We start from the raw sequence: 288,358 nt of genomic DNA, 5'->3' as shown, positions 1-288,358 counted from the left end.
AATTGTCAGGAAAGAAGAGGAAGGAATTTAAAACGGTAAAAAGGTATATGTGTTTAAAAATCTTAAAATAATTTTTAAGGTTGTATTTTTTCTCTAAAATTGTCTTTCTGAAAGTTATAAGAAGCAAAGTAAAAAAATAAATGAATTTATTTAAACAAGTGAAGACCAAGTCTTTAGAATATTTTCTTGGATTTTCAAATTCTATTTGAGTTTTGTCGCTCGTAGAATAAAAAATGTTGAGCAAAGCAAGACCAGCTTGCTAGTAAATAAATAAAATTTAAAAAATAGAGGCAGCTCACTGGTAATTTCTGCTATTTGAGCTATTTTTAGAACAGGCCAGCGGGCTACACATCTGGTCCTTAAGGGCTACCTGGTGCCCGCGGGCACCGCGTTGGTGACCCCTGGTATAGACTATTTCAAAGTGGTGTATAACGAGAGTATGGCCAACTAAACAACAGGCGCCATGTTTGCAACCAAGGACGTGTGTGGTTGTGCATGAAATTGCTGTCGTTTTGACGTTAGTTTTTCTGACAAAATAAATCAAAATAATATGTCTGTATAAAGTTTTAAACATACTCCAGCACATTAATTTACAATAAAACATGCTTTTATTTTGTCAAAATATAATATTGCGGCCCTATTTGATGCACTGCATTGTGTACATACATGCAATGTTTGGTGACCAGCGGGATCTTTAACACAATCCCGACGGCCCAATAAACGTATCAAAATACACAGAATGACCAAAGAAAAAACTTATTACCCATATTTTGCCAAAAATCTTCATTAGCTTTGGATCAACAATCTTTTGACCTATCATTTAGGAAATCGTCTGAAACCGAATTGGCCATACTCTATTTATCCACAACTCTGGGCCATGGGTGTCCAAACCTCTTCCACTGAGGACCGCACACTGAAAAATCAAAATAGGTGGGAACCATTTTGATATTTTTACTTTTCAAAACCATTGCAATATATAGATTTTTTTTTTTACATTTAGGGTTCCCCTAAAGTTTTGTTCCCAGGACCCGGAATGGTCCCAGTCATAAAAATGTTAGGAATAAGTCATATATTATTTTTCTTTTTATTATTCTATGTTAAATCAGGTGTTTTTATTAGTATTTTTAGAATGTGCAGCAAGCTGTAAAAAAAATTGGCTGCAAGCCGCAATTTAAACCCCTCTGGTATAGGCTCAGTATGGTATGTTGTCTAACTACAAAGTTATTTTTTCCAGTGTGAGCTGAGTGTTATGTTGTGACCTACAAATTGTTTATACTGTAATTATTGTACTTATTACACACCAACTGTGTGATTGTAAAAATAATCTTAATTGTAAATTTCATTACCAAATTTGTAGGTGTTTGTCATGTTCTGTGGTCTGGATTTTGTTTAGTTATGTTCTGTTTGTTTAAAACTCCATTAGTACCTGTTTTACGCTCCCTTGTTTGGTCACCATGACAACTCATTGGTTTCACCTGACTCATTTGGACTCACGCACCTGTCACTCATAATGAGACCTTTTAAGCCTGTAGCTGCCAGGTAGCCGGCCTGGCGACATTGCTCATTTCATGCCATGGTTACTGACTTTTAATGCTTGTTCATAGTTCATGCTGCTCTGCTCACGTCACCGTAAGTGTTTTTGTTTATGACCATAGTTCAGTTTATGTGTTGACGTTTTTTGTTCCCTGCGCCAAGTTTTGTGCCTCCGCTGTCAGTGCCTTTTGTTTATACCCTTTTGTAGCTTTTGAGTTCAAATTAAATCATTTATTTACTTTCAAGCCATGTACGGTCCAGTTTGTTTGCATTCCGGGAAAACAATCCAAGCAGCAAGCTGCAAAATAATCCACGTTCTGACAGTGTTGAAATCGCCATGTAAAGTTGCTTATGGTAATACTAGCCTGTCTATGGCAAATCCATTAGCATCAAGCCAGCACATTTTGGAAGAGTGGGGCCTTACTTTAGGTTTGAGCTATTTTTACCATGTTGAAAATTGCAACATTACTTTGAGGGAGTTTGGCTGAGTCCGTTCTCAGTGCTGCTAGAGTGATTGTTTACGTGAGCCGGTGGTTAATCTGCAACCGGACAGGACAAGTCTTAAACCAAACGTGACGTCACGTGCAACAAATGTATTGAAATATGGCGCCGTTGGATTTTATGTTAATCAATACTTGGTAGTACCGATGGAATTCGGTCAGTGCCTATAAAAATGTCGAATTTGGTACCCATACCTACAACTTTTTCACTTCCGATATGACACCAATATTGGAGGTTTGAGTATTGATCCGATACAATATGAGCCGGAATCATACATACTTTTATCATTTTGCAGCATGGAAAATTACAAAAGTTTAGATCGAGTGAAATTACTAATACATACTTACACTAATACGCTTCTGCCTTGGAGATTTTGAATGTGTTTTATGTAAGTATAAATATTTGATACTTATTTATATTGACAAATGTGCTGTTTTACACTAAATATTGTTAATTAATAAGTATTTCTAGCTTGTGTGCTATTATGAGTTTAGCTGTTGTGCAGTTGTGAACTCCTAGTGGCCAACAGCCTAGTTAATATATTTACCTACCTATTTACATTGAATTGATTAAAGTGGACCCCGACTTAAACAAGTTGAAAAACGTATTCGTTTTTTACCATTTAGTGGTCAATTTTACGAAATATGTACTGTACTGTGCAATCTACTAATAAAAGTTTCAATCAACAAAACCTTTTGTGAATGACTTGACTAAACTAGGAGAAATTACCAACTTTGTGTTAACTGGCTGTCCAGAATAGAATAGAAAAGAATAGAAGATATCTTTACTGTCATTGTACAACAAAATTGTAAGCAAAACTAATTTAGTGCAAATTCATAATAACAATCAAAAACATAAGAACAAAGATAAATAGATAAAAATACATAAAATACATAAAAATACCAAGCACACAGTTCACGTGCACAGTTATTCTGGTCTTGTGTTCAGTGACACTATTGCTCTCGGGTAAAAAGTGTTCTTAAATCTGTTTGTCCGGCATTTTATTGTCCTGTATCTCCTGCCCGAGTGCAGCAGTTCAAAAAGTTTATATCCAGGGTGAGATGAGTCTCTTATGATGTTTTGGGCTTTTTTGAGGCACCTCTTAACTGGCTGTCCAGCTTATCACAAGTAAACACTCTGCAGGACTGCTTGCATTGGACATTTTACATGCACGCTAATACGTGTTTTTTTGCTCATCAAACCGATATATGATGTCAACATCTGATAGAAAAAAATATATATATTCTCATTGTCATAAAATTAACAAAATAAACAAATAGTGTACAGTAGATTAGCAGAAATCTACTGTACAGGACCTCTGGTTTATCAAAAATTTGAGATCGACACTGAATCCAGTACTTTTTTGGGACTGACCAAATCTCGCCGATCCTACCGGGTGCCGATTCACGTAAAATCCAACGGTGCCATGTTACGGAGACGTCACGCCCGATTGCGGACTCAGTCGGCTCTTTACACTTCGGCACTTGGCGATCACTCCAGCAGCACTGAGAGCAGACTTAGTAAAAGTACCTTTAGTGTTGAGATCTGCTTTTCGGATCGCTACATATTATTGTTCCATTTTTGTTTCACTCTCCATCTGATCCTCTTATTTTCTTTTAGTCAGTCACTATGGTTGTTCATTGATTTCACCTGCTACTCACGGCCCCGCACACCTGTTACGGATAATCATCTTCCCTATATAAGCCTGACTTTTTTGCTGTTAAGTCTGGGACCCAAATTTGCTTTCATGCAACAAGTTACGCCTGCTCAATTTTCGTACGTATATTCTCGCTAGCTTTTCACGCTTATTATTCCAGCTCTCATGCTGAAGAATTGTTTTGCGTTTTTTGTGTGCCTTCGTGCCTGTTTTAGTTTGTCCTTTTGTATACCTAGCTTTCATGCTAGCGTCCTTTGTTTGTTGTTTCTACTAGCTCCGGTATTTTTGTTATATAGCTCTTTTTGTTATTTAATTAAATCAGTAAGTCTTACCTTTGCTGTGTTCATCGTTCGACGCATCCACGAGAGGACAATTTTGACATTACTATGCCACACAGACGTAACATTAACGTTGCAATGTTCAATACCAAGAAAATATTGACTCAAACAAAGCTCCATTGTAAGTAAAGTAAGGCTCCATTTTTCCCCAAATTTACTAGCTTGATGCTAAGATAAATCTGCTTTGCTACTGATTAGCATTAGCGATTTTATATTGCGATGACAATAATTTATTAACACTTTCTGAGGCGCAACAAAACATCAAACCAAAAACTATACACTACTGCCATCTAACGTCTTGGATTTGCAACTGTAATTACAACTTATTTTCATACCTCCATACTCAGAATTATGATAATTTCACAAGATATAACAACTGCACAGCAGCTATCATAATCATTAAAATGTTGCAATGAAAAAATATTTTATTATCAAAAACATTATTCATTGACACAAAAGTATCAAAAATTGTTATTATTGAGTACCAGTATCGATTCCCAGGTGCCGGGAATTGAACCGTTTTTTCAAACCTTAATGTTGTTCCTGGGAAGTCCAGAAGCAGAGGTTTTGGACAGGTATGCAGCCAGATCTTGGTCAATATACTCGAACACCACAGTGAGGTCCAGGTGTCTGCCTTCCATGATGGCTGACGCGTCCAACAGTCTGTGTAGTCAATGACAGGAAGAAAAAGACAAAAAGAGACATAAATTATAAATACAATTGATATTTTGAACGTATGCGTTAGAACAGGCGTCCCCGCACCACACACAATTGCTAAAAACAACAAAAAAGTTAGGACAGGGGTTTGAGGTGTGTGTGGGGGGGTAGCGGGGGTGTATATTGTAGCGTCCCGGAAGAGTTAATGCTGCAAGGGGTACTGGGTATTTGTTCTGTTGTGTTTATCTTGTGTTACGGCGCGGATGTTCTCCAAAAATGTGTTTGGCATTCTTGTTTGGTGTGGGTTCACACCAAACATATTTGAAACAGTGTTAAAGTTGTTGAAACGGCCACCCTCTGTGTGACCTGTATGGCTGTTGACCAACTATGCATTGCATTCACTTATGTGTGTTAACAGGCTGCATATATTATGTGACTGGGCTGGCATGCTGTTTGTATGGAGGAAAAGCGGACGTGATGACAGGTTGTAGAGGACGCCAAAGGCAGAGCCTTTAAGGCACAGCGCCAATATTGTTGTCCGGGTGGAAATCGGGAGAATTGTTGCCCCGGGAGATTTTCGGGAGGGGCACTGAAATTCGGGAGTCTCCCAGTATGCTTACATTGGAAGTGGGAAGTTGGAGCTGGGAATGACGTCACAAACTAGTTGTGAGCGTTCAAGGTACGATGTGGGAAATCAATATGGCCACATTTACAAAAGCTATTTTTACGTTTGCGTTCTAAATATAATATATTTTGTGAAAATATGCACTCTTTCTGCGACCTTTAAACATGGTGGGTGAAGAGGACAGAGATACTATTGGTAGCAATGTAGAACGTATATACCACATGGAATTAATGTAGTTCACACGTTACCATATATAAGTATACAACAATACATTAGTGTTGTACGGTATACAGTATATAGAACTGCGATAGTAATGACCCATATTCGGTACTACACCACCTCTGAAAAGTACAGAACATCCAAACAAACGCCATTGGTGGATCTACACGTAACATCCACTGTAATGATACCAAGTATCATTACAAGTATTTAAGTCTCACCTTAAAACTCATCTGTATACTCTAGCCTTTAAATAGACCCCCTTTTTAGACCAGTTGATCTGCCGCTTCTTTTCTTTCTCCTATGTCCCCCCCTCCCTTGTGGACGGGGTCCGGTCCGATGACCATGGATGAAGTACTGGCTGTCCAGAGTCGAGACCCAGGATGGACCGCTCGTCGGGACCCAGGATGGACCGCTCGCCTGTATCGGTTGGGGACATCTCTACGCTGCTGATCCGCCTCCGCTTGAGATAGTTTCCTGTGGACGGGACTCTCGCTGCTGTCTTGGATCCGCTTGAACTGAACTCTCGCGGCTGTGTTGGAGCCACTATGGATTGAACTTTCACAGTATCATGTTAGACCCGCTCGACATCCATTGCTTTCGGTCCCCTAGAGGGGGGGGGGTTGCCCACATCTGAGGTCCTCTCCAAGGTTTCTCATAGTCAGCATTGTCACTGGCGTCCTACTGGATGTGAATTCTCCCTGCCCACTGGGTGTGAGTTTTCCTTGCCCTTTTGTGGGTTCTTCCGAGGATGTTGTAGTCGTAATGATTTGTGCAGTCCTTTGAGACATTTGTGATTTGGGGCTATATAAATAAACATTGATTGATTGATTGATTGAAGTACAGTAGCGTATCTAGTCGTTATTACTATGATTACGTCAATATTTTTTGGGATCACACCATCGTCTTTCGTTTATTTTTATATAATATTTATAAACTCAGGAAACATGTCCTTGGACACATGAGGACTTTGAATATGACCGATGTAAGATCCTGTAACGACTTAGTATTGGATTGATACCAAAATTTGTGGTATCATCCAAAACTAATGTAAAGTATCAAATAAAAAGTTTAACAGAAGTGTAGATAGAACATGTTAAAAGAGAAAGTAAGCAGATATTAACAGGAAATGAACAAGTAGATCAATACTTCATTTTTTTACCACTTGTCCTTAATAATTTTTGACAAAATAATAGAATGGAAAATGACACAATATGTTACTGCATATATCAGCAGTTAAATTAGGAGCCTTTGTTTGCTTACTTACTAGTAAAAGACAAGTTGTCTTGTATGTTTACTATTTTATTTGAGGACAAAATTTGTAATAATAAACATGTTTAATGTACCGTAAGATTGTTTTGTTAAAATGAAGCCAATAATGCAATTTTTTGCGGAAAAGTACCGAAAAGTATTGGAATAATTTTGGTATTGGTACGAAAATATTGATATCATGCATACTTGCGAACCCTGAGATCTCCGAATTCGGGAGATGGGAGGCGGAGTTAGGTGTTAGCGGCCCGGAAGAGTTAGTGTTGCAAGGGGTTCTGGGTATTTGTTCTGTTGTGTTTATGTTTTGTTACGGTGCGGATGTTCTCTATTCTTGTTTGGTGTGGGTTCACAGTGTGGCGCATGTTTGTAACAGTGTTAAAGTTGTTTATACGGCCACCCTCAGTGTGACCGGTATGGCTGTTGATCAAGTATGCCTTGCATTCACTTACGTGTGTTTAGAAGCCGCATATAACATGTGACTGTGCCAGCACACTGTTTGTACGGAAGAAAAGCGGACGTGACGACAGGTTGTGGAGGACGCTGAAGGCAGTGCCTTTAAGGCACGCCCCAAATATTGTTGTCCGGGTGGATATTCGGAGAAATTCGCGAGAATGTTTGCCCCGGGAGATTTTTGGGAGGGTCACTGAAATTCAGGAGTCTCTCAGGAAAATTGTGAGGGTTGGCACGTATGGTATCAGGACAACACTACAATACATTGTCTACGGCAGATTTTTTTTAAGTAACCTTTATTTAACCAGGAAAAATCCCATTGAGATGAAAACTGCGACAAAAACTAATCAGAAGTACAGATAAAGGATATCATTGTTTACATCCAGAGCAGCAATCTTTCAAACCAACTCAGGGGTGGCGAGAATGCTCCGACTTTCTGAGTCAGAAACTTGACCCCTGGGGGTGTTCCAGTAGGGCTGGGTGATATATCGATATACACGATATATCGTGTGTTTGTCTCTGTGCGATATAGAAAATTCCTATATCGTGATATTCGAGTATACGTTCTCACGCAGTTGCTTTTAGCTGCGGGCATTACACTACAGGCTTTTCTCACTCTTTCTTGTGTCTCCTTCTCACAGACAAGCGCACTTTCTTACACACGTCACATGCTGTCACATCATACGTCACATACGTGATGATATATGATGATACGAGAGAAAGTAGGTGCAAATGAAGGAAGAAGTAATTCCCAAGAAAAACAGCAGGGGGTCCATCGTCCGGCGGTGGTTTGGCTTCAAGTGGGAATATGTCAAACAGACAACCGTAACTTGTCAGGCATGCGGCAAAAGCGTTGCTACCAAAAATAGCATTACTGCTAATATGTAGCATCATTTGAAAAGTCAACCGCTAGAGAATGAAGAGTGCTTACTCTGCGAGTCAACATCTCCATTCGGTGCCACACCCACACACCATCAAAATGCTGAGGCAAACATTTCCAGATCAACACCGTATGAAAAAAATTGTCAACAACAGAATTTAATAACGTCCGTAGTAACCTATCACATAGCGCAGGACAAATAGTATTTGATCTCCTATTATGCAGCTCATTTTTATTTGACACTTAAAATGTCTCTGACAATCTTGCACTTTCTGTTTTGGAAATGACATGAACGTCGGTGCCACTGCTTAATAACTGTTTAATAAATACAGTTTTGGTCAATTGACTTGGTTGTGGTTTCCTTCTCTGCATGAAAGTTTAAAATGAGCATATATTAATGCAGTATGAACAATAATGTTTTAGTGTAGACACAAAATCATCATACTGCTGTGATTATATGCATCAAGTTTTAATTCAAGGCCAAGGCAAAATATCGAGATATATATCGTGTATCGCGATATGGCCTAAAAATATCAAGATATTTTAAAAAGGCCATATTGCCCAGCCTTACGTTCCAGTCAAAATTCCAACTAGGAACTCAGAAATTCCGACTTCCCAGTACAAATGGAACTCACCATACAGCTCAGTCGAGGCCCTCATTAGGTCATGCCATGTACAAACCCCGTTTTCATGAGTTGGGAAATTGTGTTAGATGTAAATATAAACGGAATACAATGATTTGCAAATCCTTTTCAACCCATATTTAAATGAATGCACTACAAATACAAAATGTTTGATGTTCAAACTCATAAACTAATTGGTTTTTTTGCAAATAATAATTAACTTAGAATTTCCTGGCTGCAACACGTGCCAAAGTAGTTGGGAAAGGGCATGTTCACCACTGTGTTACATCACCTTTTCTTTTAACAACACTCAATAAACGTTTGGTAACTGAGGAAACTAATTGTTGAAACTTTGAAAGTGGAATTCTTTCCCATTCTTGTTTTATGTAGAGCTTCAGAATTTCTACAGTCCTGGGTGTTTCAGATTCCCTGAACCTTTTGATGATTTTACGGACTGTAGATAGTAAAATCCCGAAATTCCTTGCAATAGCTTGTTGAGAAATGTTCTAAAACTGTTCGACAATTGGGGTGACCCTCGTCCCATCCTTGTTTGTGAATTACTTAACATTTCATGGAAGCTGCTTTTATACCCAATCATGGCATCCACCTGTTCCCAATTAGCCTGCACACCTGTGGGATGTTCCAAATAAGTGTTTGATGAGCATTCCTCAACTTTATCAGTATTTATTGCCACCTTTCCCCACTTCTTTGTCACGTGTTGCTAGCATCAAATTCTAAAGTTAATGAATATTTAAAAAAAAAAAATGTTTATCAGTTTGAACATCAAATGTTTTCTTTTTAGAATATTCAACTGAATATGGGTTGAAAATGATTAGCAAATCATTGTATTCCGTTTATATTTACATTTAACACAATTTCCCAACTCATGTGGAAACGGGGTTTGTAGAAAATAGACAGAAGCCAGGAATTATAATTAGTGTAATAAATGATTTGTAATTTAAAAATTCTCAAAGCTTCAGCCAATAATGAAAGAAGTCAAACAAAAACTCTTATTGAATGTTAGGCTCTTACTCGACCACGTTGGGGTGGTTGAAGTACTTCATCTTGCGCAGCAGCGCCACCTCTCGGAGCATGAAGGGAGGGATGCCGCTGTCGCAGGTGTCTGCGCGGATGTTCAACTTCTTCACCGCCAGGAGGCGCCCTTCCTCGCCCACCTCCCTGGCCTTGTACACCTTGCCGTAGGCGCCTTCGCCCAGCTCCGCCAGCAGCTCATACCGCAAACCACACGCTCCTACATCCATGGTCGCCCCCTAAAAAACTGTAATATATGGACAATTTAACCAGAAACTTCCTTTTATTACGGTGGTAACTTTTAATCGACTGTCAGGAGAGGAAAACACGATGGCGCGCTTGCTAATTGCAAAGTAGTTACCATTTAGCTATGAGGCCATCATTAAAGTTATTACGCCAAATACACCTCATGACAACATGTTATTACTTTACCTGATCACAATCTTGCCTCCATGTCGCTGACTTCCAGAAAAAGCGGCAGACAAACGTTTAAAATGCTAATGACGGACAAATCGGAGAACATTACCGAGCAGCTGTCGTTGAACGCATCACGCTGCGTTTAAATGAAACACGGAAAGTTGACACTTCAGTTTGAAAGAGCAAAATAATTTACTTTGTGCTTTTTGAAGAGTGATGTCGGTGTAAGGAACAGTTTTACAAACCAATGACAACACCTAATCATATTGTCAGCATGTTTTATACTTTATTAGGTATAATGTGCAATAATGGATGGGTACAGTAGTGCTGTGGTTCTCAACCTTTTTTCAGTGATGTACCCCCTGTGAACATTTTTTAAATTCAAGTACCCCCTAAACAGGGCAAAGCATTTTTGGTTGAAAAAAAGAGATGAAGTAAAATACAGCACAATGTCATCAGTTTCTGATTTATTAAATTGTATAACAGTGCGAAATATTGCTAATTTGTAGTGGTCTTTCTTGAACTAGATATAAAAATAGCTGAAAACTTGTTGAAAAATAAACAAGTGATTCAATTTTAAATAAAAAAATCATCAACTTAAAGTGCCCCCTTTGGGGATTGTAATAGAGATCCATCTGGATTCATGAACTTAATTCCAAACATTTATTCACAAAAAATCTTTAACATCAATATATATGGAACATGTCCACCAAAAATCTAGATGTCAACACTGAATATAGCATTGTTGTATTTTTTTCACAGGTTATTAACTTATACATATTTTGTTGAAGTATTATTCAATAGATATATTTATAAAGGATTTTTAAATTGTTGCTATTTTTAGAATATTTGAAAAAAATCTCACATACCCTTGGCATACCTTCAAGTACCCCCAGGGGAACGCGTACCCCCATTTGAGAACAACTGCAGTAGTCAACCAGGAAGCTCAGCTGACGTCATGAATTCATTAATGCAATATGTTTTTGAACAAACAATTTTAACTATGAGAATAATACTGTTGGAGTTCCAGAGGGATCTTCAGGGTAAGATTATAATCATTAAAAATGATCATTTGGATTATAATAAATCCAGAAAGGACCAATGTCAAGGAAAGATACATTTTTAACAATTTCATTATTTCCAGTAATATAACACACACACAATGGTAAACCATGCATTTAACATTTTTTACATCAAAACAATCCGTAGATTTCACAGTAGAACTGACAACTCAGGTACCAGAATTTTACTGTAAATGTTGTTGTTTTTTACAAAACATGTAAATGTAAATGGAAAAACACTTTTATGGAAACTGGCAGCTTAGTCACCAGAATTTGGTAGGCCTTTCCGCCTACATTGGTAGGCGGAAAGGTTGTGTACGTTTGCAAATACTGTGCAAAAAGCAACGTCAGAAATGCCACAAAGATGCAGCAGAATATAGACAAGTGACGAATAATATATCATTATTGTAATTCCTCATTAATTCCCATATATTCCCATTAATTCCCATGGACGGCGTCCAACTTAGAATAATCAGAAAAATGTTCAGTTTAACTTCCCGTGGTAAATTTCTGGAAATTTACCGGAAACTTTCCACCCCTTTTGCAGCCCTAGTCATGATATTACTGATGCATTTATTTTTTTAAGTATACTGAAATATTTTTTCACAATCCTATGACAGTAAATAAAAAAACAGTATCAGGTTCTGTCGTTAAAATTTACAGTTGTGTTTTTTACGATGTATCAATGCAAAAAAAAAATGGGACCATTTTTTTCTTAAAGGGTAAAATTTACCGTATTGCTGTTGTTTTTTCCCCCAACAATATAATGTACAGTTTTTTGGGGGGGGGGGGATAAAATCAATGGTTGTTTCAAGGTGTTGTATTTCTGTAAATTAAAAAAAAATATACCATTTCAAAAAAAAAAAAAAGTTTATAATAAAATCTACTATACTAGTGTTTACAGTGTATTGTAAATGGGAAAATGGTACAACAGATTTTGTGGGGTAAAATGTATGGTTATTTTTTTTAGTGTATTACTGAAAATGGAAATACTGTATTTCCTTGAATTAATTTAAAACCTCGTCTCACTCCTGCGCTTACCAAAGGCATGCGGTAAAAGTAAGCATGCGCTAATTATTTTAAAACCTCTTCTCACTCCGGCACTTACCAAAGGTATGCAGTAAAAATTTGAGTGTGATGTAAGCTTGGACTTTAAATCCTACTGAATAGCTCTTTATCTTCTTCCCTTTATGCAATTTCAAATTACCGGTATTGAAATCAGCCTCCTCCCTTTTGAAAATGATGACAGGGGAAGTGTCACTCGTGACGACCAGGTGGTAATACTAAGCATGCGCTAATTATTTTGGGAAGCGAGTTTGACCCGGCGGTAATTCAAGGCAGGTGCATACTATATGCCCCGCGGCAATTCAAGGACATGCGGTATGTTAGTTTTTTTCGGTAAAATGTATGGTTGTTTTTACGGTGTATTACTGTACATAAAAAAATGGTACCACTGCTTTTTACGGTAATATCTACGGTTCTTGTGTCCACGGTGTGTTACTGTGGAAAAAACTGTACTACTGTTTTTATTGCAAAATCTGTAGTTGTTATTTTTACAAGAGTGCATTACTGTAAATAGAAAAACAGTACATCATTTTTTTACACTACAGCTATGGTGGTTCTTACAGTAGTAGTAGTAGTAGTAGTAGTACTTACTGTAAATGCAACACCTGTACCACAGTTTTAAATTGCGTAAAATCTAGGGGTTATTTTTGTGGTTTATTACTTTAAATGGAAAAACCATACCTTTTTTTTTTAATTTTTAGTATTAACCGTAAAATCTGTTGTTTTTTTTTACAATGTACAATTTCATTACTAATCTAACAAAAAATGTTTGGAATGTACGACAATATATGGTGCGTTATTAAATGAAGCTGAAAATATAAGCAAATGCATGCAGTACATGTAATTGATTTTGTCAAAATGGAAACAATGAACACATTTAGTAAGAAAAGATCAATTATTTCTTGACGCATATTTCCAGGTTTTAGTTGGCAAAATAAATAAATGTGGCAAGCCAGATCTGGCCCCCAGGCCTTGAGTTTGACACCTGTGCCCTGGGGGGGACTTTTGACAGATTTTTTAACAGATAAATGGAGACAAGTCAGCAATGCACACATTCAGCGACAGACGGGGGCATCGGTTTATTCACCTGTCACTCTAACGAGGACAATACGCTCTTATCAGCCAATCAGGAAGCTCTGTCAGGTTAACCGGGATTGGCCGGGAGCCTATTCAAATAAAGCAGGTAGTTTATGTTTAAATGTTTGTATCTTGGTAAGGTGACCAAAATAGACAAGCCAAGCCTCCGCCTCAGAAAGCACAGGTTAACCAGGTACCTTTTGGACCAGTTTAATTTAGAACACATTTTATACAAGATACAAAAGTCATGTTGGGGTCTCAGATCCATTTCTCTCTCAGTTTGGAAAACTATGACGTCTCGAGTGTGAGTGCACACAACATTAGCTATGTTACCGTAGCTGTAGAATTCAAAGATTGCACCGCCTTACACACGATTCCTCACTTTGTAGTCGTCACAATCCTGGTTACTCCTCCTTCAGTTTGGAGTTCACATAATTGGTCCTCTTGGCCAGCGCCACAGCGTCCAGGTGCAGGTTGCGCTTGAGGATGGTCGAGGCGCAGGTTAGTGCGCCAGTCAAGGCGCCGGCGAAGCCGCACACAAACACGTCCTGGCCTGAGGCGCGCAACAAGAGCATACAGTAGGTGAGGGGGGGTGTGGTCGGGTAAAGTGAACGCAGGGACGGCGAGCCCACCTGTCAGGTAGAGGTTTTTCAGCGGCGTCTGAGGCCTCAAGATGGCGCCAAGCTCCGGTCTGAAGCGCTCTAGGCCGTGGTCCGCGCCGTAGATCTCTCCCTTGGGTGCAGCGATGTAGTGCGTGTTGGTGATGGGGGTCCCGGCGTCGATGTATTCAATCTGTACAAATATACGTAAGAGTGAAAACAACCGCTTTCCTGCCCTAATACCCTACTGTGCAATACTACCCTTCGAGTGCAATACGTCCGACACTGATTGTTCTTTATTACTTCGGTACTCTTGTCTTGTTCTGTATATTGTACAGTATTTTGTATTTCTATAGTGTTTTGTATATTGTACAGGATTGCTTATTATTTTTATTGGATAGTAGTCTGTTTATTTCAATTGTTAGTTTTTTCCTTTATTACCTCGTGTTATTTATTTTACCCCATATTTGCTCCCACTACCGCACCTTAAGTTGAGTCTTTAATGTCGTTATATGCAAATATAAGGACTATAAAGTCCACTCTATTCTATTCTATTCTAACCATGGAGGAATTACTTGAACGCATCTGAATAGACACATGTTGTCGTAGACCAGTGGTTCTCAAATGGGGGTACGCGTACCCCTTGGGGTACTTAGGTATGCCAAGGGAGGGGTACGTGAGATTTTTTTTAAATATTCTAAAAATAGCAACAATTCAAAAATCCTTTATAAATATATCTATTGAATAATCAACAAAATATGTATGTATAAGTTCATAAACTGTGAAAAAAATACAACAATGCAATATTCAGTGTTGACAGATTTTTGGTGGACAAGTTCCATAAATATTGATGTTAATTATTTCTTTTTTTGTGAAGAAATTTTTGGGATTAGGTTTATTAATCCAGATGGATGTCTATTACAATCCCCAAAGAGGGCACTTTAAGTTGATGAAATCTTTATTTATAATTAAATCTTTTTTTTTTTTTTTCAACAAGTTTTCAGTTATTTTTATATCTTTTTTTCCAAATAGTTCAAGAAAGACCCCTACAAATGAGCAATATTTCGCACTGTTATACAAAACTGATGACATAGTGCTGTATTTTACTTTTGCTCTGTTTGGGGGGTACTTGAATTAAAAAAAATTTCACAGGGGGTACATCACTGAAAAAAGGTTGAGAACCACTGTCGTAGACCACTATAATGTATCACACGAGACGTCTTCCAAACTGTTTTCATGTATTCCACCTTATGCCAAGCATTTCTCAAGTTAAGGCTGTCAAACCATTACAATATTAATTGTGATTAGTCGCATTGTTTGTGGTTAACTCGTAATTAATCTTCAAAAAGTGTACCTTAGATAATTTTAAAGTTTATGATACTATCAAAATGCCCATCCATCCCTTTTCTACCGCTTTTCCCGTTCGGGGTCACAGGAGTGGAGCCTATCTTGGCTGCATTCAGGCGGAAGGCGGGGTAACTATCAAAATGGAACTGGACAATTTGTCCGCTTTAATGGGGAACGGCACTTTATTTGGATTTTTTCCTATCGCTCACAATCATTATGAAAGAAATGACGGAGGATGGATTTTTTTTAATGCTTTCTAAATATTGAATAAATGCATTTAAAAGTGCGCTTGCAATTAGCCTAGAGGGGTCGCTCTATCCTGTCTACGAAGCCCTTAAAAAAAATAGGGCACCTTCTATAAAGCAGCACTAAGTAACTTTTCAACCTTCATAAAATATTTTCATAACTTTTGGGATGACACGTGGACTTACAACTACTTGAATGACACCTCTGTCATGGCCTGAAAGGCTCTGAGTCGCTCTCACTGGCACTTAGCAACTTTGAGGAGCATGGCAGGAACCCTACCACAAAAAAAAACTACACATTTGCTGACTTGCTTTACGGCATACGTCACTTCCCCTTTCCCCATTTGTTAAAATGAAGGAAGTCGGTGCGAACACCTGCATGCCGCCAGAAAACTAAAAGAAGAATTACACCTACATACGATTACTACTGTCATGGCCGAAGCTCCAAAACAACCAAAGAAACGAAAAGTTTTGGCTGAGGAGACAAAAAAATGAAAACAGGACAGTCAGGATCAACATTGACCCGGCTTTAAGGAATTTTTGGACCGATGCTCCCTTCTCTGTGTTCCTGCTGGACTAGTAAATGACTTACGATGCTCAAATCAAAATGATAATGCTAATGTTAGCAATCGGGAGAGTTGTGTGGACGCATAAATAGCCACCAGCCACACTACTCTCTTTGAAAAAAAACTCTGACGCCATTCTTTATTTGCTTCAGACCTGCATCCGTCCCGATATATTCTTGGTAGTAGCATCATGTTTGTAGCGCAATCCAAGATTATTTTTTGATATTGTCTACTATTTATCAGCATAGCCATTAAAGATGTAATATTTGTTACAATATTACAGCAGACATCATGTCAGTATGAGCTATATGCGTTAGTCCTCATGGGAGATGTGGTCATCTACTGGAAAAAACACTACCTCTTTGGTCCACTGGCGCCGCCAAAATCCACCAAAACTGAACATTCTTAAGTGGAGCTTTACGGTTTAAATACATGATGTAAGTACATATGTAATGTACTGACAGGCAATAGTGGAGCTCCCACTGTAATCAGACTTTATGAGTTAGAATTCATTAAAGAAAATAAATTCCATTCGTCATCATTTCTTATAGAATGATTGTATGGAGGATAGGCAAAAATTCCCCAAAAAGTGCAGTTCCCCTATAAGCATATGTTAGTTTATGAAACATGTTTTTTTTTTTTTATCAAACAGCTAAACACAAAATGGATACAAACTTTTTGACACACCACAGCAAGAAGTGGACTAACTTTCAGCCGTCCCCCTTTAGATCATTATCTGACCTATTCTATTAAAAAAAATTAATATCAACCTATAATTCTCTATTTTTCTTGTAAAATATTTGTTCGAATTCACAGCAAATTAGGGTTGCTTTACATTGTAGATTTCAATTAATCAAACTTTATTTATAGAGCACTTTTTCACAAAGTGCTCTACACAAGTAAAAAAATGTTTTACTAAAATGCACGCATGTGCATAGATAGATAGATAGATAGTACTTGATTGATTTCTTCAGGAGAGTTCCATCAGTAAAATTAAAAACATAGCAATAATAAAAATACAATAACAATAACAATAACAATAGTAGACCATATTGAATAGATTGCACACGCTGTTTACCCCATGGTATTTGGATCTTAGTAAATCAGGCCCTTACTCGACCGAAAATTACGCAAACTCTGACTTAAAGGGGACTTTTACGCACACCCAACTTTTCAGGCCTATCGATACCTGCTGTTTGTGTATATGGAAGTGCTAAAAACGACAACATAGCTCAAAGGAAGAAGAAACAGTTGAAGTGGGCGTGGCCTGGAAGAAGTTTTTGGCATGCAAGTAAGACATCCCACAAAAGGGTGCATACCGAAGAGATGGCCAGAAAGCAACTTAAAGATGATCTGACCAAATAGCCACTATAACACCGATGTATGCACCAAACTGTGAAAATGCTGTACTGTTACACCCCTAAATAGAACCCAGTAACCACAACTTATGTGATGGTACACAAGCTTGTAATACTATTTTGGCGGCCAGACATTTTGGTGGACCAGCCTGTGCAGAAAACCCTCACCTTGTCTCTGGTGACTTTGGGAAAGACGCCCAGGACCACCTCCAGGGCGCTCTCGATGAAAGCCTCCTTCAGCTCCTTGTACTCGGACGCCCTGTTGGTGACTTTGTCGTCCTTCCACTCCTCAAACCACTTGTAGCTGGCGAAGCTGACCAGACTCAGAGTGGACTTGCCTGGGAAAGAGAGAAGTGAGCTGCCACGGTAAAGAAATACACGTCACCTGTGCCGTGAGAGTAAATAATCCCGCTGGTGTGCACCTGGGGACCGCTCCTCCCAGGTCGGATCTTTGGCAGACGGAGAGGCGACAAACAGGATGGGCAATTTTCTGGAAGATTCCTCTCTGCCTGCATTCGTGTAGTTTTCCACCCTGAGGGCCAAAAAGAGGCAATCGTTGTCATTTAACGCTGCTGTCAAAGCTGCTGATTGATAAAGACGTACAGTTCATCTAAATTGTTCTCGCGAAATATCCAGTAGTTGTTGGCTTTCAGGCCCAACTCCTCCTTGGTGCCGTTGAGGCCCACGAAAATGCTGAGGCCACCGTCGCCGTGCTTCATCATACTCAGCTGCGTCTGGATAGCTGCAACACACATTTGAACCGATAACTGCAACAATGAGTTGTAATCAGACCTCGGAATACATACATTTTAATAAAAATAGTGATCTTAAACCCTGGCTAGTAATGAGCGGAATAGCATCTAAGTCAGACCTGGGCAAATTATGGCCCGTTAGGATTTTCAATGCAGCATTTCGGAAATGTTCAAATATTTTTTTTTAGATCTTTAACATTGAAACTATAGCCGCCATTATAATGTGCGGTTTTTACCATAAGTCTTAAATTATAAAAAGTATTTAGATGGTTGGAATCTGCGCTTTTGAGTGATGTAGTAGTTATTACGGTAATCTACGTCACAGTGGCTCAGGCGAGGAGCGGGGCTTCTTTTTTCCTTTTCTTGTTTCCAGAGCAGCCAGGGACAGACATTGAAGCAGATTAGTACAACAAAGTTCTGCAAAGCAAAAAAGTGATTTTATATAAGATTGTTGGTGTTTTTTTACCCTTTGTAGAATTGATACACCGAAATCCGGTTCTGAACAAGAACTGTAAATTAATTTTACAACAAAGTTCTGCAAAGCAAAAAAGTGATTTTATATAAGATTGTTGGTGTTTTTTTACCCTTTGTAGAATTGATACACCGAGATCCGGTTCTGAACAAGAACTGTAAATTAATTTTACTTTTCTAAATGGTAAATGGTCTGTATTCATAGAGCACTTCTACTACACCTGGAATTAAACCCCAAACGCCTCAAATGTTTATTATTATAGTAATATGGTTGGTAAAGTTAGGGGTCTTTGTGATTTCTGATAGTTTGTGAGGGCACCAAAAGGGACAGGACGCAAGACAGATAGTGAAGTGAATTATTTTTATATAGCGCTTTTCTCTAGTGATTCAAAGCGCTTTACATTGTGAAACCCAATACCTAAGTTACGTATTCAAACCAGTGTGGGTAGCACTGGGAGCAAGTGGGTAAAGTGTCTTGCCCAAGAACACAACGGCAGTGACTAGGATGAAAGAAGCGGGGATCGAACCTGCAACCCTTAAGTTGCTGGCACGGCCACTCTACCAACCGAGCTATACCGACCGGTAGTTGATCCATCACCTCTCTATTATGTTTGTTTGATATACAGAACTGTATAGCACTTTATATTGTGTTCAAAGTGTACAAAGCTTCACTAAAATATGGACTTTTGTCAAGGCTGAAACACATTTTTAATTTTAGATTTTATCTTACGGAGACATTTGCTTCACGATACAAACTTTTACGGAGACATTTGCTTCACGATACAAACTTCTCTAATTACTAATGCTGTTCAAGAGCCAGTTAAAAAGGGAACTGAACTTTTTTATGGAAGTTTGCCTATCGTTCACAATCATTATAAAAGACATGATGGATGGATTTTTTATTTATTTGAAGTATTAAATAAACATAAATAAAAGTTGGCTTACAGCAGAGGTAATGGGAGCTCCACTATTTCGCCCATAAAATTAATAACCATCCAAAAACTGGCAACAACACTCCATTTACATTTTGGGACTTGAATATTAACAAAGTATTAGCGATAGTGTTATTATAAGCCCTAACTCAGACAAACTATTTATAGCAGCAACGTGATCACTTCCGTGTGTCTCAATTTTTACATTATGTGCTGCTTCCTCGCTTCTTGTAAGTTTATCCTCGATCATAAATCATCCATCTCACTTGGACAAAACGTCCGCAAGTTGGTACACTTTACCAGCCATTTAAGACCTGGAACCCACCCCCACCCCGTTTCTTTGTGAGGATTATGTGCTATTCTTCATCTAAATGACAATAGAAGAACATCCTAGCAGACCCTGTACAGTAAGTGATGTATTTGTTGGCTCTTTGATCACATTTATTTAATATTAAGAATGCAAAAAATATATATAACATCCATCATAATGTATTTTTATGATTGTGATCAATAAGCAAAATTCCAAAAAAAGTGCAGTCTCCCTTTAAGTTCGTAAATCGAGGTTCGACCGTATTACTGTTGTTTTAGTGCAGGAACTGTTCTGTTGAATGTTTTTGCATCAGGCACCTTACTGGGCAGCTAATGGATCCTCTGGAAGTCATTGAGATGCATGTACTTAACATTTTGCTTTGTTATGCTACAGCTACTAAAAATGCAGTTAAAAATACATGAAAACACAAAGAAGACATTTCATTGGTTCATCCAGTATCAAATTGAAAACCACCATATCCAAAATACCAGACATTAAAAAATTATTTAAGGCCTTTTGCGAATTAAAAAGGGTGAAAGTTGTGTTTAAGATTTTTTTATTCAATATTGCCTGAACTCTTCTTACCCGGTGTGGCCTGCAGCTCTTTGGGCAGCAGCTTCTGGTACGTGTTAAAGATGCCAGCATTGGAGATGACCATGGGGGCGTGGATATGTATTTCCTCCTGGTTCTTCATGACACTCACACCTGCAGACGCAGCAAAAAATAATCTTTACAATGACAACACTGATTAAAGACGTACTAAAAATGTGATTGAGTCACAACAAAGTGCATTCACCACAAGCTTCCTTGGAGTCATTGAACAGGATGCGGTTGACAGGCGCACGGACCAGAACGGCGCCCCCTGCCTTCTCGATGACGGGGATGATGTGGTAGGCAATCTCACTGGCTCCCCCTTTCGGGTACCATGCTCCGTTCAGGTAGTGGTTGACCAGCAAACTGTGCATGCTGAAACTGGATTCTTTGGGGATGTTTCCTGCAAGGTTGTCAGCGTGAGTTTTAGTCAAACGCAAAAGTGACATTTTTGTGCTGTGCTAACTGCAATGTCGCGTAGAGACGGCTTCCTAAAAATTATCTCCCTCCCTTATTTGCTTCACCTTTGAGAGAAGAGGCGCTTAAACATTTAAAGCAGTGGTTCTTAAATGGGGGTACGCGTACCCCTGGGGGTACTTGAAGGTATGCCAAGGGGTACGTAAGATTTTTTTTTTTATATTCTAAAAATAGCAACAATTCAAAAATCCTTAATAAATATATTTATTGAATAATACTTCAACAAAATATGAATGTAAGTTCATAAACTGTGAAAAGAAATGCAACAATGCAATATTCATTTTTGTGGACATGTTCCATAAATATTGATGTTAAAGATTTATTTTTTTGTGAAGAAATGTTTAGAATTAAGTTCAGGAATCCAGATGGATCTCTATTACAATCCCCAAGGAGGGCACTTTAAGTTGATGATTACTTCTATGTGTAGAAATCTTTATTTATAATTGAATCACTTGTTTATTTTTCAGCAAGTTTTTAGTTATTTTTATATATTTTTTTCCCAAATAGTTCAAGAAAGACCACTAAAAATGAGCAATATTTTGCACTGTTATACAATTTAATAAATCAGAAACTGATGACATAGTGCTGTATTTTATTTCTTTATCTCTTTTTTTTCAACCTAAAATGCTTTGCTCTGATTAGGGGGTACTTGAATTAAAAAAATGTTCACAGGGGGTACATCACTGAAAAAGGTTGAGAACCACTGATTTAAAGTGTCAGGCTTCACTACCCATCTTAAAATGCAATACAGGCTAACCTAGAAAGAGCAGCTGGTAAAACGTGAGTGTAATTTTAGCACTTTAACACATGTAGTTATGCTATATAACGCTTTTGTCCTCCCGTCCCACCCCTCAATAATGTTGTATGTGATAAATGGCGTCTATTATGTTGGACAATTTCAGAGTGACAGTGTAAGGTTGAACATACGGATGGGCGATTAAACTTTATCACCATATATCACGATAGACTAGGGCTGGGCGATGCCGCAATATAGCGAATATACTCAATATATTGCGGTTTGTCTCCATGCAATATAGAAAATGACTATATCGTGATATTCGAGAATACGTTCTTACGCAGTTGCTTTTAGCTGTGGGCAATACACTACAGGTTATTCTCACTCTTTTTTCTCTTTCTCACAAAAGACATGAAACAAGCGCACCTTCTCACACACGTCACATAATGTCACGCGTGCAACGTCATACGCCCTCGCGGCGCAGATAGGTAGCGGCATGGTAACGTTAGCTGTGATGCTAGCAGACAGGTGCAAGTGGTAATACGAGAGAAAGAAGGTGCGAATCTGGTAACAAATGAAGGAAGAATTATTCCCAAGAAAAACAGTATGGGGGTCCATCGTCCGGCGGTGGTTTGACTTCAAGCGGGAAGAAGTTTTTCAAGTATGCCACAAAAGTGTTGCTACAAAAATTAGCACCACTGCAAATTTATAGCATCATTTGAAAAGTCACCCGTTAGAGAATGAAGAGTGCTTGAAACTCCGCATGTCAACATCTTCGTTCGGTACCACACCCACAAAATGCCCAAACAACCATTTCCCGATCAACACTGTATGAAAAAAATAGTCAACAACAAAAGGCATAACCTACCACATAGCGAAGGACATTCAATATTTGATTTCCTATCATGCAGCTAATTTTTATTTGACAGTTATTGAAATATCTTGTGTGACATTATGCACAAAAGTGCACTTTATTTGTTTTAAACTATTGTAGTGGCATTCTGTACAAAAAGTGCACTTTAATTTAGTGTTGTTTTGATAAGTCATCTTAGTGACATCATGCACAAAATCGCACTCATAGCTTGTTATAAAATGTCTGTGACAATCTTGCACTTTCTGTTTTGGAAATGACATGAATGTTTGTGCCACTGCTTAATAACTGGGGAATAAATACAGTTTTGGTAAATTGACTTGTGATTTCCCTCTCTGCAAGAAAGTTTAAATGAGCATACATTAATGCAGTATGAACAAGAATGTTTTAATGTAGACACATAGAATCATCATACTGCTGTGATTATATGCATCAAGTGTTTTTTCAAGGCTAAGGCAAAACATCGAGATATACATTGTGTATCCTGACGTGGCCTAAAAATATTGAGATATTAATAAAAGGCCCTATCGCCCAGCCCTACAATGGACACATCACTGATTCAATAAAAAATGCTCAATATTCTTTTTTCTTCTTTGTTGGAAAAAAACGGAAGTTACGAAGCAAGGCTGGTTGCATGAACAAAGGCACTCGCTCTCTGGTAACAGTATCAACTATCAAGTTTGGTTGCGCCATTGTATTGTCTCAGTTGATTTTTTGCATGGAGTGAGAAGAAAAAGTAAAAATTAAGAAATTGTGGTACGTATTCAAGCGCAAAATTTTATTGTATTTTATTGTTATTTGTTTCTTTAATTTAACTTAGAGATTTAAAATTTACATTTCAATTGTGAAGTGAAGTGAATTATATTTATATAGCGCTTTTTCTCTAGTGACTCAAAGCGCTTTACACAGTGAAAACCAATATCTAATTTTCACATTTAAATCAGTGTGGGTGGCACTGGGAGAAGGTGGGTAAAGTGTCTTGCCCAAGGACATAACGGCAGTGACTAGGATGGCGGAAGCGGGGATCGAACCTGCAACCCTCAAGTTGCTGGCACGGCCGCTCTACCAACCGAGCTATACCGTCCCAATGTCAAAACATACGAGAAATACAAGTTTATAGTCTTTGAAAGGGTTTACATGCATTATTTTTATGTAATGTCATTACAAAAAATTATATTTTTTGATCAGCAGTAATTTGTAGGTCAATGTATTGTCAATCAAAAAATGTAATCGGCCCAGGCCTACACCAAAAGATTAATGCTCTTGGTCTGCCAGAGAATAATAAGACTGAGCAAGAGGAATTAGTGTTGCCAATTTAGCTACTTTGATGCTATATTTAGAGAGTATTTCGACTCCTCTAGATTCTCTTTCAAAAAAGGAACTAGCGATAAATTGAGCAACTTTTTCTGGTGTTCTGTATAGAGTCTCGTACTGTATGTAAGCAAGTATTGCTCTTCTCAATGAGCAGCGGGTGATCCGTACAAATATTTTGACATAGCGATTACACATGCAGCTACATCCCTACAGTCCACATGCCAGTAAACGCCAACATGGCGGCCTACCGTAGGTGCCGAAGCAGTAGGAGAAGACGGCCCTGAGGTCCTTGTTCTCCGTCAGTTCGCTAACAATTTCGGTCAGGCTGTGTGGCGCCATTTTGTAGAAGGGTGAGAGACTTTTGAGCAAGCCGCTGTAGACCACGAGCTTAGCTAAGGGGGCGGGGAAAATCTTCAGCAGAACCATGTGCCAAACGCTGCGTGCTGTGGTCTACGAACAAAGACAGACATTTAGTGTGGCGACTTTACGGTTCGCGAGACACGCCGTGCGTCCTTCCTACCTTGACCAGCTTCATGTACTGGTCAATGGCCTTCTCCTCCCCGGGGAAACATTTCTTCAGCTCCTCGGGGAAGCGGGTTCTGCCACTGTAGATGGGATAGCAGCGGCGGTTTTCAGGCGGTCCTATCACCACGTGGTCAAAAGGGTTCTCCAGCGGTTCCCATTGCAGCTGCCCCTCTGTGATCTGGTCCAGGATGCAGCGGTACGGCTTGTGGCTCTGCATTTCACCGATGTAGTGAATTCCTACAAAATGGGGGCAATTACTGATTGACACTTTAAAGAAAATAAGACTCAATAGGTTCAATATTTTTTGCATTTAATAGGAAAAGCTTTCACGTTTTTGGACTTTGCTGCTTTGAAGGAAGACACAGTTATTGACCATATTTGGAAAGAAACGCTTCTTATGGAGGTTAATTTGTGTCTTTATCACAAACACTGTTTTTGGACACTGAATTTGTAAAAAGACAGTTAAAGACAATTTCATTGAATAAAGATTTGTAAGCAAAATTTCTATTAAAAAATTCAGTCTATTGGAATAGTGTTTTAAAATTCAGTGTAAAATAAATGTTAAAAAAAAGGGTTAAAATTATATGCAGAAAATTCTGTGCGAAAATAATTTAGTGTAAAAAAAATTCAATTAATAAAAATTCAGTGTGAAAAAATTCAGTGCAGACAAATTTTGTGCAAAAATATTCAGTTCATACAGAAATCAGTGAATAAAATTTTAGTGCAGAAAAATTCAGTGTATAAAAATTCAATGCATAAAAATCAGTGTATACAAAAATCAGTGTATAAAAATTCAGTGCATATAAATTCAGTGTAAAAATGTGTAAAAAAATTCCAATTAATAAAATTTAGTGTAAAAAGGTTACATTGTTTTATCTCAACTGTAAAGAGACAAAAAAGTGATAGCGGTGTAACAAGATCAATTAATATTTTCATTATTTCCTTATTCCCTTTTTGTTACGTACAACATGTATAATCAATCAATCAATCATGACTGACTGACTGACTGATTGATTGATTGACAATGTATAATAAAGGAAATAGTGCAAAATAACTGAATAAAAGCAAAAACTATTGGCTCTAAAGTCCTGTGTTTGTAAACAGAAACAAAACACATTTTGTGATGATCGAAAAATACCGAGCTAATCATTGTAGGATCGACCATATACTAATGCTATACTTGGTATCGTTACTGTCGATACTTGTATCAATCCGCCCACCTTTGTTTACATTCAAGAGCTCCAGTTAGCGTTTAGCTTTTTTCTATCTTCCTATGGTCTGCAGTGTGGCATGTTCAGCTAGTCCTTGCGCTCGAGTCCACCAGATTCAATTGATTAAACTATACACACTGTTAGCTCAATTCTGCCTCTGGTGGGCAAAGATGTTCAATTTAAGCCTGATATGTAGAAACAAATGTTTTCCATACCGACATCAAACTCAAAGCCCTGCTCTGTGAATGTGTGGCAGCATCCACCGGCCCGATCGTGCTGCTCCAGGACCAGAACTTTCTTGCCCACTTTGGCCAGCAGTGCAGCGAGCGCCAGCCCGCCGATGCCGCTGCCAACCACGATGGCGTCCAAGTCCTCCGGTACTCTACTGGCCAGGAACCCTAAAGACCAAGAACCTTGGGTCAATACCCCAGCACGAGGACGGAGAGTAATACTTTAAAGAAACATGCATTTTCAAAAGACAACGTTCAAAACGGGATGACCGTTTTGTCACAAAGACGCCAAATATTGTCCGCTCTTAAACTTTCTCTGGATAATCTGTTTAAAGGCCTACTGAAACCCACTACTACCCACCACACAGTCTGATAGTTTATATATCAATGATGAAATATTAACATTGCAACACATGCCAATACAGCCGTTTTAGTTTACTAGATTGCAATTTTAAATTTCCCTGGAGTTTCGTCTTGAAAACGTCGTGTAATGATGACGTGTACGGAAGACGTCACGGGTTTTTAGTTAGTATGAGCGCTACGCACACACACAGCTAAATGTCGTCTGCTTTAACAGCATAATTACACAGTATTTGGGAGAACTGTGTTGCTGAATCTTTTGCAATTTTTTCAATAAATATTGGAGAAGTCAAAGAGGCAAGATGGAGTTGGGAAGCTTTATCCTTTAGCCACACAAACACACGGTCATTCCTTGTTTAAAATTCACGGAGTTGAAACTTTCCTATGGATCACAGCAGACATCGATCCCGACCACTTGTCAACCAGCAGGTTTCGGTGAGAAAATTGTGGTTAAAAAGTCGCCACTTACCGGATATCAGCTGAGCTTGCGCCTCCCGTACAGCTGCCGTCGACTTCCCCGAGACACTGCGCGTCAACACCCGGCCGCGGACGTACACTTCCGACTATCAGGTACTATTAAACTCACTAAAACACTAGCAACACAATAGAAAGATAAGGGATTTCCCAGAATTATCCTAGTAAATGTCTCTAAAAACCAATGAATCCGTCTCAATGCAACGCGATTGCAATCGTGTTTTTTTTTTTTTTTCCTAGTCCGTCGCTATCAATATCCTCAAACACAAATCTTTCATCCTCACTCAAATTAATGGGGAAATTGTCGTTTTCTCGGTCCGAATAGCACTTTTTGTTGGAGGCTCCCATTAAAAACAATATGAATATGTGAGGAGCCCCCACACGTGTGACGTCATCGTCTGCGACTTCCGGTAGAGCAGGGCTTTTCTCTAGTTGCGAACTTTATCGTGGATGTTCTCTACTTAATCCTTTCAGCAAAAATATGGCAATATCGCGAAATGATCAAGTATGACACATAGAATGGACCTGCTATCCCCGTTTAAATAATAAAATCTCATTTCAGTAGGCCTTTAATATCCTTGTTTGTGCTTTCCAACTATTGTTCCTGTGTGGTGCCTTCTCTGCATTTGGGCACATGTACAACAAGAAATAATAAACATGGACGACCAACAGGAAGAAGCCCTGTTTTAAATGTTTTAACTCTCCAACTGTGCATCCTTTTTGGAGTGAATCAGTTAGGCCTAGGACCCCAGGGTTTCCCGCAGCGCTTTGTTGTTAAGGCGGCTAGCTGACTTTTGTAGCTGTATGTAGAAATGGTACCACTGAAGTAGCAGCATGTTACATCACCTCTTTGCTCTTTAACGTCTCTTGTGCCTTATTGGTTCCCTCTTGCTTTCATACGTTTTTGCCTTGTTCTTTGCTTTAGACATTAGTTACAGCTGTATAGCCAGTTGAAATTCACACTTAGACCGAACTCCGTGTAATACGCATGCGCAAGACCGAAGGCATACTCATCTTGTCTAAACACCTGGTTTAAAAAAAAAAGTTCGTCCAAGTTCTATCAAATAATAAGTAAGCTGTTTTAGAGAGTGTGAAAAGTGTTAAGTAGAGAGTAATTCTGAATCATTATCAGTGTTGGAAAAACATACGTCGTTTATGTAGAGCAAAGGTTGAACATAAAATATCACGACCAAACATTTCACCTTGTTTCAGCACTTTGTTCTTCTCTTTGCGGTTGAGCACCATGGGTTTGAGTGCTTGGCGGCTGTCCACCTCAAAAGGGTTGAGTCCAGGACTAGTGAAGACATATTTAAGAACCAAAGCTAGCAAAGCCACACAAATAAACGCCACAGTGATCCACATTGTTCCAGACTGTCGCTGTGACCGCGCCTGACAGCGGTGCTCAGTTCCTTTAGGAGTGGCCTGAGACCCCGCCCACTTACCCCCTTTTGGCCAATCAGAGTACGTTATTAGTGGACGTCAGGGAAAAAAATTCCACCAATCCACGCACATCTTGCTGCGGTACCGGAGACGCTTCATGTAACGCCCGCCAAAGAACGGCTCCCTGTCGGTGGTGGCGACAATGGAAGTGAAGGTGGAGATAAAATACGTAATAAAAAAACCCCAAAAGGATCCTTAAACCTATAAACATCTTATATATGCTTACATCAACCACGTCTACTCTAGTGCAAGAGTTCCGGGTTCGAGACTAGCAGAAGTGGTGGATAACCAATCAAGCGTTAGGACACGCCCACTGACTTTGACAGCAGAGTTGAACGGATAAGGTAAACTCATGAAGTTGCCAAAACACAGATTCATTAAATATTTCAATAAATGATTAAACCGTGAAATATTTAAACTATAAATACTTAATCAAATCAATTACATTACATAACATTAATTTAATCGTAGAATGCGATGTTGAAATAATTATAGTTTTATAATAAATTAATTACATAATTATCTAAATCCAATGTTAATGAAACACATGTAGCATTTTATATTGTGATCCATTATCCATACTGTTGATCTCAGTAATTCACTATTTTAAAATTCATTTAGTAATATAAAGCTATAGATAAGGATACCGTATTTACTTGAATTGCCACCGGGGCGCTAATTTAAAACCTCTTCTCACTCCGGCACTTACCAAAGGTATGCAGTAAAAATTTGAGTGTGATGTAAGCTTGGACCTTAAATCCTACTAAATAGCTCTTAATCTTCTTCCCTTTATGCGATTTCAAATTACCGGTATTGAAATCAGCCTGATCCATTTTGAAAATGACGACAGGGGAAGTGTCACTCGTGACGTCACGAGTTTGACCAGGCGGTGATACTAAGCATGCGCTAATTATTTTGCGAAGCAAGTTTGACCCGGCAGTAATTCAAGGCAGGCGCATACTATATGCCCTGCGGAAATTCAAGGAAATACGGTAAATGTACCCAGACTTTCCTCTCCCCAGTCACTTCGTTTAGCTCTTCCCGGGGGATCCCGAGGCGTTCCCAGGCCAGCCGGGAGACATAGTCTTCCGAACGTGTCCTGGGTCTTCCCCGTGGCCTCCTACCTGTTGGACGTGCCCTAAACACCTCCCTAGGGAAGCGTTCGGGTGGCATCCTGACCAGATGCCCGAACCACCTCATCTGGCTCCTCTCGATGTGGAGAAGCAGCGGCTTTACTTTGAGTTCCTCCCGGATGGCAGAGCTTCTCGCCCTATCTCTAAGGAAGAGCCCTGCCACCCGGCGGAGGAAACTCATTTCGGCCGCTTGTCTTGTCCTTTCGTTCATAACCCAAAGCTCATGACCATAGGTGAGGATGGGAACGTAGATCGACCGGTAAATTGAGATCTTTGCCTTCCGGCTCAGCTCCTTCTTCACCAAAACGGATCGATACAGCGTCCGCATTACTGAAGACGCCGCACCGATCCGCCTGTCAATCTCACGATCCACTCTTCCCCCACTCGTGAACAAGACTCCTAGGTACTTGAACTCCTCCACTTGGGGCAGAGTCTCCTCCCCAACCCGGAGATGGCACTCCACCCTTTTCCGGGCGAGGACCATGGACTCGGACTTGGAGGTGCTGATTCTCATCCCAGTCGCTTCACACTCGGCTGCGAACCGATCCAGTGAGAGCTGAAGATCCTGGCCAGATGAAGCCATCAGGACCACATCATCTGCAAAAAGCAGAGACCTAATCCTGCAGCTACCAAACCGTATCCCCTCAACGACTTGACTGCGCCTAGAAATTATGTCCATAAAAGTAATGAACAGAATCGGTGACAAAGGACAGTCCAACCATCACTGGAAACGTGTCCGACTTACTTTCGGCAATGCGGACCAAGCTCTGACACTGATCATACAGGGAGCGGACCGCCACAATAAGACAGTCCGATACCCCATACTCTCTGAGCACTCCCCACAGGACTTACCGAGGGACACGGTCAAATGCCTTCTCCAAGTCCACAAAGCACATGTAGACTGGTTGGGCAAACTCCCATGCACCCTCAAGGACCCTGCCAGGAGTATAGAGCTGGTCCACAGTTCCACGACAAGGACAAAAAACAAATTTTTTCTCCTGAATCCGAGGTTCGGCTATCTGCCGTAGCCTCCTCTCCAGTACACCTGAATAAACCTTACCGGGAAGGCTGAGGAGTGTGATCCCACGACAGTTGGAACACACCCTCTGGTTCCCCTTCTTAAAGAGAGGAACCACCACCCCGGTCTGCCAATCCAGAGGTACCGCCCCCGATGTCCACACGATTGTATCATTTTACTATTTTAACTGATAGGCTCCAGCAACCCCGCAAACCCAAGAGGGACAAGCAGTAGGAAATGGATGGATGGATACAATTTATTACTAATAACGTATTCTTCTAATTATATTACTTTTTTTTCTAACAAATGTTTGTGTAAAGGAAAAAGAAAGACATCCTTTATTTAACACAGCACAGGCTTCCATCCATCCATTTTCTACTGCTTGTTCCCTTTTGGGGTAGCGGGGGGCGCTGGCGCCTATCTCAGCTACAATCGGGCGGAAGGCGGGGTACACCCTGGACAAGTCGCCACCTCATCGCAGGGCCAACACAGATAGACAGACAACATTCACACTCACATTCACACACTAGGGCCAATTTAGTGAGCTTTTTCTTTGCTATTTTACAATTTATTTTTTCCAACACTTTTTTTTAACACCGGAAGTGAACAAAATGTAGATAACATGCACGCAAACCCAATCAGCGTTGGTGTTAACAAGTACATTACATGATGAGAATGAATCACGTACAATACACAGAGAGCTTCATGGAATTGGTTTCCATGGCCGACCAACTGCATCTAAGCCATACTTCACCGAGTTCAATGCAGGGCGTCGGATGCAGTGGTGTAAAACACGTCGCCACTGGACTACAGAGCAGTAGAGACACGTTCCCTGGAGTGATGAATCATGCTTTTCCATCTGGCAATTTGATGCACGAGTCTGGGTTTGGAGGTTGTCCGGAGAACGGTGCATTTCGGACTGCATTGTGCCGAGTGGGAAATTTGGTGGAGGCGGAATCATGGTGTGGGGTTGTTCTTCAGGAGTTGTGCTTAGCCCCTTAGTGTCAGTGAAAGGAATGTTGAATACTCTAGAATACCATCCATCCATCCATTTTCTACCGCTTATTCCCTTTTGGGGTCGCGGGGGGCGCTGGCGCCTATCTCAGCTACAATCGGGCGGAAGGCAGGGTACACCCTGGACAAGTCGCCACCTCAAGAATACCAAAACATTTAGGAAAATTCCATGTTCCCAACCTTGTGGGAACAGGTTGGAGCGGGCCCCTTCCTCTTCCAACATGATTTTGCACCAGTGCATAAAGTAAGGTCCACAAAGGCATTGATGACATAGAGTCTGGTGTGGATGAACTTGACTGGCCAGCACAGAGTCCTGACCTGAACCTGATAGAACACCTTTGGGATAAATTAGAACAGAGACTGAAAGCCAGGTCATCTCAACCAACATCAGTGTGTCACCTCACCAATGCACTTTTGGAAGAATAATCGAAAATTCCTATAAGCACACTCTGCAACCTTGTGGACAGCCTTCCCAGAAGAGTTGAAGCTGTAAGAGATGCAAAAGGTGGGCCAACATCATATTGGACCCTATGGGTTAGGAATGGGAAGGCACTTCAAGTTCATAGGTGAGTCAAGGCAGGTGGCTAAATACTTTTGGCAATATAGTGTATGTTGAATATACTATTAATTGGAGATGCGAGGCAACCATTTGCTTTGACTTTTAGATAGCTTGGTTCGATCTCTCAGAGCAGTAGTATTTTTATGGTTTATAGTTACGGTTTTGTAGACTAACTTCAAATCTAGTTACCTCTCGTCATTTTAGACAGCCTTAAAACTAAGCAATCGGGATGGACTTGCCTAATATCCACATATAAAACTGTTCGAACCATACGTCTAATTGTGCATTCTTGAATAGCCAATAAATAACACTCTGAATTATATTAGTAAAAAACATTTAAAAGGTCTGTTGAGTTTTTTCTAGCATTCTAGAAAAAGGAGGAAGGGGATAATCAATATTTTCCAGGTTTATTCTTGCTCCAAAAACATCACCCGCAGCTTCACATGCTGTCTCCATACTGCCCTTTTATAAACATTGCAAAACCCCCACATCTGACACGAGAGACTTGAGCTACCCCACTCTGCTTCCTCTTTGCACAATGTCGCTACAAACTTTTATTTATGCCGCAAAGACTCTGGTTAAGTATTCATTCCACACGCGACATCGCTGAAAAAACCGTAACATCGCAGCAAATAAAGAACAGCGGTGTAATATTGCTTGCTGTGTATTATGACTGGTTATTGCCTCGATGCAAAAAGTCTTACAGCAAAATACATTTTGTCCAGCAGATTTATTGGTACCAAAGGTCTAAGCCAGCGAGGACGTTGCAATCATATCACGATACAGTATATCAGATCCCTGCATCAGAGAACCTCTGAGCTGGACCCGCCGTGGTTCTGTTGACTATCCATTCTCTCCAAGCAGTGTTAGAACAAACTCTTTGATGGCAAAATAAAAAATAAAAAAAAAGACCAAATGAGAGAATGAGAAAAGCCCTTATCTGCAAGTTCCCTGCTCAGTGGTCACACTAATAAAGGTTTATCTTATCGTCTTCTGCTATTTTTCATCTCTAAAACTTCCTGACAAAAATGAACCTCAACTGCAAATAGCACTCCAAAGTAAAAACAGCAGGTCTCTCGTGTGTTAGGGTAGAAGTTTGCAGTCATGTTGAGTTATTTACATGCTTTTTTTTCCATGTTTTGCCGGTTGCTGACAGTGAGAGTTTGGCATGCAGTCACACTTGCAAACTGCTCTTGTGTGTTTTGGTACAATCAGGATAGCTCACAGGGGGAAAGTACGCGTGTTTGTGTTGATGTAACCACGATGGCTTTAAGGTCCGTGTGAAGAAGGGAGGACAGCTGACACCCCCCAAACTCCTTCCCCCAGAGCTCCCTGCCTGGCAGCGATAGTGCAGGTTAAAGTCCAAAAGATAAAAAGAAAACCAAAAAGAAGTAAAAATGGGCGGTAAGCTTCTCCCGGAGCTCTTCACTCTATCAGTCAGGTGGCGGGTGCGATGGTGCGGCCGCGTGGTCTGTCGCTAATGCTCCGTCCTCATTGGGTTGTCACTGCAAGACCAGTCCGACCTGGGGAGCAAAAACATCGGAATAAACACGGATTACAGAATCTTGCCATTCGCTCCATCCTAAACCTGTCCTTCTGGCCATGCTCTTCCATTCCAGTCCTCCGGGTGGTGCCAGTCAACAACGCAAAGTCTTTAATACACAAACTGGACCAAGTGGCCCCAGCGTAAGCGCACTACGACGCACTTTGGCTTGCTAGAGTGGAAGGAGTGAATCCTGCCAAGTTATGCACCACAACGTAGCGACATCATCAGCCCAAACATCACCCCAGTGTTTAAAAAAAGGAACTGCATTCCCAGTGAATGTGCAAGTAAAAACACATTTTTTTCCCTATCTTTCTACTATTAAGCCAATCAGCAGATCATGTTGTGTGTCTTGTGAGATTTGTTCCTTCCTGTCTGCCTGTCCCCTCTTAAACAAGACAGTAGCAGACAATGTTTTGATGTAGTCTTGTTTGCTATTTGTTTGCCATCCTTTCCCTTGTAAGCCAATCACTAGCAGATCATGTAGTCTCCATGGCCTTGTTTTAATTTTATATTTCCATGTCCTCTCTTAAACAAGAAACTAACGGACCGTAGTGTTGTCTTGTTTGCCATTTGTTCGGTTTCCTGTCTTTCCCCATGTCTATTCCCAATCACTAGCGGACCACGTCGTCGTCGAGATATTTATTTTTTCTTTTCTGCCTGCCTGTGCTCCCTTACACCAGAAGCTTGCAAACAATGTCTTATTGTTGTCTTGTTTGCTTTTTGGTCTTGGTTTCTAGTCTTTTCCCATTTAAACAGGACAATAGACGATGTAATATTGTCTTGTTTACTACTACTTCTCCATTTCCCCTCTTAAGCCAATCACTTGCAGATCAATAGTCTTTGGATGTTTTGCTCTCTTTTCTATCTGCCTGTCCTTTGTTAAACCAAGTACTAGCAAACATTGTTTTTATTCTTGTCGTTTTTTGTCCTCCATTTCCCATCGGTACCCTCTAAAACCAGAAAGTAGCAGACAGCATTTTATTGTCTTGTTTGCTTTTTGTTACCCATTTTCTGGTCTTTGCCTTCCTAATCCAATCACAAAGCAGATCATGTCTTCTTCAGAAATTGTGTCCTCTTTTGTGTCTGCCTGTCCCCTCTTAAACCTAGTACTACTTTAAGCTTGTTGCTGTTGTGATTTGTTTGGTTTTCTATTTCGGTCTTTTCCCTCAAACTAATCGTGTTGAAGTCTGATATTTTGTTATTTTCTTTCTGTGTATACGTATTAAAAGGGGGGCCATTATGCTTTTCCTCTTTTATGACCTAGAAATGTTGTTACAATGTCAGAGACTGATGTTAAACAACGTCTAAGTGTCAAATAAGAAGGTTCATGCAGTTGGAAGTGAGTGCCGCAAGTGGTTTTGGATCGCTCTGCACATTGGGTATTTTTTTTTTAAGTGGGGTCGCACTGACGTCAATGCGTGCCAGACTTACTTATACTGGCATAAGGGGTGAATACTGGCAGGAACTTCAAGTTATCACAATAAAATACAGTATTTTAATACCCTACATAGTTCACTGATTATTTTAAAGCGTAGCTTAAAATATTCTATATAATAAAGCGGTAGTCAATTCATCTTTGAGGTACAATCAGTGAAAAAACATGACAAAAAATACATAAATAAAATTACATTACACACGATTTGCACCTTACTCAAAAGGTACATTTTTAAACCAAAACTATAACACCACCTACCTTATGTTACCTGCAGTAGTTTTTACCCCATCCATTTTTTTTCCATTTTCTACCGCTTATTCCCTTTTGGGGTCGCGGGGGGCGCTGGCGCCTATCTCAGCTACAACCGGGCGGAAGGTGGGGTACGCCCTGGACAAGTCGCCACCTCATCGCAGGGCCAACACAGATAGACAGACAACATTCACACTCACATTCACACACTAGGGCCAATTTAATGTTGCCAATCAACCTATCCCCAGGTGCATGTCTTTGGAAGTGGGAGGAAGCCGGAGTACCCGGAGGGAACCCACGCATTCACGGGGAGAACATGCAAACTCCACACAGAAAGTGTTTTTACCCCACAAAGTGCAATATTTTTTTTACAATTACAAATTGTACCGAATAAAAATTGCTCATCGGTCTGAGGAATTTGTCTGCCTCCTCTTTAAAACAAGCTAAAGAAGGTGTTATGGTCGATGTCTTCTGTTTTCTCTCTGTCCCCGTCAAAAAAACTGTTCGGTGGCATTGCAAATTTATGACACACCTTCCCTAACCAGTGTCACGGTCCTATGTTACACCTGTCAGTTCTGGGGTCAGTATAAAGCCATGTGCAATGTGACAACTAAGGGGGATATACAGTCTATACAGAAAATATTGAAAAGTAATCTGTTACCCAGAACTGTATGATGTAGAACAGTGGTCACCAAGCTTTGAGCTCAAGATCCCTTGTTTCAGCCAAAAACCAAAACTATCTATCACTATATCTATACTTCAAAAAGAAAAAGAAAAAGAAAAAGTTTAATTTATTAAAAAATAAGTTAAAGTACCAATGATTGTCACACACACACTCGGTGTGGCGAAATTATTCTCTGCATTTTACCCATCACCCTTGATCACCCCCTGGGAGGTGAGGGGAGCAGCAGGCAGCAGCGGTGGCTGCACCCGGGAATCATTTATGGTGATTTAACCCCCAATTTCAACCCTTGATGATGAGTGCCAAGCAGGGAGGTAATGGGTCCCATTTTTATAGTCTTTGGTATCACTCTGCCCGGGTTTGAACTCACAACCTACCGATCTTAGGGCGGACACTCTAACCACTTTTGCGAGTGTTGTTTTAAAGAAAAATCTTTACGTTGTTATTATTGACTGATGGAAACTTTTTTTTTTTGTCACTATGTTTTTTTTGCCATTTTCACAATTTTTGCTGTTTTTTTTGTTTCATTTTTTTGTAATGTGCCTACTGCCAGTGACAAAGGAGTCACGGGCCACAGATGGACCCTCTGCTGCACTTTGGGTACCCCAACTGTAGAAGCTAACTGTTTATGACCACTTTAGTCTTAGTGCCGTACTATATTTGTTCATCCAATGGTCACATATGGGATGCGAGTCAGCTTATGTCAACACCGAGAAGAGTAAAATCAGCTGTTCACCTGGCGTGTTTCTCCTGTGTGATAAAGAAGGGATGAACGGGGATGTCCTTTAGCTGTCGCCTTGTTCTATCATATATTACTGCCTTTGCACATGTCAATGTTTACTTTTGTATGCACAATAAATCCACACCAAATCCGTACTTTGGAGCAATGTTCTCAGACTATAGTATTTGGCTTAATTAGTTCCCGTTGCAGGCAAGCGATGATGGTTGTGGTTGAGGGAAGTTTTTGATGTTGGATGCTAGAAAATGTCCGATGCAATACAACAGTCAGCCTTATTACAATTATTGCGGCTCTATGAATTTTGTGCACCCCACGCCACGTGCGTTTGCAAGACGAGCGGGTGTAGTGTGCGCCATGCAGCCGTGCTCGGGGTGTGGTGGCCACGGTGTCAAGAGCCTGAAGAGAGAGAGAGGCCTGTTGGCGGGTCTGTTGGTCACTCTCCAGGTTGGGGTGTCACCGATGTCAGAGTAATATTTCATTTTATTTTTCTAATATTTTCAGAATCGATCGGTAGGGTCCCAAATATCACCAGATGTAGCGCACGGGTGTCCAAAGCATGGCCTGTAACTTATTTTTTAGTGGCCCGCAGCACATTTGTTAGTGTTTTAATATTAGCATCCCAGCTGTTTTGATCATTTAACAGGTACACAATTAGGGTCAAATATTATCGTAATTGACAAATGATTACGTTAGTATGCTAGCTTTTTAAAAATGTATTAAATCCAATTTTGTAGGTAAACTCCTCAGTCATATTTTGGTACTTGGTGCATGCTAGCATTATCAGGCTAAAGTTTTAAACACATTTTAGCCTGAATAACACATTTTGGTACTTTATACACATTGCAGTTAGAATTTTAGCATGCTAACGTCAGCATGCTAAATCTTTTAGCAGTTGTACACCTCAGTATCATGTAATTTGGTATTTCACTAATGTTAATGTAAGCATACTATAGTTAGTATTGTAATGTTAGCATACATGTTTTTTAAGCTCATTTTGCTCCTATTTTTTGTTACTTGGCGCAATCGAGCCAGCGTGCTAACTATAGCATCTCAGTTTGGATTTGGCTCTTCGGCATTTACACAACATTTCTATCAAAGATATATATTCTTGTTCTTTGAAAAAAATCTATAAATTGTATCGGTTTTGAAGGTAAAAACTACTCAAATGGCCCCCATATCCTTTGATTTGTGGCACTCTGTGGAAAAGGTTTTGGCACCCCTGATGTCGGGCTTGAGGAGGAAATATTCATGTTTTTACAGTGTACCTTTTCTGAACCCATGCTGGGACATTTCCAATTGTAAAGGTAATACTGTAGATTGCCATCGCCGATGCCGAACTTCAGCTTCTCCAGGAAAGTCTTGTTTTCCATCAGGTCCAGTGCATTGAAGACATCAAAGCCTTTCTGGAAGGCAGAAAGAGGTCTATTTAGCTACCTGACAGAGAGGACTAGGATTATACATACTGGGGTCACGCACTGATTTGGCCAGGATGAGAGCGTCTGACATCAAGTCCAGCAGCGTGGTGGTGGTGTGCACGTTGTAGAAGGAGTAGGCGGCTTTTAGACTGCGGTGCACAGGGTGGTTCATGATGGTGGAGGGCAGCGTGTAGAAACTAAGCATGTCCGTCACTTTTCCATCATTCTGCCAAGAAAACAACATATTTTGAAGGCCTACTGAAATTAGATTTTCTCATTTAAACGGGAATATCAGGTCCATTCTATGTGTCATACTTGATCATTTTGCGATATTGCCATATTTTAGTAGAGAACATCGACGATAAAGTTCGCAACTTTCGGTCGCTAATAGAAAAGCCCTGCCTTTACCGGAAGTATGTGCGCGTGACGTCACAAGTTGCAGGGCTCCACACATATTCACATTGTTTATAAAGGGAGCCACCAGCAGTAAGAGCAATTCAGACCGAGAAAGAGACAATTTCCCCATTCATTTGAGCGAGGATGAAATATTTGTGAATTACGATATTGATAGTGAAAGACTAGAAAAAAAAACAACTTTAAAAAAGCGACAGCTCCGGGCGGCGGCAGTGTGAGCGTTTCAGATGTAATTAGACACATTCACTAGGATAATTCTGGAAGATCCCTTATCTGCTTATTGTTTTAATAGTGTTTTAGTGAGATTTTAAAGATTGTAAAGGCATACCGAGGTCGAATGGCTGCGGTGAACACGCAGTGTCTCAGAGAGGAGCAGAGGAGCCAAGCTCACAGCTGCCTTTTTTGACAGGTGCTGCAGGACAACGAATAATCCACTGACGTCTCCGGTAAGATATATATCACAATTTCCCCATCCAAAAACATGCTGGTTGACGTAGAGAAAACATGTTCGCTTGACGGCTCTACTTCACAACAAACAAAGAAACACCTGTGTCTCGGTGCTAAAGACAGCTGCAATCCACCGCTTTCCACCAACAGCATTGTTCTTTATAGTCTCCATTATTAAATGAACAAATTGCAAAAGATTCAGCAACACAGATGTCCAAAATACTGTGTAATTATGCGATTAAAGCAGACGACTTTTAGCCGCTAGTGGTGCAGCGCTAATATTTCCGAACAGTCCGTGACGTCACGCGTACGCGTCATCATTCTGCGACGTTTTCAACAAGAAACTCGCGGGAAATTTAAAATTGCAATTTAGTAAACTAAAAAGGCCGTATTGGCATGTGTTGCAATGTTAATATTTCATCTTTGATATATAAACTATCAGACTGCGTGGTCGGTAGTAGTGGGTTTCAGTAGGCCTTTAAGATTCCATCCATCCATTTCAACCGCTTATTCCCTTCGGGGTCGCTGGAGCCTATCTCAGACTAAAATTGTTAAAATGAGACAAAAAAACATATTTTAAAAGTTAACAATATTAACATGAGATTAAAACTGCAGTGTTTAAACTGTGACAACAGACAGACAGACAGACAATATACTAATGACTATAAAGCCAGAAAAGGCCTCACTAGTTATTACCATAATATTTTGATTGACATTTCCCTGAAAACTTGTAACATTATTTTGGAAACGACAGTATGTCGCCTGTCCCGTTACAGGCTGGGGTGACGTGTGTTTACCTCCACCAGGTAGGTGTCTATGATGTTCTCCTGGGGCAACAACCAGTGGGCCACCTCCTCCTGAGTCATGGCGGGCACCAAGTTGAAGTGGTTCAGATACTCGCGGAGGAGGCGGTGCACGGCGGGCACATCCTTCTTGGTCATTGGTCGCAGACCCGAAGTCTTTGGGGCCTGAAGAAAGAAGATGGTGGTGAAGCACAAAAAAGGAGTATCGAATGAAGCGGCTGGTGAGTGTTAAATGTGCAATGACCATCATACATCAGGTAGACGGTACAACTTCATGGTGCGCTGCATCGTCATGTTCCTGCTCAGGTGGGAAAACTTCACCTCGATCAGTTTGCGTGGGTTCAGAGAGCGATGCCAGTACCTGCGCGCTCACAGAACATTGCATGTTTCCAACAAGGCACCTTTCTCACAGAGCGTGTCCATTTCCTGGCGAGCCCTACCTGCACGTGCCCACAGGTTTAGGCAGAACCACTCCGGCCGTATAGACCGCCTGGAATATCCCCTGCAGATTGACCCGTCTCGTGATCTCTCGAATCAGTACTGGAGCGACTCGCTTAGCTCGAAGCTTCTTGTGAACGCACAGGAAGTTGATCTCTACCATTTTTTTCTCTCTAAAAAACAAACACCAAATTAACTCTTTATAACTCACATAAGTTTTTTTTTTTTTAGATTAGTAAGTTTTAATTCGTTATTGGCCAGGCCGATTATCGGCACCGATATTTGGCATTTTTGCCGTGTTTAAAAAATGTTTTGGACGCTTAAAAAAAATAAAAATAAATACAACTGCAACAGAACTACATCAGAAGATACAATATATACAAATACGATAGCAGTATTTAGTAATTAAGAAATTTAAATTCTGTGAAGTAAATAGTAATAACCACTGCTTAGTCACCAGCCCTTTTGCGCTGCATGAAATTAGTTTTATTGATTGAGGCCAATTTTGTATTTATTTAACCAATTTAAGGATAAAATATTCTCTCATTGTCAATAATTATTTCCATATATGTTTTGATTTCTGTCAAGGAATACATACGAGTTCTTGTGAGAAATCTTCCCCGGTCTGCTCAACCCCTCCTTGCAGTGCTGGTTGCCCGCAGTAAGTCTTCTTTGCCTACCTGTCAAAACTTCCAAGTTTTTCCAGGAAATTCAATTTTTATTCTTTCCTGGCGTATTCCATGTCTCGTTTTGTGTGTGTTTTTGATACTGCAGCGATGGAGACTTTCGACAAGCCTGCTGCCGCCACACTCGCAGCCTGGGCTCAATAAAAGAGCGCGACAAGTTAAATTTTTTGTAATTTAATTTAATAACGCGACAGAGATGGATGAGGGATAAGGATGACAGAAAATATCTATCTGCCAAAAATCCTAACTATGTTTAAATATCTTGACGAATAGGAGACTTATTTTAAAAGTAAAGAAGAGCAGGCAGCAGATCACACATTCTCATACTTTCTGTAACATCCAGGAAAAAATCATGTTCGCCAGCTTTAAAAATGTTTCACTCTAAGCTACGTGGAGGAGTCCTGAATTATTTTTATTTTAATGTTCCCAATATTTCAGGGTTCCTTATTAGGAAACCTTACAATGCACTAGTATGAAATTGAGGAGATGGCAAGTTATTGTGATATAGAAAAATCCCATATTTGTCCCAATTTTCTACATTATGAAATGCACACATGATAAATCCCCAGATGTTTTTATGCTGTTAAATTAACCACAACATTAGCACTGCATAAAAGATTATGTCACTACTGGTACGACGTTTCCTAAAAAATTGTGTTAAAAAAACAACTTAAAGGCTTGTCCAGTGGTTTACTGAGGTATACTATTCATGTTTAAATACAGTTTACTACAAATGAATATCGGCCTCCTTGACTACTAATAATCAGTATCGGTTTATAAGAAAACCTAACGTTTAATATCCAGCTTCAGTAGAAAAATGTTATTCCAGAGCTACGTACATGTCATAGATGCGGATATTGGCGGGGATGGCACTGATGAAGCCCACAAGTTTCTGGTTGGAGTTCACCCTCACCCCACAATGCCATTGAGGGAGCCAGCCAGGGGGTCGCAGTGCCCTGAGAAAGAAGAAAATAGTGTCTGAATTAAATAATTCACATCAGACATTATCCATCCATCCATCCATTTTCTACCGCTTATTCCCTTCCAGGGTCGCGGGGGGCGCTGGCGCCTATCTCAGCTACAATCGGGCGGAAGGCAGGGTACACCCTGGACAAGTCGCCACCTCATCGCAGGGCCAACACAGATAGACAGACAACATTCACATTCACATTCACACACTAGGGCCAATTTAGTGTTGCCAATCAACCTATCCCCAAGTGCATGTCTTTGGAAGTGGGAGGAAGCCGGAGTACCCGGAGGGAACCCACGCATTCACGGGGAGAACATGCAAACTCCACACAGAAAGATCCCGAGCCTGGATTTGAACCCAGGATTGCAGGAACTTCGTATTGTGAGGCAGACGCACTAACCCCTCTGCCACCGTGAAGCCCACATCAGACATTAATTGTGTTCAAATATTATATGTCAGAGCAGATGTATTTGTGAAATACAGTTTAAAAATAATACCAACATCAGTGTTCAACATTGAGCATGAAAACATTTACCAGAGAAGGAAGTCAGGTGAGTAGTCAAAGCGGAACATGTTGTCATCATCTTCAACGTAGTTCTCATTGAGGAGGGTGTAGAGCTCCTTGAGCTGGTTGAAAAGACAAATCATGTATTTCATTATGTGTTTCAGTCATGTGACACTGCTATTCACTGACACTGCCATAATAGCTTTTGAAAAAAGTAATCGGTATAGGCTTGGGGAAAAAATATTCCACATTCCTATTGAAAAGCAAATAAACTTAGGAATTTTTCTTAATACATCACACCATTGCAATCTGACACAATGCAGCTACGCCCCCTGGTGGCTACCAATGTCATTATTACACCAATGCTTTTCAATCAATGAAGATTTTAAAATTATTGGATTAAGAATTCGCCCCTCATCCATCTCAAACAACCTTTGGACGATGTTATCAAAAAAATGTAAATATAACTTAATGATTTTTGATACCATTTAGGCATTTAGGGTGTAATGCCCATGTCCTGCCACATCCATCCATCCATCCATTTCCTACCGCTTATTCTCTTTCGGGGTTGCGGGGGGCGCTGGCGCCTATCTCAGCTACAATCGGGCAGAAGGCAGGGTACACCCTGGACAAGTCGCTACCTCATCGCAGGGCCAACACAGATAGACAGACAACATTCACACTCACACACTAGGGCCAATTTAGTGTTGCCAATCATATGGTTACTAAATATATTCAAGAGATTACAATTGTCTGTATACACACACACACACACACACAATTGGAAACCTTTGACAATAGTACTCTTGAATGATTGACTATTACTGTCTAGTGAATTAGAATTGACCCGCAAAGACTGATTAATCTGAGGATTTATTTTTATCTTTTTACTTTCTGAAGTAGTAGTAGCAGCAGCTGACAGTTGTGGTGGCATCAGCAGAAGTGGCTTTGTTGGTCATGCCAAATAAATTTGGCAATGTTAACTGCTGCCTGCCTTTAATCGCCGACTTGTGATGAGCTAATAGCGTGTGCGATTTCACCATATTGATGTCAATTGAGTAAATTTAGGAGGTCTTTTGGCACATTCTGTAGAACACCTCTCTGTGTTTATACCCGGTAATCGGCAAGCTTTAACCATAAAATTCCAAAAGTTAACCAATCAGCCACTTTTGCTGAAATTTGCGATTTCCCATTCCCCCCACATGGATTCATTGTCTCGCTTTCGCTACAACCTAAGCACGCTCACAGGATGTAGCCTTTCAAGTATCCGGTGTTCTGACTTTGTGCACCGGCTATAGACAATAGCCAATTCAAAGGTTCCACCTGTCAATCATCACAATATACCTTCAATCAAAATTATTAAAGAGGCACTGCACTTGAGCCCTCTAAATAAACATCCAAATGTATCTCTTTAAAACATGCTGTAAAAATGCATATCCTTTGAAAATATGCCTTATGATTAGCTACCAACTGGAAGATACATTTTAAATCAGGATAAAAGTTGAAAAAAACTGTTAAATGTTTCACGGAATAATAAATTACCATCATACAAGGAGTGCAAATGATGCATGTGTTTGAAAACACATGACTGATTTAAAGGGGAACATTATCACAATTTCAAAAGGGTTAAAAACAATAAAAATCAGTTCCCAGTGGCTTGTTTAATTTTTCAAAGTTTTTTTCAAAATTTTACCGGTCCCGGAATATCCCTAAATAAAGCTTTAAAGTGCCTTATTTTCGCTATCTTCGAAACCACTGTCCATATCCCTGTGACGTCATACAGGGCTGCCAATACAAACAACATGGCGGTTATCACAGCAAGATATAGCGACATTAGCTCGGATTCAAACTCGGATTTCAGCAGCTTAAGCGATTCAACAGATTACGCATGTATTGAAACAGATAGTCGGAGTATGGAGGCAGATAGCGAAAATGAAATTGAAGAAGAAATTGAAGCTATCGAGCGAATAGCTATTGACGCTATTCGGCCACAGCATGGGTGTACCTAATGAAGTGGCCCATAGCATGGATGCCTTATTAGCATCGCCGGTAAAATGTGCGGACCAAACGATCAGGACTTTCGCATCTTGTGACACTGGAGCAACTTAAATCCGTGGATTGGTAAGTGTTTGTTTTGCATTAAATGTGGGTATCTAGTTTCAAATCTACATACAGCTAGCGTAAATAGCATGTTAGCATTGATTAGCGTAGCATGTTAGCATCGATTAGCTGGCAGTCATGCCGTGACCAAATATGTCTGATTAGCATATAAGTCAACAACATCAACAAAACTCACCTTTGTGATTTCGTTGACTTAATCGTTGCAAATGCATCTGTAGGTTATCCATACATCTCTGTGCCATGTCTGTCTTAGCATCGCCGGTAAAATGTGCAGACACTCTGGCAAATTCAATGGGGGTCTGGCGGCAGATTTCGTGCCAGTGGTGCAACTTGAATCCCTCCCTGTTAGTGTTGTTACACCCTCCGACAACACACGACGAGGCATGATGTCTCCACGGTTCCAAAAAATAGTCGAAAAAACGGAAAATAACAGAGCTGAGACCCGGTGTTTGTAATGTGAAAATGAAAATGGCGGCTGTATTACCTCAGTGACGTCACGTTCTGACCTCATCGCTAAAAGACCGATAAACAGAAAGGCGTTTAATTTGCCAAAATTCACCCATTTAGAGTTCGGAAATCGGTAAAAAAAAAACAAGGTCTTTTTTCTGCAACATCAAGGTATATATTGACGCTTGCATATGTTTGGTGATAATGTTTCCCTTTAAACATTTTAGAAAAGGACATGTCATGGACTTATATTGGAAAATAGCAATAAGCCCTTTATATGCACTAAAAAGAGGCTGGGTTAATGAAACATATTGAATAGATTGTATTTTACACCTCTGTTTTTTATAATGGGTACAGTAAGTTATGTATAAAGTGTTAGGCAGCTGAAGGAACTATATTATTAATTTACTGTGGGAATGTCAGAGGATAAAGTGTTGTGGTCTGCTGTGAGAATTGCCTTAGTTGTCCATCTTAGGCCATCATAGGTCATGTGAAGTGTCTGCGACACAAGACTCGCTAATGTTAGCCAAATTAGCGCATGTGTGTTGAACTAGAGACGAATCTGAGCTTCCTTATTACCATGACATGTGACCGAAGAATGGCAAAACTTGGGCCTACGGAGCCTCTTAATTTTGCCATCCAGTGGAGTGTCCGCTATGCGGGCAGCGCTTTCGGATCGTGTCCAGTTTGAAAGCCATAGACGAAAGACAGAAATACATAGCAATTTATCAATGATCGCAACATTATTATGTACATTTTCTTTTCTCGTTTGTTTGTTTGATTGATGTATTGACTGACGGCCAAATCCGACAATTACATTTTTAATGCCTCTGGACATCGTATTTAATGATTTTTGATAAAATCCAAGGCCTTAATTTTTGCTAAATCCACTTACTGACTTGAAATATTTTTTTATGCACCGCATAATATGTTGGGTTTTTGATGAACAGTTTGCACTTTAGTGTCTCTTAACACAGCAAAGAGATTTTTTTTTTTTGTGCAAAACAGTGATCCTCTCTAGTGACAAAAAAGTAATGTCACATCCTCTTACCACAGCGGCATTGCCCAAGTCGAGGGTGTCCCAGCTGAAACCCTGCGGGAGGCTGTAGGGCTCAACGCGAATGTTGTCCTTGTCGGGTTCGATGGAGCCGTGCGATGTCACCGTCTCGCCTGGAGGGGAAAAAAATCCCAACAAAATACTTTAATGGCGGCTCATCAGGGAGACCTATCGAATGCAGCGGTCTTACCCAGCTTTGGCACCGGCTGCGTGTCCCAGAACTGGTAACTCCTTCGGGTGGCCTCCTCCATGGTCTTGGCGGGACCTTGGCACACGGACAAGAGCTCGATGGCTGTTTGGATCTCCTGCAGCTTGTCAGCGGGCAACGAATTCACCTGGGAGAAATAGCAGAAAAGCCATGCAATCGAATAGTTCAATACTCTAAAACTATATTGTAGTTTGTTTTTAACTAATAAACAGCATAAAAACGGCTTTAAGGTAAATATTTGCTCCTGGAAATATACTTAGTTTTTTATTTAAGTCTGGAAAAAAAGCACTGTTATGTTTCAGTCATACCTTTGCAATAGGATCTTCAGAAACTTCTGTGGCACTGCTTTTCTTCTTCTTCTTCTGCTTTCTTTTCTTCTTTTTGGCACCACTGTCACTGATACACAAAACATTAAGAATTTAAAAAAAACATCTGTTATGTCCTTTTTCCAGTGCTAGTGGGATTTCATATTTTACTGCATATTTTACAAGTCCAGGCTGAGTAAATATGAAGGTTTATTTCATGTATGCATATCTGCAGGTGTGTTTGTTCGGTGTGTAACTGATTTTTCAGCACAGGGCCATTCCAATTCACAAATTTAGTGAGAATCAAAATGTCCATTCGGCATTCTGATGCACCTCCACAAGCTCAGGAATTGTGCGTAACAGTGAACAAAATGGTGAGGCAGCAGTTTGCAGTTGCTTCCTTCAAAAAATATTTAAACTGTTAACACAAAAGCCAATCCGTACATTTTGTTCCTTTCTGTAAATTAACTGAACAGTCACGTTAAAACCGGGATATGCTCTTCCGTTACACCCTTAATATTTGTGTAATGAGGAAGAGCTTGTCCGAAAGATATCAGAGGTGTTATTAAGATTTATGGCTTATTTCGGAAAAAAAGAATCTACAGAAAAAACAACAGACACTAAGTTTTGATTTCTAGTCTATTTATGGAATTTTTTCACAAATTTAAAATCTATCAATATGGCCTTTGCATTCTTTGACAATTTAATTATTCGACACCTTTAGATATTGATAGAGACAGCTTTTTTCTCATTATGTATTTTAGCTCTTTTTTGTAAAATTTTTACTGTTGCTTTTTTAGACAATATGTTGCGGGTCATCAAATCAAATGGTCCCAGGTCCTCACTTTGGACATCCCTGCCTCACAGTACATTAAGATGTTGACAATTACAAGGCAGCTTCTTTACTTTAGGCTAAATTAGACAAAAACACATTCAACTGACACTCAAAAGTCTCAGAAGACGGAGCACCAAATTTAATTGATATCGTCCAGTGATCAGGGAAAACAATCAAGCGTTTTCTGCCAAATAGCCACTGCAGGGGTTGCAAGAAAAATTAATTTTTTAGGTATTTATGCTTTGCTGGCATCTCAAATCACTTTAACCTCATGTCCTCGCACAGCTAGTGTCATAACCTCCTTATTCACCCACGATCCCATCCATCCTTCTATCCTTACAGAGCATAATCTCATTATTGTCCAAGGGCGAGTCCTGGCCGGCCCACATTTGTGACACCAGCCCAGATGGCATGTCACATGACCTTTTTGCCGAGGTTCTACAATGCATGTGGACTCATGTATGGATGCATGTACAAGTGGGGGGTGTTTGACAATGGACAACAAAACATTGTAGTTTGTTCTACAAGCTTCCACTTAGCAGCAAAGGGCCACAAGTGTTCTTTGTGCTCGTCGGTCGCTTGGGTAAAGCGTCACATGATCAGGTTTTAAAAAAAAAAAAAAAAAAAAAGGAAAAACCTGACATGGTTTCCAGTTTGATCTTATCAAGAGAAGATTTCTCAACACAGATTCCAAAAAACATTGAATGGTAAGAAGTGGAGCATAATACAAAAAATGCTGCTTAATTCAAAAGGGAACTGTATTTTTTTTTTCCAAATGTTTGCCTATTATTCACAATCCATATGTAAGCCATAACTTTATATTTTTTAATGCATTTTAAGTTGTAAAATACAGCAAGTACAAGGGGTGGCTATCAATGTGGCTAATGGGGGAACACTATACAGCCCATAAAGCCCTTTAAAAAACATAAAAACCAAAATTTACCAAGTATTATTGTTAGTTATTATAAGCTCTAACATTCAAAAACTACTTTTAGCCACACTGTGATCACAGAGAGGTAACTAGCTTATGCTGCTATATGGATATTAATATATCTTAGTTGGTAAAAGTTGATTTTAGATTATAAATCCTGCCTCTCACATGGGTAGTAGAAGGTTCTGGCCATTAAACCGTGACATTTAATTTAGACTTGGAGATGGCGAGAAAGATACAAAAAATGGTTGTTTGTGGACATATTTTTAATCCAAACAGGAAGATATAAACATCCAGTCAGAGCAGACAATGTACAGTAAGTGATTGTTATGCACTTAGCAATACTGCTACGTGATGCTTAGGGTTTCACTAAAGCTGCATTTGTTTAGCACACAGCTTTAAAACCTGTACCTCACCCTACTTATATTCAGACAAAAAAATATAAGGTTCCTGATCATCATTATTTGTCCCAAAGTAGTCGTTGGTGGCTCTCATGAAGTCTACCATGAATCAATCAATCAATCAATGTTTATTTATATAGCCCTAAATCACCAGTGTCTCAAAGAGCTGCACAAACCACAACACAAACCACAACGACATCCTCGGTAGAGCCCACATAAGGGTAGTGTTAATGTTACCATGAATTGATTTACGTGGACCCCGACTTTAACAAGTTGAATAACTTATTCGGGTGTTACCATTTAGTGGTCAATTGTACGGAATATGTACTGTACTGTGCAATCTACAAATAAAAGTTTCAATCAATCAATCAATCAATGTTGTAGGAAAAAGTAAACGTTGTGATGCGTCTGTGAAATAATACGCCGCTGTTTGCTAAAGTGTGTAAAATACTTAAATGTTACATGTTATTATGAAAGCGCCTGTTACTGCATTACATGTATACTTATAGCGTGTATAAAAAAACAAGGAAGGCTTTTTTGATGTTTATTTTTTGAAGCGCTTTATTGACTTCATTGTTAGCTGACTTTTGCTAGTGTTGTTTTTTTATTTAGAATGCATTAAGAAGGAAAAAAGGTGTTCTTGTCTTACAATGGGACTGTGAATGATGGGCAGAATTTTTAAAAAGTGCAGTTCCCCTTTTAATTTAATCTCCAATTTGCATATTCCAGTAGCAGGACACACCTTTATATTTACTTGGTAATGTTACCATTTCATGAATATTAATGTGAAAAATTAAACGGTTGCTGTTTACTGAGAGTTGTGTTCAGACATTAGACCTTTTAAAGGCCTACTGAAACCCACTACTAACGACCATGCAGTCTGATAGTTTATATATCAATGATGAAATATTAACATTGCAACACATGCCAATACGGCCAGTTTAGTTTACTAAATTACAATTTTAAATTTCCCGCGGAGTTTCTTGTTGAAAACGTCGCGGAATGATGACGCTTATGTTGACGCCTGTTTGTGACGTCTCGGGTTGTAGCGGACATATTACGGCTAAAAGTCATCTCATTTCATCGCATAATTACACAGTAATTTGGACATCTGTGTTGCTGAATCTTTTGCAATTTGTTCAAATAATAATGGAGATGTCAAATAAGAATGCTTTTGGTGGAAAGCGGTGGATTGCAGCTGCTTTTAGCACCGAAACACAGCCGGTGTTTCTTTGTTTGTTGTGAAGCTTTAACACAGAGCGGTCAAGCGAACATGTTTCTCTACGTCAACAAGCAAGTTTTTGGATTGGAAAATTGTGATATTAAATTGGCTCTTACCGGAGACTTCAGTGGATTATGGGACCTCCTCCTGTAGCTGTCAAAAAGGCAGCTGTGATCTTGGCTCCTCTCAGAGACACTGGCAAACACCGCAGCCATCCAACTTTCGGGTATGACAGTATAATCTCACTAAAATACTCTTAACACAATAAGCAGATAAGGGATTTCCCAGAATTATCCTAGTAAATGTGTCTAATTACATCTGAAACGCACCCACTGCCGGAGCAGTCGTTTTTTTGTTGTTTTTTTTAGTGCCTCATTTGAACTTTCGTCATCCACGAATCTTTCATCGTCGCTCAAATTAATAGGGAAATCGTCGCTTTCTCGGTCCGAATAGCTCTTGCTGCTGGAGGCTATGATTATAAACAATGTGAGGATGTGAGGAACTGTCACACCAAATTTCTCCCCCCCTACAAAAACCTTCCCCACGTGATGTCATGTGCACATCGTCTGCTACTTCCGGTAGAGGCAAGGCTTTTTTATCAGCACCTAAAGTTGCAAACTTTATCGTCAGCAAAAATATGGCAATATCGCGAAATGATCAAGTATGACACATAGAATGGACCTGCCATCCCCATTTAAATAAGAAAATCTAATTTCAGTAGGCCTTTAAGAAGGAAAAAAGGTGTTCTTGTCTTACACTGGGACTGAGAATGATGGGCAGAGTTTTTTAAAAAGTGCAGTTCCCCTTCTAATTTAATCTCCAATTTGCATATTCCAGTAGTTAAAGTTTAAGTACCAATGATTGTCACACACACTCTTGGTGTGGCGAAATTTTTCTCTGCATTTGACCCATCACCCATGATCACCCCCTGGGAGGTGTGGGGAGCAGTGGGCAGCAGCGGTGCCGCGCCCGGGAATCATTTTCGGTGATTTAAACCCCAATTCCAACACTTGATGCTGAGTGCCAAGCAGGAAAGAACTGAGTCCCATTTTTATAGTCTTTGGTATGACTCGGCCGGGGTTTGAACTCACAACCTACCGATCTCAGGGAGGACACTCTAACCACTAGGCCACTGAGTATGTGTAGCAGGACCCAACTTACTATTTACTTTGTAATGTTACCATTTCATGAATATTAAAGTGAAAAGTCAAACGGTTTACTGTTTACTGCGAGTTGGGGATAGGTTGATTGTCAACACTAAATTGGCCCTAGTGTGAATGTTGTCTGTCTATCTGTGTTGGCCCTGCGATGAGATGGCGACTTGTCCAGGGTGTACCCTGATTGTAGCTGAGAGAGACACCAGCCCCCCCACCCCCCGCGACCCCAAAGGGAATAAGCAGTAGAAAATGGATGGATGGAAGTGTACCGACATTTGCCCTTTTAAGGAACATCTACAGTCGGTGTTCAAAGGGTGATCGAAAAAAACGCCAAGGCCCCCGTTTGACAAGACCACCTGTTTAATGAAAATACAAAAAAAGAAACTAGTTTCGTTGTAATTTTGGCTACTTTGTTCAAGAGGGTTTATCATAGACAATGGGAGGTTTTGACAGCTATGTTAGCTTGCACGCTAATTAGCAAAATGTCAATCAGTACCAGTTGTTTAGGCACACTGAAATATACACATGAAGAGTATGTTTTTTTAAAAGTGTCAACTAAAGTCAAAGCTATGTGATTGTTCTGTGGGATTTGAAAGTGTAGTTTTGATAGCTTTGTTTTCGGCTTTTCCAACAGCCCTACAACGCCTTGGCTAGGCGTCGCGGAGCTTCAACCCCGCCCAAATGCCCGCTCTGGACCAATAGCATCACAGAACACTAAAGCAAACACCTCCCCCAGCCAATGGGGTTACAGCAAGTGGGCGGGACATCCACCCCTAGTCGGCTAGCTCCCCCGACAAGCTCGCCGTGGCCAGCATGTACTCGCCTTTACTTTTTCTTTCATTTCACCGAGAATATTCTTTCAGCGCCACGACGCCCGCTAAGCTTTCTTACCCATCGCCCAGGTGGTGCTCTTCGTTTTCACAGTCGCTGCAGTGTCCGTGATCTTCTAGGTCTTCTTTCCCCGGCAACGGTGCTGTCTCATTCTCGTCCGCCATCTTCAATCAGGAAGTGGAGTGTCAGCGCATGTCCTCTAGGCCTTTAAACGTCCCTTGCTCTCATTGGTCAGTGAGCGGTGACGTCACTGTTGACATTAACTGTCAATGTGTTCGCTATGAATATGTTAAAATTTTCCGAATGCATCACAAAACAGTGATGATCAAAGTCACAATGGATGTGTTTTTTCGATATTCTCTCTCACAGACTCCCCAACAACATGCGTTCTTAGGAACATGGCTATTTAAAGGCCTACAGAAATGAGATTTTCTTATTTAAAGGCCTACTGAAACCCACTACTACCGACCACGCAGTCTGATAGTTTATATATCAATGATGAAATATTAACATTGCAACACATGCCAATACGGCCTTTTTAGTTCACTAAATTGCAATTTCAAATTTCCCGGGAGTTTTTTCTTGAAAACGTCGCGTAATGATGTGTACGCGTGACGTCATGGGCTGTTATGAAATATGAGCGCTGCGCACACACACAGCTAAAAGTTGTCAGCTTTAACGGCATACTTGCACAGTATTTTGGACATCTGTGTTGCTGAATCTTTTGCAATTTTGTGCGTGTGACGTCACGGGTTGTAGGGCACCTCACATCCTCACATTATTTACAATCATAGCCACCAGCAGCTAGAATGATTTGGACCGAGAAAGGGTCAATTTCCCCATTAATTTGAGTGAGGATGAAAGATTTGTGGATGAGGAAAGTTAGAGTGAAGCACTAGAAAAAAAATAAAAAGGCGAGGGCAGTGAGATCCATTCAGATGTTATTAGACACATTTACTAGGATAATTCTGGAAAATCCCTTATCTGATTATTGTGTTACTAGTGTTTTAGTGAGATTATAAAGTAATACCTGAAAGTCGGAGGGGTGTGTCTCTGAGGGAAGCCATGGAGGAGCCAAGAAAGTCGCAGCTGCCTTTTTGACAGCTGCTGCAGGAGGACGCAAGCTCCGCTCATGTCTCCGGTAAGAGCCCACTTATTCCCACAATTTTCTCACCGAAATCTGCCGGTTGACATGTGGTAGAGAAACATGTTCCATATTAAAGCTTCACAACAAACAAAGAAACAACGGCTGTGTTTTAGTTGCTAAAGGCAGCTGCAATCCACCGCTTTCCACCAACAGCATTCTTCTTTATAGTCTCCATTATTAATTGAACAGATTGCAAAAGATTCAGCAACACAGATGTCCAAAATACTGTGTAATTATGTGATTAATTCGGACGACTTTTAGCCGTAAGTGGTGCTGTGATAAAATGTCCGCTCCAACCAATAACGTCACAGGCACGCGTCAACATAAGCGTCGTCATTCCCTGACGTTTTCAACAGGAAACTTCGCGGGAAATTCAAAATTGCAATTTAGTAAACTAAACCGTCCGTATTGTCATGTGTTGCAATTTTAATATTTCATCATTGATATATAAACTATCAGACTGCGTGCTCGGTAGTAGTGGGTTTCAGTAGGCCTTTAAGTATTGTATGTGATGATAAGTGCCTTTAGAAATGAGGCCAATGGAAATGTTACATTTCAGAGGAAAAGCTCCCACACGGGATTTAGAATCATGTGATCAGCACGTTGGCTTCAGAGCAAATTAGCTTAACAGGAAACCCGTGAGATGTGTCATTGTCCATGCAAGAGTTGTGTAAATAAAGCCCTGAAAATAAATAAAAAATATTGTCATGTATTTGTCACTAACAAAGTTGCAAACATTTTTTAAAATATAAATTAGGCAGCAGTTTTCTTGGTGTCTTTTAGAGAGGGGATTTATGGGTCTTTTAAGGGAGACGGATGTTGTAGGAGTCTCGTTATTATGGTAAATGGGTTATACTTGTATAGCGCTTTTCTACCTTCAAGGTACTCAAAGCGCTTTGACACTATTTCCACATTCACCCATTCACACACACATTCACACACTGATGGCGGGAGCTGCCATGCAAGGCACCTAACCACGACCCATCAGGAGCAAGGGTGAAGTGACTTGCTCAAGGACACAACGGACATGGCGAGGTTGGTAGAAAGTGGGGATTGAACCAGGAACCCTCAGGTTGCTGGCACGGCCACTCTACTAACCGCGCCACGCCGTCCCCGTATAGTTTTGTTTTTATTTACTGTTTTTTTAAATCAAGGAAACAATCACTAGTATCAGTGATTGATAGTATCCATGTGGCGCAGTGGAAGAGTGGCCGTGCGCAACCCGAGGGTCCCTGGTTCAAATCCCACCTAGTACCAACCTCGTCACGTCCGTTGTGTCCTGAGCAAGACACTTCACCCTTGCTCCTGATGGGTGCTGGTTGGCGCCTTGCATGGCAGCTCCCTCTGTCAGTGTGTGAATGTGTGTGTGAATGGGTAAATGTGGAAGTAATGTCAAAGCGCTTTGAGTACCTTGAAGGTAGAAAAGCGCTATACAAGTACAACCCATTTATCATTTATACTTTAAGATATAGATCAGAATAATTAAATTTTTACAAATATTATCCCGTTAGTGGAAATCATAACCATGTAATTTTTTTTTTTTAATATATATATACAGTTTTCAGTGTAAACATTCTATGATGTGTGCCGTACCTAAAAAAAATGTAGCATTTTAACAATATAATAAAATACACAAATACAAATACAATGCATTAATGGATATGAAAAATATAAATACAACTACAATAAAAAATAGTAAATGATAAAAATGTGAGTACAAAATTATACTACCATACCTGGTGTGTGTACGTTTGAATAATGCACCAGAAAGGCGAATCCAAAAAGAAAAAAACAAACAATTATATTACTAATAATTTGAAATAATATAAATATATTTTTTCAACAAAAAAAAAGTTAATCCAAATGTTGCTAAGGGTCCTTTAACTCTGGGTTCCTCAACCTTTTTTTCCACATAATGCATGCTTTATTTTCACGGACCGGCTTCTTACGTGTGGCAGACTAAAAAAAACAGCAAAAAAACGAGCATGAAAGATTTGCCTTTGGCTACAATCTGGCACATTAACTTTTTATATGTCCTTAAATGTGTAATATACATCTATTTACAAGCTTATTGGTGTGTTTAGTGGGACAGGCAAAAGTTAAATCGGAGAAAATGCGGTAGTTTATAAATTATTGTTTCTGTGTGGGGCAGCACGGTGGTCCCGGAGGTAGTGTGTGTGCCTCACAATACGAAGGTCCTGGGTTCGATCCTGGTATGGGATCTCTGTGTGGAGTTTACATGTTCTCCCCGTGACTGTATTTGTTTCCTCCGGGTTTTCCGGATTCCTCCCACCTCCAAAAACATGCACCTGGGGATAGGTTGATTGGCAACACTAAATGGTCCCTAGTGTGTGAATGTGAGTGTGAATGTTGTCTGTCTATCTGTGTTGGGCCTGTGATGAGGTGGCGACTTGTCCAGGGTGTAGCCTGCCTTCCGCCCTATTGCAGCTGAGATAGGCTCCAGAACCCCCCCTTAAGAGTACAAGTAGTAGAAAATAGATTGATGGATGGATGTTTCTGTGCGGCCTGGTAGCAAATGCGTCATGGTTGCGGATCACCACTGCTTTAACTAATTTTCTTGTCCAGTTGACAGTCAGGTGCAAAGTTGCTGACGCTAAATTTGCATGTGCAAAAACAATGACTCCCAAACGAACAGCTGATCATTCACTTCAAAAGACTTGATTCAGTCGCGACAGTCACATCTCAAGTGTCTTTGTCGCTTTCAAAGGGGAAAATAAATATATACAAATATGCTTCTGAGAAATCCTTTGCACAAAAATGAGACCCACATGGCATACACAAAACATCTATTAATAAAACTTTATTGGCACTTGCAGGAGGGCATTAAGAAGTGTTTGTTAAAAAGACAAATCGCACCTGTAAGTGCTTTGTTACAAAACGAGGATAAACACAGAATGAGACAATGGTATTAATGACTTTGAGCTGATCTGTATGTAATAAAACATTATATATCATGTCATTAGCAATGAAGTTATTAGTTAAAATAAATAAACCACTGCATGAAACTAAACATATGTTAACAACTTGTAATACTGCAAGGTTTAAATTAAGATATTTTGGACATTTATTGAAAGTCCTACACTAAGTAATCCATGCGCAACACTTCATGTATAGGGACCATTTCCCAATTCAATACAAAGAACATCATCTAATGAATTTGCAATGTTTTGGCAACACAGAGGACAAGGAAGATTTGTGAGCAAACATACAAAAGTCTAATGTGCGTTGACTCAACTGGTAAGCTCATGTGAAATGTAGCATAGAGAGGACGAGTAAACGTTTGCCTTTAAGATAATACTGCTCATTAAGTTCAAGTCGTGGAGGTAAAAAAAAACATATAAGAGATATTAAAAAGGAACTGCACTTTTTTGGAATTTTGCCTATCATTCACAATCTTTATGAGAGATAAGAACACATGTCCTTTTTTTTTAGGATACTAAAAGTAACAGCATTGCGGTACAGGGTTTAGTGCATGTGCCTCACAATACGAAGGTCCTGAGTTCAATCCCAGGCTCAGGATCTTTGTGTGTGGAGTTTGCCTGTTCTCCCCGTGACTGCGCCGGTTCTGTCCGGGTACTCCGGTTTCCTCCCACCTCCAAAGACATGCACCTGGGGATAGGTTAATTGGCAACACTAAAATTGGCCCTAGTGTGTGAATGTGAGTTTGAATGTTGTCTGTCTATCTGTGTTGGCCCTGTGACGATGTGGCGAGTTGTCCAGGGTGCACCCCGCCTTCCACCCGAATGCAGCTGAGAAAAGCTCCAGCACCCACCGCAATCCCGAAAGGGACAAGCGGTAGGAAATGGATGGATGGACGGACTAAAATAAATAAAACGCTTGCAGGATGCAGCTAATGGGAGTCCTCTATGTTGCCTTCAAAGCCCTCTAAAACACCTTCACAACCCCCCATCATCCTTTTATGTACACACTGCAAGTATATATATATATATATATATATATATATATATATATATATATATATATAATGTAGTAACAGATATATTCATTACAATATGTAATATGTGCAATAATTACCATATTTTGGTCATTTTAATCATTACCAAAACATATTTCCTGGGTGCATTTATTTCAGTGCAAAGCACTTCCTTTTACTGGCAACAAACGCGAGTGTGTTGGGGCGGTTGGTAGAGTGGCCGTGCCAGCAACTTGAGGGTTGTAGGTTCAATTCCCGCTTCCGCCATCCTAGTCACTGCCGTTGTGTCCTTGGGCAAGACACTTTACCCACCTGCTTCCAGTGCCACCCACACTGGTTTGAATGTAACTTAGCTACTGGGTGTCACTATGTAAAGCGCTTTGAGTCACTAGAGAAAAAGCGCTATATAAATATAATTCACTTCACTTCTATTCATGGACGACAAAAAATATATATTATTTTTGGACAAATGAGGCACAACCTTGTCTTTTCTGAAGCTGAATATACAGAGGACCAATGAGAAGCTAAGCGAACAGAGGATGAAAGGTTGGAACATATGTAAGCCGAGTGATTCAGGACCGTCGTGACTTGATACTGTAAATGCTGAACTTGGAGGCAAGCTATTCCGACAGAAATGGAGTGCTTACCCAAAATCTACTGGAAACATCCCTGGACAGCTGGACCAAACTGATAACTGTCCAACAAGTGAGTCATCATGCTTTTTAGTATAACTACAGTACATATACTGTCAAGCTAGCTGTGTACTAAAAAACATAAACATGTGGGCTAATACTTTACAGATACTGTAATATGATTGTTCATGTTTTTCAGTGAAAACACATTGGTGTCCTGTCACATTGTGTTGTGTATTAAAAACTAAAAAGCCATTCAGCTGCTGACGCAAAAGCGTGTTTAAGGCTAATGCCGTAGCATGCCGTTGCAAGGCGATGTGTTACTACGCTAGAAAAAGAGGTCCTCAGTGTTTGCTCTTACAATAACAATGTTGATACAGCTTGGTTGTTATACAGGTAATGAAATGTAAATAAAGAATTGCTGGTGGTTTTTGAAATGCATTTTTAGAGTGATGCATTGCTCCACTTGCAGCATTGCTCCACTTGCAGCATTGCTATCCACCTGGAACGGGCTGATTATTACATGTTGGAATGCAAAAAAAAAAAGGAAAAATACATTGGTGTTCTTGTCTCTCATAGGGGTAGTTAATGATAGGCAAAATTCCCCCAAAAATGCATTTCCACTTTAAAAGTGCCAAAGTACAGTAAGAGTAATAAAATTAAAACACATTCCTTTGTTATTTATCTAATTCGCAATTATTGTTAATTGGTGACAGTATTAATAATCATTAGGGGTGCACAAAAAAATTCATTTACATCTGAATCCCGATTCTTATTCATTCTAAAGAATCAGTTTTTAAAAATAAGTTTTTAAGTCATTTGCATGCATGCAGAAGGAGGTTTTCTAACCTGTAACTTGTTTTGAAAGTTTCATTAAAATCATTAAAACCAACTACCGTATTTCCTTGAATTGCCGCAGGGCATATATAGTATGCGCCTGCCTTGAATTACTGCCGGGTCAAACTCGCTTCGCAAAATAATTAGCGCATGCTTAGTATTACCGCCTGGTCAAACTCGTGACGTCACGAGTGACACTTCCCCTGTCATCATTTTTAAAATGGAGGTAGCTGGCTTCAATACCGGTAATTTGAAATCGCATAAAGGGAAGAAGATTAAGAGCTATTTAGTAGGATTTAAGGCCCAAGCTTACATCACACTCAAATTTTTACTGCATGCTTTTGGTAAGTGCCGGAGTGAGAAGAGGTTTTAAAATAATTAGCGCATGCTTACTTTTACCGCATGCCTTTGGTAAGCGCAGGAGTGAGAAGAGGTTTTAAATAAATTAGCGCCCCAGCGGCAATCTAAGAAAATACGGTAATTGGTGTGCATAAAAAAATCGATTCACATTCAAATCACGATTCGTATTCATTCTGTTTCTAAATCAATTCATAAGTTTCAAAAAAATAACTTTGAAAAATAAACAAAATTTAAAAAATTATTATTTCACTTTATTTTATAAGAATCACTTTTTAATAAAATATGTTTTGCAACCAGAAGGAGCTTTTAAAACTTGTCACCTGTTTTCAGAAAGTTTCTTCATCAGTATAACGCCAAATATGACATTGTGAGAAGCGGTTTGAATGAATTTGAATCAAGAATCATGTTGAATCGAGAATCGATTCTGAATTGAATCATCACCCCAGGAATCAAATCGAATCGTTAGGTGCCCAAAGATTCACACCCCTACTAAATAATTCATTGCGAGAATTGATTTGAATCAAAAACACATTCTGAAATGAATCGTGACCCCCAAGAATTGGATTTGGATCGTATCGTTTGGTGGCTAAACACTAATAATCATCTTTTCCAGGAACAACCGCGACTCCGAGAGGGTCAAGCAGTAGAAGATGGACGGATGGATGGATGGAACTGTACTCTATAACTTGACATTTTAGTTATTCGGAGTTGACTTTTGTCACATTATTCCAATGGAGGTCACACTTTAGGAGAATCCGAACCTTCAGGCACAATTTTGATGGGCACTCCTTTGCGGGCCACCTGGACGTGGACGAAGAGCGTGGCCGGGGCCAGCCTGGACCCGTCCGCCTTCAGCAAGTGGACGTGTCTGTAGCCTGAGACGACAGATACAGTATTAACACGACATTCTCGGTGTTTGGATATCGTGCTCGCCAGCACCTGTGCGCAGGCTGGTGAACGGTAACGTGTACTGTCCCACGAAGTCGTTTTTGGCCGTGTGGTCGTGGTCCTCGATCATGAAGCGCACCAGGGCCAGCTCCGGCACCTGCAGTTGGAAGCTGAGCGTGCAGTCCCAGCGTGGGTTGAAACCTGCAGGGGGCGCACGAGAGCTGCTGTGAGTGTGGCGCTGTTTTGAAATTGTCTGCAATCAGTCACACCACCGATAAACATGCCCAAGATGCATGCCACATACATGTAAGACAGGGACAATTTGCAGCCATCGCCTACATTTTTAACGGCCCGCGGCACATTGTTGAGTTGTGTTTGTGTTTATTTGGAACATGCATGCATACAGCATCATACATCACAATTTCCAGTTTCTCTATTCAACATGTTCGAAAAGGAGTAGGAAGAAGCAGAACTTATTTAATCCTACCCTCTTTCCTTTACATAGCAGTTGCTAAAACTTTTGTTCACTTCCTATCTCAAATTATTCACAGCATACTCCATATCTAATAACATTAAAAATAAATAAATACATAATAATTAGTGAAGTAAGTTCTATTTCATCCATCCATCCATTTTCTACTGCTTATTCCCTTTTGGGGTCGCAGGGGGCACTGGCGCCTATCTCAGCTACAGTCGGGCGGAAGGCGGGGTACACCCTGGACAAGTCGCCACCTCATCGCAGGGCCAACACAGATAGACAGACAACATTCACACACTAGGGCCAATTTAGTGTTGGAAGTGTCTTTGGAAGTGGGAGGAAGCCGGAGTACCCGGAGGGAACCCACGCATTCACGGGGAGGACATGCAAACTCCACACAGAAAGATCCCGAGCCTGGATTTGAACCCAGGACTGCAGGAACTTTGTATTGTGAGGCAGACGCACTAACCCCTCTACCACCGTGAAGCCCAGTTCTATTTCATATAAAATAAATAAGAATATCTAGAAAATGAATGGATGGATGGAATCAATTCAGAATGTCTATCATGGTTCTTCTTCTTTGTACTTTGTAAACACTTTAAGTTTGAAGAATTTCTTGAAGTGGATCATATTACTACATTGTTTGATTTCTTTGGTTAATCCATTTCATAATTGAAATCCACATACTGATATACTGAAGGTCTTAACTGTTGTACATGCGTACAAATGTTTTAAATTACATTTTTCTCTTAAGATTATATTTCTCCTTTTTTGTTGAGAAGAATTGTTGTACATTCTTGGGTAGAAAATTGTAGTTTGCTTTTTCAAAATACAGTTAAAAAATATTATAAAGTGGAATAAAAGAGCAACAGGTGAAAAATAACAACAAAAAAAATGCAATTTTGACTCAAATAACAAAGCGGCCATGCAGGCAAGATTTTTCTTTAAAGCTGTCATTGCTCAAATTACTTCACATTAAGGATTACACTTTCTTCACTATTTTGTTTATTAGCCCTATAAAAAAACAGAGTTTTATGAGACAAAAAGTGCATAAAAAAATCATAATAACTTATACTCGACAACTGGATCTGAAGTTTATCGAAAGAGTTAAAGAGGAACTGCACTTTTTTGGGGGGAAGTCTGCCTATTGTTCAGAGTCATTATGAGAAACAAGAAGACAAAAGGTTTTTTTTTTGTATTTTTTGCATTCTAACAAATACAAATCGGCTCGTTATTGGTGGCTGGCAATGCAGCTAACGGGAGCAATCAATTCTACCTCTAAATCACTTTAAAAAAGCATTAAAAAAAACAATCAATAATACTTCATTTAGGTTCCGTACCCTGTACAACAGGAGTCACCAACGCGGTGCCCGCGGGCACCAGGTAGCCCGTAAGGACCAGATGAGTCGCCCGCTGGCCTGTTCTAAAAATAGCTCAAATAGCAGCACTTACCAGTGACCTGCCTCTATTTTTAAAATTGTATTTATTTACTAGCAAGCTGGTCTCGCTTTGCTCGACATCTTTAATTCTAAGAGAGACAAAACTCAAATAGAATTTGAAAATCCAAGAAAATATTTTAAAGACTTAGTCTTCCTTTGTTTAAATAAATTCATTTATCTCTGCTTTTTGCAGATGATGTAGTCCTGATGGCTTTATCTGGCCGGGATCTTCAGCTCTCACTGGATCGGTTCGCAGCCGAGTGTGAAGCGACCGGAATGAGAATCAGCCCCTCCAAGTCCGAGTCCATGGTTCTCGCCCGGAAAAGGGTGGAGGGCCATCTCCGGGTTGGGGAGGAGACCCTGCCCCAAGTGGAGGAGTTCAAGTACCTAGGAGTCTCGTTCACGAGTGGGGGAAGAGTGAGATCGACAGGCGGATTGGTGCGGCGTCTACAGTAATGCGGACGTTGTATCGATCCGTTGTGGTGAAGAAGGAGCTGAGCCGGAAGGCAAAGCTCTCAATTTACCGGTCGATCTACGTTCCCATCCTCACCTATGGTCATGAGCTCTGGGTCATGACCGAAAGGATAAGATCACGGGTACAAGCGGCCGAAATGAGTTTCCTCCGCCGGGTGGCGGGGCTCTCCCTTAGCGATAGGGTGAGAAGCTCTGCCATCCGGGAGGAGCTCAACGTAAAGCCGCTGCTCCTCCACATCGATAGGAGCCAGATGAGGTGGTTCGGGCTCTGGTCAGGATGCCACCCAAACGCCTCCCTAGGGAGGTGTTTAGGGCACGTCCAGTTGGTAGGAGGCCACGGGGAAGACCCAGGACACGTTGGGAAGACTATGTCTCCCGGCTGGCCAGGTAACGCCTCGGGATCCCCCGTGAAGAGCTAGACGAAATGGCTGGTGAGAGGGAAGTCTGGGCTTCCCTGCTTAGGCTGCTGCCCCCGCGACCCGACCTCGGATAAGCGGAAGATGATGGATGGATGGATGGAAATTCATTTATTTTTTTACTTTGCTTCTTATAACTTTCAGAAAGACAATTTTAGAGAAAAAATACAACCTTAAAAATGATTTTAGGATTTTTAAACACATATACCTTTTTACCTTTTAAATTCATTCCTCTTCTTTCCTGACAATTTAAATCAATTTTCAAGTATATGAATTTTTTTATTGTAAAGGATAATAAATACATTTGAATTTAATTCTTCATTTTAGCTTCTGTTTGTTCGCCGAAGAATATTTGTGAAATATTTATTCAAACTTATTATGATTAAAATTCCCCAAAAATATTCTGGAAAAACTAGAAAATCTTTAGAATCAAATGTAAATCTTATTTCAAAGTCTTTTGAATTTCTTTTAAAATTCTGGTTCTGGAAAATCCAGAAGAAATAATGATTTGTCTTTGTTAGAACTATAGCTTGGTCGAATTTGTTATATATTCTAACAAAGTGCAGATTGGATTTAACCTATTTAAAACATGTCATCAAAATTGTAAAATTAATCTTAATCAGGAAAAATGACTAATGATGTTCCATAAATTCTTTTTTTAATTTTTTCAAAAAGATTCGAATAAGCTAGTTTTTCTCTTCTTTTTTTCTGTAGAATTTTGAATTTTAAAGAGTTGAAATTGAAAATAAACTATGTTTCAAAATTTAATTTTAATTTTAATTTTTTTCCTGTTTTCTTCTCTTTTAAACCGTTCAATTAAGTGTTTTTTCATAATTTATTCTTTTCAAAAAACCTTACGTAAAAGAAAACAAATTTTACCACGGAATGACAGACAGAAATACCCATTTTTTTAATATATATATAGATTTTTTTATTAAGAATAATTTGAGCAAATTGGCTATTTCTGGCAATTTTCTTAAGTGTGTATCAAACTGGTAGCTCTTCGCATTAATCAGTACCCAAGAAGTAGCTCTTGGTTTCAAAAAGGTTGGTGACCCCTGCTGTGCAATAACCAAACTGTAGCGACATTGTTATTGTGAGAGAGTACATTGAGGAAATCTTTTTCTAGTGTAGTAACACATCGACGTTCTTCACTATTAGCCGTAAAAGCTAGCTACGGCGAGGGATACAGTAAGTTAGCTTCTATAACAACATTGTGTTGTCTAATACACAACACAATGCGGAAAGACACCAATCTGTACTGACTGAGAAACATGATCAATCATAATACAATATCTGTAAAGTATTAGCCCACATTTCATGTTTTGTTTGTACACAGCTAGCCAGACAGTGTATGTACTAGCCAGACAGTGTATGTACTGTAGTTGTAATAACATGCATGGCGTGCTGCGTGTATCATGATCGATATAAAGTGTGATTTACTTGATGACCAATTGTTTGTTTGTTCCATCTGGCTGGGGACATTTTTTCCGGTTTATTTGGGAAAGCACGCCATTTATGTCGAAATGGCTTGGCTTCAAATTCCACATTTGCGGTTTTGAGTCACTTTCATCTTACTCTCTCGGCTTTTGTCTGCTCCAAAGTTTTACTCTCTTCTTCGTGCTCGCTTCCATAATCAGTAGTTCATCCTCAGTCAGCTTCAAAACTATAAGGTTGTGAATCCTCATTTGTCCAAAAATAGTTGTTGTTGTTGTTTGTTACCAAGTATTTCCATGATTAGAATACACACACGCGTTTGTTTCCAAAAGTAGGAACACCAGTTATTGCCAGAAGTCGGAAGTGCACTGCTGTGGAAACGGAAATAAATGTGCCGAGGAATTAGTTCCGGCAATGGTTGAAATGATCAAAATACGGTATATGTTTACATATTACATATTGTTATGAAAGTGTCTGTTACCACATTATATAGCTTTGCATTGTGTATATAAAACGTTGATGGAGGGTTTTGAAGTTGTTTTAGAGGGCATTGAAGACTATAACTGTGACTCACATTAGTCGCATCTTCCAAGCATTTTTTATCATCTTTAAAATACCACCCATAAAAAGACATGTGTTCTTGTCTCTCATAATGATAGTAAATGACAGGCAAAATTCCCCAAAAAGTGCATTTCCCTTTTAAACTTTAAAAGTAAAAAAAAATACTTAACACTTATGAGTAGGGCCCTTTTGGATCTCCAATATTTTTTGTTGTATTTTTGTTTTTAACTGTCATTGATCAAAAAATAATAATAATGATGAATTAAAACCAATGTTGCTATGAATTATCGACCTATTCAAGGCTCTAAATATTTCACATCAGATATTCCACTTTGAAAATCTTTTTGGGGAATACATTGTATATTTTGTGTTTTTGCCATAAAAAACATAAATAATAATAGTAATAAGGAAAAACTTTATATCTACAGATAAACCTAAAGGTGATCGAGAGATTTAAGGGGTTTAATAAAAAAATTAAAATAAATGACATATGGGACCAAATTAAAAAAATCAACACACAGTATTGTATTGGTTTTGACAATGAAAACTGTCAAAATAGCCCCTAAATGCTTTCAATTTTCAGGGTGCGGCCCTTAGTGGAAAAAGTTTGGACAACCTGGTGTAGAGGATAATTCAAAACAAAATAAACACTATATCCCACAGATGTAATAATTAATGTATCTACATAACCAAATACCGTTGTTGTCAATGCGATGGGTTTTGTCTCGGGTGTTGTCGATAGCCACCCCGTGGATTTCCACCCACACCCGTGGGTCCACAATGGAGCTTGCCTTGACCGTATTGATTTTTGGAAGTTGCTGCGCTGATATTACCTGAAAAAAAAAAAAAAACAGGATTGCATTTAAGGCTCAAAAGTTACTCTTTCTGGTTTTGTTACAACTGCACTATTCGACATATTCGAAAAAGAGCAGAGATTATTTAATCTTAACGATTTACGTATCTTTTCAGGAAAACCAAGAAAAGAAAGAAAGAAACAATATAGAGTGTGTAGCAATAGAGCTAGATACTGTAGCTTATGCAATAATGAAGGAATGAAGGAAAGAAGGAAAAGTTGTGAAATAAATAAAAAAAACATAAGCAAATATTAGTAAAAAAAAAGAAAAAGCAAGATACAGTACAATGTTAAACGAAAACAAATAAATAAAGATGTTGAAATAAAGACTCAAACAAAATTGTAAAACAAGTAAATAAGATAGGCAAATTGATGTAAGTATGAAAAGAATTGAAATATAAAATAAAATAAGTTTGAATATGTCCATCCTTCTCAAATAGGGTGAGGGGGAAGGGGGAGGTGCTGGTGCAATGTGACCCCAGGGAATATACTTTATCAGTACCGTGCATCGTGCTTCAAACCCCACTTCGAAAAGCTGTGCACTACAAAACGTCTTCATTGTAGACATGAATGTTGAATTACTCATTTTGATAAAAAACAAACAGCACAATTTTTTTAATCCATTTTTTTGGTTGGTTAAAATTGCTTTTCTTTGGTTGGTTAAATTGCTTTTTTTATGTTAATGCACACTGCTCCCCTCACTTCCCAGGGGGTGATCAAGGGGATGGGTCAAATGCAGAGGACACATTTCACCACACCTAGTGTGTGTGTGACAATCATTGGTACTTTAACTTTAACTTTAATATAATGCTTTATCTATGTAGGTCCAAGGTTCGAGCCCTGCTCGTGGTCTTTCTGTGTGGAGTTTGCATGTTCTCCCTGTGACTGTGTGGGTTCCCTCCGGGTATTCCGGCTTCCTCCCACCGCCAAAGACATGCACCTGGGGATAGGTTGATTGGCAACACCAAATTGGCTCGAGTTTGTGAATGTGAGTGTAAATATTGTCTGTCTATCTGTGTTAGCACTGTGATGAGGTGGCCACTTGTCCAGAGTGTACCCTGCCTTCCGCCCAAATGTAGCTGAGAGAGGCTCCAGCACCCACCACGACCCCGGGAGGGACACGCGGTTGGAAATGGATGGATGGAGTAGGAAAGGTTATCACAGTAAATGCTGTGATGTGTTCTTTTTAAAAAGCAATTCATTGTCATTGACCTAACTTGCTCATGTTGTTTACAAGACGGGGGAAAATTTGCAGCAAACAGGTTGTCAGATATCTAAAATAAATTAGCAATTGATTAACGTGGACCCCGACTTAAACAAGTTGAAAAACGTATTCGGGTGTTACCTTTTAGTGGTCAATTGTACGGAATATGTACTGAACTGTGCAATCTACTAATAAAAGTATCAATCAATCAATCAAAATGCGCGGGCTAGATTTCTGATTAAACTCATGACTTCTCCTGGGCTGAACTGAGGATGCCGGCGGGCCAAACTTGGCCAGTGGTCCGTAGTTTGGACACCCCTGTATTATGTATTGTTTGAATTTTTTTTGTGTTTGAATTGAGAAGTAGTTGTTACTGAAATTGTTATTAAAATCATTTCTAGTGTATTATTATGTATTTGTCATTGTTTTTAACATGTCCAAAATAAAACGCTACTACTATGTACTAGGGTAGTTAATCCATCCATCCATCCATCATCTTCCGCTTATCCGAGGTCGGGTCGCGGGGGCAGCAGCCTAAGCAGGGAAGCCCAGACTTCCCTATCTCCAGCCACTTCGTCTAGCTCTTCCCGGGGTATCCCGAGGCGTTCCCAGGCCAGCCGGGAGACATAGTCTTTCCAACGTGTCCTGGGTAATCATTCATGAAAATTGGGAGCATTTTTCATTGATCTCATTAAAAAAAAAAAATTGAGACAATTTGTTGAGTCATATGCAGCTCAATCATTCCATCATTTTCGGCGCTTTACTTAAATCGGCATTGTCGTCAATCCAAAATGTGGATGCCAAATTGTTATTTTTGCGAATGAATCTGAGTCACCCGATGAAGAATATTAGTCAGACGCCAATTACTCGTATAGTCAGCTGGGTGGGGATGTGGCCGGGGCCGCCGCCCGTGTTTTCCGGGTTGAAGTCGGAGTCGCCGGAACACAGGAAGCCGGGCTTCAGGACGTAGCCGCAGCGGCCGTTTGGCAGGAAGCGGCCCTGGTTCAGGTCCATCTGCTCGCCGGGCGTCTGAAAGTTCAGAGCCACTGCGTGCACACACATACACATACGGTTAGCATGTCGTCTCTCACACACACACACACACACACACACACACACACACACACACACACGCACACACACACACACACACACACACACACACACACACTCACACACACACACACACACACACACTGCAAACAAGTCTGAAGTCACTGAATGTGTTGTTGTTGGGAAGAGTTATGTTACTGTTGTCACTGTTATGTTGCGTCTGAAAGTTCAGAGCCACTGCGTGCACACACATACACATACGGTTAGCATGTCCTCTCACACACACACACACACACGCACACACACACACACACACACACACACACTGCAAACAAGTCTGAAGTCACTGAATGTGTTGTTGTTGGGAAGAGGTACGTTACTTAATGACAGTTTCATATATTTGATTTACTGCGATCCTTAGAGCGTTTGAATCGGAGCACCAACCCATCTGGCAGCCGCAGTTCCACATTTCCTGGGGATCATAGTTGGATGACTGCAAGCGCTGGCCCGAGGGGTAGATCCGGCTCAGCTGCCTGCTGTTGTGTCGTACAAAAAGCTTGCCTGCGAATGAAAAGATGGGTGAGGAATAAGGCAAGGGACAAAAATACGCATGTGACTACACACCCAAAGCCAATCGTATTGGTCACATGTGGTCATGGATTTTTGTATACCAGAGTCTTTGATGAGCTTGAGGGCGTCGTTCTCTGAGAAGGAGGACATTTCTTCGGGGGGTCTGTCGCACACGTTTGCGAAGCCGCAGAAAGGGACGCTCCTGCAGTACACCACCAGCTCGGACAGCTCCACGCTCAACTTGGAGCAGGCCTGCAAGGAAAACAAGATGAAAAAAAAACAAGAAGGCATGTCCATTATTTGTCACCTGTGAACTGACATTTGATTCTATCTATGTACATCATGTACCGTGGAACCTCGATCTACGAACTTGATTGAACAGGGTTCGTAAATCAAAACGCTTATATAATGGCATACAGTTCTCCACAAAAACAATGTAAATAAGCTGCTGTCCTCAACATAGGCACACAAACAGAAGGTGCCCTCACAAACAATCAGAAATCACAAAAATCCTATTACCACACAAATAAACATTTTTTAAAAAGTACAGTCCATTTACAATACCACAGGCAAAGGAGGAGCTGACAAGAAAGGGGCAGATAGAAGGAGGGAAAGAAAAAGATTGGGAGAAGGGGCCGTGTTTGTGTGATTTGGAAAAAGCGCAACTGAACGAGAGTTAGCTCTTCTCCTCCCTTGTGAAATAAGTCTGCTTTGGCATATTTTTCAAAGAAAAGTCCGGTCTAATCACAATTAAAACTTGCTGTGGTACAAAGCCTGCTGTGTTGATTATTCCATATTTGCGAGCACCATGAATGAATGCCTCACAAATAGTCTTCATTTTAACCCAACAGCGATTCCCTCCTTTTTCCAAGCTTTTAAGACTCATGTTGAGTTAGCAAAATGGACAAAACTTGTCAAAAGGTGAAAAAAACAGAAACAAAGGCAGACACACGCTGAAGGACTGAGTAGTGACTGACTAGTGGTGTACTGCAATGTCATGTCCTGGGCATGACGTTAAAGTGCATCCGGCAGTGGAGGCTCCTCTATGGGGTCTTGGGGCACTAGGATGTTAACCCCTTGACTACTGTTACCCCAGGTGGCCCTTGGCAAAGGCCTAGTCCCTGACTGCCCCCTTGCCAGGGATAAAGTGAAGACCTCAACGGCGGAGCAGACGGAAGACGGTAGATTTAAGAACTACCACAACGGCTGCAATGGCAGAAGATGGCTGCAGCAGAAAAGGGTCCCCAGTCATTTTGGACTCCATGCCACTGGACCCTGACCCGATTCTGTCAAGGATCACGTGGTGACTGTCTGTGCACCAGTCTCCCCACGTATAACAAACTCACGCGCAGGCATCCTCCGCAAAGGGATACACCCCTACCAGGAGGATAGTCATGCTTGTTCGAGTGACCGCCGATGATGACTGCAATGTGTTGCGAGTAACGTGGAGGACTCTGCCTCCTTACTTAAAAGCTGCGCCCTGCTTTTAGCTTACAGGCGGAACGCAAAATGAATGAGTGAATTTTTTGTCCACAGACACATAGTTCGCACATTTGGCTCAGTCTAAAAGATAGTAAATCAAGGTTCCACTGTGTTGTATTCAAATGTTGTTTATTGCATCATTTCAATCACATTTTGGTATTTCGGAATGTGGTTTTTATAGTAACTGTAAAGCAGAGGACAAAATGCTACCGCTCTGTAAGCTCCTTTCTCTCCTCTCGTGAGCTGCTCCTTTTTCAATGTTATTAGAAGTGCATCTTTCTTTTTAAAATGTTTATATTTGTTGCAATATGGTTGCTGAAGTTTAGGATTGTTGTGATTTCTGATCGTTTGTGAGGGCACCAAATGGACTTCTGTATGTGCGAGTATGTTGGAAGAGCAGCGCATAAAGGACAGTTTAGCTTGTTATTGTTTTTGTTTTAGCTTGTTAATAAAGAGATAGTTGATTCATCACCTACTTGTTATGTTTGTTCGATATCCAGTATGGTATAACACTTTATATTGTGCTTTTTTATTTTTTTGTATTTAAAAAATTTTTTTTTTTAATGAATTTATCAATCAATCCAACAAAACAATACATAATAATGCAATCAAATTCCAAAACCAAACCCGACCTAGTAACATTCAGAATAGCAATAAACAGAGCAATTGAGGACACACAAACATGACACGGTACAATCTAAAAGCAGTGAAACAAAAATTAATATTATGAATATTAGTAACAATTTCAAAATAGCAGTGATTAAAAATCCTTCATTAATATTATCATTAAAAACGTTAATACAAAAAAATGATTAAAAAAAATTAACAATGCATCACATCTCATAAGCTTGATAACACACTGTGTCCAATATTTTACACAAAGATATAAGAAGTCATATTTTGGTTCATTTAATACTTAAAACAAATTTCAAAAATGGATCCCATATTCCAATATATGACTCATATTATCTAAACTCAATGCAGTTTTTTTCTACTGATATCATCTCCATAGCTTCTGTATACCTGGCTGGAACCCATTATTCATATTTACAATGTCTCTTATGGAGACATTTGCTTCACTCTACAAACATTTCAATTTACAAGAACCAAGGACCATTTAATTTCTTAAATTGAGGTTCCACTGTATTAGTTTGTTAGTAAGCAGAATTACAAACGACCAACTTCCAGAAAAAGTCATGGACAGTTGCCTCGTATCGAGCAAGGCATTTTGGACAGGAGGGGTGAAAAAACAGATAAAGGTTCAGGAACAATAATATACTGTATGTTCTGTATTTGTCATTACTAGAACATTTGGTCTAAGTGGTGCAGTGACCCTCCACATCCAGCAGATGAAGCTGCAGCTACACAACCTACAGTAAGTGGACCATTTTTGAGAGTACCTACTCAATTGTTATTAATAATAATAAAAAGTGAGGCTGGTCCTGAGAGCTGACCTTGACCGGATCTTTCTTGGGCGTGTTCTTGTTGCTGCTTGCTTGTTCGTCTTCAGAGCTGGAGGAGAAGCTGCCGTAGCTGCCGTTCTTGCCCAGCTGGCCCAGGTGAGGGATTTGCTTCTTCCCTTTGACCAGGATACGTCCCCTCAGGTCCTACGAGGGAACATCATTAGGTAAACCAAGGGTGTCCATATAAATTTCCAACATCCTGTGGCACATTCTAAAAATACTGTTACTAAAAAAACAATATAATGAGTGAAATAAAGGAATCAACAGTTAATGAAAACAAGTATAAATACATTGCAAAATATATACGATACTGTCTGTCTTAATCTTTAAAAAAAATCTATAGTTGCCCCTAACCACAAAAGGGCTAAATGAACTAATAATATAAATGTTACACTGGCCATTAGATGAGACCAAATCAATTAGAGTGCGCTGTTTAGTACTGTGGCAACTGATTGGCTCAGCCTCGGAAAGCTTCCAGTCCCTCCTCTACGAGTGTTAAAGTGACTGTGTTGGTGTTATTTTATGTTAGAGGTGTGACGCTTGGTGGGCATAGCGATGCCGGATTTGTTCTTCCAAGGATGCGTCGGGCAAGAACACAGCGTAAGGTAAGCAACAAATAATTTATTTCACTAATAAAAGGCTAAGAACAAATATACTGGTGGGAGGCAGAAAAGGCAAACAAAAGGCGCTAGCGTGGGAGCTAGGGAAACAAACAGAAACACTAACACTAGCCACAAAGGCACAAGAAGGGAAAACAAAAACAACTAGCATGAGAGCTAGGGATAAACAAAGCGTAGCGCAAAAGCTAGCGAGGAGATACATAGAAAGAAGTCGTCACTTGTTGCATGAAAGCAAATTAGGAACAGAGAACGAAATCACAAAAGGGGCAGGCTTAAATAAGGCAGTAATCACGATGAACAGGTGTTCGTCAAAAACAAAGGCAGGTGAAAACTAATGAGCAACCATGGTAACAGACTAAACAAGGAACTAAGGCAAACATAGGCAGACTATAATACAAAAATGGAACGAAACACGAATATGGAATGATCCGAGCAGCGGATCACAACAAGAGGGCTGTTAAAACTTATTTAGAAAGTTATTTTATGCTCAAGCTAAGAAAATACTCGATTTGTAGTTAATCATTCCAACTCTGTAAGAAATATTTTACCACTGTCAGTGTGTATTTGAGTGTGTGTGTGTGTGTGCGCGCAAATGTGTGTGTGCGTGTGTGTGCGTGTGTACAGTATGTAGTACCTCAGGTGAAGGTAGATCCTTAAGCGTCTGGCTGCTGATGGGCTTGGTGAGCAGCTTGTGGCCCAGGATGTTGTGAAGGTGTTTGGCCATGACCACCTGCTGCTCCACGGAACAATGGTTCTCCAGGGACAGGATTAAAGGGTACGGGGACGCCTGCGGGGAAAAACGATGGCGAAATCACAACAACTCAAAGGGACCACAGACAGAAGTTGAGTGTGTTTCTACAGAGTGACTGCCAGAAACAAGTATTTTACAGCTATTTACAGCATGTTTCACCGTTTCATGAGGATTTTTTTTTTTCATTTTCTATTTTTGTTCCTTTTTAAAAAATGTTTGTACAATGTTTTCATTTGTAATTGTTTTTATTTTTAATCTTTAATTTTTATTTTTAATGTTTCCTTTATTTCATTTGTATTATTAATATTATTAATAATAATAATAATTATTATTATTAATAACAACAATTTGTAATTAATTTGATTTCTTTGACATTTTAAATGTTTTTTTTGATTGTTTTTATTCTAATGTTTTAATTAAACAATATTTTTTTGAAAAAAAAGTTGTTTTTTTGTTTTTTTACATTAATTTTTTGTATTATTATTTATTGATGTATTTATTATTTTGATTTTTAATGATCTACAGTAGGAAGGGGATTCATATGGCCCCACTCGTCAGGGTTTGCCTGACACATGAAACATGACGATTTGGGGAGCGGGTTGTTAACTAGCCACTTGGCAGTAATATTAGCAGTAGTGTGTTGATGTATTAAACTGTCTTTTGTGGCAATTCCAACTTTGGCTACAGCATCAGTTGTAATGTGGAGTGGTATTTTCAATCATTTTCAGCAGACTGCATTGCAAAAACATTTTTTTATTTTTTAAAAACTCCCCTTCCTCTCATGCGAGAGCCACTCGGGAATGGGGCAATATGAATCCCTTCCATACTGTAATAGTAAAATGTGGCCCTGGAACCTGTTTATGAAAAATAAAGTATAACATTTCCATCAGTTACACTCCACTTTTGTAGTAAAAAAAACTATTTCCTTGTGGACATGAAAGCGCCTCTACCTGCCCTGTGTAAATGTTTATGTGTACAGGTTTTACTACACGTCTTTAAAAAAAGCTAGGAGCTCACGGCCCTCTCACCTTAAAGGCGTACTGGGCGATGGTCTCGATGACCTCCTTGAAAGGCACTTTGGAGGTGAGCGTGTGACCATGGTATATGACCGGTTCGCCTTTGTCGCCATCCCAGCAGTCCAACTCCACACAGCGACAGCCTTGATTTAATGCCCTGACATAGAAAAAATATAATTGTGTAATTTGTAGATCGTGCTGATAAAATGTGAAAGGTACCGGATGTAGGGCTCGGTGCTGCTGGCGCTGGTCACTTGGTCCTTGGTGAGGTAGGTGTTGTGGGAGGAGGAGATAAAGTAGTGGGCCAGGGGGCGCCTCATGTCCTGGTAGACTCTGGCGTGGTCGGGGTTGAAAATGTCATTCTCCCCCGACAGCATGTACATGGTGAAGCCATTCTGGGTCATGAACTGGTTCTTCTGAGCTGCAACAACAACAAGAAGCATGGAGTTCAAAGATGTGAGATGGGGGTATGTGTACCCCTGTGGGTACGTGAAAGTATGCCAAGGGGTACGTGAGATTTTTAAAAAAATATTCTAAGAATAGCAACAATTCAAAAATCCGTTATAAATATATTCATTGAATAATACTTTAACAAAATATGACTGTAAGTTCATAAACTGTGAAAAACAATGCAATATTCAGTGTTGACAGCTAGATTTTTTCTGGACATGTTCCATAAATATTGATGTTAAAGATTTATTTTTTTGTGAAGAAATGTTTAGAATTAAGTTCATGAATCCAGATGGATCTGAAGTGAATTATATTTATATAGCGCTTTTTTTCCTCTAGTTACTCAAAGCGCTTTACATAGTGAAAGCCAATATCTAAGTTACATTTAAACCAGTGTGGGTGGCACAGGGAGCAGGTGGGTAAAGTGTCTTGCCCAAGGACAACAACGGCAGTGACTAGGATGGCGGAAGCGGGGATCGAAACTGCAACCCTCAATCTCTATTACAATCCCCAAAGAGGGCACTTTAAGTTGGTGATTACTTCTATGTGTGGAAATCTTTATTTATAATTCAATCACTTGTTTATTTTTCAACAAGTTTTTAGTTATTTTAGTATCGTTTTTTCCGAATGGTTCAAGAAAGACCACTACAAATGAGCAATATTTTGCACTGTTATACAATTTAATAAATCAGAAACTGATGACATAGTGCTGTATTTTACTTCTTTATCTCTTTTTTTCAACCAAAAATGCTTTGCTCTGATTAGGGGGTACTTGAATTAAAAAACATTTTCACAGGGGGTACATCACTGAAAAAAGGTTGAGAACCACTGTGTTAGATAATCGCCCCCTGGTGGCAGTGAGTGTGCAAAGAGATGTGATGAGGTTTATAAATAGAGGAGGAAGGTGATGGTGGGGTAACTAAACAAGACGTTGCCAAGAGATAGAGCTGTTTGCAGCCTCGCGATTCCAAGGCTGTTGTTGACGCTCTGCTTTTAGTGGGATTCAATATATCTTGGCTTGGTTGGTAGAGCGGCCGTGCCAGTAACTTGAGGGTTGCAGGTTCTATCCCCGTTTCTGCTAAGTTAGTCATTGCCAATGTGTCCTTGGGGAAGATACTTTAGCCACCAGCTCCTAGTAATATAATGGGTTTCACTATGTAAAGCGCTTTGAGTCACTAGAGAAAAGCGCTTTAAAGATAATTCACTTCACTGAAACAAAGTGAATAAATGTTTAGGAAACACATTTCGGCATTAAACATAGACATGGTTCAAAAGTGATGTAATTTAAACTGAGGTCCGTGTACCCCGAGTGGTACGGCAAAGTTTCTCTTAATTAAATATTCAAACATAGTGTTACAGTTGTTAAAAATATGAAATATATCTGTTAAATAAAACTTCTGCTTTGTTTTTAATGAATACTTAGGCCTCCCATGCGAACGTATTTTAATGTTGGCCATTATGGTGGCATTTGGAGAGTCAAGGGTTTTCTGAGGTGGTAATAAAAAACTGTTCTAAAAGGTAGTAGTTTAAGCTTTCAGGCACACACACCATGATAAGATATGGTATGGTAGTACAATTTTGTACTCCCATTTTTATCATGTCGTAATTTGTTTTGTATTGTAGTTCTACTTTTTAATATTCATTTATGCATTTAATTCTTACTTATTATGTGTATATTTTTTTTCTATATTTATTTTTTTAGGTGAGGGAATATTCAAACTAATGATGTCACTGCTAAAGCATGGAAATATAGTACCACCATATGGAATGTTTACAATGAAAAAACAATTTCAATTGGACAAACAATGTTTTTGTGCACCCCCAAAATTCCCCATACGGGCCGGCTGCATGATGATTTTCAAGATATATTCCTGTGGGAGCTTGAACAAGTGTAAACACGTGGACATTTTAACATGGGCACTATAACAGAGCTATTGTCTTCAGAAATGTGTAACTAACAAAAGAAATAGAATCCAATCAAAGAAGACCAGCCCCCCTTAGAACAGTGGTTCTTAACATTTTTTAACTCGGGGCCCATTCTTTCCAACAAGGGGGTTTGGGGCCCACTTAAATATCAACACTGAATTATGTTATGCTAAAATAAAAAAAACTATGCATATGTTTCTATCAATAAAATTAAAGGGGAACTGCACTGTTTTTGTGATTTTGCCCATCGTTCACAATCATTTTGAAAGAAATTACTTTAAAAAAATATATATATATTCTAACTTGTAAATAAACGTAAATAAAAGTCCACTTACAGCGGAGCCAATGATAAGTCTTCCATTCCGCTCATGAAACTCCGTAAAAAAACATCCAAAAACAGTCAACAATACTCCATTTACAGTTTCGTGACTTGGATATTATCCAAGAATTAGTGATATTGTTGTTATAAGCGCTATTGCAGACAAAGTATTTATAGTGGCGCCTTGATCACAAATTGTGTGCCAATGTTGACATGATCGATTAATAAGCTGCTTCCTTGTTTCCTTGCTCATCAAACATTATTGTAGATCATAAATCATGCCTTTCACCTGGATAGTAGAAGGACGGGGACGTATTCCAACAAGTTGGTATACTTAGACAGCCAATTTAGACCCGGGAATGGCGAGAACGACACGAAAAGACACTTGCTTCCACCCTCCTTTTTCTGTGGGAGGATTATGAGACATTCTTCGTCTAAATGGGAATATATGGACATACTAGCAGTCGGCATCCTAATGACAGCAGACCTTTTATAGTAAGTGGTGTTTTATTATGTTTGTTGTCTCTCATAAAGTCTGCAGTGAGTAATAATCAGTGATGTCGTTGGAAAAAAAGAGAACGCCGTGAAAACTTTTTAAAATGAATGTGCCGCGTACGTTTAAAATAATCAAAATACATAAAAATTAGTATTATTATAAATGTGACCATTACTACATTACATATATATTTAGATCATGTATATAAAACCTTAGTGGAGGTGATTGAATGTTATTTAAGGAATTTAAGCAGAATAGAGCAGCCCCCATACGCTCCATCGTAAACTGACTTTTGATCGCATTTATTTACAATTTAGAATGCATTAAAAACAAATACATCCATCATTATGTCTGTCTTGATCGTGAACGATAGGCAAAATTCCAAACAAAGTGTAGTTCCTCTTTAAAGTAAAAGTGACAATAGAGCTTCCCTGCTTCAGTCATATTTTTTGCGCTTAAGACTTTAGCCCCAGACTTCTTCTATTCGTTTGATGTTGTCATTACTGCCACCAGTGGTGAAAAAGTGCATTACAACTGACAAACGCAGCGGCCAATGGGACCACAGCTCAGAAACAAATATCTAGGAGGCACTCGAGACCCAAATATGGTAAAGAAAAACCTCCCTAGAACAATATAGTTGAATACCCATGTGCTACGGGTCTTGCACAAAGACTGCTGCTTGGACGCACCCCAGTCGTTGAGCTCGTAGGTGAGTATGAGACTCTGCGCGTGCGACAGGGACGCGTCCTCGCCTTGGTCGCCCAGGAAGTCGCGCAGCTCGGCGGTGGAGAGCACGCAGCCGTTACTCGAGTAGTGGCGGAAGACGGCGTCCAGCTCGGGCCGGCGCAGCAGCTCTCTGCAGAACTCCTCGATCTCGTTGTGGTCCAGGCGGCTGTCCCCAGATCGGTCGCACCTCTGGGAGAAAAAGAGCGAGAGAAGATTGGAGAAAGAGAGCAATGGTCAATGCTCAACACATGGACATGGTCGGGGTGTAAATATGTCGTGCTTTTGTTTTGCCGAGGGAGTGCTCCTGACTTCCTGCGGAGAAGGCCTCTCTGCAAGAATCCACCCCAGCTGTGCCTGCGCACATCTCCGTCTCAGGAGTGTGCATTCCATCAGGAACACCAACAGCTGTATTAAAGCACCGAGGGACATTGCAGCCTGTCTGCCCCCCCAACATAAAGCAAAATAACCAGCTTGTGATTGGTTGCTGGGAGGCAAACAGGCTGCTGGTTTAGTAGAAAAAACAAACACGCCGCTCACTTTGAAGAGATTGCGAGCGTACTGCTCACTCAGGTCAATGTTGATCATCTGCAACAGATGCTTGACTTCGTCGTAGCTCATCTTGCCATCCTGGTTCTGGTCCGCTCGCCGCAGGTAGCCGCGGATCCAAGTGTGCACGATTAAGGAAGAGAAGCACTGTGGAAGTTGAAGTGATCAGCTCCCTCACTTCTCTTGTTTGCTCCACTTTTGAAGGAAGAGGATTTGAAGTACTGTACTTCAGGAGAACAGCTTTGTTAAACAGAAAAAAAAAAGGCTTCGCTACATGTCTTAAACACAGCCCAGAGCTCTGCCAACATTTCCGTCAATCAGGGACAGACATGGGAGCTGTAAGTTGTCATTTTCTTTAGCGGCTTCACTAACCTGTCATGACATTGCTGTTAGAATATACGTTTGAGGTTAGCATTTTTGCATCGCATAGCTATGCTAGCGTTGTTAATGTACATGATACTGTATATCCTTCTCAGAACAGGCGTCCTCTGCGGTGGACATTTGTTTTTTGGTCTATTACAGTCCATTTTAAAATGATCTTACTCGTTTTTAAATCCTTACATGGTCTTGCCCCACATTACCTCTCTCAGCTGCTCCACCCCTATGCCCCCACCCGGTCCCTCAGGTCAGCTGATCAGCTGATCCTGGAGATCCCCAAATCAAAGCCCAAGCTCAGAGGGGACAAAGCCTTCTCTGTTGCGGGTCCTAAACTCTGGAACGATCTCCCTCTCCATGTAAGACAGGCCGCATCATTGGCAATTTTTAAGACCCTTTTTAAAACCCACTTTTAAACTGTTTTTAACTTTTAACTGCTTTTTATCTAACAAATTGTTCTTAGGGTAATTTGTATTTGCTATTTCAATGTGTTTTTTACTTCTGTTTTAAATGTTTTTTTTAGTCTGTCCTTTGCCTTTATTTCCTTGTGGTGTACAGCCCTTTGTTCTTCAACTGTGGTTGTTTTTAAAGGGCTTTATAAATAAAGTTGGTATGGTATGGTATTTTTGCAGAGTCAGTTACAAAACTCTCTATTTTCGAAGGACAGTGATGTTGAACAAAAAAAACAAGGCTTCACTACATATCTTAAACACAGCCAATATTTTGATCGTTGTCTTATTTCAGCGGTGATGCTATCCGTGCATTACGTTGCTGTTAGAATGTGAGTGCCATGTAAACATTTTAGCATCACATAGCTATGATAGCGTTGCTAACGTTCATCTAACACTTGTCCCACTCCTTATCGTTACTTAGAATTGTTACATACTTAGTTTTACATATTAATTATATACAGTAAAGGCCAAAAGTTTGGACACACCTTCACATTTAAATGCATTTTCTTTATTTTCATGACTATTTACCTTGTAGATAGTCACTGAAGGCATCAAAACTATGACACCTGTGAAGTGAAAACCATTTCAGGTGACCATATCTTAAAGCTAATCGAGAGAATGCCAAGAGTGTGCAAAGCAGTTATCAGAGCAAAGGGTGGCTATTTTAAAGAAACTAGAATATAAGACATGTTTTCAGTTATTTTACCTTTTTTTTTGTAAAGTACATAATTCCACATGTGTTCATTCATAGTTTTGATGCCTTCAGTTAAAATCTACATATTCATGAAAATAAAGAACATACATTGAATGAGAAGCTGTGTCCAAACCTTTGGCCTCTACTGTATATGTATGTAATCAATTATTTTATTTATTACTATTATATTTTGTTTTCATAATTTGATATCATGTATATGTATATATACATATATATATATACACATTCATATATACGTATATATATATTATATACACATACATAAATATATGTATGTATGTATACATACACATATATATATATATATATATACAAATATACAGACATACACATATATATACAGACATTCATTTATATATATGTATATGTATATGTATATATATATATATATATATATATATATATAAATATACAGATGTACACATATATATACAGATATTCATATATATATATATATATATATATATATATATATATATATATATATATATATATGTATATATATTGGCGAATTGTCCAGGGTGTACACTGCCTTCCGCTCGATTTTAGCTGAGATAGGCGCCAGCGCCCCCCGCTACCCCAAAAGGGAATAAGCGGTAGAAAATGGATGGATGGATGGATGGATAATTCCACATGTGTTCATTCATAGTTTTGATGCCTTCAGTGAAAATCTACATATTCATGAAAATAAAGAACATACATTGAATGAGAAGCTGTGTCCAAACCTTTGGCCTCTACTGTATATGTATGTAATCAATTATTTTATTTATTACCATTATATTTTGTTTTCATAATTTGATTTCATGTATATGTATATATACATACATATATATACACATTCATATATACGTATGTATATATATATTATATACACACACATAAATATATGTATGTATACATACATATATACATGCACATATATATATATTTATATATATATATATATATATATATACAAATATACAGACATATATATAGAGTATATACAGACATTCATATATATATATATATATATATATATATATATATATATGTATATGTATATATATATATATATATATTGGTGACTTGTCCAGGGTGTACCCTGCCTTCCGCCCGATTGTAGCTGAGATAGGCGCCAGCGCCCCCCGCTACCCCAAAAGGGAATAAGCGGTAGAAAATGGATGGATATATATATATATATATATATATACATATATATATATATATGTATATATATATATATGAATGTCTGTATATACAGTCCACCATCACAGCTAATTTGCTGTGCTGTTGATGTCGCCATGGCGACGCTATCTTAGCCACACTAATGTTAACATCACACCAGGCAGGATATTGGTCCAGCTTCTCCTTCTGCGTCATGTTGGCGACGCGCTCTTTTAAGGTGCGCAGCCCTCGCACCCAGCGCTGCGCTTCATCCTCACACGGGCAAAGAAGGTCCAGACTCTTCCTGGCTCCCCGGAACACCACCGTGAAGCAGCGGTTGTCCGGCACCGAACCAGACAGACGCCTCAGCGCCTCCGACTGGCAGCCCTCACGCACGCATTCCACCTCGGTAACCGCAACTGGTGACAGAGAGAGAAGAGAGAGAGAGGATTTTAACTATGGAAAATGTACAGGAAAACTAGAAGTCAGGAGTCAATCAAATTTCAAACAAAGGTCACTCATGTTGGTGTTCTTCCGCACCAAATTCAACCAGGCATACCTTTATTGACATTGCTTTGTGCATTAAGCCAAGGTTGTCCAAAATGTGGCCCGGGGACTATTTGCAGAACGCAGCTAACTTTTTAAAGGGCTGTGGCACATTCTAAAAATACTATTAAAAAAAAAAAAAAAAGTGGAATTAAACAGCAAACGGGTGGAATGTAATGAAAAAAAGTTGCAATGTTGACTAATACCACAAAACTGCTATGGAGGCTTTTTTTTCCTTTAAAGTTGTCATTGCTGAAAAAATAATAATGATTCAAAATCAATGTTATGATTGATTGACCTATTCAAGGTACCAATTACTTCACATCACATACACCACTTTGAAATATATATTTGGGGAAAATACTGCATATTTTGTGTGTTTACTAAGTTTTCTTTGACAAAAAGGGCGATAAAAAACATAAGTTTTGAAAGTACAAAAACATTTAAAACTTATCTTTAACACTTTTTTTTTCATTGTCATTGCCGCTACCCGAGATGGACAAGCGGTAGTAAATGGATGGATGGATGCTCAATAAATATTAATAAATTAATATTACAGTCATGTTGTTACGAATTATTGACCCACTTTGAAATATATATTTGGGGAAAATACTGCATATTTTGTGTGTTTACTAAGTTTTCTTTGACAAAAAGGCCGATAAAACACATAAGTTTTGAAAGTACAAAAAAATTTAAAACTTATGTTTAAAACTTTTTTTTTCATTGTCATTGCCGCTACCCGAGATGGACAAGCGGTAGTAAATGGATGGATGTATGCTCAATAAATATTAATAAATTAATATTACAGTCATGTTGTTACGAATTGTTGACCCAATTTGAGGTTCTTATTACCTCACATCAAACATTCCACTTTGAAAATCTTTTTGGGGAAAATACTGCATATTTTGTGTTTTTGCCATGAAAAACAGGGTTTTGACAAAAAACATAGTAAAATAATAATAATATCAACAATTAGACAGGTAGCCCTGAGGTTGATTTATGTAGATTTAATTTTGAATAATTAATAATAATATATGACTTATTTTTTAAAAATTGTATGACAAAGAACCTTCTGGGTAACAGGGACCAAACTTGAGGGGAGCCCTAAAAGTTAAGATATATATATATATATATATATACTAAGGTGTTTCCAAAAGGTTGGAAGCTAACAAATGTACAAAACGTCTTGCTAAAATTAAGAATTAAGTCCTAACGGGTCTAGACCAACCTCTGTTCCAACACTTATGTCCTTATCGGGCTTCTGCAGGGCTCTGGTTGGACTTGCCAGACTTCAAATGTGGGTACAAGAGCTTTTTTTTTTCAGTGTGTTGATAATAAGCTCCTCCTCTGCCCTGAGGTTATGGAATCACTTCAAAAATAACCCAGCATTCAGTCTACACTGGTTTTTGTCAAAGACATGGCAAAAGTGGCGTGTGTGTGTGTGTATGTGTGTGTGTGTGTGTGTGTGTGTGTGTGTGTGTGTGTGTGTGTGTGTGTGTGTGTGTGAGAGTGTGACAGCATAGGTGTCATGTTGAACCGGAGCGCTGAAATGTGGATGTCACATCACATTGAGCTGAATATGTGTGCATGATGTGAGGTACTATAAAAAATAAATAGATACACTATAAAATATGTACTGCAATGATGTTTAAAGTGTGGCCTGCAGCTCAATTTTAATTTGTTCCCAAGGAATATTCTGTTTATAAAACAAAACATGAATAATATTAAAGGTGGATTTGGGCCACATTGAGCTGACCTGAAATATTGAATGTTCGAAAAACAAAGGTATCTCTAGTGTTTGAAAATGTACTTTTAAAAAGTCATTAACTATAGTTAATCGTTACTTTTGCCGAAAAGTTGTTGAATTACTAACATAATTGCTATTTGGTAAATGTAATTAATTACTAAGGGGAGTAGTTACTGCGTTACGTAAAAAAAAAAAAAAATCTAATATCTGGCATATTATGCGGTTGAGATGTTTCATGAAACCAGAGTGTGTGTATGTGCCTTTCAAAGGCGGGGCCTGTTGCTAAGTGACGTCAGCCCCAAGATGTAGCTGCATTAGCTTATCTATGTTTGTTAGCTCAGACTTGCAGTTTGCGGGCAATGACGGCAGCTCTGTTGAATCTTTTCACTGGATTGTGTTAGTGATATTTAATAAAGAGATAACTGTGCTTCCATGTTTGTAGTCTCCTTGACGACAAACGGGGTATTGTAGGATAGCAAGCTTGTCACTTTAATCATTTATTTGTTGTTCATTACTCCTTCAAAGTAGTAGTGTGTTTGTGTGTTGTTTGCAGTGGGATGATGCCTTCTTCTATTTGATATCATGTTCATTTCAGTGTGGTGCTTGCTTGCTTTCAGCGCTGTCTTGTTGACATACAATCACATCAAAAGTAGCGTGCCACATTACATCAAATGTCCAGCTAACGGCATAGTAACGTACATTTAAAAAATTATTACATTAGTCTTTACAAGTAAAAGTATCATATAACACCGTTATAAAGAACACTGGGTATCACGTAAACCAGGGGTCACCAACGCGGTGCCCGCGGGCACCAGGTAGCCCGTAAGGACCAGATGAGTCACCCGCTGGCCTGTTCTAAAAATAGCTCAAATAGCAACACTTACCAGTGAGCTGCCTCTATTTTTTAAATTTTTATTATTAACTAGCAAGCTGGTCTCGCTTTGCTCGACATTTTTAATTCTAAGAGAGACAAAACTCAAATAGAATTTGAAAATCCAAGAAAATATTTTAAAGACTTGGTCTTCCCTTGTTTAAATAAATGCATTTATTTTTTTTACTTTGCTTCTTATAACTTTCAGAAAGACAATTTTAGAGAAAAAGTACAACCTTAAAAATGATTTTAGGATTTTTAAACACATACCTTTTTACCTTTCGAATTCCTTCCTCTTCTTTCCGGACAATTTAAATCAATGTTCAAGTAATTAATTTTTTTTTATTGTAAAGAATTATAAATACATTTGAATTTAATTCTTCATTTTAGCTTCTGTTTTTTCGACGAATAATATTTGTGAAATATTTCTTTGAATTTCTATGATTAAAATTCAAAAAAATTATTCTGGCAAATCTAAAAAAAAACCTGTATAATCAAATTTAAATCTTATTTCAAAGAGGATTTTAACCTTTTTAAAACATGTCATCAAAATTCTAAAATAAATCTTAATCAGGAAAAATTACTAATGATGTTCCATAAAGTATTTTTTAAATTTTTTCAGAAAGATTCGAATGAGCTAGTTTTTCTCTTAATTTTTTTCGGTTGATTTTTTACTTTTAAAGAGTCGAAATTGACGATAACTATATTTCAAATTCTAATTTTCATTTTTTTTGTGTTTTCTCCTCTTTTAAACCGTTCAATTAAGTGTTTTTTCATCATTTATTCTCTACAAAAAACCTTCCGTTAAAAGGGAAAAAAATGTACGACGGAATGACAGACAGAAATACCCATTTTTTTTATATGTATAGATGTATTTATTAAAGGTAAATTGAGCAAATTGGCTATTTCTGGCAATTTATTTAAGTGTGTATCAAACTGGTAGCCCTTCGTATTAATCAGTACCCAAGAAATAGCTCTTGGTTTCAAAAAGGTTGGTGACCCCTTTTTTAGACAGTTGGGAAAGACTTATCTCTGCCCAACTGCACTCTTCCTGCCCTAACGCACACTGACCAACTGTCCAAATACTTACGTCCATATCGTGTGCCTTCTCCAAGAAACCGGCGACTGTTTGCTGAATATTTTTTTACAGGCGAACCCGTTAGTGCCTGCTCGTCATACACACGGCGCAACTTGAACGCTCTATTTTTGGCACCACAATCAAGACGGCCTTCACCTCAGACTGTGAGGCTGCTGCATGTTTTTCAAAGGAACCATCCTTGCATTTCTTTTTTTCATAGGAGACATCCTCACTATTCTATTATTGTGAGCAAAATACAGTTGTGATCAAAATTATTCAACCCCCACACATTTTGGTGTTTTAGCAAGTTGGACATTTATTCCGTATTTTGTTTATAGTCATATCAAATAAAGATGCATTAAATAGATAAAATGCAACTTGAATTACAACATTATATTTTGTAACATACCAAACAGTGTCATTTCTCTTAATATCTCATTGACAAAATTATTCAACCCCTTGAAGATCATAACTCTTAAGAGCAGAATTTGAATAAGGTCTTTTCAATCAGGTGTTGAAAACACCTGTAGATGTGATTAGAACCATAACGAGCAAAAATTTAACTGATTGAAAAAGACTGTGACGCTCAGCTTCTTGTAGATGGTCAATGGTGTATTTGCAACATGGTGAAGTCCAGGGAGTGGTCAAAGAAGTCAAGAGAGGAGGTAATTTCTCTTCATAAGAAAGGATATGGATATAAGAAAATAGCAAAGACATTACACATTCCAAGAGACACAGTTGGGAGCATAATTCGCAAGTTTAAAGCTAAAGGCACATTGGAAACACTACCTGAGCGTGGTAGAAAGAGGATGCTGTGAGCAATTGCTGTCTGGTATTTGAAGAGTACAGTGGTGAAACCCCCGGGTAACAGCTGAGGAACTACAACAGGACATTGCAGAGGGGGGAACGCAGGTTTCATCCCAGACAATAAGGCGCGCACTACGAGATGAAGGCCTCCATGCCAGAACTCCCAGGCGCACCCCACTTCTGACTACCAGGCACAAGGAAAATAGACTCCAGTATGCCAAAAATCATCTGGACAAACCCCAAAGGTTTTGGGAAACTGTTCTATGGAGTGATGAGACAAAACTGGAACTCTTTGGGCCTATGAATCAACGTTATGTCTGGAGGAGAAAAAATTAAGCTTACAAAGAGAAGAACACCCTTTCCTAATGTTAAGCATGGTGGGGGGGCGGGGGGGGGGGCAATCATGCTCTGGGGCTTTTTCTCTGCCTCAGGTACCGGGAATCTCCAGCGTGTTCAAGGCATTATGAATTCTATTTCCTACCAGGATATATTAGCTGCAAATGTCATGAAGTCAGTGACGAAGCTGAGGCTTGGGAGACGTTGGACCTTCCAACAGGACAACAATCCCAAGCATACCTCCAAATCAACATCAGAGTGGTTGCAGAAGAAGGGCTGGAAGACTCTGGAGTGGCCTTCACAGTCGCCAGACCTAAATCCTATAGAACACCTGTGGTGGGACTAGAAGAAGGTAGTTGCAGCACGCAAGCCCAAGAATATGAATGAACTGGAGGCCTTTGCCCAAGAGGAATGGGCTAAAATACCTGTAGATGGTTGCAAGAAGCTTGTGTCCGGTTATGTATCACCTTTGAAGGATGTCATTACTGCCAAAGGGTGTTCTACTAAGTACTAAAGATGCATGTAACTAGGGGGTTGAATCATTTTATCAATGAGATATTAAGAAAAATGTCCTTTTTTTGGTATTTTGTAAAATACAGTGTTACAATTTAAGTTGCATTTGTCTATTTGACAAAGGGCCATCAGACTGATACATAACACAGGACCCCGAGAACACACTAATAGATTATTTATAAAAACATTTGATTTAAAACTACCAGATCTCATCCAACTCAAGACTGCCCAAATGATTTATAAAGCAAGTAAAGATTCACTTCCAACAGGGTTACAGAGAAGATTTTTACAGACAGAAGGGAATTATAATTTAAGAGGAGAACTACTTTTTAAGATCCAATATTGTAGAACAACGCAGAAACGAATGAGTATAACAATAGCAGGGGTTAAAATATGGAACTGTTTAAAGGATGAAATAAAACACAGCACCAACATAAACCAGTTTAAAAAGCTTTTTAAATCATTTATCATTAGTAAATATAAGAAAGAAGAGCAAACATTGTTTTAGAAAGACAATAATATATAATTTGTATATAAATACAATTTATGATTTCATAATTATACATATAGGTTATATTAAAATGTATATATTACCACTTTATATGGAATTTAAATAAATTGTGTATATAATATATATATATATATATATATATATATATATATATATATATATATATGTATATATAAGTGTACAAATGTATATGTTTGATTTAAATGTTAAACTGTGTATATGAGACGTGTGCTACATATATGTTGCTTATATATTGTTTAAAAAAAAAAGTAATATAAGTGAAGCATGTTTTAGATTTTATATATTTTGAACCTTGTTCTTGTTGTGATGGGGTAGGTTTATATAAGCGTTGCTTCAACCTACACTCTTTCGGCTCAATCATTGCTCAAATGAGTGTTTTTTTCTTTTCTTTTTTTGTTGTTGTTCTTTGTTTTATGTGAAGATTGCCGAAATAAATAAATAAAACAAATAAAAAAGAAATAAAATAAATAAAGATATGACTATAAACAAAATACGGAATAAATGTCCAACTTGCTAAAACACCAAAATTGTGTGGGGGTTGAATCATTTTGATCACAACTGTATGTGAAATCTGTGCGACAAAAGAGCTGTATCAAATATCCCCCTGTTAAAGGTAGACTAGAAATGTATGGTTATGATGACAACGGCATGTTCCCCTGGGTAACACTCCGCATCGCCTCGCTATTTGAGAAATATTGGTTTAAGTAAACATTGAATGTTGTAGTTTGTGTATCATAATGAGGGCTGTTGTATTGGATGTGATTAGATAAGGCTACACATAATGAGTGACTGAGGGGTCATCTAACTGGCTCCCTTCAGGCAAAGCCCCTTTCTCCTAATCTGATATCGCTTAGGTTTCCTCCACCTTTCATTGTCGACCATCCATTCTTATGCATGAGCACTTTCCGTTCTCCCGTTTCCGGCTCACTTCCTGTCTCTGTAACAGCGCTACAGCCAACCACAGTTTGCTCCGCTGACGCGCCCTCGGGGTCGGCGGTCTACTTACACGTCTGACGGGCCTTGGCCTTGCGGGAGCTTTTGGACGACTCGCACCACACGGTGAGCCCGTCCTCCAGCAGACGGAGGCTTCGGCTCTTCTGCCACCTCAAGGAGCGGACTTTGACCATGTTGGAGCCTTGCATCATGACGCGGACGTCCTCGTTGTCCAGCAGACCTGAGGCACGCACAGAAACGAGGCATTTTAGTGAAAGTGGGCGTCGACGGTCAACAGATTCATCGCTTTCGCCACATTTCATGTTAGGCTGTTTGCAGTGAAAACACCAACATGCTCCCTGTTTGCAATAAAGTCACTCACTACTCATATAAAGAGTTTTCTGTGCTGTTTGTTTTTTTGTGTGGGAGCATCGCCATCATCCGAGGGCCACTTAACAAGGTTTTTTTTGGAAGCTGCCTGGATTAGTAACTCATTTTTGTCAGGCTGACCTCACATAAAAGAAAAAAACGTCGATTCTAAACAGACAGAAAATATGACAAACACATGCACCGAAGACAAGCAAGCCGGGCGTAAATCAATGGCTGTTATACACTATATTGCCAAAAGTATTTGGCCACCTGTCTTGACTCACATGTGAACTTAAAGTGCCATCCCATTCCTAACCCATAGGGTTCAATACGATGTCGGTACACATTTTGCCGCTATTACAGCTTCTACTCTTCTGGGAAGGCTGTCCACAAGGTTGCAGAGTGTGTTTAGAAGAAATTTTCAAACATTCATCCAAAAGTGCATCGGTGAGGTAATACATTGATGATGTTCGAGAAGGCCTGGCTCTCAGTCTCCGTTCTAATTCATCCCAAAGGTGTTCTATCGGCATACTTGCCAACTTTGAGACCTAAGATTTTGGGAGGTAGGGGGTGGGGGGATAGAAGGGCGTGGTCGGAAGTGGGGCGGGGTAGTGGTTGGGGGCGGGGTGTGCTTGGAGGCGTGCTTAAGAGGGGAGGAGTATATTTACCGCTAGATTCATAGATTCACCAAGTCAAGAATAAAAGAAATACTTGAATTTCAGTGTTCATTTATTTACACATTTACACACACATAACACTTATTTACTCATTGTTAAGGGTTGAATTGTGCATCCTTGTTTTTCTAACCATATGCATGTACAGTCGATGGCAGTATTGTCCTGTTTAAGAGTGTCACAACATTGCTGTTTGGCAGGCGAACTGCTTTACGGTAGACGAAAACGGACTGCTGTTGTTGTGTGTTGTTTTACCGCGCTAGGAGTTAATGAAACTGCCTAACAATAAACCCACATAAGAAACCAAGAACTCGCCCTCGATCATTCTACAGTTATAACGTCATTGGGCAGACACGCTCTTTATACACGTCACTCAGGTCCGCATGGAGCTGGAGGGGGCGTGGTCTCCAGCTCCGCCTGAATTTCAGGAGATTTTCGGGCGAAAATTTGTCCCAGGAGGTTTTCGGGAGAGGCGCTGAATTTCGGGAGTCTCCCGGAAAATCCGGGAGGGTTGACAAGTATGTCTATCGGGTTCAGGTCAAGACTCTGTGCAGGCCAGTCAAGTTCATCCACACCAGACTCTATGTCATCATTGTCTTTATGGACCTTGCAATGTGCACTGGTGCGCAGTCATGTTGGAAGAGGAAGGTGCCCGCTCCAAACTGTTCCCACAAGGTTGGGAGAATGGAATAGTCCAAAATGTTTTGGTACCCTGGAGCATTCAAAGTTTTTTTCACTGCAACTAAGGGGCCAAGCCCAACTCCTGAAACACAATCCCACACATAATTCCTCCCGCACCAAATTTCACACTCGGCACAATGTAGTCCGAAATGTACCGTTCTCTTGGAAATTTCACAACTGGATTTGTTGCACAGGTGGCATCCTATGACAGTTCTACGCTGGAAATCACTGAGCTCTTTCACAAATGTTTGTAAAAACAGTCTCCATGCCTAAGTGCTTGATTTTATACACCTGTGTCTGGGCCAAGTGATTAGGACACCTGATTCAGATCATTTGGATGGGTGGCCAAATACTTTTGGCAATAGAGTGTATGTAGATTTATTCCCCTCCGGCAGGACAGAAGCCGTCCAACGGACACAATGAAAAAAAGGGAGCTGAGTTAACGTTTAAAGTCGGGAAAGGTTGCCAATGTCTTCTCCGTGAATGGAAATGTCATCAAGGACGAACTTCAAAAGGAAAGAAGACATGCATCTTCAGGACAAAGCCAAGCTTCCTTTTTTTTGCTTTTTGAGGGGACTCTAAATAACACTGCTAACAGTTATCTTAACTATTAGCAGTGCAAGACTGTTTCTTACACTTGTACAACAGTAAAGAATATTCAAATGTGTGTATTGTTTTTTTTTCTATCATCATCAAATCCATCAGATCATTACCAAATGTGATTGGCATTAGTGCCACTTTAAAAAATATATATTTAAAAGGTTACAAGACAAACATTATGTCCATCCATCCATGTTCTACCGCTTGTCCCTTACAGGGCCGCGGGGGGCGCTGTAGCTTTGATATTTAAAAAGACAAAAATATATACCAAATAAATAATAATTTTATCTATAATACAATTGAATTACGATTGTAAAATAATTTGAAATCAACTATGAAATATATAATTGTGGTTATACCCCCACCCCCCCAAAAAATAAAAATAAAAACATAAAAATAAAATACAAATAAAATAAAAAATCACCTTAATCAGGGAATATCTGAAAATATATTACAATGGTAGACTGCAACATTTTCTTTATTATTTAATATATTGACTTAAAAGTAAAAAAACAAAGACACAAAAATAAAAAATTTAAAATTAAAAATGTGTTCATCTTTATAGTACTTATATCACGTTTATATAATCATTAAGTCGTACATTTAGTAGTATAAAAACTGAAATCTGGATTAATTTTTTTATTTTAAAACAATCAAAAAATATTGAAATAATAAAGTATAATTGTATACTAAAAAATCAAATCGTATGACTGTAAAGAATTTTCAAACGTGTGTGTTTCTATTTAAATCATCGCATCCACCAGATTGTTCCCAAATGTGATCAGAGCCATTAAAAAAATATATATATCCAAATGGTTACAAGACAAAACTTATGTGATGTAAAAAGCTGTTGATCAGGGGCAGTAGCTCCACAGCCACAGATCCACTATTAACCACTAATATCACAGTTAAAAAGGAAAGCTTGTTCCCATAGGCACCATAAACTGTTAATAATGTTTTGACAAAAGTGTATATTATATATACTATTATATATATAGTATTTATATAGGTGAGTGTGTGTGTGTGTGTGTGTGTGTATATGATGGATATGTGTGTATTTTGGGTATATGCATGTGTATGTATGTGATTATGTGTGTATATGTATGTATTGTATGTATGTATCTGTATATGTATATATATATATATATATGTATTTTAAATGTATTATATATAGATAATATATAGCATCTACGCAGCGACCACTGAATTGAATTATATTATATATATTATTGTATTATATATTGTATATATATATTGTATATGTATAGGGGTGGGACCTAATAAGTTCACTTCTTCCCACTCCCTTTTGAGCCAATCTTGACATCTACAAAAGATTAGTCACATGTAATGTTTTCAATGTAGGTGTAAAAATAATGTATTTATATATTTCTTTTGTATTTTATGTCATTCTCTTGTTTTGTTTGCATGGCTCAAAATAAACCATTCATTCATTCAAAAGAAAAAGAAAAATATACATACAGTCGCGATCAAAAGTTTACATACACATGAAAAGGACATAATGAGTTTCCAATAATTTCTACAACTCTTATTTTTTTGTGATAGAGTGATTGGAGCACATACTTGATCACAAAAAACATTCATGAAGTTTGGTTCCTTTATGAATTTATTATGGGTCTGCTGAAAATGTGACCAAACCTGCTGGGTCAAAAGTATACATACAGCAATGTTAATATTTGCTTACATGTCCCTTTGCAAGTTTCACTGCAATAATGTGCTTTTGGTTGCCATCCACAAGTTTCTGGCAAAGCTTCTGGTTGAATTTTTTACCTCTCCTCTTGACAAAATTGGTGCAGTTCAGCTAAATGTGTTGGTTTTCTGACATGGACTTGTTTCTTCAGCATTATCCACACGTTTAAGTCAGGACCAGATCTGACATGTGTTTGGGGTCATTGTCCTGTTGAAACACCCAACTGCGCCAAAGACCCAACCGACGGGCTGATGATTTTAGGTTGTCCTGAAGAATTTGGAAGTAATCTTCCTTTTTCATTGTCCCATTTACTCTCTAGTTCCATTGGTAGAAAACCAGGCTTAGATCATAATACTACCACCACCATGCTTGACGGTGGGATTGGTGTTCCTGTGTTAAAAGGCTTCACCTTTTTTCCTCAAAACATATTGCTGGGTATTGTGGCCAAACAGTTTAATTTGTGTTTCATCTGACATCACATGGACAAAGATAAGACCTTCTGGGGGAAAGTTCTGTGGTCAGATGAATCAAAGTATATAAAGCTTTTATAATTATATAGTATCATAATTCTATATGTAGATTAGATTTTTCTAAAATGTTATTCCATCCATTCATTCATTTATTTTCTACCGCTTATCTCTTGTAAAACAACACAAATATATTGAAATAATTAAATAATATTGTTTATCAAAATACAATTATTTAACTATTATTCATATTTATCTTTAAAAAAATGTGTTTTAAATAGGTTGGTCTTCATTTTACCATGCACCTCTGCACATATATTTTGTATAACTTGCATGTCTTGACCTACATTTCATGAACAACAAGTTGAGATAATTGTTTAAATTTTTCCGTAAGCAGCCCTCGGTTGGGTTTATGTTGGGGACAGTTTGACCCTGGAACAGACGACTTCCTATTAAAAAAACCCAACAAACCGGCGTTCCGGAACATATTGTGTTCAACATTGGAGGTTGTAGTGTCATGTTCCCAAAAATCGTCTTTTTGAGTCTTAGCAGATAATCTTTGAAGTTATTTCAGTGAGCGTTTCAACATAACTGGTTGTTGTTATCTTATTTTGGGTGTTGTAACGAAAATAAAAAAAAAGAGTGTTTACCCAGCAGCTGCTCTCATTCCAAAGGGGAGCCCACATGCTGCAATCCTAACCTGTGGACTCCTTTATCAGAATTCCTGTGGTGTTGGACTAAAAAGCTGCATTTGTTGAGCGCTGGCGGAACGAAAGTAGACTTTTTAGTGGATGTGTTTAAGGAGGTTCGCTGGGCTATTGTATGCATCGCTGCTCTGTTTCCTGGCATGAATGAGAACGTTGACAAAGGATGAGTCTTTCCAAAAGCTCTCCCATGTCACATTGCTCCTCTGGCTCTCCACGGCGCACCTCGGCAGATTTGTCAAGCGGGAACGCTGGCGCTCTTGTACATTCTCATGCTTTAATTTAGGGGTGTCCAAACTTTTTCCACTGGGCCATTTTTTAATTTTTAATTTTCAAAATCAAGACAATATATTGATTGTTTTTTTTTTTTACCTTTAGGGCTCCCCTCAAGTTTGCTCCCAGGGAACCAGAAAGGTCTCAGCCATAAGAAATGTTGAAAATAAGTCTTATTAGGGACTGAATGTCCCTTTGGGACAGAGGACCCTATTGTATTTCTAAGGCGTTATTATTATTATACCGCCGCCCCTTTGAGCTGTAATTTGACCCCATTAACATGCTTCAAAACTCACCAAATTTTACACACACATCAGGACAGGCGAAAATTGCCATCTAATGAAAAAAAAAAACAACAACCCCAAACTCAAAATTGCACTCTAGCGCCCCCTAGGAAAAAACACAGACAAAACTGCTTGTTACTTCTGTTAGGAATGTCGTAGAGACATGAAACGAAAACCTCTATGTAGGTCTGACTTAGACCTACATTTCATAAATTTACATCCTTCATCAAAAATCAACAGGAAGTTGGCAAAAAACCATTCAAAACAAAAGTTTCCTAAAAAATGTCATTTTTGCCTCTTTGAGCTGTAATTTGACCGCCTTAAAATGCTTCAAAAGTCACCAAACTGGACACAAACATCAGGACTGGTGAAAATTGCGATCTAATAAAAAATAAAAAATAAAACTCAAAATTGCGCTCTAGCGCCTCCTGGGAATAAAACACTGACAAAACTGCTCTTGGGAAGAAAATACAGACACAACTGCTTGTAACCAACGGGTAGAAATGTCGTACAGACATGAAAGAAAAACCTCTATGTAGTTCTCACTTAGACCTGCCTTCATTAATTGACATCCTTCAGCAAAAATCAACAGGAAGTTGGCAAAAAACCCTTCAAAACAAAAGTTTCCTAAAAAATGTCATTTTTGCTTCTTTGAACTGTAATTTGACCCCCTTAAAATGCTTCAAAAGTCACCAAACTGGACACGAACATCAGGACTGGTGAAAATTGCGATCTAATGAAAAAAAAAACCAAAACTCAAAATTGCGCCCTAGCGCCCCCTAGGAATAAAACACTGACAAAACTGCTCTTGGGAAGAAAACACAGACAAAACTGCTTGTAACTTCTGGTATAAATTCCGTAGAGACATGAAAGAAACACTTCTATGTAGGTCTCACTTAGACCTACATTTCATTAATTGACATTCTTCAGCAAAAAACAACAGGAACTTGGCAATTACCCCTTCAAAACAAAGGTTTTGTAAAAACCTGTCTCCTTTTTTCAAACATTATCTCCTCTGAGCATGTTTGTTGTGTCGGCTTCAAATTCGCACAGGATAGAGATTGAACCCTTCTGATTAAAAGTTGCGCAAAGAGTTTTTCTAACTGCTCCGGTTTTGATTTTACGAGCCTTCAAAAAACTGCTACACTGATGCTGCTGCGCTGCTGCCGTCTCAAGATGGCCGCTTAAAAGCAGGAAGCACCAGCGTGACCACACAATGCAGAGAAGGTAGGTACTGTGCGGGTAAAGACATGTTGACTGGGTGAAAGAAGGAGGCACCAGTTTGACTCCAGGATACAGACAAGGTTGGTAATGTGCAGGTAAAGATATGTTGTCTGGGTGATGGCAGGAAGCACCAGCATGTATGGGTGAAAGAAAGAAGCACCAGTGTGACCCCAGGACGCAGGGAAGGTAGGTAATGTGCAGGTAAAGATATGTTGAATGGGTAAAGGCAGGAAACACCAGCAAAAAGTCGGTCCCATCCATCGCTGCTTGCAGCTTTAATATTATTATCATTATTTTTATTCAAGGCTTAAATCTCTAGATTAACTTCAGGTCTGTCAATATACATTTTTTTGCTTTTTAAAAAAATCTTGAATGCCCTTTTTGTTAAAGAAACCCCTGTTTTTTATGGCAAAGCACAAAATATACAATATGTTCCTCAAAAAGATTTTATAAGTGGAATATTTGATGTGAAGTAATTGGAGCCTTAAACAAGTCAACCATTTATAACAACATTGATTTTGATTCATTATTATTTCTTGAGAATTTTTTTTTTTTTTAAATCCTACTAAAATTTTTGGGGATACAAAAGTCCCTGAATTGTTAACATAGAATTGTTAAAAATAAGTCCATCCATCCATCAATCCATTTTCTACAGCTTATTCCCTTTGGGGTCGCGGGGGACCCTGGTGCCTATCTCAGCTTCAATCGGGCGGAAGGCGGTGTACACCCTGGACAAGTCGCTACCTCATCGCAGGGCCAACACAGAGAGACAACATTTACACTCACATTCACACACTAAGGCCAATTTAGTGTTGCCAATGAACCTATCCCCAGGTGCATGTCTGTAAAAATAAGTCATACATTTTTATTGTTTTGCTTTCGAGGCTTAAGTCTTTAAATCAATTTCAGATATTTCCGTTGATTAATTTTTAAAAAATGTTTTTTAATCAATAATTGGAGCCTTCAATGGGTAAGTAATTCATAACATTTCTCTTGATTACTTTTTATTTTTTGAGCAATGACAGTTTAAAAAAAAAAACCACTAAAATTCTTGGGAATCCAAAAGGGCCCCACTAATAAAAGGGTTAAAAATAAGCCATATGTGTATGTAGTTGTTTTGACTTTCAACACTTAAGTCTCTAGATCAACTAGCTTCGTTGATTGTAAGTTTTTATTTTATTTTATTTTTTTTAATGCACATTTTGTCAAAGAAAATGTTGTTTTGTTAATATAGCAAACACACAAAATTGTTGAATAATTGAATAATTGAGGTGAAGTAAGTGGAGTATTTAATAGGTCAATAATTCATAACAACATTGATATTGATTCAATACTATTTTTTGAGCAAGGACAGTTTAAAAAAAAACTAAACCTACTAAAATTATTGGGGATCCAAAAAGACCCTACTCAAAGTGTAGAAAAATAATTCATACGTTTTTTTGTTTTGCTTTGTTTTTTTACTTTCAACGCTGAAAGGGGAACTGCATTTTTTTGAAAAAATTGGCCTATCGTTAACAATCCCTGTGAAAGACATGACAATGGATGGGTTTTTTAAAAATCAAGGTTGAAGTTCAAAGTGCTGTTCATTGTCCATTCTTAACACGTACAAGACATAAGAACTGATATTACATTTTTGGGACAGTCCCACTAAGAGCAGACATACATTACAGGCATGCAGTCTTGTAAATAAAAGTAAATAGTAAAGCAAAGTAAATAAAAGTTAGCTTACAGCGCAGCCAATGGGAGCTCCTCTGATTCACCCATAAAATCCAATGAATAAACATTCAAAAAGCACCAACAATACTCCATTTAAATTTTGTGACTTGAATATCAACCAAGTATTAGTGATATTGTTATAATAAGCGCTAACAAACTATTTATAGCGGTGACGTGATCACTTCCGTGGGTGCTTATGTTTACATTATCGCGTGGTCTGCTGCTTCCTCGCTTCCTTGCTCTCTGTAAATTTATTCTAGATCATAAATCTTGCATCTCACCTGGACATGAGACGTCTGACAAGTTAGTACACTTTGACAGCCATTTAGGAACCGAAACTGGCGAGAATGACAGAAAAAGACACTTGCTCTCCCCGCCGCCACCATTTCTTCGTGAGGATTATGAGTCATTCTTCATCAAAATCGGAATATATTTACATCCTTGCAGTTGGCATCCTAATTATAGCAGACCTTGTACAGTAAGTGATGTTTATTATGTTTTTTGGCTCTCAAAGTCTGCAGTGAGTAATCAGTGATGAAGAAAAAAACGCAAACGTTGTGATGCGTTTTTGAAGTTAATGCGCCATGTATGCTTCCCAGTCTGTGGAACGTTCCCCTTGACCACCTGAGGGCACCACAGACTGTGGATGCTTTTAAAAAAGACTTAAAAACCCTTCTTTTTAGTAGATTTTTAATAGATTTGTGTGTGCTAGTTCTAGTTATTAGGCTGTTCTAGTTTTTATTTTATTTTACAATACATTTTACTCGTTCGGGGCAGCTATTTGTTGTTCTAGCTTTGTTTTTGTTTTTAAATGGACTGTAACATTTTGAGATTCTTTGTTCTATGTAAAGTGCTCTTACAAATAATATCTATTATTATTATTATTATTATTATTATTATTATTATTATTATTAAAATGGTCAACATATGTGAATACAAAATGTTATTATGAATGTGCCAGTTACTACATTAGGTATATACTTACATAATGTACATAAAACCTCAGTAGAGTTATTTGGATGTTTTTTTTAAGGGCTTTGTAGGTGGGATCGTGCGGCTCCCAAGGGTTCCATTGTAAGCAAACTTTTGATCACATTTATTTAATATTTACAACCCAAAAACAAAAAAAAAACACCCATCATTTATTTTTATTTTAACCTTTATTTAACAAAGAACAAATCCCATTGAGATTAAAAAAATATTTTTTAAGGGAGTCCTGGCCAAGAGGCAGCAAAGTTACACATAAAATTACATTTACATTACACGTTAAAATGTTGTAATAGTTACAAATAACTGAGGCTCCTTCAAATGCTCTCACTTTAGATTTAAAAGCATTTAAAGACAAAAATGTTGTTTCCTGTCTCTTTGTAGTATGTTCCAAACACAAGGAGCTGCATAGACAAAAGCGAGCAAAGGGACAGAGAGCAACAGCTGATCGTTGGATCTCAGCGCATAAGAGTTTGTACTTCTCTGTCAATGTACAAATGTATGGTAAATGGGAAATAGTACCAGAAGAGCCTTGTAAATAAAAGTGTACAAATATCCCGTCCAAAGGCAAAACCCAGTAACTCAATTTTGGTCAAAACTGAGCTGATAATAATTTTGGAGTTCCTAGGTGATATGTTTTACATTAGTGTATGCAATATTGTAATTTGTTCCGTAAGTAAGCTGTTTACGCGCATGGCAGGACCTAGCAACTACCACATAACCGCGTAGATACAACAGAAAAACCTAGTATCTCAAGGGACCAATCGGAGCTTCTTTGTCAGTCGCCCTATTGTCTTTAATGAGAAATTTGCAGGAATGGGGGCCGACGGTCAACCTAATTATGTGATATTATGGCACGAGGGGATATTTGGAAGATTGGCCCAGGACGTTGCAAGCACCTTCATTAAATGTATTGTTCTTGATTCTTCCCCTTGCATATTCTTTTGGGCAGATAACTGTGGGGGTCAAAATAAAAAACTGGACGCTGTACACGGCTCTTGCCCAATGTGCAAACGCAGAATGGGGCCCACCCGAGATTGTAATAAAATATCTGGAGAAAGGGCACACGTTCATGAGAGCAGATTCAATCCATGGCTCAATCGGCAAGAAAATGAAAGCTCAAGAAAACATCTATACTTTTGATGAATTTGTAGATCTTTGTAAGACAGCACCAAGATAGATTGGTTTTCCTTTGTTTTCTCAAAATCAGCTAGAAGTGAGTTACTAAGTTTTGCCTTTGGACGGGAGAAAGGACACTGTCTCCTAGTGGATAGGGTCATCATGTCTTTCATAATGATTGTGAGCAATTGGCAAAATTCCGAAAAATAAAACCTTTAAATCTCTAGATTAGGGATGTCAAACATGCGGCCCGCAAACATGTTCAATCCGACCTGCGAGACAAGGTTGCTGAGTGTTGAATTGAGATGCATTTTTTAATTAAAGAAACTGCTGTTCTAAATGTGTCCACTGGATGTTGCAATAGTAATTCTGTTAGGCAAGCAAATAATTATACCGGACGAACAAGTATACCAAGCAAACGGTACACGGTAAAGCGGGGCTGTGACTCCTCCCCCTCGACCCAACGCAAAACAAACAGGAGTAAAATAAACAATTAGTAACCCCACTTAAAATGCTGCATGATACACTGCACTTTGATATAGTTCTGTGGAAATTATTGTCTTCTGTGCAGATTTAAAGAAAGTGAACAGTGTGTGATTTACTGCAATAGTCAGTCTTTTAAGTCTTTATTTGTGGTTCACACATTGCACAGCTTTTATTTTCTATCAATACACTGATGTCTCGAAGGCAGGGAGTAACTCAAACCTCTTGAATAGTTTCTACCTTAGTTTGAATAGTTTTTTGAGTTTGTTGGACATGACAAAAAAGGTAGGTGATAAATAGAAGAGTTTTTTAAAATTCTTTATTTGTGTTTTGTTCAATGCGAAATGGGCTGTGACTTCAAGAAAGATACACTAAATCCATTGTGTTCTTTTTGAAACAGCACCGATTTTATCCTCAGAATTTCAAACTAACTTGAAGTGTTTTGTTAAGAGGATTATTTGTACATTTTCAGAATGTGCTTGTTCTATTTTGGTCCGAAGTCAAACAAAGAAAACAATCTGAAGTTGTGGTAGTTGTATTTTTTTAATAATATGCTATGATTTTACTCATCCCCACGTGGGATTAGATTTTTCTCCATGCAGCCCCTGAGCCAAAATTAGTTTGACACCCACGCTTTAGATTAACTTCAGATCTATTGTTTTTTTTGTATGGCAAACATACAAAATATGCATTACTTTCTCAATCAAAATATTTCACAGTGGAATATCATACTCCAACAGGCTCATTCAGCTTCGTTCCCACAATGTTCGATTCAAGAACCCTGCCATGCAGCAATAGATGATATCTGTCTATTACCTGACCGCTTCTATGTTCGCTACCTCTCATTGTTTATAATGTATATTTTCTGCTCGATCTACTCTCTATTTTATGCTGCCCATTTTTTTTTTTTTTTTTTATGTAGCTGTTACATGTACTGTAATATTGTACATGGTAAATGGGATTTGTTATTTATTATATAACAATATAATATAATAATATAAAATATAAGTATATGTTATATACTGTATATATAATATGTAAATATTACATACATGTTATATTTTACATTGCTACTATGGTACATTTTTAGTCTACTTTTTTTAGTCCTTTCAACCCTTACCCTTACCATTCTTTGAAACTGAGCTACTGTATGGAACAATTTCCCTTGTGGATTAATAAAGTTTGTCTACGTCTAAGTCTAATATTTGATGTGAAGTAATTGGAGCCTGGAACAGGTCAATAATTCATAACCTGTCAAAGTACCTGTCGAACTATTTCTACAGAGTAAGTGATGCTCACAGGTACTACACGACAGGGAGTTCCTCAGACCTCATCCCCCCAAATTCAAGACTGTCATGGGAAAAAAATACATTCTACTATTTTGCCGTCACACAGTGGAATGCACTACCAACAGACCTTAAAATTTGAACTTCCCTACTAAATTTTAAAACTGCCATAAAATCAAGGCTCAGCTCAACCTCTACCTGATCTGAACCAAAATTGATCCCCGGCAACGTTCCGAAGCATCAAACAGGTTTACATGTGGTTAAAGTGTATTTATATTTTCTCATTTTGTTTTGCACACTCTTGGAGTGAACATGTGCATAGTCATGTACGTCATGTACATAGTGTATATACCCAGCGCCCCCATTTTTTTGGGATATATTGTTTTTCAAATCACCTGACATGTATACTGTGTTATTTTATTATTGAATGCATCAAATGTGATGAATATATAATGGACCATGATAGAAACAAGCCTTTTGGCTTTTTGTGCCATCCATTTGCCTTTTTAAGCATTACTGTCACGACATGGCTTTCGCAGCTTACTGCGAGGTTTGTTCTCCCGGGATGCAAACAGACTAATCCGGACAAGGCTTGCACGTAGGAACATTTTTTTTGATCTGACTTCAAAAAGGTACAAAAACAAAAAACAACCCAAAGGCAAGTGTGCCTATAGCACGCGGAAGCCAAGGTAATAAACTTAGGACATGAAACTAAAGATATGAACCTCATGAAACTGTGGCATGAAATGACTAAGACTTACTTGGCAAGGCATGAAGTAAACAAACAGCATGAACTCTGGTGTTGCATGACACATGCATGAAACTACTAATGACACCAGGACGACTGACTGGCAAAGACAGGCTTAAATAATGTCTCTAGATTGGAAACAGGTGCGCAGTCCGAAGACCAGGGGCAGGTGAAAATCATAACTAAAACAAACAAGGGTGCACAAAAACAGGAACTAATTGAGTGTAAAACTAATAGAACAAAAAGAAAACATGATCCGGACCATGGATCATGACAATTACATGGATTCAATTCTTCTCAATCAATCAAACAATCAATAACAACTTTGATTTTAATTAATTCAATTTTTTTTAACAAAGACAGTTATGAAGTTAAAAAATAGCCTACTTTGCAGCTTTTTTGTTACATTTCACCTGTTTACTTTTATTCCACTTTTTTATATTTCTTTTTAATAGTATTTTTAGAATGTGACACAGGCCTCAAATGGCCTTCGAGCTGCACTTTGGACAACCGGGCTGTGATTACGCCACCCAACTGAAACAACAATCTTTCAGGAGACCACCGCTATCAAAGTGTGTGCAGCCATGGCTTTAGTTTCCACCCCGTTGAACACAAAGAACTCCCCCTTGCCGGGCCCTCTGTTCATAACAAGCCTGTTTTTTCCCAAGCTGTTACCGCATGCAAGGCATTCCCACAAGGGCCGCATTAACTTGCAGGTCATTGACCACGCCGAGCTGCTCCAAATGCCTTCCAAGCCGCCACAGAACACCTCACTGTACTAAAGTGTGAGGTGGGCACGGCTGTCGGAGAGATTCATTTTCATGCTGGGCTGCAGAAAATCTCCCTCCGTCAGACGCTCAAAAGGGCCCGCATGCCTGCTGGCTAGCAACCCCGCGGCACGGTGCCAGAATGCCAAGTGAATCCCAAGCACAGTGAAGGGTCGGGCAGCCAGAAAAAACACAAAATAGAGCGAAGCGAGAGCCCTTGCACATAGCAGCTCAGCCCGGGCCCTGGTTCATGTTTCTCTCAGGGTAACAAGCGCCACCAGAGCCGGCAAGCGAAGGATGGGACGTAAATATAGACAAATTAAAGGTGTCGCTGATACCGCAGCCACGTCAGAGTCGGCGTGCCATGTCTGGTCAGGCGGTAAAAAGTAGGGCAGCTGTCTTCACGGCTTACGTACGGTCTGGGGAACTGCCTACAGAAGTCGTCTCTGCCACTGTTGTCGCGGTAAAGGGTCTCATGTTAGTCAACTGCTTGAAAATAGCGTCTTGGAAATTAGTTTGAAAATGCCTTCAGTAAGCAAGGGGGCCACATATTCTAAAGACAAAACAAACACATACCAAACTACAACAAAAAGAACAAAGAAAAAAATGCAAGTGGCTGCATGCCCCCACAAGTGGGATATAAAAACCAAAATGTCGACAACCTGTGGGTCTTACTGTACAAGATCTTGGATGTCTAAGGACGGGCACCGAAACCCAGTTTCATAATCGCACTGGTGCCGATGTAGACGGAAGTAACTAGACTAGGACTGCAGCCATCGGCTATTTTAGTCGTTGAGTAATCTATCGATTAGGTTGTTCGATTAATCAGATAAAACACACTTTTAACTTTTCACAATTTAGTGAACATAGTTTAAATGAAGAAAGATTTTTCTACTTGCCATAGCCTTCATTACCTTCTATTGACTTTATTTTACCTCTGAGCATCTATTTACCATTCTTACCTTAGTTTACTTCTTTTGAACTTTCTTTGAAATGTTTTAACTTTTTTTTTACTTTATATTCACCTACTTGAACTGTATTTACTTTTTATTTACTATATTTTATCTTGTATTTACCCTTTAACTTTTTTTTTTACCATCTTTTACCTCCTGTTTAACTTGTTTGACCTTTTTTACCTCATGCATATACCTTCCAAATACCAATTTTTTTTACAAACTATTGACAATTTTTACCTTATTTAACCTTTTACATTTGACATTATATTTACATTATTTTACCTTTTAATCTGTGAATGTGAGTGTGAATATTGCCTGTCTATCTGTGTTGGCCCTGCGATGAAGTGGCGACTTGTCCTGGGTGTACACCGCCTTTTGCCCGAATGTAGCCGAGATAGGCACCAGCACCCCCCGCGACCCCAAAAGGAATAAGCGGTAGAAAATGGATGGATGGATGAATATTTTACCTTTTATTTACCAGTTTCCTTCTTTTACCATCTATGTAACTAGATTTATCTTTGTTTACCATCTATTTATCGTCCATTTCCTTCTTTCTGACTTTCTTTTACCCCATTTTGCCTTCTATTGGCTTTCTTTTAACCTTTTTCTTTACCTTCTATTTACCCTTTAGCTTATTTTACAATCGTTTATGATTTAGTTTCCTACTTGTATCTATTTATCTACCTTTTTTTACCATTTATTAAACTTGTTTTTCCTTTTTTATGCAGTCCGGATTTAATATATTTTTTAATTAATTGCACTCATTAAAAGATTAATCAAAGCAACATAAAATACTGTGGAGAGGCGGAGCCAACGAGTCGAAGGCGGGCAGGGCATGCTGCAGCCCTGCCCAAGATGGCGGCAAGGAGGCAGAGGATGCGGCGGAGCGGAGAGCCGGGGCGTGTCTAAATCAAAATCAAAGTTTAAATCAAAGTCGCTGCAATTTAAATCAGGTGCGTGGCTCACACACCAGCACACAATTAACTCATCTCCTCACGCTGAATAAAAGGGGAAAAGGAAGAGAGGTCGCGGAAGGAGTTGGAGTTGGAGCATCCTCCGCCTCCTTGCCGCCATCTTGGGCAGGGCTGCAGCGTGCCCTACCCCGCCGCTGGCCCGTTGGCTCAGCCTCTCCACAAATAAATGTATTAAAATAATCGTTAAGCCCAACACAGGGTCGAAAAAAAATGTAGCAACCGGTGCTATCATTCCAGTGCTAAATAAATGCTGCCTTAGCAACCTGCAACAGGTGCATTAGCGGTGACACTAACATCTTGTCAGTAAAGTAGCGTCCCGACAAGGGCACAACGAGTCTGACGCTGTTTTTAAACTTTATTGCCGACCTTAACATGCCAAAACAGCAGCCCTCATAACACCGCTAGTGCCAAAACAACACAGCACTCATTATGAACCAATGATGGTTACAGCAAGCAAGGTTGCATTCAAGGACAACAGGAATTTTTAGCATCAACTTTACAACAACATGTAAAAAAATGTAAAGAATGCCCATCCCTGGCTCTTGAAAAGGTTTTAGTTGGCGGAATAACAATTGTAGTCAACAATGAGATTTCACACAAATTTTCTTTGTAACCCAGAATAAGATTGTGGATGTTTTGTTCGGATAGTAAATCAGATATTGATTGATCAATGTTGTCTTGTTTTTACTATCTTCAATGTACAAAATATATATCAAATGGCCCCCGAATTCTTCAGTTTTTCTGTATGGAGCCCCTGCCGTTTTGTGACTCTTGTCCAACATAATATTGCTGGAGGACAAACGCTGTAACCGTTGACCCCACAGTCATATACACCTTGACATATGCTAACATTAGAATGCTAATCTTTTTGCAAAATTTTGTAACCGTTTACCCCAGAGTCATATCACTTGGTGCCAGACATGGTGTAGGAACATTATAGAACTGCCTCGGCACTTTTGCTATTTCCTCTTATTTGGCCACATATTAGATTGCGCATGCAAACGCTTTATACTAGCATTTTAGCTAATTTTGCATGTTTAAACCTAGAAATAAGAGATATTGATACTTGGCGCTATCATTGGCTTAATGTTAGCATGCTAACGTTTTACAATATCATTTTTGCTAAATGTAATTGTATGACCCTAAAAATCACAGATTTTGATAATGATGCCATCTTAGAAGTATGCTAACTTTTCCTGTGTCATCATGCTAACATTAACATGCTAACGATTTATGCTAGCAATTTTGCTCATTTTAATCACTTAAACCTGAAAATCATGGCTTTTGACACCTGACGCCATCTTTGAAGTATGCTAACTGTTCTTATGCAATCATTCTACCATTAGCATCTCAATGTTTTAAGTTAGAATTTAAGCACATTTTAAAAAATTAAAGCCAAAATTAATAGATTTGGAGTAGGAATGTCCGATAATATCGGACTGCCGATATTATCGGCTGATACATGCTTTGAAATGTATATCGAAATTATCGGTATCAGTTTCAAAAAGTAAAATATATGACTTTATAAAGAATCATTGTGCACGACGACGTAGGGAGAAGTACAGAGTGCCAATAAACCTTAAAGGCACTGCCTTTGCATGCCGGCCCAGTTACATATTATTTACGGATTTTCACACACACAAGTGAATGCAAGCATACTTGGTCAACAGCCATACAGGTCACACTCAGGGTGGCCGTATAAACAACTTTAACACTGTTACAAATATGCGCCACACTGTGAACCCACACCAAACAAGAATGACAAACATGTTTCGGGAGAACATCGGCACTGTAACACAACCTAAACACAACAGAACAAATACCCTGTACACCTTGCAGCACTAACTCTTCCAGGACGCTACAATATACACCCCCCGCTTTCCCCTACCTCCCCCCACATCAACCACGCCCCCCCCAACCTCCTCATGCTATTTTAGGGAGAGCATGTCCCAAATTTCAAGCTGCTGTTTTAAGGCATGTAAAAAAAAATATTGCACTTTGTGACTTCAATAATAAATATGACAGTGCCATATTGGCATTTTTTCCATAACTTGAGTTGATATATTTTTCGAAAACCTTGTTAAATTGTTTAATGCAAGGGTGTCAAATGTACGGCCCGTGGGCCGGATCAGGCCCAGGAACAGGTTTTATCCGGCCCACGGGTTGAGTTTGCCAAGTATAAAAATTTACCTGAAATTTTTGAATGAAAGACACAGCTGGTCTAAAGGTGTCCACAAGATGTCACAATATAAAATCTTTGTATCTATGTAGATCAGGGGTGCCCATTACGTCGATCGCGAGCTACCAGTCGACCGCGGGGGGTGTGTCAGTCGATCTCCAGTCAGGCTTTTAAAAAAAATAGACCTAAAAATTAGTGATCATCAATCTTCACCAAGACGTCACTTAAATGACATTCACGGTACCGGAGGGTCTTGTGAGATGACGCTGGCTGCTGCAAGTTCATTATTATGAAAATATGACCGAGAGGAAGGCGAGAAACACTTTTTATTTCAACAGACTCTCGCGCCGTACCTTCCGTCAAAACTCTAAAGGCCGACTGCACATTTCCTATCTTCACAACAAAAGCCCTGCTTCATGCTGCCTGCGCTAACTAAATACAGAGTCTCGGAAAACTGGCGTGCACAAGCGATCCCTCAGAAAGCTGGCGTGCACATCACTTGTGCACGCCAGCTTTCTGAGACTCTTATTTTGTTAGCGCAGGCAGCATGAAGCAGGGCTTTTATTGTGAAGATAGGAAATGTGCAGTCGGCCTTTAGAGTTTTGACGGAAGGGACGGCGCGAAAGTCTGTTGAAATAAAAAGTGTTTCTCACCTTCCTCTCTGTCATTTTTTCATAATAATGAACTGGCAGCAGCCAGCGTCATCTCACTAGACCCTCGGGTGCCGTGAATGTCAATCAAGCAAGCTACGGAATTTGCCGCCAATGTTTTTCTTGTAAAGTGTATGGAAGCTGGATGAATTAGATGCCAAAAACCAACCACTTTCATGTGGTATTGTACAGAAAGGACAACTTTTTTTCTCCTCCATTTGAAAATGTGGGCGTTATCATCATTACTGTCTGATTCCAATCAATGCAAGTCATCAGAATCAGGTAATACACCAACTTATATTCTTGTCTTTGTGAAAGAAAGACATCTATATGTGTTACACATGCTTGTATTATCAGTAAACACATTTAACTAATTCACAAAAATGTCTCTTTCATAAATAAATAAATATAAATGATATATATAAATGAGGTAGATCCCCTCGAGTTGGTCAATTGAAAAGTAGCTCGCCTGCAGAAAAAGTGTAGGCACCCCTGATGTAGATGATAATATATATGTAAAAAAAAACAAAAAAAACACATGATGTTAGTGCACCAGTCGAGGAAAATGAGCAAACTACATCCTGTAATTTGATTTTGATATATTTTTTTAATCTTGATAGATTGAAAATTAACACTAAACATTATCACATAATTTATTAAGAAAGTATAAATAACGGCAAATAAAGATAGAATACTATTAACCGCCAGATGTAAGTGTAAAAAACCCCCCGACAACATTATGATTTGAATGTGCTTGTTCTATTTTTAAACAAAAAAAACAATCTGAAGTTGTCTTACTTTTTAAGTTATCGTGCCGTGATTTTACCAGTCCGGCCCACTCGGGAGTAGATTTTTCTCCATGTGGCCCCCCATCTAAAATGAGTTCGACACCCCTGGTTTAATGCATCCAGCAGGGGGCATCACAATAATATTAAGCATAATAATGTGTTAATTCCACAACTGTAAATATCGGTATCGATTGATATCGAAATCGGTAATTACGAGCTGGACAATATCGGAATATCGGCAAAAAAGCCGTTATGGGACAGCTCTAGTTTGGAGACATAGTGTAGCTATGTGGTGCTACATGTAAACATAACATTCCCATTTTAACAGCAACATCATGCTAGGATAACACATTTGCTGAAGAAAAATGATCAAACTTACAGCTCCCACGTCTGTAGTTGACTGACAGCATTGTTGGCAGACAAGAAGGCTGTTTTTTAATGTGCAGTGAAGCCTGTTTTTTTTGGTGGTGCATAATCTTGCTAGAGACAAGCGGTATCATTACAAACTTAAAAAACGAGTGTGAAACAAGTGATTTTCCACACATTTGATGCTCATGTATAGGCCCTCGGAAGGCATTTTACCGCCAATACGTCATCATAGTGATCAGAGGAAAGATTTATTTTGAAACGCCGGGCTGCTAAGAGTGACTCACCGTGACCTAACGTCTGACTTGACGAATTATTACGGGAGATTTTAACAATCATTGCAATCAGATCACAACTGGAAAGGGTGTGGCCACGTTCCAGACAATTATACAAAAACACAGCACATTGGCTAATAAGCCAGAAGATTTTTTTTTGCCGAAATGAATGAGTGACTTTTGATGAACAAACGCTGAACAGGCAGCAATAGTTGTTTCGATAAAAGTGAAGCGTATGCTGTTTTGTAAATTAAGGAGACACACTCTCAGAAAGTAATCCACTAACAACCCCCAGGACAAAACACATTTAGGCGAGCGTGTAATCAGAATTAAATTGACACTTTGGGAGCAGTTTGACGCCGCCTCGCAATAAAACCACATCACTTGCAGTTGAAAGAGCAAACGTTTTGCGCCTCACGTTCTTTAAACAATCCTTTGGAGTCTGTCTTGGACATTTGTTTTTGGTGTATTTCTTTCCTCTTTTATGCAAAACATAAGTTTCCACTGCTGGTTATGAGGCAGATATTACAATAATGATAATAGTAATAATAATAATAATGATAATAATAATAATAGTAATAATATTTGTCATCCATCCATCCATATTCTACCGCTTGTCCTTTTTTGGGGTCGCGGGGGGTGCTGAAGCCTTTCTCAGCTGCATTCGGGCGGAAGGCGGGGTACACCCTGGACAAGTCACCATCTTATCGCAGGGCCAACACAGATAGACAGACAACATTCACACTCACAATCACACACTAGGTCCAATTTTTTTTTAATTATTTATAATTTTTTAATATGTATAGTATTTAAATGTTTTTAAAATAATAATAATAATAATAATAACATGTGACATACTGTATTTTGATAAGTACTGGACAGTGTTTCCTTTACAACAGCCACCTGCATGCCCTTGCTCATAAACACATTATAATGGGACTTAGGAATCGCACTACAGTGAGGCAAAAAAGTATTTAGTCAGCCACCGATTGGGAAAGTTCTCCCACTTAAAATGATGACAGAGGTCTGTAATTTTCATCATAGGTACACTTCAACTGTGAGAGACAGAATGTGGAAAAAAAATCCAGAATTCACATTATAGGAATTTTAAAGAATTTATTTGTAAATTATAGTGGAAAATAAGTATTTGGTCAACCACTCAAAGCTCTCATTGATGGAAGGAGGTTTTGGCTCAAAATCTCACGATATATGGCCCCATTCATTCTTTCCTAACACGGATCAATCGTCCTGTCCCTTTAACAGAAAACAGCCCCAAAGCATGATGTTTCCACCTCCATGCTTCACAGTAGGTATGGTGTTCATGGGATGCAACTCAGTATTCTTCTTCCTCCAAACACGACGAGTTGAGTTTATACCAAAATGGATACATGGATGATACAGCAGAGGATTGGGAGAATGTCATGTGGTCAGATGAAACCAAAATAGAACTTTTTGCTATAAACTCAACTCGTCGTGTTTGGAGGAAGAAGAATACTGAGTTGCATCCCAAGAACACCACACCTACTGTGAAGCATGGGGGTGGAAACTTCATGCTTTGGGGCTTTTTTTCTGCTAAGGGGGACAGGACGATGGATCCGTGTTAAGGAAAGAATGAATGGGGCCATGTATCGTGAGATTTTGAGCCAAAACCTCCTTCCATCAGTGAGAGCTTTGAGTAATTGACCAAATACTTATTTTCCACCATAATTTACAAATAAATTCTTTAAAATTCCTACAATGTGAATTCCTGGATTTTTTTTTCACATTCTGTCTCTCACAGTTGAAGTGTACCCATGATGAAAATTACAGACCTCTGTCATCATTTTAAGTGGGAGAAGGTGGCACAGTGGGAGAGTGGCCGTGCGCAACCCGAGGGTGACTGGTTCAAATCCCACCTAGAACCAACCTCGTCACGTCCGTTGTGTCCTGAGCAAGACACTTCACCCTTGCTCCTGATGGGTGCTGGTTGGCGCCTTGCATGGCAGCTCCCTCCATCAGTGTGTGAATGTGTGTGAATGGGTAAATGTGGAAGTAGTGTCAAAGCGCTTTGAGTACCTTGAAGGTAGAAAAGCGCTATACAAGTACAAACCATTCATCATTTATCATTTAACTTGCACAATCGGTGGCTGACTAAATACTTTTTTGCCCCATTGTATATATATATATTTTTTTTTACATAATATCCTGCTTCTCAAGACAGATACAGATCATTTATTCATCCTCCCTGTCCCCTAACGGGCGGCGTGGCGAAGTTGGGAGAGTGGCCGTGCCAGCAATCTGAGGGTTACTGGTTCAATCCCCACCTTCTACCATCCTAGTCACGTCCGTTGTGTCATTGGGCAAGACACTACACCCTTGCTCCTGATGGGTCCTGGTTAGCGTCTTGCATAGCAGCTCCCGCTATCAGTGTGTGAATGTGTGTGTGAATGGGTGAATGTGGAAATACTGTCAAAGCGCTTTGGGCTCCTTAAAAAGGGATAGAAAAGCGCTATACAAGAACAAGTACAACCATTCATCTAAAAGACTTTGATAAAGTTTTATGTGTTCACATGTGATGTTTTTTTACTCTCCGTTTAGTCCAAATAGCACGCTGAATGTCTTCCTTTGAAACAGGGAAGAAGTCGCACACGATGGATGCCATGTTTGTTTACACGACAGTGAGCTCAGGGAAAGTTACAGGCAGGCTAAAAGGAGCGCTTGATTTGCCCACCATAACCGCCTATATAGCAAAGTACGGGATAAACTCACTGGAGCTGATTTAACGGTATGAGGTCTAAACTCCTCATATCTGTCAGATGCTTATCTTGTGCACCCCTGTAGTTTGCTTTTACAACTCCGTACAGTAGATGTACCTTATATTCACCTGGTCTGCCAGAGAATAAGAAGACGTAGCAGTAGACGCAGTATCAGCGTTGCCATTTAGCGGTTTTGTCGCAATATCTAGCGAGCATTTAGGCCGCTGTGGACACTATTTTTTCAAAAAAGAAACTCGCAACAAATCTAGTGAGTTTATCTGTGTCTTTTGTACGCAAATGTCACTTTTCTCAAGGAGCACTCAATCTTGTTGGTGACCTTAAAAAAATATTTCCCCCATAACCCTCCCTCATATAGTGTCTACTACATTTTCATGCATCATAGTGCATTATGCAAATTTGGAAATGACTTCATGTGGACTTCACAACCACAAATAGATTGCAGTCCTGTAAGGAACGCAGCACAGTTTTACAAGTGAAGCTTCATTTAAAACCTGAACGAAATGCTTGAACAATTATCTTCATGACAAACATAAACATTAAGGCTTATATTTACTTTTTTAGGGTGTTGTTGCGGCATCAAGACTATTCCAAGTTTACCTGTATTACAGAAACCCGGACAAAATGTGTGGGCGAATACATGCCTCCAAACAAGTGACGCAACAAGCAAGACTTTAAAAATAAACATCAAAGAGGCTTAAAGGCCTACTGAAACCCACTACTACCGACCATGCAGTCTGATAGTTTATATATCAATGAAGAAATATTAACATTGCAACACATGCCAATACGGCTGGTTTAGTTTACTAAATTACAATTTTAAATTTCCCGGGAGTTTCGTCTTGAAAATGTCATGTAATGATGACGTGTACGCAAGATGTCACGGGTTTTAAGGAAATATGAGCGCTGCACACACACACAGCTAAAAGTCTTCTGCTTTAACAGCATAATTACACAGTATTTTAGACATCTGTGTTGCTGAATCTTTTGCAATTTGTTCAATTAATATTGGAGAAGTCACAGTAAAAAGATAGAATTGGGAAGCTTTAGCCTTTAGCCACACAAACACACGGTGATTCCTTATTTAAAATTCCTGGAGGTGAAACTTTACTATGGATCAGAGCGCGGTCAAGCAAACATGAATCACGACGGAATGTCAACCAGCAGTTTTCGGTGAGAAAATTGTGGTAAAAAGTCACTTCTTACCGGAGAAAAGCTGAGCTTGTGCCGTCCATAAAGCTGCCGTCGACTCCCCTGAGACATTGGCGTCAAGACACCCGTGGACGTACACTTCCGACTATCAGGTACTATTTAACTCACTAAAACACTAGCAACACAATAGAAAGATAAGGAATTTCCCAGAATTATACTAGTAAATGTCGCTAAAAACATCGGAATCCGTCTCAATGCAATCGCGTTTATTTTTTTTATTTTTTTTCTAGTCCATCGCTATCAATATCCTCAAACACAAATCTTTCATCCTCGCTCAAATAAATGGGGAAATTGTCGTTTTCTCGGTCCGAATAGCTGTTTTTGTTGGAGGCTCCCATTAAAAACAGAGTGAATATGTGAGGAGCCCCCACACGTGTGATGTCATCGTCTGCGACTTCCGGTAGAAGCAGGGCATTTCTCTTAACACCGAAAGTTGCGAACTTTATTGTGGATGTTCTCTACTAAATCCTTTTAGAAAAAATATGGCAACATTGCGAAATGATCAAGTATGACACATAGAATGGACCTGCTATCCCCGTTTAAATAAGAAAATCTAATTTCAGTAGGCCTTTAATTAAATCATTTTAATTTTTTGGTAGTTGTTCACTTTTCACACGTGCGTGATAAGAATAAGCTTTTAATGGCATTGCTATAAGAACAATTCAAATAAAAATGTTGAAGCTAGGGATGAGCACCAGTATGCAATGGAACCAATTTTTGGTAATTTTGTGTGTGTTGATAAATGTTAGTATCAATAAGAACAATTATTCTTTTTTTTGTAACATGTTAAAAAAAGGTCTGATTATGATAACTGCTGTCCATTTGTTTTGTTATTACATTACAGTCTCATTTGCAATGCAGATGCACTTCCAAGACATTAGATGGCAGTACTGTATTAGCAGTCCATGGTATGTTGTCAAACTAGGAAGTAGCTTTTTTCAGTAAGCTGATAATGTTATGTTGCGCCCTCAAAGTGTTTATACTGTAAGTAAGGTGCTTATTACACGCCAGCTGTTCGATTGTAACATTCACCTTAGTTGTGGAATTTGTTGACAAATTTTGAGGTTTAGAAATCGCCATGTAAAATTGATAATGTTTATAGTAGCCTTTCTATGGCAAATCCAGTGTAAATTAGCGACAAGCTAGCGCATTTTGGAAGAGTGGAGTCCTACTTTAAGTTTGAGCGTTTTCTACCAAGCATACTTGCTTTGTTGATGTTGAAAATTGCAACTTTACTTTGAGGGATTTCTGCTGAGTCCGCCCTGAGTGCTGCTTGAGTGATTGTTTACGTGAGCCGGAGTTCAGTATGTAACCGGATGTGACGAGTCTGCAACCAGATGTGATCTCACGTGCAACAAAGGTATCAAAGTATGGCACCATTTGATTTTACGTGAATCAATACTCGTTAGGCCCAATGAAATTCAGTCGCTTAACTTCTTTTTACGCTTGTATATCAGTTAGGAATACCAAAATGTGACTTAGAACATTGCCAGTACCACCAGTGAAGCTTCTATGATGGTCGAAGTTTGGCATAATATTCATATTTCCCATTTCTAAATTATTTTTTTCTGACATTTTTAACACCATCTGTCAGTTTTCTTTTATAGCCGTGTAAAATAATCCTCCTGACTATAAATGAGCACGACTAGATAAAGATACAGTATGTGAACATCTAGCGCCTCCTCGGGGGGTCCTGACAGGTGCTGCTGCACGGCAGGTGTCTATTTTGGGTGGGCTGGTGGACTGTACTGTACGTTACTGTAGTGGGCGTGGGAGAGCGGAAAATGTGAGGGGAAAAACATGACCCCCTCCCCTTCCTATCAAACTAATCTACACCCACAGTACATTAAAGTGCTCATTACCTGGCAGCTAATTAAATACAAGGCTCATTTAAGTGTGTTATACAACCCCTCATAAATATACTGTACAGCCTGTTGGCACCACACTGCTGTATAAGCGAGCATAACAATATATACAATACATACTCAATAATAATAATAATAACTGTAAAACTAACTGTATAATAAACAGTAATAACTATAAACTGAACAAACAATAAATTACCTGTAAATAAACAGAACAATTATAATAAAAATAAATAAAATAATAATAAAACATATTAAAATGGCAAACATCATAAAATATTAAATATAATAATACGTTTATAATAAACTGTAATAATAAACAATTAACTGAATTCAAAATAAAATATACATATTTTAAAAAATTCTAGTATAATAAAATATATTAAACGAAAAAAAACAACTAACAATAACTGTATAATAAACAAAATTCATAAAATAAAATATAAAAAATAAAAATAATAAAATACATATAATAAAATATAGTAAATTGAACAATATACAATATAATAATAACTGTATAATAGACAGTAGAAGGGAATAAACTGTATTAAAAATAAATACAATATTTAAAAAATGTATTATACAATAAAATATAGTAAATTATGTAAGAAATCCTACAATTTTTAAAATAATAACTGTATAATAAACTACAATAATACGTAATAAACTGTCAAAAAAGTCAATAAAATAAAAAACAATCAAAAATAATAAAATACATATAATAAAATATAGTAAAATGTAAAAAGAACAAAAAATATTGAAAAAATAAAATACGATACCTGCAATAACTGTGTAATAAATTGTAATAGTAAAATGTATCAAAATACATAAAATATAACCAAACATTCAATAAAATATAAAAAAACATAATAACTGTTATAATCACATATGACATGATATTATCGACATAGATGCATAATCCGTCAGTGTGCAAGCCCCCTTTTCCATGAAATATTTGCAGCAGAATTGGTGTGCAAAAGTGCAAAAGTTAGTAAAGTGCAAAGAAGAAAGAATGAGGTCGCAGGTTGTAAAAGTTGTGCTAAAAACACACCAAATAGAGTTTGAGCTTACCGAGCCTCTGAATGGGGTCCATGGTCTTCTCGGCCACCTTTGGTCTTTGCTGCCTGCTCGGGGGACCCACTGACTTCTCGCTGCTGGCCAGCATGATGGCGCGTAATAAGATCAGCACGGGCCGACACGCTCGCCTCCTGCCTGCCCGGGGAAGGACTCTCTGCTGAGGTGTACCTCTCACGGCGGACTGGCCCGGAAAGACCCTGACGGTGTCCGCGAAGGAGGAGCGGGGAGGGCAGCGGGATGGAGGAGAAGGAGGAGGAGGAGGGAGGACTCCTTCTTCTTGTCCACATGCACGACAAGTCCCTCCCAGTGCCTCTGCGCGTAATTTGACCCCAAAAGCAGGCGCACACTTTGGGCTGCTTGTCCGCCTGCATAAACACACACACACACACACACACATACACACACACACACACACACACACACACACACACACACACACACACACACACACACACACACACACACACACACACACACACACACACACACACACACAGCAACCTGACGCTCTTCTGTCAACAGACCTTGCTTTTGTTACTTTTTAACACTCTCTCCCTACAAAGCTCATACATACAAACCAGAGGTGTCCAAACTTTTTTTCACTTGCGCCGCACAATAAAAAGTGTACGGGGGCCATTTTGAGATTTTTTTATTTGTTAAAAAAATGCTGAAAACAGACATGTATTACATATAGACAGATAACATATATTGAGATTTTCTTGTTTAAACAGGGATAGCAGGTACATTCTATGTGTCATACTTGATCATTTCGCAATATTGCCATATTTTTACTGAAAGGATTTAGTAGAGAACATTGACGACAAAGTTCCATCTTTTGGTCGCTAATAAAAAAGCCTTGCCTGTACCGGAAGTAGCAGACGATGTGCGCGTGACGTCACGGGTTGTGGAGCTCCTCACATCGTTTAAAATCATGGCCACCAGCAGCGAGAGCGAATCGGACCGAGAAAGCGACGATTTCCCCATTAATTTGAGCGAGGATGAAATATTTGTGGATGAGGATAGTGAGAGTGAAGGACTAGAAAAAAAAAAAGACTGTGCAGTGAGAGTGATTCAGATGTTATTAGACACATTTACTAGGATAATTCTGGAAAATCCCTTATCTGCTTATTGCGTTACTAGTGTTGTAGTGAGATTATATGGTCGTAACTGAAAGTCGGAGGGGTGTGGCGACAGCCAGTGTCTCTTAGGGAAGTCACGCAGCTGCCTCTTTGACAGGTCCACGAGGAAGGAGGCAAGCTCCGCTCATGTCTACGGTAAGATCCGACTTATTACCACAATTTTCTCACCGAAACCTGCCGGTTGACATGTGGTCGAGAACCATGTTCGTTTGACCGCTCTGTTCCATAGTAAAGCTTCACCTTCGGGAATGTAATCCAGGAAACACCGGCTGTGTTTGTGTGGGCTAAAGGCATCTGCAATACAACACCTCCCACCTACATCTTCTCTTCTTTGACTTCTCCATTATTAATTGAACACATTGCAAAAGATTCAGCATCACAGATGTCCAGAATACTGTGTAACTATGCGATTAAAGCAGACTACTTATAGCTGGGATCGGGCTGGAAAAAAATGTCCGCTACAATCCAAGACATCACGCGCCATCATTAGCGTAATCATACTGACGTTTTCAACAGGATATTTTGCGCGAAATTTTAATTTGCAATTTAGTAAACTAAAAAGGCCGTATTGGCATGTGTTGCAATGTTAAGATTTTATCATTGATATATAAACTATCAGGTCGGTAGTAGTGGGTTTCAGTAGGCCTTTAAAGACATAACTTATTGCCAGCTTTGTGTTATAGGTCAGTGGTCGGGGGGGACCGGTACCGGTCCGTAACGCATTTGCTACCGGGCCACACAGAAACATTAATAAATGTATAAACTACCGCATTTTCTCTGAAAACTTTCGCCTGCCCCACTAAACACACCAATAAGCTGGTTAATAGTTGTATATTACAACTCCTTTGTTATAGTACATGGGACAATGCACATTAATAGACATATAAAATGTTAATGTGCCATATTGGAGCCAGGGGCTAATTTCTTGGCTGTTTTTATCTGCCACACGTGGAAAGCCGGTCCATGAAAATAGTGCATACATTAAATCGGTCCCTGGTGGAAAAAAGGTTGGGGAACCTTGTTATAGGTGATAAAGTGTATTATTAGGATTATTATTATTAGTTATTACTGGGGTGTCCAAAGGACCAAAGCTCCAGTTACTGATACTAATAACTAATAATAATACAATTTGTCACCTATAACTATATATATAACTTATATATATAACTTATAACTATATATATATATATATATATATATATATATATATACAAAATGCATACAAAAATTATGTGAGGGAGAGTTGTATTTTTTTATTGACAAAAATGATACAAATATATATATATATATATATATATTTGTATATATATACAGTATATATATTTGTATCATTTTTGTCAATAAAAAAATACAACTCTCCCTCACATAATTTTTGTATGCATTTTGTATACAACATTTTTTTAATTACATTATGTCTTTTTGCTCTTTTTTACTCACATTTTTACTTTTGGTTGTAGGCCAACAAAACCCGAGCTGCGGGCCACAATTGGCTCGCGGACCGCACTTTGGACACCACTGCTCTGAACTCTTCACAGCCTTTTAACTGCATTCATATCTACAAAGTGAGAGCTTTTAGTTTAAAACACAACACATTCCTTCATGAAATGTTACTTTCTGTCTTATTAATAAACTTTATTCATTACACATGATGCAGTAGCTCCTTTCCGCCAGCAGATGCCGACAAAACCCACAACAGAGCTGCGACTGATACAATTGGAATGATATTTTTATGTGATTTGTTCTGTGCTCGACAAACGCAGCAATGATCCAAAACCAGAAAAACAACACATAATCCCGAGTGTTTGACAAAAATGCTGCAGGTTTAAGGAACAAAACAAAAGTTAGCCAGGCTACCGGGGGTGCAAGACTTCTAAGATGTCCGTGGGATGACCAGAAAAATATTACAATATCATACAGTATAGAATTTAATTTGAATAGGGACCATACAGTTCATCATAGTTCCAAAACAATAAACGCAATTGGTGTACTTTACTAAAATAGTTTAAAGCTAATGCTTATTTTCAACTCTAGTCCTTAGCTGGGATTTTAACATATTGTAACACACCATACAAACAATACACATTTTAAAATAGCACCCTGTTAAATAAAATACACAATACAAGGTAACACCTTAAAGGGGAACTGCACTTTTTGGGAATTGTGCCTATCATTCACAATCCTGATGTAAAACAAGAACACATACGTCTAAGTAAAGTACATAACAATGCAGCTAATGAAAGAACTCTAAAAAAAAAAACATCCAAAAAGCGCCAACAATACTACATTTACATGTTTTGACCTGAATATTAACCAAGTATTAGTGATATTGTTATTGTAAGCTCTAACCCTGAGGAACTACTTTTACCTACTTTGGGACACATTACCAACACTACTGTATGGCATTAATGAGAGACAACAACGACAAAATTCAGTTTATCTCGAACATGCAATGTAAAGCATCACATATTTCCAGTTGTTTCATTACAGCACGTCCGAAAAGGAGTTGGAAGAAGCAGAGCTTATTTAATCATACCCCTTTTCATATCATAGCAATTTTATCCCATTTCATTGTTCTGAATTTGTAACAGAGCCGGTGTTTGTTTGTTGTGAACTTTTAACACAGAGCGGTGAAGCGAACATGTTTCTCTACGTCAACCCGCAAGTTTTTGGATGGGAAAATTGTGAAATTAAGTTGGCTCTTACCAGAGACTTGAGTGGATTATGCGACCTCCTCCTGTAGCTGTCAAAAAGGCAGCTGTGATCTTGGCTCCTCCATTGGCTTCTCTAAAGACACTGGCGTTTACCGCAGCCCTCCGACTTTCAGGTATGACTTCAGAATCTCACTAAAACACTATTAACACAATAAACAGATAAGGGATTTTCCAGAATTATCCTAGTAAATGTGTCTAATAACAACTGAATCGCTCACACTGCCGCCGCCTGGAGCCGTCGCCTTTTCTTTTTTAGAGCTTCACTCTAGCTTTCCTCATCCACGAATCTTTCATCTTCCCTCAAATTAATGGGGAACTCGTCGCTTTCTCTGTCCGAATTGCATTTGCTGCTGGTGGCTATGATTATAAACAATGTGAGGATGTGAGGAGCCCTACAACCGGTGACGTCACGCGCACATCGTCTGCTACTTCCGGTACAGGCAAGGGTTTTTTATTAACGACCAAAAGTTGCGAACTTTATCGTCGATGTTCTCTACTAAATCCTTTCAGCAAAAATATGGCAATATCGTGAAATGATCAAGTATGACACATAGAATGGACCTGCTATTCCCGTTTAAAATACGAAAATCTCATTTCAGTAGGCCTTTAAAAATCAATTCTACTGTAAAAAACAAGACACATTTCTCATTAGGTAGGAAGGCTCTCAGTAAACAGAACAAGTCGTTGTCTTACCAATCACAAAGGAAGCAGCGCCCTCGTGTGGTCAGTGCTGATTACTGCCACTGCTGCTACAACAATGCACTATCCTGTATGGACATTGTGATAGATGTGTGGCCACTCTTCGGGTTTAAAAGAGGCTGCACGCGTGCAAGGAAGTCTTCACGATGGAGTTATTCTACCTGAGGTGATGGAGGAGAAAATCCAAGTCACCATGTGTGCACACCATGGTGATGATTCCAATGCACTCCCTAATGCATCCTCCTCTAATCCCCTGCGAAACCACTGTGCAGAACTGTCGAATGAGGCCTTTTTTTTTTTTAAACAACATCTATCTTTCATCTTCCCCTCCATTGCTGCACCCACGTTTTGAGATTAAGTCATGTCTGTTAATCCGCACAAGCTGTGTGATCAGTGCAGGAGGAGCAGTTTTGCCTGCAGCCGCCGTGGTATATTATTTCTCAATCCTGGCGGCCATTAGGTTCCATATTAACTGGAAATGTCCAAGCTTTATTTACCAGGCCTGAAACTCTGCCTGCTTCTATTAGTGGAAACATCAGGCCTGTGTTGTTTGCAGCCATACTACTACCAATACTACTAGTCAACTATAAATAAATACGCGGTTAAATATGACGTTACAGTTTATTTGAATAATACCGGTTATCACACATGTGATAAACATTAAATCCACAATAGTAAAAGTAGTCCTCGTTTCAATAACACGGGAGCCTGGGTACTGTCTAATTCCTGGAGCACCCTCGGCGTAAGGGCGCTAATGTGACTGTTTCATTCGTTTTTTTGAGAGCATGTTGGAGTTTCATTTTACAAGATTAAGTAAAATCGATGAAAATTTGTGTATTGATAAGTAAGAAATGGAAGTCTTTCGTAGTACAGAACGCCCAACAGGGAAGTGACGCACTCCAGGAAGTATACCAGACCCCCCGGTGTTATTAACAATGACCTAGTGTTGCCAATTGTGACGCTAAGTGAGTTATATATTATTTTCTCGTTTAATCGATAATGTTAATCAAGGGAGAGCAAGTTTTGGCAAAAAAAAAAGACTTTTTATTGACCAATTGCATTGTTTCGCGTCGAATGAGCTAGCTTAGCATTAGCCGCCTCATTCACGGTGTCAGCAATGGCGTTATTTTTCCCGCGTTGCCCCCGCCCCCCCTCGTTTGCTCGAACGGCCGATCACTTATCACGCAACCGTTTTTATTTAATTGTATTTTGGTGCTGGAAATGGCTTATTGTTTGGAAGTGACGCAGGGTCTCGTTTTGCTAGCCAACGTTAGCTTGTCCTTAGCGTGTTCCACATGACGCTACAGCACTTGCACTGCGAAAGGAAGGAAGGAAGGAAAGGGCGCTCGCAGAAATGCTCTCGACGCTTCAAAGCGGCTCCGGTGAGAAGTTTTGAGTGACGATGGAGCAAACGTGCGCCGCCCTTCTTTAACAAACATCTCGTCGCTGTGCTCGGCTTGGCAGCTTTACTGCATTTGACGTTTGTTTACGGCTGATTCCACACTTCCGCCAGCCCGTGCCGACCTACACCCCAGCGTGTATCATTCCGCGCGACGCCACAAAACCGCCTCCATCAAATTATTTAACGCTCACATTCACTTCAGAACGATGAATTTGTTCGTAGTTAAACGCTATGGTTTGCAGTATGTCGGAAATGCGTCTTTAGAAGCCATTTATCTTTGCGAACATTTGAAACGGACTAGCTTCTTTTAGAGAGCTCTTTCACTTTGCTTTAAACGTAAGGGGTGCGTGTTTTGCTCGTACAATTTCCATTTGAATGCCATATTTTTTATTATCAATTTAAGCCTGTAACTCATGACATTGAGGCAATGTATGCGTCTTGGCGAGGTTATCTGGTCGTTTTCAAACGCTTTGTTGCAACTGCATGTCATTTCTTTAAAGAACCTCACCCGGAATTTGCCAGGTGGTATCGCCCGAGCCGAAGCCCAGGATCGCTTTCTTGGTTTGCGTGACGTCACGTTGACTGACAGCCAAAGCGCCCAATCAGAAAGTCGCTCAGGCTTAGCAACAGCGAAACCGCCCATTTGTCCAATCAGCGAAGAGAGAAGTTGACGCTGACCCGCTCGACATCACGGCACCCGATTGGCTCGCGTACGCGTCAATTATCCAAGCCTTTTGGTTATTGTAGTTCTAGAGAGTATCACTTTGGTTGTAATGTACGGCGGACGCACGCCACATCCCACAATGCATCGGGGGCAGCGAGCGATGGCATGCGCCTGGCTGGAGGCGGAGCACGTATATAAAGAGCAGCTCTCGCTACTGGAACCGCACACTGGATACTGTTGTGACGGCGGGTCGTCGTCTACAAGCGTCACGTTGACTTTGACAGCGTCGAAACGGTTAACAGTAGTTAGCGACAGTTGCCCTGTCAAACCCTCTGGGAGTGTCATTTATTTACTAACTTTACGTCACGTTTTTAACCACAACTTTTTTTTGAAAAACAAAACAATCTGCACTATTATTTGGGGGGGGGGATTGCAGAATAACTCAGTTTTGCGAACTTTGACGTTGTTTTTTTGTTGTTCTTTTTTTGGGGGGGTGTTGAGGTTTTAAGATGCGCTAGGAAAAAAAAAGGAGCCAGAAGAGAGGAAGCGGAAAAGATGACAGATCCAGCGGAGCAGACGCATCACCTGAAAAGTTGTGGCAGCCCATCAGGTGGGAGCAGCGCCGACAAGCATCTCCCTGCCAGCCAGCCTGCAGTGCCACATAACGGCACAAGAGGGCGCCAGAGGGGCGAGCAGCAGGACAAGTTGTGGCACAGCCGAGGCGGGCAGAAGGGGGTGTGCCCCGATCTCGCTGCCGGGGACGACCGGAGCAACCCCGGGGATGCAGCACTAACGGCAGCAGCTCCGCCGCCGGGGGAGACCCCGAACCAGGCCCAGGAGGGGCTGCAGGTCGACTCCGACACCGGTCTGGACGCGCGCCTGGGCCGCAAGCGTCACCGGCGTCGCGCCGCCAAGAAGAAGCGCAACTGGAAGCCTTACTACAAACTTTCCTGGGAGGAAAAGAAGGCGCTGGAGGAGCGAGAGACGGCCAGGGCGTCCCGCCTGCGGGAGGAGATGTTCGCCAAGGGGCTCCCGGTGGCCCCGTATAACACCACCCAGTTCCTCATGGACGAGCACGACCGCGAGGAGCCCGACCTCAACACCGAGACCGGACCCCGGCGCACGGACGACACGGGCAGCGAGGAGGACCTCTTCGAGCACGACGACGAGGACGACGACGTCGGCAGCGGCGGCGGCGGCGGCGGCGGCGGAGGAGTCGGCGTGGGCAGCGACGGCATCGGCAGAGCCGGGAACGCCGGCGGGGAGTTCCTGCAGCGGGACTTTTCGGAGACCTACGAGATGTACCACGTCGAGAGCCTGCAGAACATGACCAAGCAGGAGCTGGTCCAGGAGTACTTGGAGCTGGAGAAGTGCATGTCCCGGCTGGAGGAGGAGAACAACCGGCTGAGGCGCGACGCGGAGCCCGGGGGCGGGAGCGCGGAGGACTCCCGCCCGAGGCTGCGGGAGCTGGAGCGGGAGCTGGAGAGACTGAGGGCCCAGAACACGGAGCTCCTGCAGAGCCAGTCCGGGGAGGACCGGGGACAGACCACCAGCGACTAGAGACAGTCATTGAGGACTAAATCGTTACCGTTTTTTCTCCCCCTCGCCCCGTTCTGGACCTGAGTTGTTTTACTGATTGTATTTTTGTTTTTGTAAAGACATGACGTCATTTCCCCCCGGAAATAACAGTTTGTATGTTGCGTTTCCTCCGAGCTACCAGAAAGAAATATGAATTATTATAACTCAGCCCAGTTACTGTTGACGTTTTAACAGTTGTCTGTTAACATCCGGTCTATAATAAAAACAATTATTTACAAAATGTTTGACTCATTTTACATGAAAAGTGTTTTGTGTTTTTCAGTAAAAAGCTTGCTCCTTATTTACTTTTTCTAACCTTATTAGTGTGTGTGTTTTCCACAGAGCAAGGGAACTCTAAGGATGTGTTCTAATATTTACTATTATTGTCAAACAATAAAATCACTCAGTTAGAATATTTCAATAATATTCATTGTCTGATATTTTCCTTTGGGATAATTCACACTCCTTTCAATTTGGCTCTAATCCAGGGGTGTCAAACTCCTTTTAGATCGGGGGCCACATGGAGAAAAATCTACTCCCAAGTGGGCTGCACTGGTAAAAATCACGGCACGATAATTCAAAAATAAAGGCGATTTAAGATTGTTGTCTTTGTTTAAAAACAGAACAAGCACATTCTGAAATTGCACAAATCATGTTTTTTTACACTTACCTGTTGCAGTTAATAGTATATGTACTTTATCTGCTGTTATTTATATTTTCTGAATAAATCATGCAATAATGTTAGTGTTAATTTTCAATCAAGATAAACCTTTTTTTTTTAATCAAAATCCAATTAAGTATGTTATTTATGTAGTTTAATAATTTGCCTCGGATTGTACTAACATGAGGTTCATTTTGTAAATACCGTATTTCCTTGAATTGCCGCCGGGCATACAGCATGCGCCTGAATTACTGCCGGGTCAAACTCGCTTCGCAAAATAATTAGTGCATGCTTAGTATTACCGCCTGGTCAAACTCCTGACACTTCCCCTGTCATTTTCAAAATGGAGGAGGCTGATTTCAATACCGGTAATTTGAAATCGCATATAGGGAAGAAGATTAAGAGTTATTCAGTAGAATTTAAAGTCCAAGCTTACATCACACTCAAATTTTTACTGCATGCCTTTGGTAAGTGCCGGAGTGAGAAGAGGTTTTAAAATAATTAGCGCATGCTTACTTTTACCGCATGCCTTTGGTAAGCGCAGGATTGAGAAGAGGTTTTTTTAAAAATTACGGCCCCGGCGGCAATTCAAGGAAATACAGTATACTTTATTTGCCGTTGTTTATATTTTATGAATAAATTATGTAATAATGTTGGTGGTAATTTTCAATCAAGATAGAAAAAAATATATCAAAATCCAATTAAGTATCTTATTTATGTAGTTTGATCATTTTCCTCGGATTGTACTAACATCATGTGGTTTATTTTGTACATAAGTAGCATCATCTACAAAGATACAAATTGCTATTGCGACATCTAGTGGACACATTTAGAACAGCAGTTTCTTTCAGTCAAACATTTCAAATTCATTTTTCTACTTAGCAAACTCATCCAGTACATTTGACTACCCTTGCTCTAATTATTTATTTATGGATGATCTACTGCGATGAGGTGGCGACTTGTCCAGGGTGTACGCCGCCTTCCACCCGATTGTAGCTGAGATAGGCACCGGCGACCCCAAAGGGAATAAGCGGTAGAAAATGGATGGATGTTCTATTCTCGAGGGGCCAATACAAATCAAGCATTGGGACAAAAACTTTATCTGGAATAACTCCAAACATGGTAAATTGTAACATTGAAAAATATTGTGCATTAATCAATATTCAAGACAGTACTTTATATTCCAGAAGCTCTTTGACATGAAAAAAATCCGGCAATGAAATTTGACTTGTTAACCAATTCCGGCACCCAATCTTCAGTTTGGTGACCCTTGAACTCAAACGATCCCAAAATATTCCAGAAGGTGGGGGGATGCTAAAAATATTTGTTCTGCAATACTGAGCTATAACCACAAGAGGGCGGCATGCTAAATTTAGCACCCAGAAAACACACCGCCTTTTTTATTAGGTTTTTGAACGTACTTCTTTTTATTTACATCTTATAATAACAATAATAATAATAACAACCTTGCTTTAAAGCACACAGCCACGAGGGGGAGCACTTTCAATGACTTAAATGTACACAATGTCAGACAATATGTTACATATTAATGAAGATATATGTACACAAAGGTAAGAAGTGTGTGAGGCAGAGGGAGTGCATAGACGAGTCCTTGGCATGACATGTGCTTCTTTGAAGTCTTTATGCCCACTTTAGGTTGAAGGTAGACATCTTAGTAGAGTGTGGAAACCACACAAGACAGGAAGAAGAAGACTGGGAAATAATTGAAGGTGGCACTGCTGGATATTACAGAAATTAGGCACTTGTTGAAAAAAAAAAAAAAGAAGTAATGTTGAGGTATGACAAGACTGTTTGGATAGATCATGTGACCGCGGCGTGGTTAAAAAGCCTCAAGACAGGAAGTTAGAACCAGAGGTGGAAAGTAGCTAACGACGTGTGTTAATGAAAGTCCCAATATAGACTTTTAACGATGTGCTAACATCAATTGGCGCCCCCGGAACTGATTTATGAGCAGCAAACGTGAGAAAAGTGCATCGTCTCCCGTAAAAGAGGCGCTCAAACACTTGGTTTTGAAGCTGCCGCGTTTAAAGGCCTACTGAAACCCACGCAGTCTGATAGTTTATATATCAATGATGAAATATTAACATTGCAACACATGCCAATACGGCGTTTTTAGTTGACTAAATTGCAATTTTAAGTTTTCCCGCTGAGTTTCTTGTTGAAAACGTCGCGGAATGATGAGATGTACGCGTGACGTCACTGACTGTCAGGAAATATTAGCGCAGCACCACTTGCGGCTAGAAGTCGTCTCTTTTTGTCGCGCGATTACACAGTATTCTGGACATCTGTGTTGCTGAATCTTTTGCAATTTGTTCAATTAGTATTGGAGAAGTCAAAGTAGAAAGATGGAGGTGGGAAGCTTTAGCCTTCAGCCACACAAACACGCAGTGTTTCCTTCTTTAAAATTCCCAGAGGTGAAGCTTTACTATGGATCAGAGCGGTCAAGCGAACATGGATCCCGACTACATGTCGACCGGCAGTTTTCGGTGAGAAAATTGTGGTAAAAAGTCGCCTGTTACCGGAGATCAGCTGAGCTTGCGCTGTCCATGCAGCTGCCGTTGACTTCCCTCAGAGACTGGCGTCAACACACCCGTGGACACACCCCTCCGACTATCAGGTACTATTAAACTCACTAAAACACTAGCAACACAATAGAAAGATAAGGGATTTCCCAGAATTATCCTAGTAAATGTGTCTAAAACATCTGAATCCGTCTCAATGCAATCGCCTTTTTTTTTTCTTTTTCTTGTCCTTCGCTATCAATATCATCATCTACGAATCTTTCATCCTTGCTCAAATTAATGGGGAAATTGTCGTTTTCTCGGTCCGAATAGCTTTTTTTGTTGGAGGCTCCCATTAAAAACAATGTGAGGATGTGAGGAGCCCTCACCCTTGTGACGTCATCGTCTGCGAGTTCTGGTAAAGGGAAGGCCTTTTTCTTAGCGACCAAAAGTTGCAAACTTTATCGTGGATGTTCTCTACTAAATCCTTTCAGCAAAAAAAATGGCAATATCGTGAAATGATCAAGTATGACACATAGAATGGACCTGCTATCCCCGTTTAAATAAGAACATCTCATTTCAGTAGGCCTTTAAATATGCCAAGTTTTGTAAAAAAAAAAAAAAAAAGGCTTCGCTACACATCTTAAAATAAAGCAGTCAGCTTCAGGCGCGGGTGTTGTACATTAGATCGTTTTGCTATGTCCGTGAACATGCTAACCTTGCATGACGTTGCTGTTAAAATGTAAGCGTTATGTTAGCACTTTAGCGTCGCTAACGTTTGTCCCACTCCTTAATGTTGTTGTGAGTGGTACATCACGTCTAGCGTATACGGCGTGTACAAAAAAATGCATTCGCATAGGATTCGCGTTCGTTATTATTCTGTATGAATTCATCTTTTTTTTTCAAATCAATACATTTTTATTTTTTTAATAAAAAAAAATACAGATAAAAAATACATTTTTAGGCCATCTCCATGCAACCAGAAGGAGCTTTTAAAGCCAGTGACCGGTTTTGAAAAAGTTTTATAATAATTACTATACCGAACAATACATTGCGAGGAATCAGTTTGACTTGAGAATCGATTCTGAATCGAATTGTTTGGTACCCAAAAATTATAACCCTTAGTGTGTATGTCCGGGGTGTCCAAACTTTTTTCCACTGAGGGCCGCACACTGAAAAATCAAAGCACGTGGGGACCAAGTTGATATTTGTTCATTTTCAAAACCAATACAATATAAACTTTTTTTTAAATTTATTGGGGCTCCCTCAAGTTAGGTCTTAAGGACCCAGAAGGGTTTCAGTCTTAAACAAGGTTCAAAACAAGTCATATATTATATTTTTTTTCATAAAACCCTTGAATCGCTAATTGTACTTCATTATTTGTTTGACTTTTTACGAGCTTTTTGTCAAAACCCTATTTTTTGAGGCAAAATACACAATATTTTTCCCCAAAAGATTTTCAAAGTGAAATATTTAATGTGTAGTAATTGGATCCCTAAATAGGTCAATAATTCATAACAAAATGTATTAAATTATATATTTTTTTAATTTTTTTAGCAAAGAGTTATTAAAATCCTTAGGGATCCAAAAGTGCCCCACTCATAAAAAAGTTATGCTTTTTTTTTTTAATTTTTCTTTCAACACTTAAATCTCTATATCAGCTTCAGATGATATATTGTAATTGGTTTAGTATATTTATAATAACAATCAATAGGATAATTAGTATTAGTATATAATTAGTATGGAATTTTTTTTTCTAATTTTCATATTTTTCATGATTTTATGTTTGTTGTATTTATGTCCTTTTTGTCCTTAAATCAATCAATAATTTATAGCAACATTGATTTTTATTCATTATTATTTTTTGAGAAATTATTTAAAAAAATGGTATTATTAGAGTCAACAATGCAACCTTTTCTCGTTGCATTTCACCTATTTGCTCTTTTATTCCACTTTTTAATGTTAAAAAAATATATATATATTTTAGTATTTTTAGAATGATGTGCCGCGGGCCGGTAAAACATTAGCTGCGGGCCGCAAATGGCCCCCGGGCCACACTTTGGACACCCTTAGTGTATGTAAAAAGTGGGTCGAGTACACACACACTTAAACACACACTCACACACACAACTTGTAAACGGTCTAAATTCCAGCCTTTAGACAACACATTTTGGTTTACTCTGTTAATAACAGTCAAAACTAAACTTCTCGGGTATTTTTTCAACGGGAGTCAACTTTTAGGACGCATACATTAACTCCTCTTTCCACCCCCGGTGCTAACCACCTCACCAAAGCAGTTTGCCGATCAAGTGGATCCGTAAAGACGAGGCGGGACAAAAAGTTTGTCGGAAAAACACGTCAAGTCTCGTCGCATCTCGCTACACATCTGACATGTGACGTCACAGCACGACTTACTTACAAAACATATATATATTTATACATATATATATGTCATATATATATAGTGAATATAAACAAACAATATATTAAGAGAGCATTTCAAGTCTTGAGAGAAATGACGGCGTGTGTGTTTGTGTGCACACGTTTGTAAACCATAAAAACAAAGATTATTATTATTATTATTAAGAAAAGGTCAAAACAAACGTTGATATTTACAACTTTAAAAAACAACTTTGTACAAATGTTACAAAAGACAAAAAAAAAAAAAAATGAACACGTGAGCGAAACAGGAAGCGATGAAATGTATTTTTGTTGACCTTTTTTCCTAAAAGGTGGGAATATTTTGCTGCGTGCAAAAGTCCTGAGTCACATTGAGTTGTTGTAGCTTACTAATAGTCATTCATTTTGTAGTCTTTCTATGAAGAAAATCCACCAAAAAGAAGCAGGAAGTGTGGTATTATTTACTATCGTAGAATAAAAAGTCCTTAAAAATCGTTTTCTTAAATTTAATACTATTTTCCGATGACAGGAAAGTGTCTTTTTTAAAATGACTGCGTTCACGTTTAAAGGCCTACTGAAACCCACTACTACCGACCACGCAGTCTGATAGTTTATATATCAATGATGAAATATTAACATTGCAAAACATGCCAATACAGCCTTTTTAGTTTACTAAATTGCAATTTTAAATTTCCCGCGGAGTTTCTTGTTGAAAACCTTGCGGAATGATGACGTGTGTTTGTGACGTCTGGGGTTGTAGCGGACATATCAGCCCAGCACCACTTACGGCTAAAAGTCGTCTCTTTTCATCGCATAATTACACAGTATTTTGGACATCTGTGTTGCTGAATCTTTTGCAATTTGTTCAATTAATAATGGAGACATCAAAGAAGAAAGCTGTTGGTGGAAAGCGGTGGATTGCAGCGGCCTTTAGCACCGAAACACAGCCGGTGTTTCTTTGTTAGTTGTGAAGCTTTAACACAGAGCGGTCAAGCGAACATTTTTCTCTACGTCAACCAGCAAGTTTTTGGATGGGAAAATTGTGGTATTAAGTCGGCTCTTACCGGAGACTTGAGTGGATTATGCGACCTCCTCCTGTAGCTGTCAAAAAGGCAGCTGTGATCTTATCTTCCGTTGGCTTCTCTCAGAGACACTGGCGTTCACCGCAGCCCTCCAACTTTCAGGTATGACTTTACAATCTCACTAAAACACTATTAACACAATAAGCAGATAAGGGATTTTCCAGAACTATGCTAATAAATGTGTCTAATAACATCTGAGTCGCTCAAACTGCCGTCGCCTGGAGCCATCGCCTTTTCTTTTTATTCCTTTTTTTTTTTTTAGTGCTTCACTCTAACTTTCCTCGTCCACAAGTCTTTCATCCTCGCTCAAATTAATGGGGAACTCGTCGCTTTCTCGGTCCGAATTGCACTTGCTGTTGGTGGCTATGATTATAAACAATGTGAGGATGTGAGGAGCCCTACAACCCGTGACATCACGCGCACATCGTCTGCTACTTCCGGTAAAGGCAAGGCTTTTTTATTAGCGACCAAAAGTTGTGAACTTTATTGTCGATGTTCTCTACTAAATCTTTTCAGCAAAAATATGGCAATATCGTGAAATGATCAAGTATGACACATAGAATGGACCTGCTATCCCCGTTTGAATAAAAAAATCTCATTTCAGTAGGCCTTTAAGGAAAGGAGCTCTTTTAAAGAGTTGCAACAGCACCCCAGTGGTGGTTTGCAGGTACTGCACTTCAATCCGCACAAATGACAGAATTGGTTGAAAGATGTGACCCAAGACTTTTGCAGATTTGCGTGTCTCTGACTGCAGTTTGTTGTTTTGGAAAGAACGTGAAGAAGGAAGAGAACAAAAAGAGCTTTGGCAACGTTGAAAGGAGCTTTGGCGCCCCCTGCTGTACACAACAAGCGTGAGTTTAGAAACAAAACAAGACGGCGGCGTCCTTTTGAAGGGTTAGCGTGCTGCCAGTCTGCTGACCCGCAGCTCGGCGCGGACGCTCGCCACCGGGACTTACAGGTACTGGTGGAACCTGGAGGTGGGTGCGTGGCGGCCCGAAGGCCCCCGCTCGCCGCCGTCTTCCGTCTTAGCGCCGAGGGGAGAGAGCGGGAACTCTGTGACGGTCAGCGGCGGCTGCTTGTCGCACGTCTCGGTCGGGGACGCCACCACCGTGTGGCGGCGCCAGGCCCGCCTCTTCCGGCGGCTCTCGGGCGAGAGGGGCTTGCGGAGGCCGACGCTGCGCAGGTCGTCGGCAGAGCCCAGCAGGCGGGCGCGCACCTGGTCGGCGAGGGACTTGGCGGCGGGCGCGAAGGAGGCGGCCTCGCTGGGCGGCGGCGGTGCGGCCGGCCGAGTCCGAAGACTCTCCTGGCTGCTTCCTGAGGAGGGGCGGGGCCTGGACTCTCGCCTCGGCCTGGGGCTGACATCCTGCGCGGCGCCGTGGTTGTGGGCGGGGACGTGCAGCAGGTCGAGCGAGCGAGCCTTTTCGCCCTTCAGCTTCTTGCGGGCGAGCGTGTCGCACAGGATCAGCTTGTGCGAGCTGAAGGACGGCCGCGAGTGAACCCTGTGAGCCGAGGACGAGGACGAAGGCGTGGTGGATCTCGCCCCGTCTTCGCGGTCCACGGCGGGTGGGGGGGGGATGTCCGGGGAAGGCGGCGGGGCAACGGCGGCTGACATGGAGGGTTTGGGCGGGACGGCGGGTGGAACCGCCAGGCGCTTCTCGGGGCGCTCCTGCGTGAGGGAGCGCGAGGCGAAGCCGCTCTCGTTGTCCGTCTCGCTCACCAGCTCGCTGTGCTCGTCGTCGGCGTCCTCCGCCCTTCCTTCGTAGCCCAGGCTCCGCCCCAGCGTGGAGAGGGTGGAATAGCCCGACACGATGGAGCGCGCGTCCTCGGGCGCCCGCCACGCCTGCTCCTTGGCCTGGCTCGACCTTCCTCCTGCCTCCTCTTCCTCCTTGCTGGGACCAGGAGGTGCCGGCTCTTCTTTTACCTCCACTTGCACCACTTCCTCCTCCTCCTCTTCCTCCTCGTCATCCTCCTCCACCTCCGCACGAGGAGCCGTGTCTCCCACGGGTAACTCCGCCTCCTCCTCCTCCGCCTCCTCGGCCCCCAGGTGTCCCGCCTTGACGGGCTCGTGCTCCGAGTCGTCGTCGGTGCTGCTGCCCACGCGGCGAGCGCCGTGCCGCTTCCTGCGCTTGCGGCCCGTGACGGCGGACATGATGGACAGGGTGAGGATGTCCTTGGCGGTCAGGTCCTTCTTGGACCCCCACGAGCCCTGAGGAAGAGGGGCGGTTAACGCGGGGCCTCTAGGGCGAGAAGGCGTGCGGGGAACATGGCGTTACCTTTGATTTGGCCGAGTCACTGTTGGTGGAGTCTGAGGGAGGGAGAAGACAAGAAGATTTTAGCGGAAGAATAAAAAGAGGACATGAAAATGTTGGGAGGAGGACTCAGAGATGTTTGGTGTGATCGGGACTTTTTTGTCCTGTTCCCCGTGTACAAACGCTGTTTCTATATAAGTTGGGAAATTGTGTTAGATGTAAATATAAAAGGAATACAGTGATTTGTAAATCCTTTTCAACCCATATTCAGTTGAATGCACTACAAAGATAAGATATTTGATGTTCAAACTCATAAACTTTATTTTTTTTTTGCAAATAATAATTTGGCTGCAACACGTGCCAAAGTAGTTGGGAAAGGGCATGTTCACCACTGTGTTATGTCACCTTTTCTTTTAATAACACTCAATAAACGTTTGGGAACTGAGGAAACTAATTGTTGAAGCTTTGAAAGTGGAATTCTTTGCCATTCTTGTTTTATGTAGAGCTTCAGTCGTTCAACAGTCCGGGGTCTCTGCTGTCGTATTTTACGCTTCATAATGCGCCACACATTTTCGATGGAAGACAGCTCTGGACTGCAGGCGGGCCAGGAAAGTACCCGCACTCTTTTTTTAAGAAGCCACGCTGTTGTAACACGTGCTGAATGTGGCTTGGCAGTGTCTTGCTGAAATAAGCAGGGGAGTCCATGAAAAAGATGGCAGCGTATGTTGTTACAAAACCTGTATGTACCTTTCAGCATTAATGGTGCCTTCACAGATGTGTAAGTTACCCATGCCTTGGGCACTAATGCACCCCCATACCATCACAGATGCTGGCTTTTGAACTTTGCGTCGATAACAGTCTGGATGGTTCGCTTCCCCTTTGGTCCCGATGACACGATGTCGAATATTTCCAAAAAACAATTTGAAATGTGGACTCGTCAGACCACAGAACACTTGTCCACTTTGGATCAGTCCATCTTAGATGATCTCGGGCCCAGAGAAACCGGCGGTGTTTCTGGATGTTGTTGATAAATGGCTTTCGTTTTGCATAGTAGAGCTTTAACTTGCACTTACAGATGTAGCGACGAACTGTATTTAGTGACAGTAGTTTTCAGAAGTGCTTCTTAGCACATGTGGTGATATCCTTTAGAGATTGATGTCGGTTTTTGATACAGTGCCGTCTGAGGGATCGAAGGTCACAGTCATTCAATGTTGTTTTCCGGCCATGCCGCTAACGTGGAGTGATTTCTCCAGATTCTCTGAACCTTTTGATGATATTATGGACCTTTAAATGTTGAAATCCCTACATTTCTCGCAATTGCACTTTGAGAAACGTTGTTCTTAAACTGTTTGAATATTTGCTCATGCAGTTGTGGACAAAGGGGTGTATCTCGCCCCATCCTTTCTTGTGAAAGACTGAGAATTTTTTGGGAAGCTGTTTTTCTACCCAATCATGGCACCCACCTGTTCCCAATTAGCATGCACACCTGTGGGATGTTCCAAATAAGTGTTTGATGAGCATTCCTCAACGTTATCAGTATTTATTGCCACCTTTCCCAACTTCTTTTTCACGTGCTGCTGGCACCAAATTCTAAAGGTAATGATTATTTGCAAAGAAAACAAATGTTTATCAGTTTGAACATCAAATATGTTGTCTTTGTAGCATTATAAACTGAATATGGGTTGAAAAGGTTTTGCAAATCATTGTATTCCGTTTATATTTACATTTAACACAATTTCCCAACTCATATGGAAACGGGGTTTGTACAAAACAAGGCGCATGGAGGCATGCTTGGGTGAGAGGCGGCGAGGACGTGTTTGCACCAGTAGGTGGCGCTACTGTGCATGCTTATGACCGCATACAACCAACGGTTTCAATTTTGGTAGCAAACATGGCGCCCTGTCGTCCCGTGAGGGGCTTTTGACCAGTTGGGCTTAAAATCGGAACTTGTAAACACATTACATTGTGGGTCTTCCTGGCCTGGCTGACTTATTCACATGAGCTTCAGTTTTGGTGTTTAAAACGTGGCATCGAGGGAAAAAAAACGATTAGGTGAAATTTTGAAAGCAAAGTCGAAGGGAGTTGGGTTAATAAGCTAACTAATAAAGTGACGACAAATAGCCTGAATAGCAGCCGTGAGACGATCAAGCATGACTTTTAACTCTATTACCTGGTACATATTGGTGTGCTCCGCGACCCCAAAAGGGAATAAGCGGTAGAAAATGGATGGATGGATGTTGGTGTGCTAATAGCATTTCAGACTGGTACGTCTGTAGCAAAGCATGTTTTATTCAGTTTTACAGGTAGCATTTGGTGGAATGTTAGCGATAGCCAAGCTAGCTGCAGGCCACTAACAACTTACAGTACTTTGAAAACAGCCTGTTGTCTGTTTACTTGTTGTCTTGGGTAAGCACAAAAATGAATGAGTGTTATTTTCGTAGAGGTAACGCAGTAATCAAAGTAGGGCTGGGCGATATGGCCTTTTTTTAACATCTCGATATTTTCAGGCCATGTCACAATACACGATATATATCTCCATATTTTGCCTTAGCCTTAAAGGAACACTTGATGCAAATAATAATCACAGCAGCATGATGATTCTATGAGTCTACATTAAAACATTCTTCTTCATACTGCATTAATATATGCTCATTTTAAACTACTGACTTTATTAAACAGTTTTTGAGCAGTGGCACAAACATTCATGTTATTTCAAATCAGAAAATGCAAGATTGTCAGAGACATTTTAAAACAAGCTATTAGTGCACTTTTGTGCATGATGTCACTAAGATGACATATCAAAACAACACTAAACTATTGCCACTACAATAGTTCAAGACAAATAAAGTGCACTTTTGTGCATGATGTCACACAAGATATTTCAATAAGTGTCAAATAAAAATGAGCTGCATAATAGGAAATCAAATAGTGTTTGTCCTTCGCTATGTGGTAGGTTCCTGCGGATGTTATCTCCTTCTGTTGTTGACTATTTTTTCATACGGTGTTGATGTGGAAATGGTTGCCTCGGCATTTTTTTTGGTGTGGCACCAAACGGAGCTGTTGACATGCGGAGTTTCAAACACTCTTCATTGTCTAGTGGGTGACTTTTCAATTGATGCTACACATTAGCAGTAATGCTACTTTTTGTAGCAACGCTTTTGCCCCACACTTGACAAATTACGGTTGTCTGTTCGACATATCCCCGCTTGAATCCAAAACCACCGCCTGACGATGGACCCCCTGCTGTTTTTCTTGGGAATTAATTCTTCCTTCATTTACTCCCAGATTTGCACCTTCTTTCTCTCGTAATAAAACTCGCTCCACAGCTAACGTTACCCATGCTGCTACCTCTCTGCTCCGCGAGGGCGTATACGTATGTGACGTATGGAAGAAAGTGTGCTTGTTTTATGTCTCTGTGAGAAGGAGAGACAAGAAAGAGTGAGAAACGGCTGTAGTGTAATGCCCGCAGCTAAAAGCAACTGCGTGAGAACGTATACTCGAATATCACGATATAGTCCTTTTCTATATCGCACAGAGACAAAGCCAAGATATATCGAGTATATCAATATATCGCCCAGCCCTGAATCGAAGTATTTTAAAGTAATAATGGGCTTATTATTGGGGGGGAAAACCGCTTATGAAACCTCACGCATCTTGAACACAAGAGATGAGAGCCGCGGATTTGAAAAATCTTAACAGGCTTTGCATCCTGAAATCCTTCACCGGTATTAAAACTGACTCCACAGACGAAATATAAACAAGTCTTGCAGCACTTTTACTTGTTTGAAATCTCTCGTCCATAACTCATAAATCCCACCATTTTTTATTATTTTTTTCCAGGTAGCAATCCTTTAGAATAGGTACACTTTGTCTCTGTACGGTCCCTTGGTTTCTTTAATTTTTACGATCCATTTGAATCCAGTTTGTCGCTCCGCTCCACACTCCAGCCCAATCATTTAGAAGAGCCTCTGGCCATACTCGCTCTGATTGGTCAAAGGCCCTCACGTGGCTTCAGGGCGCCATGTTTGCTTCCATCTTTGAAAGCGAGTTAGCCATGCTATCTCTCGTCCTCTAATCTGCCACCAATTTTTTTCCCCTGCAGCGCTAATAAATTATAGGCACGGCTACAGTGGCACATCATGTGCAACATAGGAATAGTTTAAATGCACTTAAAAGTCTGTGTTTTTGTCTCTGAGTCCTCAAGCCCAGAACACACCCACCCACCCAAACACACGCAAACACACACCTTATAAAAAAAACAACAACCCCAATTGTGTGGTGAGCTAAGGGTGTGCAGTGTTTACCACAGGACTGCAATCCAGCTATGGCTTTGGTTTGGCTTGGAGAAGATAAAGACGTAGATGACGTCATTAGCGATGTGCGCATGGACGCTTTTAATCGGATCAAAAGCCTAACTGGAATAAAAATGCTTCATGTAAACACGCCATTCATAATATTCTGACCCGATCACACGTTTTCGGATCAACATTTCATTCCGATCGAGACGAGGGGTTTATGCCGATAGCTATTTGGATTGTCGCGCTTTAAAACACATCTTCCAAAATTTGGGTTGAAATTATCTTTACTGCGAATAAATGTACTCTATATTCTATTATAATTATTAAATGTATTAGTCTCGGAATGAAGCGATTGTGTTGCTGCTGTTTGACTCAATGTTATTGAGGGTTATGTGTCGATGTAAAAATAAAAGGAGGGATCCAGTTGTCGTCTTAACGAGCTTTTTTAGTCACGCCCTTGCAGCTAATTCAAGTGCTAACTGCTAACCTCGGGCCCGTACACAGAATGTCGGAACATAAAGTCGAGGCGCAACCTATGCATAATCCCAACATAAAAGGCACAAAACAGCTCCATTTAAAAAAGAGAGGTAAAGCAAAAGTAGTGGACAAAATGAAAACTTTGTAAATAAATACCGTGATAACGTCGCACAAAGCCGTGTTTGTTTACAGTGAAATTCTACTGCTTCTTTAGCACCTGCAGTAAGCAAACTCGTCCAAAAGATGTCGCTATAGCAAAAACAATAACACGCTTTTCCGTTTATGTTCGGTTCTGTGCAAGTCAAGGTAAAGTATTCTGGTTTAGGATGTGATGAATGAAAATGCACGTCATAATCACATCATTTTGTTCAGGGTCCATGTACACAGTAACATTTTAATCCGATTGATAATCAGATTAAATACATTTTGTCCATGTCCATGTTGTCTAATTTCCGTGATTGGCCGTGGCGCATGAGAGTAAAGAATATGGAACGAAAAACAAATGTGTTTTGAAATACAAAACAACCATTCACTGCTTCTTTTTGGTTTCTTTGTGCTTTTAGATTAGAACGCAGGGTGGTGACACCAACAGAAACACTGAAATTAGTTGATATTAGGGATGTTACGATCAGGGATGTACGCTGTCGATTGCAATAACCATCATCAATGAGTGAGATTGGCCGATATCAACACAGATCACATGTGTCAACTGTAAATATTTGAGTTATTTATGGTAAGTGCAATTGACATTTATTCTCTTTTATCACAGTAAAAAGTACACAATAACTAAACAAAATCAAACACGACTATCTATTACTCTTTTAAATACTTTTTGGCCTTCATGTCCTCTTGTATCTAAGGAATTATCACTTAAATTTGTGAACATGAACAAAAAAAAAGTAAAAGATTTAAATGAAAAAAATCTACCCAATCATGCTAATGTCAATCATATAGTGATATTACTTTAGGTGTCAACACCACCAATTAATGGATGGATGGATCGATTTATGGCTCTATCCACGCCCCGTGTATTACAACAAATAATAACCGAGAAGCACTGATGTAGTCTATTTGGTTTGCATCAAAGGGAGTTTAATTTGGATTTTGAGGTGAAAAAAAAACCCGTTAAAAATAATATAATAGATATGTAACAATATCAGAATCTCATGGTACAATATTGTTACAGTATTAAGGCCACAGTACGATGTTATTGTGGAATGGTCCCAAAAAAAAAAAAGGCTTGGTAAAAATACCATAGTGTGTAAGACAAAGTGGCAGGAATGTTTAGGATAAACACACTTATGTCATTGAACACAAAGACATAGTGCTCAAATGTTCTAGTCATACTTTTCTTACTATACTAAAATGTATTTTTAAGTGCAAAAAAATAGTGCTGCGATATACATTTAAAAACACTAACAATTGAAACAAAGTCCACTTGAACATGGACACTTAATAAATTCATACTTATCTCTGCGTTTAGGTCTTCTGTCCACACGCAAATGCATACTTTGACTCTAAAAACGCGGACTTGCAAATGTTGGCCAAGGTGAAGACTTTTAAAACCCTCCGCTTCGCGTGTGCATGTACACAACTCAAACGGAGACTTGTACTTCTCTGAAGGCATCATGGTTGTGCGCTGTCATTTCCAAAGCTCAACAACACGCCTCGCTTTCTTTAAACACAGTATAAGAAGGGGAGACAGGGCCTTCTCTGTGGTCGGCCCTAAGCTCTGGAACACTCTGCCCCTCCATGTTCAAACTGCTTCCACAGTGGAGTGTTTTAAGTCTCGTCTTAAGACCCACTTTTATTCTTTGGCTTTTAACACTACGTGAGTTGTGTGGTCCTCTGTCCTCTGTTGTCCTCTGTGTTTTTTATACATTTTGATTTCTATTTTACTGTTTTAATTGCAGGGCTTCACGGTGGCAGAGGGGTTAGTGCGTCTGCCTCACAATACGAAGGTCCTGCAGTCCTGGGTTCAATCCCAGGCTCAGGATCTTTCTGTGTGGAGTTTGCATGTTCTCCCCGTGAATGCGTGGGTTCCCTCCAGGTACTCCGGCTTCCTCCCACTTCCAAAGACATGCACCTGGGGATAGGTTGATTGGCAACACTAAATTGGCCCTAGTGTGTGAATGTGAGTGTGAATGTTGTCTGTATATCTGTGTTGGCCCTGCGATGAGCTGGCGACTTGTCCTGGGTGTACCCCGCCTTCCGCCCGATTTTAGCTAAGATATGCGCCAGCGCCCCCCGCGACCCCAAAAGGGAATAAGCGGTAGAAAATGGATGGGCGGATGGATGTTTTAATTGCTATTACCCTTTAAGATTGTTTTTAATCTTATTTACTTTTATATTGGTTTTAAATGTATTTATTTTTTGTTTTTATTCAGTCATTGATGGAGTATAATGTTGTTTTTAATATTGTTTTTATCATGGCTGTGCAGCAATTTGGAAACATTATTGTTGTTTAAATGTGCTATATAAATAAAGTGGATTGGAAAGGATTGAAGAAGACTTAATGTATGTTTAAGCGTAAACATGCTGCTATTTTCACTTTACATTGACAAAAAAAAAAAAAACGCATGGAAATTAGCTTTGCGACACTCCCACCAGTGCCAATGACAGTCAGCTGTTTTGGATACGATTGCTGATGGAACAACTTTGACAAGCAAGATGCAACATTAGCTCATGTTTTTAATCCTTATTTAAAGACGGATCATGAAGTTAACTTACGTGTGTTGCTTCCATTTGTGTAGATGAAGCGTGTGTATAATGTGCCCGAGTGACTACAAAAAAATATGATGTAGCTTCCTCCTTGTTAGTGTGTACTGATTTAATACAATTTCCACTTCATTGCACGTGTTATATGTCACTGTATTGATGACTAAATGCGTTATAATTCCACAAGAGTCTTACAGCGGCACATGCATGTCCGTTTGCTTTAGGCACTTAAATATTCAAAAGGTTTCCTTGGCACCCTGTTAGTGTGCGCTGATTTTTAGAAATGATGTACACTTCACTGCACATGTATTATATCCCCATTTTGTGGATTAATCATGTTCTAATTCCACGAGTGTTGGGTTTCAGTAGCACAGGCGCGTATGCGTGCACTGAACACTAAACCGAGATTCATAATGTTCCCAGGGCTCTGTGTAAGTGCAGCATGGTCTTAAAGATAATGTGTGTGTCATTGTACATGTATGTCTGGTGCATCAAAATAAATATTATAACAAAACAGGTGTAATGCCACCAAGTCAGCTGTGGATGCTTTTCCAGGACCAAATGTGCATGACAGCAGTGTGCATGTGAAGTGAATTATATTTATATAGCGCTTTTTCTCTAGTGACTCAAAGCGCTTTACATAGTGAAACCCAATATCTAATTTTTACATTTAAACCAGTGTGGGTGGCACTGGGAGCAGGTGGGTAAAGTGTCTTGCCCAAGGACACAACGGCAGTGACTAGGATGGCGGAAGCGGGGATCGAACCTGCAACTCTCAAGTTGCTGGCACGGCCGCTCTACCAACCGAGCTATACCGCCCCCTATGTGTTTGTGTGTGGACAGTGACGGGTTTGAAACTACACTTGTGGGTATGGAGATCGTTTTAACCCCGGATACGTGGTGTGGACATGGCCTGAATGTCTTTAAAGTGACAATGTAAACATCAAGTGTAACACAACAATGTACACTTTATTGTCTTTTAACTTATACTTTCTGAAAAGCAGTGGACATTTTTTTAGTGTAATTTTGGAAAAGGCTGGTTGTCAGAAAAGTTCCTTGACAATTTAACTTTTATTAGATATATTGATGTTTAGCTGTGCTGGCTTCAAATATCTTTTCGGGTGATGGTTTACAAGTAGCTTCTCATATTAAGGTATTCCTTGCGGTGTGCAGTGACCACGCCCCTCACTGGGCGCTCTCCTTGGTGACCAGCTCTGTGTCGACTTAGTAACGCTCGATTACCGCCACCAAAGATTATGTTTTGGCCAATCTGTCCAGCTATGGATGGATTTTGATGAAATTTACAAAAAAACCACAATTCATCTAATCTACTAAGAAACACAAATTTCCCTCATATTTTCTCTTTTTCTCCCCTTCACGGCATCCCACGGCCCCACCTTGCCGGTCCCGCGCTTCGCAGAGGATTTTGGGAGATGATGCCGATTGTATTGTACCATATGTCCCGGCTAGAAATCTGTGTTCAGAGAACCACGGCTTATTAGTAATTCCCAGAGCCCCAAAAAAGTCTGCAGGCTTAAGAGCGTTTTCTATCCGGGCTCCAGGACTCTGGAATGCACTACCGGTAAGAGTTAGAGATGCTACTTCAGTAGAAGCATTTAAGTCCCATCTTAAAACTATCTTGTATACTCTGTTCCAGGCTAAAGAGCAGAGGGGACGGAGCCTTTTCCGTTGCCGCCCCTAAGCTCTGGAACAGCCTTCCCCTCCACATTAGGTCAGCCCAGAGCCTGGGGGTTTTCAAAACCCTTGTTAAGACCTACCTCTTCTCACTGGCCTTTGACCTGAGCTGAGTCTGCCCACTAGGCCACCATTTTCTAATCCTACGACCCCAACCCTTCGCTTTAGCTTTATTTTTCCATTTGTCGCACTTTTATTATTATGATTTTTATTTAGCAAATTTTTTACTTTTTATTCGACTCCTTTTACCGTATTGCTTTTTGCACTATTTTGTTCAGCTCACTCATTGTTACTGTTCTTTTTTTTTTGCTCTATGCTTTTTTTAACCTGTAAAGCACTTTGGTTCAATTTAAAAGTTGTTGTAAACGTGCTATATAAATAAAATTGACTTGACTTGACTAGCTTTTAAATAGACCCCTTTTTAGACCAGTTGATCTGCTGTGTCTCTTTTCCGCTTTGCCCCCGTCTCCTGCATGGAGAGGTTCTGCAGTTCCTTCCAAGGCTTCCCATTGTTTCCATTGAGTTTAGTTTTTTCTTACCCTGACGTGAGAACCCTGTCGTTGTAGCTTGTGCAGCCCTTTGAGACGTGTGATTAAGGGCTAAATAAGTCAACATTGATTGATTGATTGATGATGTACTTTGGTTTCAGACCGTTCAACGCAAAAGTGCCAGAAAAAACACTACACTCATCAAGTTTTTGTTTGGAAACTACACGTCATGGCATTAATGTGAGGATTTTGAAACAGCAACACCGCTGTATCTACATTACCGTTAGATCCCTAAAATATACGCACAAAAAAAGTGTATTTTAGGGAGCATAAAACAAGAAATAATCTGTCTATTTATGGTTTATCATATGAGAAAACCCCAAATAGCCTTTACCAGTTCAGAGCTCTGCACTTTGTGTATGAGTGGAGTACATACAGGAGTGTGGAGTGCATACAGGACACTAGTCGGGAGGTTATATTGTACACTCCAATGTCACACACAGCAGCTTTAAAAGGCTTCCTGTGTTAATTCATTAGTGGGACGGCGACACTCAACACAATCAAACACAAACACACAAACACACACACCCACACACACACACACACACACACACACACACACACACACACACACACACACACACACACACACACACACACACACACGCAGGCGTGTTGGCGTCCTACCGCAGTGTCTGCTCCACAGGCTCAGCTAAGAGAAATGCAGAGAACGCACAGAGAAGAAGTTAAAGATGAGCGACATGGAGAGGAGGGAAAGAAGAGAACGAGAGCGCAGAGGATAGGAAACGTGTCGGGACACAAAACAACAAAACAATTCTACAAAAATGTCATATCAGATATTGTAAAGGAGGAAATTCTGACTGTAAACCAGGAGAAACTTCCATTTTCTTTAGCTTTGATGTCAATGTTTTCCTTTCTTTTTTAAATAGTGACACCATGGTAGAGGTCAGCTTTACAGATGCCATGCCTGAAGTCCAATGCGACATATGCCATTATGAACCATGGGGAAGATTTCGTCTAATTTGTCATGGAGGTCCTTATTTCAGGCTCCGAATGTCAATACAGGGACGATAATGCTGACGTCTGATGACACTATCAGAAAAGTTTTATTTTAATGTTCATTACTGTGCTTCAGGTCAGACTGACAGACGTTTCTAATTGTTTCTGTTCTGCAATCGAATTCCCTCCTTCTACCGGAAAAAAACGAGACGCACGACGCCAGCATGTGGCTAAAGCTAGAGGAAGTGCGGGGCGCTACTCGTGACGGTGACAGGCAGTGGTCAGCAGGGGGCGGCGCGCTCACCTGAGGCATCCCCGAGCAGAGCCGTCCGCCCGATGTTGGACAACAAGTGGTCAATGTTGGGGGCGGGCTGCAGGTCCTCCGTGTCCACCGGCGTCTGCGCGGAAAGACACGTGAGGAGAACCCATTGATGTTTGCACATTATCATTAATAACAATTCATTATTAATGATTCATGAATGAAAACATGAATGAGGCGGATTTTGATTTAACAGTAAATAGTGTCCTAATAAATAAATAAACAACACTGACTTTAAATTGTTTGTCTCGTGTGTACCTTTTCATCCTTATCGGGCTCGTCGCTGAAAAACCAGATGTACTGCAAAAAAAAAAAAAAAAAAAAAAACATTTACAATGTCATGATACCGCATTTGCGTGTGTCCGATTGTGTGGTGCTCACATGTTGGACGAGCGTTTCCACTATCTTGTAGCGGTCGGGCATGTGTGTCACCATGTCCTTCATGTTGTCCTCGGACGTCCGCACCAGAGTCGGCCCGAACACCAGAGCCAGGTTACGTGGCTCCATCTACATGTAGCACCATGCAGTACGTCAGTCGCGTTGATGCAACACATTTAGTAGCAAACCCATAACAAATGGAAAACATATATAGACGCTCAAAAAGGCCTATTTTTGCTGCTTTAAAATCATAATAATAATAAATAAATGATAACATCAGCAGGAAGTACAGTTAAAATAGAAGCGCTCAGCCATTGGCTACATTAAAAGCTCAGACCAACATTGTATTGTTATATTTCATATCAACCTTAGTCTTTTGTATGTTGGTCATTATTTTTATTGGTAACTTTACTAATAAACAAACATCCAACATCTTCAACATGCGGTAAAAAATTAGGGATGTCCGATAATATCAGACTGCCGATATTACCGGCCGATAAATGCTTTAAAATGTAATATCGAAAATGATCTGTATCAGTTTCAAATTTACCGGTATCGGTTTCAAAAAGTAACATTTATTACTTTTTAAAACGCTGCTGTGTACACGGACGTAGGGAGGAGTACAGAGCGCCAATTAACCTTAAAGGCACTGCCTTTTCGTGCTGGCCCAGCCACATAATAATTACAAATTTTCACACACACAAGTGAATGCAACGCATACTTGATCAACAGCCATACAGGTCACACTAAGGGTGGTCGTATAAACAACTTTAACACTGTTACAAATATGCGTCATACTGTGAACCCACACCAAACAAAAATGACAAACACATTTCGGGAGAACATCCACACCGTAACACAACATAAACACAACATAAACAATACACAGACCCCCTTGCAGCACTAACTCTTGCGAGACGGTACAATATACACCCCCGCTACCACCTATCCCCCAACCTCCTCATGCTCTCTGGGAGAGCATGTCCCAAATTCCAAGCTGCTGTTTTGAGGGATGAGTTGATTTATTTTGGAAAACCTTGTTACATTGTTTAATGCATCCAGCGGGCCATCACAACAAAATTAGGCATAATAATGTATTAATTCCACGACTGTATATATTGGTATCGGTATCTAAGAGTTGGACAATATCGAAATATCGGCAAAAAAGATATTATCGGACATCAGTAGTTAAAATATCTGCCACCTAGTGGTAACACTTTTGTTAGCCCTTTTCGTAAAAAACATGCTGTACATCAATCAATCAATCAATGTTTACTTATATAGCCCTAAATCACTAGTGTCTCAAAGGGCATGCTGTGCTTTGTTAGATTTTACAAATAGGCTAAATAATTTAAAACATTTAATTATTTAGAGAACACATCTTTAAATATCCCAATGCCAAACAGCTAATAGACAGGATGTACTGTATTTTCAAAAAAATATCTGTATCAAGTTAACACACCGAGCACGCACTGTACAGTATATATAAACATTACACTAGATCTTGCCAAAAAGTCTACATGTATGATTTTCCAAGAAAATTATATATTTTCCAACAAAATCCCTTGATTTTGTCATGATCATTATAGAGTCTAGAGAAGGATCTGGTTTGCCAAGAAAATGCAACATTGTGTCATAAAATGCAACATATTGCCATAAAACACCTGATTTTGTCATGAAAACACTACGTTAGACCAAGAAAATGCAATACTCATCCAAGACAATGCAATATTTTGCTCAACAGATTCAGTATTTTGGCGTACAAACACAATATTTTTCTACCAAAATGTAATGGTTTTGCAAGAAAGTAATATATTTACCACAAGAACACTAAATTGTGTTAAAGTTACTATAGGTTTTGACAAGAAAAGGCACTTGTCTGTCAAGAAAATGCAACATTGTGTCAGAAAATGCAGCATTGAATCATTAAAAACACCAGATTTTAACATGAAACACCGTATCTGAGTATTTTGTCATAAAATCTACATTTTGCTAAAAAAACTTGATTGTTTTGCAAGAAAATGAAAGACCTCATTTCATCATAACTACCATACATTTTGTCTCCCAAAATATATAGTATATTAGCATAGAAACAAGTGTATATTTTCTCACATAAACACTAGATTTTGTGGAATGATCGCTACAGGTTTTGACAAGACAATGCTCTGGTCTGCCCAAAAAATTAAACATTGTCCCACAAGATGTGGCAGTTTGAAATAAAAAAATAACAAACTGATTTTAACATTTAAACAATGTATCTGACCAAGAAAATGCAACATTCATCCATCCATCCATTTTCTACCGCTTGTCCCTTTCAGGGTGGCGGGGGGTGCTGGAGCCTATCTCAGCTGCATTCGGGCGGAAGCCGGGGTGCACCCTGGACAAGTCGCCACCTCATCACAGGGCCAACACAGATAGACAGACAACATTCACACTCACATTCACACACTAGTGCCAATTTAGTGTTGCCAATCAACCTATCCCCAGGTGCATGTCTTTGGAGATGGGAGGAAGCCGGAGAACACAGGGAGCAAGCAATTTTTTACTCAAGAAATGCATTATTTATCCATAAAATCTACATTTTGCATCAAAAACTTGAAGAAAATGAAAGACACCACCATAGATTTTTTTCTTCCAAAAATGCCAAATTTTAGCATAGAAAGATAACATTTTGCCACAAAAATATAATGATTTTGCAAGGAAATTATATATTTTCGAACAAAAACACAAGATTTTGTCATGACCACCATAGGTTTTATCAAAACGATGCTCTGGTCTGCCAAGAAATGTAACACTGTGTCACAAAATTCGGCATTTTACCATGAAAACACCAGATTTTACTATAAAAACAATGTACAAGAACAAGAAAATTCAATATTCATCCCAGATAATGCAATACTTTGCTGATGAAATGCAGTATTTTGGCGTATAAACCCGAGATTTTGCTACAAAAATGTTATGGTTTTGGAATAAAATAATGTATTTTCCTACAAAAACACTAGATTTTGTCATGACTACCATAGTTTTGGACAAAACAATGCCTTTGTTTGCCAAGAAAGGCAACATGGCTTCACAAAATGTGGCATTTTACCATCAAAACACCACATTTTGCCATGAAAACACAGTAACCCTTCAAGATAATTCCATATTTTGCTCAAGAATTGCAGTATTTTGTCATAAAACACCAGATTGTGCTATCAAACTGCCTTTTTTGCCAGAATAAAATATGTTCTGCTATTAAAAAAAAAAAATCCTTCACTCACCTTGTTTTTATCAGAATGGTCCGCCACTGTCTTCAGGTGACACACTAAGAACTTCAGAGTGTGGTAATAATAATCTGGAAGATCTCGAATCTAAAAAAAAAACATGTCAAAGACAGTGATTGCCATTAACGAAATAGCCAAAAAAAAGTCAAACAGTGCATAAAAAAAAACAAAAATGAATTAAGTACCAGCTTCTTCATTGTCTTCAATCTGTCTGACGCATCTTCCAGTCTGTTGGCATCGATGAAATCGTTGTACTTGTCTGCAACGACAAGACAGGAAGTCCTCTTTGAGCAGATGCCCATGACAGGAAGTACTGTCGATGAAGCAGGAAGCTTGTCCAAAAATATTTGTACTCACCGTTGGTGAAGAGTGGCTCTGGAAGTTTCCGAAAGAAGGATTTAAGTAAACTGCTGACAACGTTGAGGTCCTGCCACTTCTGTTGGGGTCGGAGATACAACTTTTAAGAGCATGGCTGGGTTCAAAATTATTTTATTGTATTAGTGTGATAAATACAACATTGTTATAAAAGAAATCATTAATTATGAATACCTTTGAGGCCTGAGCACCAAATGATAGCAGTGCTTAGACGCTATTTGTATATGCTACTTTTATTATTGTAATTCTGTGCATTTACACACATTTTTTCGCATGACAATTTACCAAGGGCCGGTGAAAAATGTCATATTTTAAGGATGCCGAACACCAACTTCCAAAAGTCACCCAGTAGCGCCCCCTGTACATTAAAAATATATCCCCTGCCTCTAGTTTTCCCAAACTTGGTGGGGGTATCTATCAACAAGTCTCAAGAACCCAAGGTCACAAACAAACAAGACGTTTTGGCTTGGACCGCCCATTATGGGCCAAAATCTGGGGTCATATATAGACAAACTTCTTCTCAGGACTTTATACAAATGAGCTCAAATTAAAACCACAAATAGTGGACAGAGGGACGATGACAAAATGCAAAACATTTTAACCCACGCTATAAGATGTGGACGGGGGCATGGTGACTTCAATCAGTCTGATGAATAGCCACAAAACTGTAAATTTTAATAATTCTGCTACACAAGGTCAGATATTGATCATAATTGGTGTGTATAATGAAGAGGACACCTTGAAGATTTGTATAGGTCACTTCTTGAAATAGTAGTCAGTCATCCAGTGGCAAAAGGAAATGACAAATAAAGTGTCCTTATTTGTAGAGCAGAGTGGGTGGCAGGGGATGGGGGTGCTAGTCAACATTGCTCACAGCTTTATTTATTTATACAACCCAGAAAAATGTTATGAGTGTTACACATTTTGCCACAAAAGCACTATAATACTTAACTCATTCAAAAGCAAAACATACTGTAATGTGTCTTGAATATTGTTAAAAAACACAAGATTTTGCTGTGAAAACCTAGCAGCAAATGCTACATGTGGCCAATGAAAATACACATTTTGCAATGGAAACCCAATATTTATCACAAAATGTCAATATTCATAAAATAAAAACTCAACCATATGGCTTTCCTTCCTCCCTGAACACAACACATCTTGGCACAAACATACAGTATTTTGCCAATGAAACCACAGATGTTAGTTATCATTACAACAATAATATTAAAACCAAGAAAATTACTTTTCGTCATAAAATTGCTCACCAAAACATTACAAAATTTCCTAAAAGTATCACATTTACCACAGGGAGGCTGTGTTTATTGATGTCCTAAACCAGTGGTTCTCAAATTGGGGTACACGTACCCCTGGGAGTACATGAAGGTATGCCAAGGAGTAGGTGAGATTTTTCTTAAAATATTTTAAAAATAGCAACAATTCAAAAATGCTTTATAAATATATTTATTGAATAAGACTTCAACAAAATATGAATGTAAGTTCATAAACGGTGAAAAAAAAATACAACACTGCAATATTCAGTGTTGACAGCTGGATTTTTTGTGGACATGTTCCATGCATATTGATGTTAAAGATTTATTTTTTTGTGAAGAAATGTTTAGAATTAAGTTCATGAATCCAGATGTCTCTATTACAATCCCCAAGAGGGCACTTTAAGTTGATGATTACTTCTATGTGTAGAAATCTTTATTTATAATTGAATCATTTGTTTATTTTTCAACAAGTTTTTAGTTGTTTTGTATTTTTTTTTCCAAATAGTTCAAGAAAAAAACACTACAAATGAGCAATATTTTGCACTGTTGTACAATTTAATAAATCAGAAAATGATGACATAGTGCTGTATTTTACTTCTTTATCTCTTTGTTTCAACCAAAAATGATTTGCTCTGATTAGGGGGTATTTGAATAAAAAAAAAATGTTCACAGCGGGTACATCACAGAAAAAAGGGTGAGAACCACTGGTCTATACAATAAAAAGTGTTGTGTTCCTTCCTCACCTCCTCTGCCGGATTGATGTCGACGCCCTTGTTGAGTTGCTCTTGCAGCAGTATCACCATGGCGTTGTTGCCCGGCACACGGTAGATGCCAGTGTACTCCAGACCCATCTCCTCCACCAGGCCGCAGCAGATCTCCACAATCAACGGGATGAACTGGGAGAAAAGCGCATGTCGGGGGCGCCGTTATTTACCAGATCACAAAATAAGCGGCATCACATTCGGGAGGCTAACCTTGTTTTTGACTCCCGGCTGGCACTCCTCCAGCCGAACGCCAAACGCTTTAGGGCCGGCCTTCTTGGTCTTTTTCATGATGTTGATTCCCCACGGAGACTTGGGTGGGCTGCTTTCGTCTAGGGACACATTGATCTACTTAAAAATGAGCACCAATGGCTTTCTAGTTACTTTTAAAAGCACAAATTTGATTTGTTTTCATGCATCCATGCCATCAAACATATTTATTAAGTTAAAATTCAAACATTTGCTGTTTATTCCAATTTAACTTTAAATACTCTACATATTTACACACACGCACGCACACACACCAACTACAAATAATTACTTCATTACTTTACATTTGAAAAAGGTGGAGGAGTGATGTACACAACCATAAGAATTACATAATTATTAATAATCATTAAAAAAAGAGTGGAGTGTATGGGCTCCCTACTTCTATTTAACGTATATTCTTAATTAATTTGAAACATTTTTTATTATCTAGATCCATTCATCCATCCATTTTCTACCGCTTATGCCCTCTTGGGGTCGCGGGGGGCGCTGGCGCCTATCTCAGCTAAAATCGGGCGGAAGGCGGTGTACACCTTGGACAAGTCGCCACCTCATCGCAGGGCCAACACAGATAGACAGACAACATTCACACTCACATTCCTATGTGTCAAAATCAACGCCTGCGGGCCAAGTCAGGCCCGTGAATTAATTATCAATGGCCCAAAGGGATGATATTTGATTAGTATTGTAACCGGCTCGCAGGCCACATTACTCCATCAGTGTTGGCGCTAGGAATTTTCAAAATGGGGTCCCAAGGACCCCATCAAGGCCTAAAAATGGGGTCCCACAGTAAATTTTTGGGGTCCCACTTTTTGTAAGCGTTTTGAAAACAAATGATAAATGTATGCATTATCCTGTTATATCTCACATTCTATATTGTGTTTTGGAAAAAGGTTGTCATAAACGTTAATTCATAAAAAAAAGAAAACATCTGAAGTTGTCTTTAATTTTTATTTTAATGCCATGATTTTTACAACCCGCGTGTACACAGATTTTCCTCCATGCAGCTCCTAAACAAAAATGAGTTTCCCACCCCTGATCTAGATGTGTTAGCTTTCGCATCGTTAGCAATGGACTATTATGACATTCTAAGCCTATACAATACCAATATTGGATACCTGTTTATAACGTAGCGTCTTTTTGTCAATTGAGTTTCAATGTCTGTTGTGAGAAAGTTCACTACGTGAGTCCAGTAGCACCACATGCAGTGGAACCTCGATTTACGAACCCCTATATTTGCGAAATTTTTGGTGTACAAACTTTTACTCCAGGCCACATATGCCTGTGCGTGAGAACCATATCTCTGATTACGAACACTTGATTCATACATTAATTCTGTCTCACTCTGGCAGCCATTTTGTGCTTGCTTGTATTAAAGAGATCGAGGAAGCTAGCTTTGCACCAAAGCAGGTTTTTAATTGTGATGAGAACAGACCATTCTGGAAAAATATACCTGTTGTTCAGCAACACCTCTTCCGAGAGCACACTCACACAGCCCCTCTCTTCTCATGAGAAGCAGCTCACAAGAGAAACTTTGCCAATGTTAAATGTACTGTAAGAAGTTTTTAATTATTTTCAAATGTTTATTATTGTAGCAATATGGTTGTTAAAGGCCTACTGAAATGAGATTTTCTTATTTAAACGGGGATAGCAGAGAGAGAAGCCGAGGAGCCAAGCTCACAGCTGCCTTTTTGACAGCTACTCCAAAAAAATGCTGGTTGACGTAGAGAAACATGTTCGCTTGACCACTCTGTGTTAAAGCTTAACAACAAACAAGGAAACACCGGCTTTGTCTCAGTGCTAGAGGCAGCTGCAATACACCGCTTTCCACCAACAGCATTCTTATGTATAGTCTCCATTATTAATTGAACAAATTCCAAAAGATTCAGCAACACAGATGTCCAAATTACTGTGTAATTATGCAATGAAAAGAGACGACTTTTAGCCATAAGTGGTGCTGAGATAATATGTCCCCTTCAACCAGTAAAGTCACTAACACACGTCATCATACGCGTCATCATTCCGCGACGTTTTCAACAAGAAACTCAGCGGGAAATTTAAAATTGCAATTTAGTAAACTGAACCAGCCGTATTGGCATGTGTTGCAATGTTAATATTTCATCATTGATATATAAACTATCAGACTGCGTGGTCGGTAGTAGTGGGTTTCAGTAGGCCTTTAAGGTTAAGGATTTCTGTGATATCTGATCGTTTGTGAGAGTACCAAAGGGATTTCTGTTTGTGCCCATGTTGGCAGAACAGCGCATACAGCACAGTTGAGCTTGTCGTTGTTGTTGTTTTGGCTTGTTATTAAAGAGATAGTTGATTTATAACCTTGTTGTTATGTTTGTTTGATATACAGTACTGTATAGCACTTTATATTCTGTTTAAGTGTACAAACCTTCACTAAAATATGGACTTATTTCATGGCAGTGACTCATTTTTCATATTTACATTGTTTGTTATGAGGAAATTTGCTTCACTACACAAACTTTGCAATTTACAAAACATTTCAAAGAACCAAGTAAGTTTTTAAATCCAGGTTCCACTCTATGCAGATATACGATACTGACCTTTGCCGTCTGGTTTGGGCGAGCGCGGCATCCCCACAGCGTTCTCCGTCTTGGCGAGCAGGAAGGGAGGCTTCATGCGGGCCATCCTGGGTGAAGCATCTGGCTTACTTCCTGTAGGGCTGCGGCGCAGGACGAGGAAACGTCAGGTCAAAAGGTGTGTGCGTTAAAAATAGCAAACAGGTCAGGTGACCCACCTCTGTTTCCTATAGTCGTTTAGCTTCTTGTTGATGAGCGCCTGCCTAGAATGTCCAAACTCCTGCAAAAAAAAAAGAAGTCTTCTTTAAAGGGGAGGTAAGTAACATGGCGGACAAGCTGTATAAATTAGCATTCAGCTACTTTAAACACATTTCAGGCATGACTCCTGACCTCACTGTCGGTCTTGCTGTTCTCCCGGATGACCCTGATCCAGTCCAGCATGTCCTCGCGGTTCTCCGCCTGCAGCAGGTACTCGCAGTAGTCCTGCGTGGTGAGCCGCAGGGCGTGCTTGCGCTTGGTCTCGCTGTAGGCGATGTCCACCAGGCATCCCCGGATGCTGATGGGTTGCTCGTCCTCGGCGCCGCCCCCCACGTTGACGCCGCTGAGCACCGCTTCCCGCTTGTTCTTGTAGAGGAAGAGCGAATGGGAGCGCAGTACCGAGAAGAAGAGCTTCCACGGCCGCATGCCGCTGCCCACCTTCTGTGGCGGAGAGAGAAGGAGTCAGGCTTTATTCGCTGCCAGTGGCTTCATTAAAGCTTCTCTGCGTTGGTGGCCTCCGCCCACCTTGCCCTTCTCCGTGAGGATCTGTTTGTAGTGCAGCCACCCTTGTCGTCGCGTGTCGTACTTGATGTTCCCCAGCTCCGACGTGGAGTGTCGTTTAGACCGCCTCTCCTCTTCCGTCCCCAAGCTGTCCAGAGACTGAAAGAAAAAATTGTCATGCCTTTTTTTTTGTTACTTCATTAAATCTACTTTAGAATCATTAAACAAAACAGACATAAGCATATTTTAAGAATGTCATTTTGAAATGAAGTTCAAAGAATGTCCAGCAGAGGGCACACTTGCTCAATTTCTTAAATGTTCATTTATCCACACTGTATTTTCAATAAAAATATTTTTGTGTTCAGATTTTTGTGTGTCTGAAACGGTTTATTGGATTTACATTCATTTGTATGTGAAAAACAATTTCTGCTTTCATGCTATTTATTGTCTGTCTATTTGTGATGGATGGATGGATGGTTTTATTTGACCCTTTGGAGCCTCTGAGGTACCGTGATGTACCTCTGATGTACCTTTGCAGATGTACCCTCTGCAAATATCTGTACATCTGCAAACTAAAACTAAAAAAATAACACAAATCAACACAGTTTAAGTACAAACCCTGTTTCCATTTGAGTTGGGAAATTGTGTGGGATGTAAATATAAACGGAATGCTATGATTTGCAAATCATTTTCAACTCATATTCAGTTGAATATGCTACAAAGACAACATATTTGATGTTCAAACTGATAAACACTTTTTTTTTGCAAATAATCATTAACTTTAGAATTTGATACCAGCAACACGTGACAAAGAAGTTGGGAAAGGTGGCAATAAATACTGATGAAGTTGAAGAATTCTCATCAAACACTTATTTGGAAAAGGTGGGTGCCATGATTGGGTATAAAAGCAGCTTCCGTGAAATGGTCAGTCATTCACAAAAAAGGATTGGGAAAAGGGCACCACTTTGTAAACAAATGCGTGAGCTAATTGTCAAACCATTTAAAAACAACATTTCTCAACGGGCTATTGCAAGGAATTTAGGAATTTCACCATCAATGGTCCGTAATACCATCAAAAGGTTCAGAGAATCTGGAGAAATCACTGCACGTAAGCGATGATATTACGAATCTTTGATCACTCAGGCGGTACTGCATCAAAAAACGACATCAGTGTGTAAAGGATATCACCACACTGGTTCAGGAACACTTCAGAAAACCACTGTCAGTAACTACAGTTTGTCGCTACATCTGTAGGTGCAAGTTAAAACGCTATTTTGCAAAGCCCAAGCCATTTATCAACGAGACCCAGAAACGCCACCGGCTTCGCTGGGCCCGAGCTCAGCTAAGATGGACTGATGCAAAGTGGAAAAGTGTTCTGTGGTCTGACGAGTCCACATTTCAAATTGTCTTTTGGAAACGGTGAATGTCGTGTCCTCCAAACTAAAGAGGAAAAGAACCATCAGGACTGTTCTAGGTGCAAAGTTGAAAAGCCAGCATCTGTGATGGTATGGGGGTGTACTAGTGGCCAAGGCATGGGTAACTTACACATCTGTGAAGGCACCATTAATGCAGAAAGGTAAATACAGCTTTTGGAACAACATATGTTGCCATCTAAGCAACGTTATCATGGACGCCCTTGCTTATTTCAGCAAGACAATGCCAAGTCACTTGTTACAACAATGTGGCTTCATAGTAAAAGAGTGCAGGTACCCAACTGGCTTGCCTGTAGTCCAGACCTGTCTCCCATTGAGAATGTGTGGCGCATTATGAAGCCTAAAATACCACAACGGAGACCCCGGACTGTTGAACAACTTAAGCTGTACATAAAACAAGAATGGGAAAGAATTCCACCTGAAAAGCTTAAAAAATGTCTCTCTTCAGTTCCCAAAGGTTTATTGAGTTTTGTTAAAAGAAAAGGTGATGTAACACAGTGGTGAACATGCCCTTTCCCAACTACTTTGGCACGTGTTGCAGCCATGAAATTCTAAGTTAATTATTATTTGCAAAAAAAAAAGTTTATGAGTTTGAACATCAAATATCTTGTCTTTGTAGTGCGTTCAACTGAATATGGGTTGAAAAGCATTTGCAAATCGTTGTATTCCGTTTATATTTACATCTAACACAATTACCCAACTCATATGGAAACAGGGTTTGTATAACAACAATGGTAATTACAATAAAACAGTTATTTCCATTCTAACTAGGTGTCTCACCATGTAACTGTTTCACTTTCGATACGATGCTGATATTGGGGTATTGGCCGATGATGATATTGGTCAGCTACAATATCAGGACAAATCGTACATACTTGTATTATTTTGAAGGTGGAATGTTAGTAAAGGCTTGGTCAAACTAATAGACTCAAACAGAGAACAATGTTGGGTATAAAAAGCACTAATCTAGTTATTATTAATCATTTTGAATGGAATTATGCTGTCTTTAGGTTGAAGAGGAGTACATATTTTTTATTTTATTTGGCCGCAGCTTATGGCCACACATATTCATGAAGTCTAGCTCATGACGCAGTAAGATGAATGATGTGGACACCTTTGTTACTGGGGACTTTCTAATACGCCTCAGCCTTGGAAACGTATCTGTGAGTAATATGCAACCATAATTATTTCATACCTGTTTACATTGACGAATGTGTTGTATCAGACTGTAATATTGTTTCATGAGGGACACATATTACGTATCTAGCTTGTCTGCTATTGAGTGCTTAGGTGTTGTGTAGCTGCGAGCTCCTAGTAGCCTATCTTGTTTACCTTTGGTAAATGAGTGGACTAAAAAAGAAGAAAATACCGAAATTGTGTGCTATATGGAGGACATTTAGATGTTAATTGGCTGTCCAGATTTGCACAAGTAAACACTTTACAGGTCTGCTTGTATTAAAATACTTATATCAAAAATTTTAAATGCAAAAAGCCCGTATTGTCTCATATTTGGACCGGACCGATATATCATATTGCAATATCGGCTCGATATCTTACAACCACTATTACAAACAATAATAGTAATAATTTGCAGCCTGTGAACATTCAGGAACGTTTTTTTGTACATAATAAAGTGATTGTTAAATATAAAAATCAACAGAACCATGTAAAAAACAACTTTATCCTAGGATAATACATTTTGTTTTGTTTTGGTAACTGTATTTAATATTCATTATTCTAACTCACCCCATCTGTGAAGAAGCTCTTGACTCTCTTTGGTAGCCTCCTGTGGAGAAAACAAGACGTCAGGTTAGCATCCTCTACATGTGACCAGGCTTTGGACCAATCAGAGAATAGCTTTGTACTCACGAGAAGACTCGTCCCTCCTCCCGGAAGGTGTTGAGCCCCTCGTCGCAGGACTTGGATCGCTCGGAGGTGATGGCTAGAAGATAGGAGGAACGGCGACCGGATTTAATAGCGCCTGCTCAGCGACAGGATGAATGAGTGGAGATGTTGGGTAAGGGGAAAAAAAGAAGGAAAAGAAAGAATGGAAGAGAAAGAGAGAGAAAGAATGTTGATGCGATGATGCCAATCACGTCGGTGTTGGATTGATGGAGGGAGGGCGGGCGAGTGAGCGACGAAGCTTTAGGAAGTTGGTGGAGGAAGTTTGGGAGTGGTGGTGAGGTGAGGGGATGAGCTGAGGTGTTGTATCCGCCTTCATGCACAGTTTGAAAAAAAAAAAAAAAACTCTTGCAAAACCACTAAACTGCCTCATTACTAAGAAAATTAACGATTCCGACAAACAAAATGTTTTGCAGGAACTAGTCAACAGTAATCATAGTGAAACATCCATGCATTATTGTGGTTAAAGCTCATATTGGGGGCTGTTTCTAATATTGTGCTTATCTTAATTGTTTAAATATTAGAAACAAACCTTGGGTACAATTCTAATGCAAACCACATCCAGAATAAATGATGAAAAAGACAAACTGTCAATCAATATTAAACCACGCAAGTGTGGCTCACTGTTACAAGATGCTGACTAATACCTGGGTGAAAAAAAGCTTCCCAAAGGAATAATAACCTCACAGTGTCCGTCCAAATTGAGCACTTAGCTTTTCTACAACAAGCAGGAAACAATCAAGTACTATGTAAGGCTTAGTCACACAAGAAAACATTGTACTAATTCCACTAAATTTTGGGCTCAATGGCGAAAGTCTTTGATGTGGTGTAAAGCGGATTAGGGGCCACTTCAAAATCAGGGACATGTGCGTCCCTAGGAAATAAAATGTAAATATACAGGATAAAATTAACACATTTTCTTTTATCAAGGAAAGTGTCCTGATCATGCGTCTGATTGCATATTTATTAAATACATTTTAAAATATTAATTTAAACCACCCTGAACACTGGAAAAATAACATTAATTGTCTGATCTTGAGTCCTTAAATAAAAAAAACCTAATGTTTTGATAATGAAATTCCTATCGAAATGTTATATTTTGTATACATTTGTGTGTTTGCTTGTACCAACTATACTTTTAAGTGTATTTTTAACAATTACACCAAAAATTTAGTTACATTTCACACTTAAGTCAAGTCTCTGGGTTTTCACTGAGTCATGTTACCCACAGTGAAAAATGTATATTTCACAAGTCACATGGTCCACAGGAAGTGTCGTCATTCAGATGCTCAGCAGGACATGGGAAGACCGAAGTATATTCTTTGATTGATTTTGATTGAAACTTTTATTAGTAGATTGCACAGTACAGTACATATTCCGTACAATTGGCCACTAAATGGTAACACTCGAATAAGTTTTTCAACTTGTTTAAGTCGGGGTCCACGTAAATCAATTCATGGTAACTTAATTATTAATCACCTAAGGGGTTTTTAACATTTTTGACCTCAGGGGCCAACTTTTCCAATACAGTCAAGCCCGGGCCTAACTCAAATATTACCACTGTATTAGTAATTTTACTCCTGATTTGAATTGTATCCAATAATTATATCTAACCTACTTAGTTTACAACTTGCCAAATGATATGAAATCACGTGTTAACCACGGATATTATTATCAAGGCTTGAGTCAGGTTGATTACAAAAATAAATAAATTAAAAATTATTTATATAGCACTTAATCACACGTGTTTTAAAAGGCTGCTAATACTAATCAAATATAAATAAATGGTAAATGGGTTGTACTTGTATAGTGCTTTTCTACCTTCAAGGTACTCAAAGCGCTTTGACACTACTTCCACATTTACCCATTCACACACACATTCACACACTGATGGAGGGAGCTGCCATGCAAGGCGCCAACCAGCACCCATCAGGAGCAAGGGTGAAGTGTCTTGCTCAGGACACAACTGACATGACGAGGTTGGTTCTAGGTGGGATTTGAACCAGTGACCCTCGGGTTGCGCACGGCCACTCTCCCATATACTGCATAAGAAAGGACTCATGAAAATGCTGAAAAATTAAATTACGCAGTGTTAAAATAAATATGTTCAAACTAAATTACTTATAATAATATGTATGTTTCTTAAATAAACTGTCAATAAAATTTAAGTCAAATGGAAATACATCTTCACCACTTTAGTCATAATTTTTGTGCTTAAGAAACTATGACTTTACTTTTATACTGTCATTACTGCCACAAGTGGTGGACAAGTGTATTACAACTGAGTATCACTGCGACCCATACTGACGAAAGTTGAGAAACAGATATTTTTATGCGGCCCTTTGGGGGCGCTCCTGTCCTAACACTGGTCCCACAGCACAGTTGTCTTATCTAAATCATTCCTTTAATGTTACTTGTTTTTTTTAATATATATTTTTGCTCAATCACTGCAATGTGCTTAGCGTCTACATACTATATGCATAAAAGGTATATATTTCATGTATTCGCTAATTCTATTCTAACAACGCAGTCTAAAAAAAATTAAAAAATGTCTGAGATGAACTGATACACATGCAATTTGATTAGTTTTATCAGATTAAGAGCTGAAAAAAGACAGAAATCCAAGTTTACTACAAGCAAATGGTCCCGATTCGGTACAATGATCCTTATAACTTCCTGCAGAGGTTCTTTAAATATCCCACATGCTTTGTTCACGTGCTTTCCATTGCAGCATGCAGCAGGTGGAGAAGAAGGTGGGCGGCGGGGAGGAGGAAAGACGGGGTAGGGTGCAAACTCACTGCAGTCATGTGAGAAGAGCCTAGTGGCGGGGAAGGTGAAGGTAGGGGAAGCAGGGCTGGAGACCGCGGCGGGCGCTGAACTCATGCCACTGGAGACCACGGAGGACGCCGGCACGTGGCGGGCGCGCAAGTCAGCACCGGGGCTGGTGGGCTCATCTGTTGGGAGTTTGGGGAGGGATTGAAGACGGGAGCGCAGGAGGCCCAGGAAAGAGAGGAGAGGAGGAGGAAGACGAGTTAGGTGTTAGCAGGGAGAGGAGCAAATGTGTAAGAGGAGGTAAGAGGAAGGGGTTTTATTCATTTATTGTTTTTGAATGATGAGAAATCAGTTGGACGTCTTTTTTGCTGCGTCATTGAATGCAACATGCAACCATGCTGGAGTGTGAGGCTTGTGCAAGCTCATCCCAGTATTCCATGTTGTCAATGACCTGATATTTGATCACCCTAATGTCTTTTAGAGCTGCATGATGCAGTTCCAATGTATGTTTTAATACTTGGTAACTACCAGCAGAGGGCGCCATTATTCAGACCCAACCAGTTTTCTTCAGGCTTTCATAAAGAAAAAAAAAATAGTATTCATAGTATTGCCTTGCCTAGGACACGAACAAGACTTTCTTGAAAAGCACATTCATGGTAAACATTGCAATATTGTACACACAGCATGAACTAGTGGAAAAGGAATAAAGTGAGGTTGCCCAGGCTGGTAAAGTTCGCGTCTCATTACAGTAAGTAGATAGTGGATGGAGTGTAAATCACGCAAAATAAAATAAACTACCTGAAAACCATCAAATCTAATCTGATTGGTTCAATTGAGACTCCTACAAAAAAGCACCATAATGCAACGTTGAATTAAAAAAAAATCTAAACGCTAAATGTGTCTTGTAAGTGCGACCACATCGGAAGGGAACCATGTGTATATTGGCAGTGTTTCGATATCCTAGTACTGACCGACGTTCAATATTACAATTTCATCTGGACAGTGATCACTGAGCTATGTGACTATTTCATAGAAAATACAGATATAATGTAGTGTCTATCAATTGATTACATACATTTCTTTGACAGTTAGTATCAAACTATCATGCTGCCCTGTGCAAGAACACACACACACACACACACACACACACACACACACACACACACACACACACACACACACACACACACACACACACACACACACACACACACACACACACACACACACACACACACACACACACACACACACACACACGCACACACGCACGCACACACACACCTTCTAATGCGTCACGGCTTCACAAACATTTGTGCTAAACAGAACTCTTAACATCACTCGTAACACCAGGGTGGTTATAATAACATGTAAACAAAGTTTTAGCTACAGCAGGGGCGTCCAGACTATGGCTTAAGGGCCATTTGCGGCCCGCTGCTTGTTTTTATTGGCTCGCGACCCTTTATAATAAAAAAAAAACAAAAAAACATCCCGAATAAGAACATTACACCAAAAACCCTAGAATATGCAATGTTGGGAGAAATAGCGCGTGAATGCAGAAATGTGAAAGCCGTACATAAGTGCTAATGATGGCATGCTAACAGTTATTACCGTATTTTTGGGACTATAAGTCGCAGTTTTTTTCATAGTTTGGCCCGGGGTGCGACATATACTCCGGAGATACTTATGTGTGAAATAATTAACATGTTACCGTAAAATATCAAATAATGTTATTTATCTCATTCGCGGAAGAGACGAAGAAAATGTCAGCAATCATCACACACACATCAGCAATCGTCACTAATAAGAATTCGGCGGGGGAGGGTCATGGCAGAAGTGCATTGTGGGTCATGGAATGCTAACTGCTATATGCTACTGCCGTAGCTATCAAAATGGATCATTTCATCGTTGGCGGTTACTTATAAGTTACAATGCTAGCAGTTAACATGTGTCAAGTACCAAGGTATATGGGGAATTGGCTGAAGACTTTAGCATGCTAACGTTAGTATTGCTACCAGAGGCTGAGCCAATCAGTTACCACGATTTTGAACAAAACAGTCTTATTGCTTTAATCTTGTCAAGTGGCCAATACTACCGTCATATTGGTATTTTTAGTTAATTGAGCCACGGTGGCAGAGGGGTTAGTGCGTCTGCCTCACAATACGAAGGTCCTGCAGTCCTGGATTCAAATCCAGGCTCGGGATCTTTCTGTGTGGAGTTTGCATGTCCTTCCCGTGAATGCGTGGGTTCCCTCCGGGTACTCCGGCTTCCTCCCACTTCCAAAGACATGCACCTGGGGATAGGTTGATTGGCAACACTAAAAATTGGCCCTAGTGTGTGAATGTGAGTGTGAATGTTGTTTGTCTATCTGTGTTGGCCCTGCGATGAGGTGGCGACTTGTCCAGGGTGTACCCCGCCTTCCGCCCGATTGTAGCTGAGATAGGCGCCAGCGCCCCCCGCGGCCCCAAAAGGGAATAAGCGGTAGAAAATGGATGGATGGATGGATGAGCCATTTTTTGCTTGAAAAAGCTTTTTTTTAATTTTATTTTATTTTGTTCCTGATAACACAAAACTAAGATTTGGATGTTATGTTCAAGTACTTTAGCATATATTGATTAACCTACATTGTATGGTTTTAGTATTATCTACCGCTTTTCAATCAATCAATCAATCAATGTTTACTCACAATCTATGAAACGAAACTACAGGATGACAAATAGAACCTCCACAGAATTTCGATTTAAAAAATGTAACAAAAGTGGCCGCCCAAGCCTTTATTTTTTATTTATGTGGCCCTTGCTGGAAACAGTTTGGACAACCTTGATATATAGATTATTATTCACATTTAGCCTTGTAGAAGTAGCTGTTGTAGCTTGCATACACGCGCTACATCACCATGGTGACACACAATCATGTGAGTGCCTGCATGGACAAGATATCTTTTTAATAGATTTCAATGACAATCACAAGTGTCGTGAAACTCAATTCTCCACAATTTTTACACAACCAAGAAAAAAAGGTGTCGCGGCAAAATACACCTCATTAGTAATGGGCCCTCCTTCATTCCAGACTAAAGCACTTTGCTAAACTGTCGCGGGTAGGCGTGTCTGCAGGTTGGATAGGAGACTCCGAATAAGAGAAACCTGCATAACTTACCCAAGTGCATAAAGAACAACACTTAAGCGCAAATGGGACAATATGGCCAACACAGTATACACATTTTTCGCACACGGTTCTCAATGCCATTCTCACGACACACACAGCGGAAAAAACATTTCAGATACGGCCCGGCTGTTAACGAGGGCGGCACCAGAAATAGCCAAGCTGCGGCTTTAAACAAGGTTGTCATTAGGAGGAAAGCAAGCTTTGATTCACGCATCCATCCATCTATCCATCTCAGCTCGGACACAGACGCTTGCCTGGTCCACGTTGTCTCCCAGTGGACATAAACACAGGTGGATTTGGGACTTTGGGTAACCCTAACCCTAACATTACCATACTTACATGCCACGGTCGAAGCGGGTTGAAAATAAAGTAGGGATGTGTTGTTTTGGTGGGTATAACATCTTTAGACAATAAGTATTGTACCACACTACACTAAATACTGCGTACTCTATAAAGCAAACGGTCCTTGATTCAGCTCTCCAGGCTGGACCAGTAAAGGTACTGAAAAACATCACAGGCAGCGCCTTATTGTACAAAACATTTGTTGTGCTTTCATTTTTCCCTTGTCGGTTGCACATGCGTCATCATAGCAATGTGTAAAATCGGCAGTTATGTCATTAATAAGGGTGCTCAAAAAAATGTATTTACATCCAAATCGGGATTTTTATTTATTCTGATTCTAAATCGATTTATAATTTTCGAAAGTTGATTAAGAGCTAATTTTTTTTTTAGAATAAATATTTCAAATAAAAAACATTAAACAACTATTATTTTTATTAATATTATTATTGAAACTGTTGCTTTTATTCATTTTGGATTTTCCTTTTTTTAGTATTGTATTTATTAAGTATTGTATGTCAATCAATCAGTCAATCAAAGTTTATTCATATAGCCCTTAATCGCAAGCGTCTCGTCATCCTCGTCTCAGATCCCACCCAAATCAGGGCGAGAAAAAACTCAATTACATTGAGAAACCTTGGAGGGTACCGCAGATGTGGGGACCCCCCTCCCTGGGCGACCAGTGCAATGGATGTTTATGTGTATATTTATGTGTATGTCTTCTCAAAATGTCTATTCTAAGTATTGTAAAGTTGGAGTTGAGGTTGCTCCATTTTCTTTAATGTAATAATAATATAATAGTAATATTCTGTGATTTTTGTAAATGCAATTTCAAAAACACATTTATAAAAAGAGCTTTTTAGGCCAACACTATGCATGTAAGTTGTACTTTAACAGCCAAGAGGAGCTTCTATAACCTGTTTTAAAAACTTTTACTATAATTTATATACCAAACAATATATTAAGAGAGTTGAGTTAACCTATTGTTACGATAACAATCTACAAGATTAATATAGGTTACTTCTCTTTCTTCGCCTCCATTTTTCGGTATTCTTTTTTTTAATCTCTAGTTATTACGTATATGTATTGTTGCATTTGAACAACTGTATTGTTGATAAGAGAGGAAAATTACTGGCATTGTTCATTATCAATAGCGCTATTTCTATTGGTATTTGTATCGCTCCATTTGTAGTGTAAAAATGCTCATTGTCATTTCTGTATTATTATTCATTTCGCTAGTTGCTTCTTTGCTGTCACTTTTACCATCATATTTGTACATATCGTATGTGCTGATGTTGCTCTGTTGTTGTTGTTGTTGTTATTATTGTGTTTGCTGTTGTTGTTTGTGTCTCTGTGTCTAATACCCATCTTTTCCCCACTATTTCCCCCTCTGTCTTCCTTTTTTTCTCATTCTATCCCCTCCTGCTGCGGCCCGGCTGCACCAAGTGATAATATAAATACATTTAATAAAGTCAAATACAAATAAGGCAACAAGAGAAGTATCTTACACTTCTCCTTTGTAAAGGAAATCTGAACAGCCACTATGGGCATCTACATCAACTATATGATTTGCCTGAGAAGCTGGAGAGGACAAAAGAAAAAAAAGACTTGAGTTGAATCGAGAATTGTCACCCCAAGAATCGGAATCCAATCGTGAGGTGTTTAAAGATTCCTACCTCTGGTCAATACCACAGCAAACTTTTATCCATACCCTTAGCACTTTCCTAAAAATATATACTAGCGGTATATATTGTTCTTATTATTATTTTTAGGTTTTATTTAAGGATTTTTGTTATGTTATGTTTCATTTAAGAACAATTATAGCTGTCTACACAAAAGTTAAGCTAATTTATGCTTTGTTCACTTAATTTACCCAAAATGAACCAAACCGCAACCTGATAACCGAGCTATGTACCAAACAGATAATAGTTACCAAAACACAGTGTTTGTAAAATTGCTTTGGAAAAAGTAATTAATTAAAGTTACTTGTTACTTTACCACAAAAGTAATTGAATTGCTCACTGAATTATTCTTGAATAAATGTAATTAATAGGGGTGTCAATTTTTATTTTAATGAATCTCGATTCTTATTTATAACAATTCTTAATTCATTAAAAAAAAATCGATATACTGTGTACACAGTATATAAGTGTGACGTAAAAGAGCGCACACTCAGACTAACATTTTAGCTCAACTGTGTTTCTTAGCTTGGCAGCGACACTCCTTTGAATCTTTTCACTGGATTGTGTTTGCCGTAGTTAATAAAAAAGATTGAATGCACTTTGATGGCTGCCTTTCCTCCCTGTACACAAACAAGGTATCAAGACGATTACAAGCTTAGACTTAGACAAACTTTAATGATCCACAAGGGAAATCGTCATGACAATCACTGATTTCCATCCATCCATCCATTTTCTACCGCTTGTCCCGTTCGGGGTCGCGGGGGGTGCTGGAGCCTACCTCAGCTGCATTCGGGCGGAAGGTGGGGTACACCCTGGACAAGTCGCTACCTCATCACAGGGCCAACATAGATAGACAGACAACATTCACACTCACATTCACACACTAGTGAGCACAGTATGTCCATCATGTCCTCATGTGTCATGTCTTTTAATTTTTTCGGACCATAATGTGCAATAATGTTATATGTATATGAGTACTGTATATATATTCATATGTATGCATATATGCATCTGTGTGGATATATATACATATATATAGATACATCTCTTATTTATATCTTTTTTTACTATTTATATTACCATATTGTATATGCACCTTGGGGGATCTGCTTCAATTTGATTGTTCTTTGAACCTGTTCACTGCAATAATGACAATAAAACTCTATTCTATTCTATTTTAGGGACAATTTAGTGTTGCCAATCAACCTACCTGATTTGTTGTTCATTATTTCCTCATAGTAGTCGGAATCTGTGTATGTCTGCACTTAGCCTACACGTTGTTTTAGTGTGGTGCTGGTTGTTGTGTTCATCAGTAAAAACGTATTTCTTTCATTAAACTTGCTGTGCTTGTGAGATTTTCTTGTTGACATACAACCACATCAAAAGTAGGGCAATACGTAACATCAAACTTATTGGTAACGTACGTAAAAGTAAATAATATGATTACTCGTTGCTAGTAAAAGTAACGTCGTTAGTAACACCGTTATTATTTAATTTCGGTTTTCCCGACACTGCCGATACACCCCTAAAAACTACCCTGATAGACCACTCTACATCCATCTTGCAATGAAAGACAATAGCAGCATTGAAGGCAGGAGCGGCATTTTTCCGCACGAAACACCAAAAAAGTCACCCGCTAATTTGCAGCCTGGATCTGTTGAGAGACGAACTAAGTACAGAGTGCAAAAGCGCTTCTGCTGCCTGCCTCCTCTTGTTTTACCAATAAAATACTTATGTTGCGTCGGAGCAATGACAGCTTTTTTTTGGACTCTTGCCTTGCTACTTTTACAAAAAAGTCAATGGGGAATAGTTTCAGTTTAAGGTGATTAAACGTGTCTAAGCCTGTCGCCGTCGGCCGTCTGTGTTCATGTAAGAAGCAAATATGTGCTCCGACGCACAGCGAGTGATGCCTCCAGGTTGACTTTCTGCACTTTATCGGCCTGAATGGTGGGTGCAAGTGTGTGTGTGGAGGCGGGGAGCTCATCCGCAAGTCAGCTGGTTTGAGCAGACTCCATGCCGACGGGAAGTGAGGTTTATGATGCAAAGGCCGACGGTGCCTGTCAGGTGATACCTGCGCAGTAGAATCTGAGATTTTTCTCAGAATCATAGACACAAGTCTGGACTTGCCTGGTAGCAGTTGCCAACCCCATAGCCTGAACATTTGCAGGCCAAACAAACTCTGGAATCTGCCTGTTTTCATTGTGATCATTCCTTTTCATCCATCCAAAAAAGGGTCAAATTAATATACAGGATATACACTGTACAAAATGAGTATTTCAGACAACAGCGGATTAAGGTCAATTAACGATTCAGCAATAGCAGCTGTGCATATTTTCCGTTTTCTTACCAAAACTATGCAATATGAGATAATAAAGCGACTTAAAGGCCTACTGAAACCAACTACTACCAACCACGCAATCTGATAGTTTATATATCAATGATGAAATCTTAACATTGCAACACATGCCAATATGGCCTTTTTAGTTTACTAAATTGCAATTTTAAATTTCCCGCGAAGTATCCTGTTGAAAACGTCGCGGAATGATGACACGTATGATGACTCGTGCGCGTGACGTCACCGGTTGTAGCGGACATTTTCTTCCAGCACCGATCACGGCTAAAAGTCGTCTGCTTTAATCGCATAGTTACACAGTATTCTGGACATCTGTTTTGCTAAATCTTTTGCAATTTGTTCAATTAATAATGGAGACTACTAAGAAGAGAGATGCTGGTGGAAAGCGGTGTATTGCGGCCAGCTGTAGCAAAACAAACAAAGCCGGTGTTTCTTTGTTTACATTCCTTAAAGATGACGGTGAAGCTTTAATTTGGAACAGAGAGGTCAAGCGAACATGGTTCTCTACCACATGTCAACCGGCAGGTTTCGGTGAGAAAATTGTGGTCATAAGTCGGCTCTTACCGTAGACATTGGCGGAGCTTGTGTCGTTCCTCCTGCAGCTGTCAAAGAGGCAGCTGCGACTCTCTTAGCTCCTCCGTGGCTTCCCTCAGAGACACTGGCGGTCACCACACCCCTCCGACTTTCAGGTACGACTATATAATCTCACTAAAACACTAGTAACACAATAAGCAGATAAGGGATTTTCCAGAATTATCCTAGTAAATGTGTTTGATAACATCTGAATTGCTCCCACTGCCCTCGTCTTTTTTTTCTTTCTTCTAGTCCTTCACTCTAACTTTCTTCATCCACAAATCTTTCATCCTCGCTCAAATTAATGGGGAAATCGTCACTTTCTCGGTCCGAATTGCTCTTGCTGCTGGTGGCTATGATTACAAACAATGTGAGGATGTGAGGAGCCCTACAACCCGTGACGTCACGCGCACATCGTCTGCTACTTCCGGTACAGGCAAGGCTTTTATTATTAGCGACCAAAAGTTGCGAACCTTATTGTCGATGTTCTCTACTAAATCCTTTCAGCAAACATTTGGCAATATGATCAAGTATGACACATAGAATGCACCTGCTATCCCCGTTTGAATAAGAAAATCTCATTTCAGTAGGCCTTTAATATACAGGATATACGAAATTAGTATTTCAGACAACAGCGGACTAAGGTCAATTAACGGTTCAGCAATCTCAGCAGTGCATATTTGCCGTTTTCTTATCAAAAAAATGCAATATGAGATAATAGAGCTACTTAACAACAAGACGTAGGTGTAAGATAACGATTCAAAACTAGCAGCGAGGTGAACACATGAAATATGACTCGTCAAAGTTTTGGTAATTACAACAAGGATGTAGACGCATTAAAGTGGAGGAATGCATGCACCCTCTTGGGGCAGCTAGCCAGGATAACCCAGGGCCCTGCGGAGTAGCAGAGCCGCCTACCACTACTAGTCGCTTTAGAGGGAGATGAAGCAACACCAGCCTGATGACCAAAATAAAGACCTACTCTAACCAGGGTCCTGTATTCTCTAGGGAAATAATGTTATGACACCCATTGAGCCTTACGAGACAACCAAGGAAACAAAAGAGGTTTAAGAGGGAAAGGACATCAAAAAGTAACACAGAATGACGCGGACACACAATAGGGAGAGGAAGCTTACCGATGAAGGGGATGGATGCCAGCGAGTCATCCTCGAGGGACAGCGGGACAAGGCTGCCATTTGCCTTACATGGCACTGTCTCTCCCGAGGAGCTGGAGGCGGGTGCTGAGTCTGGGGGCTCCGGAGAAAACAAGGAGGGCTCCAGGCCGTCCATCGGGAGTGCGTAGTGGGGGTGCCGCATGCCGTGGGCGTTCCGCCGTCCGCTGGGAGGCTTCTGCCGCATTACCACTTCCTGGGTCTGCGCCACAACCACCTCCGCCGTTGACCCTCGCTCCCTCTCGTGGTTGGTGGGCCTGTATGCTCTGTCCTGGGATTCAGGCGAGGTGAGGAGGGGGGCGGGTGAGGTGGCCGGTGCACCCTCTGGCGGGCTGGTGTTCCAGTTGAGGTGGGGGCCAGAGTACGAAGGGTCTCTGAAAGATTGGGCTTGCTGCATGATGCGGCCCGTCTTACGATAGAAAGAGGGGCTATAGCTGCGGTAGCCAACAGGCTGGTCGTCCATGCTCTGGCCTGAAGGAAGTCGTCGATTCTTTGGGGGCGCCTGCTGGGGGTGTTTGGAGTTTGGCTGTGAGTGTCGAGGCATCTGGGGTGCTTGTTTTGCATGGTACTGACCCCCATGCTTTTGGTGGAGATCTGTCCTTGGGGGTGGCTTGGGAGGCTGGTTCCACCGCTCACACCGAGGCGAGACCAGTCCAGCTGCAGCTCGGTCTAACATCTCTAAAGAGCGTCCGTGACGATCATACTGTCCCAGCAGATTTTCAGAGCGAGTCCTAGTGTAATTCGAGGCAGGATGTCCCCTATCTGGACCCCACTCCCCATATGACCAGTAGGGCTCTCCATGTGGCCCTGGTCCCGACTGCTGAAGTAACAGCAGAGTGTCCTGGGAGGCGCTGTGAGGCCAGCCGTCTGCTAGCTGCTGACGCTGCTGCCTCCTGGTGTCGTTGAGTCGGTCCTGGGAGTAGCTGCGCTGGCGCGTCTGCGTGTTGCGTCCCCCAGAGCGCTCAGGGACTTGGTTGTAGTACCACTCCGACAGCGCCTGTTGGCAGCGTTCAGGGCGTCCGTGACTGAGGTGGGGCAACGGCGGGCTGGTCCAAGCCGGGCTGCTTGACTTGCGAGTATGGGCCTGCGTGGAGCTGGCCGCATGGTGGTTGGGGTAGTGGACCTGCAGGGGGCTTGATAAAGGGCCTCCTGAAGATGAGGAGGACGAGTACGAGCGTCCCCTAGTTTGCCCTTGAGGCTGCTGGCCCGTCATACCATACTGGATCTCCTCTGTGCGGTGGGCTGGGCTGCTGTGCCCCATGCCGCCAAGATCTCCCAAATGCCCGTCCTGCCAATTGGCAGGGCTGCACACAGTAGAACGGTTGTCCAGAGGTGACGAGGGACTGGGGGAACCGGGCCAGCGACTCCAATTATCCAGCTGGTTTTGGCCCATGGGGGCAGGTGGCGGTGCCCCTGCAGGTGACGTGGTCTTGCTGCAGGGATAGCACAGGGGCGGCGGCGGCGGGAGGTTCTCAGCTCCCCCCAAAAAGGGCTCGTTGCCGGTCAGGTAGGCATCCTGGGAATAGGCCTGGAAGAGGAAGGCACGGCAGGTGAAGCAGCTTCCACAGGTGTGTTTTTTTTACGCACCGTAAACAAGTTTGACAACAACTATTAAATCCGCCTTTTGCTGCAAACCGGAGCTTAAAATGGGAACGGGCTCTCAGTTTGGTCTGTCTCCAGGGCTCCAAACACAAACATAAACACACACGCAAGCCGAGGCAAAACACAAACAGGCACTTATAACGACTACTTACATTGCCGCGGTGGAATCTTAGGAATTATTTGGAAAAAGCTTAAAGAAGACGTTCTTGGAATCTTAAAAACAGAAACACCTGTGGAGGAACAAGTAGACGTGTCTTCACTGAAATCTTCCTCCTTGTATGCACTTTGTGTTGGATGTGTCCAATCTTTTCTACTGTTGTTATTATTACAGCGCTTGCTCTCTTGATGTTATTTTCTCCTCTCCTTCAAGACTTCTCTCTCTCTCGCTCGCCTTTGCTTCACTCCACCCAGTGGGAGTGTGGAGGGAGGCGCCCTAGCAGTGATGTCACGCGAGGAATGCAGTTGTTGATGCAGACGTAGAAATACTCCAATCATTGACTTTTGACATGTTTAGGCTCTCATTGGAGACGTGCTTCAAGGCACGCGCGGGAAGCCAACCTGACATGTTTTGGCAGGTGGCGCGCTCTGGTGAGCGGACATAAAGCGTCAAATATGTTTGTTTGGTCATCAAAACACAGAGCAGGAGAATTCTGAGTCATTTTCCCGACTAAGCCTGCACACATTTATTTTTTTCTAAAAGTATCCATCCAGATTGAGGTGAGATTCAATTTCTAATTGTTAGTGATTTCCACACATTAATTTATTTGTGGCAGCCTGCCACGGATAAATTAGGGCCACAAAGAATACGTTTTTCTCTACCGGTAAGAATCCTTTATGTTTGTTTATGCGTGGACTCTTTTTTTTAAATCTTTTACTTTGAAAGTATAACTTCCGGCGTCCCTTTGTCACGATCATTGCGTTCTATCAGTGCAGAGGTCTTGTTCATTTTATAACGCTTTCGAGCTACCTATTATGCCAAACCAACTTTTCCTGCCTCTTGGCACCTGTTTTCGTGAATTGGGGATCTGCATAAGTCCTGAAAATGTGAAATCAAACCATGGCAGGGATGTTTATAAAACAGTCTTGCCTTCCTTCATACTTCCTCCAAACGAGCCGCTTGGAATTTTCCCAACCTGTGATGTTTTTACCAATTGTGATGTCAGCGGCTATCTCTATATACGGTAGAGATTTCCTCAAAGATACTTGTGCAAGTCCGCCATTTTATGTCTGAAGCTGTAGTCAATAAGCTCCTTATTTTACTCTATTCTCTTGTTATGGGGCAGACTGGCTCGTACATGCACATACATCCTCCTTTGTTACAAAGTCGCTTATAGTTCCAACTTATATCTGTCAGGATACTCCATATGGAAGCGCTAACAACTACAACACGCCTGACGGAGAGAAGACGCTGTCGAAGTGGAGCCACATAAATAGACTTCCCACAAAATGACGCATCCTGAAGAGACGGTCAGAAAGCGGCTTGAAGACAATCTGTCAAAACATTCTTTGCAACATTTCAGCTACAGAACCACCATTACATGTGAGTTAGACCACAAGGAAGTGTTTAAAAAATTTACAAAAAAATTCATGATATGACCACTTTTGGAAAATACTGTATATTCAAATTAATAAATGCATTAAGAAAGATTAATGGCTTCTTTTAAGTGTGCGTGATGTTTTATTGATGTTAATGTTTTGATATCATTATAATTCTGCTATGAGGTGGCGACTTTTCCATGGTGTACACCGCCTTCCGCCCTATTGTAGCTGAGATAGGCACCATCGCCCCCCGCGACCCAGAAAGTGAATAAGCGGTAGAAAATGGATGGATCATTATGATTGGAATGAGCGTGTAACAATCATTCCAGTGTAATATACATTTTTAGCAATACAATTTGGATTCACATTTTCTGTAGAAATATGCAGGTCTTGTCCCAACACTCAGATGAGACCTATGCAAATGTTTTTTCAGATTACTCGAACATCGGCCACTACATTGGACTTTTATGGATGAGTAAACAGATTAATAGGTTCTTGAAACAGTCCCTGTGTTGGATCTCATTAAATAATAGTGAGGATTGAGTGTTTTGGGAAGAGTAATGTATGGTTGATAAGTTTAAAAAAAAAAGACATACTCACACTTACCAACTGAAGCACGTCTTCATCTTTTGGCATAATGGAAAGCTCCAGCACACACTCGCTGTTTGAAGAGGGGGGAGTCGTTAGTAAACATCAAATTATCCATTCATATTTCTGTAGGTGGATGTATGAGAAACTTCTATTTTTACAGGATCAGCAGTTCAGTTGCAAACCCAGACACCTAATGGACAAGGCATTAGCCTCCCAAGCTGGAAATTGTGGGTGCTAGTCCCATTTGGGTTGTGCACACAAACTAGTTTCATGCTGCAGCATCAGCTAATAATCTTATTTAATGAATATTAAACATAACAAGCAGAGAAATAATTATGCAAAAAAATTCCCCTGTTCATGCTTCGCTACCTTCCCAAGCAGTTAATTGCACATCAAAACACATTCTGCTCCATGGCTGTGTAGAACACAAAGCTTCAGACAGCTCCCTTCAGAAGCGTTAACCGTGTGTGTCATATCAATGCTCAAAGTGCTCACACGCTTCAGCAGATTTTAAGAGACAAGGAGGTCGTACCTGTTTTGGATGAGGGCGATCACCTGGGAATACGTTTTTCCCAGTACGCTCTCCCCGTTCACTTTTACCAGACGATCCCCTTGGGAACAAAAATGCACGGTTATTCACCACTACGTAAAGTTGACCTCTAAATATCATCTTTAATACTTTCACACAAGTGAATTATACTCATTTTCATTGAGGGCCACATCGCAGTCATGGCTGCCCTTCATATCGTGAATAATACATGAATATAAATGTATGGGATTTGCCTCATGATGTAATTATACAATTGCCTATTCATTTAATAAATTTAAAAAATTTAAGCACCGTAAAAAAATTATATTTAGATTTTACTGTAAAAAGGAAGCTCGGTTGCCAGAATTTTTTATAGAATTTACGATGATTTTTACAGCATATGATAGTGAATGGAAAAAACGATACCACTGTTTTATTGGTGTATTACCGCAAATTAAAACATGCTATCACTGTTTTTAATGGTAAAATCTATGGTTTTTGTTTTTAAAGTGTTTTACTGTAAATGGAAAAATGGTACCACTGTCTTTTTACGGTAAAATCTACGTTTGTTAGTTTTTTAATGGTAATCGGTAAATGCTACCTTTTTTTTTTTACTCTAACATCCACGGTTGTTTTTCCCGTGTATTACTGTATATGTAAAAAAAGAACCATTATTTTTTTTACACTAACATATATAGTGGTTGTTTTTAAGGTGTATTTCTGTGCAAAAATTATATCACTTCTTTTACGGTAAAATCTGTGATTGTTTTTACAGAGAATTACTGTAAATGGGAAAACAGTACCACTGTTTTAAACTGTAAAATTGTGTTTGCTATATTTTTATTGGAGTATATGGACAAACGGTACCATTATTTTTTTTACACAAACATTTACGGTTGTTTTTTCTACAGTGTATCACTGAAAGTGGAAAAACAATATCACTTTTTTTTTTTAAACTGACATCTAAGGTCATTGTTTTTAACGCAGATTAATATAAATGGAAAAACGGTACCACTGTTTTTCTGGGTAAAATCTACAGGTATTGTCTTATGGTGTATTACCGTAAATAAAAAAAACAGTCTGTGCATTGAAAACATGACATAAGTAAAGAATTATTGTGACAAGATTGACAAATGTATTTGTACTGCAGTGTTAAGTTCTCCCCAATTCTTAACAATTCATCTTAACAAGATGTTTTTTGGACAATTATATGCTTCCGACACTCTAGGGAGTTTATCCGTGCACAAAGCAGTGCCCATAAAGGCATGTTTGGGTGACTTTGGTGTGGCAGAATGAGAAGAAGGGACGGCGTGGCGCAGTGGGAGAGTGGCCGTGCGCAACCCAAGGGTCCCTGGTTCAATCCCCACCTAGTACCAACCTCGTCACGTCCGTTGTGTCCTGAGCAAGACACTTCACCCTTGCTCTTGATGGGTGTTGGTTAGCGCCTTGCATGGCAGCCCCCTCCATCAGTGTGTGAATGTGTGTGTGAATGGGTAAAATGTGGAAGTAGTGTCAAAGCGCTTTGAGTACTTTGAAAGTAGAAAAGCGCTATACAAGTACAACCCATTTATCATTTAACATCAGTGACTTTCTAAAAATGGGCTTTTGCAATCATTTGTGGTACTTTGCGGTGCATCTCAGTTCGCCTTCGGTGCTGTTGGTTCATGTGTGCAACCTCGACGTCAAAGCTTCCAGTGTTAATATTTGAGTGGGCCCCGGGCTCCTCTGTGGTGGAAAAGTTGGGCCGCGAGATTAAAAAGGTTACATACCCTTGCATTAAATGAATGTATAAAAATACATTTAAAAAACAATTATAATAATCTAAAAATGAAAAAAAGTTATTCTTTTAAAGAAGGATCAGGTTTTGGACATGCGAAAGAGCTGAGCCTCTTGTGAACCAAGTATGAGCGGTTAGATAACAGCTGTGTGCAGTGTGCGCTGACATGGCTCCATGCAGTCGGAAGTGCAAACAAAGAGCGTGTTTGCATACGCTAATAACATACGACTTTCTGAAAGGGGACACTTGGCGTGCCGGCGCAGCGCACGAGTACTCATTTCCTTTGTCAGAAAGCTCCTCCTGCCTTCCTCGGGCTGCTCGACTCGACAGGACAAGTTGTCCCGCCGTGTGACAGATCTGCAGAGTTGTCATACTGGTATTCATCGCATCACCTAACACGAGATCCCCGCTCTCAGCTGATTTAAGCACATGGGGAAGCAGGGTGTTCTCCTCACCTGTGCACAAGCCCGCCTGGTGTGCCGGACCTTTCTCTCGCACATTTTTCACAAATATGGTGTCCATGGGCTCCAGTCTTCCCTTCTGGAACCCTGTGACAAAAGCCAATGAAACCAGATGAGCAAACATATGCGTCCAGGCTGCTCGGTGCATAATCAAATACAGTAAATGTATTCTCTGAGTCATGAGAGTCCAAACAAGGGGAGTCGAAATTGACACATTTTAGGTGGACTTCTGCAATATGTCCTGTAGGGGGCGCAAAGATGCTGCAGAGTGGAAGTAATGCCTCCAATAGTGTCTTCGTCCATCATCCTGTACACACTAATAATTAATACTTGATGGAAGATAACTCACCCTTTCCATTGCCGTTCTCCTCATCCTGCCAACAGAAGAATAAAAGATGCAAGTCAGACTAAAACTGCTATAACAATTCATTATCATCCCAAGTTTTCTCTTTCAAATTACAACACTTTTTTCCACCCAAACAGAAGCGCTACAATGCTAAAATGGTTTTATAGTGAACAACAAGACGGATTACGTATGCTTTTACTGCCTCACTTTTCCTTTCAAATTTCAAAATGATTAAATTTAGACAAGATGACAAGTGCTCGCGATGACATCATACAGTCAGTGAAGCACACACGCGCGCACACACACACACACACACACACACACACACACACACACACACACACGCACACATCCAAGCTGAGTGGACAGTTTGGGGTTAGGAAAACGTGGGCTGACGGCCGCCCGGCTTTAGGCCTCGCTGAGTGGGCTCATTCCTGCACTCTGCACACAATGCCACGGGGTGGGTGGGGGCTTAGGAGCCACAGAAAGAAGAGTTGCTGGTCCCCAAACTGCCATATACTAGAGATCGTACACCGTGGATTCTGAACCACTGGAGTCCACAGACCGACACAAGACAGCGGGGGTAATGCTTTTAGGGCCTGATTTACTAAGCTCCTAACAACAGGAGCTGCGCTAAACATCCATCAATCCATCCATTTTCTACCACTTGTCCCTTTCAGGGTGCGGGGGGTGCTGGAGCCTATCTCAGCTTCCTTTGTGTTAAAGGCGGGGTACAACCTGGACAAGTCGCCACCTCATCTCGGGGCCAACACAGATAGACAGACAACATTCACATTAACAGCGTTTGCAATATATAAAATAGCGTGTACTATTAGTGGGCATGTGATTTAGTTACACTGCATGTAAAGTGGTGCTGACCGCCTTAATTAAATGAGGATTTTGCGAGTATCATGCCACGGATCATTTAATACGCATTCATTTTACCTGTGGCTAGCTTTTCAAACATGCAGGAGACATCTTCCACTTTTTATTGTCATTTTAGACAGTCCAAATTGCATCTACAATAAAAAACACTTTTTTTCAAGTGGGCTCGCGGGAGAGAGGCTGCATTTACTGTGCTCAAGAAGCGAAGAAATGCATACTTCAAGACGTTTTTTTCATATGGGAGATATATTAACAACATATATTATAAACAAAAAGACGAATGGCATTAAAAAAAACAAAAAACGCCAGCAGACACAAAAATATTAATTAGAATTGTTTTATTCGGCCAGTACGTCACCCAGCATGTAGTTATAAAATTAGAAAAGAATGTTGCAGAAAAGAACATATGCGTAATATATTTTATTTCTGACACACTATGCCAATATTTTGACACACACACATATGACAGAGAATTATCTGTCAATCATTTTGTCTTTGCAGCCCGAGCACCGAGCGTGGGTCAGTTTGCACGTACTTTTCAGACGTGCTAAATAAAACGCTAAACAGTGCTTGAAAAATGGGGGTGAGTGCTCGTCACATGATATATTTTCATCTTCTCCTCCCAGTATTGTGGGTGTTTTAATGATCAGCATATATTTTGCATATCAATGAAGACAGAGACGCAAAGTGGATTGCAATCACTGAACAGATGCAATCCACTTTGCACACGTTTAGTAGATCAGCTCTGCATGTGCTATCAAGTTTGCATGTGTTTTAGTACACGCTAACCTTAAGTAAATCAGGCCCTTAGTGTATTGTGGTAATGTAAAGATAGTGTTACATTTGTTTAGAAATTGGGTTCTACCTGTACATTTGAAAATCCAAAGTCTTTTTTAAGGAGAAGTCATTTTCTAACCCAATCTCCTAACTATAAACCAATTCAAATAAAATGTGCAGTTTTTCAGATGATATCATCAAACCATGTTTAATCCAGATCTGATCGAGACTTGGCAGCAATGTAAAATAAAATAAAAAATTTAGAAGTTTAGACCGAATCTGATTGGATCTGGTGATTTGTGTATTTTTTAGGGCTGTCAAAATTAACGAGTTAACTCACGTGACCAATCACAAACAATTGTTTCATAAATCGTGAACAAAATTAGATTAATCATGCAATCTATTTTGACCGTTCAAACACTTTTCCTTTAATGGCTTAACAGTCAGTTATCAGATCAATGCATACGTCAGTACAAAAATGAGTGCGGAGACTCCAAATCTGACTCCAACATACAGCCTGAAAAAAACTTTTGATAAAACCTTTACCAAATTTTGTGAAAATAATGACATGCACCAAGAAGGAGCTTTTATAACATTGAGAGAATCGGTTTTAATCATGTTGAATTTGAGAATCGTTTTTAAATCAAATAGTCAACTCAGGAATCAGATCGAATCGTTAGGATTCCCAAGATTCAAACTCCTAGAATTCAGCATTAACATAAACACTTTTAGTCCTTACATTATACATAATCCTATTTTTTACACTCTTTATATACACTGGGAAAAACTCACAATCTCATTAAGTTTACAGTATATTTCTAATTTCTAATCAAAATATCTAAGTAAACTTAAGACAAGTCACAATTTCCTGAATAGTATTTTTTTAGTGAGACTTAAGAACTTGAGACAATGGATCTTCTAAGGTTCAAAAAAACTAATTGTGAGCATCACAAGTTTGTTTTATGACACAAAACTTCACAATACTAGTAAGTATAGCTAATATTAAGTTTTATTTGCTCATTTCAAGACCACTTTTAGGTTTTTAAAGCTTAAATATAATGTCGTATTTCAAAAAATCGGTTACCAACACAATTTCACTTGTTCCATTGGCCGATTTTTTTGCTCATTCAAGCAAAAATAACTCGATTTTTTTTTAATTTATCAAGAGCGGCATTTTTTCCAGTACAGATGTGTACTGTATTTTTTAGATCCTCTGATATGTCAGGTGGTAAATATTTCAACTTTGGGGGAGGTCTGCACAAAGAGCCCCAAAGAGCTTGATCGTGTTTAGCGTATTCCCATCGTGGGTCATCCCTCTGTCTCCAATTGTCCACAAACAAACCACCATTGTGACCCTGGAGGGCAGAACCAGAGCCAAAAATCCTAGCATTAGTGGGCCTATTGTCCCGTGGTTGTCAGCCTGATAGTGCCTGGCTATGAGCGGCACCAAACCCAAGACAACGACTCTCGCTTTTATTCTGCAGCTGGTGAGCGAAGAGGTGGTAGAATAACACTAATAAAAACAATAATAACAATAACAACAATAACAAAAGCAATAATAATAATAGTAATAATAATGGAGGCTTTGTTTTCAGCTGCTTCACTTTCACATCTGGAGACGTTTCAACCCCCGCTTCTACACCTCAAACCACTCAACTCGCAGTCGAGCTCGATCAAATCGAATGGTTGAGCTTCTCCACCGCTGCTGATATTATTCAGCGGTTTGCTGAACCTCTACTTCAGGACAATTAGCTTTATCTGTGAAGTGCATAGAGCTCAGACGTAGGTTTAACCGGGTAAGAAACAAGGCTTCTGCTGCTGGGATGAAATGGAGAACATGTGTGCTAACAAAAATAAACATGGGCAAAGGTGCAATTGTTCTTAAGCATAAACTCTGGTAGCCAAGCACGTTTAACACCTTCACATTTGGTTATTTTCAGGCAAATTATTCACTGCTGTCATTGTTAGAGGTCCTAGAATATCGTACACCAATGAGCGTGGAGCCCTAAGAAAACAAGTATTGTTATACGAAAAGATGCAGAGAGGAATAATTGAATTATCGTCAAAATATTGTCTATTAAAAATTGTAGGTGTAATATGCATAACTGGTGTATTGTAACAAGGGAGTTCAGCATGTGTGTCATATCGGTTCAGCATAATCATTTTCCTTTATCTGTTTTAAATTGAGAACAAATACTTTTAGTTTTATGGTAACTTAAATAAATGGTTTGATGCTGTTATCTGCAAAGAATCCATCAAACGACATTGTGTCACAAGTCAGTTCCCCCAACATTTTCCAGCAGGGGGATGCTTCGAAAAGACATGCTTTTGTGTAATTGCCCATTTTGTAAGTACAATGCTGTTTATTGTACTCATATCAGTGTTTCTTCATGTGTATAACTACATTTAGAATGCATTTTATACTTTTGAGTATCAGAAATAGGCATTTTTGTAAGGTGTGTTTGAAAGTAACCCCGGCAAATGGCAGGGAGCAAATGAATTTTTGATTGATTGATACTTTTATTAGTAGATTTCACAGTACAGTACATATTCCGTACAATTGATGACTAAATGGTAACACCCGAATAAGTTTTTCAACTTGGTTTAAGTCGGGGTCCTCGTTAATCAATTCATGGTACAAATATATACTATAAGCATAATACAGTCATCACACAAGTCAATCATCAGAGTGTATACATTGAATTATTTACATTATTTACAATCCGGGGGGTGGGAGTTGGAGGGGGTTAGGGCGGGGGGTGTTTAGGTTTGGTTGATATCAGCACTTCAGTCATCAACAATTATATCATCTGAGAAATGGACATTGAATATATACAATATACATTTGATTATTTACATTTGATTATTTACAGTCCGGGGAGGTAGGATGTGGTGGGGAGGGTGTTAGTCTAGTGTTGTAGTTGCCTGAAGGTGTTCTTTTAGTGCGGTTTTGAAGGACGATAGAGATGCACTTTCTTTTACACCTGTTGGAAGTGCATTCCATATTGATGTGGCATAGAAGGAGAATGAGTTAAGACCTTTGTTAAATCGGAATATGGGTTTGACATGATTTGTGGAGCTCCCCCTGGTGTTGTGGTTATGGCGGTCATTTACGGTATGGAAGTAGTTTGACATGTACTTTGGTATCAGGGAGGTGTAGTGAATTTTATAGACTAGGCTCAGAGCAAGTTTTTTACTCTGTCCTCCACCATGAGCTAGCCCATTTTGGAGAATTAGGTGGGAGTGAGGTGTGATCTGGGGTGGAGGTCTAGAAGTAACCTGCATAGCTTGTTCTGGGATTTTTGGAGTCTAGACTTGAGGGTTTTTGAGGTGCTGGGGTACCAGGAGGTGCATGCGTGATAGAGAAAGGGTTGAATGAGAGTCAACTTTCCCTTGAGGTACTTGTCCTCTATCGGTCTCGTGCCATGTATTTAGCCTTAGATGGAATAACCATAACCCTACCGTTATCATTAGCAAACGCTTACCCCTAATCCGAAACCCAACGCTAATCCTAACCTTAACCCTATTGTTTTCATTTGCTAATCCTTACCCTTACATCAGTGGTTCTCAATTATTTTCTGTCATGTGCCCCCACGGGACAGACATTTTTTCACGCCACCCTTGAAGTCAATGTCTATTTTTAATCGGTACTGTATGTGTCAAAATAGTTCTTTAGTAACCATAAATATGCTATTACGTCATTGCGTCTCACGCCCCCTTTGCCCCAACACCTCATGGTGCTCCCGAATCACTGCATTAAACAGTCTGTTTGAAACTTGCTCACAATTAAATGTTTCTAGGGGACAGCATTTTGCATGCCCCTCCTCAAGTTTAGGTTTATTCATCTATCTGTATGTGTCAAGATATATGCTATCACGCTATTGCACCTCACGCCTCCCCACATGAATCTCGGCACCCCCAAATATTTGAGAAACACTGCCTTACATAACCTTTTAAACCTTGGGTTACTTTGCGATGCACACCCCTGGTATGTAGTCTGTGTGATACAATAATCTTAGTTGAATTATTTGCACAGCATGCTAATACTCCCACAGAGACCAGGTCAGGATTCGGACCTGTCATGAACTGGCCTGTTTGGTGTAAACGTGGCATTATCAGCCCCCTGGGACTCACCTTGAGGTTAGTGTGCAGGGCGGACTCTGGAGGGTAAACAATAAAGTGGCGCAAGGTGAAGCCAAAACCCTGAGAGTTCTTGCGGAGGACCAGCGTCCGGGGGCCTTTCCAAGGTGCGCTGAGGCCCTCCCTCCCCGGCCTGGACGCCATCGGCGGCCGAGGGTTGTCGGCGGTCGACGAGAGACCATCCCTCCGCCCTTTCGCCTGTGGACATAAAAAAGATGGAGGGGCTTTAACCACCAGATTCTCACAAGTTTGCAAACATGCAAGAAGTGGTTCCGTCCCTCAACGGGCCAGGGTTGGGGGCAGTCCGAACAACACTGACCTTGGGTTTATCACCAGTGAGTTTTTCCCGCACGCATTCCCACCCTCTCTCTAAATATCTCATTCCGAAAAGGCAGAGTAAACAAGCCGGGCTGACAGACACACGTGAGAACTCGCACCCTCGCGCTGCCCTGACGACCCACATCTGTCACTCAAGCGCCGTCACCTGACCAAACAGGGAGCAGGGATAAACACCTCGGAGTCCGCTAGGAGGCCAAGGTCTATACAACTCAATTAACTGCTGTGGCACGCTGATCATTAAAGCCACAAAACTGAATTCACTGAACGTTGAATACATTTAAATGACACCTGCAGACCACATAAGTCCGCCAGACTGGGTTGCTGCATGTTAACTAATTAATTCATCTTACAACAGTCACAAAGGTGGTCATTCATTGATGCACATCATAGTTCCAGAAAGGTACGAAAGAGCATTAAGTACTCTGATGTATTGTGTTTTATTTGTGACTAATACTTAAAGGAGAACTGCACCTTTTGGGGGGGGATATTGCCTATCCTTCACAATCCTTATGTAAGACAAAATACATGTTTTAATCTTTTATGCATTCTTAACCTTAAATAAACCCTAGCAAAAGTCAGCTAACAATGGTGCCAATGGGAGTTGCTCTATTCCGCATATAAAGCGCTCTAAAAAAACATACAAATGCCTCCATCATATTTCATATGCACAAGCAGGGTTTCCACTACATGTATACGATCGTGGAGCAAAGCCACGGCAAGATTAATGCTGCCACACCTTCAAAATAAGTAATTTTTTTGACAATGAACACACTTTTTTTTAACATAAAAACAAATTCAGATTTAGATTTAGATTTATTGGTCCCCGTTGGGGAAATTCATATTGACTGCCGTACATTTAAACATATAGTCATTACACATCACAAAACAAAAATAACAAAAAGACATCAAACATGACCAACACATTTACAGACTTGTCAGACAGGTCGGCCGGGCCTGCTGTTAAGGGCGGCTATAGCTGCAGGGATAAGGCTTTTCCTGAGGAATTTAAGTGATGTATTGTTTGAATGTCTAATAATTAGTCTATTACTTATATACTATTGGCTATAATAAGTTTGAAAAACAGCTCAAATATCATAAAAACATTCCCCATTGATTTAATTGAAAAATAAAATAAAAAGTGCATATAAATCACCTGTCAGAAGCCAGTCAGCTGGTTGCGCACGGAAACGGAGTTGAGACCAAAGTAAAGTAAGAAAGTTGAAAAGTATTTTAAGCTAATTACTGCATTTCTTGTTCAAACCACGGTAAATTACCCTAAATATTTTGACATTACTACAGACAATAACGTCTAACTTCACGGCGTGAGCGCCTTCGAACCTGCGCTTGGACATCGCTGCGTGGAGTGTGCATTAGTCCCCATACTGTGTGGGTTTTGTTCAGGCATTCCAGTTTTCTCAGATGATTGTGATTCTGATTATATAAGAATTTATTATTATCATTAATAGCATTATTAATAATTACTAACACAAATATTTATTTTTTAATATACATAAAACATTTGTTTAGCCTGCAACTCAGATTATGTCATATATGATGTCATATTGACCACGGCCCAAGCCACGCCCCCACTGCCAAGTATACAGTATATAGTAACAGGCACGTTCATAATAACATGTAATATTTACATATTTTGCTAATTATAAGCATACAGTGGCGTGCTAGTTTCACAGACACATCACATTTCCCTTCAACAACAACAAACCCACGAATCATGGCAGACTTTATTGAGAGCCAGCAACGATTACTTTGGGACAGTTACAAGTTTTAGAAGCTGTGTGCTAAACTGATTCATCGTTAGTGAAACACCAAGCATCATGCAGCAGTATTGCTAAGTGCAACAAGAAATACAAACTACAAACATATAAAAATAACAATGTCTGCTCTCACTGGGATACCTACTGAATGTTCATATCTTCCCGTTTAGATGAATAATAATATAAACCTCACGAAAGGTTAAAAAAAAGTAGCATTAAACAAGCGTCTTTTTGTGTCTTTCTCGCCATCTCTGTGTCTAAGTTGGATGTCAAAGTTGACCACAAACGTCTACTGTACAAGTGAGATGCACGATTTGTAATCTAGAAATAACTTTCACCAATTCTGGGGCAATGCAGCAGCTCACCAGGCTCAATATATCAATATAGCAGCATAAACTAGTTTGCTCTCTTTAATCACAACGTCAATTTTTTTTCTGCATTAGATCTTATAATAAAAAACTGTTTAGTTACTGTTCAGGTACATTCAGATGTAAATGGCCTATTCTTGGCGGTTTTTGGATGTTTTTGAAATGGCTTTAAAGGCCTGGACTAGTGTACTCCCATTAGCTGCATTGTTAGCCACCTCGTGCTTGCCGTACTTAACAACTTAGAAAAACATGTTTTCTTGTCTTACATAGGGATTGTAGATGATAGGCTAAAATCCATAAAAGCGCAATTCCCTTTTAAAAATGTTACTTTTCTAAAGATGAAAAAGATAGAACCAGCTTTGTGGTTAGAGTGCCCGCCCTGAAATCGGTAGATTGTGAGTTCAAACCCCGGCCGAGTCATACCAAAAACTATAAAAATGGGACCCATTGCCTCCCTGCTTGGCACTCAGCATCAAGGGTTGGAAATGGGGGTTAAATCACCAAAATGATTCCCGAGCGTGGCCACCGCTGCTGCTCACTGCTCCCCTGTAATGGGTCAAATGCAGAGGACAATTTCACTACACCTAGAGTGTGTGTGACTATCAGTGGTACATTTAATTTGCCTTTAAATTAGCTTTTTGCCGCATTACTTCTCTTCTTCGTCTGTTATGAATGACTACAATATACGATCTATTTGGGTTAGGGGGCCTTAACCGTGTCAACGAACGCCTGTGTTTGGTCAAAACATCAACATGTATCCCTCACACATAGCAGACATGTATGCTAAATTACACACACACACACACACACACACACACACACACACACACACACACACACACACACACACACACACACACACAGGTTTTGACCTGGCAGGCTAGTCAGCAACAAGCGTCCACGCTGCAACAGGAAGTGTCAAACTTTAGGCAGGAAGTGTGGCTAGCGTTAACAGGGCAGGATAACCAGATGCTCCTAAAAATACCCAACACTCCTTTGCTGCTCTGTCTTCCCTCAATTCGCTGGCTCTTTTTTTTAACCTATTCTTCCTTTCATGACATGGAAATCCTTCTCATTTGAGGTTTATCACACCTTTTCTCCGTCTTCTTCCATTTTTACAAACAAAACAGAGGTAAATGATTCAGGAAAGTTGTTCCTTAAAGGCCTACTGAAACCCACTACTACCGACCACACAGTCTGATAGTTTACATATCAATGATGAAATATTAACATTGCAACACATGCCAATACGGCCAATACGGGTTAGTTTATCAAATTGCAATTTTTAATTTCGCGCAGAAGTATCCAGCTGAAACGTCGCGGTATGATGACGCGTGAACGTGACGTCCCGCATTGTAGAGGACATTTTGTTCCAGCACCGTTCCCAGCAATAAGTCGTCTGTTTTCATCGCATAATTCCATAGTATTCTGGATCTCTGTGTTGCTGAATCTTTTGCAATTTGTTCAATGAATAATGCAGACGTCAAAGAAGAAAGCTGTAGGTGGGAAGCGGTGTATTGCGCCCGCCTTTAGCAACACAAACACAGCTGGTGTTTCATTGTTTACATTCCCGAAAGATGACGGTGAAGGTTTACTATGGAACAGAGCGGTCAAGCGAACACGGTTGGATTGGACCACACACACAAAGTACAGTGTATTATTCAGCGATCATTTCGAAAGATCGTGTTTCGAAGAGGGTCCCGTCGACTGGTGCTGAAGAAAGGTGCGGGGCCTACCTCCAGGTTGTACAGGTACGACCGTATAATCTCACTAAAACACTAGTAACACAATAAGCAGATAAGGGATTTTCCAGAATTATCCTTGTAAATTTGTCTAATATCTGAATTGCTCCCACTGTATAGTCTTTTTTGTTTTTTCTCTCTATTCCTTCACTCTCACTTTCCTCATCCACGAATCTTTCATCCTCGCTAAAATTAATGGGGAAATCGTCGCTTTCTCGGTCCGAATCGCTCTCACTGCTGGTGGCCATGATTGTAAACAATGTTCAGATGTGAGGAGCAACACAACCCGTGACGTCACGCGCATATCGTCTGCTACTTCCGGTACAGGCAAGGCTTTTTAATCAGAACCAAAAGTTGGGAACTTTATCGTCGATGTTCTCTACTACATCCTTTCAGCAAAAATATGGCAATATCGCGAAATGATCAAGTATGACACATAGAATGGACCTGCTATCCCCGTTTAAATAAGGAAATCTCATTTCAGTAGGCCTTTAAGATTAAGAATGAGAAGTAATATTTTGCTGATTTTAATCAAGGTTTTTTTAGGAAGCACTTCAGAATTGTTTTGCTTGTTTTTGTAGGGCCTCCAAAATGTCAGTTGGCCTGTGAAGCCATGCTACTTCAAAAAGGGCAATGTAAATAACAAGCATTGGGACATTTTAAAACCTAGACTAGTTTTTGGTTCTCCGGTTCAAAACAAGGTGGTACCGAAGACAGTGTGTTGTGTTTTTTTCATTTCAATCTCTCAATTTAGCTGTGCTAGCGACTACCTCATTCTAGGTCACGACTCCATCCATCCATTTTTCTAACGCTTGTCCCTTTTTGGGGTAGCGTGGGGTGCTGGAGCCTATCTCAGCTACAATCGGACGAAAGACAGCGTACACCCTGGACAAGTCACCACCTCATCACAGAGCCAACACAGATAGACAGACAACATTCACACTCACATTCATACACTAGGGCCAATTTACTGTTGCCAATCAACCTATCCTCAGGTGCATGTCTTTGGAAGTGGGAAGAAGCCGGAGTACCCGGAGGGAACCCACACAGTCACGGGGAGAACATGCAAACTCCACACTGAAAGATCCCGAGCCCGGGATTGAACTCAGGACTACTCAGGACCTTCGTATTGTGAGGCATATGCAATAACCCCTGTACCGCCGTGCTGCCCTAGGTTACGACTCATTTATGCAAAACGAAATGAAAACGAAAATAATAGAAATTATGGAAATCTTGACCTGCTTTCTGGTTTTCCAGTTTGAAGGGAAGTTGGTACAAAAGAAGGTGTGTTGCCTTGTTTTCTTTCCGAAGCTCAGAAACAACAACTCGCTAATGCAGCGGTGCAAATTACTTCCTCAGGCTAGCTCCCAAATAATTTATTCAAAATTGACCTTATGCAAAGATGGAGTCTATTTAAAATATGATAAGAAGTATGAAACTCCTGACTCGGTTTGGGGCACTACTAAAGGCAGTATGTTTTTTTTGGGAGGGGGGAACAAGAATTGGCTAATGTAACTATGCTAATTCTTTGCTCAGGCTAACTTATGACTCATTTAGTACAAAAATTAGGGACTAATTGTCATAAATTACCAAATTTAAGGAGGCATTATCGTTATTTATTAGGTCTCTGAATCTTTGGGCACCTAACATTTTGATCCAATCCCGATTTGTGGGGTGACGGTTCAACTCAAAATCGATTCTTAATTCAACCCGAATCTTGCCATGTATTGTTTGGTATAATAATTACAATTAAACAAGGAGATGGCTTAAAAACATCTATTTAAAAATTGTTCTAAAAAAATATATATATAAAAATGAAAAAATAAATAAAAAAGAACAATATTTTAATACATTTTTGAAAATTATGAATTCATTCAGAATCGGGATGAATAAGAATTGTAATTTGGTGTGCACCCTTATTATTTACGATCGTAAGGAGATAAAAACTTCAATCAGTTCACAATATGATAGCTGACATCAGTACTGTAGATATCGCCCGTATAGGTGCAATATTTTGTCTTCACATGTTCACAGTTGACATGTTGTAAGCTATCGCTTTGCGGTGCTATGTATTTGTTTTGTGCACTTTATAAAGATGTCTGGAAGGAAGACAATGGCGGCGGCACAGGTGGTTGTCAAGTGAATGATGAAGCATTGAAAAAAGGCCAAAAGGAAGGGAAGCAGGGTGAAAGCAAAAAGACAAATTCCTCGGAGGGAGCGGTTTGGTCGGGGCAAGTTGGGACAGGGACGCTAACAGAGAGAGTGAATGATAGGATGAAGAGAAGAAGAGGAAGAAGAAGGGGTTGAGGAGAAGTATCGGGCTTTGGCGAGGAACATGCTCCAGCACGCTGGTTTCAACCACATGGCCCCTCCCAGCGCTGGGAATACCAAAGCCTGTGATTACCCCAAACACACCATGGGCTCAAGCTGTTTCCTCCTCGGCCGGTCTGCTGGACCTCACAGGACACCATCCAGCGCTCGCCAACCCGACCCCTGGCCCCTGAAGCCAGGCCAGCTGCTGGGTGGTACCGTACCTGTCACCTGGCAATGACCAGTCTGTCTGCTCGCACACAAAAACGACGCAGAAGTCCCCCCCTTTGTTTAACCAAACAGGCATTTGGAAAGTTCTCTGTGGTTTTCTGTTTAAACTTGACGTCCTACGCAGGCTTAGCGCGGAGAAATCTCACTACTGTTACAAAGAAGAGCTTTCCTAACACCAACATGTCCACGCTGAACTTTCCTCTTGTTGTCCTCCAGTTGCAGGAAATCCAATCCAAAAAGGAAGCCATTAAAAGCCGCAAAAAACGGCCAAGCTAGCATTAAGTGCTTGGCACAAGACAACTTCCTGCTTCCACGAGGCTTACGGACAATTCCTGTCCGGATTTTAATAAGAATGTGCGACATGACATGAAGGTTGACGTGAGCAGATTTCTTACTTAAAAATTATTACTAACCACATCTGTGGACACAAGAAAAATACTTGGGTGCCTTTTAGCAACACTGTTTTAAGCTATTAACAACCTGCCTAAAACCTATGAAAAATGTCTTAAAAGTTACTATTTTTTGAAAAAAGGTACTAGTTTGCAAACAACCCGAGACGACAAACAGTTGATACGTGACAATATCAATTTAAATCGCAATAAAAACTTAATCGATATCGATAAAAAATGTTTTTGATAAAGCGTTTAATACATTTTTCTTCTATGTCGGAAGAAAGCAGAAATTGCGGAACAAGGTGGGTTGCATGAACAAAGGCACTCGCTCTCTGGTAACAGAGCAACACAGGAAGTGATCACTGATTAGTGGGAGTGGCACGCTAACAGCCAATCAGGTAACAGAATCAATAATCTTGTTCATTAGCGCCATCTCGCATCTTTGCATGGAGTGGAATACAAACTAAAAATATGATAGAGAGAAAAATTGTGGATAAAACAGGAAAAGGAAAAATCACCTCAACAGCATGGCAGTTTTTTTTGTTGTTTTTTTCAAACAGGGACCGTAGTCAGACGGAATGAGGACTTGTAAATAAGGCAAGGTGCTCGTCCCCGCCAAGACTGGTAATACCACACCATATTAGTTGCGCTTAACCTTTAGAACACAGCTGTAACTTTCTGGCAGTAAACCTGCAGAAAATAGTCCTTCCCGGGTTTCTCTATGTTTACATTTTTATACGTTGCATTATTTTGTTACACTGGATTTAGTATTTCTTACATATTCCTTAGTTTTGCACCCTCATTTTAGGAGGTTATTGTTTAGTTGGTTTTGTTGATTATAGTTTACATTGATTGTTTGTTTTCCATGGTTGTGTTGACATTTCATTTCCTTTCTGCCTTGATAGCTGAGGGGATTATAATGAAAGGAAGGTTACATTTTAAATAAAAATGTTTATATTTAATATACATTTCTCCTCGTAGGTAATAAAAAATATAAATAATTATTGATATTGACCAATATAAAACACTTACATGGCCCAAACTAGGCCCAAACCTAGCTTGTAATGTTGTTTTTTGTTTTAAATAACCTTTCATACTGTTGAGCCAACATTGTTTTAACAATGTTGTCCATTCAAAAATGCGAATAAAACAACTATTTTAGTAGGTCACTGTCATTATAACAAAGAGAAGGTGTGGTGACTGAAATTCCTCAGGCAAGCTAACAAGTAATTTATACACAATCAACTTTGTATAAAGATGGAGGCCAGGAAAATATAAAAAATATGAAATTCAGGATTTTCATGATTAGTTTCCACATGTTACTGAAGAATATTGGTGACAATTGTGAAAAAATGACATTCCCAACTGTATTGGACACAGCATTTTCAGACAGTTTTTGTTTCAAAAAGGCATTAAAAAAAAAACCTCACAACTTTTTCCAGTCACTGTAGTTGTCAGGTAATGTCAAACACCTCCAAGGTTGTAGAATTAACAATCTAACCATAAGTTTGAAAAAAATACATATAAAAAATTTGAGCCATGGTCATTTACAGTTGTAACCCGCCTGGTTCAGTCTCTGCATTTCTCTCCACCCTGGGCCGTCCCCATGTGAGACGAGCATGCTAGCTACCCAGCTAAAAGCCCCGGGCGATCAACAATAGCCAGCACTGCTCTTGAGGTTGACAGGCAGTGAGGTTTACTAACGTACACATGGCCCAGCCACACGGGCTGGTCTCCGTTACACTCACCACCAAAACCTCTCTATCATCTGGGTCACGGCACCACTGTATCTTGCCTGGTTCAGTCCCTGCTTTTTTTCTGTTCTGCAGAGGACTCAAACGTCTGTCGTCCACATGAGAGACGAGCATGCTAACTACTGACTTAAAAGCACGGGCTATCAACCCAATAGCCAGCATTGCTCTTCAAGTTATCAGGGAGTGACGTTTACTAACAATTAGAAAATTGTACTTCAATAGGCAAGATGAAAAATAATCCAAAAAAAAGTGTTCAATCTCAGAGATTCCACTGTTTATCCTTAGATGTCACTATATAATAAATGATAATGATAAATGGATTGTATTTGTATAGCGCTTTTTTACCTTCAAGGTACTCAAAGCGCTTTGACACTACTTCCACATTTACCCATTCACACACACATTCACACACTGATGGAGGGAGCTGCCTTGCAATGCGCTAACCAGCACCCATCAGGAGCAAGGGTGAAGTGTCTTGCTCAGGACACAACAGACGTGACGAGGTTGGTACTAGGAGGGGATTGAACCAGGTACCCTCGGGTTGCGCAATGCCACTCTCCCACTGCGCCACACCGTCCCTGTTTTTATGTCCTATGTTTTTTGTATTGTAATTCAACATTAAACCTGTCGATAACATCACCAGATGCTAACGTTAGCTGTCAGATATCAAGTTATCAGTGTAGTATAAGTCCGTCAGTCGTCAGTAGGCTTCCCTCTTCAAAGCTCTACGAGGGCTGGCAAAGTGCAGCGGCCCAGAACAATAATGCTCTTTTAAAGAGCTGAGAGCTGCAACCTGTTTGAATGAAGCGGAGCTTTACGCACGCCACAAATTGCTGACAAGCCTTTAATCCCGACGCCCGCCGTGTCTGCATCCGCGGCCCAGAGCCGGCAGGCCGCTCGGCCGAGAGGGAAGAGAAGCGTGGAAAAGGCGGATGAGTCACCAGGTTCAAGTGTCCAGTGACATTTTATTGGGATGTGCGGCTTGTGTCAGTACACTTGTGAGTACATTAAAAAAAACAAGTCAGGCAGTCAGTTGGATTAGGTGATGCAAAGACAGTTAAACAGGTTTTCTAAATCCTTGCAGCCATATTGTATATTGAACATTGAACTTATTATTTGTCCAATGGAAACCTGCTTTTCCACTCACCACAATGCCAGAGAAATACTTTCCAAAATTCCTATTTGGAGCATTACATCATTTTAACGAATAATTGACTCCATGACTTTAAAGTATCATAGCGTCTTTAGTAAACAGCCCCAGGATTGACAGGAAAAGTACTTACTAAGACTCTTCTACTCCTGAAACGCTGAACACAAAAGAGTGAAAATGTGTCAAAACACGCAACCCTACAGCAGTGGTTCTCAAATGGGGGTACGCGTACCCCTGGGGGTACTTGAAGGTATGCCAAGGGGTACGTGAGATTTTTCAAAAATTATCTAAAAATAGCAACAATTCAAAAATCCTTTGTAAATATATTTATTGAATAAGACTTCAACAAAATATGAATGTAAGTTCATAAACTGTGAAAAGAAATGCAACAATGCAATATTCAGTGTTGAAAGCTAGATTTTTTCTGGACATGTTCCATAAATATTGATGTTAAAGATTTATGTTTTTGTGAAAAAACGTTTCGAATTAAGTTCAGGAATCCAAATGGATCTCTATTAAAGTCACCAAAGAGGGCACTTTAAGTTTATGATTACTTCTATGTGTAGAAATCTTTATTTATAATTGAATCACTTGTTTATTTTTCAACAAGTTTTTAGTTTTTTTTATATCTTTTTTTCCAAATAGTTCAAGAAAGACCAGTACAAATGAGCAATATTTTGCACTGTTATACAATTTAATAAATCAGAAACTGATGACATAGTGCTGCATTTTACGTCTTTATCTCTTTTTTTCAACCAAAAATGCTTTGCTCTGATTAGGGGGTACTTGAATGAAAAAAATGTTCACAGGGGGTACATCACTAAAAAAAAATACTGCCCTACAGTGTTGCTATTATTTTTCTGACAATTACACCACAAATGACCTACATTTTTCACACAATGAAATGCACTCTACAAAACACCCACTGCAATTTTAGAATGCCTGGTCGAATCGCCACAAATGTTGGCAGTCACTTTTAGGGGACTGACAAGATTGGTTTAAAAACATATCAAACAAAACATGCGAGACTAGGCAACTAATGGATTAATGAATGGAGATGAGATAAATGTATTACATGTATGCTAGCAAGTATTCCAGAGCATACTGAACACAACCCTTACGGTGTCAACATGTTTTCACAACTTCAAACAATCAGCAAGTTGTTACCACTTTCATGTGGTTTTACTAAGAAAAATTAAGCTGGCGTAGTTCAGTCCAGTTTGGTAAACAAACAAGTCCACTGGCTGGTCTATCTGCAGAAAACCAAATAACTAATGTGGATATTGTTTACTGATAGCCCCAAAGATTTGCGTCTGAAATGATAGAGCTTGTTGTGGTTTAGGTGCTGCCAGCTCCTCGCTGTCCGGTTCAGTAATCAGCTGATTTCTTAGTTAAAAGTCACTGTCTCATCCACACGGAGAAAATATTTGGACATTTGACTGAGGAGACCCGGGAACTCTAACAAACAAACAAACACATTATTCCAAATACCCTCTGTTTGTCCCAGCTGTGTACGTACAGCATCACTCCCCCAAGACCACCACTAATCAACAGTCAACTACAAGACCATCTAAAGCTTAGGTCTTCTATTAGTATGACCCTTTTAGACAAATGTATGCCTTAAAATCTTTGGGAACACTTCAAGGTAAGGCCCCTTTCGGTTTCCAGTGTACAAAGCAATTCAACAACTTCAGAATTTGTCCTCACAAATGGATACTCCAACAGACACTTTCCAAAATCTTTTAGAAAACGTAATTCCCCAGAATCCTGCAAATGGCTGGAGGAACAACTCTTGACACAATTTGACACTCTGGATTATAAGTTTATAAAGGCAGCGGGACGTTAGTTCTAAGTCGCAAAGCTCTGAGACCCAGTGGCCCCCCGCAACACCTTGTTAAAAATGGCACCTGGCTTGAAACTCATCTCCCATTAATTACAACAGAGACCATGCGAGGTAAACACATCTGCGACAACATCCTTACAGAGATGAATAAAACATAGGTGTACGTAAATGCTCTGCAGAAAAGACAGAACTAGTTCGTTTTTGGGCAACTTTGACACTGGCGTTGATTTATGCCACAGTTCGGTTTGGAGGATGGTAATTAGTGGTGCTGATGAGCTATACTAGGTTTGACTACAGGCGCTAAGTCATGACACACTGCACAATGTTACTAAGATTTCAAATTATCAAAAAGTGCACACATTGCCAATTCCTGCATAGTGCATAGTTTAAGACAATCCAGTTGACACACAGCCAAATTTGTCAAACAAACTGCAGCTTTCATGGATGCTTCCATCCCTATTGTACCATTATGAACCCAACCCAACCCCTCCTTACCCTGAGCTGATGGGAGATGTGGCGGCGCCTGACAGGCATGACTGGCGGCGATGGCGGCGGCCCAGTGGTGCCACGCAGCACCGCCAGCCAGATGCATCGAGGCTCGGGGGAGCTGCAGTCCACCCCCACCGGGTTCTGGAAGCTCCAGTCAGACCCGGCCGACGGGGGGCAAGGGAGCATAGCTGCGGGCATCGCGGTGCGGCGGTGGCTCACGTCCACATTGCTAACGGAGTGCATGGGAGCCAAGACAGTCAGTGGACCACAGAGGGTTGCCTCAGATCCTCCTCCTGCACTTCACCGGCCTTCCCTTTAACATCCGCACCATCATCCTCTGGAAAGCGTAATCCCACAGGTTGCACCCATGGCGCCTGAATTCCACAGCAACTCCACCAGAGAGAGCTGCACAGAGAGTGACAGCGCTGTCCGCCGCTGGTATTCTGCATACAAAGCAACTGTGTCCACCCCCAAAACACACTATGCCTGTCCCACAGGGGTGGATGTCTCCACCCCCACCACCACCCCTCCTTGCTTGCTCTCTTCTTCACTCTGTGTCGTGAAGAACAAACAAATTGTTCCTGCCACTCGGCTCCATCCAACTAATCTAATCCCAAAAACCTCATCGCCATCATCCAGGACAGATGCTGGCCGTAAAACGCGGGTCATGGGGGCCCAGATGGAGATATATCTTGCAGCCCGTTGCAACCTAAACCCACAGTCAATCCCTCCCGTGAAGAGGAAGCATTACAGCGGCACGTGCACCACATGTGCGTGTCGACCCACCCCTTCAGTCGCCACTTCATAAAAAAGTGACAGCAGACAGTGAGAAGGAAACACTTTACAGAAGAGGAAAAATCTGGATGTCGACATGACCCCAACACCTTCACATAAACTTCTATCCGAGGAACACCTGAATAGTGAAATCACCCACCCCCACATTCAACCGACAAACTTCGCACAAAAAAACGCCGGGCGTCCACGTTGCTGCCAAGTGACCTCGACCATGACCACATGAATAAGGAAAGTATTTTTTTTAGCCCTTCAGCCCCCCTGAAAAAAATGAAGTTAATCTTTTTTCCCTGAAGTCCAAAAATGGTCCCTCTTTTCTTTCAACACATCAAACAATTTTAACAACTTAAGACGTAACCTTAGATCAGGGGTGTCAAACTTGTTTTCCTTGAAGGCCCCATCGCAGTCTTGGCTGCCTTCAGAGGGATGCTTTTTTTAAAATTATTTTAAATTATGAATGTGGGCAATAACCTGATTTTAAAGGCCTACTGAAATGAGATATTCTTATTTAAACGGGGATAGCAGGTCCATTCCATGTGTCATACTTGATCATTTCGCGATATTGCCATATTTTTGCTGAAAGGATTTAGTAGAGAACATTGACGATAAAGTTCGCAACTTTTGGTTGCTAATAAAAAAGCCTTGCCCTTACCGGGAGTAACAGACGATGTGCGCGTGACGTCACAGGTTGTAGGGCTCCTCACATACTCACATTGTTTATAATGTGAGCCTCCAGCAGCAAGAGCTATTTGGACCGAGAAAGCGACAATTTCCCCATTAATTTGAGCGAGGATGAAAGATTTGTGGATGAGGAAAGCTAGAGTGAAGCACCAAAAATAAAAATAAATAAATAAATAAGCGACGGCTCCAGGCGGCGGTAGTGGGACGATTTCCGATGTAATTAGACACATTTACTAGGATAATTCTGGAAGATCCCTTATCTGCTTATTTTTTTAATAGTGTTTTAGTGAGATTGTAAAGTCATACCTAAAAGTCGGATGGCTGCGGTGAACGCCAGTGTCTCTCAGAGAAGCCAATGCCTTTTTGAGCTGCAGGAGGAAGTCCCATAATCCACTAAAGTCTCCGGTAAGAGCCAACTTAATATCACAATTTTCCCATCCAAAAACTTGCTGGTGGACGTAGAGAAACATGTTCGCTGGACTGCTCTGTGTTAAAGCTTCACAACAAACAGGCTGTGTTTTAGTGCTAAAGGCAGCTGCAATCCACCGCTTTCCACCAACAGCATTATTCTTTATAGTCTCCATTGTTAATTGAACAAATTGCAAAAGATTCAGCAACACAGATGTCCAAATTACTGTGTAATTATGCGATGAAAAGAGACTACTTTTAGCCGTGTGTGGTGCTGGGCTAATATGTCCCTTTCAACCCGTGACATCATGCGCACGCGTCATCATTCCGTGACGTTTTTAACAAGAAACTCCGCGGGAAATTTAAAATTGTAATTTAGTAAACTAAACCGGCCGTATTGGCATGTGTTGCAATGTTAATATTTCATCATTGATATATAAACTACCAGACTGCGTGGTCGGTAGTAGTGGGTTTCAGTAGGCCTTTGATCATGATTAATCAAAATTCAAGTGTGATGCGTCTGATTTTAAAAATAATATTCCATTAATAAAAATGTATAATCATCTTATGATATTATTACACATTTGCCGATGCATTTGATTATTAGATTGTTGGATGTACAAATTGATTCACCTGCATTGAAATAATAAGTAAAGGTGACAAAAAGATATTTTAATTATTTGTATCTTTACAAAAACATTTTTTAATACCGTGTTTAATAATATAATATTTGGCACGATCAGATAATATTTAAGTTTAAAAGATAAGCTTTTTTTTCCTGTCAAATTTAGAAGAATGATTCGATTAAGTAAATATAAACAAAAAAGTGGTATTTCATTGACACATTTTTTCCAGGTGTTCTTATGCCATTTTAAAATATGTGGCGGGCCTGATCTGGCACCAGGCCTTGAGTTTGACACCTGTGCCTTAGATGAAGTGAAACAAAGTGAATTATATTTTTAGTGTAGTGACTCAAATCACTTTACATAGAGAAACTCATTATCTACATCTTTAAGCTCCATTTAAACCAGTCTTGGTGGCACTGCCCAAGGCAACAGCTGTGACTAGGATGGCGGAAGCGGGAATTGAACGTATAACCCTCAAGTTGCTAGATGGTACCTAAAGTATTCAGGATGCAACAATATAAACGTTTCATATAACAGACTAAAATTATCACGGTTATCATTATTATCGTGGTGTTGTTGAATGTGTTCAAAAAGAACTTTTAAATCTGTTGACTAAGATATTATTTCTCAAAATAACTCAAACAAATATGCACGCTGTAAAAGAAAAACTCACTTATTTGCATCCTTTGTGTTTCTTGTGCTTCACTGATTGTGTTTTAACCTTAGTATTGTATCTGTTTTAATGTTTAAGCTTTTAGTGAAGTGAATTATATTTATATAGCGCTTTTCTCGAGTGACTCAAAGCGCTTTACATAGTGAAACCCAATATCTAAGTTACAATCAAACCAGTGTGGGTGGCACTGGAAGCAGGTGGGTAAAGTGTCTTGCCCAAGGACACAACGGCAGTAACTAGGATGGCGGAAGAGGGAATCGAACCTGCAACCCTTGAGTTGCTGGCACGGCCACTCTACCAAACGAGCTATGCCGTTAATGTTCTAAATATTGGTTTGTACTGTAGCACTACAAGATTTATTGCAATGAAGCGTGTGTGACAAATACAGTTTACTCATTATTATTGCGTGATATTTAAGGTGAGCGTTGTGGTTCTCAACCTTTTTTCAGTGATGTACCCCCTGTGAACATTTTTTTAATTCAAGTACGTACCTCCTAATCAGAGCAAAACATTTTTGGTTGAAAAAAAGAGATAAAGAACTAAAATACAGCACTATATCATCAGTTTCTGATTTATTAAATTGTATAACAGTGCAAAATACTGCTCATTTGTAGTGGTCTTTCTTGAACTATTTGGAAAAAAAGACAAATATAACTACAATCTTGGTGAAAAATAAACAAGTGATTCAATTATATATAAAGATTTCTACACATAGAAGTAATCGTCAACTTAAAGTGCCCTCTTTGGGGATTGTAATAGAGATCCATCTGGATTCACGAACTTAATTATAAACATTTCTTCACAAAAAAAAAGAAATCTTTAACATCAATATATATGGAACATGTCCAGAAAAAATCTAGCTGTCAACACTGAATATTGCTTTGTTGTATTTTTTTTTTTTTTTTTACAGTTTATGAACTTACATTCATATTTAGTTGACATATTATTCAATAAATATATTAATAAAGGATTTTTGAATTGCTGCTATAATTAGAATATTTTTTAAATAATCTCACATACCCCTTGGCATACCTTCAAGTACCGCCAGGAGTATGTGAAATCCCATTTGAGAACCACTGTCCTACTCTGTTCAGCAGTCCTTGAATGCACCCTAAAAGCACCTACATATGTATTACTGCTAATAGATCAATCATGCTGTTCCAAGAGAGCACACCTTGTAGATTCAAAGTGCACAAATGAATATCGTCGATGCTCAGACATCTACCTGTTGTATAAATTTAGATTAGGGAATGCGTTTTTTTAAATGGCAAAAACGTTAGTGTCTCTTGTTTTCCTATTATCATTTAAGCTAGCGAGCTGGCACCAATCAGTCTATGAGTTTATCAAAGTACAGTTATCAATCATGTTTTTTCCATGATTTTGATTTAAATCGGTAATACAGTTGAGAGTTTTACCGCTGTTATCATTAATACTGTTTACCGTTACATCCCTTGTACTAATATTTCCATAAACCCAACTTTTTCTAAGATACAGATTCACAGAATTGTATTGTATACCATCTTGGTTATCATCCATCATGGTCATCCTAAATATTTCTGCCACTTCATTTTACACATTAAAACACTTTCAAGTCGTTTTTTTGGACATATACCGCAATAACATCATATTGTGAGATTTTGATATCATTATCTCTGACAGCAAGTGATTATTATATTATGTTTGTAGTTTGTATTTCTTGTTTAGGGCTCAGCAATACTGCTGCATGATGCTGAGCGTTTCACAAAAGCTTAAATTGTTTAGCAGAAAGCTTCAAAAACTTGTAGCTCGTCCTTCTTATATTCAGGCTCAAAAATATAAGTTTCTGTATCATCATTTGTCCCAATGTTGCCTTTGTGGTCTCTCACAAAGTCTGTCATGATTAGCAGTGTTGTTGTTGTTGTTGAAGGGAAAAAGCAAACGTTGTGATGAGTCTGTGAAATTATCACATCGCCGTATTATTAAAATGAACATAAATCAATAAGATCACAAAAATGATAACATGATAATGATAATTATAACATAAATCAATATGGCACAGATACGGTGACCATAGATGACGTGCTAGCTGTCCAAAGTCGGGACCCAGGGTGGACCACTCATCTGTGCATCAGTTGGGGACGTCTCTGCGCTGCTGACCTGTCTCCACTCAAGATGATGTCCTGCTGGCCCCACTATGGACTGGACTCTCACACTATGAACTAGTTCCACTATGGACTGGACTCTCACAATATTATGCTAGATCCACCAGGATGTTGTTGTGGCTTGTGCAGCCCTTTGAGACACTTGCGATTCAGGGCTATATAAGTAAACTTTGATTGATTGATAAATACTGGGAGGAGACCTGGTCCATGGTCCATCTCCTCTCTGGCATGGGAACGCTTCGGGATCCCCCAGGAGGAAGTTGCCACTGCTGCTCTAGAGAGGGAAGTCTGAGGGTCTCTGCTGGAGCTGTTGTCCCCGCGACCCGATTCCGGATAAGCGGTTGAAGATGGATGGATGGATGGATAAATACGTATTTATTACATGTTGTTATGAATGTGTCTGTTACTACATTACATATATACTAATATATATATGTAATAAAAGCGTTGATCAATCAATCAATCAATCAATGTTTATTTATATAGCCCCAAATCACAAATGTCTCAAAGGACTGCACAAATCATTACGACTACAACATCCTCAGAAGAACCCACAAAAGGGCAAGGAAAACTCACACCCAGTGGGCAGGGAGAATTCACATCCAGTGGGACGCCAGTGACAATGCTGACTATGAGAAACCTTGGAGAGGACCTCAGATGTGGGCAACCCCCCCCCTTCTAGGGGACTGAAAGCAATGGATGTTGAGCGGGTCTAACATGATACTGTGAAAGTTCAATCCATAGTGGCTCCAACACAGCCGCGAGAATTCAGTTCAAGCGGATCCAAGACAGCAGCGAGAGTTCCGTCCACAGGAGACCATCTCAAGCGGAGGCGGATCAGCAGCGTAGAGATGTCCCCAACCGATACAGGCGAGCGGTCCATCCTGGGTCCCGACGAGCGGTCCATCCTGGGTCTCGACTCTGGACAGCCAGTACTTCATCCATGGTCATCGGACCGGACCCCCTCCACAATGGAGGGGGGGACATAGGAGAAAGAAAAGAAGTGGCAGATCAACTGGTCTAAAAAGGAGGTCTATTTAAAGGCTAGAGTATACAGATGAGTTTTAAGGTGAGACTTAAATGCTTTTACTGAGGCAGCATCTCGAACTGTTACCGGGAGCGCATTCCAGAGTACTGGAGCCCGAACGGAAAACGCTCTATAGCCCGCAGACTTTTTTTGGGCTCTAGGAATCACTAATAAGCCGGAGTCTTTTGAACGCAGATTTCTTGCCGGGACATATGGTACAATACAATCGGCAAGATAGGCTGGAGCTAGACCGTGTAGTATTTTATACGTAATTAGTAAAACCTTAAAGTCACATCTTAAGTGCAGGAAGCCAGTGCAGGTGAGCCAGTACAGGCGTAATATGATCAAACTTTCTTGTTCTTGTCAAAAGTTTAGCAGGCGCATTTTGTACCAACTGTAATCTTGTAATGCTAGACATGGGGAGACCCGAAAATAATACGTTACAGTTGATGGAGATTTTGGGATGTTTTTAAGAGCTCCTTATAGGCGGAATAAAGCAACTCTCATTGGCTCCTTGTTAGCTGACTATCACTAACGTTTATTTATGATTTAGAACGCATAAAATAAGAAAAAAACATGTGTTTCTGTCTTACATAAGGATTGTGAGTGATAGACAAAATTCCAAAATAGTGCAGTTCCCCTTTAAGACATATTTTGGCTTAGTGTGGAAAAAATCAAAAACATCCCGTCACTTTGCGGGCAACACACACACACACACACACACACACACACACACACACACACACACACACACACACACACTCGAAAGGCTGAGTGAGTCAAGTCGACTATAAATACACTGAGATATATAATTAAGGTTTGTCATAAAACCAGTAGGCTGTGTGGGGGGAGCTCTGCGCCAACCTAAACCGCCCTGCATTGGGGGTACAATTGGGTCGCTGGTGGGTGTATTGGGGGGTTCTGGGGTGGAAGGTTAAGGTAACTATGCAATCGGGGAACAATTTCAAAGTGGTTCCAGTAGCCAACTGGCTTTAGAATGGGGGGCGGTACCAGGAGAGAGCTTTGAAAAGCAGGCTCCGCCCCTGTCACACTCATTTTCCTGACCCAGTGAGAATTTGACAAGAAGCAAATGAGCCTGAAGGAACAGGACAAAAGACAGATGAAAAAAGTGCACACAAGTAGAACAAACATGCAAACATACATAAAACATGCCCCCCACTCCCATCAAGGCAGGCGGACACGTCCCAAACTTGCAAGTGTTCTTAATGTAAAGGCGCATCCTTAATGGTCACCTGTGACAAGCATCCAGTGGGGGGCGCAGAGAGAGGCGGTGCAGCTAAGGCAGCACGCCTGTTGCTCAACTCAAGCAGATGAGTTTCATGATAGCGTTTAATCTCATAACAACACTGCTGGGGTCAACAGATTAACAAAGCCCCCAGTCTCCCGCCTCCTGCTCTTTTACCCATTGCCGCGGAGTGCGATGTTTGGTGCAAATAAGGGCAGCAGGCAGCACATGACGGCAGCACATTTTTGCAAAAATGTAAAATTAAATTGGATTTGGCCTTTAATATCCAATTAAGGGCAAGGTAATCCGAACATTTGCACAATTTGGCCATGATACATTTGTAGGTCATTTCATGGACGCTGTCGGAGACAGATACACAAAAACTGAGGTAGAACAACAAATACATTTAGAATAACAACGCATTACCTATATGTTCCTTTAACGACACTCATTTTTTTAACGTGCATGCGTCCTGACTCTTTTTTAACCCTCGGGCCGTTCCGTAATGTGGTAAATGTGGCAGCTTACACTATATTTTGAGCCACAAGCGGGAAAATAGCGATCGGAAATGGACAAAGAAAAGGGTACATTAAAGGCCTACTGAAACCCACTACTACCGACCACGCAGTCTGATAGTTTATATATCAATGATGAAATATTAACATTGCAACACATGCCAATATGGCCGGTTTAGTTTACCAAATTGCAATTTTAAATTTCCCGCGAAGTGTCCTGTTGAAAACGTCACGGAACGATGACGCTTATGTTGACGCGTGCTTGTGACGACGCGTGCTTGTGACGTTATTGGTTGGAGCGGACATTTTATCCCAGCACCACTCACGGCTAAAAGTCGTCTGCTTTAATCGCATAATTACACAGTATTTAGGACATCTGTGTTGCTGAATCTTTTGCAATTTGTTCAATTAATAATGGAGACTATAAAGAAGAATGCTGTTGGTGGAAAGCGGTGGATTGCAGCTGCCTTTAGAAACCAAAACACAGCCGGTGTTTCTTTGTTTGTTGTGAAGCTTTAATATGGAACAGAGCGGTCAAGCGAACATGTTTCTCAACCACATGTCAACCGGCAGGTTTCGGTGAGAAAATTGTGATAATAAGTCGGCTCTTAAAGAAGACATGAGCGGAGCTTGCGTCCTCCTGCAGCATCTGTCAAAGAGGAGGCTGCGACTTTCTTGGCTGCTCCATGGCTTCCATCAGAGACAATGGCGGTCACCACACCCCTCCGGCTTTCAGGTATGACTTTACATGTGAGGATTACATGTAAAACAAACTAATCGTCCAGTAATGGTAATAAAAACTTTGAAATTGTTTGTTTAGCGTACACTTAATAATGACAAAAAATTATATTTATCTGTAATTAATCACAATTAATTTTAAGATAACTATGAACAAACTGCGATTAATCACAATAAATATTTTCAATAGTTTGACAGCTGTTTTAGAAATACAAATGAGCTTTCTTCTATTGGTTCTTTTAAGTCACAAACAAGACAGAGCCTATGGGAATATGTACATGGGGCAGGGGTCCACAGCAGCACTCGCTACTCGTGAAAAAGAATGATAAGTGCTTTAATGCCAGGTTTTTAAAAAGAGAAGTTACGATGCATAAAATTACATGTAACAAACAGGGATCAGGGGGTTAAGTGTTAGTGCTGCAAGAGGTTCTGGGTATTTGTTCTGTTGTGTTTATGTTGTATTACGGTGCGGATTTTCTCCCGAAATGTGTTTGTCATTTTTGTTTGGTGTTGGTTCACAGTGTGGCGCATATTTGTAACAGTGTTAAAGTTGTTTATCAGGCAACCCTCAGTGTGACCTGTATGGCTGTTGATCAAGTATGCATTGCATTCACTTGTGTGTGTGTGAAAAGTTGTAAATATTATGTGACTGGGCCGGCACGCAAAGGCAGAGCCTTTGAGGTTTATTGGTGCTTAGTACTTCATCCTACGCCCGTGTACACAGCAGCGTTTTAAAAAGTCATTTAAAAATCACTTCATATTCTCTACTGCTCGCAACTGTTACCAGATCTGAGTTATTCAGCAGAAATATGGGGAAATACAACAAAAGTATGCTACATTCGTTAACCGTGTTACAAAAAAGATCAATTAGACTGATACATAATGTTAGATATAGAGAACATACAAAACCATTATTTATTGAGTCAAAAACATCAAAGTTCAATGATTTGGTAAAATTGCAAACAGCTAAAATGATGTACAAAGTAAACTATAACCTGCTACCAAAGAATGTACAACAATGTCAAGAATCTCAACTAAAGAGGAGAAATATAACCTTAGAGGAAAATTTAATTCAAAACATTTGTATGCACGTACAACACTTAGAACCTTTAGCATATCAGTATGTGGAATAAAATTATGGAATGGATTAAGTAATAAAGTTAAACATTGTACTGATATAATCCAGTTTAAGACGTTGTTCAAATTAATAGTGCTTACAATGTACAAAGAAGAAGAACTGACATGCAAACTCCACACAGAAAGATCCCGAGCCTGGGATTGAACCCCGGACTACTCAGGACCTTTGTATTGTGAGGCAGATGCACTAACCCCTCCAGCACCGTGCTGCCCTGATATGAAATTGTGATGTATTTTGCTGTAAGTGTGTTCATGTTCGAAATAAACTAAGGAAAGAAAACAAACCCTGAAGTTAATTAACATTTCAAAAAATCTGATCAGATCAATGCTGATCCTTTGTGGACTTTTATCTGTTTATGAGTCTGAATTTTACGCATTTTCTACGAAAATGTTACAGTACAAAAATTAAGCCTAAGGGACATAAAAAAAGTATGTTTCTTCACACTGGAAGCACCTCGTGTGCATCACGCTGCTAAAAATGCACAAACCACCAAAAAACTAAAAAAGTCATTTTCTCACCATCTAGACAGACATTACTGGTAATCTGCCCGAGCTGAGACGGCAAACGAAGGGTTTCGGATACAGAGTGGACGCAGCTGTTTAAAGCAGGTTAATTTTAACTATAATCTCCAGTAAATCCCCCCCCCCACCTATCGCCACATCCACCAACACCACCACAGACAACCCACTGACTGACTGTACTTACCAAGAGGCGGCCACAAGAGGGCGGCCACCTCTGGAACACAATTTTGGACATTTAGAAAGCTAAACGTCTACATGTGGTTTTCATGACCGGCCGCTAATAAATAACATGAGTCAGGGGATAGGGGGGGCAACAGTGAGGTCACACCTGCTACGGCCTTTGAGGTCGAAATGATCTCCAGAAAACAGCATAGCAGGTGGAGTCCAAACGCGAGGGGGTGGGGGGGTTATACATCCCCTCATCGCGCAGCTGAAGGAAGCTGGGTGGTCCGCACTCCCACACCTCTCAGTCTATCCCCCCCTAAAACACTTCCTAACCCTACATGGAGCGACACGACAACAAAAAACAACAACTTCACACTGTTGGGTTTAAGCAGCAAAAGCATCCCGCCTGACACATTATGCATGCGTTCTTTACCCTGTGTGTGTGCGTGTGTGTGTGTGTGGTGTGTGTGTGTTTCAGAATAACCTCGTGCAGACCTTGTGAGTCTCACTCTCAGGTGTAAACAATTAGGCGGAACACTTGTCTTTACACCATTTAAACGTCAAAAAGGGGAATGCACTGGTTCCTGGTTTCAAATGCAATAAGCTCTCACTTGATGTAAATAAAACAAATTTTATTCTATTTCGTTCTAATAATCCATCCATCCATCCATTTTCTACCGCTTATTCCCTTTCAGGGTCACGGGGGGCGCTGGCGCCTATCTCAGCTACAATCGGGCGGAAGGCGGGGTACACCCTGGACAAGTCGCCACCTCATCGCAGGGCCAACACAGATAGACAGACAACATTCACACTCACATTCACACACTAGGGCCAATTTAGTGTTGCCAATCAACCTATCCCCAGGTGCATGTCTTTGGAAGTGGGAGGAAGCCGGAGTACCCGGAGGGAACCCACAGGACATGCAAACTCCACCCAGAAAGATCCCGAGCCTGGATTTGAACCCAGGACTGCAGGACCTTCGTATTAATAAAAACCGGACAAATACTGAGCATTGCCATATCAACATCAATGGGCAGGAAATACAGAGAGTATACTCCACAAAATTCCTGGGGGTCATCATTGACGAATACCTCAATTTCAAATCTCACATTATCCATCTGTTAAACAAATTATCCAAATATGTTGGCCTGTTCTTTCACCTTCGTCATTATCTCCCTCTTTATGCTCTACTTACCTTATACAAAACTCTCTTTGAACCACATCTAAACTACTGTAATATCATCTGGTCTAATCAATCAATCAATCAATCAATCAATGTTTATTTATATAGCCCCAAATCCCAAATGTCTCAAAGGACTGCACAAATCATTACGACTACAACATCCTCGGAAGAACCCACAAAAGGGCAAGGAAAACTCACACCCAGTGGGCAGGGAGAATTCACATCCAGTGGGACGCCAGTGACAATGATGACTATGAGAAACCTTGGAGAGGACCTCAGATGTGGGCAACCCCCCCCCCCTGTCTATATAATACCTTCCCTACCTACCTTCACAAATTCGGATCCATGCAAAAGAAAATTATACGGGCCCTGTCATAGTCAAAGTTTAATGCCCCCACTCGTCATCTATTTCATAATTATCATCTCTTAAGACTGACAGAGTTCAATATTTATCAAAATGCTTGTTCAACCTATCAAGTCATTTACAGGCTGAATCTTAGGCTATGTAGCTTGGTTCCTATCTACCATCCCCAGCATGCCCACAACACTCGTAACTTAGATCTAATAACAAGTAAACATCGTCTACTGGCTTGTACCGCTCACAGTGTTGTGTGCAGAGGACCAAAGATTTGGAACCAGCTTAATGAGAGCCTCAAGATGCTGTATCCATTCTCCAACTTCAAAAAGAAACTGAAAACTTACCCATTAACCACCTATCTCTAATGCCTCATGTGGGGTAGTCTACTGTTGGGTTCTGCATGGTTGTATGAATGTATGTATGTATGTGTATGTGTATGCTTGCTTTGGTACTACTATCTTGTGTTTATTATATAGCCTTGTTGTTGTTTTGTTTTTGTTTTTTGTTGTTGTGCTTGCTACCATGTTTCATCTTTCCATATATATACTGTCCTTTGGACCCCCTGTCTAAAGCTTATTTTAGCTTATTTGGGGGACCCTTTCACGTACCAACATCCTTAAATGATGACATTTCACCACTACTGTAATTGTTATATGGTATTGTGAATAAACTTGAAACCTGACGTGTCCAAGTTGAATAAAGACTTATGTTTACTTCACCACACTTCCAGATATGAAATCTGCTGTTTATTTACTTCAATATATGGGAAAACTAAATCAATGTACATGTAAGTGTTGTTGAAACTTGCACTTAATATTTTTTGTTTAAGGGTTAATATTTTTTGTTGAAAATTATTATGGTTGTGAATTCATGTTACGTTTTTTGTAAATAAGACACATTTTGTTTACTATAAAAGGGGCAATTTATTTCCTTTGTTACACCGCTATTCTCGCTAGGTTTTGGTGTAGTATTAGGGGTTGCGAGACCTGCATTTGCCCAGACATGCAAAAGACTTTGAGCCATCAGCAGCAGCAAAAACATTTGGCTAGTTGAACAAGGTATTTGTCATATTGTGTAGAATTGTTGTGTATATTTGTAAAGTACATTGGTTTAATTGTTGTACGCTCATTTAGTTGCACAAGACTGAAATATTTGCTGCCCAAGAACCTCCGAATTGGCAAACGACAAAGGGTAGCTATTTGTTTTAGAATTTTATTTGCCTGTGACTGAACTATGTCTAAAACCATTGTATTTCATGTCTTGTCCTGTAGTTTTCACAGCATAAACCCAAATAAAGAGCCTGTCTTTAAGAAGCTGTGCCTGTGTTGTTATTTTGGCGCCACAATGCGACATTCAACCTAACTTAAAGGCCCAAGGGGGTCCGCATTTTTATCGGAATTTTGTCAATCACAATCCTTTCCATCACATTTATTAATTTAATGGAAATGTTTGCACAACTGGAACATAAGTACTCTAAAATAAAGGAGCTGCTCGGATCTATCGGTGAGGTGGCTCTCTGCAGTCAGACAAATTTTGGGAGTGTCTGCATCATTTTATTTACAATAAATATATAGATTATCGACATTTACTAATCGATTTTATAATCGTCCCTGTCCGACTTGCAATGCATCCAAAAATTGCCGATTTCCCCCACCTGTAATGCAGAGCTACCAATGCGTAAGACAAGGACATTGGTTTGAAAGACTTGCAGCCCCAACTTTGTGAGGTAATCACACCAACTACGACACTGTTCATTGTGCTAAAGATAAAGACCTAGCTACACAGTAACCAGCAGAATGGCACTATGAAAAGTATTTGAACTTCTACACTACAGCTGCTGTGGCACTTAATTGTATCTAGCAATTGTGTTACTGTGGTGTTACAACACTGATTGATGCACAGCTTGCTTTTCTCTGTATTTTATTGTTGCTACCTCAGCAAACAACCGTAAATACCTGCTAGCTTTTCCAAAAGAGTTGTATTTACATCTTCTTTTCCTAAAGTTTGCGGATTGCGATGCTTTGAAGTCATGAGTTGTACTATTTGCTCATAAATAATACAGTAACCGCCTGTAAAAATAAACACATGACATTGTTCTGACATGACAGTATGATACATTATCCATTTAATTTTTTTTCACCATGAAATGCTTCTATCTGCATCAAATCACATCGAATCACAACTCAACTCAACGCCCTCGACGCAAACCCCAGAGGGGTGATGAAAGGATGGTCAGCGCCTGAGAGCTGCGGCCTACCGCCATGATCCCGCACTCCCTTCCCTCTATTGCTAGATATCTTGAGATGTACGTTGTAATATGTATATGTGCTTTGCTATGGAGGTTTTTCCCCACACCAGACTGGGCCCCATTAGGAGCCCAGTCTGGATTGTATTTTTTTACTCATCCTTCCCCAGTGTTTTACCTTTTTCCCCATCTTTTACGGGGCGCCTTGTTGCGACCCATCAGCGTTCCTGTTCTGTAACCTTGTACACTTTTTGTTTGTCTAATCTTGAACGGGTTTGTGCTAAAAACAAAGTTTCGCTGTACTTGTTCAATGACAATAAAGACCTATCTATCTCACAGTTTTAAAAAATATTGTTAGTGAATTGAATTGTAACCCTTGTATCTAGATACATATCGGATCGCCATTTAAGAAAGAAATGCACCCCCCCAATATTTACATGATTAAAGCTAAATTGTTTGTGAACTTATATAATTGATATACATCATGTCCATTGTGGAGGACGCTGCTTCTTATAAAGTAAAAGTTGAAAGACACTAAATAGAACATACATTTTTTTACACAGGATGTTTACACTGTCACTTTAAAGGCACTTACTCCAAAAGTTTTTTTCAATATTTTCTTGAAACAGTGGATGTTCCTGCGCAATTATTTGCATTTAAAAAATCTGATTTGCAGTCATTAATATGATTACAACATTTTAGCATTATTATAGAAAGTATGTCTATTCTAAATATTCCTGTCACTTAATTTTAAACACTGTAACATTTTTAAATCTTAATTTTTTTGGACATATACCACAATAACTACAGATCGTGGCCTGAATACAGTGATAATATCCTACCGTGAGATTTTGATACCGTTACATCCCTACTAATAATATATCTCAATTAGAGTCGGGCGATATGGCGTTTTTTTAATATCTCAATATTTTTAGGCCAGGTCGCGATACACGATATATATCTCTATATGTTGCCTTCGCCTTGAATTAACACTTGATACATATAATCACAGCACTATGATTATTCTATGTGTCTACATTAAAACATTCTTGTTCATACTGCATTAATATATGCTCATTTTAAACTTTCATGCTGATAGGGAAATCACAACTAAGTCAATTTACCAGAACTTTATTTATTTAACAGTTATTAAGCAGTGGCACAAACATTCATGTCATTTCCAAAACAGAAAGTGCAAGATTGTCAGAGACATTTTAAAACAAGCTATGAGTGCACTTATGTGCATGATGTCACTAAGATGACATATCAAAACAACACTAAATTAAAGTGCACTTTTTGTAAAGAACGCCACTACAATAGTTTTAAACAAATAAAGTGCACTTTTGCGCATGATTTTGTGGGTGTGTGGCACCAAATGGAGATGTTGACATACGAAGTAAGCACTCTTCATTCTCTAGCAGGTGACTCTTCAAATGATGCTACATATTAGCAGTAATGCTACTTTTTGTAGCAACGCTTTGGCACCACACTTGACAAATTACGGTTGTCTGTTGGACATATTCCCACTTGAAGCCAAACCACAGCCAGACGATTAAGCCCCTGCTGTTTTTCTTGGGAATTAATTCTTCCTTCATTTATTACCGGATTCGTACCTTCTTTCTCTCGTATTACCACTCCGCTAGCATTACAGCTAACGTTACCCATGCTGCTACCTCTCTGCTCCGCGAGGGCGTATGCGTATGTGACGTAAAACGTGACAGTATGTGACGTATGTAAGAATCAATCAATCAATCAATGTTTACTTATATAGCCCTAAATCACTAGTGTCTCAAAGGGCTGCACAAACCACAACAAAAACCACTACGACATCCTCGGTAGGCCCACATAAGGGCAAGGAAAACTCACACCCAGTGGGACGTCGGTGACAATGATGACTATGAGAACCTTGGAGAGGAGGAAAGCAATGGATGTCGAGCAGGTCTAACAAAGAAGGTGCGCTTGCTGTTTTTGAGAAGGAGAGACTACAGAGTGGGTAGAGCCTGTAGTATAATGCTCGCAGTTAAAAGCAACTGCGTGAGAACGTATACTCGAATATCACGATAGAGTCATTTTCTATATTGCGCAGAGACGAACCCGCGATATATCAAGTGTATCGATATATCGCCCGGCCCTATTCTCAATAATAATGAATCCCTTTAATTTGTACAACATGCTTATTTTTACTAAATGCTGACGAGCTGCGGCCACTTTGGAGACCCCTGATTTATGCAGTGTCTTGCATGCCAGCGTGTTACAAAAAGGGCAAATAGGGGTAATGGGTGGGTTAGCATATGCTGTAAACACCTGGAATGGCACAAGGCTGAGTGTGTGCATCATCTGGATAACGAGGTCAGAAAACAGTAAGTTGGTGAAAATCGAGGCGAGAGGGAAGCTCCACACGGCCATGACACACATTCCCCTCGCAGACACGCTCCAGTTAGCTCCCGTACGCATCCTTGCCCTCCCCTTCGCATCCATGCCAAACTCCTGACCGACTTTAATGCCATGCACCGATGGCGTGGGAGACCACGACGGCATACATGACACGGGTGTGATGCCCTGCCTGTGATGTTGATGAACGGCTGAATGCTGTGAGTGCGAGCTTGTAACACTCATTTATCCTCTGAGATAAAGACATCCCTAACTGTTGGGGCTCGCTGTTTCCTGAGTGACTGTTTATCCCAAAACAAACCATTAGGGGGGAAAGGGAGTCGGCGTGTGTAATGTGGGAAGATAATGATGGAGAAAACCACATCAACATGAAGATAAGGTTTACTTATCTGCAAGTTTAAAGTGGGGGGGTGCTGCTCCACATTAAGCTGACTCGCAAAGCCTTTCTACAATAGAATGCACTGTTTTATTTCTGAGAATTACAACTACTTGTACTGACTATTATTAAGGTCAGTCAGGGTGGATGTTAGCTGGGAAAGTTTTAGTTCTAAACACAGTATAGGTTGTCACAGCAGAGCAAGCCTACTAAACACTGGGGCAAAATTGTCAATCAATAAATGTAAGGATCAGGATGTATCGATAAACGCTATATTGATAAACCGCGGTAGGGTTCCCTTCGGTCAATATTATCGTTTTAAATTAAAATGATCGTAAAACACTTTGATAACCTCACGGACTTGTGACATTGATACCTTTTATCGCTTTATCCATTGATCACAACTGCCTCAAAGGGCTTCACAAACCACAATGACATCCCCTGATCTGAACCCACATCAGGGTAAGAGGAAAAACTCCAAAAGCCAAAGCTGGGAAAAAGAAGTAACCTTGGGAACACTGCTCACTTACGAGAGAAACAAGCGAGCTCTAGCTATGTTATTTACAAGAGTCAATGACGTAGTTCCCCATTTAAAAGGCATTCCCCAATCTAAACTTGTAGAAACTGTTACTGTTTGTTACTGTATGCCAGGGGTGCCCACACTTTTTCTGCAGGCGAGCTATTTTTCAATTGACCGAGTCGAGGGGATCTACCTCATTCATATATATATTTATTTATTATTGAGTGTTTAATGTTTAATGATAATACAAGCATGATTAGCACATATATATTCCTTTCTTTCATGAAGACAAGACTATAAGTTGGTGTATTACCTAGGGGTGTAACGGTACAAAAATGTTTTTTGATTCGGTATATACCTCGGTTTAGAGGTCAAGGTTCGGTTCATTTTCAGTACAGTAAGAAAACAACAAAATATAATTTTTTTGGTTATTTATTTACCAAATTTGCTAAATCTTCCACCAAAAACATTTTTCTTAGTAGAATATTTGATGTGAAGTAATCCAAACCTTGGATAGGTCAATAATTCATAATAACATTGATTTTGATTCAATATTATGTTTTGAGCAATGACAGTTTGAAAGAAAAAAAACTGCTTTGTTTTATTAGTCAACATTGTAACTTTTTCTAAATTACATTTAACCTTCAAGCTTTTTTTATTTCACTTTTGTTATGTTTTTGTTTATTTTAATAGTATTTTTAGAATGTGCCGCGGGCCTTTAAAACATTAGCTGTGGGCTGCAAACGGCCTCTGGGGCACACTTTTGACACCCCTGCTATAGATAATAAAAAAATTCCACCTGATAAATCAATGGATAAAAAGCAGAGCCTGGAGACGCATGCGCGTTTATCATAACTCTCTCGCTCTCTGCCCCTCCCTTACGAATTCTGCTGCTGCTGCGCGCACAATTTGTTTTGTTTTTAACCCCTTCTTAACCTTGAACGTACATTATTAATACACTCAACCATAACCTAAAATGCCAGGACATTTGAGGCATTTGGGAAACTCCGCCCGGACAGCCCCGCAAAAGAAGACATGTCCGGTGAAAAGAGGACGTATGGTCAGTCTATCCTAGCCCGATCGCTGCTAGCAGCGGACATGTCCTCTTTTGTTGAAAATAATCCCATTGTATTCACCCGCGCTGTTGTTTGAGTGGTGGTGCATCTTACAGAAAAACACGAGTAATGGCGTCACGACTATGTCCACAACTTTTGTCGATGACAAAACTTTAATGTCGACAAATCGGTGAACCCAACTTCAAAGAATACCGGGATAATAATGATAACTAGGTCTGAGCGATATGGCCTAAAAACTAAATCTAAGATTTTGTCCACAAAAAATGTATTTCCAATTTTCCACTACCTTTTAAAGAAACCAATGAATACAAATGCCAATCATTTATAACAATTTTCATTTTTATTTGATAAAACTAGTTTTTGAAATGTCACTGCACACACTAAATCTTACACTTAGCAAAATTGTATTTTTTATGAAGTGGGTTCTTTTTTAGAACAAATGTGAATTGGACACTTTTTTTTAAACTAGCTGTTGTAGCTAATTCTGGCATAGTTACTGTGATGATTTTGCAATGTTGTCGTTGTGGCTTGTGCAGCCCTTTGAGACAATAGTGATTTGGGGCTATAAAACTAAACATTGATTGATTGATTGGTTGATTGAACAATATGCATTGCCTTAATCCAATAACATTATTTAATAGAGAGCTCCTAATGGGAGGCAAAACTTCTGTCTTGAATAAAATACTTATGTAAAAAAAAAAATGTAGCATTGAGAAGTCTCTATAGTTATAATGAAGGCTTTTCCACTGTTTGGGAACCAACGCTTTAGTGATAGTTTTCCACTGTGCTCCTTTTTTTTTTTTAATCATACATAGTACCTCGTATAAATGATTTCACCACAGCAAGCGTTTTTTTTGCAGGAGTTTGTTTGCTGTTTCGCATTTCCCCCACTTTCGAAAAAACGTCTCGCTCTTGTTTGTGTTATCAGCCATGTTGTGCTATACATGTTTGAATCTGAAAAAGAAAGGGAGGGCGGAAAGTATGTCAAAGCAAAAGGAGAAAAAAAAACTTTTTTATTTTTTCAATCGTCTGCAACAAAAAGCTTGAATTTATCGACGATATCAATTAATGACCTATGGCTAATAATAACCATGATAATTTGGGTAAAAATAACCTTAATATGAGGTTTCCATACTGTTACATTCCTAGTAACACATCCATTAACTGATGTGTTATTCACTGACATGCACAAAAAGCACACTTTATATCGGTAAAATAAGTGCGAATGGAAAAAAACGGGATTCTAAAACAAAAAAGGAATTTGGAAAAAATTTAATGAAAGTGCTGATTAAGATGGCTGTAAAAGTTTTAATAATATTTTTTGTATTTATATTACACTATTATTATGCACCAGGGCAGGCCACTAGAGGTATGCAGGACAAGACAGTACAGTTGTAGTATTTTTTTTATATTTCTAATCAGAGTAAAAGGAAATTGTAATGTGATTTCTATTATTTCTTACTAGGATATTCAATGAGAAATATGAAAAAAAAAGTCAAATGTAACTAACTGTTAACTCTCCAAGCCAGTAGGTGGCAGCGCTCTGTGCTGTATAAAAGGAATACTGTTACACTATTACATCATGATACTAAATTAGGAATGTTCCGTCTTAAAGTGCCATTCTATTTATTGTCGCTGCGGGGAGGCTGGAGTCTATCCCAGATGGCTTTGAGGCGGGGTCTACCCGGGAGATGGTGGTAAGAGATCGGTTCACCGTCAAGTTTCGGCAGCTTTATTTCCTCCTGGGTTGGGCGTGTCCTAACCTCAGCGGCGATGATGGCATATAGCAAAGTCTCTCTCCCCCCCCCCCCCTCAACATTCCCTTTCCATCCCGTTTCTCCTCCAGTGTGCTGAGCGACCACAACCTCTGGGAGCAATCAGAGCGGTCACGTTTGAGCTGCGCTGCAATAAGAGACCTCCTTCATTCATTCACCCACTCTTCTTTTCTTCCCTCAAAAAGTGCAGCAGCTCCAGAAAAATGCCCCCGCCCTCCTCCCCTCCTTTCTTCTACATCTGGGTGAAGGCCGGCGAACGCTCCTGCTCGCCCGCCACCCTCCCCCAACCAGGAGGCCCACATGTACAAAATTAGCTCATCTCCGCCTCTTTGTAATTACAAGACAAAGATTATAAGTTTGCTGCCTGGCCGGGACGTCAGCGCTCTCCGGGGACAGCGGGCCTTGGCGTGCGCGTGGTCGAGCCAGACTGGGAGTTCTGGAGGATGGAGTACCCCCAGTGTTTATTAGAGCAAGGGAGATGGCCTGCCTGGAGTTTCCATTTGAGGTCATCTGGTTTCTGCATTCCTGCCATGCACCAGCGCTCACAACGCACGGAGGAAGTCGTCCAGAGGTGTACACCGGCCATTTAGGGAATTCTCAAAGCGGCAAAGAGAATGTTTAATGCCATCCAAATTCTGCTCGGTGTAATAATCCATGAAATTGGACATGTGGAGCCTTTTGACGCGACCTAAAAATTCATCTGGAGTACCCTTTAAAACAGACCTGGGCAAATTAAAGGCCTGCTGAAATTAGATTTTCTTATTTAAACAGGGATAGCAGGTCCATTCTATGTGTCAGACTTGATCATTTCGCGATATTGCCATATTTTTGCTGAAAGGATTTAGTAGAGAACATCCACGATAAAGTTTGAAACTTTTGGTCGCTAATAAAAAAGCCTTGCCTGTACCGGAAGTAGTAGATTATGTGCGCGTGACGTCACGGGTTGTGGAGCCCCTCACATCCTCACATTGTTTACAATCATGGCCACCAGCAGCGAGAGCGATTCGGACCGAGAAAGCGACGATTTCCCCATTAATTTGAACCAGGATGAAAGATTTGTGGATGAGGAAAGTTAGAGTGAAGGACTAGAAAATTTAAAAAAAATTAAAATAAGGCGAGGGCAGTGGGAGCGATTCAGCTATTATTAGACACTTTTACTAGGATAATTCTGGAAAATCCCTTATCTGCTTATTGTGTTACTAGTGTTTTAGTGAGATTATATGGTACCTGAAAGTCGGAGGGGGTGGCCACGGGTGTGGTGACCGCCAGTGTCTCCGAGGGAAGCCACGTTTCTCGGCGAAGCGAAGGCAGCTGTTGGGGCCAGGCAGAGCTGTTTTCCTCCCTCCTACACGGTGGAAGCATCCCACGTTCGGGGGAGGCCGGTAGGGGCAGGCAAGAGAGTCCACAGTTGCCTCTTTGACAGGTGCACGAGGAAAGATGCAAGTTATCCGCTCATGTCTACGGTAAGAGCCGACTTATTACCACAATTTTCTCACCGAAACCCGCCGTTTGACATGTGGTTGGGAACCATGTTCGTTTGACCGCTTTGTTCCATATTAAAGCTTTACGTCGTCTTTAGGGAATGGAGACAAAGAAACACCGGCTGTGTTTGTGTTGCTACAGCCGGCCGCAATACACCGCTTTCCACCAACATCTTTCTTCTTTGTAGTCTCCATTATTCGACCGCTCTAATTCCCATGGTGCCAAGTTTGAAATCCCTCTTACAAAGTATGCACCTGGCCTCCTCGGGATTGGCAACAGGCTTAAGCCAGCTTTTAAACCGGCTGTCTTCCAGCCAACGCTCGCAAAACTAGCATTTCCCCATGCTGACTGAAAGCCGGGACGCGAGGAAGAAAGGAAGGAGTCTGCGCGCGACCCGACTATGCGCGCCACTGACACTGAAATCACTCACTTTTACTCAGACATGCCGTAACTTTTACTCAAAGACGTGCCCCGAAAAATAAAAATAAAACTGGCCCGACAATTTAAGACCATTGAGTACTGAATTTAAGACCAACTTAGGAATTTCTAATAAATGTAATACTTTTTAAGGCCTTAATTTTAGATACATGAATTTAAGACTTTTTAAGGATCCGCGGATACCCTGAATATGTCAATCGAGAGGGGGTGTGACGTTCATATGTCAATGTTCAGTCTTTTATCGGTCAAAGTTAATATTGTAAACTCCACATTCTTTATTTTCACGTACATTCTGGGTGTCTCATTCAGTAAAAAAAGTTGAAATTCCATTCCGTTTTTAAGGCGGTCTGTCATAACGTTTTAGCAGTCAATCAGACATTATTGTAAGGTTTTTATATTAGTGTTCGTAAAAATAGATATACCGGCCCCCCAGACACATTTCTTTCTCTAAATTTGGCCCCTGAGTCAAAATAATTGCCCAGCTCTGTTTTAAAAGGTCTCATTTTGTACTTTACTGTTTTTCACCAGCTTTAAATTTGTCTCAGGGGTCCCACAATAGTGTATTGTACGTACATGGAATTTCGACAATTTAAAAGTGCTTTGAGATTAAGTAAGCCTTCCTGGGAACATGCCGTTTTATGTGTCCGTAGCTTTAATGCTAATGAGTTGTGTGTGTCTGTGACGTTTGGGCCGCATGGTAACGGTAGTTGTCATGATGCGGACACAGGGGACAGCGTGCAGGTAAAAGGTACTTGATGTACGAAAACAAACTTGAGTGCAGCTGGGAGTGCACAGGAAGCTTAGGAAAAAGCTATGCAATTATCAACACAGACGGCATGCAATCACTACACAATGAACTTCCGTCCGAGAAACAATGTTACAGCAACCAGCAACAGCTGGATCTAAATAGACATGATTACTAAACGAGAACAGGTACACTGGCAAAAAAATAAAGGTGCTGCATAGAAAAGTAACGAGAAGTGGAAACCAGAAAATAAGAGCGTTGGACAGGAACGAACACCTAAACTAAAACAACGCATGGCCTTCCCCAACGGGTCATGCCAGTGTCTCCAAAACGTGTTATTGTGCACTTTATTCACCGTAACTCTGCCCCTATTCAACACTAGTGCAGCTGGGAGTGCACAGGAAGCATGTGGAAAAGCTATGCAATTATCAACACAGACTAGAAGCAATCTCCACACAATGAACATATGAAAAACAATGTTCCAGCAAACAGCAACAGCTGAACATATATAGACATGATTACTAAACGGGAACAGGTACACTGGCAAACAAAGTAAAGGTCCTGGAAATACAAGTAACGGAAAGTATAACCCAGAAAATAGGAGCGTTTGACAGCGTTGTGAGCCCGTTTCCTGAAGAAATAATGAAACTTACAGCTTCTACATCAATAGCTAAGGCTAGTAGGCAGAGCTTCATGCTGCATTTTAGAATGTGTAGTGAAGCCTTTCTTATTTTAATGGTGGAGCATATACTGTATATGTGGCAGGCTCATCTAGCTAAGGGCAGGTAAGGGGCGGGATCATGTCCATGAGGAAATTTTTCCTTCATGATGTCATGAAAAATGACAACTTCAAAAGCAAGTGTTTGAGTACCCCTTGTCTCAAAAGTGAAACAAACAAGTTAGTGAAATTGTAAGTTTTTTCTCCATGGTTGGTGCTCAGAAACAGACTCTCGCGACACATTACTGGGGGTGTCCCAATACAACTTTTTCTGATACTGATGTTGGAGTCTTGACTATTAGCCCATACCGACGTTGATCCGATACAATATCATCAGGATTCATACATACCTTTATTGTTTTCTAGAGTGGAATATTATTGATCAAGTAAAACGAGTCAAACAGAGAACAACGGTAGGTATGAAAAACGCTTACCATCTGCAATGAAAAAATGCTGTCTTTAAGTTGAAGTAGAGTTGTGATTGTTTTTGAAAACACATAACGGCCACAACAATTAATTAAATTAAGCTGATGACACATATAGTTGAATGATGCAGACACGTTTGTAAATGAATACTATCTAATCCGCTTCTAATAGGCAAAAATTATTATTTGAGACCTGTTTGTATTGACAAACGCTTTCGACTGCAAGATTGTTTTAATTAATGACACTTATTATGTATGTTTAACTTGTGTGCTTATTGCAGCTCATTTAGCTGTCAAGTTTTTCTGAAGTAAACATGTTTCACAACTGTTTGTATCAGTGGGCTTATATGCAACCTGATCCCCCAGGGATCAATAAAGTACTTTCTATTCTATTCTATGTAATATTATACTTGTTTTTTTCTGATATTGGACCGATATCCAACATCAAAATCGGTTCGGACACACATACATATTACTGTTAGTACTTCATTTTAAAAAGTCATTTTTGGATAATAGGGAACCTCTAAAACAATGCAACCCTCCTGAATTTGACTTTTGTGACTGTGAGAGGACGGACAGTAGCGCCTTTGTGGGCTGGAGCAGGCGATGTACAATAATTGATTGCAGCAGGGGTATGAACTTTGATTCATCATATCTTCTTGTGTGTATGGTCAGAATTCACTCCAATCTAGTGAGCTCAAGACCCCTGGAGCGATACAGTCTCTAACAAATTACTAGACAAAGCAGTTACTGTGGTCTAGTTCTTGTCTAGAGCTATACGAATAATTCAAAAACGCATATTTTTTCTATGCGTTGTGGCCTTTTGCCCACACAAATGTATAGTTTCGTTCTTATTTGGAGTGTCACGAGTGGTGCAATGCTAACAAGTCCTGTATGGAGGTTAATTTTTGTCTTTGTTACGAGAGCTCTGAATTTATCTGACAACCTTTTTTTTTTTTTACATCCAATTATCTGACAATTTAATTGAAAAAAAATTTGTGAGCAAAATGTGTGTTTAAAAATTCAGTTTGCTAAAATTCAATGTTTTAAAAATTTGTGTCAAAAATTCAGTGCAGAAAATCGGAGCAGAAGTATTTGTTGGTTCAAAATTCAAGACTCACATACGGTAAATTAAGACTGAGGCAGTTGATCCCGTCTCAGAACCAGCCTATGGGGTGATTTTTTAAGGAACAAATATTTCTGCACCAAATGTTAAAACACTCCTTTTAGGGTGAGACGCATAGGCATGTTTTACTAGACTGGCTAAGTACTAATAAAGGTGTTTTAATCTTTACACTCTAGAATGCCTCAGATTTTTTTAAGTTTTAAAATACTGTATTTTTAAACACACAAAGTTTGCTCACAAATGTTTCTTCTATGACATTTGCAGTATAATTTAATGTTAAATAATTCAGTTAAGAAATTCAAAAGCACACAATTCAGCTACATAAACTCAGTGTAATAAAAAAAAAAGCTTTCGTAATAAAGACACAAATTAACCTCCATTGTACAGTCTAAGGACAGAAGAGACTGAGGTCAGTTTGCAATGACGAGGACCAGGACGTCTCCAGAGGACAGATGTTGATCCCAGAGTCATTGACCTTTGCTTGTGTAATGTAATAAAGACCTCCATATGCCAGTGCCATTCGCGGTTCCTCAGCGTCTGTCGGTGTGTGTTAGCCATCGTTTGATTCCGGGGCGACCGCAAATGCCCCCCACGGACACAAACTGTCCTCAGTGGCGCGATGACTCGTTCCAACGCCGCAAGAGAAGGTCACAGCGCCACCCTGGAGGGATATGAGTCGTACTCCTCGCTAATCTGGACACTGAACACGACGGCAGGGGGAGGACTTGTAAGAATCAAATCAACCTTTTAAGGCCGCTTTATGAGCGATGCTTGGCTCTAACAAGCGGCTTTTGAAGCGGATGAATCTGTATTAAAATGCCGGAATGTGCGCACTGAAGGGAGAAAACCACAGCACTGGAAGAAGAAGACCAAAGAAGGCATTGAAGGGAGATCAAAGCTGAGGTCAGGAGAAGTAAGTTGGATAGGTGGAGCATTAAATCCATCTCCTCTGCTACTTTTTTCTTCATTCATATTTGAAATAAGCAGCACTTTCAAAGAGGCTAACTGATGATGCTAGTCAGGCAATACCATTAGTAGCACTAGGTGATGCAGAGTGCTGCCGGTTCTCAGCAGCTGCCTCAGCATCAAAAGCCAAGCCACAGAAGAAACAAACACACTTTCATTCAGTTTTACACCTCATTATCTTTTGGCCGATTCTAAAATCTCAAGACTGTGGCTATGGAGGGCGCTAACTTCTTTGTTGGCAAAAGCAGTTTGCACACTTGGGACTGCCTTTTTACTACATTCCCTGTATTGACTTGGAAAATGTATGTGTAACTTTCCCTTTTCTAGATGTTCTGAGGTCCTGTTCCCATGCCAGTGCAGAGTGATGCTGCCAGACCAGTTGTGCCATAGCTGAGTAGCTCAACTTTCCATCGCTGATGTTCTCTTTCTTGCTTCTCCCCCTCTAAACTCTCCTGTAATGTGCACCTCGAAAAAATAATAACTGTGAAGGCCGTGATTTGTCAAATTGTACTAGGACAATACTTCCTTTGTGTCTGGTTCAGAGTGTGTAGAGCAGGGATCACCAACCTTTTACAAACCAAGAGCTACTTCTTGGGTACTGATTAATGCGAAAGGCTACTAGTTTGATACACACTTAAATAAATTGCCAGAAATAGCCAATTTGCTCAATTTACCTTTATTAATTAAATCTATACAAATTTTTAAAAAATGGGTATTTCTGTCTGTCATTCCGTCGTACATTTTTTTTCCTTTTACGGAAGGTTTTTTGTAGAGAATAAATGATGAAAAAAACACTTAATTGAATGGTTTAAAAGAGGAGAAAACACGAAAAAAAGGAAAATAAAATTTTGAAACATAGTTTATCTTCAATTTCGACTCTTTAAAATTCAAAATTCAACCGAAAAAAAAAATGAATAGAAAAACTAGCTGATTCGAATCTTTTTTGAAAAAAAAAAATATATATATGGAACATCATTGGTAATTTTTCCTGATTAAGATTAATTTTAGAATTTTGATGACATGTTTTAAATAGGTTCAAATCCAATCTGCATTTTGTTAAAATATATAACAAATTGGACCAAGCTATATTTCTAACAAAGATAAATCATTATTTCTTCTAGATTTTCCAGAACATTTTTAAAAAAGGAATTCAAAAGACTTTGAAATAAGATTTAAATTTGATTTTACAGATTTTCTAGATTTGCCAGAATAATTTTTTTGAATTTAAATCATAATAAGTTTGAAGAAATATTTCACAAATATTCTTTGTCAAAAAAAACAGAAGCTAAAATGAAGAATTTAATTAAAATGTAATTATTATTCTTTACAATAAAATATTTATATATATATATATATATATATATTTGAAAATTGATTTAAATTATCAGGAAAGAAGAGGAAGGAATTTAAAAGGTAAAATGGTATATGTGTTTAAAAATCCTAAAATCATTTTGAAGGTTGTATTTTTTCTCAAAAATTGTCTTTCTGGTAGTTATAAGAAGCAAAGTAAAAAAATAAATGAATTTATTTAAACAAGTGAAGACCAAGTCTTTAAAATATTATCTTGTATTTTCAAATTCTATTTGAGTTTTGTCTCTCTTTTAGAATTTAAAATGTCGAGCAAAGCGAAACGCACTTGCTAGTAAATAAATACAATTTTAAAAATAGAGGCAGCTCACTGGTAAGTGCTGCTATTTGAGCTATTTTTAGAACAGGCCAGCGGGCAACTCATCTGGTCCTTACGGGCGACCTGGTGCCCGCGGGCACCGTGTTGGTGACCCCTGGTGTAGAGAGTAGGGCCGGGTTATAAAATTATATTAATATATGTTGCGATAAACACGTAATCGATATCAATTTTTAAAAAAATGCATTCGATAAAACGTTTGATAATTTTTGTTTTCTTCTTCGAAAGAAACTGAACGTTGCAAGGCAAAGTTGGTTGTAAGTCATTCGGTCCCCGGTAACTGACTAACGCAGGAAGTCAACACTGATCAGTGGGAATGACACACTAACAACCAATCAGGTTAAAGCAGGGGTAGGGAACCTATGGCTCGGGAGCGAGATGTGGCTCTTTTGATGACTGCATCTGGCTCTCGGATAAATCTGAGCTGGCATTGTTTAACACGATAAATAATGAATAATTCCACTTGTAATCACAGTGTTAAAAATAATGTTCAAAATATAAAACATTCTCATGCATTTTTAATCCATCCATCCGTTTTTCTACCACACCTGTTGAAGAAGTTGTGTAATGGTAAGAAGTTATTTATTTATTATTGGTTAGTGTGGGGCTTGCACTCCTGGGTGTTCTTCAGACCACCAAGCACCGACATGAGAGCCTGTTTTAGGATTACAATATTGTTTTATTTATCAATAAGTCTCTCAGTTGCTTTCCAGCAATTGTCTTTTTCTCTTTCGTTTTCGCTCGCGCTCTGGCTCCAGCCGCAACCCCGTCTCTCCTCCTGGCTGCTGCTTATAACAGAGCGACAGGTGATTAGATAAAAAGGCCCAGGTGGGCTGTCCACGCACCTCTCGCTTATTCAGAGGCCGGTCCTGGCACACTCCAGTTCACTGCAGGCCGGCAGGCCACGCCCCCTCCACAGTTAGCTTCAGAATAACAATGTTATTACAAAGAATAAGAGACCTATTATACTCTAGAAATGTTGGTCTTACTTAAAAATGCACGCATTTATTCCTGTTTAGTGTTAAAAAAAATATTATATGGCTCTTACGGAAATACATTTTAAAATATTTGGCATCGTGGCTCTCTCAGCCAAAAAAATTCCCGACCCCTGGGTTGAAGTATCAACCATCAAGTTTGGTTGTGACATCTTGTTGTCTCACGGTTGGTTCTTTGCATGGAGTGACAAGAGAAAGCAAAAATGAGTGCTGCAGAGAGCAAAAAAACTGTTGATAAAACATAAAAAAATCACCTCGACAGTATAACAGTTTTTTTCTGTTTTTTTTTAAACAAACCGTAGTAAGATCAATGGGGTCAATGGAAATCCTAACCTAGGCTAGGGGTGTCGAACATATGGCCTGCGAACAGGTCCGTGACAAGAGTTTGTTAAGCATATATATAAGATGCAATTTTCCATGAGAGAAACTGCTGTTCTAAATAAATTCACTGGATGTGGCAGTAGCAATTCTGTTAGGCAAGCAGTTTACAAGCAAGTATGCCAAGCAAGAGGTAGACTAAAGCGGGCTGCTGCCCCTCCATATCGTCCTAAATGAAACGTAAAACCTCTGCTGCGAACACATCGTGCTTTGCCTCAAAGTGTCTCTGTCAAAAAATTGAAAATTGGACCTGGAGTGGAACTCAACCTTCTTGAAAAGGGTCCGTATACGTCGCAAATGTTTTTTGTTTGCAGAAGAAAAATCATTTAACATACTCATTCTTCTTTTTTGGGTTGATAATAAAAAACAGAAAAACGGTTTGTTATCCATTATCTGTTATCGGAATTCATTAATTAATGTGTTTGAAAATCAACAATGGGAATTTCAAACAACAAGTGTAAAACTGATTTCTGTATTCTTGTGGATTGCACATACGCAGTGTCTCTTTTCAGGATCCTCGTATGTGAGTGACCCGGAACAACAGAAGAAGAAGAATGCAAAGAACGGTGTCAGTGTCGTCAAAACAATTTTGTCACGGTCAAGGGTTCCCTTCTATATTTTTATTGCCCAGAAAATTGGAAAGTGACACATTTTATTGGTTCTCTATTGAGCAGGCAAACCTCGCTCTACTTCTTCTTCTACTACTACTATATCTCCAAACATTAATCAGGGAATAGAGAGAAAGGTTTTACGCTCAGTTTCAATTCCTATTTTTGTTTTTTAAAAACATTAATAAAACTGGATAATGGATGACAATTAATTTGACGTTTTTGTATTTTTTATTACTAAAAAAAAAAAACGGGAATTTTATGTAAAAATTTTTTTTTATTCCGGATTGTATTTGATACTGGGAAAAAGTGTTTATTATAAATTATCTATTTAGCATTTTATTCAATCCCAGATAGGCTTTGCCCTAAAGTTGAATGGCTTTGTAGATACATTGAGAGAGAGTCTAAATTCATCATGTCCTTAGTTGTGTTTTTAAAACTGCACCAATATTTTTTTTCTTTTAAATTCTCAACTAACTCAACGTGTTTTGTCAAGTATTTTCTGTGATATGAACATTTTCACAAAGAAAACTATCTGAAGTTGTCTTTATTTTTAAGTTATTATGCCATGATTTTACCACTTGGGAATAGATTTTCCTCCGTGCAGCCCCTGACCTAGGCTTTATTTGAGACTTAATCAACAGCACCTCTGCTGGTTAGTATTAAATTCCATTAAGCCTTTCAACTCTCAAGCCAATTTCCTTTCAAATATCTGCCAAATAGCACGGAATAAGAACGCCAAACTACAAAATAACATCCCATGACCACTCTGAAGAATGTAAACAGAGGCAGCATTGTGATGGCGCTGTTAGCATTAGCTCTTCCACGCCTCCCTGTTAGCTTGTTAGTTCCATCCCATGACTATGTCAGTCAAAACAGCATGCATTAAAACAACAACAGGGTTTAGAGTTATGTCACCAACTGCATGTTTCAGAAGGTAACCGTTGAAAAATATCCAACTCTCTAAAAGTTGTCAACCTGCTCTGTTTGTGCAACATTCCGTGAGGCATTCCTCTCTTGTTTGTGGGCATCGTTCTCCCACCGTGACTCATCGGGATTCTCCTCATTCCCTCTTCCTCCGCACCCTCCTCTCACTGCCTTGCTCACATTCCAGTTCAGATCCCGATGTTCTTAAAAAGCCTAGCGGGGCGAGGTTGAAAGCAAGGGGGGTCTGCACTTGTTTGCACTCAATAGTTGAAATAAAAACATGATAAGGAGACGAGAGCATCTGCGTGTTCCAGACACAACAAGACGTCGGACTGGAGCTTCATCAAACGCTGGCCACCACTTAACCCCCGTGGCGGCCAGCCACTGGAGGTTTTCAGTCTCTTGGGGGCGTGGCCTAACCTCTGAACCTTGACTCTGATCCACGCTGCCTCGGGGTTGATCCCACACAGTCAAGTGTGGGCTTCAGAACAAGACCGGACCTGTTCTTCATTTCTGATGAATGACCCCTCGGAATATGTCGCACAGCAGCAAACCACGAGGCACAAAGAAGAACATTCAACACCGTTACACGACAAACTGCAATGTATATTGTGCAATATACATGCAATATACACAATATTGCAATGTTGAATTCCAGGCTTGTGCTTGGATTTCAGTTCAATTCATTTAATTTTTCGGACTATAAGGCGCACTTAAAAACCTTTACGACAGTGCGCCTTAAAACCCGGTGTGCCTAATGTAGGGAATAATTCTGGTTGTGCTTACCAACCTGTAAGCAATTTTATTTGGTACATGGTGTAATGATAAGTGTAACCAGTAGATAGTAGTCACACATAAGAGATACGTGTAGACCGCAATATGACGTGTAGACTGCAATTAGGGCTGGGCGATATATACGATATATCGCGGGTTTGTTTCTGTGCGATATAGAAAATGTCTATATCGTAATATTCGAGTATACGTTCTCACAAAGTTGCTTTAGCTGCTAGCATTCAGGCTCTTCTTACTCTTTCCTGACTCTCCTCACGGACAAGCAGGCGCACATTCTTACATACGTCACAACTGTCATGTCTTCGTCACATACACGCCCTCACCCAGCAGAGAGGTAATGGCGTGGCTAACGTTAGCTGCTAACGTAGCCGTACGAGACAAGAAGGTGCGGATCAGGTAACAAATGAAGGAAGACTTAATTCACATTAAAAACAGCATGTTTTCCATCGTCTGGCGGTGGTTCGGCTTCAAGTGAGAATACGTCGAACAGACAACCGTAATTTGTCAAGTGTGGGGGGGAAAAGCGTTGCTATAAAAGGTAGCATTACTGCTAATATGTTGCATTATTTGAAAAGTCACTCGCTAGAGAATGAAGACAATTTCATAACGTCCGTAGTAACCTAACACATAGTGAAGGACAAATACTATTTGATTTCCTATTATGCAGCTGATTTTTATTTGACACTTAAAATGTCTCTGACAATCTTGCACTTTATGTTTTGGAAATGACTTGAATGTTTGTGCCATTGCTTAATAACTTTAATAAATACACTTTTGGTCAATTGACTTAGTTGTGATTTCCCTCTCTGCATGAAAGTTTAAAAGTAGCATATATGAATGCAGTATGAAGAAGAATGTTTGATTGTAGACACATACAATCATCATACTGCTGTGATTATATGCATCAAGTTTTCATTCAAGGCCAAGGCAAAATATCGTAATATACATCGTATATCGCGATATGGCCTAAAAATATTGCGATATATAAAAAAGGCAATATCGCCCAGCCCTAACTGCAATATGACTCCAGTAAACAACACCAAAATGTTGAATGTTCCATTGAAAATAAAGAACATTAGACACGGCACTGGAAATCTATCAAAATGTTTTAGTATGACTTTGAAGCCGCACAGCTTGATGGATTGTCGAGATACAAGTATTACTACGGTGTACAGTGTTTCCCCCAGAATATTTGTTAGTTAAGGCGGTGTCTCTCCAGGTGGAAGGAGGTATCGCCCGTGACAGGCGGACGGACGGGGGTAATTTGGCCTGTCGCCACCATCACGTCTCCATCTCATCACTGCCTGAGGGGCAATAGACTACAGACTGTGGTGAAGTATGGAGGCTTCGTCGCGTGAAAAAGCCTACAATTTTTGGTTGTGTTTTCTGCTCCGTATGCTGAATGGCAATATACGATATGAATATGAATAAGAAAACGCACTGCTGATTAGATGTTACATGCGCTCTGAAATCACACTGCTGATTGGCTGTTACCGCTCTGCATGTAACCAATCCGATGGTTCTGTGGGTGGGACAATGCTGGGTGCTGCAGAGACGTACTGACAGAGGCAGAGGCAGTACGAAGCGTAGCAGCTTGTTAAGACTTTAGTGTAGCACAAAATGATAATATAAATACATTTAGTAAAGTCAAATACAAATAAGGCAACAACCGAAGTATCCCACACTTCTCTTTGTAAAGTAAATCTGAACAGAAGATATGGGCATCTACATCAACTGATTTGCCGGACAGGACAAAAAATGTGTATATATATATATATATATATATATATATATATATATATATATATATATATATATATATATATACATACACATTTTTTGTATATATATATATATATATATATATATATATATATATATATATATATATAAAGTATATAAAGTAAGACAAAGAAAACAATCTGAAGTTGTCTTTATTTTTTAGTTTTAATGTCATGATTTTAATGGTCCGGCCCACGTGTGCACAGATTTTCCTCCAAGCGGCCCCTGAGCTAAAATGAGTTTGATACCCCTGATGTAAAGTTTGAGGATATTTCCTCTTATTCTTGTTAAGAACATGATTACCTTGTTCACTTTGCAAAGCCGACCTTGTTTTATGACAATACAGTACATCTGTGAGACGCGAGCATTTAAAGTGGAGGCATGATGTCGGACATAAGGAGGGAGGATGCGGTCTCAACCTCGGTAAGATTGTTAGCTTCTACCTTGATTTTATTTAATTTTTTTCATTTTTTTCAGTCAACGACATAAAAAAAAATACAAGGTAGACAACATGAACAGTAATAACAAATTAACATAAAGCAAAAGGTAATATACAACTTTGCCTGAAAGGGAGTGGGAAGAAGGTTATTAATTTAATCGCACACCCAGGTCTCATTTCAGTGATTAATACATTGAGTTTGACTGTGGCTGGTGCCTATCTCAGCTACAATCAGGCGGAAGGCGGGGTACACCCTGGACAAGTCGCCACCTCATCGCAGGGGACAAAATACCAACAATGGTAATGGACAACATAGCAATAATGGCAAGGAAACATTGAGCTCATGTTAACACTTTGAGACAGAGTACAACAGCAGGTCAAATTAAAAAACCTCATCACTATATTTGAACCAGACCCGATGTTTGTATAATAGTTTAAATCGATTAATAGTTAGCAAACTAACAAGAGTGAGACGAAGTGGTGTGAAAAATAACTATTATTTTAGTCAAAGTCAGCCAGCTACACTTTCTCTACATAAATTCAAGTACGTATTAAAGCAGCTTTAATTTGCAAATGCCCAAAAAAATAAAAGGTTCTTTAACAGACGCAAACTGCACGTGCGTGTGCACGTACACAAACCTAAGGGAGAGACAGACAGGCAACAATGCGGAGGTATTTTAGGATTAACTATACACTCTATTAAATAGCCAACATTTTAAGAATTAACCAAATATAGATCTATACACATTGAGTTTATTTGCAATTCCGTCAAAAAACACACAAACACACAGACAGACTGACAGGCACCAATGCGGAGGTATCAAAAGATTGAAAATACAATCTATTAAATAGCCAACATTTTAATAATATATCAGCGATAAAATTCTACAAATTGAGTCTATTAAAGTGCTAAAATCTGCCAAGAGGTGATCAATAGTCAATAATACCAGTGTGCAGCTTTTTAAACATCGAACAATTATTTTGTTGTTTTTGTTTTCATTTAGAAGTTGATGAAAAAATTTGAGCCATTAATTATGTGCACGCTTTATTATCTGATTAGACTAAGACTTAGATTTAGACAAACTTTGTTGATCCAAAAGAGAAATTGTTCCACACAGTAGCTCAGTTACAAAGGATGGAACATGTAAGGATGGAAAGGACAATGCAGGTATAAAATAGACTAAAAATGTACCGTAGTAGCAATATAAAATATAACTGTGGTTGTTGCCCCCCAGTGAGTTCTCCAGACCACTATTCACCGACATGAAAGCAGCATTCAGGTTCACAACCAAGTTTTATTTTTCAAATAAAGTCCTTCTGTTGTTTTTTAGCAATTGTCCTTTTTCTCTCGCTCTCGCTCCAACTCCCACTCCAACCACTCTCTCCTCCCGGCTGCTGCCTTTTAACAGAGCGACAGTTGATTAGATAACCAGGCCCATGTGGGCAATCTACGCACCTGTCGCTGATTTCGAGGCCGGTCCAGGCACAACCCGCTTCGCTGCAGGCCCGCAGGCCACACACCCCTCCACAATAACATATATGTAATATTTACATAGTATATGTATAGTATATGATATATACTGATATATTACATTATTTTTATATCATATATACAATATATAACAATTACCATGTACAATATTACATTATATATAACAGCTGCAGCATAAAATAGAGAGTAGATCCAGCAGAAAATGCACATTATAAACAAAGAGAGGTAGCTATCATAGAAGGTGTCAGGTTATAGACAGGTATCATGATTATTCGAATAATCGTTAAGATAATCGTTGACTAATCGACTATCAAAATAATTGTTAGTTGCAGGCCTATTTTGCGCGAGCCTGAAAATGCATGCATCATCAGACAGTTGTGATAGGAATCAATAATCTAAAAGCAAAACCCGTCCAGCACAATTTTTGCAACGCCATTAGCGGGCTTTGTAAAGCCCCACAACAATGGCCGCCCGCCACAAGTAAACAAGGTCGGTGACGACTGATGTCCTCGGCCCGAGCGCAACACCAGCTGGTGTCAAGGACGTCCTCGTGCAAACACCGCAGAGAAAGAGGGAGGCCGACAACACATACATGCACACAATATTGTGTGTGTTTCACGTCCACACCAACACAAATATTCCATCTACTGTCCACATGAACTGCATTGGAGGTTACCAATAACTGACTTTTTGCATGATATTTCTGGCGCTCGCCATTGGTTGATGGTTACAATGCAAAAAAGGAATATGTAAGAAATTTTTAACAAAGTGTGACAAAATAGTGTAAAGCAGGGGTGTCCTAAGTGCGGCCGGGGGGGCCATTTGCGGCCCACAGGTAATTTTTTAACGGCCCCACGGCACATTTTGAAAATATGATTGAAAAATTTTTAAAACGTAAAAAGTTATATAAAGGAGCAAACAGGTGAAATGTAACAAGAAAATGTTGCAATGTTTACTCTAATAACACAAAGCTGCCATGCAGGCTGTTTCTTTCTTTAAAAAATAATAATGAATCAAAATCAATGTCATTATGAATTATTGACCTATTCAAAGCTCCAATTACGTCACATTACATTTTTCACTTTGAGATATTTTTGGGGGAAAATGTTGCCTATTTTGTGTTTGCCATATAAAAACTGAGCTGTTTTTTTAAAGAAGGGCCTAAAATGAACAAACAAAAAACATAAACAACAATAAAACTTATAATTGACGGATAGATCTGAAGTTGAACTCGAGATTATTGTGTTAAAAGTAAACAGTAAAAAATTTGTAATTTATTTTCTAACACTTTAATGAGTAGGACCCTTTTGGATCCCCAATCATTTTAGTGTGCTTTGTTTTTAAGTGTCATTGCTCAAAAAATACTAATGAATTAAAATCAATTTAGTTATTGACCTTTTTAATTCTCCAATTATTATATAATCTTAAATATTCCACTTAAAAAAAATTGGGTGATAATATTGCATATTTTGTGTTTTTTTCCATAAAATACAGGGGTTTTTTTTGACAAAAAGAGCATACAACTTAAATCCTTAAAATCATTATATTGACAGATAGACCTAATGTTGATCTGGAGAGTTAAAACTTGAATGATAATAAAACAAAATAATACTGAAAAATGACACATTTTTAATATTTTTTTGACCAAAACCCTTTGGGGTCCCCAGGATCAAGTCTGAGTGGAGGCCTAAATGTATATTAGTTATACATATATTGTATTGTTTTTTAAAATAAAAAAAACTGTCAAAATGGCCCCCGCTTGGTTTGATTTTTCAGTCTGCGGCCCTAAGTGGAAAAAGTTTGGACACCCCTGGTGTAAAGCATGAACATGTAAACATAGACATACCTGAAAATAATCATTTTCTGCAGGTTTAGTGCCAGGAAGTTACAGCTGGGCTCTAAAGGGTGAGCGCCTGGCATAATTTATGGACCACATTTGTCTAAATATGGTCCGTTTAAAAAAAAATCCCCAAAACTTCAATACTGTTGAGGTGACTTTTCTAGTTACATCTACAATTTATTCACTCTTTACAGCAATCCTTTTTATTTTCTATTCTCACTCCATGCAAAGAATCAACCGCGAGACAACAAGATGGCGCAACCAAACTTGGTATATGATACTGTTACTTGATGGATGGATGGATAGATAGATAGATAGATAGATAGATAGATAGATAGATAGATAGATAGATAGATAGATAGATAGATAGATAGATAGATAGATAGATATCTAGATAGATAGATAGATAGATGGATAGATAGATAGATAGATGGATAGAACTTTATTGATTGCCTTTTATCATGTCACTGTCACTGATCAGTGATCACTTCCTGCGTTACTCGGATACCAGACAGCCAGTGCCTTTGTTTATGCATCCAACATTCCCGTTTCTTAAAAATAAGGTATCAAAAATTGTATGTAAGTCATTTTTTATTGATATCGATTGTGTGTCCATGACGATATATGTATATATATATATATATATATATATATATATATATATATATTGTTATATCGCCCAGCCATGTATAGTAATAGTGTACATATTTTGGTGAGGATCTGGACAAAGGTGCAGATAAAATAATCTACTAACCAAACCATTTGATTGCATCACTTTTTCGGTGTCTTCCATGAACTAGGAAGTGTGTGCTGACTGTTAACTCTCAAGCAAACACAAATATGACAGCCATTTTTGGAAACAACTTTCTTCTGGTATCTATTAGCTGATATGGCGTTAGGGTTAAGAGTTATTGTGCCACCTGTTGCTTTGGCATGCACTCTGCAGCCCACTAATACACATAAACCCAGATCAAAAGGGGCTTTTGACCCCAGACCCAGGGTGTGTGGGAAAGGTGTGTTTGTAAAAAAAAAAACTGTTTGGATTATTTGTACAGGATTGTGTGCATATAGATGTGATCAACACACACACACACACACACACACACACACACACACACACACACACACACACACACACACACTCACACATACACACACACACAAACACAGTCTAGGTCAAGGACTGTGGCAGTGAGGTGCGAGCAGCAACTGGCGTCTCCTGCGGGAATGAGACTGTGGGCCTTGTGGTGACGGGGCGGGAAGGTAGAGGTGCGAAGGCGCGGGAGATGCTTACAGTGCGACGCTCTGCACTACACAAAACACACACACACACACGTAATAGCAGAGTGGGTCCTGTCAACACGTCATTGAATAGCTGTAGGGGGGAATCTATGAGAGGTTGCAGGGCGCTGACTAGGAACTATATAACCTTTGACCTCAGCAATCTCAAACATTAGCGGTCACATGTCAGTGAAAATCAATAGGGTTATTCCTTACATGCACAACAATAATACATTGGAACTTTGAGTCTTTGGAGACTACTAGAGATGATACCTCAGTAGAAGCATTTAAGTCCCATCTTAAAACTCATTTGCATACTCTAACCTTTAAATAGACCCCTTTTTAGACCATTTGATCTGCCCTTTCTTATCTCTTCTCCTCTGCCACCCTCTCCCTAGTGGAGGGGAGGGGTGGGAGGCACAGGTCCGGTGGCCATGGATGAAGTGCTGGCTGTCCAGAGTCGGGACCCGGGGGTGGACCGCTCGCCTGTGCATCAGTTGGGGACATCTCTGCGCTGCTGACCTGTCTCCGCTCGGGATCGTCTCTTGCTGGCCTCACCATGGACTGGACTCTCACTATTTTGTTGGATCCACTATGGACTGGACTTTCACAATAATATTTTTCGACCCACTCGACATCCATTGCATCCGGTCTCCCCTAGAGACAGACCCACATCTGCGGTCCTCTCCAAGGTTTCTCATAGTCATTCACGTTGCCGTCCCTCTGGGTTGTGAGTTTTTCATTGCCCTTATGTGGGCCCTGAACCGAGAATGTCGTTGTGGCTTGTGCAGCCCATTGAGACACTTGTGATTTAGGGCTATATAAATAAACATTGATTGATTGATGACTAACAAGGACCTCTTGTGACGCTTGTGTGGCATTGTAATGCCGGATTGGTTCTTCCGAGGATGCGTCGAAGCGATGAACACAACAAGGTAAGTTATAAATGGATTTATTAAATAATAAAAGGCTAGGAACAAAAACACTGCTGTAAAGAGAAAGCAAACCAAAAACAGAAAAACAGTTCCTCAGCATGTGAGCTGGAATAAACAAATGGCTTAGCGTAAAAGCTAGCGAGAATATATATACAAAGATGAAGGTCGAGAGTCGTCAGTGTTGCGCGTGGGCAAATTAGGATCCGAGACTGAACAAAGAAAAGAGGAAAGCTTATATAGGGAGAAATCAAGGAGAACCAGGTGTGTAGAAAACGAGGAGCAGGTGAAATCAATGTGTAACCATGGTAACGGACTAAACAGGAAGTAAGTGGGTCAGAAGAGAATGAAACAAAGATGGAAAAATAAACATGTGAAGATCTGAGTCACAGATCGCAACAGTATTCCCCCCCCCAAAAAGACAGATTCCAGATGTCTCAAAGAAAACAAAAACAAATAAGAAACAACTTGAACCCCCTCCCCAAAAACAGAGTCCACAAACGAAGGGAGGGCGGAGGGAGGCCACGGTGGAGGGTCGCCAAGTCGTGTGTCCCCGAATCCACCGAGGACAAGTCAAGTGGCGGCGGCGGATGGAACGCCGCTGCCGAAAAAGTTTTGGCGGGCGACCTCGAAAAGGCCACATTAGTGGCCGCATCGCAGGATGAGGTGCCCGGCGAGGCGGACGACCCGGGCACGGCCACATCCGTGGCCGACATGGAGGAGGGAGTGTCTGGCGAGGAGGATGACCTCGCAGAGGCCACGCCCGTGATCGACGTGGTGGACGACGCCTCAGCACCGAAATCCCAGCAGGCTTGGAAGCAGCAGACGAGGGTGCGGGGACTGCAGCCAAAGCAGGCCCGAGTGCAGCTGGCGAGGATGATGCGGGTGCTGCAGCCGAAGAAGGCGTCGGAGGCGGCCTGGGAGCCGCAGGAGTCGTCGGAGGCGGCCTGGGAGCCGCAGGAGTCGTCGGAGGCGGCCTGGGAGCCGCAGGAGTCGTCGGAGGCGGCCTGGGAGCCGCAGGAGTCGTCGGAGGCGGCCTGGGAGCCGCAGGAGTCGTGACTGGTGTGAGCTCCAGCCTCATCGTCGGCGCCGGTGTGGGCTCCAGCTTCTTCGTCGGCAGTGCTTGGCGGCGTGGAGCTGGTACCGGCGCTTGTCGAGGAGCTGGCACTGGAGTGGGCTCCAGCCCTGTCGACATAGGTGAAGGTTCCAGCCCCGTCGTCGACGCTGGTGTGGGCTCCAGCCCCGTCGTCGACGCTGGTGTGGGCTCCAGCCCCGTCGTCGACGCTGGTGTGGGCTCCAGCCCCGTCGTCGGCGGTGCTTGGCGGCGCGGAGCTGGTACCGGCGCTTGGCGGCGTGGAGCTGGTACTGGAGTAGGCTCCAGCTCTGGAGCTGGTACTGGAGTGGGCTCTAGGCTAAAGTCTGTAACTGGTATGAGAACCAGTTCTGGGTCGGAGGCTGGTGTGAGAACCAGGTGGGAGTCTAGTGCTGGCTTGAGAACCAGGCTAGAAACATTTTCTGGTGTGAAAACCAGGCGAGAGTCTAATTCTGGCTTGAAAACCAGGCGAGAGTCATGTGCTGGTGTGAGAACCAGACTGGGAGCAGTGCAGAACACCGGTGGTGGAGGACGTGCTGGAGGTAATGACCTCGCGAGTCCGAACACCGGTGGAGGAGGTCTACAAGGCCGTTGAGACTTGGCCGGGGGAAAAACAGGTGGAGGAGGTCTACAAGGCCGTTGAGATTTGGCCGGGGGAAAAACAGGTGGAGGAGGTCTACATGGTGGCTGTGGTTTAGAGGGTAGTATCTGTGCTACCTCCGTAGCACAGCTATAGGTCATAGCCCCTTCCTCCAGACGGGGATCCCAGACCCGTTCCCTATGGTCAGGGACTGACCTTAAGGGAGGGTGGTGGGAGGCTTGGAGGCGGGCCGACTCCTCCCCTTTAATTTGTCCAGAATTTCCTTTAGAAAAGGGAGGAAACACCTTGGACTTGGCCGGAGAATGAGGTTTTAAAGGAGGTGTAGGAGAAAAACTAGGTGACTGAGGTTGACTAGAATAATAAGAAAAAATATCCTGATAATTCTGTATCTTGTCATGAATGTTATTGATATTCAAAAAAGGTTGGGAATGAGAATTACTGTCCACAATATAAAAATCTTCTGAAAAAATGTCATCAACAGAGGGCGGTGTTGCGTCACCGGTGGGCGTACCCCAAATGTCGTGACTGCTAGAGTCAGGGGAAAAAAAACAAGCTGGATTACCGGTAGTGGAAGGTGAATCCTGGTCGGGGTGAATTTTGCTGTGTTCGTAGGAAGGATGAAGTGGTGCTGGATAATTACTGCCGTGCGGGGAACCTCTCCACTGGACCCCCCGCCTCTTCGGGGCAGCGCGAACGGCTTCGGAGGGGACTTCAGGCCCACAGTCAAGTCTTTCCTGCTCCCAAGCCACGAGCTCCAACCACAAACCCAAGTCGAAGGGTTCCTCCCGTGGTTTCGACGCGGAAAAACATTTTGATGCTCGGATCCTACTGTGACGCTTGTGTGGCATTGTAATGCCGGATTGGTTCTTCCGAGGATGCGTCGAAGCGATGAACACAACAAGGTAAGTTATAAATGGATTTATTAAATAATAAAAGGCTAGGAACAAAAACACTGCTGTAAAGAGAAAGCAAACCAAAAACAGAAAAACAGTTCCTCAGCATGTGAGCTGGAATAAACAAATGGCTTAGCGTAAAAGCTAGCGAGAATATATATACAAAGATGAAGGTCGAGAGTCGTCAGTGTTGCGCGTGGGCAAATTAGGATCCGAGACTGAACAAAGAAAAGAGGAAAGCTTATATAGGGAGAAATCAAGGAGAACCAGGTGTGTAGAAAACGAGGAGCAGGTGAAATCAATGTGTAACCATGGTAACGGACTAAACAGGAAGTAAGTGGGTCAGAAGAGAATGAAACAAAGATGGAAAAATAAACATGTGAAGATCTGAGTCACAGATCGCAACACCTCTACCATACATGTTGGTTCCTAGAGCCAACACAGAACTTGGGGGGAAAAAAAGCATTCAGTTATGCTGCTCCCTGGTCATGGAATGACATCCAGAAAGATCTGAGGCTACCAGAACTGATCACTTTGGGGGAGTTTAAGTCCATTTTAAAAGATTGAGATAGCAGTTCTCTTGGGAAATGTACTTGCTATTAAGTTGAATTAATACTTAATTGTTTTAAATTATTTTTGACCTGTTGTGGTATGACTGCTGTTCTGTTGAATCATATTTGTTGTAATTATTATTGTAACTTTGTTTGTGCCGCCCTCTTTGTCAGGTCGCTCTTGAAAAAAAGATTTTAATCTCAATGAGTCTTTATCTGGTTAAATAAAGAAAATTGATTGATTGAAACTTCAATCATAATCTGTCATTCAAAAATCAGTATAGTTCTGGCTTCGATACAAACAATCCTGAAACATCTTAAAGGCCTACTGAAATGAGATTTTCATATTTAAACGGGTATAGCAGGTCCATTCTATGTGTCATACTTGATCCTTTCGCGATATTGCCATATTTTTGCTGAAAGGATTTAGTAGAGAACATCGACAATAAAGTTTGCAACTTTTGGTGCTGATAAAAAAGCTTTGGCTTTATCGGAAGTCGCAGACGATGACGTCACAAGGGTGAGGGCTCCTCACGTCCTCGCATTGTTTATAATGGGAGCCTCCAGCAGCAAGAGCTATTCGGACTGAGAAAACGACAATTTCCCCATTAATTTGAGCGACGATGAAAGATTCGTAGATGATGATATTGATAGCGAAGGACTAGAAAAAATAAAATAAAATAAAAAATAAAGTTAACAAAAAAAAGGTGTTTGCATTGGGACGGATTCAGAAGTTTTTAGACACATTTACTAAGATAATTTTGGGAAATCCCTTATCTTTCTATTGTGTTGCTAGTGTTTTAGTGAGATTAAATAGTACCTGATAGTCTGAGGGGTGTGTCCACGGGTGTCTTGAGGCCAGTCTCTGAGGGAAGTCGACGGGAGCTGCATGGACGGCGCAAACTCAGCTGATCTTCGGTAAGAGGCAACTTTTTACCACAATTTTCTCACCGAAACCTGCCGGTTGACAAGTGGTCAGGAACCATGTTCGCTTGACCGCTCTGATCCATAGTAAAGCTTCAACTCCGGGAATTTTAAACAAGGAATCACCATGTGTTTGTTTGGCTAAAGGCTAAAGCTTCCCAACTCCATCTTTCTACTTTGACTTCTCCATTATTAATTGAACAAATTGCAAAAGATTCAGCAACACAGATGTCCAGAATAATGTTTAATTGCGCGATGAAAAGAGACGACTTTTAGCCGTGTCATCATTCCGCTACGTTTTCAACAAGAAACTCCGCGGGAAATTTAAAATTGCAATTTAGTAACCTACTCCGGCCGTATTGGCATGTGTTGCAATGATATATAAACTATCAGACTGTGTGGTCGGTAGTAGTGGGTTTCAGTAGGCCTTTAAGTAAGATAAGCTGAAAACACACATGATTTATTTGTTTGGGGTAAAAAGCAGGCTTCGCTACACATCTGAAATAGCTCTGCCAACTACCCGTCAGTCAACGACAAGTGTGGGAGCCAAGTTTGATTGTTTATTTTTTGATTCAGAAAATATGCTAACCAACCATGATGTTGACATACAAATGAGAGTCTAATGTTAGCACTGTAGCTAATATAATGTAGCTATGCAACTGTTGCTAACAGTTGTATCCTCCTGTCATTAATGTTACGTTGTATGTGATGTATGGCATCTATTATGTTGGACAGAGTTGCAGTGTTTGTGTAAAAAGCGGATAGAGTACACAATAGCTCTCCCTGGAGAGACATTTGCTTGGAGACAAACACAGCTCATTAGCGTTAAAGCTCCAGACACACAAAGTAGTGTGTTCCCAGTAGCACTTACTAATGGAATTTTGTGGGTACTCTAATTCTTACCGTATTTTTCGGACAATGGGGTGCACCGGATTATAATGCGCACTGTCGATAAGCAAGTCTATTTGTCACGACGGGGGGGGCACAGCTTGCTGCGGGGTCGTTCTCCCAGGAAGGCAGACGGACTACTCTGGACAAGGCTTGCAGGTAAAAACATGATTTAATTTTGACCAAAAAAAGGAACAAACAAAAGGGCACAAGAAGCGAAAACACAACTTAGACCGAACTATGGACAAGAAACAAAAGTCGCTAACTATGGCATGAATAAACAAAAACTTACTTGACATGGCATGAAGCATAAGAAGAGCAGAGGCATTGCATGAAACAGCATGAACAGAGAATGAAAAGAACAATGACGCCAGCCCGACTGACTGGCAAAGAACAGCTTAAATACTGCCTCTGATTAGTGCTCAGGAAGCAGGTGAGCGGGCGAGCACTAATCAGAGACAGGTGAACACAATAAGTAACCATGGCAACCAAAACAAACTCAGGTGTCAAACAGGAACTAAAGGAGTCCAAAACTAACAGAAAATACAAAAACATGATCCGGATCACTGATCATGACACTATTCAGGTCTTTTTTCATACAATAAAGCATACCGGATTAAAAGGCACAATAAACGGGTCTTTTTTTACGATTTATTTTCTAAATTTAAAACGCTTCCTTGTGGTTTACATAACATGTAATGGTGGTTCTTTAGTCAAAATGTTGCAAAGACTTGGTTTACAGACCATCTTCAAGCTGGTTTCTGACCGTCTCTTAGGGATGTGCCGTTTTGTTGGCTGGTATTTTTTGACGTGCCTCCACTTCGACACCGCCTTTTACTCGTCATCTTTGTTGTAACAGTAGTTTTTAGCGGTCTTATTGCGGGTTTACTGACTTTTTATTTTTTTATTTGTATTGTAATATTTCTCTATTTGTTTCCATTTAACCCCCCATTATATACTTTTTACTTTTATTTAAATTGATCTCAACTCTGGACACTGCTGCTGGAATTTTTATTTTCCTGAAGGAACTCTCCTGAAGGAATCAATAAAGTACTATCTATCTATCTATCTATCTATCTATCTATCTATCTATCTATCTATCCATCTAAATATAAGTTAGAACTTTATTTTACTTTATATTAAAAATAGCAACAGCGGAGGATTAACGCGCCACAACAAAGAGCTTATTGACTGCAGCGCAGGCTGCAATGGCAAACATAAAGGGGAACTGCAATTTTTTTCGAATTTTGCCTATCGTTCACAATCATTGCGAAAGACATGAGGACAGAAAGATTTTTCTAAATGCATTCAAAATATTAAATCAATTTAAATAAAAGTCCGATAATCCAATAAATAACCATTGAAAAAGTGCCAACAACAGTCCATTTACATTTTGTGACTTGAATATTAACAAAGTATTAGTGATATTGTTATTATAAGCGCCAACGCAGACAAATTATTTATAAATAATTTCCTTGCTCCCTGTAAGTTTATTCTCGATCATAAATCATGCATCTCACATGGACAGAAGAAGTCTGAGTAGGTACTCCGACAAGTTGGTACTCTTTGACAGCCATTTAGGACCCTAAATGGCGTGAATTACACGAAAAGACGCTTGGTCGATCCCGCCCCCTGACCCCGTTTCTTGGTGATGATTATGAGACATTCTTCTCCTAAATAGGAATATGAACATCCAGCAGTCTGCATCCTAATGACAGCAGACTATGCACAGTAAGTGATGTTTTATGATGTTTGTTGGCCCTCATGTAGTCTGGAATGAGTAATAATGAGTGATGAAAAAAAATGCAAACGTTGTGATGCGTTTTTGATATTAATGCTTAAAATGATCAAAATACATGAATATTAAATGTTATTAAAAATGTGCCCATTACTACATTACATATATTACATCATTCAACATTACATCATGCACAAAAAACCTCACTGTTTGTATGTTTTTTTAAGAGCTTTATAGGCTTCATCGTAAGCAGACTTTTGATCGTATATATCTAATATTTAGAATCCAAAAAACAAAAATATCCATTGCCATGTCTTTCATAATGATTGTGAACGATAGGAAAAATTCAGAAAAAAGTGCAATTCTCCTTTTCCCCTTTAAGCAGATTACAAATACCCATCAGCAAGTACCAATAAGTAGGAAAAGTTGGTTTTGCATAATACTGCAAAACAAAACGCGAGATAATATGTCTCCTAGTAGGTGCTATTTAGGGGTCCTTATCCACTCACCATAGTAATACCTGTATGTTAATGCACAGTCAGTACGTCTGACTACAATAGTCGTAATGCTCCGCGTTCAATCAAGTGGTGTGGCTTTGTAGATGACCGAACTCGTAATAAAACATTTTGACACATTTTATAGCACTGTGTGTAATGTTCTATATTCTCAATGGGTGTGGTTGTTTATGTGTCATTCATTTAACAGGTGTCAGCCTGCAGTCCATATGTATCTCTTATGCGTGGCTGCCATCTGCTGGTCACACTTATCATTACACCGTGTAACTAATAAAATTGCTTCGAGGTCGGTAAGCACAACCAGAATCAATATGTACATTAGATGCACTGGGTTATTAGGCGCACTGTAGATTTTTAAGAAAATAAAAAAATTTAAAACTAGCCTTATTCTCTATAAAAGTATTTTTGGGTGTCTGGAATGGATTATTTGAATTTACATGATTTGGATGGGAAACAAAACTGAGGCACTGTATGACCACCACAACATTGACTTCCTCTGCCCTAAACCTTGGCGGCTCTGCAGGATTATGAGAAGTGCGCCGCTTGAAGGCGGCGGGCGGCGTCTGCCAGTGATCGCAGCCAAGTCCTGCACAGCATCATGCAGATGTTTTCAGTTCAGGACCTGATCCCGGGACCTGCTGACTGCACAGAAGTCTTTCCCCTGGGGGTTGATTCCGCTGAGGTCTGACTCCACACAAGGGACAAGCGAGCGGGGGTCCGGCTTTAACGAGTGTGCGGCTGAGTGCTGGAAGGAGCTGCAGCTAAACATAAAACTGCGTGTTACTAACAGGTCTGCCGAGGAGGGGATGAAGATGGAGGGGGCCAAAACCTTCATTATCAATTAAGAAGCTCATAAAAGCTTTTGTGTGTTTTCAGTACGCTGTGCAGCATCAGTGCTGCATTAGCCGGCGGCCACGCCCTGCTCGCTTCCGCCTGGCTGCGGAACATTCTATTGATCCACCCCACCCAGTGTGGATGGATGCATATGCAGCATGAGCACCGGGCTGTTGAAATAAAGTTGGATTCAATTGATATGAGGCACATTCAAGGATGTTTACTCATACAATTACACTCAGAAGTATATTTGGACAGTCTCTTGTCATGTTTGCCTTCAAGCACTGCCACAAAAATGCTTTGAAATGAAACAAGATGAAAGAATAGACTCCACTTTCATTGAAGGGGTTGCACAACAATATGCCACTTACAGTTTAGAAACGGAAGCCATATTTATGCAAAGTTTTCTTCCACAAGTCACACAACTGTAAAAAAAAAAAAAAAAAGTCATGTTTGAACTAGCGATCCACCACCAATGTGTTTTTCGGGGGTCGATAACAATTATTAGTAGTCAAGGAGGCCGATAACCGATATTTGGAGCCGACTTTCATTTGGAGTGAAAGGTATTTAAACATGAATCACGGAACATGAAACCCTGCGCTCGTTTAATGAACCCACGCTGCGAGTGTTGCGGACGGAGGCTTTTCAAGCGAGTCCATTTCTCGAGTGCCAAAAACAAACAAAATGTGACCGAAAAGGACAAAAACTGGATTTCCTTGCAAAAATTGGAAGATTGCCATTCAGTCTTCTAGACTTAGACAAACTTTAATGATCCACAAGGGAAAATGTTCCACACAGTAGCTCAGTTACAATGATGGAAAGTGTAAGGATGGAAAGGACAAAGCAGGTATAAATAGACTAAATATAGCGATGTAAAATATAACATACCGTATTTTCTTTCATTGCTGCCGGGGCGCTAATTAATTTAAAACCTCTCCTCATTCCTGCGCTTACCAAAGGCATGCGGTAAAAGTAAGCATGCGCTAATTATTAAAAAAAAACTCTTCTCACTCCGGCACTTACCAAAGGCATGCAGTAAAATTTGAGTGTGATGTAAGCTTGGACCTTAAATCCTACTGAATAGCTCTTAATCTTCTTCCCTTCATGCGATTTCAAATTACCGGTATTGAAATCAGCCTCCTCCATTTTGAAAATGATGACAGGGTAAGTGTCACTCGTGACGTCACGAGTTTGACCAGGCGGTAATACTAAGCATGCGCCAATTATTTTGCGCAGCGAGTTTGACCCGGCAGTAATTCAAGGCAGGCGCATACTATATGCCCTGAGGCAATTCAAGGAAAAACGGTACGTACATAATATATGTTCAGTATATTATATATGCAGATATATAATATTATATTATGTCTATATCATATATGCAGTATATAACAATTACCATGTACAATATTACAGTATATGCGACAGCTGTATATGTGACAGGTGTCAGGTAATAGACAGATATCATCTAGTGCTGTATGGCAAGTGATTATAAAGCTGGATGGAGGGCGGAAAAAAGGAGTTCTTGAATCGAACACTGAGGGAACGAAGCTGAAGGAGCTTGTCCCTCAAATGTCTGGTGGACTGGGTGAGCAGGTTTGCCATCCATAGCGTTCCTACTCGTATGGATTCTTTATTAATCACTCTAGATATGTTTGTAAGTTTTACAGTGTAACTAAAACTGTTTATACTTACTAAACCGTCCCATGTGTGATGTCAGTAAGAGTGTTTTCATAAATATTTGTACATGCTTCCGTAATGTAATGACGCTAGCAATAGCTAATATGCTAACACGTTTATGAGTGTCTGTGTTAGCATTTTTAACTTAAAATGGCCTTTTTGTATTGTTTCAGTTTTCGTAAAATTCAGCAAAACGTCCCTGTGGAGTTGTTGAGTCTTAAGATGATTGGAGAGGTGGCTTCCGCATCTTGTGGGTACATGACAATGACTTCTGTTTTGTTTATCGGCTGCTTTACTGCCATGTTACAGACACTGTTTGAAAACAATTACAGTATGTAAATAAACTTTCACAGAATCGTATTGAATAATTAACTTATTTCGCAATTTAGCTCATAGTCCGGTGCGGCTAATATACGGAAAAAATATTTTTTCTTCTACAATTTATTGGGTGCGGATATATATTGAATTGATTAACTTGGACCCCGACTTAAACAAGTTGAAAAACGTATTGGGGTGTTACCATTTAGTGGTCAATTGTACGGAATATGTACTGCACTGTGCAATCTACTAATAAAAGTTTCAATCAATCAATCAATTAATATCAGTGTGTTCTATAGTCAGGAATATACGGTACACCAATACATGTCAACATGCCAAATATCAACCCAGTCGATGATCGGTCGGTCTCTTTTTAAAACCTCACTATGTGCACTGAGTGAAGCTGTTTACATCATTAACGCTGAGCTACATTGATAAGTTGAAAACAGCTGTTGGCATGTTTATATATAGTTACTATGGCAACATCACAAACCTCACCATGTGTAACTATGACTGCTGAATGTGTTTTTTTATGGAACATATAAAGCAGAAAACGACATGAGATGACACGTAGAGGCCTGCTTTGATGCATCCTAAAAGTCAAAGGTTCCCATTTTTTCCCAACCAAAACACAACAAAACCACAAAGGAGGTAACATTCTCAGCTGGGAGGGAATGAAGAGAACACAGAGGAGGGGAAAATCCGTCTCTTTTATAGAAAAGTTGTGACAGACTTCCAAGCAGCACACAGACGGAAGTTACGGGAACATGAAAGCGCCAATAAACGAAACCTATGACAAGAAAGCCCAATCAAAAAGTGATAAAACAGTTTATCCTTACATCAAGGAATCTTTTCCCCCCTCCCTACTCAACAATCTTGTTTACATAACAAGGAAACAGGGAAAAACACCAAAACACGAGTTCCCGTGATGTTTGCTGCAGCCGCAGAGGTCACACTTTTCCCATCTTTTCATCCGCTGCGATGTCAAACACAACGGGGTTGGAAACTTCATCTGCTTTTTCAAAGTATTCTAATAAACCGAGGTAGAAAAGCACCATGTTGTCATTAGCAGGAGCCTATGCCAGGGATGCACCCTGGAATTCACATCAGAAAATCACAGGACAACCACTCACACTTACATTCACATCTTTTTAAAACAGGGGTGTTTAAAGTGCGGCTCTGAGGCCATTAACGGCTTGGGTTTTGTTATTCCGAAGTTTATTGATGAAATAAAATTATACAAAAATGTTTAAAAAACAACCAGACATTCATATTGCAATATAAAAAAGCAGACATTTTTTTTATTAACAATTATTATTAATTAATTATAATAAATTTCTGGGTGGAGCTGGACGAAGTGCCTGGGGAGAGGGAAGTCTGGGCTTCCTTGTTTAGGCTGCTGCCCCCGCGACCCCACCTCGGATAAGCAGAAGAAGATGGATGGATTATTTTAAAACTAATAATAATATATATTGTCACATTGTGTATACATGTAAATGTGTTATACATTTGTATAACACAAATTATTTGTTTTCAAATATAATTAATGCTTTTAGCATTTTTTTTTTTTTACAAAATAAAATATCAAAATGCTTTGACTTTTTAGCATGTTGAAAAAAGATTGGACACAGCTTTTGTAGAGGATCAAATTAAGCTAACATGGAATACCCGCACAAAACATACAAACTCCACACTACTTTTTCACACCTGCCGAGACTTCCACTTTCCAGCTATGTTTAAATGTGCGGTTCATATGCTTACAGTACTAACAACCATGCAGCAACTTAGGAAAAGTTTTTTTTTTTTTAAACCTGCTAAGCTAACTTTAGCTATGTTTCCATGTGGGCACTCATATCACTACTAGCAACCATGCAGCAACTTGACAAAATTAAGAAAAATACATTTTTCGATCCTTTTTATCAGCGCGACAGACCATATAGCAACTTCATTAAAAAAAAGACAAAAATATGTTACTATAAATGTGGGGTTCGTATCGCTGCAGTACTAGATGAGAAAAAAATCGATACATATATTTTTTTAAACCTGCAACTCCAAGTGTCGGGGGCTGGGATCCGTGATAGCCAGAGGGATTTCTAATTAAGTTGAAGTTAAAGTTAAAGTACCAATGATTGTCACACACACACTAGGTGTGGTGAAATGTGTCCTCTGCATTTGATCCATCCCCTTGATCACACCCCCTGGAAGGTGAGGGGAGCAGTGGGCAGCAGCGGTGCCACGCCCGAGAATAAGTTTTGGTGATTTAACCCCCAATTCCAACCCTTGATGTTGAGTGCCAAGCAGGGAGGTAATGGGTCCCATTTTTTATAGTCTTTGGTATGACTCGACCGGGGTTTGAACTCACAATCTACCGATCTCAGGGCGGACACTCTAACCACTAAGCCACTGAGTAGGTTTGGAACTGAATTCGGTATACTTTTTTGGCACCGATTGAATCCCGCCAGTCGTCCCACGCACCGATTCACGTAAAATTTACCCATGCCATGTTTCAGGACCTGGATTGCGTGACTCTTAGCACTTCTGCACTTGCCGGTCACTCCAGCAGGACTGAGAACGCACTGCGCCATACCACCTCTACGTAAAGTTTGAAATTGACTTGATAAAAACCCTTCAACACAGGTTAAGTAAGACTACAATTTTACACAAATGCACTAGACAAGCTTGATGCTAATATACATTGGGTTTGCTGTTAACATGCTACTTATTAGCAATAGAGACTTTAACTTTCAAATTTCAACACTTCCAAATGTGTTGATGAAAACTACAAATAAGATGCACAGCTGATGTGTAATAAGTACAATACTTACAGTACAAACACTTTTTGGGGCGCATCAAAAAAAACCTACTTTACCATTAATTGATTAACTTGTACAACGATTTAAACAAGTTGAAAAACTTACTCGGGTGTTACCAATTAGTGGTTAATTGTACGGAATATGTACTGTAATATCTACTGATAAAAGTCTTAATCAATCAATTAAAAAACTGCTCTCCAACATCTTGGACTTGCAACTGCAACTTAGTGTTAAACTTGAAAATTACACTCAGAAATGATATCTAGAAAATATATAACAACTGGACAGCAGTTTTCATAATCAACAATAAAAAATGAGTTTTATCTATCAAAAACAATATTTATTAACACAAAAGTACCAAAAAGAGTACAATGTGATTGGTAGCCTACTTCTAATATTAGCGTCTTTATTCATGCTTGAACAATACACAAGCCTCCAGCTAGGTGGTAGCAGTGCTCCAATGAAATCAACGTGCAGACGAGTAAATATGACCAAGTATGTGTTTAGATTTATCGTGAATATGTAATAACAGTATTTCAATTATGAGGGCACGTGAAAAAAAATATGTCTCCTAGGGCAGTGGTTCTCAACTTTTTTTCAGTGATGTACCCCCGTGGACATTTTTTAAATTCAAGTACCCCCTAATCAGAGCAAAGCATTTTTGGTTGAAAAAAAGAGATATAGAAGTAAAATACAGCACTTTGTCATCAGTTTCTTATTTATTAAGTTGTATAACAGTGCAAAATATTGTTCATTTTTAGCAGTCTTTCTTGAACTATTTGGAAAAAAATATATAAAAACAACAAAAAACTTGTTGAAAAATAAACAAGTGATTCATTTTATATCCATCTGGATTCATGAACTTAATTCTCAACATTTCTTCACAAAAAAGAAATCAATATTTGCGGAACATGTCCACAAAAAAATCTATCTGTCAACACCAAATTGCTTTATTTTTTTTTCACAGTTTATGAACTTACATTCATATTTTGTTGAAGTATTATTCAATAGATATATCTATATAGAATTTTTGAATTGCTTCTATTTTTTTAATATTTTTTAAAAATCTCACATACCCCTTGACATACCTTCAAGTACCCCCATTTGAGAACCACTGCCCTGGGGAGGCCATGACATAAAATAATTGAAACCCAAAATTTTACCAAACTTCAGCAACATTGAAATGTAAAATTAAATCATTCATAGCTGTGACTGTGGAAGAATAAAGAAGAAAAGTCCACTAAATATGGGCATAAGTGAGTATTATGCTCTGGGGTAAAGCCCACTCCCACCCCTGATGTGTGGTAATCATAAAGAAGCCCCTCATCTCCTCCAGGTTACACCCCAGCTTGGGACGTCCTGCTCGGACTGACAGCCGGCCTCCAGCATCGAGGGCCAGACAAAGGACCAGCACCAGCCCGGGGACGTACAACATTCCCCGGGCAGCATTTGGCTACCACAAAAACCTGAGAAACACCCCAGAAAAGTTGCATTGAGTGCGGCTATCCGTGCGGGCGTGTGCGTCCATGTAAACTGGCCTTTAATCGGCTTAGGAAATCACGCTCGGCGGCGGCGGCGCGCCCCAGACTCCCACCTCCACAAGCTCCACAACACGGCGCAGACTTACGTGGTGCTCGGAGGCGTATGGAGGTATTCCAACAAGGCAGAAGGCAACTCCATTCATCGGGCGAAGGAGACTGTTGGACCGCGGCCACAGGGGGGTCCACTGGAGGGTCCTAAGTGTGGGGTGTGGGTAACAAAGCTCCGGCTGCAAACTTGCTCGACACTTATCCCGCTTTTTCCTTCTTCAGTGCCCACCACCGCCACCACCGCCACTTCCCCGGCTAGAATGCCCGTTGTGTGGTGTTTCTCTCAGGGCGCTCCCCCTCCATCGCGTCCTCCGCCCCCTCCGTCTCTACTTCTTCTTCTTCTCGGGCTTCTCCTTCCGCCAGACCTCATCCGTTGTTCGCCGAATTCGTCCGCTGCACAAGGCGAAGCGGCGCCAAACAAGCCGGAAACTCACCGGAAATACGGTGACCCGCCCTTCAAAGTAAAGCACAATGTTCCCAAAAGAGGTGGACCCGTTTACCAACAACAAACGTTATCTTGACTCTAAATTTTTTTTAAACTATTTTTGTTATCATATCTGGTCTTGTGTACATCTTAGTTTATTATAATACAAATAGGATGGATGTTATGTTGGGATGTTGTATTTTATTTTTGTATTTTTATATTGAATAGGTATTATGTGCTTTTTTTCATTTTGTCTCTTTTGTTTTTCTTCTCCTTTTAAATTGCAATTTTACTGCCTTTCTTACATCATGGCCAGGGGACTACAGATGAAAACTAGCCTTCTGGCTTATTCTGGCTTTTTCAACCATGTGTAGTCATGTCCATCCATCCATCCATTTTTCTATCGCTTATTCCCTTTGGGGTAACGGGATGAGGGGCGCTGGTGCCTATCTCAGCTACAATCGGGCGGAAAGCGGTGTACATCCTGGACGAGTCGCCACCTCATCGCAGTGTGTAGTCATGTGTTTTGTGAAATTACAATGTCTTCTTTTGAAATACCGTATTTCCTTGAATTGCCGCAGGGCATTTAGTATGCGCCTGCCTTGAATTACTGCCGGGTCAAACTCGCTTCCCAAAATAATTAGCGCATGCTTAGTATTACCGCCTGATCAAACTCGTGACGTCACGAGTGACTCCTCTGTCATCATTTTCAAAAGGGAGGAGGCTGATTTCAATACCGGTAATTTGAAATCGCATAAACGGAAGAAGATTAAGAGCTATTCAGTAGGATATAAGGTCCAAGCTTACATCACATTCAAATTTTTACTGCATACCTTTGGTAAGTGCCTGAGTGAGAAGAGGTTTTAAAATAATTAGCGCATGCTTACTTTTACCGCATGCCTTTGGTAAGCGCAGGAGTGAGGAGAGCTTTTAAATTAATTAGCGCCCCGGCGGCAATTCAAGGAAATACACTAAACTAATCTATCCATCAATTAAATTTTTCCTACCGCTTGTCCCTCTCAGGGTTGAGGGGGGTGCTGGTGCCTATCTCAGCTTCAATCTTTAATCTTAATTATTTTATGTTGAAATTGCTCATCCTGGAATTTATTGACTCCATTGGATCCGAAGTGTCTCTTTATGTTGTCAATCAATCAATCAATCAATCAATCAATCAATCAATCAATCAATCAATGTTTATTTATATAGCCCTAAATCACAAGTGTCTCAAAGGGCTGCACAAGCCACAATGACATCCGAGGTACAGAGCCCACATAAGGGCAAGGAAAAACTCACCCCGGTGGGACCTCGATGTGAATGACTATGAGAGTAAATGTTACTGTTTTGTAAAGGTTCAGTGAATCAAAAAAAGAAAGAAGATATTGCTGCTACTAATATTACAAAAACACTGATAATACTCATAACCGAAAAATAGTAATAATTTAACTGTCTCTTTCTTTGTATTTTATGGAGTCCTTAATGTATACAGTTGTAATAATGTTGCAATAGTTTAAAGCAGGGATTTGTAACCTTTTTTGACCCCGGGGCCCAACATTTCTACTACAGTCAAACATTAACACAGAATTAGTCATCTTATTCTTGATTTTTTTTTTTTAAATGATATGAAACCATGTGTTTATCACAAAGATTATCATTTATTTAACACAAACCTTAGTCTTGGATCAGGCTGATTAGAAAAATAAGTACTAATCAAATATACTGTTTAAGAAGGGACTCATTAATAACTGATTAAAAAATGTTGTGCTGAAATGAGTTAACTAAATTATTAATCAACACAATTTAAGTGCAAATGAAAATACAGCTTCACCACTTTAGTCATATATTTTGCGCTTAGGAAACTTCTCTTTGACTTTAGCTCCAGTCTTTTTCTGTTTTTTTGATGTTGTCATTGCTGCCACAAGTGGCGGAAAAGTGTATTACAACAGAGTACCACTTCAGCCCATACAGACCACAGCCGAGAAACAGATATGTTATGGCCCTATGGTTAAAAAACACTGGTTTAAAGCAGTGCAGCCTGGTGTCCATCTGAGGTCAGCAGTTGTTTTTAATCCCTTCACATTGTGAAAATGCAATCAAAACAAAAATGAAAAGCTTTATTTTACCCAAAAAATCTTTAAGTGTTGACATTTACAACAATTGTAGCAATAATGTTTTGTTTCATCCAACACAAAACTGAGATGGAGGCGTTTTTTTTTGCAATTCATGTTTTTTGTTGAGCCTGTTAAAGAACATTTCAAAATATTGAGTGCAAAAAGCTAAAAAAAAAAATGCTCATAATAAGAACATCCATCCATCCATTTTCTACCGCTTATTCCCTTTAGGGTCGCGGGGGGTGCTGGGCGTAAGGCGTAAGGCTACAATTGGGCGTAAGGCGGGGTACACCTTGTAAGAATATATTACTAACAATATAACAAGTAGTTAAATCAAGAATGGCTTTTCTTTGGGAATAAAGGCTTAAGGCCCCTTTAAAGACAAAGGAATTATAATCCATTAAAGTGATCCTAAAATCAAGTAAATTAAAGACTCTGCATTATTTTTCATAAAATACCAAAGCAAATAAGGCAACAAATGACCTTGAGCCATTATGCATTAACTATGAACCCTCAAGGACGTGACCATTGAGCCAAACAGGACGTAGAATTTCTTTACCATCTACATCGGACATGAATGTCATTTGGTGGAAAATATGGATAACATATTGCGTCATTCCATTCCCTTCCAGACAGAATTCACTAGAAACCTTGTGAATGGAAGAAGTGATGTAAAAAAAATATTTTTAGAATTCTGTGCAGGCGCAGCCAGGGGAAGCTTACTCATCGGGAGAAGAGGAAGCTCCATCTGCTGCCAAGTTACGCTACACCATCATCATCATCACCATCATCATTATGAAACTGGAATGAAAGTGCGATCAAATTAAAGGGGATTAAATACACAGAGGAGAGTGGCATTACGCTATTAAGACCACTTAAAAGCAGGCTTGAAGAAAGGGGGAAGACATTGACATCCTCCTCCATGTCGGCCTCGGACTTAAACATATGTGTCTTACTGTTTACTATTTTATATGTTGACATTGCCACCATGGAAACAAACAATAATCAAAGCTGCGAGCAGCGTTGAACGGGCCCTCGCCCCTGTTGCACCGCGTTGCATCACGTGCGTCAGCCGGCATGCATGACGCTTGTAATGACGCTCTGACCTACCATCAAAAATTTTGGGACAAACCTCAAAATAGAACATTTTTCGCCCTTCCATGACGCCCCTGCAAAATTTGGGGAATTTTCTGCATTAAAGGCCTACTGAAACCCACTACTACCGACCACGCAGTCTGATAGTTTATATATCAATGATGAAATATTAACATTGCAACACATGCCAATACGTCCAGTTTAGTTTACTAAATCGCAATTTTAAATTTCGCGCGGAAGGATCATGCTAAAACGTCGCGGTATGATGACGCGTGCGCGTGACGTCACGCATTGTAGAGGACATTTTGGTCCAGCACCGTTCACAGCTATAAGACATCTGTTTTCATCGCATGATTCCACAGTCTTATGGACATCTGTGTTGCTGAATCTTTTGCAATGTGTTCAATTAATAATGGAGACGTCAAAGAAGGTGGGAAGCGGTGTATTGCGGCCGCCTTTAGCAACACAAACACAGCCGTTTTTTTCTTGTTTCCTTGTTTACATTCCCGAAAGATGAAGGTGAAGCTTTACTATGGAACAGAGCGGTCAAGCGAACATGGTTCCCTACCACATGTCAACCGGCAGGTTCCGGTGAGATAATTGTGGTAATAAGTCGGCTCTTACCGTAGACATGAGCGGAGAGCTTGCGACGTTCCTCCTGCACCTGTCAAAGAGGCAGCTGCGGACTCTCTTGCCTCCTCCCACCGGCCGCCCCCGACCGTCGGATGCTTCCACTGTGGAGGAAGCATCGGCTGTCTTCGCCTCGTCGAGATACGTGGCTTCCCTCTGAGACACTGGCGGTACAGGTACGACCATATAATCTCACTAAAACACTAGTAACACAATAAGCAGATAAGGGATTTTACAGAATTATTCTATTAAATTTGTCTAATAACATCTGAATTGTCTTCAGTCTAGTTTTTTTTTTTTTGTTTATTTGTTTTTGTAGTCCTTTACTCTCACTTTCCTCATCCACAAATCTTTCATCCTCGCTCAAATCAATGGGGAAATCGTTGCTTTCTTGGTCCGAATCGCTCTCGCTGCTGGTGGCCATGATTGTAAACAATGTTCAGATGTGAGGAGCTCCACAACCCGTGACGTCACGCGCACATCGTCTGCTACTTCCGGTACAGGCAAGGCTTTTTTATTAGCGACCAAAAGTTGCGAACGTTATCGTCAATGTTCTCTACTAAATCCTTTCAGCAATAATATGGCAATATCGCAAAATGATCAAGTATGACACATAGAATGGACCTGCTATCCCCGTTTAAATATGAAAATCTCATTTCAGTAGGCCTTTAAGGGCTTAAACAAGGCGGCCCTTTTGGGCTTGCTAATAAAAAAAAAATACATTAAATAAAAAAAAGAAACAAAGCCAATTCAGACTGTCATCATCATTTGTAGCAATTAAGATCAAGATTTGAACTTGGGAAATCATGTTTTGTGGCAAACCATCAGACCAAAGTTTGGTGGCGTGCCACAACCACATCCTGTCATTTGCAAAACATATTTTGGAATTTATCACCACCCATCAATTTAGTATCCGTCTCTGATCACCTAAAGTGCAATAATGACAGTTTGGTGAAGGTGTGGGGCAGTGTTCGCCGCTAGGCTCCACCCATTACGAGTAGGAACAGGTACTGACTAGAGATGCCAATACATACTTTAAAATGTAATATCGGAAATTATCGGTATCGGTTTCAAAAAGTGGCCTTCACGGTGGGAGAGGGGTTAGTGCGTCTGCCTCACAATACGAAGTTCCTGCAGTCCTGGGTTCAAATCCAGGCTCGAGATCTTTCTGTGTGGAGTTTGCATGTTCTCCCCGTGAATGCGTGGGTTCCCTCCGGGTACTCCGGCTTCCTCCCACTTCCAAAGACATGCACCTGGGGATAGGTTGATTGGCAACACTAAATTGGCCCTAGTGTGTGAATGTGAGTGTGAATGTTGTCTGTCTATCTGTGTTGGCCCTGTGATGAGGTGGCGACTTGTCCAGGGTGTACCCCGCCTTACGCCCGATTGTAGCTGAGATAGGCGCCAGCGCCCCCCGCGACCCCAAAAGGGAATAAGCGGTAGGAAATGGATGGATGAAGGGTTTCAAAAAGTAAAATTTATGACTTTTTTAAACACCGCTGTACAGAGTGGTACACAGACGTAGGGAGAAGTACAGAGCGCCAATAAACCTTAAAAGCACTGCCTTTGCGTGCCGGCCCCCAGTCACATAATAACTACGGCTTTTCACACACAGAAGTGAATGCCATGAATACTTGGTCAACAGCCATACAAGTCACACTGAGGGTGTCCGTATAAACAACTTTAACACTGTTACAAACAAGAATGACAAACACATTTCGGGAGACCATCCGCACCGTAACACAACATGAACACAACATAACAAATACCCAGAACCCCTTGCAGCACTAACTCTTCCAGGACGCTACAATATACACCACCCTCACCTCAACCCCGCCCACCTCAACCTCCTCATGCTCTCTCTGGGAGAGCATGTCCCAAATTCCAAACTGCTGTTTTGAGGCATGATTAAAAAAATAATACACTTTGTGACTTCAATAATAAATATGGCAGTGCCATGTTGGCATTTTTTTCCGTAACTTCCATCCATCCATCCATCTTCTTCCGCTTATCCAAGGTCGGGTCGCGGGGGCAGCAGCCTAAGCAGGGAAGCCCAGACTTCCCTCTCCCCAGCCACTTCGTCTAGCTCTTCCCGGGGGATCCCAAGGCGTTCCCAGGCCAGCCGGGAGACATAGTCTTCCCAACGTGTCCTGGGTCTTCCCCGTGGCCTCCTACCGGTTGGACGTGCCCTAAACAGCGTTCGGGTGGCATCGTGACCAGATGCCCAAACCACATCATCTGGCTCCTCTTGATGTGTAGGAGCAGCGGCTTTACTTTGAGTTCCTCCCGGATGACAGAGCTTCTCACCCTATCTCTAAGGGAGAGCCCCGCCACACGGCGGAGGAAACTCATTCCGGCCGCTTGTACCCGTGATCTTATCCTTTCGGTCATTACCCAAAGCTCATGACCATAGGTGAGGATGGGAACGTAGATCGACCGGTAAATTGAGAGCTTTGCCTTCCGGCTCAGCTCCTTCTTCACCACAACAGATCGATACAACGTCCGCATTACTGAAGACGCCGCACCGATCTGCCTGTCGATCTCACGATCCACTCTTCCCCCACTCCTAGGTACTTGAACTCCTCCACTTGGGGCAGGGTCTCCTCCCCAAACCGGAGATGGCACTCCACCCTTGAGTTTAATTATTTTGGAAAACCTCATTACATTGTTTAATGCATCCAGCAGGGCATCAAAACAAAATTAGGCATCATAATGTGTTAATTCCACGACTGTATATATCGGTATCGGTTGATATCGGAATCGGTAATTAAGTGTTGGACAATATCGGAATATCGGATATCGGCAAAAAAGCCTTTATCGGACATTTTTAGTAATGACCCATCGGGCCCTTCAGGTTGTCATCATCATCATTTCTACCAAATACGATCAGAGCTGAATTTGTGGGGTCGACTTATTAACGAATCATCGGAGCAATGTTTGGCGCCATGCCCCGCCCACATCTTATGGCTTAGGCAAAATGTATTCGCAATAGATATGGTAACAATAAAAAACGTTATACAAGACATTTCAGAACCTCTTACATATATTAGTAACGTAACATTTTTAACCGGCAAATTCCCTGACAAAATGAAAATTGCAAAAGTTGTACCAATTCATAAGAAGGGAGACATATACCAGTTCACTAACTACAGACCAGTTTCATTACTTCCACAATTCTCCAAAATCATAGAAAAACTATTCAATAGTAGATTAGATACATTTATCAATAAAAGTGGGACGCTCGTGGAGAACCAATTTGGATTTAGAGCAAATATCTCAACTTCAATAGCATTAATCAAAATAACAGAGGAAATTACCAATGCAATAGACAGTAAGGAATGTGCAGCCGCAGTATTCATGGGTTTATCAAAAGCATTTGACACAATTAATCATGATATTTTAATTCAAAAACTAGAACGATATGGCATCAGAGGTTTGGTCTTAAACTGGATAAAAAGCTATTTAACCAACAGGAAGCAATATGTGAAGATGGGTGAAAATATGTCAACACGATTGGATATATCTTGTGGTGTACCCCAGGGATCAATATTGGGACCAAGATCGTTCAATCTTTATATAAACGATATTTGCAAAGTTACAAAAGACTTGAAGTTAGTTTTATTTGCAGACGACACAACTGCTTTCTGTTCAGGAGAGAACACACAGAAGATAATACAAATAATAACGTGAGAAATTAATAAATTTAAAAAATGGTTTGATAAAAACAGGCTATCCTTGAATCTCAGTAAAACTAAAACAATGCTATTTCAATCAATCAATCAATCAATGTTTATTTATATAGCCCCAAATCACACATGTCTCAAAGGACTGCACAAATCATTACGACTACAACATCCTCGGAAGAACCCACAAAAGGGCAAGGAAAAAACTCACACCCAGTGGGCAGGGAGAATTCACATCCAGTGGGACGCCAGTGACAATGCTGACTATGAGAAACCTTGGAGAGGACCTCAGATGTGGGCAACCCCCCCCCCTCTAGGGGACCGAAAGCAATGGATGTCGAGCGGGTCTAACATGATACTGTGAAAGTTCAATCCATAGTGGCTCCAACACAGCCGCGAGAGTTCAGTTCAAAGCGGATCCAAGACAGCAGCGAGAGTCCCGTCCACAGGAGACCATCCCAAGCGGAGGCGGATCAGCAGCGTAGAGATGTAACAGTAAAAAAGAACATCAGACACGAATACATCAGACGCTGCAGGAGCCTCAAATGTACAAGTATCTGTGACCAACAGACTGATTTCTGTAAAAGAAACCAGATTTTTGGGAGTATTAATAGATGATAAAATGAACTGGAAATCTCATATACAAAACATACAACATAAGGTAGCAAAAAATATTTCAATAATGAATAAAGCAAAATAGGTCCTGGGCCAAAAATCACTTTATATTCTCTACTGCTCGCTAGTGTTACCATATCTGAGTTATTGTGCAGAAATATGGGGAAACAACTACAAATGTGCGCTACATTCGTTAACTGTGTTACAAAAAAGATCGATTAAAATAATACACAATGTTGGATATAGAAAAACATACAAACCCTTTATTTATTGAGTCAAAAATATTAAACCTCGATGACTTGATAAAATTGCAAACAGCTAAATTGATGTACAAAGTAAATTATAACCTGCTACCAAGGAATGTACAACAATTCTTCTCAACTAAAGAGGAGAAATATAACCTTAGAGGACAATCTAACTTAAAACATTTGTATGCCCGTACAACACTTAAAACTTTTAGCATATCAGTACGTGGAATTAAATTCTGGAATGGATTAAGTAAAGAAGTTAAACATTGTACTGATATGATCCAGTTAAAGACGATGTTCAAATTAATAGTGCTTACAAAGTACAAAGAAGAAGTATTATGAGAAACACTTTCAAACTTATTGAAAATAAGATATTTTTCATCTTAGTATGTTAATAATGACTGAAATCATTAAGTACATGTTAGAAAACTGCTGTGTTACGCACTCACAGATGTCATTTTGCTATTTTGATATTTTGCTGTAAAGAAGGTCAGTGAATGAATGTATATATTTGTGGGCGCTCTGAAGTGGAAAAGGGGTAGGGCTAGATAAGCTTTGCTTCTTCCTACTCCTTTTCGGACATGATGTATTGTGTATTGCGAAATGATGAAATTACCTGATGTATATAATGTTGTATGTATGTCATGTTCGAAATAAACTAAGAAAAGAAAAGAAAATAAATTTATATATCGCCTGTATATGTAGTAGCTGTCATTTGAAAAATTACTCATTTGGCCAAAGTCCCGAGGAGGAATCTGTTAAAGTTAGACCCCTTGATGGAAGCTGAAAACCAAGATGGCTGACTTCCCGTTTGTTTTCAGGTGCTTCTATGTGCGTCCCGTCAAGAAACACGACTCCTGCAATTTTCGTGTCGATACGTGAAACTGGTAGTAAGGGTTCATTTTGTTCTCAAAAATGTCAAAGGTGCCGATTTTGAAATGTGATTTTCGGGACCCACAAAATATGAAATGTTTCGCCATACCTGACCCGCCTGCAAAAAATGTGGACTTTTCGTCCATGAAAAGGGCCCCAAAAAGGCATCTAAACGTATGGAAGATAAAACACAGCAATTTAAACAGAGCCCCTGCGGGACTTGCTTCGCTGCTCGGGCCCCAAGATGACCAGAAAGACTTTTGCCTCCACTCCCACAGGGGGCGCCGTGCCTCCGAGATCATCTAACTACACTAAGTAAATACACTAAGTGTTCAGTTTAGAGGGGTGTCACTCTCTGCTAATTTGTCTTCTGCACAGCCTCAGGCCTAAAAGCCCCGCCCCCCCCCGTCATTTCAACGCCAGTGTGACGGCGATGCGAGGCGACACATTCTGAGCGTCCTCCCCTCCAGGGGGTGACAGGGGGTGGCCCTTTCCTGCCAAGAGACAGCTATGGGGGAGGCTCTCCTGTCCGTTACGTAATCCCTGGACTGAGACGTAAACAATCATTTGCAGCCCGTTTAGTTGGCTGAGCGCCCATTTGGCCGCTCGAGGTGGTTCTCTGGATGCTGGTAAGAGAAAAAAGGCTGGAAATTAATATATTAAATTACAATAAAAAAAAATGTTTGATTTCACAATATTTGGACCAGAAAATTGAGGGTTCCTGGTTGGAATCCAGCATTTGCCATCCTAGTCACTGCCGTTGTGTCCTTGGGCAAGAAACTTCACCCACCATTCTCCCCGTGCCACACACACTGGTGTAAGTATTTGTAGCTTTAATGTTGAGAACGGGTTTCTCAATGTAAAGCGCTAAATTAATATAATTCACTTTACTTCACCATTGTTGATAATATTTTAAAAACATTTTTATTTAAAAAAAAAAATTATATATATATATATATATATATATATATATAATAAGTATTTAAATATAGTTTAATGCAATATTTAATCTATTTTACATGATTTTTTTCAAATTAAATGTAATATTTTATGAACATTATTTAGAAGTACTGTTTTAATTCAGATGGATTCCATTTTTAAATTCAAATTAAAAAAAAAATGTTTACATTTTTTTAATTACATTATTTCAAAATCATATTTTGGAACTTGTGTTTTTTAATTTATTGGAAATGATTAAGAATTATCATTTTAAAAATTCATAGTACAATAGAAATGTTGACATGTTCAACGATTTTTAAATAAAATTATTGATTTTACATGCAAATGTAACCCTGATTAAATTACATTTATTAATTACATTTTAACAATTTGAAACTTTCATTTTTTAAATGGGGCTTCACGGTGGCAGAGGGGTTAGTGCGTCTGCCTCACAATACGTAGGTCCTGCAGTCCTGGGTTCAAATCCAGGCTCGGGATCTTTCTGTGTGGAGTTTGCATGTTCTCCCTGTGAATGCGTGGGTTCCCTCCGGGTACTCCGGCTTCCTCCCACTTCCAAAGACATGCACCTGGGGATAGGTTGATTGGCAACACTAAATTGGCCCTAGTGTGTGAATGTGAGTGTGAATGTTGTCTGTCTATTTGTGTTGGCCCTGCGATGAGGTGGCGACTTGTCCAGGGTGTACCCCGCCTTCCGCCCGATTGTAGCTGAGATAGGCACCAGCGCCCCCGCGGCCCCAAAAGGGAATAGGCGGTAGAAAATGGATGGATGGATGGATTTTTTAAATGAAATATAACTACAATATAAATGATCTTATATTTCTTTTTTTTTTTAATTAAATTACATGAAAAAATATATTTTTCAAATTAAATTATTTTACAATTGGATTTTAAAAAGGTAATAATTTTGAATAAAATAAATGTTTACATTTAAATTGAATGAATTGCCCTGTTTGAAATAAAATTAAAATTAAATTAGATCAAATTAAATGCCCTCTAATTGAAACCAGGACGCCAGGTTTGATTCCCGCCACGCACCAACATAGGGGATGTGAGTAAACTCCCATTGATTGATTGAGACTATTTTTAGTAGATTGCACAGTACAGTACATATTCCGTACAATTGACCACTAAATGGTAACACCCCAATAAGTTTTTTCAACTTGTTTAAGTCGGGGTCAACATCAATCAATGTTTACTTATATAGCCCTAAATCACTAGTGTCTCAAAGGGCTGCACAAACCACTACGACATCCTCGGTAGGCCCACATAAGGGCAAGGAAAACTCACACCCAGTGGGACATCGGTGACAATAATGACCCAGTGGGACGTCGGTGACAATGATGACTATGAGAACCTTGGAGAGGAGGAAAGCAATGGATGTCGAGCGGGTCTAACATGATACTGTGAAAGTTCAATCCACAATGGATCCAACACAGTCGCGAGAGTCCAGTCCAAAGCGGATCCAACACAGCAGCGAGAGTCCCGTTCACAGCGGAGCCAGCAGGAAACCATCCCAAGCGGAGGCGGATCAGCAGCGCAGAGATGTCCCCAGCCGATACACAGGCAAGCAGTACATGGTCACCGGATCGGACCGGACTCCCTCCACAAAGGAGAGTGGGACATAGAAGAAAAAGAAAAGAAACGGCAGATCAACTGGTCTAAAAAGGGAGTCTATTTAAAGGCTAGAGTATACAAATGAGTTTTAAGGTGAGACTTAAATGCTTCTACTGAGGTGGCATCTCGAACTGTTACCGGGAGGGCATTCCAGAGTACTGGAGCCCGAAATGAAAAAGCTCTATAGCCCACAGACTTTTTTTGGGCTTTGGGAATCACTAATAAGCCGGAGTCATTTGAACGCAGATTTCTTGCCGGGACATACGGTACAATACAATCGGCAAGATAGGATGGAGCTAGACCGTGTAGTATTTTATACGTAAGTAGTAAAACCTTAAAGTCACATCTTAAGTGCACAGGAAGCCAGTGCAGGTGAGGTTAATCAATTCGTGGAATAGGTGGAACTGCTTTGAATTCAGACTACCTTACATCTTATGACAACCAAATAACAGCATTTTTCTTGGGAAAATCTCCCAAAGTCAATTGCGGGAAGCTTTGGAATGGCGAGGAGTGTTCGTTGACTCATTTTTTGAGTGAATAGTAAATCTAAACTGCTATACAAGCTGCACACTGACTACTCTTAAGTATAACCTAGTCTACTTTCTAAGTATATTATCCCTTGACAAGATATATAATTGGTTATGAAATCAATTTGACCCCAGGTGGCGACCACAATGTGCTCCTCGGGTCACATTCTGGCTGTTCACCCAATAAGGAGAACCCACGAGGATGTCGGACCTTGAACGAGCTGGTACAAACCGGTCCGTGGTCCACAAAGACAAAGAAGGAGTGACTCATTGGGATATTCCAAGGTTGCTAAAAACAGAAGCTGTTGCTAAAAATGCTTGGAAGTCCTTCTCCTCTCTTCCTCTGGCCTTTCTTCTGCCAGATCAAGAAGGAAAATAAACTCATAGTTCCAGCGAGTTTCCTTCCCACTGCGTGTCACTCGACAACGCCGCTCTACCTTTCACAGCTCCTACTTCCTGTCCACACTGTCACTTCCTGCGGAGGGCTGTAAGTCGGGGAGGCGATGAACAATGAAGACGGCGTTTGTCTTTGAGTCATATTCAGGAAACAGTCCGTCTCTTTACGGTGGACAATATTTACTCCGCACGTCTTTGCTGGTCAAGTGTGAGTCAGGAGCATAACGCCGCTAAAATGGAACCTACTGGAAATTATACGCTACTCTGCGGGTATTTATGGATATCAAATAGCCCCGATTTTTGGTCACGTATCCTGTCATTGTTACAGGGGGAACTTTAAGAAGTCTCAAACAATTCAACGTGTTGGCAAAGAGTGTGACGATAACCATAGAACCAGAAAGGACGCTTATTGATGTGACATCCCGTCTCATCACCATTTTGTGAGTGCTGCTTTTAACAAACCTGTGGCATGCCTCTCAACATTGGCTTTTAAAAATGACTGATATTTAAAAAAAAAACAAGGTCAAATGAGAAAATTACAGACATGCTTTTATTCTGAAGGCCTGACCTCTTAGGTGTGTTGCAGTGCGGACTGGAAGCTGGGAGGGTTTAGGGGAGAAAAAAACAAATGAAAGTACTGAAAACTAAATATTAGATGATAATTTGAAAAATGTTCAATTAAAAAATGTATTTCATAAAACTAATTTTGAAATAATATTAAGGGTCCTTATAAATACTTCTATTTAACATGATTTTTAAAAATTAAATCAAAGATTTTATAAAATATTTATAATATTTATTGTTTTAATAGAATTAGCTTTTTTTTTTATTTATTACAAAATACCTAATTACAACAACAAAAAATTCAAATGTCATATTATACACAATTTTAAAAAATAAAATATGTTTTAATAAACATTATTTCTATTGTTTCACTTAAATTTGTTTGACTTTATGTTAAAACTTAAATTTTTTTAATCAAATTATTTTTTTAATAAAATAAAACATTATTATAAATATAACGATAACCATAGAACCAGAATTGGAGCTTACTGTCATGTTGTAGTACATTTAAACAAACCTTTCTGCTCACTGTTATGTGTGTGCTGCCTTCTAGGGGAGTTATTTCACTGATGCGTCATCACATAGATGGATGGATGGATGGATGGATGGATGGATGGATGGATGGACGGACGGATGGACGGACGGACGGACGGACGGACGGACGGACAAACAGACAGACAGACAGACAGACAGACAGACAGACAGACATACAGACAGACAGACAGACAGACAGACAGATAGATAGATAGATAGATAGATAGATAGATAGATAGATAGATAGATAGATAGATAGATAGATAGATAGATAGATAGATAGATAGATAGATAGATAGATAGATAGATGGATGGATAGATGGAAGGATAGATGGAAGGATAGATGGAAGGATAGATAGTACTTTATTGATTCCTTCAGGAGAATTCCCTTAGGAAAATTTAAATTCCAGCAGCAGTGTACAGAATTTAAAAGCAAATAATGGGGGTATAAATGGAAATAAAATATAAAAATATTACAATAAGAATAAAAAAAGAAAAAAAAAGAATAAAACTATAATAGTAAAAATAAGAATATAACGTATGAAGTCTTCCGAGCAACAAGACATACATATTATTGTACATTGAACATTATTTTTCAAATTACATTTAATTTTTGTATAAAAATAATTTAGAATATTTTTTTTGATTTGATAAGATATTTTGTAAAAATAAAAAAAATCAATTATAAATATATTTTAATTACATTCTAAATATTTATATTTTACATGATTTTTTAATTAAAATAAATATTTTATGAAAATGTATAATTATTGTTTAATTTCATTTAACTAGAAAAACGTTTAAACATTTTAATATTTTTTTTTAATTAAAGTATTTTCAAAAACAACTTTAGAATTTTATATTTCACTTAATTTCTAAAAGTAAATAGTTTTTTTAATGAAAATTATTTTGAATATTGTTTTAAGTCAATTTGATTCACATTTTGAAATTTGAAATTTAAAAAATACATTATAAATACAACGATAACAACAGAAGTCCGTGTACCTTTCGTTCATTCTATTCCCAATTCTGAAACGCAAATCAAAAAAGTAAAATTAGGGCTGATTTTCAATTTTTATTATATATGGCAGATTCTAAAACAAACAAAAACGGGTTGATTTTCATTAAAATTTTGCCATAAATTTGCATTTTGTGCCGTTTACCTTTTATGAATTAAAATTTTTCCAGATAAACACCAAAATCAATAAAATGTTCATCAACAATGCAAAAATGCGCGGTTATCTGTGTGATGACAAATTAACCTGGATGCAGTATTTTAGATTTTCCTATGCGTTTAGCATGTTTTTAGCATAACAGTAGCATATTTGTTCAGCGGGCGTCCTATTGTCATTTAAAAAAAGTTTCATTAGACAACTTTTGTTTCAGAAATGAAATTGGAAAAAAATGGTCCAAAGGTTTATTTTATTTTATTTGCATTTAAGAATTTCAAATAGAATGAACGGAAGGTACACGGACTTACGGCTTCCTGTCACTTGCAATATGTTTAAAAACATTGTCGTGTGTGTGCTGCTTCTTAGGGGGGTCTTTTCACTGATGTGGGGGCTGTCATCATTTAAATGTCTGAAATGTATGAAATCTGCCTAGCAACAAGACAAACACCCTTGTACAAATTTTACAAGTGAGCTAAGAAAGTTTTAGTTTTGGTTTCTTGTCTAGAAGCTAACCTAAATGTAATTCCACAAGGTTAACGTCGTTTTACACTTGGATGACAGCTTTAAAACTAGCCTGTAGAGCAGGCCTCGGCAATTATTTTGACTCAGGGGGCCAATTTTAGAGAAAAAATGTGTCTGGGGGCCGGTATATCTATTTTTAGGAACTCTAATAAAAAAAAACCTCATAATCACGTCTGATTGAATGCTAAAAACTTTGACAGACTGCCTTAAAAAACACGGAATGCAATTTTTCATTTTTATACTGAATGAGACACCCAGAATGTACATGAAATAAAGAATGTGGGATTTACAATATTCACTATGAACGATAAAACCTTGAATATTGACAATGACAACTTATGAACATCACACCCCCTCTCGGTCGACATATTTTACAATAAAACAAAACAAAACAAAAATGCAACAAAAACAGCAAAATATGAACGCGAAGGGTAGAAAAAAAAACTACAATATGATATATCTAATACAGCACTAACCTTTCCAACTTTGTTATAAAAATGTCCTTCCGCGTCTGTCCCTGACACCCACATTTCAGGCTGACACTCTGTGGAAACGCTCCCCACCCACAATGCTTGGTGCCTCGTCTGAGCTGCTGTGATTTAGATTACCATAGTAACTAATTAGACTACCATAGTAACTAGTATATCATGCAAAAGCACAGATTTCAACCATTTAAATACTTTGTATAGTTCAAGACTTTCGGTCATGAGAAAACATGAGTGCACATCATAATGGCAGCTACACTTTCCAATTTAAAGATCTAAAAAAATTATTTGGGAATGTCTGGCGGGCCAGAGGGCTTCACGGTGGCAGAGGGGTTAGTGCGTCTGCCTCACAATATGAAGTTCCTGCAGTCCTGGGTTCAAATCCAGGCTCTGGATCTTTCTGTGTGGAGTTTGCATGTCCTCCCCGTGAATGCGTGGGTTCCCTCCGGGTACTCCGGCTTCCTCCCACTTCCCAAGACATGCACCTGGGGATAGGTTGATTGGAAACACTAAATTGGCCGTAGTCTGTGAATGTTGTCTGTCTATCTGTGTTGGCCCTGTGATGAGATGGCGACTTGTCCAGGGTGTACCCCGCCTTCCGCCCGATTGTAGCTGAGATAGGCGCCAGTGCCCGCGACCCCAAAAGGGAATAAGCGGTAGAAAAAGGATGGATGGATGGCGGGCCAGATTGAAATTATTAACGGGGCGCAGGTCTGCTGTAGAGCTAATGCAGGTGAGCTAATTAACTACTAAAAAGAGGAAGCACGCAAGCGCAGATCTCTTCTTCAACACTTAAAGTGCGCTTCTTACTGCAAAGACGTCCAAATGGAATAATCCTGTGAGTTTGAGGGGATCATATGCTAATCCAGGGGCATTTCCATGGCCTTAAAGGGCAGACACAAGTTAGTCTAGACACGGCCTTAAAGGAAGCTCCTGTTTTGTGCAGGTCAGCAAGATGCACACCAGAGAGGAACACTTCCAAGGAGCTTTTTGACAGGACTCCATCATGTTCTCACAAACACACCCACATGACTCTCATTAAATTGTGCGTGCACGTTCAAAATGGACAAAGTTGTAAAAAGAGGTAGACTTTGGCTGCAGGAATGTGTTTTTTCTCTCTCAAAGTAAAGAATCTTCTGTATTTGGGCTGAGGTCAGCAAAAAGTCCACCATCTGCTTTTGTCCTGCTCAACATGGCTGGGAGTTTTCCTTCAAGAGATAATCCTCAATCCCAATTGAGGAGACAATAGCGTGCGGTTGCAGTTGTCCACCACAAGAGGGCGCCATGATTAACAGCGAAAGCATCGCAAGACAGGGATGCCACACAAGAATGCAAGACTCAGCTTTAAATAAGACTTTGTACTGATTTATAGAGATAATACCAACAGCAATATACAAACATGATATAACTATTATGTAAACAAAAAACAAAGAAAATAGATACCATGAATTGATTAACGTGGATCCCGATTTAAACAAGTTGAAAAACTTATTCAGGTGTTACCATTTAGTGGTCAATTGCAATTGTACTGTGAAATCTACAAATCAAAGTTTCAATCAATCAATCAATCAATATATAATTGATGGTTTGAATAATGGTAAAGCCAAAGGAAAATGAGAAATACAACAACAACAACAACAACAAATGAATTCAAGACAATTAGATAGATTAATTTGACACAAAGAAATAAACCAAATCAAAAAGGTTATATCAATTAATTCGATTGATATAATACAATAACAATATTAATATAATTACTATAATTATTATTTGCATTAATTAAATTTATCTAATTTTGTTTTATTTTATTGTACTTTAATACATTTTGTGTTGCTACTGCATTCCAACCTTTGTGTGTATTACATTTAATTGCAGAACTCTAAACAAATGTGCATTTTTAATATTAGTTTGTTGTACTTGTTGCATTTAATACAAATATTTCAATTGAAATTAATATTAAAGTAGAAACCCATAAAACTAAGATAAGTTCAGTAAAATCAATCTAATAGTATAAACAATATAATTTATTATTATCATGAATACATTTTATTATTTTTAATGTAAATGTTTAATTTAATTTAATTTAACCATGGGTCAGTAAGCTACGGCATTCAAACTTGGAAATTTTTGTTTTGTTCCTTTAACGGCAAACTATCCTGGTTTTGTACATTTATTTAAAATTAATAAAAAAAAATTTTTTATTTAAATTTACATTAATGAGTGAGCGTTTTACTGACAGTCAAGCGGCAGCCAAAAAAAAAGGAAAATTACATTAAACTAAAATAAGTTGAAAAAAATAAATGTAATTAATTTAATAAAATAAACAATATAATGTATTATTATCATTATTGCATTTTATTATTTGTTATTAAATTTTTTGATTTAATTTGATTTAACCATGAGTCTGTTACCACATTCAACCTACGAAAATTGTTGTTTTGTTGCTTTAATTGCAAACTATCCTGGTTTTGTAAATTTTTTTAAATTAATAACATTTTATAAAAATATTTAAATTTTAAAAAATGACTGTTTGACAGAAACATATAATGAAATTAAATACCTTGAATAAAATGGATAAATGTAATAATATCAAATAAATAAAATAAAATGCTATTACTAACCAAATGTTATATAATTAAAAAATAACCATAGGCGTTCCATCCTTACTGTAAATTACATTTGTTTGCAAGAATTTAAATAGATGGACACTTTTAACATTAGTACAATTGTGGTTATTTTGTTAGTTTTAATGGAAACGATCCTCAGTTTGTAAACATTTAAAAAAAAAAAAAAACTTCAGAACAGAGAACGGTCCGTAATATCATCAAAAGGTTCAGAGAATCTGTAGAAATCACTGCACAGAAGCGATGATATTACGGACCTTTGACCCCTCAGGCGGTACCGCATCAAAAAGCGACATTGGTGTGTAAAGGATATCACCACATTGGCTCAGGAACACTTTGGAAAAACACTGTCAGTAACTAGAGTTTGTTGCTACATCTGTAACTTACAGAGCCCCTAAAGGGACATGAGCGATTTTTGTTTTTTGTTTTGGGGGGTGGGGGTTTATTTATTTTTTTAGATATGTATCTCGTGCGCAAGAGAAACTTTTGTGTGCACACGCGATAGTTCCTCGTGCCCATGAGATACATACCTTAAACCCCCCGCCCCCCCAAAAAAAATTCCCCATGTCCATTTAAGGGCTCCGTAGAAACTCTAGAATGCAAAGCGAAAGAAAAAGCGATCAGAAATCCCTCATTTACATCATAATAATCCTTCTTGACTGCACTTAAATGTAGAATGTATTTATATTATTCATATATTATATATTGTATATATAATATATCATATAAATTTGATTATTTATTATTATTATTGTCTATTGTGAGTGAACTGTGGTGCTGAATTTCCCCCAGGGATATATAAGGTACTTTCTATTCTATTCTATTCTACATTATAATAACAGCCATTTCTAAAAAAATAAATAAAATAAAACATTTCAAAAATGAACAACAGTGTCACAGTGGCTTACACTTGCATCGCATCTCATAAGCTTCACAACACATTGTGTGCAATATTTTCCACAAAGATCAAATAAGTCATCTTTTAGGTTAATTTAATAGTTAAAACTAATTTAAATAATATATCCCATATTTCAATATAGGTTATATATCCGTGTGTACGTTTTTGAAAAATAACCAAAGTTCACAACAGGGAGTAAATATTTTTTGTATGTATTTTTGTAGTATTCTGGAGTGAGGAGGACTGTTAAGTCAAACAGACGTTGGCCATGTGGGCTGAACCTTGACCCCAGGCACACACACACACACACACACACACACACACACACACACACACACACACACACACACGACTATTACTGAGAGTAGTCTTCCCCGAGCAGAGCGGAAGCTGTTTACTCGCTGTCCTACTTTCTGTCCCGGGACAATCTGCCCATTGTGCGCCTGCAGCCATCCACCAATTGGCCTTTGCTTGAACATTAAGACCGCGGACGCTGTGCAGACGCGCTTCACACGCAATCCACCAGCTTTGCTTTTATCCAAACAAAATCTGGCTTTTAAATAAGAAATGAAGCGCGAAGTAGAAATGATTATATTGATGAAAGAATGGATTGAGGGGCGTGACCCAAAACTTTTGTCTAATTAGGAGAGTGAAGATGTTGACAAAGTGGCTGCTGCTGCTTGGAACAAAGCAGGAAGACATTCCTGACAGTCCAAACTTGTGAGGCTTGGAAGTTGCGGGGGGGCCCTCAGGGTACATGGAGGAGGGTGTCCTGGGGTGGGGCGTCAGATTGGACCACCTGTTCCCCCATGAGGCGCACACACACACACACAATACACACACACACAATACACACACACACATTCTTGTATTTGTTACCTTCTTGAGACCTCCGAAAAATGCCTACCTAATTAAGACCACCCTTTCTAGGTGTATAAAGATTTGTATTTACAGAATTGTTAATACATACAAACTATTCAAATATAAAATAGTAAGTTTTTAGTAAAAAAATGTTTTTATTTTTTGTTTCCATCCATCCATTTTCTACCAATATTTCCCTTTCGGGGTCGCGGGGAGTGCTGGAGCATCTTGAAATCCTTTTTTATCTTCATTATTTACTTCAAGTTATTACAGTATGTCACTATATACATTATTTATTTTTTATTTTTTTTATCATTAATTTTGGCCATAGGGGGGCGCATTTCAATTTCTAACACACACTTGTTATTTCATATGTTGACCAGAGAAGGAGCATTACACATTTTGACACACACTTGTTATTTCATATGTTGACCGGAGGGGGAGCACTTTTAAAACTGACACACACTTGATTTGAAAAAATCCCTCCTTTTTGGGACCACATAGATTTCACCACCAGGGGTTCAAATGAGACATTCTCTATTAGACCATGACTTCGGTCCTAACTTGTTCACTGGTCCTCACGTGGAAGGTACTTTGCCTTGTTGATATCCCAAGAAGAGTAGAAATACAAGACCACACACAATCACACACACACACACACACACACACACACACACACACACACAAATTATTGTATTTGTTACCATCTTGAGATCTCCGAAAAATGCCTACCTCTTTAGGACCACCCTTTCTCGATATATAAAGATTTGTATTTACAACATTAATGACATATTAGACCCGCTCGACATCCATTGCTTTCGGTCCCCTAGAGGGGGGCGGGGGGGTTGAACTTTCACAGTATCATGTTAGACCCGCTCGACATCCATTGCTTTCGGTCCCCTAGAGGGGGCGGGGGGGGTGGGGGGGTGCCCACATTTGAGGTCCTCTCCAAGGTTTCTCATAGTCATCAGTGTCACTGGCATCCCACTGGGTGTGAATTCTCCTTGCCCACTGGGTGTGAGTTTTCCTTGCCCTTATGTGGGTTCTTCCGAGGATGTCGTAGTCGTAATGGTTTGTGCAGTCCTTTGAGACATTTGTGATTTAGGGCTATAAAAATATACATTGATTGATTGATTGATTGATTGATATACATACTAAGCAAATATAAAAAAGCTTGTTATGGAAAATTAGTTGGAATTTCACACGAAAAAGGTCACAATTTCACAAGAAAAACTTGTGTTATAATAAAAGTCGTAATTTTACTCAACGCAAGTCAACATTTTATAGGAAAAACTGGACATCTGTGCAATATTATGATAAAGGTTGGAAATTTTACTCAATAATAGTCGCAATTTTACAAGAAAAGCTTAAAATGTTGCCAAGTTTATGAAGAGTCATCATTTTACTCGATAAAAGTCAAGATTTTATAAGAAAACTTAAAAATGTTGGCAATATTATAATAACTGTCGTAATTTTACGTCGCAAAACTACGATACGACGCAAGTCATAATTGTACTCAAAAAATGTCACTATTTTACAACAAAATAATTGGCAATATTGTGACAAAAATCAGAATTTTACATGACAAATGTTGCCATTTTGCATTAAAAAGTAATAATTTTACATAAAAAAGTAATAATTTTATGAGAAAATATTGCAATATTACATAAACAGAAAGAGTATGAGAAATTGTTCCCAATTTTATTAGAAAAAAATTGACACATTGTGAGAAAAAAACTGCTTTAAGTTAATTACTTTTTTTTAAAGTTTTTGTTTGTAATTGTTTTTTTAATCTTCATTATTTACTTCAAGTTATTACAGTATGTCACTATATACATATTTATTTTATCTGTTTTATTAATTTTGACCAAAGGGGGGCGCATTTCAATTTGTAACACACACTTGTTATTTCATATGTTGAAGAGAGGGCGCGCACTATTAAAACTGAAAATTTGAAAAATCCACCCTTTTTGGGACCACATAGATTTCACCACCAGGGGTTCAAATGAGACATTCTCTATTAGACCATGACTTCGGTCCTAACTTGTTCACCGGTCCTCACGTGAAAGGTACTTTTCCTTGTTGATATCCCAAGAAGAGTAGAAATATAAGAACACACACATTCACACACACAAAAAAAATATTGTATTGCTTAAAATCTTGAGACCTCCAAATAATGCCTACCTCTTTAGGAACACCCTTTTTCGATATATAAAGATTTGTATTGACAACATTATATATACATACTATGCGAATATAAAAAAGCTTGTTGTGAAAAATTAGTCGGAATTTCACAAGAAAAAATTTACAGTTTTACAAGAACAACTTAGAATTTTGGCAATATTATGATAAAAGTCGTAATTTTACTCAACGCAAGTCAAACTTTTTTAGGAAATACTGAACATTTGTGCAATATTATGATAAAAGTGTGAAATTTTACTCAGTAACAGTCGCAATTTTACAAGAAAAGCTTAAAATTTTGCCAATTTTATGAAAAGAGTCCTAATTCTGACTTTTTTGACAAAAGTCGCAATTTTATAATAAAACTTAAAATTTCTTGGTAATATTCTAATAATTTTCGGAATTTTACTTGGCAAAATTACGACAAAAATCATAATGTTGCTTAAAAAATGTCACTATTTTACAAGAACAACAAAAAATCGGCAATATAGTGACAAAAGTCAGAATTTTACACGACAAATGTCGCCATTTTGGATTAAAAAGTAATAATTTTATGAGAAAATATTGCAATTTTACAGAAACAGAAAGAATATGAGACATTGTTCCCAATTTTATAAGAACAAAATCGACACATTGTGAGAAATAAACTGCTTTTAGTTTTTTGTAATTGGTTTTAAAAAGCTTCATTATTTACTTCAAGTTATTACTTTATATCTCTATTGCCATTTTTTTTTTTTTTTTTTTTTGGCCAAAATTTCAATTTCTACCACACTTGTTATTACATATGTTGGCCAGAGGGGGAGCACTTCAAATTTTTACACACACTTGTTATTTCATATGTTGACCAGAGGGGGAGCCCTTTTAAAATCGACACACAGTCAGTTTGAAAAATCCCTCCTTTTTTGGGACCACCCTCATTTTGATAGAATTCACCAGCATGATACATTTTCTATCAGATGCAATGGTTTTTAGTATTTGGACCATGATTTATGTCCTAACTTGTTCACACCTCCTCATATGGAAGGTACTATTCCTTATTGATGTCTCAAGAAGGGTAGAAATACCAGAACACACACACACACACACACACACACACACACACACACACATTCTTGTCCCTTATCTCTGCACACGTGCTTACATTCCCTCTCGCTGAGCCGTGTGGAAGTCAACAGGAGGCTCTTTAACGCTCGTGCACACTTTCACTGCTACGTGAAGCGCTACACTGTGCACGACTCCATGCACACACATGCACAGTAGTGATTCGGTATGTGGGAATAAACGTGTCACGTCATCCAAAAGCCGCGGTTTTTAGGCCGCCATGTATAAGACTCAAAGGTCCACGACGACGCAAAAGTGATTTTTACTGAGGTGCTAAACAGTCACCTGTGTCCTTAAAAGCTGATAATCTACTATTTCCCTCACATGTTTGGTCCACCTTTGAGAGAAGAGGCTTTTACATGGAAAGCAGGCTTCCCTACACATCTTAAAACACTTATATTATCACTATGTATAAGGGACTTTGATCATTTTGTTGTTGTTCAGCCGATATGCATCGTTAACCTTAACTTTACTTAACTTTAACTTTTAATGTTACTGTTAAAGTGAGTGTAATGTTAGCACTTTAGCATCTTATATCTAACGTTCGAGTCCTCTTGTGCCACTCCTCAATCTTACGTTGTGTTATGTAAGTGAGCTATTATGTTGGTTATTATGTTAGATTTGTCATGTATGTGTAAAAAGTACACAATAGCGCTTCTCGGAGACACAATCCCAGCTCATTAGCATTTACGCTACACACACACACACACACACACACACACACACACACACACACACACACACACACACACACACACAGGTTCCCAGTAGGTCTTCTTAAAACAACGTTTATTACCCTGAGAGGGATTTAATATTGGTGAAAATGTTGATGATATGGGCGCTTTATTTTTCTTTTCTTTCATCTATTTATTATTGAGTGAATACTGCAAACATTACATAAAAGTTAGCATGCTAATGTGAGCATGCTAACTTTTTTTTTTTTCCGAAGATTTTGCACTTATACGCCTTAGAGTCGTACAACTTGGTACTTGACACATGCTAAGTGTTAGCATGCTAACGTTAACATGATCGCATGCTACGGTTAGCATGCAAACTTTTTCGACTATTTTTCTTTACGATTCTTTTAGAAGTTTCACCTATTTATTATTTGTGAATACTGGTAACCTAGCATTAAAGTTAGCAAGCTCACATCAATCAATCCATCTTTGACTGAGTATGTACCTTTGCCAAAGCTAAATTGATAGATAAAGTGATAATTGCTAGCTAGCAGGCTAACTACTTTCTGGTTCATTTAGCTAATTCATGATGAACGACGTTGTATAGTCACCGTGTTACTAACTTACTTTCATGTACGTTACAACACCATTACCGATGTGTTCGATGTAACGTGGAACGGTATTTTTGATGCCGTTGTATGTCAACAAGACAGCGTGAGAAGCAGAGTAAGTTCAATACAGGAAGTAACTTTTTACTAATGAAAGCAACAATCAGCAATACACTAAAATGAAACTGATAGCAATTAGAAGGAGGCAACATTACACAGCAAACAACATACTACTACTACTACTACTACGAGGGAGTAATGAACAACAAATCAACGATTGAAGCGACAAGCTAGAAATCCTGCATTACTTCGTTTGTGGACAAGGAGACCACAGCCATGGAAGCACATTGAATCTCTTTATTAATAGGCGCTAACACAAGCAAATGAAAAGATTCAACAAACGATGTAGAACGGAGAGCTGTGATCGGTCAGTTTTCGCCAGGGAGGGTCCCTGGACACATGCGAGCAGACTTTGCGCTTTAAATGCGATAATGATTGTATGAAATAAAACAGCAGTGATTAAACATTTGCATGAAAACTAACATTGTGTACTTAATATATCTGAAAATAATTAATTTTTCAGCTTATTGTGTCATTGTTGCGTCCAGAAGAAGTCACAAAATAAAAGTACGACACTTAACTTTTATTGCCAATATTGTGCTAATTCCCGACACTTACTTACTCATGCACTTGTCTTTTTCTCTCTCGCACAACACTTCTTATTCTACCTCAGTAACCTTTCAGGCACGGTTTGTTTACAAACATTTGTGAACTCTGAACATTACCATAGAGATAAACAACAGCATGTCGTTAACTTAAATAGTCATACAACAGTTTTATGTAGGGCTGGGCAATATATCGACATACTCGATATGTCGCGGGTTTGTCTCTGTGCGATATAAAAAATGACTATATCGTGATATTCGTGTATACGTTCTCACGCAGTTGCTTTTAGCTGCGGGCATTATACTACAGCCGCTTCTCACTCTTTCTTGTCTCTCCTTCTCACAGAGACATAAAACAAGCGCACCTTCTTCTATAAGTCACATACGTATACACCCTCGCGGAGCAGAGAGGTAGCTGCATGGGTAACGTTAGCTGTGGTACGAGTGGTAATACGAGAGAAAGAAATTGCGAATCTGGTAACAAACGGAGGAAAAATTAATTCCCAAAAAAAACAGCAGGGGGTCCATTGTCTGGTGGTGGTTTGGCTTCAAGTGGTAATATGTCGAACAAACAACCGTAATTTGTCAAGTGTGGGGCAAAAGCGTTGCTACAAAAAGTAGCATTACTAGCATCGTTTGATAAATCACCCGCTAGAGAATAAAGAGTGCTTGAAACTCCGCATGTCAACATCTTCGTTCGGTGCCACACCAACAAAATGCCGAAGCAACCATTTCCACATCAACACCGTATGAAACAAATAGTCAACAACAGAAGGAGATAACATCCGCAGGAACCTACCACATAGCGAAGAACATACACTATTTGATTTCCTATTATGCAGCTCATTTTTATTTGACACTTATTTAAATATCTTGTGTGACATCATGCACAAAAGTGCACTTTATTTGTTTTAAACTATAGTAGTGGCGTTCTGTACAAAAAGTGCACTTTAATTCAGTGTTGTTTTAATATGTCACCTTAGTGACATCATGCACAAAAGTGCACTCATAGCTTGTTTTGAAATGTCTCTGACAATCTTGCACTTTCTGTTTTGGAAATGACATGAATGTTTGTGCCACTGCTTATAACTGTTTAATAAATACAGTCTTGCTAAATTGACTTAGTTGTGGTTTCCCTCTCTGCATGAAAGTTTAAAATGAGCATATATTAATGCAGTAAGAACAACAATGTTTTAATGTAGTCATAAAAAAAATCATCATACTGCTGTGATTATATGCATCAAATGTTCATTCAAGGCTAAAGCAAAATATGGAGATATGTATCGTGTATCGTGACATGGCCTAAAAATATCAAGATATTAAAAAAAGCCCATATCGCCCAGCCCTAGTTTTATGTGTGTAGAACTACATGTTGGATTTCTCTTGTCCCATGTTCCAAACGGCCGAAAATGGTTCAGAAGTTGCACAATCCATCTTCATAAAGGTTTATAAGTAAAAGGTCCATTAAAATTAACCTGATTATTGTGAATGACTAGTTCCAAAGTTGTCGTCGTTGTGGTTTAGTGGTTGTACATAGTCACTCTTCATAGGAAGAGACCACACTGTATCTCTTCTGTAGTTCTCCTTCGGGAGATACTGTCCCTTAGTGTTTTGGACGAGAATTACAAGTCTGGTGCCTCCTCCCACGGAAAAACTATAAAGCAAACAAGACGCCGTCGGTGGAGAGGGTGGGTGGTTGCGTTTCCAGGGTCATTAGCTTTTAAAGGCACACTCTGCCATACTTGCCAACCCTCCTGATTTTCCCGGGAGACTCCCGAATTTCAGTGTCCCTCCCAAAAATCTCCCGGGGCAACCATTCTCCCGAATTTCACCCGGACAACAATATTGGGGGCGTGCCTTAAAGGCACTGCCTTTAGTGTCCTCTACAAACTGTCGTCACATCCACTTTTCCTCCATACAAACAGCGTGCCGGCCAAGTCACATAATATATGCAGCTTTTACACACACACACATAAGTGAATGCAAGGCATACTTGGTCAACAGCCATACAGGTCACACTGACCGTATAAACAACTTTAACACTGTTACAAATATGCGCCGCACTGTGAACCCACACCAAACAAGAATGACTAACACACATTTGGGAAAACATCCGCACTGTAACACAACATAAACACAACAGAACAAATACCCAGAAACCCTTGCAGCACTAACTCTCCCGGGATGATACAGTATACACCCCTGCTACTCCCCCCCCACCTCAACCCTGCCACTTTGTGACTTCAACAATAAATATGGCAGTGCCATGTTGGAATTGTTTTCCATAACTTGAGTTGAATTATTTTGGAAAACCTTGTTACATTGTTTAATGCATCCAGCGGGGGGCATCACAACAAAATTAGGCAGAATAATGTGTTAAGTCCACAACTGTATATAACGTTTTGGTTGATATCAGAACAAATATCTAGAATCCCTTGCAGCATTATTTTTAATGTAATTGTTTGATTTAATTTAATTTAACCATGAGTCTGTTGCTACAACATTGGACCCTTGAAAATTGTTGTTTTGTTCCTTTAACTGCAAACTATCTTGGTTTTGTCATTTTTTTTAAATTAATAAGATTTTATAGCAATATTTCAATTTACATTAATAAATGAGCCAAAGAAAAAGAAAAGTGACATACAACTAAAAGAATTTCAATAAAATAAATGTAATTAATTTAATAAAATAAACAATATAATGTATTATTATCATTATTAAATTTTATATTTTTTTATCGAATTATTTGCGTTAATTTAATTTAACAATGAGTTTGTTGTTACTGCCTTCAACCTATGAAAATGGTTGTTTTGTTCCTTTAACTGCAAACTACCCTGGTTTTGTTCAACCTCGCCCACCTCAACCCCCCTCCATCACCCGAATTCGGAGGTCTCAAGGTTGGCAAGTATGCACTCTGCTCTCATGAAACATCTCTCAACTGCATATGCCAGGTATTTGAAGTGTTTTTTTTTGTTCTTAAGTAACTCATTCATTAATATGCTTAGTAGTTGATTACATTTACTAAAGATTCCGTTAGTAATCCGATCACTTTTTTGGTAAAACTTTATTTACTTTTTAAAAGTACTTTAAGTTAAAGTTAAAAGTACCAATGACTGTCACACACACACTAGGTGTGGCAAGATTATTCTCTGCATTTGACCTATCACCCTTGATCACCCCTTGGGAGGGGAGGGGAGCAGTGAGCAGCAGCGGTGGCCGCGCCCAGGAATCATTTTGGGTGATTTAACCCCCCAATTCCAACAATTGATGCTGAGTGTCAAGCAGGGAGGTAACGGGTCTCATTTTTATAGTCTTTGGCATGACTCGGCCGGGGTTTGAACCCACAACCTACCGATCTCAGGGCGGACACTTGCTGAACAATGAGGATTAAATGGTGGATGTTGCCATTTGTATTGTCTTATTATTTTAATTGTTTTAATAAATGCGATGTCGGCACCTATATACAGATCTTCACCCAAATGTCCACCTGGTCCAAGCACCACCTCTCTAAAAAGTGCCAAGTGACTGTGCTGAAGTGCTAAGCTGCCATCCAGCTGGCTAAGAAGCAAGCATGAGTCTGCAGCTAACGTCCCTGCTTGGTGGTCTTGCTCCATCATGAAGACAACACGCTCGTTAAAGCAGAGAGAAGTTGTCTCCTGATGGATGTGGTCAGCAGCAGCAGCAAGAGCAGCAGGAGGCCCCGCCCAGGTCCACCCTAATGACTATTGACCGAAAAAGCGCTGATGACTCAAACGGAGCGTGACGTTCTGGTCATCCCTGGGGGGCGAATAACGCTCCTTTCATTTGCTCTGCCGGTGTCGGTCCGCCCGACGTTGCTGCGGGACGATCTTGTCCGTGGCTGCGATGTGACAGAACGAGGCCCTGGCCCTAATTCCGCCATCGCTCTCAGAGCTAGCTTAGCATACACGACTGTCCCGAACGAAGAAAAGATTGCCGCTTGAAAAATATGAGGCCATGCATTGCGTCATGCATGACCACCGTTCCACACCACCAGTCAAATAATATCGTATAGTGCATCCTGGGGGCCATTTGCGTAGTAGCTATTTTTTTAAACGCCGATAAATATAACATTGAAATATTAGCATGCTAGCTTTTCTGGTCATTTTGCAGGTATACAACTAAGCGCTAAATATTTTTTTTACTTAATAAATGATACCTGCTACCATGCAAACGTTAGTATGCTATTTAAAAAATTTTTTTGCCAATTTTATAGGTATACACTTTAGTCTTATTTTAGTACTTGATGCATGCTAATGTTAGCATGCTATCATCTTAAACACATTTTTCAGGCACACAATGCAGAGTAATATATTTTGGCATTTATGGCATGCTACAGTTAGCATTTTAACATGCTAAAATTAGCATTTGTTTTAGCTATTTTAACAGGCACACACCTCAGTAATATATTTTGGTGCTTGACGCATGTTACAGTTAGCCTTTTAGCATGCTAAATATTAGCATGTTTTAGCTAATTTAACAGGCTTACATCTCAGTAATATATTTTGGTGTTTGACGCATGTTAGTTAGCATTTTAACATGCTGAATAGTAGCATGTTTTAGCTAATTTAACAGGCTTGCATCTCAGCAATATATTTTGGTGCTTGACACATGTTAGTTAGCATTTTAGCATGCTAAATATTATCATGTTTTAGCTAACTTAACAGGCTTGAATCTCATTAATATATTTTGGTACTTGACGTATTTTACAGTTTGCATTTTAGCATGCTATCTTTTTAGCTAATTTAGCTAGTATAGACCAGTGGTCCCCAACCTTTTTGTATCCGCGGACCGGTCAACGCTTAATAATTTGTCATGAAAAAGAGATGTTTTTGTCATGAAAAGGGGAGGTTTTTGTGGTTGGTGCACTAATTGTAAGTGTATATTGTGTTTTTATGTTGATTTAATAAAAAAAAAATTGGGGGGAAATTTTTAATGAAAATTTATAAAAAAATCTTCTGCGGCCCGGTACCAATCGGTGGTTGGGGACCACTGGTATAGACCACACTGTCATATGTTTTGGTATTTCACTAATGCTAGCTGTGAGCATTATATTTTAGCATGTTAGCATAGTACTGTTAGCATGTTGTTTTTTCAGCTCATTTTGCTCATATTTTTTGTTTCTTTGAGCTATCTGGCCAGCGTGAAAACTTTTGTCATTTCAGTTCGGCTTTGGCTCTTCAGCATCTACACCAAAAATTTATTTCGAAATAAAATTTTCTAGATTTTTTTTTTTAAATGTGTATTTTGTACAGGTATTGAAGGTGAAAACTACCAAAATGCACCCCGGATCCTTTAGTTTGTCCGTCTGTGGACCTTAGCAGGAAAAGTTTGGGTAACCCCGATGTAAAAAAACGAACGACATGGTGACATTTGAAGTGTGTTACAAGTGTATAAAGAAGTTAAGCACTGTTAATAATAAAAGGTAGAACAGATTTACATTTAGGGGGGGAAAAGTAACTTTTAGAAGTGGCTTTTTCATCAATGTAAACAAAGTAAGTGCAAGTTGTCGCATGTTTAATGTTTTCGATGATGTCACTTGAGTGTCTGTACACTCGTGAGTCACACTGGCTGGCCAATGATGACACTTTGGAGACAACAAACACGCAAAGAGGAAACACAAGGCGAAGATAAAGCTCCATGGCCTCGCTACAAAACAACAATAATCCTCGCGGTCACATGACCCAACAGGAAGCGGCATAATCATATTTGGACATTACGTCATTGTATCCTCTGCTACCACGTCACTGAGCCTTGTAAGCAACTTCTACACACACACACACGCACACAAACACACACACACACACACACACACAGACGCACACACACACACACACACACACACACATTATAAATAATAATGAGTATAATAAGTATTCCTAGCAGTAATAGTTACCTTGAATCTGCTGGCATGCAGCCCGTCAATCAATAACATTAATGGATGTGAACAAGTGTGTGTGTGTGTGTGTGTGTGTGTGTGTGTGTGTGTGTGTGTGTGTGTGTGTGTGTGTGTGTGTACACTCTCACAACCACAACAACAACAATAAGTACACACAAAATTTGTCTTTAAAAAGGCAACAACGGTATAGCTCGGTTGGTAGAGTGGCCGTGCCAGCAACTTGAGGGTTCCAGGTTCAATCCCCGCTGCTGCCAACCTAGTCACTGCCGTTGCGTCCTTGGGCAAGACACTTTACCCACCTGCTCCCAGTGCCACCCACACTGGTTTAAATGTAACTTAGATATTGGGGTTCACTATGTAAAGCGCTTTAAGTCACTAGAGAAAAGCGCTATTTAAATATAATTCACTTCACTTCACAATGCTCACATGTGCGCTGCTGTTTTTAAGAACTTGCTGCAAAAAACACTAGTCAAAGATCCTCTATATCAGAATCAGAAACACTTTATTAATCCCGGGGAGGAAATTCTGTGACAGGAGAATTCTGCTGTTTTTAAACACCTACTTAAAAAAAAAACAGCACCAGTCAAGATATTTTATATAACGGGACCACTCTGCTGTTTTTATGAACCTAAGAAAAAAATACGGTAGTCATAGATCCTTTATATATGACAGGAATGCTTTGCTGTTTTTAAGCATCTACTGCAAAAAAAACAATCACTCAAAGATCTTTTATATGACAGAAATGCTCTGCTGTTTTAAATCACCTACTGGAAAAAACATAAATCAGATATCCTTTATATAACAGGAGCACTCTACTGTTTTCAAGAAAAAAACAGTAGTCAAAGATCCTTTATATGATAGGAGTGCTCTGCTGTTTTTAAGAACCGACCGCAAAAAATGCTGCTAGTCAGAGATCATTCAAAGTACAGGAGTACTCTGCTGTTTTTTAAAGGACCTAGTGGAAAAAACACAAGTCCATCCATCTATTTTCGACCGCTTGTCCCGATCGGGTGGCGGGGGGTGCTGGAGCCTATCTCTGCTGCATTCGGGTGGAAGGCGGGGTACACCCTGGACAAGTCGCCACCTCATCACAGGGCCAACACAGATAGACAGACAACATTCACACTCACATTCACACACTAGGCAAGTCAAAGACCCTTTAAATGACAAGAGTGCTTTGCCTCTGCTGTTTTTAACATCCTATTGAAAAAAAACCCACTGGTCAAAAATCTTTTAAATGACAGAGCGTTTTGCTGTTTTTAAGCACCTACTGCAAAAACATCAATCAAAGATACTCTATGACGGAGCGCTTTTGCTGTTTTTAGGCACCTATTGTAAAGAAATAATCGGTCAAAGATCCTTTGTATGACAGGTGCTCTCTGCAAGTTTTTTTGGGGGGGGGGGATTGGGGGATGGTGGTATGGGGCAAAAATAGTCATGTCAAAGATCCTGTATATGACAAGAGTCTTCTGCCGTTTTTAAGCATCCACTGGGCCATTTAAAGTAAATGAATGTTCTGCTTTTTTACTGCAAAAACATCAATCAAAGATCCTATATGACAAGAGGAATATTTTTTTTGTGTGTGCGTGAGGGGGGGGGGGGGCACTGTCAAAGAACCTTTACTGTATAAGATTGCTTTGCTGTTTTTAAGCTTCTACTGAAAAACCAGTAATTTCAAAGATCATGTATACGACAAACGTATTCTGCAGTTTTTTTAGCACCTACTGGAGAAAAAAAATATCAAAGATCCATCCATCCATCAATTTCCTACCACTTCTCCCTTTTGGGGTCACGGGGGGTGCTGGAGCCTATCTCAGCTGCATTCGGGCGGAAGGCGGCGTACACCCTGGACAAGTCGCCAACTCATCACAGGGCTAATCAAAGATCCTTTATAGTAAAGGGACAATCTGCTGCTTTTAAGGTCCTATTGCAAAAACTTGAGTCAAAGATGTTTTATACGACAGGAGCGTTTTTATTTTTTATTTTAGGATTGGGCGGGGGCCTCTGTCAAAGATCTTTCCTTCTACGGGATCGCTTTGCTGTTTTTTTTTAAGACTGACTGCAAAAACACCAGTCAAACATCCACAGATTAGTGATGTTATGCAAAAAAATTAAAAATAACCAAAGATCATCTAAATGACGGGACTGTGCTGCTGTTTTTAAGCACTGGTTGTGAATCCTCAGTTATCCTCTAGGTGGCAGTAGTTTTTGAGTATAGTTTACATGTGCTTATAGTTCAATACAGCAATATTATTCTTTAACAGGCTGTGCAGGTGTGCCTAATAGAGTGAATACTATATTTCTGTGTTCAATAGTACTATATAGTTTTTACATAGAGTGCATACCCGCATTGTAAAAATAGTACATAGCTGTATATAGTACATGCAGTATACCTGCATAGTCCTTACTGCACATTTAGTAAATATAGCACATATGGTACATACTTGTATAGTAGATATAGTACATATAGTATAGTGCAAATATAGTACAGTATAGTAAAAATAGTACATATCTGTATATAGTACATGCAGTATACCTGTATGGTCCATATAGCACATATAGTACATTTAGTAAATATAGCACATATGGTACATACTTGTATCGTAAATATAGTCCATATGGTATAGTATATATAGAGCATACTATACTGTATAGTAAAAATAGTATATATATATATATATATATATGTATATATTACATGCAGTATACCTGTATAGTCCATATAGCACATATAGTACATTTAGTAAATATTGCACATATGGTACATACTTGTATAGTAAATATAGTCCATACAGTATAGTATACATAGTACATAAAAAACTATATAGTACATATCTGTATGAAGTATATGCAGTATACCTGTATAGTCCATATAGCACATTTATTAAATATAGCACATATGGTTCATACTTGTATAGTAAATATAGTACATATAGTATAGTGTATATACTAGTGATTTAGGGCTATATAAGTAAACATTGACTGATTGATTGATATAGTACATACAATACTGTATAGTAAAAATAGTACATATCTATATATAGTACATGCAGTATACCTGTATAGTCCATACAGCACATATAGTACATTTAGTAAATATAGCCCATATGGTACATACTTGTATAATAAATATTATTTCATTACACAAGTATGTACCATATGTGCTATATTTAAAATATATTACATAGTACATAATATAGTACATAGAGTATAGTATATATAGTACATACAATAGTGTATAGTAAAAATAGTACATATCTATATATAGTACATGCAGTATACCTGTATAGTCCATATAGCACATATAGTACATCTAGGAAATATAGCACATATGGTACATACTTGTATAATAAAAGAATATTTTATTATACAAGTATGTACCATATGTTCTATATTTAAAATATATTACATAGTACATAATATAGTACATACAGTATAGTATATATAGTACATACAATAGTGTATAGTAAAAATAGTACATATAGTACAAACAGTGTAGTATAGTATCTGATGACATCACCTCTACAAGAGTGGGTGGGTTAGCTATGGTCACCCTGAGCAAGTCGGGCGGGTGGGCACTCCATACATTATGAAGGCCTCCGGGTTCTCTTATTGGCGGGAGGACGTGTGACGTCACCCAGGAGCAAGGTGGCAAGAGTGGGGAAGGGGCCATGGTGGTGGGGGGGAAGGATGGGGACGTCGTGGAACATTTGTCAGCCGTGAAGGTGAGGATGAGCACACACCTCCATATTTAACGGGAGCGCGACGTGAGCCATGTTGTTTGTGAGGAGGGGACGAGGGAGTGTCACCTCCTGAGGGGATGCTCGACACATACACGCCCTGAGCTGACGCAACACACGCACACGTACACGCACACTTCCACGGGAAACCTCACCTGCTCCATGTCTTCAGCGACCCTCCTCCCGCCTCCTGTTCTTGGCCATGGCTGCGTCTCCCACTCTCCAGTATTCCCAACAACAACAACAAGAACAACGTGGCCGCCGTGGCGTCACCGAGGCGAGGCTGGAGCCTCCATGCACGCGCATGGTGACGCGCGTGGAAGTGGAGGAGAGACTCCCGCTCTTCGTCCTCAAGCTCTGACTGTGCGGACTGGCCCCGCCCCTCTCTGTCCATCACCCCTCCCTCTCGCTGCAGGGGGCCACACATGAACAGCCAATGAGAGGCCGGCAGCCAAAAGGGCGGCTGCAATGTGATTGGCTTAGGAGGTTTAGTAACCCCCCCCCCCCACACCACCCCCCCTTCTGCCAGCTGTCCCTGCTCATGCCTCCCTAAAAACCTCTGTTGCCATGGGCGACAGCAACCACAGCTCCTAGGGACAACGCCATTGACCTGGCGGGATGAAGACCCTGCCCCTTATTTTCTATGACAGTGTTTTTCAACCACTGTGCCGCGGCACACTAGTGTGCCGTGAGATACAGTCTGGTGTGCTGTGGGAGATGAGCTAATTTCACCTATTTGGGTTAAAAATACTTTTGGCAAACCAGTAATTATAGTCTGCAAATGATGTGTTGTTGTTGAGTGTCGGTGCTGTCTAGAGCTCGGCAGAGTAACCGTGTAATACTCTTCCATATCAGTATTTGGCAGCAGGTAGCTAATTGCTTTGTAGATGTCGGAAACAGCGGGAAGCAGTGTGTAGGTCAGGGGTCGGGAACCTTTTTGGCTGAGAGAGCCAAGAATCCAAATATTTTCAAATGTATTTTCGCAAGAGCCATATCATTTTTTTCCAACACTGAACACAACTAAACGTGTGCATTTTTAAGTAAGACCAACATTACTAGAGTCTAATAGGTCTCTTATTCTTTGTAATAACGTTGATATTCTGAAGCTAACTGTGGAGGGGCGTGGCCTGCGGGCCTGCAGCGAAGCGGGGTGTGCCAGGACCGGCCTCGAAATCAGCGACAGGTGCGTAGACGGCCCATCTGGGCCTTGTTATCTAATCACCTGTCGCTCTGTTATAAGCAGCAGCCGGGAGGAGAGACAGGGTTGGAGCTGGAGCCAGAGCGCGAGCGAGAATGAAAGAGAAAAAGACAATTGCTGGAAAGCAACTGAGAGACTTATTGAAAAATTAAAAAATATCGTAACCCTGAAACAGGCTTTCATGTCGGAGCTTGGTGGTCTGAAGAACCCCCAGGAGGGCAAGCCCTAAAAAAAACAATAATAAATAAATCATGCAATTTCTTGAACAAGTGCGGTAGAAAAAGGATGGATGGATTCAAATGCATGAGCATGTTTAATATTTTGAACTTTATTTCTAACACTTTGATTACAAGTGGAATTAGTCATTTCTTATTGTGTTAAGCAGTGTCAGCTCAGATTTATCCGAGAGCCAGATGCAGTCATCAAAAGAGCCACATCTGGCTCTAGAGCCATAGGTTCCCTACCCCTGGTGTAGGTAAAAAGGTGTCTAATGCTTAAACCAAAAATAAATAAAAAGGTGAATAGCCCCCTAACAAAAGGCATTGAAGCTTAGGGAAGGCTATGTAGAACGAAACTACAACGGAACTGACTACACCGTAAACAAAAACAGAATGCTGGACGACAGCAAAGACTTACTGTGGAGCAAATACGGTGTCTACAATGTACATCCGAACATGACATGTCAATCAACAATGTCCCCACGAAGAATGATTTTTTTTAAAATGATTTCTGCTGATGGTGTGCCTCTGCATTTTTCCAACGCAAAAAAATGTGCCTTGGCTCAAAAAAGGTTGAAAAACACTGATCAATGATATGGGGAGGGGGGACATGTCCGTCTTCTTTTGTGCACAACTCATCCTGGGGCATTCTTGGTGAGGCGGAAGGTAAAAAAAAAGCACTTCCTGTGCGGCTTGCAGCGCAACAACAGGAAGACCACGACCAGGAAGACCTGACACCCCCCCCCCCCCACTCAAACTTTTCCCTGCTTCACTTCTCACTACCCCACCCTTAATCGAAGCCCCACCCACTTCCTGAAACATCCACATTGCACAACAGCAGGCTGCAGGTGCGGTAAGGTCAAAGGTCACAGGCTCATACCTGTCTGCAACATAGTCAAAGATCTTTTATGTGACAGGAGGAGTGCTCTAATATATTTTCTTTTAGCAAACTACAGTACATACAAAAACATTAGTCAAAGATCCTCTATATCAGGCGCCGGCAACCCGCGGCTCTGGAGTCGCATGCGGCTCTTTAGCGCCGCCCTAGTGGCTCTCTGGAGCTTTTTCAAAAATAAATGAAAAATAGAAAATGATGAGGGGGAAAAAATATATATTTTTTGTTTTAATATGGTTTCTGTAGGAGGACAAACATGATACAAACCTCCCTAATTGCTATAAAGCACACTGTTTACATTAAACATGCTTCACTGATTCGAGTATTTGGCGAGTGTCGTTTTGTCCTACTAATTTTGGCGGTCCTTGAACTCACCCTAGTTTGTTTACATGTATAACTTTCTCCGACTTTCTCAGACGTGATTTATGCCGCTTCTTTTTCTGTCCGATTTTGTCCACCAAACTTTTAACGTTGTGCATGAACGCACAAAGGTGAGTTTTGTTGATGTTATTGACTTATATGGAGTGCTAATCAGGCATATTTGGTCACTGCATGACTGCAAGCTAATCGATGCTAACATGCTATTTAGGCTAGCTGTATGTACATATTGCATCATTATGCCTCATTTGTAGCTATATTTGAGCTCATTTAGTTTCCTTTAAGTCCTCATAATTGAATTTATATATCATGACACACTATCTGTATGTAATATGGCTTTTCATTTTTTGCGTCTCCAGACAGATTTGTTTTTGTATTTTTGGTCCAATATGGCTCTTTCAACATTTTGGGTTGCCGACCCCTGCTCTATATCAGTGATTCTCAAAGTGTACACGGGCTCCCTCTAGTGGTCAAATAATCACTTAATGAAATATTTAAACACAGTGTTACTGTTCAAATTGTGTATAATGTTACAGTGGCCAAAAACATTTACATAAAACCCCTGTCTTGTTTTGAATGAATACTTAGACCTACTATGCTACTGCATTTTAATGTTGGTCATTATGGTTGTACTTGGTGGACAAAGTTTGAAAACCACTGCTCTATATAACAAGAATGCTCTTAAAGACCAATTACAAAGATCCTCTAGAAAGCAAGATCGTTCTGGGTTTTTTTTACGGAGTGTACAAAAACAATATGCAAAGATATGACAGGAGCGCTCTGCTGCTTTTAAATACATATTCAAAGATCCTCTACACGACAGGAGTGCTGTGCTGCTTTTAAATACATATTTCAAAGATCTTCCTTGAAGACAAGAGTGTTCTACTGTTTTTTTTTTAGGAATATTCAAAAACGTTATTCAAAGATCATCTATATGATAGGAGCGCTCTGCTGCTTTTACAGACATATTTAAAGATCCTCTGGAAAACAGGGGTTTTCTGATGTTTTTACAAATCTACTACCCAAACATCATTCAAAGATCCTCTAGAAGACAAGAGTGCACTGCTTTTTTTTAGAATACAAGAAAAAAAATGTTCAAACATCCTCTATACAACAAGAGTGCTCTGGTGATTTTAAAGACCTATTTCAAAGATCTTCGTCAAGACAACAGTGTTTCGCTGTTTTTTTTAGGAATATACAAAAACATTATTCAAAGATCATCTATATTACAGGAGCGCTCTGCTGCATTTAAAGACATATTCAAAGATCCTCTAGAAAACAGGGATTTTCTGATGTTTTTACAAATCTACTACGCAAACATTATTCAAAGATCCTCTAGAAGACAAGAGTGCACTGCTGTTTTTTGGAATACAAGAAAAAAAAAGAAAAAAAACATTGTTCAAACATCCTCTATACAACAAGAGTGCTCTGGTGATTTTAAAGACCTATTTCAAAGATCTTCCTGAAGACAAGAGTGTTTCGCTGTTTTTTATTTAGGAATATACAAAAACATTATTCAAAGATCATCTATATTACAGGAACGCCCTGCTGCTTTTAAAGACATATTCAAAGATCCTTCATAAGAGAGGGTTGTTCTGATGTTTTTACAAATCTACTAAACAAACATTATTCAAAAATTCTCTAGAAGACAAGAGCGCACTACTGTTTTTTAGAATTTAATTTAAAAAAACATTATTCAAAGATCCTCTTTATTACAGGAGTGCTCTGCTGCTTTTAAAGACATATTTAAAGATCTTCTTAAAGACAAGAGTGTTCTGTTGGGTTTTTTTTTAGGAATATTCAAAAACATTATTCAAAGATCATCTATATGACATTAGCGCCCTGCTGCTTTTAAAGACATATTCAAAGATCCTTCATAAGAGAGGGTTGTTCTGATGTTTTTACAAATCTACTAAACATACATTGTTCAAAAATCCTCTAAAAGACAAGAGTGCACTGCTGTTTTTTAGAATTTAATAAAAAAAACATTTTTCAAAGATCCTCTTTATTACAGGAGTGCTGAGCTGCTTTTAAAGACATATTTCAAAGATCCTCTAGAAAACAAGGGTGTTCTGTTGTTTTTAAAAATGTACTACACAAACATTATTCAAAGATCCTCTAGAAGACGAGTGCACTGCTGTTTTTTATAATTTAAAAAACAAAAAACATTGTTCAAAGATCCTCTGTACAACAGGAGTGTTCTGCTGTTTTTAAAAAACCAATTACAAAGATCTTCTTGAAGTGAAGAGTGTTCTGCTGTTTTTTTAGGAATATACCAAAACATTATTCAAAGATCATCTATATTACAAGAGCGCCCTGCAGCTTTTAAAGCCATATTCAAAGATAATTTATAAGACAGGGGTGTTCTGATGTTTTTACAAATCTACTAAACAAACATTATTAAAAGATCCTTTAGTAGACAAGAGTGAACTGCTGTTTTTTAGGATTTAATAAAAAAAATAAAAACATTGTTTAAAGACCCTCTATACAACAGGAGTGCTGTGCTGTTTTTAAAGACGTATTGAAGACAAGAGTGTTCTGCTGTTTTTTTAAGGAATCTACAAAAACAT

The 288,358-nt window shown here is 39.8% G+C and overlaps 6 protein-coding genes and 1 long non-coding RNA gene across 17 annotated transcripts in view; 2 read left to right on the top strand and 5 right to left on the bottom strand.

Annotated features, from left to right (window-relative positions):
• The window catches only part of cdk21 (cyclin-dependent kinase 21), a 14,486-nt gene extending 4,152 nt beyond the window's left edge, over nucleotides 1–10,334 (bottom strand). Inside the window, exons 1-3 of the mRNA XM_061904996.1 lie at nucleotides 10,217–10,334; nucleotides 9,785–10,031; nucleotides 4,560–4,692 (exon numbers count right to left, since the gene is read on the bottom strand). Coding sequence (XP_061760980.1) covers nucleotides 4,560–4,692; nucleotides 9,785–10,014 — 363 coding nt within the window. The 5' untranslated portion in view covers nucleotides 10,015–10,031; nucleotides 10,217–10,334. The remainder of the gene's footprint in view (nucleotides 1–4,559; nucleotides 4,693–9,784; nucleotides 10,032–10,216) is intronic.
• Nucleotides 10,335–13,598: 3,264 nt separating this feature from the next.
• Nucleotides 13,599–28,199, bottom strand: retsat.2 (retinol saturase, tandem duplicate 2). Its single transcript, XM_061905472.1, has 11 exons — nucleotides 27,976–28,199; nucleotides 25,925–26,107; nucleotides 24,494–24,735; nucleotides 24,222–24,423; nucleotides 20,781–20,978; nucleotides 20,570–20,689; nucleotides 18,123–18,261; nucleotides 17,942–18,051; nucleotides 17,688–17,857; nucleotides 14,037–14,196; nucleotides 13,599–13,957 (listed from the first exon to the last, which is right to left on the bottom strand). Exons 1-11 carry the CDS (start codon nucleotides 28,133–28,135, stop codon nucleotides 13,809–13,811), a joined length of 1,833 nt encoding a protein of 610 aa, XP_061761456.1. The 5' UTR covers nucleotides 28,136–28,199; the 3' UTR covers nucleotides 13,599–13,808.
• A 4,449-nt stretch (nucleotides 28,200–32,648) lies between these two features.
• On the bottom strand, nucleotides 32,649–51,993 carry nmt1a (N-myristoyltransferase 1a). Its single transcript, XM_061905471.1, has 12 exons — nucleotides 51,842–51,993; nucleotides 46,408–46,495; nucleotides 46,082–46,226; nucleotides 45,886–46,004; nucleotides 42,297–42,388; nucleotides 41,631–41,747; nucleotides 40,108–40,278; nucleotides 39,920–40,028; nucleotides 39,662–39,832; nucleotides 38,065–38,229; nucleotides 37,854–37,991; nucleotides 32,649–33,460 (listed from the first exon to the last, which is right to left on the bottom strand). Exons 1-12 carry the CDS (start codon nucleotides 51,943–51,945, stop codon nucleotides 33,440–33,442), a joined length of 1,440 nt encoding a protein of 479 aa, XP_061761455.1. The 5' UTR covers nucleotides 51,946–51,993; the 3' UTR covers nucleotides 32,649–33,439.
• A 3,741-nt stretch (nucleotides 51,994–55,734) lies between these two features.
• Nucleotides 55,735–121,343, bottom strand: plcd3a (phospholipase C, delta 3a). Of its 3 annotated transcripts, none has more exons than XM_061905467.1 (17): nucleotides 119,660–121,343; nucleotides 117,693–119,588; nucleotides 115,111–115,481; nucleotides 88,005–88,172; nucleotides 80,759–80,987; nucleotides 77,872–78,001; nucleotides 77,298–77,523; nucleotides 73,637–73,838; nucleotides 73,430–73,574; nucleotides 72,285–72,437; nucleotides 71,022–71,174; nucleotides 68,187–68,337; nucleotides 67,960–68,076; nucleotides 67,330–67,508; nucleotides 65,103–65,238; nucleotides 59,652–59,801; nucleotides 55,735–59,587 (listed from the first exon to the last, which is right to left on the bottom strand). In XM_061905467.1, coding segments are annotated over exons 2-17 (2,649 nt in total). In that variant the 5' UTR covers nucleotides 117,695–119,588; nucleotides 119,660–121,343; the 3' UTR covers nucleotides 55,735–59,450. The 3 variants fall into 3 exon arrangements, with proteins under 3 accessions (XP_061761451.1, XP_061761452.1, XP_061761450.1); XM_061905468.1 differs by having other exon boundaries at nucleotides 117,693–117,810; XM_061905466.1 differs by lacking the exons at nucleotides 117,693–119,588; nucleotides 119,660–121,343 and having other exon boundaries at nucleotides 115,111–117,350.
• Nucleotides 71,082–72,619, top strand: LOC133555958 (uncharacterized). The gene is made up of 3 exons (XR_009807423.1): nucleotides 71,082–71,194; nucleotides 71,560–71,635; nucleotides 72,275–72,619. It is a non-coding gene; the product is annotated as an uncharacterized LOC133555958 (long non-coding RNA).
• Nucleotides 121,344–121,944: 601 nt separating the features above from the next.
• hexim1 (HEXIM P-TEFb complex subunit 1) lies at nucleotides 121,945–123,550 on the top strand. The gene has a single exon (XM_061905469.1). The coding sequence runs from the start codon at nucleotides 122,287–122,289 to the stop codon at nucleotides 123,289–123,291; it is 1,005 nt and encodes a 334-aa protein (XP_061761453.1). The 5' UTR covers nucleotides 121,945–122,286; the 3' UTR covers nucleotides 123,292–123,550.
• A 1,816-nt stretch (nucleotides 123,551–125,366) lies between these two features.
• Nucleotides 125,367–283,464, bottom strand: arhgap23a (Rho GTPase activating protein 23a). Of its 9 annotated transcripts, none has more exons than XM_061905464.1 (24): nucleotides 283,255–283,464; nucleotides 180,900–181,103; nucleotides 175,107–175,131; nucleotides 174,752–174,844; nucleotides 172,523–172,601; nucleotides 172,000–172,060; nucleotides 168,223–169,786; nucleotides 159,001–159,156; nucleotides 156,170–156,281; nucleotides 156,047–156,086; nucleotides 152,892–153,026; nucleotides 152,499–152,807; nucleotides 152,327–152,388; nucleotides 152,133–152,251; nucleotides 149,506–149,624; nucleotides 149,275–149,427; nucleotides 147,240–147,318; nucleotides 147,068–147,141; nucleotides 146,880–146,969; nucleotides 143,620–143,745; nucleotides 143,497–143,538; nucleotides 143,224–143,317; nucleotides 132,248–132,279; nucleotides 125,367–132,180 (listed from the first exon to the last, which is right to left on the bottom strand). In XM_061905464.1, the coding sequence occupies exons 1-24, from the start codon at nucleotides 283,261–283,263 to the stop codon at nucleotides 130,927–130,929; spliced, it is 5,031 nt and encodes a 1,676-aa protein (XP_061761448.1). In that variant the 5' UTR covers nucleotides 283,264–283,464; the 3' UTR covers nucleotides 125,367–130,926. The 9 variants fall into 9 exon arrangements, with proteins under 9 accessions (XP_061761448.1, XP_061761446.1, XP_061761441.1 ...); XM_061905462.1 differs by lacking the exon at nucleotides 283,255–283,464 and adding an exon at nucleotides 247,416–247,865; XM_061905457.1 differs by lacking the exon at nucleotides 283,255–283,464 and adding an exon at nucleotides 193,305–193,778 and having other exon boundaries at nucleotides 152,499–152,804.
• Nucleotides 283,465–288,358: the final 4,894 nt, after the last annotated feature.

Source organism: Nerophis ophidion, linkage group LG07 (assembly GCF_033978795.1).
Source record: "Nerophis ophidion isolate RoL-2023_Sa linkage group LG07, RoL_Noph_v1.0, whole genome shotgun sequence".
In the NCBI taxonomy this organism is placed as follows: domain Eukaryota; kingdom Metazoa; phylum Chordata; class Actinopteri; order Syngnathiformes; family Syngnathidae; genus Nerophis; species Nerophis ophidion.
This window is presented reverse-complemented; position numbering and strand designations above follow the sequence as displayed.

What these genes read in the sequence shown, in the direction of transcription:
- retsat.2 (XM_061905472.1), bottom strand. Translation starts at nt 28,135, where the DNA reads ATGTGGATCACTGTGGCGTTTATTTGTGTGGCTTTGCTAGCTTTGGTT. An exon ending in CTACTGCTTCGGCACCTACG is followed by an intron (nt 20,979 to 24,221) that starts GTAGGCCGCCAT and finishes ACAACCTTGCAG; the next exon opens with GAAACATCCCCAAAGAATCC. An exon ending in GAGAACAATTTAGATGAACT is followed by an intron (nt 18,052 to 18,122) that starts GTACGTCTTTAT and finishes TTTGGCCCTCAG; the next exon opens with GGTGGAAAACTACACGAATG.
- hexim1 (XM_061905469.1), top strand. Translation starts at nt 122,287, where the DNA reads ATGACAGATCCAGCGGAGCAGACGCATCACCTGAAAAGTTGTGGCAGC.
- arhgap23a (XM_061905456.1), bottom strand. Translation starts at nt 193,541, where the DNA reads ATGCACTCCGTTAGCAATGTGGACGTGAGCCACCGCCGCACCGCGATG. An exon ending in ACATCTCCCATCAGCTCAGG is followed by an intron (nt 181,104 to 193,304) that starts GTAAGGAGGGGT and finishes TTATGTCCACAG; the next exon opens with GCGAAAGGGCGGAGGGATGG. An exon ending in GCTCTTCTCACATGACTGCA is followed by an intron (nt 156,282 to 159,000) that starts GTGAGTTTGCAC and finishes GTCGCTGAGCAG; the next exon opens with GCGCTATTAAATCCGGTCGC.
- nmt1a (XM_061905471.1), bottom strand. Translation starts at nt 51,945, where the DNA reads ATGGCGGACGAGAATGAGACAGCACCGTTGCCGGGGAAAGAAGACCTA. An exon ending in ACTTGGGCAATGCCGCTGTG is followed by an intron (nt 42,389 to 45,885) that starts GTAAGAGGATGT and finishes CTTTTCAACCAG; the next exon opens with CTCAAGGAGCTCTACACCCT. An exon ending in CTCTCATCCTGGCCAAATCA is followed by an intron (nt 37,992 to 38,064) that starts GTGCGTGACCCC and finishes TCTGCCTTCCAG; the next exon opens with AAAGGCTTTGATGTCTTCAA.
- plcd3a (XM_061905466.1), bottom strand. Translation starts at nt 115,513, where the DNA reads ATGTGTGTGTGTGTGTGTGTGTGTTTATGCAGGCGGACAAGCAGCCCA. An exon ending in ACGCTCGCAATCTCTTCAAA is followed by an intron (nt 77,524 to 77,871) that starts GTGAGCGGCGTG and finishes TTTTTCTCCCAG; the next exon opens with AGGTGCGACCGATCTGGGGA. An exon ending in CCACCCAGCTGACTATACGA is followed by an intron (nt 65,239 to 67,329) that starts GTAATTGGCGTC and finishes TTTTTTTTTCAG; the next exon opens with GTAATATCAGCGCAGCAACT.